This window comes from Bombina bombina, chromosome 6, assembly GCF_027579735.1.
Source record: "Bombina bombina isolate aBomBom1 chromosome 6, aBomBom1.pri, whole genome shotgun sequence".
Taxonomy (NCBI): Eukaryota; Metazoa; Chordata; class Amphibia; order Anura; family Bombinatoridae; genus Bombina; species Bombina bombina.
Window position 1 is genome coordinate 689,758,427 of NC_069504.1, and position 271,682 is coordinate 690,030,108.

A 271,682-nucleotide genomic window follows, 5' to 3' on the forward strand; every position below is an offset into this window, starting at 1 on the left:
TGGAGCGCTCTGCCCTTTACAAATCCAGCCACGGGCCCATCCATCTGGCCCATCAAGACTCACTCTCATTTCATCAGTCCATAAAACCTTAGAAAAATCAGTCTTGAGATATTTCTTGGCCCAGTCTTGACGTTTCAGCTTGTGTGTCTTGTTCAGTGGTGGTCGTCTTTCAGCCTTTCTTACCTTGGCCATGTCTCTGAGTATTGCACACCTTGTGCTTTTGGGCACTCCAGTGATGTTGCAGCTCTGAAATATGGCCAAACTGGGTGCAAGTGGCATCTTGGCAGCTGCACGCTTGACTTTTCTCAGTTCATGGGCAGTTATTTTGTGCCTTGGTTTTTCCACACACTTCTTGCGACCCTGTTGACTATTTTGAATGAAACGCTTGATTGTTCGATGATCACGCTTCAGAAGCTTTGCAATTTTAAGAGTGCTGCATCCCTCTGCAAGATATCTCACTATTTTTTACTTTTCTGAGCCTGTCAAGTCCTTCTTTTGACCCATTTTGCCAAAGGAAAGGAAGTTGCCTAATAATTATGCACACCTGATATAGGGTGTTGATGTCATTTGACCACACCCCTTCTCATTACAGAGATGCACATCACCTAATATGCTTAATTGGTAGTAGGCTTTCGAGCCTATACAGCTTGGAGTAAGACAACATGCATAAAGAGGATGATGTGGTCAAAATACTCATTTGCCTAATAATTCTGCACTCCCTGTAGAATATTAAAAGCAACAGAGTGGTACAGTCACCACTTCAGATATTGTTCTTCTATATCAAATGTTGCTCCAATGTATCCAGTAATAATGTTACGAAATCCAGACAGTTAAAGGACCATTCAGTGAATTGCATAATTAATTGTATTTAGTTTTTTGTTTTTACATGCATTTAACATCTATTCTGAATTTCAAATAAGCAGTAGATTTTTTTTCTGACAAATTTATTTTTTGGCCCCACATGTATCATGTGACAGACATCAGCCAATCACAGACTAATATACGTATACCCTGTTAGCTTATGCACATGCTTAGTAGACTCTTGTTCCCCAGAAAGTGTGTATATCAAAAGACAGTGCAAAATTTGATAATAGAAGTAAATTGGAAAGTGTCTTAAAACTGCTGCACTTTCTGAATTATAAAAGTTTATTTTGATTTGAGTGTCCCTTTAAGGATCTTTATGGAGAGCTGCAGTTAGTGGGTTTCCTTTCCACATGCAAACAGAGCAGTCTATATGAAACAGAAGAATACAGAGCATATCTGATGTAAAGTAGTTTAATAAAAATAAAAAATGTGCATAAGATACTGCACTTACTAAATGATAATGTGCATAAATAAATGTGCAGGAGTGAGTCTCGCCTGCATACGCTGTACACTTCAGGCACCGTGAGCCATGATCTACAACACTGTTGTCAATCAGATGACATCACAGCACCAGGACCTCACTACGGATACCAGGAATGAAGGCAATAGCTACTTTATTTGTAATCTGTATTTAGCAGTTTAATATAAGTGACCTCATAGTGAAGCTGAATTATTATTATTTTTTTCTCTGTTTAGGGAGTTTCAGTATTTTCATAAACCAGGCAAATGTAGGTCGGGCATTGGTACTTTATAACACATAACAGGTTGTTTTTTAACCCTTGATGGTTCACACAGAGCATGTGATTTTTAAACAACTTTACAATTGACTTCTATTATCAAAATGACTTTGTTCTCTTGGTATCATTTCTTGAAAAGCATACCTAGATAGGCTCAGGAGCTGTAGAAATTTAATTTTGACTTTACAGTCCTTTTTAATAGAATGTTCAATGTTTAATTAGCTTTGCTCGTTCCATTAAAAAATGTAAATATACAATAATGAATTGTAACAATTTATTTAAAATTCTATCTATCTATCTATCTATCTATCTATCTATCTATCTATCTATCTATCTATCAGAGATATAGCTAGATATATAGTTGGATAGATGGAGTTTTTACATGGGATCTTGGAGAATCTGTGGAGATAATATTCTAATAAATGTCATTATTATACAGAGAAACATTTTGGCAAAAATACATAAGATTTGTAAAGATAGAGGGGTTGTGCTGATTTTTATTCTCTCAATCCCCTTTGACCAGCTGTTCACTTAATGTGTTTGTCCTACTCATAATGCTTTAAGTATCAGCCATTGGGATTTACAATCCACAGCTCCTCTATTAACTCCTTCAATCCTAATTTTGCTTAACATCAATGATAAAGTGTATCATCATTTCATAAACTAATTTTAGTGCAATTTCTAATTATTTTAGGGTTGTGCATAATAATTGCACTGGTTAGAAACATTGCCTACTCCTAACAAATCTGGTAATAATATGATATCTAACATTCAAAAACTACATAAAAAAAGAAAATAATTAAAATGATAACTGATAAATAGATTCTTCCAAAATATAGAAATGTGTAACCATGGCATGAGATTAAATTAATTGAATTATGTGACTATATAACATCTCCTAATGGATTTCACCACATCCCTGAAAGAAAAAAAGGTTTTATAACCTTATCTTACTAATATATTTAGCAAACTTTTTAAAGGGATGTTAAAGAGAACTAAAGCAATTATTAATTATGCTTAATTTTTAAATGTTCTTAGCCTCAGTTGTAAGTCTTAGCATTTGGCTGTATTATTTTCTTGTTGTAAAGCATATCAAAGCTTTTTTTTCTACAATATTAAAGTAAATGCTATTTTTTTTATAGTAATATATATATAGTAATATATTACATTTTATTAACCTCTTTGTAAAGAGTAACCAAGCAAGATACATTATTATTATTTAGCCAATACCTTATAACAGTAGTACGTGTGGTTCCTCAGTGGTAGAGACACAGAAACGCCCACTAAGCTTTTAGAAAATAAGCCTCTATAACATTCGTTTAACAAAAATGCATGTAAATGTTTAATATTTAATGTAACGAATGTTTAATGTTTAATGAATATTCAGTATTAGTTTAGTTTAAAACTAAACAAATACCAAATTGTGCAGCCAACAAATTTTCGGGGGAAATTAGTTTCCCTAAATATTTGTTACAAATATTAGTTTGAACCAAATTTTTCTGGGTTGCACAAGTCTAATAAATAATGAAAGGAGCTAGATCTGGGACATGTCCTGAACAAGGATTTTCTAGCTGTAAGGAAAACAGAAGGGTTAACAAATGATAAGGGAGCCTATCCAGTCATGTGAGAAGGAGAGCCCTCTCTTAAATTTGATAGAAATCATATAGTCAATATAGCAAATTAAATAATCACCCAATCAATGAGAATATATATATATATATATATATATATATATATATATATATATATATATATATATATATATATATATATATATATATATGAGAGACAGGGCCCCTCATTTGAAAAATTAAATTACTCTGTTTCAAGAGTGTATCCCTCCAACTGGTAGGTGATTAACATACCAATGACTGAAATCTCTCAGTATTTGTAAAAAAAAAATCAGAATTTTCTCTTTTTGTATTGGAAAGTAAAGATTAGTAACTACCACAAGATTCAATCTCCATTTTCCAACACGGCATCTGGAATGAGCAATAATGGCTGTCGATCACAGAAAACTGAAATAGGTTAATGTGGTTAATAGAGTCTCTGGGGCATATTTATCAATGTGCAAGCGGACATGATACGAAGTAGCGTATCAGGTCCGCCGCACATCGATAAATGCTGACAGCATACGCTGTCGGCATTTGTCATTGCACCAGCAGTTCTTGTGAAATGCTGGTGCAATGCCGCCTCCTGCAGATTTACGGCCAATCGGCCGCTAGCAGGGGGTGTCAATTAACCCAATCTTATTCGATCAGGTTGATTTCTATCCACCGCCTCAGAGCAGAGCAAGCCTGAATGCTCGCCAGAAACAAGGGGCATCAAGCTCCATTCGGAGCTTGATAAATATGCCCCTCTGTGTGTGTTTTCCAATAAGTGTTAAACAATCTGAATGCCATTTGTATATGGGCATGATGGGTATACTGGGCATTCTTACACAATTGTGTTTTTAAACTTTAATATATATATATATATATATACATTTTTTTCATTAATTAATGGAGAAAACCTAAGTGCCCAATGTGTTGAGATTTTCCTCTAAGAAACAAGAAGAACACTGTGGGAAATTATTTTCCATTTAAAGAAAGTAGTAGCAACTTATTTCATATTCTAAAAGAGGATTGCAACAACTCTCAAACTTTAAATCGTGAAACTGTTAAGTGATGAGGTTTAAATTATTACCAAAAGTTCAAACCTCACTGTACAGAACATGGTTTTCCTCTGCCATGTTTCTGTTAATGTAAGAAGGTACTAGTAGCTTCACAATATTCTACTTACTGTAAATCACAATTTTTAAAAATATGATTTTTTTTGGAGTTCTGTTTTCTGTAAAAACTTTTTTCAAGAATCTTAGTTGCTAATAGAGATGTGCAAATTTAACAAAATTAATTTCCGAATGAATGCTCTAAAAATATTGAAAGAAAATGAAAAAATATTGATGAAATTTGTCCGTATTCATTTGTTTTCCTTAAATGACATTGAAGAAATTAAATACCTGAATCTAAAGCACTGGAAAGCCGCGCTAAACCCGATCCTTCTTTTCAGCTCCCTGGGCCGTGCTAATTGAAGGCTTTGCGACAACATATCCCAGAGCCTGCGTTTAAGGGGAAGTTCCTTTAATTAAGGCCCTGGGATCTGCAGCAATAGGTCTCCTATTTGCATGACCCGCTTCAAACCTTACCGCAATCTCAGAGCTGTGGTTAACTGTTTTCTGAAGCTAAAAAGTTTCACAAAACACATCAAAATTATATTACCGACTACACTTACACTCATAATAACACCATCTAATAAAAATTATTTTTAAAAAAACTGCACGAAAAAGTTACAACGGCTCAAAGATATGAGATCTCGGGTGTAACAAAAAAAAAATCTGCCAAAGTACTTTAACATAGAGATACATACAGATACATGGCTAAATATGCATTTGTATGTATAAAGATATGTTTAAATATGTATTAACTGCAAATATTTCACATTCCAATGTTCTGCACATAGCAGAATATGTTCTATGTATTTTTAAATATACTCCTATATATATATATCTATACCTATATATAATTTTTATATATATATATATATATATATATATATATATTTGTTTAAAAAAAACACCAGATATATGTAGAAATATGAATAAATAGAACATATTCTGTTACGTTAAGTACATTGGAATATGAAATATTCATATTTTCATGTCGGGTTAGCGTAATTGCGAAAATGCTATAGTGTTTGCGTGAGAGAATGGGTGTTTTTTCCCACTTTTTATTCTCCATTGACTTCTATGGGGGAATGCGAAAATGCGATTGTAATTTTCAAATTTCGAATTTAGGCGTGATTTGGAGAAAAACCTGTTTTCTTTTAACTTGTAATACCACTGCAATCCACCTTGCACAAAAATGAAAATCCTAGTGGAGTTTTCGCTAAAGCGAAAATGCAAAATACCGCTCCACTTGTAATGTAGCCCAAAATGTGTTGGATATTTTAATGTTGGGTTATATTCTTCATACACTACAAGATAGTGAGAAAGTTTATAGAAAAAATAAAGCTTATCTTTTCATTTTTAATTGACCATTTTTACTCGAAAAAAGTGCTACATTGTGAAAATCTGAGATGTGTGAAATGGAATCTAACATCCATAAAAGAATGCTTAAATCCTGACTTGATAATAAAGTGCAGTCACACCCTTGAATAATGTTATTAAGCTTCAGGAACATTTTAACTAAAAAAATATCATGCATATGGAACAGTATCAATTAAATATGTTACAGTACTGATTGCATGAATATGATTAATGGGAGAATAAAGATGTTGTTTTTCTATATGCAGCAGAAATTAATCCTTATACTGAAAAGAAATTGTTATTTGAAATAAATGGTTTTAAAGCATTTAATGCAGTTGTCACCCCCTTTGAAAAGCATCTTGAGTGTTGTTTGTATTATCTCCTTTGATGTAGCCAAACAAGTATAAATGGGCTCCTGCACATTTCAAGCAATCACTTTGCAGCATGTAGGAAGATCTGGCTTTTGGAATGAAATGCACTCCAGCCTCTCTGGGGTAGTGGGAAAAAATACAACTTTTAGATTAAAGGGACATGAATCCCAACATTTTTCTTTCATGATTCAGATAGAGTATATAATTTTAAACAACTTTCCAATGAACTTAATTCTCTTCATAGTCTTTGTTGAAGGAGCAACAGTGCACTACTGTGAGCTAGATGAACACATCAGATGAGCCAGTGATAAGAGGCATGTATGTGCTGTCAACAATCAGTAAAGGGGGCATCCTATAATAATGCCAAGTATAAAGTCACTTAGCTCTTCAGTATGATTCATTGTACTGCCAGTGTTGTGGAGATTTCATGGCTATGTATAAGATTTTAAGCACCTGTTAGCAAAGGGTCTGGCTGAAACACAATAGGTCAATAAATAACAGAGGTGTCCACATACTTTTAGCAATACAATGTATATCTTAGGCCAACAAATAATAGTAATATGCAGTATATGTATGGAGCTTACAACTATATTGTTAAACCACTTATCTGTGTGAACAGTTTATATATATATATATATATATATATATATATATACATATATATATATATATATATATATATATATATTTATATATATATATATACATATATATATATATATATATATATATATATATATATATATATATATATATATATATATATATATATATATATATATATATATATAGTATATACTTTATGTATCTATCTATCTATCCACACATATTTCACAATAACTGCACATATTTTTAAAGTGACCTCAACAGTGCTGGGTGTTTGTTTCTTGTATAAAATATCCCTTCCAAATGTGTCTAATGTTTCGGACTTTCCACTTTTAGATTTCAGTAGAAATGGATGTGGTCAGTAAGCCAGATCTCACTGCTGCTCTGAAGGAGATCCGCATGCAGTATGAAGTGCTTTCCAGCAGAAACCAACAGTCGGCAGAGGAGTGGTACCAGACCAAGGTTGCCAATGTTTCCCAAGAGGTGGCCAGGAACAACGACAATATGCGCCAGGCTAAGGAGGAGATGACAGAGTATCGAAGGCAGCTCCAGGCACGTACCCTGGAGGTTGATGCCCTGCGAAGTGCTAATGAGTCTCTGGAAAGACAACTACAGGAGACTGAAGATAGGAACAACGAAGAGATATCTCAGTTGCAGGTAATCCACCTTTCATGATCTTATCAATGTACAATTTGTCTACTGTACATAAAGCTTTTTCTATTGTTGATTTCTATTACTTTCTACATTCAGATTTGGGAGAATGTTTAAACAGTACAGTTATTTTGCTTATAATAATAAGCTTAAACCTGTAAATCTTATTATTATTCCAAAACTGAAAACACCTATTTCAAATAGATCTTGGAAAACACAGACTCTGTTCAGTGACATTAAACCTCAATATTGACTCATAGGGGTAAATTTATCAAATGGTGGGTGAACATGATTCGCTATAGCAAATCATGTCCGCCTGACATCGCTAAATGCTGACAGCATACGCTGTTGGTATTTATCATTGCACAAGCATTTCTTGTGAAATGCCTGTGCAATGCTGCCCCCTGCACATTCGTGGCCAATCGGCCACTAGCAGGGGGTGTCAATCATCCTGATTGTATCGGATCGGGATGATTGCAGTCAGCCACCTAAAAGATGGCGGACAAGTTAAGGAACAGCTGTCTTACGATTGCTGCTTTTTAAAGGGACACTGAACCCAAAAAATTTATTTCGTGATTCAGATAGAGCATGTAATTTTAAGCAACTTTCTAATTTACTCCTATTATCAATTTTCTTCGTTCTCTTGCTATCTTTATATGAAAAAGAAGGCATCTAAGCTTTTTTCTTGGTTCAGACTCTGGACAGCAGTTTTTGATTGGTGGATGAATTTATCCACCAATCAGCTAGGACAACCTAGGTTGTTCACCAAAAATGGGCCGGCATCTAAACTTACATTCTTGCATTTTAAATAAAGATACCAAGAGAATAAAGAACATTTGATAATAGGAGTAAATTAGAAAGTTGCTTAAAATTTCATGCTCTATCTGAATCACGAAAGCAAAAATTTGGGTTCAGTGTCCCTTTAACTTAGTATTGGGGCAAATTGCAAACAATATCTTTAAGGAATTATATAAATGGTCTGGTGTAGCGTGTTAGCCAGTCCTTATTCTCAGTTTGTCACATTCTACCTGTGCTCAGAGATTAAAAGTAGGTTTTCACTCTCCTTTGGCAGGGTGCCTAATTACCTTGCATTGCTTTTCTTTGTGCAGAAAACAGAACCCACAGTTGATGCTTGTTACGGTACCAACAGTGTACCAAGGGTTAGTACCAGGGAACAATGTCCTGCATAGGGAATCAGCAATTCACAACCCAGCCAGTTTCAGGTTTAAAACAGAATGTCATTTATTAAAGGCTAGATGCCTAGTATTTATACAGGTTTTACCCCAGATGGGGGGGTTGAAAGACTCTTGTACATTTAGATAAAAAGGGGAAGACGCCCTTTTATGAAACAGTAGAATTACATTACTTAAATACTTTACTTAGGCAGATAACAACTTAAACACATTTGGCTTGTCTTATCACCTAGCGTCTGCTCTCTGAGGGTGATTAAACAATGGCCTGTTTATTACTTAAATGTAATTATAGCACACAATAGCTGAGGCCAGAAAACCTGTCTTTAGAAATTAGATTCTTAGCTAAACACAATTAACTCCTTCAGTCCTGACAGAAGGGTCTGTCACATATCTCCCCCCTTGTGGAACACTCCGGCAGACCCGGCTTGACCCTTTGGCGGGTCAACCTGGGGATGACCGGACTAGGAGGTAGTAGGCATGTCAGTTTGCCAGGACAATCCATCTGTATTCCCGTTATGAGAGAGAATTCCTGTCCATACAAAGAAGGGTTCAACTTCCTCAGTGCCCAGACTAGGGCTAAACAGTCCTTCAAAATCCCATCAGCTTCTTTACGAGTTTTCTGTACCTGCTCTTTATAGGTATCCACAATCCCTTCATACTGACATAGGGTGCCCTTGAGTTGCTGCACCTCACTATGAGCCAGCGTCAGCTTCTCCTCAAGTGTCGCTAAGTTTGTCTTTAATGTTTCATGTCCCACTCTCAAGCTGGTGTTTTCTGCAGTCTGTCGGTGCAGCTTGTCTAGCAGAGATTCACGTTCTAAACGTGCTTTTTCCTCTGCGCTTCTCTTCTCCTTCATCAGCGCATTGTAACGGGACTTCCACGTATCAATAGCGGATAGAGATTTACTGAGCTCAGCGTCCTGGGGCTTAGCAGCAGGGGGGTCAGTCTCTGCTGCACGGATCTGAGCACGGGTAGTCACAGGGTTAACATCAGCGGGACCCATGGGAGCATAGGCAGAAACAAGGGGAGCCAAGTCATTTCCAAGAAGAACATCAGCAGGTAAGTCCTTCTTGACCCCCACATTCACAGGTCTAGCGCCCACTCCCCAATCCAAATGTACCCTGGCAACAGGTAGGCTGAACACATCGCCCCCTGCTACCCTCACAGCCACAGTGTCTCCAGTGTACTGTTTCTCAGACACCAAGTTCTTTTGAAGCAAGGTCATGGTAGCACCAGTATCCCGTAGACCACTGACCTTCTTCCCATTCACTTTAACCAGTTGCCGGTTATTCCGGTGGGCAGCTTGCACAAGGTCTGCCTCATGTAGGATGCTCCAGCATTCTTGCGCCTCTACGTAGCGGGCCGCAGGCTGAGAGTTACGTGGGATTCCGCCGGCGGGTCTTCTCCAGGACTGTGCTTGGTTCGCTGCATTTAGGGGACACTCTGGTCTTTTGTGCCCTAGTTGCTTACATCCAAAGCACCAAATAGGCTGTGAGTAGCCCCGTGAATTGAACCGGGCTCTCTGAGGGTAGTTCGTGGCCGGAGGCCGTGTGGTATAGCGGTGCGCCGGGGGTTGGTAACTGGCAGCTGCTGGGGTGACTGGGGGTCTGTACTCCACTCTAGCAGGGGGCTTAGTGGTAGCAGTGTCCAGTTTGCGGGCATCCATATACTCATCTGCCAGGCGAGCAGCTTCATGCAGGGTGGAGGGTTTACGGTCCCGAACCCACTCTCTAACTCCTGCTGATAACTTGTCAAAGCAATGTTCCAACAGGAATAGCTGCAGCACCTCTTCCCCAGATACGGCTTGGCACCCCGCTATCCAGTGAGTTGCTGTGCGGTGCACCTTACATGCCCACTCAACGTAGGAATCACCAGCTAATTTAACAGTGTCTCTGAACCGCCTCCGGTATGCCTCCGGTGTAACCGCATACCTGGAGAGCAGAGCCTCTTTCACAGTATTATAATCCCCAACCTCCTCATCTGGAATGGCCCGAAAAGCCTCACTGGCCCGGCCGGATAATTTTCCGGATAATATCGTGACCCAGTCCTCTGCGGGTACCTTGTGTAGTGCACATTGCCTCTCAAAATCCGCAAGGAACCCATCAATCTCTCCTTATGTTTCCAGGAAGTTTTTAAAAGCTGCAAAATTTACTTTTCTCTTTTCCACTGGGTTTGCTGCAGCGCCGCTTTGGCGAAGTAGGTTGGCCTCCACAGCTGCTATGACCCGGTCGATAATTTCCGCAGATGGGTTGGGGCCATAATGTGCCAGTCTTATTTTAACCGCCCGATCAAAGCTTGCTTCTGCGGGGGTTCTGTCTGCTATGCTGGGCCCATTGGTTCCTTCTGTTCCTGGTACTCTTTCCATCTTAGTCAGTATTGTAATAATCCCCCTCTTCCTGAGGTTACTGGCTTGTGTAGTTGCTCTTCTGGGCGATAAGGTTCATTCCGTCGCTTGCCACCAATGTTACGGTACCAACAGTGTACCAAGGGTTAGTACCAGGGAACAATGTCCTGCATAGGGAATCAGCAATTCACAACCCAGCCAGTTTCAGGTTTAAAACAGAATGTCATTTATTAAAGGCTAGATGCCTAGTATTTATACAGGTTTTACCCCAGATGGGGGGGTTGAAAGACTCTTGTACATTTAGATAAAAAGGGGAAGACGCCCTTTTATGAAACAGTAGAATTACATTACTTAAATACTTTACTTAGGCAGATAACAACTTAAACACATTTGGCTTGTCTTATCACCTAGCGTCTGCTCTCTGAGGGTGATTAAACAATGGCCTGTTTATTACTTAAATGTAATTATAGCACACAATAGCTGAGGCCAGAAAACCTGTCTTTAGAAATTAGATTCTTAGCTAAACACAATTAACTCCTTCAGTCCTGACAGAAGGGTCTGTCACAATGCTGTTTGTTAATAAGTGGGATTCTGATACTTCAACCAGATTTGCATACTCTTATTAACTTGTGCAGCTGTTTTTTCTTTTTTGTTCACTTTACTTGTTTCTAAATTTGCCATTTACCAATTTGTGCAGAAAATCACAAACAGACTGTGCTGTATCTCTCACATTGGTGACATGTAAACATCATAGCTAGTTGACTGCTGTGTAAAAACCTTGTAAAAGGAAAACAAATCAAGGAAAGTTAGGGTGATATGTTTATTCATAATAATCTGATCAAAAAATAGTTCCGTTTTTAAAAAAAAGCTTTCCTATGCCAGAGCCCTAGGGGGCTGGACCTACATAAATTCTTGTGCACAGGAAGCACTTTTCAATGGGTCATGTAATCAGCATAATATTGCTACAGTTTACAAGTAAAACTTATCAAACTAAAGTTGTTCCCATGTTCAATACACAATCTCTCCAGTCCCCAGAATACAGGTAGCCCTTTTCAGTCGACTTTCCAATATATATTAATGTTTCCTGTACAGAGAAAAACACTAAATATACAGCATGTATTACAAAATTAAGTTTGTGCACACATTCCAAATATTTACATTTCCAACATTGTATATTGGATATTTAAGATTAAGGCAATGAAACTATAGGCTCTTGGTTGCTTCATACATGTTTTCTTTGTTTAAAGGAAACAATCAACCAGCTTGATAATGCATTGAAGACCACAAAGGGTGAGATGGCTCGTCATCTGAGAGAGTACCAGGATCTGCTTAATGTCAAAATGGCTTTGGATATTGAAATTGCAGCATACAGGTAAATGAGTGTCTGCGTAAATTAGAGTGAAACAAGTAAACAATACAACTTTCTGCTGTAATTACACAGTGCTATAGAATAAAGCATATACATATGTAGAACATAGAATACTAGGTTTGGAAGCAATCAATAAGTTCTCAGAATCATAGAACCTGAACGACAGAGGGAAATTATCTGGGGCCATAATTACTGTTGTATCTGAATTGCAGATACAAAGTGCACCTTCCATTTAGCTTGAGGTGTTCTTTACAGTTAGTTTAGTTAACAGACCTTACATCAGGGTAAGGGAAAGAAGAGGGTTCCAAGAAAGAATAACCAAAGACAATCTTTTTTTTTCTTCTTCAAACAATTAGGAGGGATTATTGTTACTAGTGTAATCTCTTTGTTCTCACATTTCTTTTGTAGGAAACTCTTGGAAGGAGAGGAGACACGTCTGACTAGTGTGGGGGGAAGCAACATGTTTAACATTGGTTACCCATACTCCTCTGGCTCTTATTCCGGGGGTAGAAGTTTTACCTCAGGCTCCATCACCACTAGGAAGGAGGAAAAAAGAGAAGTGTCAGATGGTGGAAAAGGTGGTGGTTCTGACCAGCCCAAAGCATCAAAATCAGGGGAATCCCAGCCAGAAAAAACACCCACAAAAAATTAAACACATAGAACATCATTCCTTCCTTTAGTACAGTGTTTCTCAACTCCAATCCTCAGGAACCGTAACAGGCAGAATATTAATTATATCTTAACTAGAGCTCAGGTGAAATAATCAGCTGATTAGTAACCATGGTTACCAACCTGCTCTTACCCATCAGATGATTATTTCACCTGTGCTCTAGTTAAATTATAATGAACATGTGGCCTAAGTAAGGGTCCTGAGGACTGGGGTTGAGAAACACTACTTTAGTAGATATCTAAGATTAAAACATTTTTTGTCATCTCCTTTTCTACTTTAGTGAGCCATAATGTGAGGAGGTTTTAAGTCAGAAGACAAGCTTCCATTTCTGCAATTAATATGAAGTATCCCTATTCCTAATAAAACACCTATAGATTAAATTCATTTAATCATCACAAAAATATGATCATCTTGTCACTTTATTATTTCTCTTCTCAACCTGAAGTATTAACAACCAAATAAATGCTCGACCAGATGAATGCTTTGTGGGGCATTTCTTTGATAAGGTTACCATGGCTGAAAAGGAGCACATACTAGTTAGAAAGTTCACTTCACTTCAAGAACAACAACCAAATGTCAGTATTGTGGCAATATTGAAGTTTCAATGTAGGAGTAGTCAGAATGTAGTTGCAGCAATATAATTTGTGCGTGAATGTTGTAGGGGACATTTGTGCTGCTACAAACTCTTGTTAAACCCTTGGGGAAGCAACAGAGAGATGCAATTAATTTAATTTCTGTTATCCAAGGAATTGATAATGGTCCCAAAACGTTAGTCCCTAACCTTAGCCCTAATCCCCATGGTTTATCCTAGCCCTGACACCAAACCTTAATCCTAAATCCTATCACTATCCTCTAACACTATTCCAGCTCTAACCCTATTCCCTAGCACTAGTCCTAAATCCAGTCCTTAAACCTAGCAATAACCCCAATCCCTAGAATAACTCCAGTGTCTAATTCCAATCCCTAACCTTAACCTAATAATATGTTTGTTGGCCACACCATTCTTGCACCAGGGTGTCACAGTCAGTAAGTCCTCAGCGTACAGAAGATCTGCAGCCATGAGATATTGTGGCTAAATAAAAATAAAAAAATCAGTTCCAAAGCAGCCCTGCAATATGCATTTTACATAACTATCTTAATAATGGGTAGCTATGTCAACCTTTTTATTATAACATCCATTCAGAAGCTGAATTTTAACCACCTTATTCAATTTAAGGAAATTAAAATATAATTTGATACATCACAGAGATTTATATATTTTTTTTACATCTTTTATAAAACATTCATGTCTCATACACAATTATTGATGATGATGATGATAATGTACTCAAATGATGGAAAAATAATGAATTTAAGTTAACACCAGACAAAAATGTCTGCATCTTGACTATTATAATCAATTTTACAAGAAAGGAGTTTAATGTGTCCAGTGCCAGATTTTTACAAAGATTTATATGGAAGCTATAAAATTAAAATGATTGTTTTTTTCCTACAACATCATTGAATAAAGAAAATGTTTACTAGATATCTTGTAACAAAGGTCTTAGTTGTGAGGGATACCTGTATTATCATATGTCAGTGATGGCCAGCTTCCTTATACATGGGGGCTACAGGATCTTAGGAACCTTTTGGGCTGGATACAAATTAATGGATATTAAAAATAAAAATAATAATAAATTTACTAACAATGACCACATTTTTAGTTCTGCTTTTTACTAGAGTCACAAAAACTAGGGGGTCTGGGGACTGCTAGTTGGCCCTTCCTGATATATGTAATGGTTATTGGTTTGCAGGAAGAAGGGAGGATTACAGTGTTATGGTTGTGGAATGGCTGGGTGCACAGGAAAACCCAATAAAAAGAAACTATTGGCAACTACATCCTGTGAATTTATTATTTCTTACAATATAACACAATATAATGTATCTCTCTAACATATTTTTTTAAATTGTTGTAATTATTGATGTATTCATTTTTTTTTCCAACCTGTTTAGATCGTAGATGATCCAAGCATCATATAGTGCCTTAGGGAGCTGTTTGACAAATTTTAATTCCAGTGATTGAAACACACAGACATTTGCAGATGTACACACACAGAACTAGTGTGTGACAATTTGTCTAGGAAATGGTAAACTATGTGTTTCTTTATTTCTAAAGGAGAATGTAAATACCAATTTTCACATCTGTAACATCTTCGGTTTTTGAGATATAGGTATCCTCATAAATCACTCCCTGAAGTGGATTTTCGGAAAATGGCAAAACGTGTTTGTTTATTCTTAAAGGAGAATCTAAATACTCATTTTCACATCTTTAACATCATCAGTCTTTGAGATCTAGGTATCCTCATAAAAAAAAATTCACCCCCCCTTTTTTCACCCCCTTAGGGACGTAATTTCCAAAAAACTTAGTGGGTGCCTACATCATAAAAACATTGTACCTTCCAAATTTAACGTTCCTAGGTTAAACAGTTTGGCATTGGGCATTGATGAGTCAGTCAGGACTTCTTTTATATATATAGATGATCAAATTTGCTACATTCCCATGGTATTCTTTATTAAAACAATACCTAGGTAGATGTCTGGAGAACTAAATGGCAGGAAATAGTGCTACATCTTGTGCTCTTGCAAATGGATAACATTTTTGTTGTCATATAGTGCTCCAGACACATGCACACTTCTGAGCTTACCTCCCTACTTTTCAACAAAAGATACCAAGAGAATGAATAAACTTTAATAAAAGAAGTAAATTAGAAAGTGGTTTAAATTGTGTGCAATGTCTCAATCATGAAATACATTGTTTGGGGTTCATGTCCCTTTAATGTGTATATGATTTATTTTAGTAATATTAATTGGTAATATACCTATTATACGTTAATAATCTTTAATTTAAAAACATGCCTCATATATCTCTCCCTGAAAAAAAATTATCTCCTCTCAACTTTGGGCATAAACTGCCTTTATGATATCAGTGGGTTTTTTTTAATGCCACTCCTCGGGGCCCCCTAACAGATTTTCAGGATAACTGACCTAGAGTACAGGTCAAATAATCAGATAATAGTAATTATGGTTATCAACCTGCTCTCAACCAAGGTAATCCTGAAAATCTGCCTTGCTAAGGATCCTTGTGGACTGGGATTGAAACAGCCCTGTGTTAGATGTATGCCTACATCAGATGCCAGACTAGATATATGCATAGACAAACTTAATGTCAGCTACAGTATATGCTCAAACATCAGATCAAGCGCACATTCCAGCAGTTTATTTTGCCAGTAGCATCCACATATAGATCAGATCATATACATTGATGCCCAAAATGTCCTCAGATAAGACCTCAGATAAAATGCATGTACACAGCATTGTTATGTAAGCTGTGCTCAAACATAAGACCACATGCATGTCTCCTGCAACCTCTTTACTCCAACTGCATGCCTAGTCCAAAAAAATCAGATGCCTATTACAAGCTCAAATGGAGACAGATCAGATAAATAGCAACAGAATTGTCTTTATGTTCAAAGAGACCTCAGATCACGAGAATTCCCCAGCAACCCATTTATAGCATTTATATGACTACTGAAGACAAGAAGGAGGCTGCTGCTGTGGACTTGCCTGTCTAAAGACTCTGAAAGAGCAACTGTGCTGGTATTTATTTTTGTTATTTCTATTGAAATACATTTCTATTAAATATTTTAAATAAAATACAACAGGGCAACCATAAGCAACAAATAAGTATCTGGACTGTCAGAGCATAGCAGTTATTAAAAAATGTCTATGGCTTGGTCATAGGCCTAAAATGTGTTTTTATGAGTCTTTGACACATGGTCACCTTTAAAAACCCATATAAACAGATAAAAGAGTCTTGAGGCAGAACATAAGATGTAGATCTCAACAAGCAGTGATGAAAAAACCTTATACATCTATGGCAAGAAGAAGAAATCAGTCTGAGGGAGAAAAGTATATCACGCAAGGTCCTCATCTGGCACTCAGCATTCCCCTCCATATGTAAAAGGATGCAAGCCAGGGTAGAGAGTTACCTACATGGCTAGCAAAACATAAACGCAATACAATCTTGGATCAATGGGATTTAAATAAAGGCCGATAGAAGAGGACCATCCTAGGTGACAGAAAGACAATGCTTGATTCTGCCAAGACCTTCACCTTGTCACTGGATGGGGCTTTGCAAAGGCTAAAATCTAGTCATGAGCAGGATTCTTGACAATGGGCCAAAAGGTTGAAGAAGCTTAATTTAAAATCAATTTAAAAACATACAGCTATGAGGGGTGCGGTACTAACTTGCACGTTATTGTCACCGCTCGCTTACCTACAGCGCTGGTATTACAGGTTTTTACAAACCCGGCGTTAAAAGGCAAGAAGTGAGCGTAGAGCAAAATTGTGCCCCAGACCGCACTCCAATACCAGCGCTGCTTAAGTCAGCAGTGAGGTGGTTGTACGTGCTCGTACATGATTTCCCCATAGACATCAATGGGGAGAATTGGCTGAAAATAAGTCTAACACCTGCAAAAAAGCAGCATAAAGCTCAGTAACGCAGCCCCATTGATTCCTATGGGGAAACAAAAGTTATGTTTAAACCTAACACCCTAACATGAACCCTGAGTCTAAACACCCCTAATCCTACACTTATTAACCCCTAATCTGCTGCCCCTAACATCGCCACCACCTACCTACATTTATTAACCCTTAATCTGCCGCCCCCAACGTCGCCGCCACTATACTAAATTTATTAACCCCTAAACCTAAGTCTAACACCCCCTAACTTAAATATAATTAAAATAAATCTAAATAAAACCTACTATTAATAACTAAATAATTCCTATTTAAAACTAAATACTTACCTATAAAATAAACCCTAAGCTAGCTACAATATAACTAATAGTTACATTATAGCTAGTTTAGGATTTATTTTTATTTTACAGGCAAGTTTGTATTTTTTTTAACTAGGTAGAATAGTTACTAAATAACTATTTACTAACTACCTAGCTAAAATAAATAAAAATTTACCTGTAAAATAAAACCTAACCTAAGTTACAATAACACCTAACACTACACTACAATTAAATAAATTACCTAAATTAAATACAATTAAATAAATTAAATACAATTACCTAAATTACAAAAAAACCCCACTAAATTACACAAAATAAAAAACAAATTACAAGATATTTAAACTAATTACACCTAATCTAATAGCCCTATCGAAATAAAAAAGCCCCCCCAAAATAAAAAAAAAAACCCTAGCCTAAACTAAACTACTAATAGCCCTTAAAAGAGCCTTTTGGTGGGGTATTGCCTCAAAGAAATCAGCTTTTTTTACCACCACCCACACAACCAACCCCCCAAATAAAACCCTAACTAAAAAAACCTAAGCTCCCCATTGCCCTGAAAAGGGCATTTAGCTCTATTGCGGCCCAAAGCCCTAACCTAAAAATAAAACCCACCCAATAAACCCTTAAAAAAACCTAACACTAACCCCTGAAGATCCACTTACAGTTTTGAAGATCCGACATCCATCCTCAACGAAGCCGGGAAAAGTCCTCATCGAAGCGGCAAGAAGTCCTCATCCAAGCCGGGAGAAGTGGTCCTCCAGACAGGCAGAAGTCTTCATCCAGACGGCATCTTCTATCTTCATCCATCCGGCGTGGAGAGGCTCCATCTTCAAGACATCTGGCGCGGAGCATCCTCTTCCAACGAAGTCTTCTTCCAGAATGAATATCTCTTTAAATGACGTCATCCAAGATGGCATCCCTTAGATTCCGATTGGCTGATAGAATTCTATCAGCCAATCAGAATTAAGGTTGAAAAAATCCTATTGGCTGATGCAATCAGCCAATAGGATTGAACTTCAATCCTATTGGCTGATCCAATCAGCCAATAGGATTGAGCTCACATTCTATTGGCTGTTCCAACTACTATTTGTAGTTTAGTTTAGGCTAGGGTATTTTTTTTTATTTTGGGGGGCTTTTTTATTTTGATAGGGATATTAGATTAGGTGTAATTAGTTTAAATATCTTGTAATTTGTTTTTTATTTTGTGTAATTTAGTGGGTTTTTTTTTAAATTTAGGTAATTGTATTTAATGTATTTAACTGTATTTAATTTAGGTAATTTATTTAATTGTAGTGTAGTGTTAGGTGTTATTGTAACTTAGGTTAGGTTTTATTTTACAGGTAAATTTGTATTTATTTTAGTTAGGCAGTTAGTAAATAGTTAATAACTAAACTAAAATAAATACAAACTTGCCTGTAAAATAAAAATAAACCCTAAGCTAGCTATAATGTAACTATTAGTTATATTGTAGCTATCTTAGGGTTTATTTTATAGGTAAGTATTTAGTTTTAAATAGGAATTATTTAGTTATTAATAGTAGGTTTTATTTAGATTTATTTTAATTATATTTAAGTTAGGGGGTGTTAGAGTTAGGGTTAGACTTAGGTTTAGGGGTTAATAAATTTAGCATAGTGGCGGCGACGTTGGGGGCGGCAGATTAGGGGTTAATAAATGTAGATAGGTGGCGGCGATGTTAGGGACAGCAGATTAGGGGTTAATAATATTTAACTAATGTTTGCAAGGCGGGAGTGCGACGGTTTAGGGGTTAATATGTTTATTATAGTGGCGGCGATGTCGGGAGCGGCAGATTAGGGGTAAATAATTTTTTTTATAGTGTTTGCGATGCGGGAGGGCCTCGGTTTAAGGGTTAATAGGTACTTTATGGGTGTTAGTGTACTTTTTAGCACTTTAGTTATGAGTTTTATGCTACAGCGTTGTAGTGTAAAACTTATAACTACTGACTTTAGAATGCGTTACAAATCTTGACGGGATAGGCTGTACTGCTCACTTTTTGGCCTCCCAGGACAAGTTAGTAATACCGGCGCTATGAAAGTCCCATAGAAGACTATACGCAATTTACGTAAGTTGACTTGCGGTAAGGCCAAAAAAGTTTGCGGTGCCCCTAAATCTGCCAGACTCGTAATACCAGTGGTAGTAAAAAAGCAGCGTAATGAGGGTTAACGCTGCTTTTTTACTCATAACGCAAGACTCGTAATCTAGCCGAATACTTGTAAACATTATTTTAAAATATACTTGTCAAAGTTGAAAAGTGACCATAAGTGATAAAAAACCCAGTAAAGTCTGCCCATCCTGACAACCTAAAAGATGCATTCATATTCAAGCAATCTCCTTTAAAAACCCAATTTAAAAGATGACAGTAGTGTTAGTTACAATCACCACAGTTGGAAGTTTGACTTTCAATTAAATATTAAAAATTAAATATAAAAACAAATCATATGTAGATGTTGGTGTCCTGAAGTGACTTCTCCTACAGATCCCTGTAGCTGTTCAGGATATAACATAGTCAACACATATACATGCAGATGTAAATCTGTTCCCTGCTCCCCTTATACAGCCAATAGGAATGCATGGAATGTTAATGACCAGGTATGTTAATAAACCTCTAGAATGTCTCCAGTGGCCATTTCAGAGTGAGTTGAACATGAGCAAGATAATAGACTGATTGCAAATAGTTGTGAAATAGTTGTAATTATACTGTAGGTGGCAAGATTGTTACGTATGGGATATACATTTCTACCAGGAGGAGGCAAAGTTTCCCAAACCTCAAAAGATTATATAAAAAACTTACCTCACACATACCTCAGTTTTAAACTTTGGGGCCTATTTATCAAGCCGTCAACCGCAAATACGCCAGGATTCCGCAGCGTAATTGTGGAGAGGCTGATTCGCCTTATTTATCAAAGCCTACAGACCGGCAAAAGTGGAATTTTGTGACGTAACATACGATCCGCCGGTCTCAGTCCGACACAGATCGATGCTTACGTCACTACAGATGTTCTGAATGCAAATTCGGCACTATCTGACTACTTTTGCTAGTTAACAAATATCTACCAGGTACGCTCACCACTATTCCGGCCCAGCGTACTTGCTTTTCAAGCCCTGGAGGCGGCGGATGCCATAGGAATCAATGGGAGTCTGAAAGCAGCGAGAGCTATGTTCGCTGCTGCCTGATATCCCATTGATTCCTATGGGAGATTATACATAATGTTTACACCTAACACCCTAACATGTACCCCGAGTCTAAACACCCCAAATCTGCCCACCCCCTACACCGCCGCCACCTACATAAAGTTATTAACCCCTATCCCGCCGCTCCCGGAGCCCACCGCAACTAAATAAAGTTATTAACCCCTAAACCGCCAGCCCCCCACATCGCCATAAACTAAATTAACCTATTAACCCCTAAACCTAACAACCCACTAACTTTACATTAAAATTACCTCATCCCTATCTTATTATAAATTTAAACTTACCTTTAAAATTAAACTATTTTAAACTAATAATTAACCTACCCTAACTTTTATAATAAAAATACATTAAACTACAAATTAAAATAACTATATTCTATTTAAACACCTAACCCTATTTAAATAATTTAAATCTACACTAAAAAATTACTAAGTTACAAAAAACTTTCAACTAAGTTACCAAAAATTACAAACACTAAGTTACACAAAAAATAAACACTAAGTTACAAAAAATAAAAAAGACATTATCAAAGATTTAAACTAATTACACCTAATCTAAGGGCCCTATGAAAATAAAAAAGCCCCCCAAAATAAAAAATCCCCTAACCTACAATAAACTACAAATAGCCCTTAAAAGGGCCTTTTGCGGGGCATTGCCCTAAAGAAATCAGCTCTTTTACCTGTAAAAAAAAATACAAATACCCCCTGAACAGTAAAACACACCAGCCCCACAACCAACCTCCCAAATAAAAAGCTAACTAAAAAAACCTAAGCTCCCCATTGCCCTGAAAAAGGCATTTGGACGGGCATTGCCCTTAAAAGGGCATTTAGCTCTTTTGCAGTCCAAAACCCTAATCTAAACATAAAACCCACCCAATAAACCCTTAAAAAATCCTAACACTAACCCCTGAAGATCGACTTACAGTTTTGAAGATCCGACATCCATCCTCCAAGAAGCCGGGAGAAGTCTTCATCCAAGCGGCAAGAAGTCCTCCAAGAAGCTGGCTGAAGTCTTCATCCAAGCCTGCAGAAGTCTTCACCCAGACGACATCTTCTATGTTCATCCATCCGGCACGGAGCGGGTCCATCTTCAAGACATCCGACACGGAGCATCTTCTTCTTCTGAAGGACTAACGACGAATGAAGGTTCCTTTAAATGACGTCATCCAAGATGGCATCCCTTAGATTCCGATTGGCTGATAGAATTCTATCAGCAAATCGGCATTAAGGTAGAAAAAATCCTATTGGCTGTTGCAATCAGCCAATAGGATTGAACTTCAATCCTATTGGCTGATCCAATCAGCCAATAGGATTGAGCTTGCATTCTATTGGCTATTCCAATCAGGGATAGTTAGGTTTAGGGGTTAATAGTTTAATTTAGTGTGTTGCGATGTGGGGGGTTTACGGTTTAGGGGTTAATTGTTTTATTATAGTAGTAGCGATGTGGGGGGCCTGCAGTTTAGGGGTTAATAGTTTTATTATAGTAGTAGCGATGTGGGGGCTAGCGGTTTAGGGAATAATAGTTTTATTATAGTAGTAGTTATGTGGGGGCTGGCGGTTTAGGGGTTAATAGTTTTATTATAGTAGTAGCAATGTGGGGGGCCGGCGGTTTAAGGATTAATAGGTTTTTTAGGTGTTAGCGATGCAGGGGGGGGCGGTTTAGGGTTTAATAGATTTATTTAGGTGTTAGCAATGCGGGGCGGCAGTTTAGGGGTTAATAACTTTATTTAGTGTTGGCGATGTCGGGGCGGCGGATTAGGGGTATTTAGACTAGGGGTTTATGTAAGGGTTTTTACATAACTTTCTTTTCCCCATAGACATCAATGGGATTGTGTTACGTTGCTCACCATTCCGCGATCACAGGTGTAAGTTTGTTTCTAACACTTTCTCTCCATTGATATCTATGGGGGGAAATGTGCACAAGCACGTCAAGTCAGGCCTTGGCTTTTGTGTGGTATGGAGCTTATCGCACCATATAGCACAACAATAGAAGGTTTTTCAGTAACTTGTAATGGCAGCGCTATGGAAAGTGCAATATCGCAAATTTTTTTGTAATCTTCGTGTATATCCTTTACCTACTGCTAACTTAGAGTTATGGGAAACAGTTCCAAAAGTTGATGGGGCCATTCCACTCTGGTTAAGTGCACTACTATTCCTTTAAAAGATAGTATTTCTTTTAAAGACCCTTTAGATAGAAAACTTAAATCTTATCTAAGAAGGGCATATTTACATACTGGCTATATTCTTAAACCAGCTATATCTATTGCTGATGTAGCTGCAATTTCTACTTTCTGGTTATCCAGTCTAGTTCAGCAGTTGTCTTCTGACCCTAAATGTTCTAATCTCTTAAATTTACTTCAATAGGCAAATAATTTTATTTGCAATGCAGTTTTGATATCATGAAAATTAACGTAAAAAATGTCAGTATATGGCCGGGTTATAATACAATATATTTAATAATTATTCTTTAAAATAAAACCCCAATAAATATGCATATACTAAACAATAAAATTAATGTAAATTCCTAAATTCTTTATATTAGTTAAAATTTATATATTTGTAAAACCCCAGATCTGAATCAAACTATACACGTTTAAACTGTTATAATATGCTATGCAAAGATCGCAAAAGTTACCTTATTTATTAACCTTATTTGCAGTTGAATTTCATTAAAATACCACAATGAGATACCAAGATATGAGCCACTAACTTTAAGAGTGCTTAGTTAAACAATAGAACAATACGTTTTACCAGTCAATTTCTATTCTAAGTTATCTGAGATTAAATAAATTCTTTAGCAGCAATAAAGTAAATTCTAAAATATAAATATATATTTGCAAAGATAAATTACTTAGCATACAAAAGACAAGCTTAACACTATATAGGACTAGTGATGTCGCGAACAGTTCGCCGGAGAACAGTTCCTGGTGAACATAGCTTGTTTGCATTCGCCGCGGTGGGCGAACATATGCGATGTTCGATCCGCCCCCTATTCGTCATCATTGAGTTAACTTTGACCCTGTATCTCACAGTCTGCAGACACATTTCAGCAGCAGACACTCCCTCCCAGACCCTCCCAGCTCCTGGGCAGCAGCCATTTTAGATTCATTCTGATCCTGCATTCTTAGTGAGAGGAGGGATAGTGCTGCTGCTGCTGATTTTATAGGGAAATTGATAGCTAGGCTAGTGTATTCAGTGTCCACTACAGTCCTGAAGGACTCATCTGATCTCCGCTGTAAGGACAGCACCCCAAAAAGCCCTTTTTAGGGCTAGAACATCAGTCGTGTTTTGTTTTTTTTGTAATCTAATTGCATTTGCCTGCCTGTCAGCGTGTGTCAGGCTCACAGCATATACTGTGCCTAATTGCTCAGTGCCACCACTCATATCTGGTGTAACATTAGTGTAAATTTAAAAAAAAAAACTTTTACATCAGTCTGCTAGTGTAATCTAATTTCAGTTGCCAGGCCAGCCTGCCACTGCCAGCCTGTGTGTCAGGCTCACAGCATATACTGTGCCTATTTGCTCAGTGCCTCCACCAGTCATATCTGGTGTAACAGTAGTGTAAATTTAAAAAAAAAAACTTTTACATCAGTCTGCTAGTGTAATCTAATAGCAGTTGCCTGCCTGCCTGCCACTGCCAGCCTGTGTGTCAGGCTCACAGCATATACTGTGCCTACTCGCTCAGTGCCACCACTCATATCTGGTGTAACATTAGTGTAAATTTTAAAAAAAAACTTTTACATCAGTCTGCTAGTGTAATCTAATTTCAGTTGCCAGCAGGCCAGCCTGCCACTGCCAGCCTGTGTGTTAGGCTCACAGCATATACTGTGCTTACTTGCTCAGTGCCACCACCAGTCATATCTGGTGTAACAGTAGTGTAAATTTAAAAAAAAAAAAAACTTTTACATCAGTCTGCTAGTGTAATCTAGTATAGAAAAGTAACTAGCGCCTAGGACCAATATCTGCTCATTATAAGGAAGACCCCCTAATAGGTCTAAAGACAGAACACAGATAATAGGATATATAGGAGTGCCACTGGCTTAGATATACCACAGGAATGGGACAGATCTATAACTAATGCCCTTAGAATTGGTATAATCCTAAGTATTATCTGGAAAATCAAGATTAATGATTCACCAAAATTCCATACAAATATATTTAATTAAGCTCATACATAAAAACCACAGTTTAAAATTAATACTTAGATGTAAAACAAATCAATGCTAACCTTAACAATGAAAGAATAAAAATAAAAATAAAAAATGAAAAATGAATATGGGATCTTGTAAGATAGAATATGGTCCAGTTATTTCAACCAGATTGATGGATTTCTTGAGATACAATAATCTTGGGTTATTAACCCTCTTGTGTACAAGTGTGTAAATCCTTGACCAAAAATTCGATACAATGTTCTACTAGATTTGGGTTTATCTAGAATTAATACAAATCCTAGTGGTGTCTGTAAGACGATGTTATCTCATACAATGTGAACAATGTGTGAAAAAAACAAACTCTAAATAATGGTGCATGACCTGTACGATAGGTCTACATGTGTTTGCATTCAAACAACAAAAAGCAAAAATAAAGAACAATTTTGTGATAAATTCCGTGAGTAAAGTGCAATCAAAACAATCAAAAACAATAATAACAATAAGTTGTCCCACTTGTGAAAACCTAAAGTAAACTGGTACCAGCCAATAATGATGTTATAAACCTATTCCAAATCTGTATTGTGGAATTTGTATAATTGTGGACTCTAGTATGTATGAAGAGAGTGGTGTGTACTCAACGGACACACCACGCCCTTAGGGGGCGCTTCCTCAATTTCAGATGAATATGTGAAATAATAAAAAAAATGGAAAAAAAATTAATTTATTACCCATTCCCCAGTTTTGCAAAACCAACACTGTTATATTAATACACTTTTTACTTCTGTGACTAACTTGTATCTAAGCATCTTCTGACCGCCCCTAATCACATGAATTTTAGTTATTATCTATTGACTTGCATTTTAGCCAATTAGTGAAGTGTCTGCCACTAGCCACGGGTGTGATCACAATGCTATCTATATGGCCTACATGAGCTTGCTCTCCCCTGCTGTGAAAAGTAAATAAAATAGAGGCAGTCTTCAAGGGCTTAGAAATTATCATATGCACCTTCCTAGGTTTGCTTTCAACTAGAATACCAAGAGAACAAAGCAAAATTGTTGATAAAAGTAAATTAGAAAAGTTGTTTAAAATTACATGCCCTATTTGAAAAATTAAAGTTTTTTTTGGACTTGACTGTCCCTTTAAGGGTGATGTCACAGCACAACGGGAATCTAACAGGGGAAGAGGTGAAAGTAATACTCCTCCCACAACCATGCCGGCAAGGACAGGACGCTTTCCAGACATGTTGTTGATGGAGGACATGAAGACCTTTTTAACTCCTATGCATCGCCACAGCCCTTCGGGATCCAGCCTCAGAGAACGACTGCACCGACAGGTAGCAGACTACCTAGCCTTAACTGCAGATCTCGACACTCTGAGGAGCGATGAACCCCTTGACTACTGGGTGTGCAGGCTTGACCTGTGGCCTGAGCTATCCCAATTTGCAATCAAACTTCTGGCCTGCCCCGCTTCAAGTGTCCTGTCAGAAAGGACCTTCCTTGCAGCAGGAGGTATTGTCACTGAGAAGAGAAGTCGCCTAGGTAAAAAAAGTCTTGATTACCTCACCTTTATTAAAATGAATGAGGGATGGATCCCGAAGGGACTGACATTGGGCGATACATTTGAGTAAAAAAGGCCTGATGAGATGAGCTGCCTTGGGCTAAAAATGGTCCACACGCTGCTGTATTTTATCTTCGAATGCCGGATGACTTGCTTGACTTATCCGCCAACAACTAGGGTTCAAGCCGCAATGTTTTAGGGCACTTTCTAACTGTCAAACAAACATCAATTTTTCTGGATGCTGCTACAGCAGTGCCTGCAAAAATACCTAATTTTTCAGGCATGTGTACATGCCTAATCTTTTTGGCCTCTGGTGCTGCACTGTGGCTTCAAAACCCAAACCAAAAAAAAAGGCACATAACAGGGATTAAACTGCTAAGAATAGTACTACTTAACACACCACTCATATCTGGTGGCACAGTAGATTGCACGCGCAGTGCCCCAAATTTGAAGTAGGAGGACCGACCAAGCATCTTTTTCCATCTCCCGGTTCCTAAAATCATCTCCGGGTTCCTAACATCGATGCCATACCTGTACTCGATTGTGCAAAAGGAAGTCATGGCATATGGAGTCTTTCATGCTGTCGTGCCTGTTGAGGGTTGGGGACCCTCGTATAAAAAGGCTGAAGGAGAACGACCTGTACTGGGTGTCCAAGCATATTTTTCCATCTCCCGGTTCCTAAAAATTATCTCCGGGTTCCTAAAATCGATGCCATACCTGTACTCGATTGTGCAAAAGGAAGTCATGGCATATGGGGTCTTTCATGCTGTCGTGCCTGTTGAGGGTCGGGGACCCTCGTATAAAAAGGCTGAAGGAGAACGACCTGTACTGGGTGTCCAAGCATCTTTTTCCATCTCCCGGTTCCTAAAAATTATCTCCGGGTTCCTAAAATCTATGCCATACCTGTACTCGATTGTGCAAAAGGAAGTCATGGCATATGGGGTCTTTCATGCTGTCGTGCCTGTTGAGGGTCGGGGACCCTCGTATAAAAAGGCTGAATGAGAACGACCTGTACTGGGTGTCCAAGCATCTTTTTCCATCTCCCGGTTCCTAAAAATTATCTCCGGGTTCCTAAAATCGATGCCATACCTGTACTCGATTGTGCAAAAGGAAGTCATGGCATATGGGGTCTTTCATGCTGTCGTGCCTGTTGAGGGTCGGGGACCCTCGTATAAAAAGGCTGAAGGAGAACGACCTGTACTGGGTGTCCAACCATCTTTTTCCATCTCCTGGTTCCTAAAATCCATGCCATATACACGTCCCCTGATAGGGGACACCGCAGTAGAAGGTACCCGGCCACAATTTCTTTGCACAAAAGGCACTTCCGGACCCCAACCTGTACTCGATTGTGCAAAAGGAAGTAATCTTACCATGGGTCCCAGACCGCACGTCTTGTAATTCTCTGTCTGGGAAATTATATATCTATAAAATCTATCTATTTATTGATCAAATCTATCTAACTATCAATCGTATCTATCAAATGTATATTGCATCTATTGATCTATGTAATTCGTATCTATCAAATGTATATTGCATCTATTGATCTATGTAATTCGTATCTATCAAATGTATATTGCATCTATTGATCTATGTAATTCGTATCTATCAAATGTATATTGCATCTATTGATCTATGTAATTCGTATCTATCAAATGCATATTGCATCTATTGATCTATGTAATTCGTATCTCTCAAATATATATTGCATCTATTGATCTATGTAATTGGTATCTATCAAATGTATATTGTGTCAGGATAGGTTAAGTCCAGAGTTAGACCCAAATGCTAGAATGAAGTTTGTAAACACCCTAGCACTGTGAGTATATACCAGGACCTGACCCTGCGACAGCTACAGTAATATACTCACTGAAATAAACTGGAAGTTGGCACAGCAGGGTCAGGAGAAGAAACTTTGTGTAGATAGGGTTAACCAAAAGAGTAATCAAGCATGCATTATCCAGCAACGTTTAATCAGGCAGGTAGGGGTTAACCAGTAGAGTAATCAAGCAAGCAATGTCCAGCAACGTGTAATCAGGCAGTTTGGGGTTAACCAGTAGAATTGTCAAACAAGCAATGTCCAGCAACGTGTAATCAGGCAGTTTGGGGTTAAACAGTAGAATAGTCTAGCAAGCAAAGTTCCAGCAACGTGTAATCAGGCAGATTGGGGTTAACCAGTAGAATTATCAAACAAGCAATGTCCAGCAATGTGTTATCAGGCAGTTTGGGGTTAAACAGTAGAATAGTCTAGCAAGCGAAGTTCCAGCAACGTGTAATCATGCAGTTTGGGGTTAACCAGTAGAATTATCAAACAAGCAATGTCCAGCAACGTGTTATCAGGCAGTTTGGGGTTAAACAGTAGAATAGTCTAGCAAGCAAAGTTCCAGCAACGTGTAATCAGGCAGTTTGGGGTTAACCAGTAGAATTGTCAAGCAAGCAATGTCCAGTTATCAGGAATCAGGCAGGTAGGTGTTTAGCAGGGTTGAAGTTAAACAAGCCAGCAATTCAAATAAGACAAGAGGTTCAAAAGGTATTCACAAGCCGGGTAATTACAACAAACAGGCACCAAGGAGAGGAGACGCCGGAATAAGACGACCTTCTGACGTCAGCAGAAGGGGCCGGTGCAAAACAGGGTTGCTAGGCAACCAAGGAAGCGCTACCACGCAGACACATGCAAGGAGGAGAAAGTGATCAGCAGCAGAGCGATTGCGACATATTGCATCTATTGATCTATGTAATTCGTATCTATCAAATGTATATTGCATCTATTGATCTATGTAATTCGTATCTATCAAATGTATATTGCATCTATTGATCTATGTAATTCGTATCTATCAAATGTATATTGCATCTATTGATCTATGTAATTCGTATCTATCAAATGTATATTGCATCTATTGATCTATGTAATTCGTATCTATCAAATGTATATTGCATCTATTGATCTATGTAATTTGTATCTACCAAATGTATATTGCATCTATTGATCTATGTAATCTATGTATCTATCTATCAAATCTATCTATCTTGTGGCCGGACTGTTTTGTGACAGCCACTTGTGTTTCGGACAAATTTGAAGTAGGAGGACCATCCAAGCATCTTTTTCCATCTCCCGGTTCCTAAAATCCATGCCATATACACCTCCCCCGATAGGGGGAGTAACAGGTATTAAACTGATCAGAATAGTACTACTTAACACACCACTCATATCTGGTGGCACAATAGATTGCACGTGCAGTGCCCCAAATTTGAAGCAGGAGGACCGACCAAGCATCTTTTTCCATCTCCCGGTTCTGAAAATCCATGCCATATACACGTCCCCTGGCGCCGCAACTGCCTCTGGGAACCTTACCATGGGTCTCAGACCGCACGTCTTGTAATTCTCTGTCTGGGAAATTATATATCTATCAAATCTATCTATTTATCTATCAAATCTAAATCAAATTAAAAATAAATCTGTCAAATATATATTGCATCTATTGATCTATGTAATTCGTATCTATCAAATGTATATTGCATCTATTGATCTATGTAATTTGTATCTATCAAATGTATATTGCATCTATTGATCTATGTAATTCGTATCTATCAAATGTATATTGCATCTATTGATCTATGTAATTCGTATCTATCAAATGTATATTGCATCTATTGATCTATGTAATTCCTATCTATCAAATGTATATTGAATCTATTGATCTATGTAATTTGTATCTATCAAATGTATATTGCATCTATTGATCTATGTAATCTATGTATCTATCTATCTATCAAATCTATCTATCTCGTGGCCGGACTGTTTTGTGACAGCCACTTGTGTTTCGGCCAAATTTGAAGTAGGAGGACAGACCAAGCATCTTTTTCCCTCTCCCAGTTCCTAAAATCCATGCCATATACACCTCCCCCGATAGGGGGAGTAACAGGTATTAAACTGTTCTGAATAGTACTACTTAACACACCACTCATATCTGGTGGCACAATAGATTGCACGCGCAGTGCCCCAAATTTGAAGCAGGAGGACCGACCAAGCATCTTTTTCCATCTCCCGGTTCCAAAAATCCATGCCATATACAAGTCCCCTGGCGACGCAACTGCCTCTGGGAACCTTACCATCGGTCACAGACCACACGGCTTGTAATTCTCTGTCTGGGAAATTATATATCTATCAAATCTATCTATTTATCTATCAAATCTATCTAACTATCAATCGTATCTATCAAATATATATTGCATCTATTAATCTATTGGATAAGTGGTAGTAAGCAGCACCGGAGACTTGGATGCACTTAAAAACTTCACTTTATTAAGGAAAATGGATCCTTTTACAAAGCGGTTGATGTGTGACAAACTGTGCCAAAAGAGTTGCACCCCATGAACCGTTGCTTACGCGTTTCAGCCCTTGTGGCCGTAATCATGACTTTTTATCTATTAATCTATGTAATTCGTATCTATCAAATGTATATTGCATCTATTGATCTATGTAATTCGTATCTATCAAATGTATATTGCATCTATTGATCTATGTAATTCGTATCTATCAAACGTATATTGCATCTATTGATCTATGTAATTCATATCTATCAAATGTATATTGCATCTATTGATCTATGTAATTCATATCTATCAAATGTATATTGCATCTATTGATCTATGTAATTTGTATCTATCAAATGTATATTGCATCTATTGATCTATGTAATCTATGTATCTATATATCAAATCTATCTATCTCGTGGTTGTGCAAATGGACTGTTTGCGGTGCGTTACATGGGGAGTTTGGTCTGTCACTGTGAAGCGGGCGTAACCCTACACTACCTGATCGATACAACATCATACCTGATGTTTTCAAGCACGTTATTCCAAACAATTTAGGAATGTTAGGTGATTTATGCCCTTTATGGCTTAAAACCAGACTCTGCATCAACTATGTAATTTTCCTTGGGAGTTTAGCCATGGATCCCCCTCCGGCATGCCACAGTCCAGGTGTTAGTCCCCTTGAAACAACTTTTCCATCACTATTGTGGACAGAAAGAGTCCCTGTTGGTTTTAAAGTTTACCTGCCTATTGAAGTCAAATTTTTAGGTTCGCGACATCACTATACAGGACTATGAAACACAAGTTTAAAATACAATTTATCCTTTTAAAATTACTTAACTGCAATTTGACTATGGTCTTACCAACTACCTTTGTCTAAAATATTAAAGATAAACGGTCATACATTACCAAAATGAACCAATTAAATATTTTAACTTCCAGAGTTTCTCCAATCAATCCAATTTCGCCTCATAAATTGAAAGAGGTAATTTTTGCAAGATGGATAAAAAGATATGCCCAGATTGCTTTATAATAGACTGGATCGCAGCAGTTTTAGTCAGTCCAAAATTCAGCACACAGTGTTTTTTCTCTCTCTCTTGCTTGGGACTATATTTTGCAATATATTCCCACCCCTTTTTATTTTAATCATCATGAAATTGGAAATGCACAACGGAAGCTTAGTATGGATTGGCCCATCGAGTCCAAACATTTGATTGGCTACTGGGGTTTGCATATGTTCTAATAGATAATTCATTTGGCTGTCATACCATTTTAATCCCCTAGAGGGCAGCAAACAACAGTAAATGCAGTCTTATCATCCATTTTTGCTATAATTTAATACATACTTATAAAGTGATTATTTAACTACTTTACTTCCTTGTATTAATCATTTACAATTTTAATTATAGATGGGATGATATACTGTCAGTTTTCTGATTACTCCAATATCTCAGCAATGCCTCCAAATAATATGTCAGTATATGGCTGGGTTATAATACAATATATTTAATAATTATTCTTTAAAATAAACCCCCAATAAATATGCATATACCAAACAATAAAATTAATGTAAATTCCTAAATTCTTTATATTAGTTAAAATTTATAGACACATTGAAATATATTTGTAAAAACCCAGATCTGAATTAAACTATACACGTTTAAACTGTTATAATATGCTATGCAAAGATCACAAAATTTACCTTATTTATTAACCTTATTCACAGTTGAATTTCATTAAAATACCACAATGAGATACCAAGATATGAGCCACTAACTTTAACAGTGCTTAGTTAAACAATAGAACAATACGCTTTACCAGTCAATTTCTATGCTAAGTTATCTGAGATGAAATAAATTATTTAGCAGCAATAAAGTAAATTCTAAAATATAGACATATATTTGCAAAGATAAATTACTTGGCATACAAAAGACAAGCTTAACACTATACAGGACTATGAAACACAAGATGTCGCGAACAGTTGCAGAAGTTTGAGTCCGCCATTCGCGAACCAAAATTTTTAGGTTCGCGACATCCCTATACAGGACTATGAAACACAAGTTTAAAATACAATTTGTCCTTTTAAAATTACTTAACTGCAATTTGACTATGGTCTTACCAACTACCTTAGTCTAAATTAAAGATAAACAGTCATACATTACCAACATAAACCAATTAAATATTTTAACTTCCAGAGTTTCTCCAATCAATCCAATTTCGCCTCATAAATTGAAAGAGGTAATTTTTGCAAGATGGATAAAAAGATATGCCCAGGTTGCTTTATAATAGAATGGATCACAGCAGTTTTAGTCAGTCCAAAATTCAGCACAGAGTGTTTTTTTTCTCTCTCTTGCTTGGGACTATATTTTGCAATATAGTCCCACCCCCTTTTATTTTAATCATCGTGAAATTGGAAACGCACAACGGAAGCTTAGCATGGATTGGCCCTTTGAGTCGAAACATTTGTTTGGCTAAAGGGTTTGCATATGTTCTAATAGATAATTCATTTGGCTGTCATACCATTTTAATCCCCTAGGGGGCATCAAACAACGGTAAATGCAGTCTTATCATCCATTTTTGCTATAATTTAATACATCATTATAAAGTGATTATTTAACTACTTTACTTCCTTGTATTAATCATTTACAATTTTAATTATAGATGGGATGAAATACTGTCATTTTTCTGATTACTCCAATATCAAATATAAGCATGTTTCTAGCGACCACACCAATAATACATACCTTGAGATCAGCAAACATTTGCTGTTTTCATATAATTACATGTACATTGGATTACTATCCCATACAGATTAATATTTCATGAATGTATATCTCTCTTTGAGAGTACAAAATACACTGGATATTATTTAAAATACCAATTATATATGTACTTCTTAGATGCCTGAAAGATGTAAAGAAATAGGTTATTAAAATTGGACATTTTAAAATTGACTGTATTGCCATTTTTTTAATTCCAGCATACACTTATCTAATATGTTACTGTTATACAAATAGACAATCTGAATTGCATTTCCCCAGATCCATATATAGACATTTAATACAGTCTAAGGCATATATGTAATGTTTGAGATTTAAACCCAAGTTGTGATTCAAAATGAATTCACAAGTTATAATGCAAAACATGTGTCTCTGATAGCCAGTACAAATGTTGATTCAATACAACAGGGACAATTTAACACATAGGCGACATTTTAGTCATTTCTTCAGCTAAAAATTTGCCCTATGAATTTCATTAGGCTTCAAATGAAATCCCAGACACCCCGCCTCTGTCACTCCAGGGATTCCTGTAATCTAGGAAATGAGATAGATGCTCCCTCTTTGAAATAACTTAAATGTTATCTTAATCAGGATAAGCATATCTTATGTCTGATCTAAGATCTGGAATACGCAGAATATAGATGACCATTTTTTTAAAGTAATTTGCCTTTCTTAATGACCAAATGTTTCAGAGTAGAAACAGGGATCAGTGACAATCTGATAGGGATTTTAGCTTCACACCTCAGCAGGAAATCTTTGGAAGCAATCCTTTGTTCTCCGATGTGGAATACATAGAGTGTACCCAGTGATAACATGAGCATGCTTTTTGAGAGATTTCATATTTATTTTATCATATATATATACAGTATATACATGTATATATATATATATATATATATATATATATATATATATATATATATATATATATATATACACATATATATATATATATATATATATATATATATATATATATATATATATATATATATATATATATATACATATGTATGAGCCACTGACATTTACAGATACATTGACAAAAATATGTCTTTAGCTGTTCTTACCAGAAGAGCTTTATGGCTTAAATTATGGAATATGGTATCTAAAACAAGGATAGAAATTATTTCTGTCTCAACTGGTTTCTATTATTTCTACTATTACTGGAGGTAAGGGAGTTTTTCTTCCCCAGGACGAAAAGTCTAAAGCAAAATTTAAGGCTCCCAATCACTTTTGTTCCCTTCGTCAGAACAGAGAACAGAAAACTGACTCCTCCCTTAAACCCCCTGACTCAGTCTGGAAACCATCTTCAAATTTGAAAAAATCCAAGCAGAATAAGAAACCTAATCAAGCCTCTAAGACCTTATAAAGGCACGACCCCCCCCCCCTTACCCAGTACTCTAGGTAAGGGTCAGATTAAAAAAAATAAAAAATCTTGGTTAGAATCTGTCCAAAATCCCTGGATTATTTCTCATGGATATCGAATTGGATTCAGAATATGATCTTCTATGGGGAGTTTTTTTCTCATCCATATTCCAAAACATCCCATGAAAGCTCAGGCTTTTCTAAAAATATGGGAGTAATTGTTCCAGTTCCTTTACAGGAACAAGGGATGGGATTTGATTCAAATCTCTTCATTGTACCAAAGAAGACCAATTCTGGATCTGAAAACTCTAAACAAATTTTTAAGAATACCAGCTTTCAGAATGGAAACTGTAAGGACTATTCTGCCTTTTGTTTAACAAGGTCACATTATGTCCACAATAGATTTACAGGATGCTTACCTTCACATCCCAATACACCCAGAACATTACCAGTTCCTGAGATTCTCCTTTCTGGAAAAGCATTATAAGTTTGTTGCTCATCCGTTTGGCCTAGCTACAGCTCCAAGAATATTTACCAAGGTTCTCAGTACCCTTTTTATCTGTAATCAGAGTGCATATTATTGCGGTATTTCCTTACATGGACAATATCTTGGTGCTAGCTCAATCTTTTAATTTAGCAGAATCTCCCACAAAACAAATCTTGTTGTTTCTACAAAGAGATGGTAAGAGGATCAATTTACCAAAGAGTTCCTTGATTAGGTTTCCAAATAGATTCGGTGTCCATGACTCTTTCCCTAACAGAAAAAATATAAATAAAATTGATTTCAGCGTGTCTGAACCTACAGTCTCTCTCATTCCCATCAGTCTCTCTCATTCCCTTCAGTATCTCTGTGTATGGAAGTACAAGGCCTCATGATTGCAACATCGGACTCAATTCCATTTGCTTGATTTCATATTAGACCTCTTCAGCTTTTTATGCTGTGCCAGTGGTGCAAGGATTATACTCAGATATCTCAAAATATATTCTTAGATCCCAACACGCACCTATCTCTGACTTGGTTGCTGAATCACCAATCTATTATTAAGGGGGCTTTCTTTGCTTGTCCTACCACAGATGCAAGGTTGCAGAGCTGTCGGGGGGTCTCTGACAGCACAAGGGGTTTGGAATCCTCGGGAGGAAGGTTACCAATCACTATTTTGGAACTCCGTTCTCTCTCCAGGGCTCTTCTGGCTTGGCCTCTATTGAAGAGGGAGCCTTATCTCCTTTAATCAGACAGACAAAATTACAATAGTAGCTTATGTCAATCATCAAGGGGTAACTCAAAGTTCCCTAGCCATGATAGAGGTATCTCAAATACTTTCTTGGGCAGAAACCAATTCCTGCCTCATCTCTGTGATTCACATCCCAGGTGTAGACAATTGCGAGGCAGATTACCTCAGTTGTCAGTCCCTACATCCAGGAGAGTGGTGTCTCTCCGCCAAGATGTTTTCTATCTGGTTGTACAACTATGGGGCCTACCAGAAATAAAGGAGACTCTAGCAGTTCCCTGGTCTTTACAGCCTGCTTACATTGTACCCTCTCTCGTCCTGCTTCCCAGAGTGATTTCAAAAATCAAAATGGAACAGTGGTTTGTAATCCTGGTAGCCCCTGCGTGGCTTCACAGCATTTGGTATGCGGACCTGGTACAAATGTTGCCCGCTGTGGCCTCTTCCTCTAACCCCAGACCTTCTGTCTCAAGGTCCCTTTTTCTATCCAGATCTAAAGTCTCTGAACTGAATGGTATGGAAATTGAATTCTTAGTTCTCAATCATAGAGGATTCTCTGACTGTGCTATTAACACTATAATTCAGGCCCTCAAGCCTACTTCTAGAAAGATCTATCACAAAGTTTGGAAAACTTACGTTTCATGTTGTACTTCCCATGATTATTCCTGGCATTCTTTTAGAATTCCTAGGATTTTTCAATTCTACTGAATGGTTTAGATAAAGTTTTATCTGCCAGTTCTTTGAAAGGCCAAATCTCTGCCATTTCTGTATTGTTTCATAGGAAAATTGCTAATCTTCCTGATGTTCATTGTTTTGGTCAGGATTTAATCTGGATTTGACCTGTTATTAGGCCTATTTCTCATCCTTGTGGTCTTAACCTAGTATTAAAAGTTTTACAGGCTCCTCCTTTTGAGCCTATGCATAAATTGGACTTTAAAGTGATAGTAAATCCTAGCATTTTTTAAACACTAGGATTTACCAGTGGAACAAATAAAGGGAATTTTCAGTCATGAAGTATAAAATACTTCATGCTGAAAGTTCCTTTATTTGTCTTCAATGTACGTTGCGCAGTCGACATTAGAACGCAATTTTATCACTGAGATGATTTTAGTCAATAGCGTGCTAGCTATCCGGCATAATGCCAGCTGGCCGGCACAGCTCTTATCCAAGAGGTGGAAACGTCACCTCACTGAAAAATAGCATTCTGTTGTGGACTGCCTGAGAAGCTCAGCACGGCGAACACTATTTTTTAGTAAGGTGATGTTTCCACCTATTAGCCAATAGCCGAAGGGCCAGCTGGCACTTTGCCGGATAGCTAGCACACTATTGGCTAAAATCACCTCCGTTGCTCAGTGCAGTGCACACTGCAGACAAATAAAGGAACTTTCAGCATAAAGTATTTTATACTTCATGACTGAAAGTCCCCTTTATTTGTTGCACTGGTAAATCCTAGCGTTTCCAGAATGCTAGTATTTACTATCACTTTAAACTACTTTCTTGGAAAGTGCTGTTTCTTTTGGCTATTTCTTCTGCAAGAAGAGTTTCTGAATTGTCTGCTCTGTGAGTCCCCTTATATGATTGTTCATCAGGATAAAGCTGTTTTGCGGACTACTTTTCAATTTTTACCTAAAGTTGTTAACTCTCACAATATTAATAGGGAAATTATTGTTCCCTCCTTGTGTCATAATACAAAAAATACTACTGAAAAAGCTTTGCATTCTTTTGATATTTTTAGAGCATTAAAATATTATGTTGATGCTACTAAGGGTTTCAGACAGAAGGCCTCTGCTATTTCTTTAGTTTCTTGGTTGTAACTTTTGACTCACAAGGTTATTTGGAGGCATGTCAGCCACCGCCTCAGAGATTTACAGCTCATTCTACTAGATAGTTTGCCACATCTTTGGTCTTTTCTGCATACCTTTACAAAATTTTACCTTTTTGACGTTTTTGCCTCGTGAGAAGCAGCTTTTAGTAGAAAGGTCCTTCAGGCAGTTGTCTCAGTTTGATAATTGTGCCTATATTTTGAGTTTTGTCATAAAAGTCATTATTTTGGATTTAATTTCTCAGCGAAAAAAAGCTGTTTTTATTTTATCCCTCCCTTTCTTGTTACTCGTGGACTTCCACATTTTGGGTATTACATACCATAAGTAACAGCTCATTGACTCTTGCCACCTATATGAAAGAAAACATAATTCATGTAAACCTTACCTGATTAATTAATTTCTTTCATGATGGCGAGAGTCCACGAGACACCGCCCATTTGGGGTTATTTTTTGTTTAAAGCACATCTTTTTTCCTGTTCCTCATTATTGGCTTTTACTCTTTTTAACCCTTTAGTGACCAAACCATTTTTAAATTGTCTTACTGTTTGGGACCAGGGCTATTTTTACATTTCTGCTGTGTTTGTGTTTAGCTGTAATTTTTCTCTTACTTATTTACTGTACCCACACATATTATATACCATTTTTCTCGCCATTAAATGGACTTTCTAAAGATACCATTATTTTCATCATATATTATAATTTACTATAAAAATATATAAAATATGATGGAAAAATTGAAAAAAGCACACTTTTTCGAACTGATCCTGAAAATCTGTTACAAATCTACTACCACCAAAAAACACCCATGCTAAACAGTTTTTAAAGTTTGTCCTGAGTTTAGAAATACCCAATGTTTACATGTTCTTTGCTTTTTTTGCAAGTTATAGGGCAATAAGTACAAGTAGCACTTTGCTATTTCCAAACCATTTTTTTTTTCAAAATTAGCAACAGTTACATTTTAACACTGACATCTGTCAGGGATTCCTGAATATCCCTTCACATGTATATATTTTTTTTTAGAAGACAACCCAAAGTATTGATCTAGGCCCATTTTGGTATATTTCATGCCACCATTTTACCGCCAAATGCAATTAAATTAAAAAAATAGTTAACTTTTTCACAAACTTTAGATTTCTCACTGAAATTATTTACAAACAGCGTGTGCAATTATGGCACAAATGGTTGTAGATGCTTCTCTGGGATCCCCTTTGTTCAGAAAACATAAATTATGTTTACCTGATAATTTCATTTCCATTGAGGGGAGGAGAGTCCACGGCTTCATTCATTACTGTTGGGAATTAAGAACCTGGCCACCAGGAGGAGGCAAAGACCCAGCCAAAGGCTTAAATACCTCCCCCACTTCCCTGATCCCCCAGTCATTCTGCAGAAGGAACAAGGAACAGTAGGAGAAATATCAGGGTATAAATGATGCCAGAAGATGAATTACATTTAGGTCCGCCTATCGAAGATACGGGCTGGAGCCGTGGACTCTCCTCCCCTCAATGGAAATAGAAATTATTAGGTAAGCATAATGTATGTTTTCCATCTAAAGGGGAGGAGAGTCCACAGCTTCATTCATTACTGTTGGGAACATATACCCAAGCTCTAGACACTGAATGAAACTGGGAGGGTAAAAGGCGGACCCTAATCTGAGGGCAACACAGCCTGCAAAACCTTTCTCCCAAAAACAGCTTCCGCAGAAGCAAAAACTTCAAATTTGTAAAACTTTGTTAAAAGTGTGTAAGGAGGACCAGGTAGCCGCCTTAGAAATTTGCTCCATAGAGGCCTCATTCTTAAAGGCCCAAGACGAAGTCACAGCTCTAGTTGAATGAGCCGTGATCCTCTGAGGAGGCTTATGTCCTGCTGTCTCATAGGCCAAGCGAATCAAGCTCCTCAACCAAAAGGACAGAGAAGTAGAATAGGCTTTCTGCCCCTTGCGCTTCCCTGAATACACTACAAAAAGAGATGTAGACTGTCTGAAATCCTTTGTAGCCTGAAGATAGAACTTTAAGGCACGAACCACATACAGGTTATGAAATAACTTCTCCTTAGAAGAAGAAGGGTTAGGAAACAAAGAAGGAACAACTATTTCCTGATTGATGTTACGGTTAGACCCCACCTTGGGAAGAAACCCCAAACCAGTGCGAAGCACAGCCTTATCCACAGGAAAAACCAGATAAGGAGGCAGCCAGTTCAGATACTCTGCGTGCCGATGCAATGGCCAACAGGAAGAGAACCTTCAAGGACAGAATTTTAATGTCAACGGAATGCATAGGCTCAAACAGAACCTTCTGCAATACTCTAAGGATCAAGTTTAAGCTCCATGGAGGAGCAGACTGTCTAAAGACAGGCCTTATTCTAGACAGAGTCTGAATAAAAGATTGGATGTCAGGGAGCTCAGCGAGTCTCCTATGCAACAAGACTGATAATGCTGAAATCTGTCCCTTTATGGAACTGGCAGCAAGACCCTTCTCCAAACTGTATTTGAGTAAGGACAGAATCCTGGATACCTTCACCTTATGCCAAGGATATCCATGCTTCTCACACCAGGACAAGTAAGTTCTCCACACCTTATGGTAGATGTGATGAGTGACTGGCTTCCTTGCCTGAATTAGAGTATCAATCATACCTTCAGAAAAGCCTCTCTTGGCCAAGACTAGGCATTCAATCTCCACGCAGTCAGACTCTGGGAATCAAGATTTTGATGTTGAAAAGGGCCCTGTTCAAGCAGATCCTTGCGACAGGGTAACCGCCACGGTGGAGAGGATGACATCCCCACCAGACCTGCAAACCATGTCCTCCGCGGCCACGATGGAGCAATCAGAATGGCTGAAGCTCACTCCTGTTTGATACGTGCCACTACACGATGTAGAAGTGGTAACGGTGGAAAAATGTAAGCTAGGCTAAACCCCCAAGGCACCGCTAAGGCATCTATGAGCTCTGCTTGGGGATCCCTGGACCTCGACCCATATCTGGGTAGCTTGCAATTGAGTCTGGATGCCATGAGATCTGTCTCTGGTGTTCCCCACCTGAGACAGATCTCCACAAACACTTCGGGGTGAAGAGGTCATTCCCCGGATGGCAGGATTGCCTGCTGAGAAAGTCTGCATCCCAGTTCTCCACACCTGGAATGTGAATTGCTGAGAGCGAGCAGCTGTGGGACTCTGCCCACTCCAAGATTCGAGACACCTCCTTCATGGCTAGGGCGCTCCTCGTACCCCCCTGATGGTTGATGTAAGCCACAGAGGTAATGTTGTCGTCTGGAATCTGATGAAGCTGAGCGACCCCAGAGGAGGCCATGCCTTCAGAGCATTGTAAATTGCTCAGAGTTCCAGAATATTTATCGGAAGGAGAGACTCCTCCTGGGACCATTTTCCTTTTGCCAGCCTGGCACCCCAAACGGCTCCCCATCCTGCCAGACTCACGTCCATGGTCACAATCTCCCAGGATGGTCTCAAGAAGGAGGACAGTTGCACCAGATGGATCAACCAAGAGAGGGAGATCCAAGTCCAAGCATCCATGGATATCTGCTGTGATAGATCTGAATAATCGCCATTCCACTGTCTCAACATGCACAATTGAAGAGGTCTGAGATGGAACCTGGCGAATGGAATGATGTCTATGCTGGAAACCATGAGTCCGATCACCTCCATACACTGAGCCACTGAGGGGCTTGCGGAGGACTGTCGGGCAAGACAAGAGGACGCACCCTTCCTGTGTCGATGGTGATTGAGAAATATTTTTATGGACATAGAGTCTATTATAGTGCCCATGAACTCCACCCTGTTGCTGGGAACCAGGGAACTTTTTCCTGAGTTGATCTTTCAACCGTGAGATTGGAGCAAAAGAAGAAGAGCCCTCGAATGATCCTCGGCGCCTGGAATAGGATGTCGTCCAGATAGGGCGCCACAGCAATCAATGGCTCTGGCCACTGCAAGTAGCGCCCCCAGAAACTTTGTGAAGACTCTCTGGGCCGTTGCCAACCCAAAGGGAAGGGCCACAAACTGGAAGTGTTGATCCAGAAATGCAAATCTTAGGAACTTGAATTGGTCCCTGTGGATTGGCACATGAAGGTAAGCGTCCTTCAAATCTATAGTTGCCATGAACTGTCCCTCTTACACTAGGTGCAGAATAGATCTGATCATTTCCATTTTGAATGATGGAACACTTAGAAACTTGTTTAAACATTTGAGGTCCAGAATCGGGCGAAACGTGCCCTCCGTCTTTGAAACCACAAAAAGATTTGAATAGTACCCTCGACCCCTTTCTGCTAGGGGTACTGGTATGATAACACTGAGAGAGGAGAGATCCCTCACACACTCTAGAAAGGTCTCTCTCTCTTTTCTGGTCTTGAAGACAGGTTTGACAGGTGAAATCTGCCCCTAGGTGGATGGGATCTGAACCCTATCCTGTAACCCTGGGCTAAAACCTCCAGGACCCAAGGGTCCTGAACGTCCTGTAACCAGGCTTCTGAGAAGAGAGATAATCTGCCCCCTACTTGGTCTGGAGACCGGTCGGGGGCCGCCCCTTCATGACGATTTTGTCTCGGCGGGCTTCTTGCTCTGCTTAAACTTGTTTTTAGAATGAGCTGGCTTCCAAGTTCCCTTGGACTGGTCCGCTTTCGCAGCAGGCTGCTGGCGCTGGGCCTTGTCTGCATGAAAGGGACAAAAGGTAGATCCTTTAGGCTTAGCCTTCTTATCCTGTGGTAGGAAAGCTCCCTTGCCTCCCCCATAACCGTGGATATGATCGAATCCAATCCTGGACCAAACAGAATGTTTCCTTGAAAAGGCAGGGACAACAGCCTCAACTAAGAGGTCATGTCCACAGACTTTAGCCACAGAGCCCTGCGAGCTAAAATTGAAAAACCTGACACCTTAGCGCTTAGGCGAATAATTTGCATATTGGCATCACAGATGAAAGAATTGGTGACCTTCAGCGCCTTAATCTTCTCCTGTATCTCATTGATGGAAGTCTCCTTCTCGACCATTTCACACAGGGATTCACACCAATATGTCGCAGCTCCGGCAACCGAGGCTACGGCCGCTGCCGGCTGAAAAACAAACCATGTGTGTTGAAACATCTTCCTTAACAGGTTATCCAACTTTTTATCCATGGGCTCCTTAAATGACGAACTATCCTCGAGGGGAATAGTTGTCCACTTCGCGAGCATGGAGATAGCACCATCCACCTAAGGGACAGTACCCCACAGCTCCAGCTGAGAGTCCGGAATGGGGAACAGTTTCTTAAAGAAAGAAGAAGGGGAAAAGGAAGAACCTAATCGCTCCCATTCTTTCTTAATAATATTGGCCATCTTAACCGGAAACGGGAAGGCCTGAGGCACCACCTTGTCCTCATATACCTTATCAAGATTAGGAATCGCAGGTTCCTCCGGAAGCTTTGGTTCCAGAACCTCCAGAGTAGCAAGCACTTGCTTCAGCAAAAAGCACAAATTCTCTATCCTAAACCTAAAGTCAGGCTCCTCCAAAAGCCGGAGGTTTAGATGACACGGACTCCAACCCAGAAGGGGCCTCCTCCGAAGAGTTGGAGTGGGCCTAGTCATCGTAAAATGCCTATGATATTTCTATAGGCGTAGACAACCGCTGGGCTGGGCTGCCATGATACGCGCTACGCTTGTGCTTAGCAGAACGTGGTAAGACATGGATCACTTTCGATACCGCCATTTGCAGTTGATCCGCAAAATCTGATGGCCAACAAATCTCTCCCACAGGAGTAATGGTTGGACCCTGGGGTGCTGCATGTGCAATTGGAGATGAATGCAGGGAACACACCTCACGGGACGGGAAACCCTCAGAGGTGGACGGCTCAGTAGCACTAGACATCTGTTTACTTTTAGATGTCATAACTTTATTAAGGCATGTGGAACATAGTTGAGCAGGCTGTTCTACTAGAACCTCCTCACAATAAACACAGGAATGAGACCTTGTTAAAGAGGGAGAACCCTCTAACGCGTCAGAGTCCTCCATAGCTTGCGCTGCTATTACGGACTAGATTAACTTAATAATAGGCACCTTTATAACCTCCAATGGCTGGGGCACTCACCACCTCCTATGACCCGGAGTACAGAAACCGTATCATCACCTGTGCCGCTGAACAACAGAGGAAGAGAGATAGCCACACCCGGTCACATGGAATGCCTGGCAGGACCGCCCCTGCCTAAGGAGAAAAACATGCCAAAAAAGGGCTGCGCAATACTCCCGTAAGTCACCTGAAAGTTCCACACATTGTCAGAGCCTCATCTCGCACATAATGCAGCAATGACACAATAAACAATATCATGTATAAACCCCCCCTGTTCACTAATCCCCTGTCCAGGAATATTAACCCTTGATTCTTTAAAGATAAAATGCGTCACACTGTGACCCTGTCTTTCGTGTTATCATTATGTAATAAAAATTAAAAAATCTCACAGAATCTACGCCGTGGAACAGGAACATGGTCCTTCAAGTGTGACAGGTTAGTAGCCTCGCTCCTGACTTGGACTTGAGTGTAAAAAGCATGCAGCGAAACTCGTCAACGCTGATTGCTTGTGGAGCTATTAATATGAGTCGGGATGGTTTCGCAGAAAGACTCTCCCTGCATCTCAGGACTCACTGAGAGGCTGACAGGACTACTTAAAACTCCAGTCCCAAAGTGAAGAGTACTACCCTCCATAAGAGACTACTCCAATCTTAGGCACTTCTCTGCCATCCTCCTGTGACAAAAGGCAAAGAATGACTGGGGGATGAGGGAAGCGGGGGAGGTATTTAAGCATTTTGCTGGGGTGTCTTTGCCTCCTCCAGGTGGCCAGGTTCTTAATTCCCAACAGTAATGAATGAAGCCGTGGACTCTCCTCCCCTTTAGATGGAAATAGCAGACATATATGGCTTTGGCATTACTTTTCGGTAATTAGAAAGACGCTAAATGCAGCTGTGCACCACACTCGTATTATGCCCAACAGTGAAGGGGTTAATTAGGTAGCATGTAGGGAGCTTGTACAGTTAATTTTAGCTTTAGTGTCGTGTAGTAAACAAAGTATTGATCTAGGCCCATTTTGGTACATTTCATGCTACCATTTCACCGCTAAATGCAATCAAATAAAAAAAATTGTTAACTTTTTCACTAACTTTAGGTTTCTCATTGAAATTATTTACAAACAGCTTGTGCAATTATGGCACACATGGTTGTAAATGCTTCTCTGGGGTCCCCTTTGTTCAGAAATAGCAGACATATATGGCTTTGGTATTGCTTTTTGGTAATTAGAAGGCTGCTAAATGCTGCTTGTATTATGCCCAGCAGTTAAGGGGTTAATTAGGGAGCTTGTACGGAGGGTTTTAGTGTAAATATCTCCCTCCCATCTGACATATCCCACCCAGATCCCTCCTTGATCCCCCTCAAACAGCTCTCTTCCCTCCCGCACCTCACAATCGTCACCGCCATCTTAAGTACTGGCAGAAATCCTGCCAGTACTAAAATAAAAAGCAATTTTTTTTAATAAATATATATATATATATATATATATATATATATATATATATATATATATATATATATTTATTTATTTATTCTGCAGTGTTGGATCCCACCTTAGCCCCCAACCTCCCTGATCCCCTCCTAACAGCTATCCAACCCTCTCCCCTCTACCTATTTGCTGCCATCTTGGGTACTGGCAGCTGTCTGCCAGTACCCAGTTTGCTACAAAAAAAGTATTTTTTTTTGTTTTAGTCAAAAAAGCACATTTTCTGTAGGGTAGCTGCCCACCCTCAATAGTCTACCCCCTCCCAGATCTCTTTCTTAATATTTATTAACCCCTCCTTTCCCTCTCCCTCCATCCCATCATCTTCAATGCATTTGTTAATGTACTAGCGCGCTCGCTCCAGCCTGACCACCCCCCCCCACGGGCTCCCAACCACTTGCGTACACCAGATATAGAGGACCAGGAAGTGATCCAGCGATGGGCCGCCCACCCGTCACCCTGCTATGGCTCCCATTCACCAAGGATTGGCACCATCGCTGGCCGATGCAGAGAGGGCCACAGAGTGGCTCTCTCTGCATTGGTGGGCAATAAAAGGTATTGCAGTGATGCCTTAATATCGAGTCATCACTACAATACCTTGAAAGCAGCTGGAAGCGATCACGATTGCTTCCACCTCTTGAAACCCCTGAGGAGGTACAGGGTACATCCTTGGTCATTAAGTGACAGTTTTTGTAGGACGTACCCTGTACGTCCTTGGTCGTTAAGGGGTTAAACACCTCACCACTTGGCTATTTGTAAAACTGAGGAATGTGTGAGGTGTTTTTTTTTTTTTAAACGCTTTTGCGGTTTGGGAAACTTTGCCTCCTCCTGGTAGGAATGTATATCCCATACGTAACAGCTTGTGGGCTCTCGCCACCATGAAATAAATTAATTTATCAGGTAAGTTCTTAGATAAATTATGTTTTTGAGAAGTTGTTAAGTGCTTAGAAGTGTCGAATTTGAAAAGCCAAAAATTAATTATGATTGTCAAGATCTTTTCGGCCCCATAGTAAAAATAGGGCTTTTATTGAGGATCCAAAATGTGGTCCCCTCTTGTTACCTAATAAAACATTCCTATTACTTTGGCTTTTATTATTTTACAGCTAGTTTACGCTAAGATCAGCTTTTCTCATCAGCTCTCTATATTTTCCATCCAGCCTTTGATGCATTTTCCATTGACTCTCCTCTGTTAGTGTACTCCATTCTGCTGCAAAAAAAATCTTTCCTGCAGCTCTGTATCTACCCCTCCAAATCTCTTTAATTATCCTGTTCTTCACTCTTCATCTGACAGCTTTTTGTCTAAACTGTCTCTCTAAAAAGCACATGAAACGCTTTGGAATTGTAATATGCTTAATTATGGATAGTAGAAAAACATTGGAATATATGAATTATTTGTTTGGTTTGCGTTACCAGTAAAATACATTTCTTTTATGAAAATAAAATGTGCTTTACTCACTCTACCTAGAGAGACAAAAAAAAACCACAAAAACAAATTCCATAATGTAGGTTTCCTTCATAAGGCTGCAAATTGCATAAATCAGCTACATGATAGACAGTGATTGATTAGAGCGGTGGAATATGATTTACATCTACACCTAATAAGCCTCACGGGAGATAAGAAAAGCCCACTCACTACAGCTTTCAAGTGAATAAAGTATCAATTTTAAATGCTTTTAAAGCATTTATTCTGTATGAAAAATATCAAGTGTATATATATATATAGTACAGTGAGGCCCCGGTTTACGCACGACTCGGTATACGAAATTTCGGTTTACGAAATCGAAATTTGAAGAAAATTTGACTCGGTTTAAGAATTTTTTTCGCAATACGAAACAAAATGCCGGTTTGCCCCCTCGGTTTACGAATATTTTTCGCAATACGAAACCAGTGGCCCCTGTGCCCCCTGCATACTCAAGTATGATTGAATTAATATTGAATTAATGAAGTTTGGGTACCAGTGTGGAGGTGTTGGAGAGGTTTTGGAGCCATTTTGCAGCAAGTTGTTGAGCCTTTTGGAGCCATTTGCAGCAAGTTGTTAAGCCTTTTGGAGCCATTTGCAGCAAGTTGTGGAGCCTTTTGGAGACATTGGAGCCATTTGCAGCAAGTTGTTAAGCCTTTTGGAGCCTTTTGGAGCATTTTTTGGACACTTTATTTGAATTTTTTCGGACCTCCGGAACGCATTAATTGATTTTCAATGCATTCCTATGGGAAACCGTGTTTCGGTTTACGAATTTTTCGCAATACGAAACGACCCGGAGAACGAATTAAATTCGTAAACCGAGGCCTCACTGTATATATATATATATATAGTATATATATATATATATATATATATATATATACAGTATATATATATATATATATATATATATACAGTATATATATATATATATATATATATATATATATATATATATATATATATATATATATATTAGAGCTGCGCATCTTCACCTGTCTCACGATTCGATTCGATTACGATTATCATCGTAACGATTCGATACGATTCGATTCTACGATGCATCGCGATGCATCACGATTACTGCACTATTTCTGCCCAATTTTTAAATTTTTCAGAAAAAAAAATTCAAGAAGTCAAAGTATTGAAATAAACTCTTTTTTTATTTTATTAGCTCAAAAAAGGACACTCTTCCTGTGGCAAAGTCTGAACACAGCAGACAACAACAGTTTATAGAACAGTAAATACTAAATGGCAATTGTATTGGTTTGGAAACAATATTATGGCATCAAACTGTAGTTACAGAGTACGTAGTGTAAAAAGTGCAGTGCTCACAGTGTACTTCTTCAGTAAAAGAAAATATTTAAATGTATATATTATATATAGTAAGTAGTACACTATACACTTGTAAAGAAACATGAACAACAAATAAATGTCTAACCTATCTATGTTGGTTTTAATTTAATTTCTTTACTTACTTAGTAATAATAATATAATAATAGACATTAAATTAAAACCAAAATAGATAGGTTAAGCTTAAGTTACCACCATAATACCTTATTTGTGTGAAAATTGTCCTCAGAAAACAAAACATAAATCCCTTATAGGTACAAAATTACAGGTGCAGTCCACTGTGCCTTCATGACTGTCAATTTGTGGCAAACAAACATCACGTGAAGAATCTGGAACACAACACACAGCACAGAGTGTGCACACAACACACATGTGATTGTGACATATACAATTAGTTTACACACAGTTACAGACTTACAATAGTACTAGAGAGAGAGACATTTAAAACAAGTAGCATTGAACTGAACTACTATAACTACAGTTTCTTCTTGATGATTATATTATCTTTATGGGATCACAAATATAATTAGTTAGTTATTAGTTACTGTTAAAGCAGTACTACACACAACTGAACAGTGACTGAGTCTGTCACTGAACAGTACACAGCAGTCACACACAAACAAACAATACATAAAAAAGGACACAGACATCAAGGAGTAAATCATGGTGAAGAAAGGGTGGCACGCCACTCACCTGAGGTGTGTGTGCTTTATTTTTGTATTGTGCTGTTGTGTGTGGCACTGTGTGCTGTGTGTGCTGTACTGTCTGTAGTGTACATTATATTTGTGATCCAATAAAGATTTACTCAAGGTTTACTCAAGGCTTTTCCTTCCCCTATAGTGGTTTGGCTTCAGTCTCACTCTCTGCATAGTGCACTCATAGACAGTTAGACAGTCACACTCACTAGACACTCAGACACTAGAGAGACAGTGGGACACACACACAAACAAAAACATTCAAAGGCACCACAGCCACCCAGTCAGCCACAGTCACACTCACACTCATAGACACTTAGACACTGGGACAGACACACAATCACATACAAACAAAAACATTCAAAGGCAGTTAATACACTCATCTCACACACACTCATAGAGAATGAGATACATACAAACTTTTCAAACTGGCACTCACTCACTCACAGACACACTCACACACTCATAAAGAGACAGTTAGACACTGCAGTACACACATTGTTATTGTTAACTGGTTGGTTATATTCGGTTAACCCCTACAGATCTGCCTGAGAGTGGGTGGGATGGCATTTGGGATTGGGATCATAAACAAAAACATATGATATCTTTCTTAAAGGGTCTATTTAAAATAGACAATTTTTAGTGTGAATGAATAATATTAATAATCCCTTATGCAGTGTGCACTATGCACTCACTGCATTGCAAACAATACAGGGGTGTGCTGTAAACAATAGCACAACATCTACAAAACAGAGCACTTCCTGATTGGCAAACATCACAGTAACACTAGAAGTAGTAATAGACATTATACAACAAGTAGCATTGAACTACTAGATTTACTAACTTTGATTATCTTTATGGGATCACAAATATATTGTTACACAACACACACACAGTCACAGTCGCACACAGTCAAACAATACCAAAAAAAACACACATCATAAAAAGAGTGAATCATGGTGAAGGGTGACACTGACTGACACGCACACATGAGGTGTGTGCAGTTGTGTGTTGTTTCTTTTGTATTGTTTGTGTGTGTGTGACTGTGACAGAGTGACGTGGTCGGTCGTGTCGTGTAGTGTACTAGTATATTTTGTGATCCAACAAAGATTTACTCAAGGTTTTAAGCTTCATTTTTCAAAAAGCTATAAGCTAGCTATATAACAGTAACAAATATAAAATAACTTAACAGTAGTCTGCACTGGGCAGTGGGGCACACAGCACTTTCTTCTGGATGTGCCAAAAAACATTAAATATTAATATTATAAACCTGAATCACTACTCAGAATTATGGAATATGTAGGTTTTTCTGTAAAAACACTAGTTGATCCACATGCTCTGGTTTGAGGGTGCTTCTTTTTGCCGTTACCACATCTCCTGCAGTGGAGAAAACACGCTCTGCAGACACGCTTGTACCTGGGATACACAAGTATCGCTTTGACAAATGAGAGAGGAGGGGAAATATGACCTCATGTACATGCCACCATTTCAAAGGGTCTTCAGTGAGAGGCAGAGATGGGGCTTTACAATATTTCTCTATTTCCTCTTCAGCCTTGGCATAGGGGGTCTTGGGTTCTATTGTACCTTCAGTGTCAGTGAAAGACTGTCCCAGCAAAGTCATGAGAAGCGATGTGGACTTTCTTTTGGGAGGAGAAGGGTTATCCTCCTCGATGGCTGATTCTTCTTCCAGAGTTTCTTTTCCCTCAGGCAGTGGCACTTCATCCACGTTTGTCCTCCTAGATGTAACTGTACTAGTACACTCAATCTGTGTTTGAACAAAAGAATAGAAAAAATAGCATTCATTATTACCTCGAGCAGCCAGCCAGGTAATGCTATGTGTGTGCTCAGAGAGACAGTAGTGCATAAATAAATGCATGCAACAGCTCACATCTATTAGGAAGGACTCGGGAGTGGACGGAGGAGGAGGAAAGTTGACTGACTGTGGCGTTTTCAAACTGACTTATATAATAAACCTTGTACTCATTAAACTAGCTACTAATCAAGCTACTGCAGTGATAGCTAAGCCTATTTTGTATGGATGATGGTATGTTTTATGTTTGTTTTCAATTTATAAATTTTTCAAGAAACATGATGCAATTAAAATTACCTCCAAGGATGCAGCCTCCTCAGTCACTCCTCTGTATATCTCCAATCTCTCCTCCTCTGTGAGAATAAAAGGCAGTCCCTTAAAACGAGGATCCAGGGCAGAGGCTGTATAAAGTATCTTCTTCTCTGCCTCACTGCTGTACCTCTTCAGGAGATCTGTTTTGATGGCATTCTTGATCTCATGGATCATGGGTGTGTCTCCCATGGTGTCTGTCATGTTCTGGAGCAGTTGTGCATTTAGAGGGGCAATGAGAGAAACAGTTGGATTGCGCTCTTCTGACATCAGTGTGGTTGCATCTTTCATTGGCTTTAATGCACTCACAGCATCCTCTGCATTTGACACATCTGTTTCGTTGAGAGTGCAGAGATCTGACTCACTTTTTCTGACTTCTGGAGACAACAATGTGGCACAGATTGCAGGTTGCTGTTCTAGGAACCTCTCGACCATGTCATATGAGCTGTTCCACCTTGTTGTCACATCAGTTATCAGCTTATGATTCTTCAGGCCAAGACATTTCTGTTTTTCTTTCAGACAGTGGTTTGCTGTAGTGCTGCGGTGAAAAAATGTTGATATTCGTCGCACTCTGCCTAAAAGCCTGGAGAGCGTGGCCACTTTCAGCGCCCGCTGGGATGCGAGATTCAGTGTATGGGCGAAGCATTTTACATGAGGGAATTTTCCAACTTGAGCAGCAACAATCATATTCGAAGCATTGTCGGTCACAAGCACTACAGATTTATCGGACAGCTGCCATTCTTCCACGACACGAGACAGTAGCTCCGCCAGATGAGAACCCGTGTGAGACTCATAAACTGCTCTCGTTTGCAGCACATGCGACAAGATCTTCCAGTCCTTGCTAATGTAATGTGCAGTTACTGTTACATAAGACTCCGTCGTGACTGAAGTCCATGAATCACACGTTAGTGCGACTCGACTGGCTTGGCTCATTGATGCAATTATCTGAGCTTTTGTTTCTTGGTAGAGTGCAGGTATAACGTTTTCTGTTAAGTGATTGCGTGACGGGATCTTATAACGTGGCTCTAGTGTCTTCAACAGGTTGCGAAACCCAAGGTTTTCCACAACAGAGTAAGGCCGTAGGTCCTTCGCTATGAAAGTTGCCACAGCTTTGGTTATTCTCTTCCCTTTTTCAGAGTTGGGTGGCAAAGTTGACAGCATTGCATCAATTCTTGGCTGATGAGCTTCAGCTAGTCTTGTTATTTCCTTGGCAGTGGCACTGGCGGCAGCGGCAGGTGTTAGCATCTCAGAGTGAAAACGTCTAACGTGATTTCTCAAGTTAGTAGTATTCCCTAGGTATTTAATTTTTGTGTGACAGGCTTTACAAACCGCGTGTGTCTTGTCCAATTTGTGCTTTCCAGTATGTTCATAAAATCCAAAATGTGCCCAGATGCTTGCTTTTAAAATGCTAGGTGCATTTTTTATCTCTCTATCTTTTTTGTCTCCCTCTGTCATTTTAGCATAACATATGTGACGGATGATGTTGTTGTCAACGTCAAACTCTGTCAGTGTTAAAAAAAAAGAAAATACACTAAGTTCCAGTTGTCAAAATGTCAAGCCGCAAATGTAAAATCAAAAAGTACTAGTAACTTCAACTACTTTGCCAATGCCATACATTTTGCGAACATAAATTTTAAAACAAATTGCATTGTGATAATTGCAGGGGACATCACTCACTCACTGACACTGTAAGTTACTGTAATATATTACACACTTAAAGGTGCAAAAACCCAAACATTTACTTTCATGATTCAGATAGAGAATACAATTTTAAATAAACATCATAACTAACTTCTATTATTTAATTTGCTTCATACTTCTCAGATATCGTTTGTTGATGACATATTAGCAATGCATTGCACTTGCACAGCACACACATTACTTACTAAGTATATAATACTTTGTGCACAAGGAGGAGGCTATGCATTTCAACAAAGGATAAGCAAATTATATAATAGGGAAAGTTGTTTAAAATTGCATGCACTTTCTTGAATTAATATATTATTAAAATATTAGAACTTCAGACCAGGCCATCCATCCATGTGAAAAACATGTAGATAATAGATACAGATTAGACTAATAGAGACATTATTAGACAATTATAGTATACTATATTTATTTATAATACATTTTTTATATATGCAAATTATGCAATATTATTCAATAATGCAGCAATTAATTATGCAGCAGCCTGAGCCTCAGTCAGCTCAGCATACTACGTTAAGTAAATAAGGCAAGTATTTAATTGTTACCCCTTATTGTGTAATAAATGTGATTGTGTACCCCTTATTGATTTGCTCTTTAAGTAAGTTAATAATTAGTTTACCTATGGCAAGTAGTAGGCAGTTGAGGCAATAGGCAGGCATGGCAATGGCAATTATGGCATGGCATTGGCAAAATGTACAACGTTTTGGTAACTATTAACTAAACAAACAGTTAGTTAGTCTAATTCTCACCATAGGTCTCCTCCTCTGTCTCCCACAAAATAAAAATGAGCCCGCCGTGTAGCTGTAGTATACTGCCGTGTACCATCATCAATCTCAGGCAACACACTCCTGCTTTGCTGCTTTGCTCCTACTGCGTAACTTCGGCACTTCAAGAGACCGCCCATGGAGCGCCCATGTTGCTTTATTGGGTGACGTGACGTCAGTGACGTCAAAACGATGTACCGCGCACTTTCGCGCACTTTCTTTTACTTTTCCTGGAGACTGGTCACGTGGGTAACGTTAATCGATTATCGCGTCTCAGCGCATCGATGCAGAATCGTTTCATGCCGCATCGCGATGCATCGTCAAAACGATTATTTTTGACAGGCCTAATATATATACTGTAATATTACATTTATATCCCTTTAATTGTTCCCTTTTATGATTGTCTGCTTCTCCCCAGATATAATTTGCCACTCATCCTTCAACAGTCTCTGTATTTCTCAGCTAGATCCCTTTTCTCTTTAGATGTGTCTAATCCTCCTCCAGCTATAACTAACCACTGCTACAATCATTTTATTCCTCTCTAATCTTAGATGCATATCTTTGCAGATTTTTTTCTTTACATTAACCACTTAACGACAGTGACACAGATGCTTAAAGGGACAGTCCACTCCAGAATTTTTATTGTTTAAAATATGGATAATCCCTTTATTACCCATTCCCCAGTTTTGCATAACCAACAGTTATATGAATACACACATTACCTCTGTGATTACCTTGTATATACTGTAAGCCTCTGCAGACTGCCCCCTTATCTCAGTGCTTTTGACAGACATGCAGTTTAGCCAATCAGTGCAGACTCTTAAATAACTTCATGGGAGTGAGCACAATGTTATCTATATGGCACACATGAACTAGTACTGTCTAACTGTGAAAAAACTTTCAAAATGTTCTGAGCTAAGAGGTGGTTTTTAATGGTTTTAGAAATCAGTTTGAGTCTAGCTAGGTTTAGCTTTTTAAAAATACCACCAAGGGAACAAAGCAAATTTAATGATAAAAGTAAATTGGAAAGTTGTTTAAAATTTCATGCCCTATCTGAATCATGAAAGTTTAATTTTGACTAGACTGTCCCTTTAAGGGATTTTAGCCCTGTAATAGAGCTGGTCTCATAGAAAGCTGTCAGACTCACTATTACAATAGGGGTACACACAAAAGTAGCGACTCAAGGTTCCAGTTGAAAAATTAAAACTTAAAGCTTTATTTTACATATTAAAAATGATTGATATAGGAACAGTACCGATCAGGGGAGGTAATAGGGATAACTCATTGGAGGAAAAGAAATTATACTGGATCCTAAAATTAGACACCAGAACCCCTAATGGAATACATAGGGAGTGGGATATCAGCTATCTGTGTCTGTAATTAGACTTTTCCTTGTTAATCTCCTTCCCAAAAATAGCATCATTGGTTAAATCGAATTAAGTAATAGTATAAGTAAATGTTGTGTTGGTGGGGAGCTCACTACTTAACAAATAATGAATGTGTGTGCTTTTCACCCTTACCTGTATAATGTGCCGTTGATACTATATTGCAAAGATTTATGAAATTGATTTTATCATTAGTTTTAACATGTGAAGGGTTAAATCCTTTGGTATAACTAAGAGCATACTCCTTAGGGAGACATGTCTATGATTAAGCACCTGTAGGGGGCACGAAACGTGTCAGCCACAAACCTTGTTTGCTTTCCTCCATGTCTGCCTGGCATCATGTATCCACTTTTTTAATATGTGAAATAAAGCTTTAAGTTGTAATTTTTCAACTGGAACCTTGAGTCGCTACTTTTGTGTGTACCCTTGACTATTGGCAAGCTTGTTCCCTTGCCCTGTAGCGACTCCTTATCTGGTTCAGAACACGGGATGTACGTATACTCAGCAAATCAGCGTGTGAAGTCCTAGAGCCACAGTCAGTAATACGCCACTATTACAACACACTGAAGGCATTGGGCTACTGGTAGCGAGAGCTGTACTATTTAACCTCTTCAAAGAAAAATGACAGTCAATGTACAGGGTAATTTGGCTGTCATTAAGGGATTAAAGGGACATTTTACTATAATTTTTCTCTGTCCTTTAATGTGTTCCCAATGATCTATTTTATCTGTTAGAATTAATTAAAGCGTCAACCAACAGCTTATTTACCTTTATTTTGTCATTTGAAATAGCTGATTTTGCTGTTTGTATCCCCACCTATACTGAAGATTTCAGTAACTTAGAAACCGGTTATAGAAAAACTACAAGGTATAGATGCAATCATTCTCCCAGTGGGGGTTGTGACAGAGAGATACTAAATGTTAATTTTTCATTATTCTCTCTATGTATTGCTATTTGAGTAAACAAGCTCAGACCAGTTCATTGGGTTGTGGCTTTATTTAGCAGAAACAGCAATTTCATATACAACAATACACTTTAAGGGACAATTTCCCTTACATTGTAAACTCTATTGCTGTTATAATAAGTCACTGGAAACACATTAAAGGGACACTGAACCCAAATTTTTTCTTTTGTAATTCAGAAAGAGCATGCAATTTTAAGCAACTTTCTAATTTGCTCCTATTATCAATTTTTCTTCATTCTCTTGCTATCTTTATTTGAAAAAGAAGGCATCTAAGCTTTTTTTGGTTTCAGTACTCTGGACAGCACTTTTTTATTGGTGGATAAATTTATCCACCAATCAGCAAGGACAACCCAGGTTGTTCACCAAAAATGGGCCGGCATCTAAACTTACATTCGTGCATTTCAAATAAAGATACCAAGAGAATGAAGAAAATTTGATAATAGGAGTAAATTAGAAAGTTGCTTAAAATTTCATGCTCAATCTGAATCACGAAAGAAAAAAATTGGGTACAGTGTCCCTTTAAGGTGAAATGATTGTATGGTATACTTTCCCTTTAAATCTATTTCATCTTTTTTCTTCATCATTCTTCATTATCAGCTTTTTTTCCTCTTCAGTCTTCAATTCCTTCTCCAATACTGTGCTATTCCCCTTTCCTAGCCTTCCCTTAACTCGTGTTAATTATTTTCTTCTGTCCTGTGCACAATAGCCTCTTGGATTTTATTACTGTACAGCCCAGGAAACAAATACAATCTATAATCAGATTTCCCTTTCGGAAAAATCAAATGCAGATCTTCTTTGTTCATTAAGATTAGACATCTGTAACATGAAGCATCAGACAGAATGTCATAACCAGAGCCAAATGAAGCTGTGAATATTTGCATCGTTCTCCTCCTCATCAGCCAAAATTCAGTAGTTCTATCCAGAGGCCTAGACAAATAGGATGCATATATTAACCGTTTCATTGTTTTGAGGCAATATGTGACATTAATATTAAAGCAAAATAAACAAAATCACTGCATCATTACAGACAGACTGACATTCTAAAGCTTGGTCTCCATCTTATAAGAGATGAGAAAGCTAAGCACTTTATTTGATTTGATGGCAGTACCAGTATGAAATAATCCACAAATCCAACATAATTAATAGATTAAAACGTATAACATAGAAGTTATTGAAGAACAATTTTTAGATGAAAGATAAAACAAGGGACAACAAACATTGAAGAAAAGAGAACAGGATAAAAATGTTAAAAGCCAGGCAGAGGGTATCAAGAGAGGCAGAAAGCAATGAGTTATCAGAGTGGTGCAGTATTTTATACACACACAAATATATATTCAATGGCAAAAAATCTATAGTTACAGTTCCTAATCAAAGCATTGAAAATCCAAAATTAAACACACATGTTTTTTATCTGCAGATGAACATCTGATATCCAAAAAACTGTAATAGATATTAAATACCCTCTTTTAAACACAACAAAGACAAAAATACTTTTGCAATGCTCTAAGTTGATATTGTACCACAAAATGTTTAATTATATGCGGTAAGAAAATGTTATCATTTACTTTTATTATTGTTATCCCCGTGAGGTCTATTCATTAAGAAGAGAATGGCAGAGGAATTGAAACATTTCAATTTCCGCCATTAAAGGGATATAAAACCCAATTTTTTTTCTTTCATGATTCAGATAGAGCAGCCAATTTTAAGAAAATTTCTAATTTACTCTTATTATCAATCTTCATTCTATTGGTATCTTTATTTGAAAAAGCAGGAATGTAAGCTTTGGAGACAGCCCATTTGTGGTTCAGTACCTGGGTAGCACTTGCTGATTGGTGGCTACATTTCCCCTAAATTAATCTCTTTCTGAATAGAGTCCCTTGTGTTAAAAGTGCATTAAAGTCAAAATTAAACTTTTATGATTCAGATTCATACAGTTTTGTTCTTTTTCTTAGCTCTTTGGCTACAATAGGCTCCATTTATTAATCGTCGGGCCTACCAGACATCGCTGTGAGTGGACAGCATACGCTTTCCACATTTAACATTGCACAAGCATTGCACCAGCAATGCTTGTGGAAAGCCGCCCCCTGCTCGTGGGCGGCCAATTGGCTGCTAGCAGAGGCTGTCAATAATCCCAATTGGATCAGGATAATTTCAATCCGCCACCTTTTAGGTGCGGGACAGATTAAGGAGCAGCAGCATCTGAAGCAGCAATCGCTGCTTGGTAACTGGAGCCCAATGAATTCTTATCAGCTACTTGCCTGTGTACCTTTAATGTTTTCCCAATGACTTGTTATACCCAGCTGCACAGCATTAAATGTATTGCACCTTTAGGTTTATTCTAGCAATTGAAAATAAAAAAATTCAGTATCTAAATATTGGTCTTTGTGTATAGAGAGATATAAGATAAGGAGATCTGAGATTCTTGCAGACTCAGCCCAATTAAATGGCATGGTCTTGAGTACAATGGGTTGAGGTTTCAAAAACAAAATTAGTTTTATCAAGTATAAAAATAAATCTTAAGGAGCTGCCTTGTTTCTTTTTTTTTTCAAAGAGACTCTTAAAGGGACAGTCAACCATAGAATTGTTATTGTTTTAAAAGATAGATAATCCCTTTATTACTCATTCCCCAGTTTTGCATAACCAACACAGTTATATTAATATACTTTTTACCTCTGTGATTACCTTGTATCTAGGAACCTTCTTCCAGCCCCCTGATCACATGACTGTGACTGTTTATTATCTATTGTTTTAAATTTAGCATTGTTTTTTGCTAGATCTTAAATAACTTTCTGTGCCTGAACACAGTGTTATCTATATAGCCCACGTGTACTTTCTATCTCTTTGTGTTGAAAAGAGATTTACAAAGCATGTGATAAGAGGCAGCCCTCAAAGGCTTAGAAATTAGCATATGAGCCTAGCTATGTTTAGTTTAAACTAAGAATACCAAGAGAAAAAAGCAAATTTGATGATAAAAGTAAATTGGAAAGTCAATTAAAATTAAAAGTCCTATCTGAATAATGAAAGTTTAATTTATACTTGACTGTCCCTTTAAATGAGATTGTACAATCATGAACGGCTTTTTATAAGGGACAATCATCAATGCAGGCATAAGTCGAAACTCATCTGGAACAAGCATTTGTGATTGTGAGTTCAATAAATTACAGTATGCACTCTCATGAATGAGTTTGGATTTAAAATGCAAGGGAGGCTTGTCCCCTAAAAAAACAGATCTCATTTAAAGGTCTCTTAGAAAGATACAAAGATACAAAGCAGCAAGGAAGCAGGTAATGATTTACAGTTTTAAAGAAGTGAAAATCCTGTAAATAAAAAAAAGTTATTAAAAGTAATTTGCACAGAAACTCATATCCGCCATCTTGTTTAAAGTTCACATCAAAATGGAACTGGGCCCTAAACAAATGAGAGAAATAATTAAAGTTTAAAAGAATGCTTGTGACAGTTGCCAAATGCCCATACATATATAGAAAAACATTCCTGTAGTATGTCAGTCTGATCCTGGCTAAACAGTGCAGTCCAGTCTTGAAATACCAGGCAATCCCTCTCTAAACGAGAGAAACAGCAAAACCCCAGATGTACATTTCGGCCTATTGTGGGCCTTGTCAGGGAGGTGCAGCCATATCCCTCTAGGCACACTGAGCAACGGGTTTACGTCTGGCTTCCCGCATCACCCTTAGAGAGACTTCCCTCACGTCATAATTTGCATAAATAAAAAGAGAGAAGCGCTCGACATGGAAACGAACATTAGCAAAATAGCTTGTTCTATGGCTAGTTACCAACCTAAGGAGCAGCCTTTGTTTGCTCAACATGTGCCTTTTGCAGAGAAGAACTTTTCTGAAGCATATCAGTCTGATCCTGACTTAACAGTACAGTCCAGCCCTGAAATACCAGGCAATCCCTCTCTAAACGAGAGAAACAGCAAAACCCCAGACGTACGTTTCTGCCTATTGTGGGCCTCGTCAGTGAGGTGCAGCCATATCCCTCTAGGCACACTGAGCAATGGGTCCACGTCTGGATTCCCGCATCACACTTAGAGAGACTTCCCTCACGGTCATAATTTGCATAAATAAAAAGAGAGAAGCGCTCAACATGGAAACGAACATTAGCATAATAGATTGTTCTTTGGCTAGTTAACAACCTAAGGAGCGGCCTTTTTTTGCTCAACATGTGCCTTTTGCAGAGAAGAACTTTTCTGAAGCATATCAGTCTGATCCTGACTTAACAGTACAGTCCTGCCCTGAAATACCAGGCAATCCCTCTCTGAACGAGAGAAACAGCAAAACCCCAGATGTACATTTCGGCCTATTGTGGGCCTTGTCAGGGAGGTGCAGCCATATCCCTCTAGGCACACTGAGCAACGGGTTTACGTCTGGCTTCCCGCATCACCCTTAGAGAAACTTCCCTCACGTTCATAATTTGCATAAATAAAAAGAGAGAAGCGCTCGACATGGAAACGAACATTAGCATAATAGCTTGTTCTTTGGCTAGTTACCAACCTAAGGAGCAGCCTTTTTTTGCTCAACATGTGCCTTTTGCAGAGAACTTTCCTGAAGCATATCAGTCTGATCCTGACTTAACAGTACAGTCCAGCCCTGAAATACCAGGCAATCCCTCTCTGAACGAGAGAAAGGGCAAAACCAAAGATGTACTTTTCAGCCTAATGTGGGCCTCGTCAGTGAGGCGCAGCCATATCCCTCTAGGCACACTGAGCAACGGGTTCATGTCTGGCTTGCCGCATCACCTTTTGGGAGACTTTTCTCAGGGTCATAATTTGCATAAATAAAAAGAAGAGGCCCACACTAGGCCGAAATGTACGTCTGGGGTCTTGCCGTTTCACTAGTTCAGCTTTGTTTTGTTTTTTAAATTGTCACCCAAGGTGTTGATCTATGCCCATTTTGGTATATTTGATTCCACTTTTTGGCCGCCAAATACAATCATACAAAAAAATTGTTAACTTTCTTGCAAACTTTGGGTTTCTCACTGAAATTATTTACACTCAACTATTGCAGTCATAAGACAAATTGTTATAAAAGCTTCTTTGGGATCCCCTTTGTTCAGAAATAGCAGACATGCATGGCTTTGCCATTGCTTCTTGGCAATTAGAAGGTTTTAAATTGCAGGTGGGCAACACACTTCTGAAGGTCTCGGCAGTGAAGGGGTTAATCAGTTATCTTGTAAAGTTAATATTTGCTATAGTGTAGGAATTACCCTCCCACCCCCTGTTCCTACTGAATCTTTCCCAAATACCACTCTTTTCCTCCTCCCCCACTGGTCACCACCATCTTAGACCACTATCATAGGTACAGGCAGGTAGTCTGCTAGTATGCAGTTTGGGGCTTTTATTATTTTTATTTTTTTTCTGTAGTGTAGATCCCTCTTCAGCCTCCTACCTCCCCCCAAACAACTCTCTAACCCTTCCGCCTCCCATACCTCTTCACCATATTTGTTTCTGGCAGCCAGATTTTTTTCTGTAATGATCAGAGCTCCATTACCATATGAAGGCAGATGCCTTCTGCCACCAGCTGCAGTCTCCACTGTCCATGCTGAGAGCGGGGACCACAACATACACCACAGTGTTGAACATAGGTACTACATCCACACAGTACACTGGGCAAAGTACTGTGTGACGTAGTACCTACATCAAATTGACGCAATGGGGCTACTAAGGTATATTATGGTGACTAAATTGAACTTTTTGGAGGAGTTGAGAAACCTACTTAATGAATACCAAGTGGGTTTTGCAGAAGATCTATGAGTTGGGTTTAACCCTCTTGCTACTTATGTCTCAGCTAATGTTCCCCCGCAAGAGTCCTATTTTTGTTTGCTATGGAGGTGACAGCAATCTGGGGCCCCAGAAGCTGTTACCCACTCAAGATGGCGATACACATGACTTGGGGACAAAGGGGTTAACATTTATGGAACAGCTCTAAAATTATGAGACCCTTCACAGTAGAACAGCTAAAACTGACAATGCGTATCACAAAAGGTAACAGGGACAGTAAAGTCAAAATTAAACTCTCATGATTCCAATAGGGCATGCAATTTTAAACATTTTTACAATTTACTTTAATAATCAAATTTGCTTTGTTCTCTTGGTATTCTTTGTTGACAACTAACCCTAGGTAGGCTCATAGGCTGATTTCTAAGCCCTTGAAGGCTATCTTATCATTTTACAGTTTTTCACAGTTATGCAGTGCTAGTTAATTTCTGCCATATAGATAACATTGCGCTCACTCCCGTGGAGTTATGCAGGAGTAAGCACTGATCGGCTAAAATGCAAGCTTGTAAATAGCACTGAGATAATGGGGCAGTCTGGAGAGGCTTAGATACAAGGTAATCACAGAGAGAAAAAGTATATTAATATAACAGTGTTGGTTATGTACTACTGGGGAATGGGTAATAAAGGGTTTATTTATCTTTTTAAACAATACAAAAATTCAAGTAGACTGTCCTTTTAAAGACAGAGTTGTAACCTTATGTATACCTACAAAAGCAATCTTCCCAATTTCAGTGGCATGAAGGAATGTAGCAGTTTCATGTATCTGGGGTATCTGTTGCAACCAGTTCATCTGAGCGGTACTTCTCTATTTCACCTTTTTTTAACGTGGAGACACTTTGGGGCTTGCAATCGGCAAGACATATTTTGCAGGAAAATACTCTCCCTGAACTGCCTGAGACTCCTTAGGTGAGTGATTACCATTACCCATGAGAAGAATTTTGGACCTGTACTCCCCTCTTGTCTTATTAGAGCTGGAATAGGTTGGCTCCTCCACATTATCAAAGGCTGTTTACTGAATTAGCTGTCAAGCCACATATTGTGCTGCAACTCAGATTGTGCACTGTTTTACCATTACACTCACAAATTATGATGACTTTTTTGCCTGAGACTCAGGGACCTTTGTAACCTAGCTATTATAGAGCTGCTGGAATATCATGTTAATGACAAGTTTATGTTCTTATGTGTAAATTCTGTCTCTTTGCAGTTGAATGCCTGTTGTAGAGTTATAGTTCATCACAGTACATGTAACCTTCCTGACAATTGTATGGCCTAGATTTGGAGTTTGGCGGTAGAAGGGCTGTTAACGCTCCGCGGGTTTTTTTCTGGCCGCACCATAAATTTAACTCTGGTATCGAGAGTTCAAACAAATGCTGCGTTAGGCTCCAAAAAAGGAGCGTAGAGCATTTTTACCGCAAATGCAACTCTCGATACCAGAGTTGCTTACGGACGCGGCCGGCCTCAAAAACGTGCTCGTGCACGATATCCCCATAGGAAACAATGGGGCTGTTTGAGCTGAAAAAAAACCTAACACCTGCAAAAAAGCAGCGTTCAGCTCCTAACGCAGCCCCATTGTTTCCTATGGGGAAACACTTCCTACGTCTGCACCTAACACTCTAACATGTACCCCGAGTCTAAACACCCCTAACCTTACACTTATTAACCCCTAATCTGCCGCCCCCGCTATCGCTGACCCCTGCATATTTTTTTTAACCCCTAATCTGCCGCTCCGTAAACCGCCGCAACCTACGTTATCCCTATGTACCCCTAATCTGCTGCCCCTAACACCGCCGACCCCTATATTATATTTATTAACCCCTAATCTGCCCCCCTCAACGTCGCCGACACCTGCCTACACTTATTAACCCCTAATCTGCCAAGCGGACCTGAGCGCTACTATAATAAAGTTATTAACCCCTAATCCGCCTCACTAACCCTATCATAAATAGTATTAACCCCTAATCTGTCCTCCCTAACATCGCCGACACCTAACTTCAATTATTAACCCCTAATCTGACGACCGGACCTCACCGCTATTCTAATAAATGTATTAACCCCTAAAGCTAAGTCTAACCCTAACACTAACACCCCCCTAACTTAAATATAATTTACATCTAACGAAATAAATTAACTCTTATTAAATAACTTATTCCTATTTAAAGCTAAATACTTACCTGTAAAATAAACCCTAATATAGCTACAATATAAATTATAATTATATTATAGCTATTTTAGGATTAATATTTATTTTATAGGTAACTTTGTATTTATTTTAACCAGGTACAATAGCTATTAAATAGTTAAGAACTATTTAATAGTTACCTAGTTAAAATAATAACAAATTTATCTGTAAAATAAATCCTAACCTAAGATATAATTAAACATAACACTACCCTATCAATAAATTAATTAAATAAACTACCTACAATTACCTACAATTAACCTAACACTACACTATCAATAAATTAATTAAACACAATTCCTACAAATAAATACAATTAAATAAACTAGCTAAAGTACAAAAAATAAAAAAGAACTAAGTTACAAAAAATAAAAAAATATTTACAAACATAAGAAAAATATTACAACAATTTTAAACTAATTACACCTACTCTAAGCCCCCTAATAAAATAACAAAGCCCCCCAAAATAAAACATTCCCTACCCTATTCTAAATTAAAAAAGTTACAAGCTCTTTTACCTTACCAGCCCTGAACAGGGCCCTTTGCGGGGCATGCCCCAAGAATTTCAGCTCTTTTGCCTGTAAAAGAATAAATACAATACCCCCCCCCCCCCCAACATTACAACCCACCACCCACATACCCCTAATCTAACCCAAACCCCCCTTAAATAAACCTAACACTAAGCCCCTGAAGATCTTCCTACCTTATCTTCACCATACCAGGTTCACCGATCCGTCCTGAAGAGCTCCTCCGATGTCCTGATCCAAGCCCAAGCGGGGGGCTGAAGAGGTCCATGATCCGGTCAAAGTCTTCATCCAAGCGGGGCAGAAGAGGATCTTCCATCCGATTGAAGTCATCATCCAGGCGGCATCTTCTATGGTCTTCCATCCGGAGCGAAGCGGCAGGATCCTGAAGACCTCCAGCGCGGAACATCCATCCGGCCCGACGACTGAACGACGAATGACTGTTCCTTTAAGGGACGTCATCCAAGATGGCGTCCCTCGAATTCCGATTGGCTGATAGGATTCTATCAGCCAATCGGAATTAAGGTAGGAATTTTCTGATTGGCTGATGGAATCAGCCAATCAGAATCAAGTTCAATCCGATTGGCTGATCCAATCAGCCAATCAGATTGAGCTCGCATTCTATTGGCTGTTCCGATCAGCCAATAGAATGCGAGCTCAATCTGATTGGCTGATTGGATCAGCCAATCGGATTGAACTTGATTCTGATTGGCTGATTCCATCAGCCAATCAGAAAATTCCTACCTTAATTCCGATTGGCTGATAGAATCCTATCAGCCAATCGGAATTCGAGGGACGCCATCTTGGATGACGTCCCTTAAAGGAACCGTCATTAGTCGGGAGACAACGGAAGAAGAGGATGGATCCGCGTCGCCTGCTTCAAGATGGACCCGCTCCGCACCGGATGGAAGAAGATCGAAGATGCCGCTTGGAGAAGATGTTTGCCGGTCCGGATGTCCTCTTCTTGCCGGATAGGAGGAAGACTTTGGAGCCTCTTCTGGACCTCTTCAGCCACCGGATGATGGATCGCCAACCCCCGCTTGGGTTGGATGAAGATGTTGGAGCCAGGACGGATCGGTGATACCTGGATGGTGAAGACAAGGTAGGAAGATCTTCAGGGGCTTAGTGTTAGGTTTCTTTAAGGGGGGTTTGGGTTAGATTAGGGGTATGTGGGTGGTGGGTTGTAATGTTGGGGGGGGTATTGTATGTTTTTTTTTACAGGCAAAAGAGCTGAAATTCTTGGGGCATGCCCCGCAAAGGGCCCTGTTCAGGGCTGGTAAGGTAAAAGAGCTTGTAACTTTTTTAATTTAGAATAGGGTAGGGAATTTTTTATTTTGGGGGGCTTTGTTATTTTATTAGGGGGCTTAGAGTAGGTGTAATTAGTTTAAAATTGTTGTAATATTTTTCTTATGTTTGTAAATATTTTTTTATTTTTTGTAACTTAGTTCTTTTTTATTTTTTGTACTTTAGCTAGTTTATTTAATTGTATTTATTTGTAGGAATTGTGTTTAATTAATTTATTGATAGTGTAGTGTTAGGTTAATTGTAGGTAATTGTAGGTAGTTTATTTAATTAATTTATTGATAGGGTAGTGTTAGGTTTAATTATATCTTAGGTTAGGATTTATTTTACAGGTAAATTTGTTAATATTTTAACTAGGTAACTATTAAATAGTTCTTAACTATTTAATAGCTATTGTACCTGGTTAAAATAATTACAAAGTTGCCTGTAAAATAAATATTAATCCTAAAATAGCTATAATATAATTATAATTTATATTGTAGCTATATTAGGATTTATTTTACAGGTAAGTATTTAGCTTTAAATAGGAATCATTTATTTAATAAGAGTTAATTTATTTCGTTAGATGTAGATTATATTTAAGTTAGGGGGGTGTTAGTGTTAGGGTTAGACTTAGCTTTAGGGGTTAATCCATTTATTATAGTAGCGATGAGCTCCGGTCATCAGATTAGGGGTTAATAATTGAAGGTAGGTGTCGGCGATGTTAGGGAGGGCAGATTAGGGGTTAATACTATTTATTATAGGGTTAGTGAGGCGGGTTAGGGGTTAATAACTTTATTATAGTAGCGGTGCGGTCCGCTCGGCAGATTAGGGGTTAATAAGTGTAGGCAGGTGGAGGCGACGTTGAGGGGGGCAGATTAGGGGTTAATAAATATAATATAGGGGTCGGCGGTGTTAGGGGCAGCAGATTAGGGGTACATAAGGATAACGTAGGTGGCGGCGCTTTGCGGTCGGCAGATTAGGGGTTAATTATTTTAAGTAGCTGGCGGCGACGTTGTGGGGGGCAGGTTAGGGGTTAATAAATGTAATACAGGGGTCGGCGGGGTTAGGGGCAGCAGATTAGGGGTACATAAGTATAACGTAGGTGGCGGTCGGCAGATTAGGGGTTAAAATATTTTAATCGAGTGGCGGCGATGTGGGGGGAGCTCGGTTTAGGGGTACATAGGTAGTTTATGGGTGTTAGTGTACTTTAGGGTACAGTAGTTAAGAGCTTTATGAACCGGCGTTAGCCAGAAAGCTCTTAACTCCTGCTATTTTCAGGCGGCTGGAGTTTTGTCGTTAGAGCTCTAACGCTCACTTCAGAAACGACTCTAAATACCGGCGTTAGGAAGATCCCATTGAAAAGATAGGATACGCAAATGGCGTAGGGGGATCTGCGGTATGGAAAAGTCGCGGCTGAAAAGTGAGCGTTAGACCCTTTAATCACTGACTCCAAATACCAGCAGGCGGCCAAAACCAGCGTTAGGAGCCTCTAACGCTGGTTTTCACGGCTACCGCCGAACTCCAAATCTAGGCCTAAGTGTTAAAATGTGTGTGGTATTCTCCATTTGTATTGTGGTATGTGTCACCTTGAAGCAGACTGACTTACCTTTGATTAAAGGGGCACCACAAGTCAAATCTAATTGGAGTTATTAACATCCTAACTATATGTACAGGAGCAGACTACAGACAAAGGAGTTAATTGGATTATACATTTTCATACCACCTGAGCTAGTTAGAGATATACTTGTCTCTATGTAAAATCATTCTCCTCCCTTATTTCCCAGCAATTGGTGTGCTACATGTATATCCCAACTTCTGTCAGCCCAGCTGTGCTATCTTGTTTGTTATTATTGTGTTTGGGACTATTGAAATTGAATCCCGCTCCATGTCTAAAATGCATCTATAAGCCCTACCGTTATGTCGATATCGGTAAATTACGTGCTGCTTAATAATTTCCTGTCTAGAAGTAGAGTGCTATTTATACTCCTCATATACTTCTAAGTCAAGTCCCTGTTTGAGTTTGTGGACAACTGTCCCCTATTACTGCTAATATAACTAATGTTCAGTTCTACTATGTGCTAGAGCAGCAGAACCTCATTTGCTATTGGTTATGCTGAGCAGTGTGCTTTTGATCTTTTGTTTGATAACTGCAGGCTTCAACTATAATCTTTTACACTTTATGCCTTTAGGTTTAGTTTGTAGTCGCTGCTATTCAGCTACCAAGTATGATTGTCCGTCCAGTGTTGGAGTTAAACATATATATTCTACTAATAGTTTTTTTTCTATTTATTTTAGGAGGGTCCATTAGTGGCCCTTCTTTTATTATCACTCTCCTATCACTTTGAAGAATAAAGGTGTCAGAGGTCCAAGAGTGGCCTCATATTGTCAAAGAAGGCTAACCTGATAAATTTCTTTCTTTCCAGGCATGGAGAGTCTACAATTTAATTTCAATTACTAGGGGGAATTTAACTCCTGGCCAGCAGGAGGCAAAGAGCACCCCAGCAGAGCTGTTAAGTGTCACTTCCCTTACCCATAATCCCCAGTAATTCGGCAGAAGAAACATGGAAAAAGAAGATAACACAAAGGTATAGAGGTGCCTGAGGTTTGTACCAAAAATGTGCCATCTTAAATGTAAATAAGGGTGGGTCGTGGACATTCCATGCCTGGAAAGAAAGAAATGTATCCAGTAAGCATACATTTTGTTTTCTTTCCTATGGCATGGAGAGTCCACAAATTCATTCCAATTATTAGTGGGAGCCAATACCCAAGCTAGAGGACACAGAATGAAAGGGAGGGAGAACAAGACAGGGGGGCCTAAACAGAAGGCATCACCACTTGAAGAACTTTTCTCCCAAAGGAAGCCTCAGCAGAGGCAAAAGTATCAAGTTTGTAGAGTTTGGAAAAAGAATGCAATGAGGACCAATTGTTCGCCTTGCAGACCTGCTCCATGGAGACAGCCCTAGAGAAAAGAGCTGAAATTTTCTCAAGAGGCTGTTCTCCAGCTGTCTCATAAAATAATCGGATAAAACTCTCAACCAGATAGAAAGAGCAGTAGATAACATTTTAGAGCACATACAACATCCAGGTTGTGTAACGGACGTTCCTTCTGAGAAGGAGGATTAAGATCAAAAGAAGGCACAACAAATTATCGATTGATGTTGAGATCCGATACCACATTAGGAAGAAAACCCAAATTAGTATGAAGAACCGCCTTATCCACATGAAAAATAAGATTAGGGGAATCACAATGCACCAATACAGATATGTATACCATACCTTATGGTAAATCTTAAGAGAAACCGTCATACATGCCTTAAGCACAGAATCAATTACCTTTTTAGAAAAACCTGGCCTAGCCAAAACTAGGCGTTGAATCTTCAAGCAGTCAGCTTCAGAGAATCTAGATTTAAGAGTAGGAAGGGACCCTGAAGTAGAAGGACCTTCCTCAGACGCAACCTCCAAGGGGAAAGAAATTACATCTCCACCCGATCCAAGAACCAGATCCTGCGAAGCTAGGCAGAAGCTATTAGAATCACAAACTCCCTCACCTGCTTGACACAAGCAATGACTCGAGGAAGGAGAGCAAACAAGGAAAAAAGGAACACCAGACTGCAGTTCCAATGCACTGCAAGAGCATCTATCAGAGCGGCCTGAGGATCTCTTGAATTCGAACCGTACTTTGGAAGTTTGGTGTATAGACGTGATGCCATCAGATCCAACTCTGGAACCCCCCACCTAATCTGAGAGACCTCCTTCATGTAAGCTACCAAAAAGATATTGTCAGATAGAAATCTGATAAACTAGACTCAGGCAAGTTGATGTCAGGCTGTCAAGGCATTGTAAATTGCTCTCAACTCCAAGACGTTTATGGGAAGAAAAAAAAAACTCCTCTTGAGTCCAAAGACCCTGAGCCTATAAAGAACCCCAAATTGCTCCCCAGCCGGAAAGGCTGGCATCTGTGGTCACAATCACCCAAGATGGTCTTAGGAATCATGAACCCTGAGACAGAGAGTATCTGTTAGGGGATCCAGAACTATTCTCTGCGAAAGATCAGAGAGGACTGCTTTCCTTTGTCTAAACATACATAACTGAAGGGGTCTCAGATGGCACCGAACAAACTGAAAGATGTCCATGAAAGCAACCATCAGACCAAATACTTCCATCACTGAGTCACAGATGGACTAAAGTGACAGGCAGGAAGTTAGAAGTCTGGATTTTCTGGCCTCCGACAGAAAAACCTACATAGACAGAGATCTATAATCGATCCTAAGAAACACACCCTGGTGTCTGGCACCAGGGAACTCTTCTCCAGATTCACCTTCCACCTGTGGGAACAAAGAATAGACAACATCTCTGTATGATATTTGCCAACTGAAAATATGGCACTGGACAAAGATGTCATTTAGATAAGGCGCCACCGCTATTCCCTAAGATCTGACCACCACCAACAGGGCCCCAAGGATCTTTGTAAAGATTTGGGAAGAGCAACAAACTGGAATGTTTGTCCAGAAAAGTAAAACGTAGGAATTGGTGATAGTCCCTCTGAATGGGAACATGAAAATATGCATCCTTCAGATCCATGGTAATTAGGAACTGACCCTCCTGAATAAAGGGTGAAATGGAAAGAATAGTTTCCAACCACAAAGGACGGAACCTTGAGGAATATGTTGAGGCACCTGAGGTCCAGAATGGGTCGGAAAGTTCCCTCTTTCTTGGGAACCACTTAACCCTGTTCCTCTACGGGAACTGGAACAATCACTCACAGGGAAGAAAGGTACATTATGCATTGTAAGAAGGACTCTCTTTTTCCCTTGCAGCAGATAACCCTGACAGGACAAATCTGTCCCTGAGGAGACAAGACCTGAATCTTATTCGGTATCCCTGAGATACTACCTCCACAGTCCAAGAATCTAAGACATTGTGAAAAAAAAGACTGACGAAAAAGGAATCCAAGACTATCCAAGACTGACAAAAAAGGAAAAACCTGCCCCCCCACTTGATCCAAGACCGGATCAGGGACGGCCTCTTCATGCCGATTTAGAATCAGTGGAAGACTTCCAAGACGACTAGATCTCCAAGAGAACTTAAATTGCTCTAGCTTGGAAGAAGAATTTTGTCCTTTGTAGTTATGAAAGGAACAAAAATTAGAAATTTGGCAACCCTTAGGTATATAGTCACATCTGTGAACCAAGATATTAACCACAGAGCTCTTTGAGCTAGAACTGCAGGGCTAGAAAACTCGGCTCCAAGTCTAACCCCCTGCATGCTAGCATCACAGATAAAAGCTTTAGCCAGCTTTATAGCCTTGATCCTATATTGGACCTCCACTATAGAAATCTCCTCTGAATTTAGGTCAGACAAGGCATCACACCAGTAAGATGCTGCGCCCGCAACCGTAGTAATACATGTAACTGGTTTCCCTGATGTACATCCTTCTTAAGCAAGCCAGTAGCTTTATATCCAAGGCATATTTTAAAGATCTATCTTCAATAGAGATAGTAGTACTCTAGGCTAAAGTAGAGATAGCTCCCTCTTCCTTGGGTACAGAAAACCCATGCCTCCATTCAGATACCAGACTACCCAATTGTAGGGGAAGGCCCTTTTTTTTTTTTTTTTTTTTAGCTATATCTATCCTTAAATAAACAGGCCCTTAAACAAATTCCTAGAAGACATACATCAGTATTATATAATATATATACTAGGACCATAATATATAAGTCCTGGAAAGATCTCCCTTCTGACATAGGATATCGTCATCCCAATAAAAGGTCTAAAACTCCAGTAACCCAAGTAAAACGGAAAACCTTAAATTAGGCTGATAGAAATGAACACATGAACTCCTCCAAAGGTAGAATGGGGTTGCAACTTATACTTAATAAAATTGACGCATTTACAGTGAACTGCCACCAGATGGCAACAAAATATTAAATAAAAACCCTCTCAAAAAACAAACGTTCGGAAGGAAAGTGCCAATTCATAATAGAGTATTGTAAACATTATTACAACTTCCATGCACTAAATAAAAAGTATTTGCAGAGATAACAGATCTTGTGCCCTTAAGTATAGTTAAAAACATCTGATGAACCCCTTTATAGGTAAAGCAAGATAGATGCATCTACAACCTGCGGTGTAGATAACATTTCTTACAAAAAAGCATAACGGTGCTATAAAAACCGCCCACAATGGCAAATCAGAAAAACACCCCAGTAAAAATAACAGAGCTTGGGGATAAACAGAAGAATGAATAAACAGACAGGTACATCTGCGAAGCGGTAGTCACTACCATGAGCAAACAACAGAGGGATGAACACTAATATTCTGAGACACTATTCAGGATATAATGGCCATATAGCGGAATATAGTAGGGAAGAGGGTTTGTACACTCACAGATATGTGTCTATGCTGTATAGATTGTAGTTCGCATGAGGAGTAAGCATATATCAAAAAAATGCAAATCAATATGCAGATAAATATGCAGATTAAGGTTGGTCCCGGGACTTGAGTCCAACTGCCCCCCACTCACCGGTCAGCTGATAGACTGGTTCTCTTCACCCACCCGGGGGTGAGCCGTCCGTGAATAAAGGAAACTTCAAAGGCCACCTGGGGAACTCCAAAAAATGCGTGTTAGCCGGAACCTATCTTCGGCATATACAAACGCATCCGCATCTGCGCTGGTGTCCCTGTAGAATGGCAGAGTAAGAAGACAGACGGCAATCCGTGCAAATTGGCGACAATCCAAACTGCTCTCCTCGGCATTCAGCGTGTACGTGCGTGAGTATCGGGGGGCGTGGTGCGGTAGTCTTCACCCGGGATGACAACGTAAGCAGGGCTGTAGTAATGGGTATCCTAGTCTGGTGTAAAGTCGTAGTGTAAGCAAGGAGGAGCGGATGCCCATGTAGTAAGATAAAAAGTTCTTTATTTCAAAAAATAATTAAAAATTGCAAATGGGGCAACAGACAAGGAAAACAGGTGCAAAACAGGCGTGACACCTATGGGCTTACATGTTTCGGCGCTTAGCCGTAATCATAGCCTCAGGTGTAACAATTTGCAGTGAGATTAAGAGAAGTACAAAGAATACTGATTGGTTAAAAAATATACAAACAACACGCCTATTTACACAACAGTAAAAAGATTGGAGATTAACCCTAAATGCCGTGTAAGCTCGCAAGCATCACCAAATCTAAAGATTGATAGAAGGAAGTGGGAAAAGGAAGGGGAAAATAGAGAAGAGAATGAAGAGGGAAATACAAAAGGAAAATAGAAAGAAAAAAAGAAAGAGAAAATAAATAAAAAGAAATTAGAAAAAGAGAAAGTAAAATAATTTATATATATACCTTAGTGTAATTAAATAAAATAAAATAATATAAAAGGCTGCAATAAGGACATAGTATAATGAAAGCCAAAAGCAAAAAACATATAATGGAAATAAGAGAAACAAAGACAAAAAAACATAAAACAAGAAATGTATACATATATATATATCTAACCCTGACATTTTGCTCAAGCATGAGATATAAATTTGGATAATACCATGATTATGTAATAATAGTAATAATACATTCCCTTTCTTATTAATATAGTGAAATAAGTATTGCTCTCAGTTTAGAAAATATATGTATATGGTAGCATGTAAGTGGTGATGAGTTGTGAAGGACTCATTAGATTATTCCCAGAAGTTAATTAGATCGTATTTTGAATTTAAACCCAAAGGGAGTCTGGTTTTTAAGGTAAAAATCCAGAACACCTCTCTTTTGGCCAGCGTCTCATCTAAGTTACCTCCTCTATTAGGGATTTTAGCTTTTTCTATAGCTGCCCATCTGAAAGTATCTAAACTACTTTTATGTTTGGTGACAAAATGTTGGACCAATGGGGTAGACGATTTACCTTTGGATATGGTGGAAAAATGTTCCCTAATTCTAGAGTTGACATCCCTAGAGGTCAACCCTATGTATTGCACCTTGCACGCTGTACACAAAATTAGGTACACCACATAGGTACTTTGACAATTTAGACATGTCTTAATGGGGTAAGTCTGACCAGTGACTGTGGAGGAAAATGTGGGTGTAGTAAGGACATAGTCACAGGGCTTACATTTACGGTGGCCACATTTATACATCCCCACATGTTGTAGCCATGAGCTGGTGGAATTTTGTTTTTGTTTGAGTTGTGTGGGGGCCAGGATAGATGCAAGCGTAGGACACTTTTTATAAGAACATCTGAACCCATTTTTGACCGTCTCCTGTAGTTTATCATCGGCAGCAAGTAAGGGGAAATGTTTCCTGATAATGGTACATATCTGTGAATATTGTTCGCTGAAGGTCGTCACAAAGTGGACTTTATTGTGAGTCTCAGAACTCTTTTTTGATTTGTCACATAGCAAGGTTGTTCTGTCCATTTTGTCTACTTGTTGTCTGGCTGTTTTTATATGTGTGCGAGTGTACTTTCTTTCCTTAAGCCTCTTTTCCAGACTGTTGGCCTCCTGCATGTAATCCGATGTCAAACTACAATTCCGTTTTAGGCGGACAAATTGTCCCTTAGCTACTGCAGAAGCAGTATTAGACGGATGACAACTGGACGCATGCAGGAGGGTATTGCCCGTGATAGGCTTACGGTAGACTGTAGTGTGTATATATCCCCTGGCATCTCCAGTGAGAGTCAAGTCTAGGTAGTTGATGGACCTAGAGTCTGAGACAAAGGTAAAGCTGAGACTAAGGTCATTAGTGTTGAGGTATTCTACAAAAGAAGGGATTTGTGTTTTCGGTCCAGACCATATCAATAATAGGTCGTCTATATATCTCTGGTAAAAACAGATGGATGATTTGAAAGGGTTGTCATCTCCAAAAATGTGGTATTGTTCCCATTTCCCAAGGTATAAGTTGGCATACGAGGGGGCATATTTGGCCCCCATCGCCGTACCACACTTTTGGAGAAAGTATTTTCCTTCAAATGCGAAAAAATTGTGTGTCAAAAGAAAAGTTAGAACCCGCACAATATATGCCTGAAAGTCTTGTGTATAGTCAGTAGCAGTGGCAAGAAAATACTCAACCGCCTCAATGCCCTTTATATGGGGAATAGTGGAATAAAGGGAGACCACATCAACAGAGATCCAAGTGTAATTTTGTTCCCATTTGAGGTCAGTGAGGAGGTTGAGTATGTGTTTGGAGTCACGGGTGTAAGATGGTAATGCTAGTACCAAAGGCTGGAGAATAGCATCCAGCCATTGGGATAGGCGCTCCAGTAGTGAGTCAACTCCACTCACTATTGGACGACCCCTTACTTCTTCCAAGGATTTGTGAACTTTTGGAAACAGATGGAATAGTGGCATTTTGGGATTTGATACAGAGAGATAAGAAGCTGTATTAGCATCAATGTAGCCATATTCTACACCGTCATCCAAAATATCAGTAAGAATAGTTCTGTATTCGTTGGTAGGATTGTGTAATAAAGTGACATAATCATGTGAGTTACTTAATTGTCGGTTAGCCTCTGCTAGGTAGTCAGTTTTGTCCATAACAACTATGGTGCCGCCTTTATCGGCAGGGCGTACCACCAATTGGTCATTGTGTTGAAGCATGTTAAGTGCTTGTCTGAGTCTGTAGGGAAGATTAGGGGGTGACCTATCACAGCTTGACTTTAGTCTCAATAAATCAGCCTCGACACGAGAGTAAAAAGTCTCGATAACTGTACCCCTGCTTTGAATAGGATAAAATGAAGATTTATCCTTAAAAGAAGTGCCACTGTTAACAGCTCCTAAGGTGCTGTCTGTTTCCAAAGCTAAATTTTGTAGTGAGATTACATCACATGTTTCCAAAAAGGTCAGATTATGCGAAGCTTGTATAGTGTTAGTGCGTACTGGTAGGATGGGTTCAGGTTGGGTGGCAGGAGTGTCACAAAAATGTTTTTTTAGGGTGATATTTCGAATGAATTTGTTAAAATCTATCATCGTCTGAAACAGGTCAAATTGGTAGGTGGGAGCAAAACCCAAACCTAAGCTTAGCAGCTCGACTTGATCATTTGTTAGTTGAATTGATGATAGGTTTATAACATTATTCATTTGTATTTTGTCTGACTGCGATTTGTCCTCACTGGATATCTCTCCTGATTGTGTGTGGCTCGTGCAGATGAACCCCCCACCCCCTGAGGCGGCTGGCCCATGGGAAAAACCTGATCAAGCAAAGACTGTTCTTGTATTGCTGAATTACCACCATGTTGTGCTTTAGTGGCCATTGTGCTCTGAGTAGGTGTATATTTAGAAACTGTGAGCTGCGAATTGTGCATATCTCTATCTTTGGAGTTAGTAGATAATTGTATTAAAGTGTTAGTTCCGGGTACTGAAGTATTTTTCAGAATACCCGATTGTGAATTGGATGCGGTATTCATTAGAGTGTTAGTATCAGTCATTTCCTCTGTACCTGACGTGTATTCATCTGATGACCTATCAGTGTCACTGTCAGAGAAGGTTACTTGTTTCGATTGTTTGTGTCTGTTTCTATGTCTACGTTGTCCTCTATGGTTATTGGATCGTGGCAAACTGCGTCTATAATCAGACCGCTGCTTCCTATTCCAGATATAGACAGAGTTTTTAAGGTAATCTGTCTTATCTCTAAGGAATTTCGTATGTTTATTCTCCATGATAATTTGTTTGCCACGAACCAATGATTGTTGTAAGATGTTATCAAATTTTGGAAAATCTGGATCAATGCTGCGTGTGTTAAGTTCGATTTGTAAACTATCAATTTCAGCTTTAATAATATTTAGTTGGTATGTTCTATAACGTATTAGTAAAGACATTAATTGAAAAGAGCATTCAGTGAGAACATTGTTCCAATCATTCACAAAATCCTGGTCAGAGGTGTCAACCTCAAATGTAGGAAATTTAAGTAATCTAAGGCCTCTGGGAATCATCTTGGCCTTAATATAGGACTGGAAGGTCCAGATGTCCCACTGAGCTTTTGTCTCCTTAAATAATAAAGTCTCCATAGTATCGAAGAGGGAGCTCAGTGAGAGACTTGATTTATCATCTGAAAAGATTTTATCACAGTCCAAGGATGGATTAGTGCGAGCTGTTGCAGGCATAAGGGAGAAAAACTGTTGTACTGTTGCTGTGCCCTCCATTGTGAGTAAGAAATATATATAAATAGATGTATTAATGTCCATATATTATGAAACAGTCTTTATATAGATAGAAAGCCCTCTATAGACAACAGATCTGAGTGTACCGGGTATCACCAGTAATACCCTAAATGAAAATAGTAGGGAAGAGGGTTTGTACACTCACAGATATGTGTCTATGCTGTATAGATTGTAGTTCGCATGAGGAGTAAGCATATATCAAAAAAATGCAAATCAATATGCAGATAAATATGCAGATTAAGGTTGGTCCCGGGACTTGAGTCCAACTGCCCCCCACTCACCGGTCAGCTGATAGACTGGTTCTCTTCACCCACCCGGGGGTGAGCCGTCCGTGAATAAAGGAAACTTCAAAGGCCACCTGGGGAACTCCAAAAAATGCGTGTTAGCCGGAACCTATCTTCGGCATATACAAACGCATCCGCATCTGCGCTGGTGTCCCTGTAGAATGGCAGAGTAAGAAGACAGACGGCAATCCGTGCAAATTGGCGACAATCCAAACTGCTCTCCTCGGCATTCAGCGTGTACGTGCGTGAGTATCGGGGGGCGTGGTGCGGTAGTCTTCACCCGGGATGACAACGTAAGCAGGGCTGTAGTAATGGGTATCCTAGTCTGGTGTAAAGTCGTAGTGTAAGCAAGGAGGAGCGGATGCCCATGTAGTAAGATAAAAAGTTCTTTATTTCAAAAAATAATTAAAAATTGCAAATGGGGCAACAGACAAGGAAAACAGGTGCAAAACAGGCGTGAAACCTATGGGCTTACATGTTTCGGCGCTTAGCCGTAATCATAGCCTCAGGTGTAACAATTTGCAGTGAGATTAAGAGAAGTACAAATATATATATATAGCGGAATATACATAAGAACCCGAAAATACAGCCCAATAATCAGTCCGAACCCTCATGGGTAGACTAACTAGTAAAAATAATATGAGACTATTATCGCCATCCCGGATCGAAGGCTTGGCTACTTCCTGCTCTCCTCTAAGAGCAGATTCGTAACTTCATGAGCTAATTCTGGCTTAAAATGGTGCCGGCTCTTTAAGTGCGCATATCAAAATATATCTTACACTAAAAAGCAAGCGGTATAAAAGATCTAATGTCATAAATGGATCCTAAAATAGTCCCCAGAACAGCGTACTAAGACCTACTCTATAAATAGGTGCTGCCGCATCATAAAAACTGTGCCCCAACTATGACAGGCACTTAAACAATCCATAAAAATGGATTTTACAGGGATACAAAATGGGAAGTTAAAATCAACCTGTCTTAGATTCCCCCACATCATAAAGCCGACTATCTGTAGAAAAGTCAGCAGTTGGAAGCGGCAAATCCCTGTCCCTGGCAATTAGCCAGACTTCTGCTCAGCCGCAAATATATCCTATCAATGGATACATATTAAAATACAAACCCCTTCTAAAGGATACTCTTCCATAATATTGTGGACTGAGAAATATAAATAAAAGGACTTACCCTCCAGGGTCTTCTGCTGTGGAGCAGACAAAGCAGCTGCAGGTCTGATAGCCTCATACGTAGGGTTGCCACCCGCTCCGGTATGGCCGGGAAAGCCCCGGAATCAGGACGTATGTCCCGTGTCCCTGGTCATGCTGGTCTATTATAGAACCTCAGAGAATCTAGATTTTGATGATGAAAAGGACCCTGTAAAAGGCAGATCCCTGCGACAGGGTAACCTCCATGGAGGAGATGATGACATCCCCACCTGATCCGCAAATCATGTCTCCGCGGCCACGACAGAGCAATCAGAATAGCCGAAGCTTGCTCCTGCTTGATGCGGGCCACTACACAAGGTAGAAGTGGCAATGGTGGAAAAATGTAAACTAGGTTTAACCACCAAGGTACTGCCAAGGCATCTATCAGCTCTGCCTGGGGATCCCTAGACCACAACCCATATCTGGGTAGCTTGCAATTGAGTCTGGACGCCATGAGATCTATCTCTGGAGTCCCCCATTCATGAAAAATCTCCGCAAACACCTCGGGTGGAGAGACCATTCCCCTGGATGGAATGATTGCCTGCTGAGAAAATCTGTTTCCCAGTTGTGCACACCCGGAATGTGGATTGCTGAGAGCGAGCAGTTGTGGAACCATTCCAATATCCAAGAAACCTCCCTCATCGTTAGGGAGCTTCTCGTCCCCCCTGATGGTTGATATAAGCCACTGAGGTAATGTTGTTTGTCTGGAATCTGATGAAGCTGAATGACCCCAGAAGAGGCCACGCCTTCAGAGCATTGTAGATCACTCAAAGTTCCAGAATATTGATTGGGAGGAGAGACTCTTCTCGAGACCATCTTCCCTGTGCCATCCTGGCACCCCAAACAGCTCCTGATCCTGCCAGACTCGGGTCCGTGGTCACAATCTCTCAGGACGGTCTCAGGAAGAGACAGTTGTTCCGGACGGATCCACCAAGAGAGGGATTCCCTTGTTTGATCGTCCAGAGAAATCTGTTGGGATAGATCTGTATGATCGCTGTTCCACTGTCTCAACATGCACAACTGAAGAGGTCTGAGATGGAACCTGGCGAATGGAATGACATCGATGATGGATACCATGAGCCCGATCACCTCCATACTCTGAGCCACAGAGGGACTGGAGTAGGACTGAAGGGCAAGACAGGTGGATGCAATCCTCCTGCGTTGCTGATCTGTGAGAAATACTCTCATGGATACAGAATCTATTATCGTTCCCAGGAACTCCACCCTGTTGCTGGGAATCAGGGAGCTCTTTCCTGAGTTTATCTTCCAACCGTGAGATTGGAGCAAAAGCAGGACTCTCGAGTGTACCTCTGCGAAACTAAATGATGGCGCCTGGACTAGGATATCATCCAGATAGGGCGCCACCGCAATGCCTCTGGACCTGGCTACTGCAAGCAGTGCTCCCAGAACCTTCATGAAGACTCTCTGAGCCATCCCCAGACCAAAAGGAAGGGACATAAATTGGAAATGTTGGTCCAGAAATGCAAAATTCAGGAACCTGAAGTGATCCCTGTGGATTGGCACATGAAGGTAGGCATCCTTCAAGTCTATTGTCATCATGAACTGACCCTCTTGAACTAGGGGCAGAACAGATCTGATTGTTTCCATTTTGAACGATGAAACAAACAGAAACTTATTTAAACATTTTAGGTCCAGAATCGGGCGGAACTAGACCCCTTTCTGCTGGGGGTACTGGTACAATAACTCAGAGAGAAGAGAGATCACTCACACAGACTAGAAAGGCTTCTCTCTTTTCTGGAAGACAGATTTGACAGGAGGAATCTGCCCCTGGGCAGATGAGTTCTGAACCCTATCCTGTATCCTTAGGCGACAACCCAAGTGTCCTGAATGTCCAGTAACCAGGCCTCTGAAAAGATAGATAATCTGCCCCCTACTTGGTCCAGAGACCAGTCGTGGGCCGCCCCTTCAAGCTGACTTTGTTTCGGCGGGCTTCTTGTTCTGCTTGGACTTGTTCCAAGACTGAGCTGGCTTCCAAGCACCCTCGGGCTGATCCGCTTTTGCGGTGGGCTGCTGGCGTTGGGCCTTGTCCACACGAAAGAGACAAAAAGTAGATCCCTTAGGTTTAACCTTCTTATCCTGCGGTAGGAAAGCACACTTGCCTCCCGTCACCATGGATATGATCGAGTCCAATCCTGGATCTTTCCCTGAAAGGGAAGGGATAACAGCCAGGACTTAGAGGTCATGTCCGCAGACCACGACTTTAGCCACAGAGCCCTGTGGGCTAGTACAGAAAACCCTGATACCTTAGAATTCAGGTGAATAATTTGCTTATTGGCATCACAAATAAAAGAATTAGCTACCCTCAAGGCCTTAATTCTCTCCAGTATTTTGTTGAGGGGAGTCTCCCTCTCGACCATATCAGACAGAGAGCTCTTTGAACGACGAACTATCCACAAGAGGAATCATTGTTCGCTTAGTGTGTGTAAAGATAGCACCATCCACCTTAGGGACGGTCCCCCACAGCTCGAGCTGAGAGTCCGGGACGGGGAATAGTTTCTTAAAGGAAGAAGGGGAAAAGGAAGAACCTAATCTCTCCTATTCATTCTTATTAATATTACCCATCTTAACAGGAACTGGGAAGATCTGAGGTACCACCCTGTCCTCATACACTTTATCAAGCTTAGGAATCGAAGGTTCCTCCGGTAGTTTCGGTTCTGGAACCTCGAGAGTAGCAAGCACTTGCTTCAGCAGAAAGCACAAATTTTCCATCCTAAACCTAAATTCAGGCTCCTCTGCAGACGGAGCTTTAGATAACATGGATTCCGACCCTGAAGGAACGTCCTCCGAAGAGTAGGAGTCGCCCTCGTCAGCGGATAACCTTTCTGAGATATCCATAGGAGTATATGATTTCTGGGCCGGATCGCCATATTTTACACTACGCTGGCGCTTAGCAGAACGTGGTAGGGCACTAATCACCTTCGAGACCGCCGTTTGCAGTTGATCCACAAAGTCTGACGGCCAACTGATTTCCCCCAAAGGAGAGATAGACATGCCCTGGGATGCTGCATGTGTACTCGGAGATGAATGTAGGGGACGCACCTCATGGGACAGGGAGCCCTCAGAGGTGGACGGCTCAGTAGAACTAGACATTCTCTTCTTTCGAGAAGCCGAGACCTTATCAAGGCAAGGGGAACATAGTTGAGCAGGAGGATCTACCGGAACCTCCTCACAAAAAACACAGGTACTAGACTTAGTTAAAGAGGGAGTACCCTCTAACGCGTCAGAGTCCTCCATAGCTTACGGCTTTTGATACGGACTAATATAATATATAAACAATGGCACCTTCATAACCTCCAATGGCCGGGCACTCACCACCTCCTAGGACCCGGACCACAGAAAGTGTTACATCTCCTGCACCATCAGTCCAGCAGGAAGTAGATTAGGCCACACCCGGTCAGCAGGAATGCCTCACAGGACCACCCCTGCACTAGGGAGAAAACGTGCCAAAAACAGCCGCGCAAATACTCCCGGAAGGAAACTAAAGTTCACCCATTGCCAGAGCCCCATCTCACACATATCGCAGCAATGATACAATAAACAATATTATGTTTAAACCCCCCTGTTCAATAATCTCCTTACTAGGGATGTTAACCCTTGATTCTATAAAGATAAAAGGCATCACACTGTGACCCTGTCTTCTGCGTTGTCATTATGTGTATAAAAATGAAACAATCTTACCAGAATCTACGCCGTGGAACAGGAACATGGCCTCTCAAGTGTGACAGTGTAGTAGCATCGCTCCTGACATGGACTTGAGTGTAGGAAGCAGCCAGCGAAACTCGTCAATGCTGATTGCTGTTAATATGAGTCGGGATGGTTTCACAGACTCTCCCTGCATCTCCAGACTCTAATTTTCACCCAAGCTCTCACTGAGAGGCTGACAGGACTACTTAAAACTCCAGTCCAATTTCAAAGAGAGAGTACTACCTTCCGACACTTCTCTGCCAACCTCCTGTGACGAAAGGCAAAAAATTACTGGGGGATGAAGGAAGTGGTGGAGGTATTTAAGTATTTGGCTGGGGTGTCTTTGTCTCCTCCTGGTAACATATAAGGTAATACAATGTTAATTTTCCATTGTTCTCTCCAAGTATTGGTGATTGGTTTATGGACAGATATAAGATAAAGAAGCAGGTATATTTACACAATGTGATAAAGTAATGAGATCTGATTATACCTACAAGCTCAACCCATTTTATTAGGCTGTGGCTTCAAAACACAAAATAAATGAATTCATATACACAAATAACCCTTAAAAAGCAAATCTCATACATGTTATACTCTGCAGCTGGTAAAAAAAAAATTGGAAACACATTAAGGGAAAAATAATTTTATAGTATTCTGTCCCTTTAAAACAAAACAACACTGGAGTAATCTTCTTCATGTTTGTCTATCATTCTGACAGCACATATGGGGGTCGATCCGATATAAATCGTCGCCCGCAAAAGCCGGCGACGCCAATATTTGCGCGGATTTGGTATCACATATACGGCGTAACCTAGAAGTTACGCGCGTATATTTCTGCCGTCAGCCAATCAGATTGAGCTCGCATTCTATTGGCTGTTCCGATCAGCCAATAGAATGCGAGCTCAATCTGATTGGCTGATTGGATCAGCCAATCGGATTGAACTTGAATCTGATTGGCTGATTCAATCAGCCAATCAGATTTTTTTAACTTAATTCCGATTGGCTGATAGAATCCTATCAGCCAATCGGAATTCGGCGGACGCCATCTTGGATGACGTCATTTAAAGGTACCTCATTCCAAGTTCAGCAGTCGGCCGGGATGGATGCTCCGCGGCGGCGGAGCGAAGAAAGAAGATTGAAGATGCCGCCGGAAGAATGAAGACTTTGCTGCCGCTTGGAGGAAGACGTCGCCGGAGGAAGAATTCTTCTTTGCCGCTTGGAGGATGACATCGCCGGAGGAAGAATTCTTCTTTGCCGCTTGGAGGAAGACATCGCCCGGATCGGATCAGGAGTTCGGCCCAGTGTGGTGAAGACAAGGTAGGGAGATCTTCAGGGGGGTAGTGTTAGGCTTTTTTAAGGGGGGTTTGGGTGGGTTTAGAATAGGGGTATGTGGGTGGTGGGTTGTAATGGGGGGGGGTATTGTATTTGTTGTATGCAAAAGAGCTGAATTCTTTGGGGCATGCCCCACAAAAGGCCCTTTTAAGGGCTGGTAAGGTAAAGAGCTTTGAAATTTGTTGAATTTAGAATAGGGCAGGGAATTTTTTTTATTTTGGGGGTTTATTATTTTATTAGGGGGCTTAGAATAGGTGTAATTAGCTTAAATATCTTGTAATCTTTTTTTTATTTTTTGTAATTTAGTGTTTGTTTCTTTTTGTAATTTAGTTTAGTTAATTTAATTGTATTTTTAGATAGATGTTTGTAGTTTATTAAATTTATTGATAGTGTAGGTATATTTGTAACTTAGGTTAGGATTTATTTTACAGGTAATTGGGTAATTATTTTAACTAGGTAGATATTAAATAGTTAATAACTATTTAATATCTATTATACCTAGTTAAAATAATTAACAATTTACCTGTAAAATAAATATTAACCCTAACATAGCTACAATGTAATTATTAATTATATTGTAGCTATCTTAGGGTTTATTTTATAGGTAAGTATTTAGATTTAAATAGGAATATTTTAGTTTATAAATGAATTAGATTAATTTAATATAAATTTAGTTAGGGTTAGATAGAGTTAATATAGTTAATATAAATACTATAGTAACTATATTAACTATATTAACCCTAATATAATTAGGGTTAATATAGTTAATATATATAATGTAATACCTATATTAACTATAATATACTTAGGGTTAATATAGATAATATAGCTGGCGGCGGGGTAGGTAGATTAAATTAGGGGTTAATCATTTTAATAGAGATGGCGGCGGTGTAAGGGGCTTACATTAGGGGTTAATAATTTTAATATAGATGGCGGCGGTGTTAGGGGCTCACTTTAGGGGGTTATAGATATAATATAGCTGGCGGCGGGGTACGGGAGCGGCGGTTTAGGGGTTAATAACTTTATTAGGTTGCGGCGGGGTAAAGGAGCGGCGGTTTAGGGGTTAATAGCTTTTTTATTGTTAGGCTAGTGAGGGGGGATAGCGGATAGAGGGTTAGACAGTGCGGGCTATGTTAGGGAGGCGTGTTAGACAGTGCGGGCTATGTTAGGGAGGCGTGTTAGACAGTGCGGGCTATGTTAGGGAGGCGTGTTAGACAGTGCGGGTGTTTTAAACTTTAGTCAGGTTTTATAGGCGCCGGCAGTTTCTAACGTGCCGCAAGTCACTGGCGACGCCAGAAATTTGTACTTACGCAGATTTCTGGACATCGCTGGTTTGTGAGACTTACGGCACGTTAGCATCTGACGGCGACCTATATGGGATGGCTCGAGTTGCGAGCTGAAACTGCGGGCGACGCCGGTTCCCTCGCTTGCGCCGCAAACTGCGATCGATATCGGATCGCGCCCATGATCTTCATGTTTTAAGGTTTTATATAAAAACTAGTCCTAAAGCCTGTGTACACCGGCCATTTTCTGCAGTGCAGCGGTCCCAACCGCCCACCCTCTCTGCTGTCTGATCCTTCGTTACGGCCAGGTATGTTTGTCCTCGCACAGTATCTACTATGTAAGACAGCTTCGGACAAACATACCAGGCCTTTCATTATATAGGATTTGTATTGCATTGCCTGTATATACTACTTATACCAAAGTGGGATCTTTGAGGTATCAGGTCTATTTGATGAATGATATAGGGGTGACCTCTGGAAATCTCTAAGTGAAAAAAAGAAAAAAAGAAAGAAAATGAACCACCATTTTAAGCAGCGTTATTTCACCTCCCTATAGCGCTGCTATTACAATTTTACAAAAAAGCAGGCTTGTGCGGGCGATATGGTGGCATTGAGCTCCATACCGCACCAAAATCAAGCGCTGCTTTGACGTGCTCGTGCACGATTTCCCCATAGACATCAATGGGCAGAGCCGGCAAAAAAAAGCCTAACACCTGCGATCGCGGAAAGAAAAGCTCTGTAACGCAGTCCCATTGATGTTTATGGGGAAAAGAAAAAGTTACGTTTAAACCTAACGCCCTAACATAAACCCTGAGTCTAAACACCCCTAATCTGCTGCCCCTAACATCGCAGCCACCTACATAAGTTATTAACCCCTAATCCGCCGCCCCCGACATCGCCGCCACCTACTTTATGTTATTAACCCTTAATCTGCCACTCCTGACATCGCTGCCACATACATTACAGTTATTAACCCCTAATCTGCCGCCACTAAACTAAAGTTAATAACCCTTAAACCTAACCCTAACGTAACCCTAAGCCTAAGTTTAACCCTAACACCCCCTAACTTAAGTATAATTAAAATAAAGCTAAATAAACCTTACAATTATTACCTAAACAATTCCTATTTAAAAATAAATACATACTTACCTGTAAAAAAAAAACTAAGCTCGCTACAAAATAACTAATAGTTATATTGTAGCTATCTTAGGTTTTATTTTTATTTCACAGCTAAGTTTGTATTTATTTTAACTAGGTAGACTAGTTAGTAAATAGTTATTAACTATTTACTAGCTACCTAGTTAAATAAATGCAAAGTTACCTGTAAAATAAAACCTAACCTGCCTTACACTAGAACCTAACATTACAATAAAATTAAATTAATAAAATAAAATTTTCTAAATTACAAAAAAAAATATTAGTTATATTGTAGCTAGCTTAGGTTTTATTTCACAGGTAAGTTTGTATTTAGTTTTAAATAGGTATTATTTAGTTAATAATTGCAAGGTTTATTTAGATTTATTTTAATTATATTTATGTTAGGGGGTGTTAGGCTAAGGGTTACGTTAGGGTTAGGATTAGGGGTAAATATATTTATGTAGAGTTAGTGATGTGGGAGGTCAGAGGTTTAAGGGTTAATAATTTATTTTAGTATATTTCGTTGTGGGGGGCTTGCGGTTTAGGGGTTAATAGGTTTATTAAAGGGACAGTCAACACCAGAATTGTTGTTGTTTTAAAAGATAGATAATCCCTTAATTACCAATTCCCCAGTTTTGCATAACCAACACAGTTATAATTATACACATTTTACCTCTGTAATTACCTTGTATCTAAGACTCAGCAGACTGCCCCCTTATTTAAGTTCTTTTAACAGACTTGCATTTTACCCAATCAGAGCTGTCTCCATGCTAAATTCATGTGCATGAGCTCAATGTTATCTATATGAAACACGTGAACTAATGCCCTCTAGTGGTGAAAAACTATCAAAATGCATTTAGATTAGAGGCGGCCTTCAATGTCTAAGAAATTAGTATATGAACCTCTTAGGTTTAGATTTCAACTAAGAATACCAAGAGAACAAAGCAAAATTGGTGATAAAAGTAAATTGGAAAGTTGTTTAAAATTACATGCCCTATTTGAAACATGAAAGTTTTTTTTGGACTTGACCTTTCCCATTAAAGCGGCGGTGTGGGTGGACGGCAGATTAGGGGTTAATAATATTTAAATAGTGTAAAGGACGGCAGTTTAGGGGTTAATAGGTTTATTATAGTGACGACGATGTCGGGGAGCGGCGGAATAGGGGTTAATACATTTTAATAGTGGCGGCAAAGTCGGGAGCAGCATATTAGGGGTTAATACATTTATTATAGTGTTTGTGATACGGGAGGGCCTCGGTTTAGGGGTTAATAGGTAGTTTATGGGTGTTAGTGTTCTTTTTAACACTTTAGTTATGAGTTTTATGCTACAGCTTTGTAAAGTAAAACTCATAACTACTGACTTTAGAATGCGGTACGGATCTTGTCACTATAGGGTGTACCGCTCACTTTTTGGCAGTGGTGTCCAATATCTAAGACTGCAACGATGCTAGGATTTACAGAGATTTCTAAAATTGATTGGATTTTTAAATCTTGTCATATTGGATCTGGCATGGGACAAAAATGAACACAACATTTAATACCAATGAACCATACTTGCACCCATCACCCTTTCACAAAATAATGTTTAATTCTCTATTTAAGGTACAAGAGACTAACACCAATTCCTTAGTGTGGCTGTGATAAACATTGATCCATGATGACAATTTTAGACATATTTATAATATAAATAAGAGTGCTCCTTGGCAAATTTTTAAAGAGAATTAAAGTAAATCTAACCAGTATCTCAGAAAAATTTCATACTCCTGGTCATATAATTGGTTAAACAAATGCAATGCTTCTTTTTTAAGATGTTTTATTTAGTGTAAGCTACCATTCAACTATCTGTGCATTGAAAGGTAATTTCACAATTCTCACAAGAATATCTTTATTCAGAGGTTTGACTTAAAGAGTTAAGGCCTGACTCACTTAAAGGGAAAGTCTACGCCAGAATTTTTATTGTTTAAAAAGATAGATAATCCCTTAATTACCCATTCCACAGTTTTGCATAACCAACACGGTTATCTTAATATACTTTCTCTTGTTAAGTGTATCCAGTCCACGGATCATCCATTACTTGTGGGATATTCTCCTTCCCAACAGGAAGTTGCATAAGGATCACCCACAGCAGAGCTGCTATATAGCTCCTCCCCTCACTGCCACATCCAGTCATTGTCTTGCAACTCTCAACTAAGATGGAGGTCGTAAGAGGACTGTGGTGTTTTATACTTAGTTTATTTCTTCAATCAAAAGTTTGTTATTTTTAAATGGTACCGGAGTGTACTGTTTATCTCAGGCAGTATTTAGAAGAAGAATCTGCCTGCGTTTTCTATGATCTTAGCAGAAGTAACTAAGATCCTTTGCTGTTCTCACATATTCTGAGGAGTGAGGTAACTTCAGAGGGGGAATAGCGTGCAGCTTTTCCTGCAATAAGGTATGTGCAGTTAAAATATTTTTCTAGGGATGGAATTTGCTAGAAATTGCTGCTGATACCGAAGTAATGTAAGTAAAGCCTTAAATGCAGTGATAGCGACTGGTATCAGGCTTATTAATAGAGATACATACTCTTATAAAAGTGTATTTTAAAACGTTTGCTGGCATGTTTAATCGTTTTTTACATATGTTTCTTGATAAAACTTATTGGGGCCTAGTTTTTTCCACATGGCTGGCGTGAATTTTGCCTAGAAACAGTTCCCTTAGGCTTCCCACTGTTGTAATATGAGTGGGAGGGGCCTAATTTAGTGTTTTTTTGCACAGAAAAAATTACAGACAGACATCCAGCTTCTTCCTGCATGATCCAGGACTTCTCTGAAGGGCTCAAAAGGCTTCAAAAGTCGTATTGAGGGAGGTAAAAAGCCACAGTAGAGCTGTGGCAGTTGTTGTGACTGTTTAAAAAACGTTTTTGTCATTTGTTATTCCGTTTTTGGTATTAAGGGGTTAATCATCCATTTGCAAGTGGGTGCAATGCTCTGCTAACTTGTTACATACACTGTAAAAATTTCGTTAGTGTAACTGCATTTTTTTACTGTTATTTCAAAATTTGGGAAAATTTGTGTTTCTTAAAGGCGCAGTAACATTTTTTATATTGCTTGTAAACTTGTTTTAAAGTGTTTTCCAAGCTTGCTAGTCTCATTGCTAGTCTGTTTAAACATGTCTGACACAGAGGAACCTACTTGTTCATTATGTTTGAAAGCCATGGTGGAGCCCCATAGGAGAATGTGTACTAAATGTATTGATTTCACCTTAAACAGTAAAGATCAGTCTTTATCTATAAAAGAATTATCACCAGAGGGTTCTGTCGAGGGGGAAGTTATGCCGACTAACTCTCCCCACGTGTCAGACCCTTCGCCTCCCGCTCAGGAGACGCACGCTAATATGGCGCCAATTACATCAGGGATGCCCATAGCGATTACCTTGCAGGACATGGCTGCAATCATGAATAATACTCTGTCAGAGGTATTATCTAGATTGCCTGAATTAAGAGGCAAGCGCGATAGCTCTGGGGTTAGGAGAGATACAGAGCGCGCAAATGCTGTTAGAGCCATGTCTGATACTGCGTCACAGTATGCAAAACATGAGGACGGAGAGCTTCAGTCTGTGGGAAACCTGATTCAGAGATTTCTCATTTTAAATTTAAGCTTGAGAACCTCCGTGTATTGCTTGGGGAGGTATTAGCTGCTCTGAATGACTGTAACACAGTTGCAATTCCAGAGAAATTGTGTAGGCTGGATAGATACTATGCGGTGCCGGTGTGTACTGACGTTTTTCCTATACCTAAAAGGCTTACAGAAATTATTAGCAAGGAGTGGGATAGACCCGGTGTTCCCTTTTCCCCACCTCCTATATTTAGAAAAATGTTTCCAATAGACGCCACTACACGGGACTTATGGCAGATGGTCCCTAAGGTGGAGGGAGCAGTTTCTACTTTAGCAAAGCGTACCACTATCCCGGTTGAGGACAGTTGTGCTTTTTCAGATCCAATGGATAAAAAATTGGAGGGTTACCTTAAGAAAATGTTTATTCAACAAGGTTTTATTTTACAGCCCCTTGCATGCATTGCGCCTGTCACTGCTGCGGCGGCATTCTGGTTTGAGGCCCTGGAAGAGGCCATCCAGACAGCTCCATTGAATGAAATTATTGACAAGCCTAGAACGCTTAGACTAGCTAACTCATTTGTTTCTGATGCCATTGTTCATTTGACTAAACTAACGGCTAAGAATTCCGGATTCGCCATCCAGGCGCGTAGGGCGCTATGGCTTTAATCCTGGTCAGTTGAAGTGACTTCAAAGTCTAAATTACTCAACATTCCTTTCAAGGGGCAGACCTTATTCGGGCCTGGCTTGAAGGAAATTATTGCTGACATTACTGGAGGCAAGGGTCATACCCTTCCTCAGGCCAGGGCCAAATCAAAGGCCAAACAGTCTAATTTTCGTGCCTTTCGAAATTTCAAGGCAGGAGCAGCATCAACTTCCTCCGCTTCAAAACAAGAGGGAACTGTTGCTCATTCCAGACAGGCCTGGAAAGCTAACCAGTCCTGGAACAAGGGCAAGCAGGCCAGGATGCCTGCTGCTGCCCCCAAGACAGCATGAAGGAACGGCCCCCTATCCGGAAACGGATCTTGTGGGGGGCAGACTTTCTCTCTTCGCCCAGGCGTGGGCAAGAGATGTCCAGGATCCCTGGGCGTTGGAGATCATATCTCAGGGATATCTTCTGGACTTCAAAGCTTCTCTTCCACAAGGGAGATTTCATCTTTCAAGGTTATCAGCAAACCAGATAAAAAAAGAGGCATTCCTAAGCTGTGTGCAAGACCTCCTAGTAATGGGAGTGATCCATCCAGTTCCATCATTCAAAATGGAAACTATTCGGACCATCCTACCCATGATCCAAGAGGGTCAGTACATGACCACAGTGGACTTAATGGATGCCTACCTTCACATACCGATTCACAAAGATCATCATCGGTTCCAAAGGTTTGCCTTTCTAGACAGGCATTACCAATTTGTAGCTCTTCCCTTCGGGTTGGCCACTGCCCCGAGAATTTTTACAAAGGTTCTGGGCTCACTTCTGGCGGTTCTAAGACCGTGAGGCATAGCGGTGGCTCCGTATCTAGATGACATCCTGATACAGGCGTCAAGCTTTCAAATTGCCAAGCCTCATACAGAGATAGTTCTGGCATTTCTGAGGTCGCATGGGTGGAAAGTGAATGTGGAAAAGAGTTCTCTATCACCACTCACAAGAGTCTCCTTCCTAGGGACTCTTATAGATTCCAGGTTATCAAAACTTCTAAATGCTTGCCGTGTCCTTCATTCCATTCCACGCCCGTCAGTGGCTCAGTGCATGGAAGTAATCAGCTTAATGGTAGCGGCAATGGAAATAGTGCCATTTGCGCGCCTGCATCTCAGACCGCTGCAATTATGCATGCTCAGTCAGTGGAACGGGGATTACTCAGATTTGTCCCCTCTACTAAATCTGGATCAAGAGACCAGAGATTCTCTTCTCTGGTGGCTTTCTCGGGTCCATCTGTCCAAGGGTATGACCTTTCGCAGGCCAGATTGGATGATTGTAACAACAGATGCCAGCCTTCTAGGTTGGGGCGCAGTCTGGAACTCCCTGAAGGCTCAGGGATCGTGGACTCAGGATTAGAAACTCCTCCCAATAAATATTCTGGAGTTAAGAGCAATATTCAATGCTCTTCTAGCTTGGCCTCAGTTAGCAACACTGAAGTTCATCAGATTTCAGTCGGACAACATCACGACTGTGGCTTACATCAACCATCAAGGGGGAACCAGGAGTTCCCTAGCGATGTTAGAAGTCTCAAAGATAATTCGCTGGGCAGAGTCTCACTCTTGCCACCTGTCAGCGATCCACATCCCAGGCGTAGAGAACTGGGAGGCGGATTTACTAAGTCGTCAGACTTTTCATCCGGGGGAGTGGGAACTCCATCCGGAGGTGTTTGCTCAACTGGTCCATCGTTGGGGCAAACCAGAACTGGATCTCATGGCGTCTCGCCAGATTGCCAAGCTTCCTTGTTACGGATCCAGGTCCAGGGACCCGGGAGCAATGCTGATAGATGCTCTAGCAGCTCCTTGATTCATCAACCTAGCCTATGTGTTTCCACCGTTTCCTCTGCTCCCTCGACTGATTGCCAAAATCAAACAGGAGAGAGCATCAGTGATTCTGATAGCGCCTGCGTGGCCACGCAGGACCTGGTATGCAGACCTAGTGGACATGTCATCTCTTCCACCATGGACTTTGCCTCTGAGGCAGGACCTTCTAATACAAGGTCCTTTCAATCATCCAAATCTAATTTCTCTGAGACTGACTGCATGGAGATTGAACGCTTGATTCTATCAAGGCATCGCTTCTCCGAGACAGTCATTGATACCTTAATACAGGCTCGGAAGCCTGTCACCAGGAAAATCTACCATAAGATATGGCGTAAATATCTTTATTGGTGTGAATCCAAGAGTTACTCATGGAGTAAGGTTAGGATTCCTAGGATATTGTCCTTTCTCCAAGAGGGTTTGGACAAAGGCTTATCAGCTAGTTCTCTAAAAGGACAGATCTCTGCTCTGTCTATTCTTTTGCACAAGCGTCTGGCAGAAGTTCCAGACATCCAGGCATTTTGTCAGGCTTTGGTTAGGATTAAGCCTGTGTTTAAAACTGTTGCTCCCCCGTGGAGCTTAAACTTGGTTCTTAAAGTTCTTCAGGGAGTTCCGTTTGAACCCCTTCATTCCATTGATATTAAACTTTTATCTTGGAAAGTTCTGTTTTTGATGGCTATTTCCTCGGCTCGAAGAGTCTCTGAGTTATCTGCCTTACATTGTGATTCTCCTTATCTGATTTTTCATTCAGACAAGGTAGTTCTGCGTACCAAACCTGGGTTTTTACCTAAGGTGGTTTCTAACAGGAATATCAATCAAGAGATTGTTGTTCCATCATTGTGTCCTAATCCTTCTTCAAAGAAGGAACGTCTTTTGCATAATCTGGACGTAGTCCGCGCCTTGAAGTTTTACTTACAGGCTACTAAAGATTTTCGTCAAACATCTGCCCTGTTTGTCGTTTACTCTGGACAGAGGAGAGGTCAAAAAGCTTCGGCAACCTCTCTCTCCTTTTGGCTTCGGAGCATAATACGCTTAGCCTATGAGACTGCTGGACAGCAGCCCCCTGAAAGGATTACAGCTCATTCTACTAGAGCTGTGGCTTCCACCTGGGCCTTTAAAAATGAGGCCTCTGTTGAACAGATTTGCAAGGCTGCGACTTGGTCTTCGCTTCACACCTTTTCAAAATTTTACAAATTTGACACTTTTGCTTCTTCGGAGGCTGTTTAAGTTCCTGCCTTGTCCCTCCCATCATCCGTGTACTTTAGCTTTGGTATTGGTATCCCACAAGTAATGGATGATCCGTGGACTGGATACACTTAACAAGAGAAAACATAATTTATGCTTACCTGATAAATTTATTTCTCTTGTAGTGTATCCAGTCCACGGCCCGCCCTGTCCTTTAAAGGCAGGTCTAAATTTTAATTAAACTACAGTCACCACTGCACCCTATGGTTTCTTCTTTCTCGTCTTGTTTCGGTCGAATGACTGGATATGGCAGTGAGGGGAGGAGCTATATAGCAGCTCTGCTGTGGGTGATCCTCTTGCAACTTCCTGTTGGGAAGGAGAATATCCCACAAGTAATGGATGATCCGTGGACTGGATACACTACAAGAGAAATAAATTTATCAGGTAAGCATAAATTATGTTTTTTCCCTCTGTGATAATCTTGTATCCAAGCCTCTGCAGACTGTCCCTTATTTAGTTCTTTTGACAGACTTGCATTTTAGCCAATCAGTACCCTCTCATAAGTAACTTCACGATTGTGAGCATAATGTTATCTATATGGCACACATGAACTAACGCCCTCTAGCTGTGATAAACCTGACAAATGCATCGAAATAAGAGGCGGCCCTCAAGGCCATAGAAATTAGCATATGAGCCTACCTAGGTTTAGCTTTCAACTAAGAATACCAAGGGAACAAAGCAAATTTGATAAAAGTGAATTGGAAAGTTGTTTAAACACATGAAAGAAAACATAATTTATGTAAGAACTTACCTGATAAATTCATTTCTTTCATATTGGCAGGAGTCCATGAGCTAGTGACGTATGGGATATACAATCCTACCAGGAGGGTCAAAGTTTCCCAAACCTCAAAATGCCTATAAATACACCCCTCACCAAACCCACAATTCAGTTTAATGAATAGCCAAGTAGTGGGGTGACAAAGAAAGGAGTAAAAAGCATCAACAAAGGAATTTGGAAATAATTGTGCTTTATACAAAAAATCATAACCACCATAAAAAGGGTGGGCCTCATGGACTCTTGCCAATATGAAAGAAATTAATTTATCAGGTAAGTTCTTACATAAATTATGTTTTCTTTCATGTAATTGTCAAGAGTCCATGAGTCCATGAGCTAGTGACGTATGGGATATCAATACCCAAGATGTGGAACTCCACGCAAGAGTCACTAGAGAGGGAGGGATAAAATAATAAACAGCCATTTTCCGCTGAAAAAATAATCCACAACCCAAATAATAAGTTTATTCTTTTGACGACAAGAAAAACTGAAAACATCAGCAGAAGAATCAAACTGAAACAGCTGCCCGAAGAAATTTTCTACCAAAAACTGCTTCTGAAGAAGCAAATACATCTAAACGGTAGAATTTAGTAAATGTATGCAAAGAAGACCAAGTTGCTGCTTTGCAAATCTGATCAACTGAAGCTTCATTCTTAAAAGCCCACGAAGTAGAGACTGATCTAGTAGAATGAGCTGTAATTCTCTGAGGCGGGGTCTTACCCGACTCCAAATAAGCTGAATGAATCAAAAGCTTTAACCAAGAAGCCAAGGAAATAGCAGAAGCCTTCTGACCTTTCCTAAAACCCGAAAATATAACAAATAGACTAGAAGTCTTCCTGAAATCTTTAGTAGCTTCAACATAATTTTCAAAGCTCTTGTAAATTTAGGTCTTCCAAACTCAATAATAAATCTTCCTAGAGACAGATTTACAAGCTTGTAACATAGTATTAATTACTGAGTCAGAGAAACCTCTAATACTTAGTACTAAGCGTTCAATTTCCATACCTTCAAATTTAATGATTTGAGATCCTGATGGAAAAACAGACCTTTAGACAGAAGGTCTGGCCTTAACGGAAGTGGCCAAGGTTGGCAACTGGAAATCCAAACAAGATCCGCATACCAAAATCTGTGTGGCCACCAGCAACACAAACAATTGTTCCATGATGATTTTGGATATCACTCTTAGAAGAAGAACAAGAGTTGGAAAAATGTAAGCAGGATGATAGCAAGGAAGCGTCAGCGCATCCACTGCGTCCGCCTGAACATCCCTGGACCTGGACAGGTATCTGGGAAGTTTCTTGTTTAGATGAGAGGCCATGAGATCTATCTCTGGAAGACCCCACATCTGAACAATCTGAGAAAACACATCTGGATGGAGAGACCACTCCCCTGGATGTAAAGTCTGAGATAATCCGCCTCCCAATTGTCTACACCTGGGATATGCACTGCAGAGATTAGACAGGAGCTGAATTCCGCCATAGCAAGTATCCGAGATACTTCTTTCATTGCTTGGGGACTGTGAGTCCCACCCTAATGATTGACATATGCCACAGTTGTGATATTGTCTGTCTGAAAGCAAATGAACGGTTCTCTCTTCAACAGAGGCCAAAACTGAAGAGCTCTGAGAATTGCACGGAATTCTAAAATATTGATTGGTAATCTCGCCTCTTGAGATTTCCAAACCCCTTGTGCTGTCAGAGATCCCCAAACAGCTCCCCAACCTGAAAGACTTGCGACTGTAGTGATTACAGTCCAGGTTGGCTGAACAAAGAAGGTCCCTTGAACTAAACGCTGGTGATTTAACCACCACATCAGAGAGTGTCGAATATTGGGATTTAAGGATATTAACTGTGATATCTTTGTATAATCCCTGCACCATTGATTCAACATGCAAAGCTGGAGAGGTCACATGTGAAAACGAGCAAAAGGAATTGCGTCTGATGCTGCAGTCATGAGGCCTAAAACTTCCATGCACATAGTCACTGAAGGGAATGACTGAGACTGAAGGTGCCGACAGGCTGCAACCAATTTCAAACGTCTCTTGTCTGTTAGAGACAGAGTCATGGACACTGAATCTACCTGGAAACTTAAAAAGGTGACCCTTGTCTGAGGAATCAAGAAACTTTTTGGTGAATTGATCCTCCAACCATGTCTTTGAAGAAACAACACAAGTTGATTTGTGTGAGATTCTGCAGAACATAAAGACTGAGCTAGTACCAAGATATCATCCAAATAAGGAAACACTGCAATACCTTGCTCTCTGATTACAGAGAGTAGGGCACCTTGAACCTTGGAAAAGATTCTTGGAGCTGTTGCTAGGCCAAATGGAAGAGCAACAAATTGGTAATGCTTGTCTAGAAAAGAGAATCTCAGGACTGATAATGTTCTGGATGAATCGGAATATGAAGATATGCATCCTGCAAGTCAAGTCTATTGTAGACATATAATGTCCTTGCTGAACAAAAGGCAGAATAGTCCTTATAGTCACCATCTTGAAAGTTGGTACTTATACATAGCGATTCAAAATTTTCAGATCCAGAACTGGTCTGAATGAATTTTCCTTCTTTGGGACAATGAATAGATTTGAATAAAACCCCAGACCCTGTTCCTGAAAAGGAACCGGCATGATTACCCCTGAAGATTCCAGGTCTGAAACACACTTCAGGAAAGCCTGAGCTTTCACTGGTTTTTCTGGGATACGTGAGAGAAAGAATCTTCTCACAGGATGTCTTACTCTGAATCCTATTCGATACCCTTGAGAGACAATGCTCTGAATCCATTAATTTTGGACAGAATTTATCCAAAAATCCTTGAAAAACCTTAATCTGCCCCCTACCAGCTGAGCAGGAATGAGGGTCGCACCTTCATGCGGACCTAGGGGCTGACTTTGGTTTCTTAAATGGCTTGGATTTATTCCAATTTGAGGAAGGCTTCCAACTGGAAGCAGATTCCTTGGGGGAAGGATTAGATTTTTGTTCCTCATTTTGACGAAAGGAACGAAAACGGTTAGAAGCCTTAGATTTACCCTTAGGTTTTTTTATCCTGAGGCAGAAAAACCCATTTTCCTCCAGTAACAGTTGAAATAATAGAATCCAACTGAGAACCAAATAAATTATTACCTTGGAAAGAAAGAGATAATAATCTAGATTTAGATGTCATATCAGCATTCCAAGATTTAAGCCACAAAGCTCCTCTAGCTAAAATAGCTAAAGACATGGATCTAACATCAATTTTGATAATATCAAAAAATGGCATCACAAATAAAATGATTAGCATGTTGCAGTAAACGAACAATGCTAGATATGTCAGAATCCAACTCTTGTTGCGCTAAATTCTCCAACCAAAAAGTTGATGCAGCCGCAACATCAGCCAAAGAAATTGCAGGCCTTAGAAGATGACCTTAATATAAATAGGCTTTCCTTAGATAGGACTCAAGTTTCCTATCTAAAGGATCTTAAAATGAAGTACTGTCTTCCATAGGAATAGTGGTACGTTTAGCAAGAGTAGAAATAGCCCATCAACTTTGGGGATCTTTTCCCAAAACTCTATAGAAATCGCTGGTAAAGGATAAAAAAATTTAAACCTTGAAGAAGGAATAAAAGGAGTACCTGGCTTATTCCATTCCTTAGAAATCATATCAGAAATAGCATCAGGAATAGGAAAAACCGCTGGAGTAACCACAGGAGGTTTAAAAACAGCATTTAAACCCTTATAAGTCTTAATGTCAAGAGGACTAGCTTCCTCAATATCCAAAGTAATTAACACTTCTTTTAACAAAGAACGAATATACTCTATTTTAAACAAATAAGTAGATTTGTCAGTGTCAATATCTGAGGAAAGATCTTCTGAATCAGATAGATCCTCATCAGAGGAGGATAAATCATTATGTTGCCGGTCATTTGAAATTTCTTCAACTTTATGAGAAGTTTTAAAAGACCTTTTACGTTTATTAGAAGGCAGAAATGCAGACAAAGCCTTCTGAATAGAATCAGTAACAAATTCTTTAAAATTCATAGGTATATCATGTACATTAGAAGTTGAAGGAACTGCAACTGGCAATGCACTATTACTGATGGATACATTCTCTGCGTGTAAAAGTTTATCATGACAACTATTACAAATGACATTCGGAGATATAATTTCCACAATCTTACAACAAATGCACTTAGCTTTGGTAGAACCGATGTCAGGCAGACACGTTCCAACAGATACTTCTGAGGCAGGATCAGATTGAGACATCTTGCAAAATGTAAAAGGAAAAACAACATATAAAGCAAAATTATCAATTTCCTTATATGACAGTTTCAGGAATGGGAAAAAAATGCAAACAGTATAGCCCTCTGACATAGAGAAAGGCAAGAGGCAAACAGCAATGGGGTATAAAACTACTGAAAAATTTGGCGCCAAGTATGACGCCCAAGGTAAGAGAAAAAATGTTGGCACCAACAACATCCGGAAATGACACACTTGCGTTACTAACGACACAACTATGTGTAAGACTCCCGCGTCAAATACGATGCTGGAAGTGACGAACTAGCGTCAGCGAACGTACTTTTCGTGCCAAAAAAACTCGCGCCAAGAATGACGCAATAAAGTCTAGCATTTGGCGCACCCGCAGGCCTAATGCTGCTGCCCGCAATTTGAAAGTAAAAAGTAGTCAATTTGAAAAAAGACCAAACCCCAGGTAAGAAAAATATATTTCTTAATATGTTAATTTCCCAAATATGAAACTGACAGTCTGCACAAGGAAATACATGAACCTGACTCATGGCAAATATAAGTACAATACATATATTTAGAACTTTATATAAATGCATAAAGTGCCAGACCATAGCTGGGGTGTCTTAAGTAATAAAAAACATACTTACCAAAAAGACACATATAGCAGATAGCCAGACCAGTACTGAAACAGTTATCAGTAGAGGTAATGGTATATGAGAGTACATAGTCGATCTGAAAAGGGAGGAAGGAGATGAATCTCTACGACCGATAACAGAGATCCTATGAAATACACCCCCGTTAGGGAAATCATTGCATTCAATAGGTGATACTCCCTTCACATCCCTCTGACATTCGCTGTACTCTGAGAGGAATCGGGCTTCAAAATGCTGAGAAGCGCATGTCAACGTCGAAATCTTAGCACAAACTTGCTTCACCACCTCCATAGGAGGCAAAGTTTGTAAAACTGAATTGTGGGTGTGGTGAGGGGTGTATTTATAGGCATTTTGAGGTTTGGGAAACTTTGCCCCTCCTGGTAGGATTGTATATCCCATACGTCACTAGCTCATGGACTCTTGCCAATTACATGAAAGAAATGACACGTCCTATCTGAAGCATCAAAGTTTAATTTTGACTAGACTGTCCCTTTAAGTAAATCTAAAAACTTAAAGAGCAAAGAAAAGCTTTGATTTCATGTCTGCATAGGAGAATCACAAAACCAGTTTGCTTTTGGGGCTTTTAACTTGCGTGAAGAAATTATATATCAATTATCCAAAAGTGACACAACTAGGTTGTAAATGAGATGTGTGAGCACATTATTTGCAAAGTAAACTCTTGTATTAAGTTTAGTGACAAATGCCACTTATGCAGACAGTATACAAATATTCTGCATAACAACTTATGACAGCAGATGTGAAGCAATATATTTTTATATAAGAAAACAAATACACAAAATAAATATATCCTTTAAAAACAGAAAGAGATTGAATAATAAGAAAGTGCTTTAGAAAGGGAGTGAGCAGTCATCAATGAAAAGGTTAGTAATTAAACAAATGGCTTTTTCACACAGGTAGGCCCTTCATTTCCACAGTGCCATTTTATTAATATTATCAAAGGGTTTTTAGTATATATAAAAAAAAAAACATCACCAAAATAAAGGTTTAATAGTTGTTTCTAAGAAACTTTTAAGAATATCCAGTTTTCATGGTGACTTTTTTCCATATTTAAATTACCTCAATACTAACACGGAAGTTTCTTTCTTTTGCTGAAAATGCATTTGAATAGCATCAGTTATACAATCTTCCTTTGGATTTGCTGTGGTCTAAATTCATGGCTGGGCAATTTCTACAGTTTTGGCACATTCATAGTTCTCAGGAGAATTCTAGCGCTACCAAACTTAGAGAGTTAATAGGTACATATAACATATCATACAAAAGCTCACCAGTTTGTGAATCTAGAAATTATGATTTAGTTGAGTGCAAGTTAGGGCAGCAACAAATAATAAATAGATTATTTTGAGCATATGACAAAGCTATTGTGTATAAAATATTGTAACTCATTTGTTGCTAGATTTACCTTTTAAGACTATAAAGGTTTAAAAAGTTAATTCACATTCACTGAAATACCAAAGTATGCTATAAATGTCCATTTCCTCATCCCTGTTGAAATTTAGATATGTCTGAAATAATATCAGCACCAACGTGTGCAGAAATAATTTATAACATCACTCATGCATCCAATCCATTTGCTAAGATAGAGCTTGCTTCTATGGGGAGATGAGTAATTTTTTAATACATATACTCAATATAAGAGGTATTTATAAATATAGGGGGTGCCGAATTATCAAGCTCCGAATGGAGCTTGATGCCCCTTGTTTCCGGCGAGCCTTCAGACCACTGCTCCATAACTTGTCCGCCTGCTCTGAGGCGGCGGACAAAAATCAACCCGATCGAATACGACCGGGTTGATTGACACCCCCTGCTAGCGGCCAATTGGCCGCGAATCTGCAGGGGGCGGTATTGCACAAGCAGTTCTGGTGAACTCCTTGTGCAATGATAAATGCCGACAGCGTATACATCGTATAATGTCCGCTCGCACTTTCATAAATATGCCCAATAGTATCAACAGATTGGAGTATACAATTAGCAACTGAAAAGACTATATGCCCTGGGTGTGGTTCCCTTTGTTATAAATACAGTTCCATTTGCCATTAAGAAGAACAGCATAGAAGCTCTAGGATACAGTCACATGATAACAATGTTGCCATTAAAGAAATGATGAAGCTAAACCTCATGTGCGGAAATCAGCTCTCTAAAATGTTCCCTATAGAATATGCATCAGAAGAGAAACAAATATCGGAAGAGCAAAAACAATTAAATAAACATATTTGCAATTGTTTTAGGTTGTTCAATGCAATTTAAATATTCTATCTTTTGATAATTGCAACTAACATGGCAAGTGAAAAACAATGTCCTTAAATAATAATAAAATTAAAAAAAATCTAGATCCTGCAGTGGTCAGTCTCTAGTTCCACAGTAATCCATAAATGAAAAAGTTTAGGGATCCATTATTAATCCTTACAGCACTGTTTATGCATAACAATGCAGAAGGTAGAGTCAGAGAGTAAGACAGCAGCATAATTAGAGACTGATTATGGATGAGGCAGTATTATTGTGCAGAGACAATTGTAATCCATTTACTAATAGATGCACCCTTCGAAAAGTTTGCATAAAATGTTCGGACCGTCCAACCCACATTCCGTTCACTACACGAGACTGTGTAAATAAATTAGTTCCTGTAAAGACTGCATGTACATGTAATCAGGATCAGTCAAACGTAATTGTGGTAAGCGGCGTGATTTCTAGAGTGTGCTCCAGATGGGGAGGAGGCTCCTGGAATTCAGCAGAAGGTCCAATCCGATGATGGCCATATTCAAATTTAATACGCAGCTCTCCAATTTTAGACAAAGGTAGAATGTCTGGAATCCACTCTATGGTGAATGGGGTGGGTTCCTTCTGGTCAGGTGAGGTATTACCTAAAGAATATCAGGAAGGGAATGCATGTTATCAGCACATATGATAAAATTAGATGGTAAAAATTATATATAACAGTCATAAATATTTTAAACGCCACAATATGTCATAATAACATAAATACAGTATATATATATATATATATATATATATATATATATATATATATATATATATATATATATATATATATCAGTACAAGTGTTTTTGCATAAAAGTTGTGTGTTATAAAATCTTAAACAAAATGTGCTTCTAGTAACAGAGTAAAGTTAAAGGGATATCCACATTGTTTTCTTTCATGATTTAAATAGAGCATGCAATTTAAAGCAGCTTTATAATTTACGCCTATTATCAATTTTTCTTCCTTCTCTTGGTATCTTTATTTGAAAAAGCAGGAATGTAAGCTTACAAACCGGCCCATCTTTGGTTCAGCACCTGGGTAGTGCTTGCAGATTGGTGGCTAAATGAAGCAACAAATCAGCAAGCGCTATCCAGCGTTCTTAACCAAAAATGGGCCGGTTCGTAAGCTTAATTTCCTGCTTTTTCAAATAAAGATAAATAGAGAAGGAAAAACATTGATAATAGTCGTAGATTAGAAAGTTGCTTAAAATTGCATGCTCTATCTGAATCATGAAAGAAAAAAAATTGGGTTCAGTACCCCTTTAAAGGGAAAGTCTACTCCATAATTTTTACCTGATAAATGTATTTCTTTCATGATCCTGTACTCTTGGGAAAACATAATTTATGCTTACCTGATAAATTTATTTCTCTTGTGGTGTATCCAGTCCACGGATCATCCATTACTTGTGGGATATTCTCCTTCCCAACAGGAAGTTGCAAGAGGATCACCCACAGCAGAGCTGCTATATAGCTCCTCCCCTAACTGCCATATCAAGTCATTCAACCAAAACTAGCCGAGAAAGGAGAAACCATAGGGTGCAGTGGTGACTGTAGTTTAAAATTTAGACCTGCCTTAAAAGGACAGGGCGGGCCGTGGACTGGAAACACCACAAGAGAAATAAATTTATCAGATAAGCATAAATTATGTTTTCTCTTGTTAGGTGTATCCAGTCCACGGATCATCCACGGATACCAATACCAAAGCTAAAGTAGATGAAGGGAGGGACAAGGCAGGTACTTAAACGGAAGGGACCACGGCCTGTAGAACCTTTCTCCCAAAAATAGCCTCCGAAGAAGCAAAAGTATCAAATTTGTAAAATTTGTAAAATTTTGAAAAGGTATGAAGCGAAGACCAAGTCGCCACTTTGCAAATCTGTTCAACAGAAGCCACATTTTTAAAGGCCCAGGTGGAAGCCACAGCTCTAGTAGAATGAGCTGTAATCCTTTCAGGGGGCTGCTGTCCAGCAGTCTCATAGGCTAAGCGTATTACGCTCTGAAGCCAAAAAGAAAGAGAGGTTGCCGAAGCCTTTTGACCTCTCCTCTGTCCAGAGTAAACAACAAACAGGGAAGATGTTTGACGAAAATCTTTAGTCGCTTGTAAGTAAAACTTTAAAGCACGGACTACGTCCAAATTATGTAAAAGACGTTCCTTCTTTGAAGAAGGATTAGGACACAATGATGGAACAATAATCTCTTGATTGATATTCTTGTTGGAGGTAAAAACCCAGGTTTTGTACGCAGAACTACTTTATCTGTATGGAAAATCAGATAAGGAGAATCACATTGTAAAGCTAATAACTCAGAGACTCTATGAGCCGAGGAAATAGCCATCAAAAACAGAACTTTCCAAGATAAAAGTTTGATATCAATGGAATGAAGGGGTTCAAACGGAACTCCTTGAAGAACCTTAAGAACCAAGTTTAAGCTCCATGGAGGAGCAACCGGTTTAAACACAGGCTTAATTCTAACCAAAGCCTGACAAAATGCCTGGACGTCTGGAACCTCTGCCAGACGCTTGTGCAAAAGGATAGACAGAGCAGAAATCTGTCCCTTTAAAGAACTAGCTGATAATCCTTTATCCAAACCCTCTTGGAGAAAGGACAATATCCTAGGAATCCTAACCTTTCTCCATGAGTAATTCTTGGATTCACACTAATGAAGATATTTGCGCCATATCTTATGGTACATTTTCCTGGTTACAGGCTTTCGTGCCTGTATTAAGGTATCAATGACTGACTCGGAGAAGCCACGCCTTGATAAAATCAAGCGTTCAATCTCCAGGCAGTCAGTCTCAGAGAAATTAGATTTGTATGATTGAAAGGACCTTGTAGTAGAAGGTCTTGTCTCAGAGGCAGAGGCCAAGGTGGAAAGGATGACATGTCCACCAGGTCTGCATACCAGGTCCTGCGTGGCCACGCAGGCACGATCAAGATCACCGATGCTCTCTCCTGTTTGATTTTGGCAATCAGTCGAGGGAGCAGAGGAAACGGTGGAAACACATAAGCCAGGTTGAAGAACCATGGTGCTGCTAGAGCATCTATCAGCGTCGCTTCTGGGTCCCTGGACCTGGATCCGTAACAAGGAAGCTTGGCGTTCTGGCGAGATGCCATGAGATCCAATTCTGGTGTGCCCCAACGATGAACCAATTGAGTAAACACCTCCGGATGGAGTTCCCACTCCCCCGGATGAAAAGTCTGACAACGTCGAAAATCCGCCTCCCAGTTCTCTACACCTGGGATATGGATCGCTGATAGATGGCAAGAGTGAGTCTCTGCCCAGCGAATTATCTTGGAGACTTCTAACATCGCTAGGGAGCTCCTGGTCCCCCCTTGGTGGTTGATGTAAGCCACAGTCGTGATGTTGTCCGACTGAAATCTGATGAACCTCAGGGTTGCTAACTGAGGCCAAGCTAGAAGAGCAATGAATATTGCTCTTAACTCCAGAATATTTATTGGGAGGAGTTTCTCCTCCTGAGTCCACGATCCCTGAGCCTTCAGGGAATTCCAGACTGCACCCCAACCTAGAAGGCTGGCATCTGTTGTTACAATTGTCCAATCTGGCCTGCGAAAGGTCATACCTTTGGACAGATGGACCCGAGATAGCCACCAGAGAAGAGAATCTCTGGTCTCTTTATCCAGATTTAGCAGAGGGGACAAATCTGTGTAATCCCCATTCCACTGACTGAGCATGCATAATTGCAGCGGTCTGAGATGTAGGTGCGCAAATGGCACTATGTCCATGCACTGAGCCACCGAAGGGCGCGGAATGTAGTGAAGAACACGGCAGGAATTTAGAAGCTTTGATAACCTGGACTCTGTCAGGTAAATTTTCATTTCTACAGAATCTATCAGAGTTCCTAGGAAGGAAACCCTTGTGAGGGGTGATAGAGAACTCTTTCCCTTGTTCACTTTCCACCCATGCGACCTCAGAAATGCCAACACTATGTCCGTATGAGATTTGGCAATTTGGAAGTTTGACGCCTGTATCAGGATGTCGTCTAAATAAGGGGCCACTGCTATGCCCCGTGGTCTTAGGACCGCCAGAAGAGACCCCAGAACCTTTGTAAAAATTCTTGGGGCTGTAGCTAACCAGAAGGGAAGAGCCACAAACTGGTAATGCCTGTCTAGAAAGGCAAACCTTAGGAACCGATGATGATCTTTGTGAATCGGTATGTGAAGGTAAGCATCCTTCAAATCCAATGTGGTCATGTACTGACCCTCCTGGATCATAGGTAGGATTGTCCGAATAGTTTCCATTTTGAACGATGGAACTCTGAGGAATTTGTTGAAGATCTTTAGATCAAAAATTGGTCTGAAGGTTCCCTCTTTTTTGGGAACCACAAACAGATTTGAATAAAATCCCTGTCCTTGTTACATCTGTGGAACTGGATGGATCACTCCCATTATTAGGAGGTCTTGCTCACAGCGTAAGAATGCCTCTTTCTTTATCTGGTTTACAGACAATCTCGAAAGGTGAAATCTCCCTTGTGGGGGGAAGCTTTGAAGTCCAGAAGATATCCCTGAGATATGATCTCCAACGCCCAGGGATCCTGAACATCTCTTGCCCACGCCTGGGCGAAGAGAGAAAGTCTGCCCCCTACTAGATCCGTTGCCGGATAGGGGGCCATTCCTTCATGCTGTCTTAGAGGCAGCAGCAGGCTTTCTGGCCTGCTTGCCTTTGCTCCAGGCCTGGTTAGATTTCCAGGCCGGCTTGGATTGCGCAAAAGTTCCCTCTTGTTTTGTAGCAGAGGAAGTTGATGCTGCACCAGCCTTGAAGTTTCGAAAGGCACGAAAATTAGACTGTTTGGCCCTTGATTTGGCCCTGTCCTGAGGAAGGGTATGACCCTTACCTCCAGTAATGTCAGCAATAATTTCCTTCAAACCAGGCCCGAATAGGGTCTGCCCCTTGAAGGGAATGTTAAGTAATTTAGACTTTGAAGTCACGTCAGCTGACCAAGATTTAAGCCATAGCGCCCTACGCGCCTGGATGGTGAATCCAGAATTCTTAGCCGTTAGTTTAGTCAAATGAACAATGGCATCAGAAACAAAAGAATTAGCTAGCTTAAGTGTTCTAAGCTTGTCAAGTATTTCAGTCAATTGAGTAGCTGTCTGAAAGGCCTCTTCCAGAGACTCAAACCAGACCGCAGCAGCAGCAGTGACAGGAGCAATGCATGCAAGGGGCTGCAGGATAAAACCTTGTTGAATAAACATTTTCTTAAGGTAACCTTCTAATTTTTTATCCATTGGATCTGAAAAAGCACAACTGTCCTCGACAGGGATAGTGGTACGCTTTGCTAAAGTAGAAACTGCTCCCTCCACCTTAGGGACCGTCTGCCATAAGTCCCGTGTGGTGGCGTCTATTGGAAACATTTTTCTAAAAATAGAAGGGGGGGAAAACAGCACACCGGGTCTGTCCCACTCCTTAGTAATAATTTCTGTAAACCTTTTAGGTATTGGAAAAACGTCAGTACACACCGGCACCGCATAGTATTTATCCAGTCTACACAATTTCTCTGGCACTGCAATTGTGTCACAGTCATTCAGAGCAGCTAAAACCTCTCCAAGCAACACCCGGAGGTTCTCAAGCTTAAATTTAAAAGTAGACATATCTGAATCAGGTTTCCCCTAGTCAGAGACGTCACCCACAGACTGAAGCTCTTCCTCAGCTTCTGCATATTGTTATGCAGTATCAGACATGGGCCTTAAAACATCTGCGCGCTCTGTATTACGTCTAACCCCAGAGCTATTGCGCTTTCCTCTGAATTCAGGCAGTCTGGCTAATACCGCTGACAGGGTATTATCCATGATTGCCGCCATGTCCTGCAAAGTAATCGCTATGGGCGTCTTTGATGTACTTGGCGCCATTTTAGCGTGAGTCCCTTGAGCGGGAGTTAAAGGGTCCGACACGTGGGGAGAGTTAGTCGGCATAACTTCCCCCTCGTCAGAATCCTCTGGTGATAATTCTTTTAAAGATAACAGCTGATCTTTATTGTTTAAAGTGAAATCAATACATTTAGTACACATTCACCTATGGGGTTCCACCATGGCTTTTAAACATAATGAACAAGGAGTTTCCTCTATGTCAGACATGTTTATACAGACTAGCAATGAGACTAGCAAGCTTGGAAAACACTTTAAATCAAGTTAACAAGCAATATAAAAAAACGTTACTGTGCCTTTAAGAGAAACAAATTTTGCCAAAATTTGAAATAACAGTGAAAAAAGGCAGTTAAACTAACAAAATTTAGTTAAACTAACACATCAATATATATGTATATAATCATATACATATATATTTACATTGCGGTCTATCGGAACACACAGTTCCCATAGATTTTTTCTAACAACCCCCCCAACTTAAAAGCCCCAAAACTGATAGCTTTTTAAATTAAAAACCACAATGCCCTCTATTTTGAGAGCATTTGGGGCACTTTTAGAGGTATCTGTACCAATAACCACTTACTTGCAATAATCAAGTGCTCCACTTGTAACCTAGCCCCAAGTGAGGTAAGAAAAAGAAATAAGAGCCAAAAAAAGAAGCAGGGAAAAAAGATGTGCTAAAGTATAAACTAACCCAGAAAAAAAAGGGGTGGGGTCTCGTGGACTCTCACCACAATTAAAGAAGTTAATTTATCAGGCAAGCATAAATTATGTTTTCTTTCATACAGGTGGTGAGAGTCCATGATCCTTTACTCTTGGGAGCTAATACCCAAGCTGTGGAGTCCTTGAGTAAAAACATAAAGGGAGGGATTTAAAAAAAAAAAAATTTCACTGAGAAAATAAATCCACAACCCCAACATATATATTTTAATGCACTTAAAATTAGCAAACGTGAAAAAATTAAACTGCCCGAAGAACTTTTCTACCAAAGGCTGCTTCAAAAGAAGCCAAAACATCAAAATGGTAGAATTTAGTAAAAGTATGCCAAGAAGACCAAGTAGCTGTCTTGCAAAATTGATCAACTGAAGCCTCATTCTTGAAACCCCAAGAAGTGCCAACTGACCTAGTAGAATGACCAGTAATCCACAGTGGTGGAGGCTGAGCTGCCTCCAAATAAGCTTTGTGAATCAAACTAAGCACACCAAAAAAGCTGATGCACACAAACAGTAGAGGATTAGTGAAAAGGAACAATCTCAGGGCTATATATATTAACAAATATATAAATATCTATAAAAATTGCCCAAAACATAGCTACATGAGTATCTAAATGTTAATAAAAAAATACTTACCAATAGACACTCGTCCACTTGCAATCAAGCAGAAGACAGCCAAACCAGTACATATCAGCAGAGGTTATGGAATAGGAGTATATTGTAGATCATAAAGGGAGGCAAAAGACAAATCCCTGTGACCAATTATAGAGGGTTTACGAAGAATTTCCCATGAAGTGAAAAAAGAATCATAAACCAGACCCCAAAATACATCCCTCTGACAAGCACTGTACTCTGAGGTGAAACCGGGCCCTATTCCAAAGAATAACAAAAATGCTTTTATTGACTAGCTTGATGTACTCAGACATCAGGTCTTACAGTAAGCTCTTGTAGTAACTTGTAGTAACTTTGCAGTAAGCTAATTTATCATCACTCTGAAGCTGAACACATTTATAAATTCTGTTTTCCAATTAGTCAATGACACAAATTACCAGTGTTCACCACAGTAAAATGTTATAGCTGAGTGCCATTAAAGGGACAGTCAAGTCAAAATTAAACTTTCATGATTCCGACAGGGCATAACATTTTAAACAACTTTCAAATTATTTTCTATTATCAAATTTGCTTTTTTCTCTTGGGATAAGGGGGCATTCTGCAGAGGCTTAGATACAAGGTAATCACAGAGGTAAAAAGTGTATTAATATAACAGTGTTGGTTATGCAAAACTGGAGAATGGGTAATAAAGGGATTATATATTTTTTTAAACAGTAGCACATTTCAAGTAGACTGATGCCTGATGTAACTACGCTGAGAAACGCGTTGTATATTATTTGGGGGCATATTTTACATATATGTACTCCTTTTTAGAACTGTAGTATTTCTGTTTAAATTTATTCTGTTTTTACGTAATAAACGTTTTTATTACTGTTTACTACTGGAGCGTCTTATTTGGGAAGATTGTTGCTGTTACTGGACGGTTGTAGTGTCTGGGAGCCAGCTAGCTGAAAGGCTGAGAGTTGTCAGTACGATTCTGCTAGCACAAGAGAGTGCTTTCCACAAATGTGAGTACTCTTGTTTTCAGTACCCTAACGTCACAGATTGTTGGAGATTGATACACACAAGGGCACCTCTTTGTTTCATTGTAGTGACTTTTATATGAAGTTTAAGAAGATGGCAGCCTGAAATTCTCCAAATGATTGGGAAATATCTACCCTCTTCCAGTTGGGATTGTGGTGTTTTTAACCTGGACTGTATGTTCTCTGAAACATTACCAATGTGCATCTTACATTAAGATTATAGTATTTTTGTATATATATGTTTTTATCATTTTGTGATTTGCACTAATCCTTTTTATTGTGATTATTCTACCATATCAAAGCGCCCCCTAATGTTTGGTGTTATTTTGCTTGTTCTTTTAAGAAGTAGTTGATGGGGGCAGATTGATACTTTGCAAAATTATAACATTTCTTTATTTAAAAATGCTACTGAAGCTATACAAATCACACTTTAATTGCATAATTAACCATTAAGGGCCAGATTGCAAGTTGTGCACTAACAGTTACGCACAAGCGAAAATGGGTTTATCGCGGGTCTTTGCGCGTGTTGGGTTTAGTGCTTGTATTACAAACTGAAAGTAATACGCCAGAATGATTACCAAGTGCATTGGAGCCCTTTGCAGTTAAGTAGATGAAAACATGTTAAAACAAAATTTATGCTTACCTGATGAATTTCTTTCTTTCCGGATATGAAGAGTCCACAACTTCATTCAATTACTAGTGGGAATATCACTCCTGGCCAGCAGGAGGAGGCAAAGAGCACCACAGCAAAAATGTTAAGTGTCACGGCCCTACCCATAATCTTCAGTCAATCTACCGAAGGGGAATGGAAAGAGAATAACACAAAGGTGTAGAGGTGCCTGAGGTTTAGTAAGAAATAACTGTCTTAATAAAGTATGCATTTGTGGACTCTCCATATCCGGAAAGAAAGAAATTTATAAGGTAAGCATACATTTTGTTTTCTTTCCTAAGATATGGAGAGTCCACAACGTCATTCAATTACAAGTGGGAACTAATACCTAAGCTAGAGGACACAGAATGAACAGGGAGGGAGAACAAGACAGGCAGACCTAAACAGAAGACACCACTGCTTGAAGATTTGGTAGGTTTAGACTGTCTAGCTGGTGGGGAATCTAGCACACCTGAAGTAAACTTTATCCCAAAGTTTAAAGAGTTATAGTTAGTTGTAGTAGGTGGCGCAAAACAAGTTGCTATTCCCAATGTGTCTTACTGTAAATATGTGTGATAATATGTGGGCTCAATATATGTTAATGTTTTGATGAGTCCTAATTTTATATTCTCTTTTGGAAAAAAATGGATGTCGAAACTATTTAAGAAATAAATATGATTCTTTATTTGATTATGGTAAATTTACCCAATAGTAGTGATGCTAAAAGTACAGTTAAAGAAAAATTATTACAATTCCTTCAAAGTTTAAAAAATGACACCGGTGTCTCTATGTATAAAAATGTACATAATATATAAAAAATAAATTAAATTAAAATAATAACATTGAAATCTTATAATTTATACAGTTTTGGGTTTATCACAAGTTGTAATTTCTAACAGAATGTTTGTAGATACAATTTTATAGTGGATAAAACAATAGTTGCTGTATAGTTCATATAGGATACTTTGTTTCAAGTTCAGCTATGCAATTGAGATCTTATCTTAGGCAACTATATATCAAATGTAGAGGTATGTTGGTGCGATTTTTATCACACTATAATATAAGTATACAAATTAGTACCTTGAAGTGTATCTGTTTGATATCACTTTTGTGAGATAATTGCGGTTAAATAAACGCCGCTATGCCAGTGTTTTGATTAAGTTTCAAGATCAAGCTGGTGGCAGTTCTAAGGTAACTGAGCGGCCACGACAACTACCCAAACACTTATATAAAAGTGAATTTTCTCGCAGCAAACAGATAAGCCCACCTAATAAGAGGAAACCAAAGCGGCATTTATTTAACCGCCAGCAGCTCATATAGAACTGCCACCAGCTTGATCTTGAAACTTAATCAAAACACTGGCATAGCGGCGTTTATTTAACCGCAATTATCTCACAAAAGTGATATCAAACAGATACACTTCAAGGTACTAATTTGTATACTTATATTATAGTGTGATAAAAATCGCACCAACATACCTCTACATTTGATATATAGTTGCCTAAGATAAGATCTCAATTGCATAGCTGAACTTGAAACAAAGTATCCTATATGAACTATACAGCAACTATTGTTTTATCCACTATAAAATTGTATCTACAAACATTCTGTTAGAAATTACAACTTGTGATAAACCCAAAACTGTATAAATTATAAGATTTCAACGTTATTATTTTAATTTAATTTATTTTTTATATATTATGTACATTTTTATACATAGAGACACCGGTGTCATTTTTTAAACTTTGAAGGAATTGTAATAATTTTTGTTTAACTGTACTTTTAGCATCACTACTATTGGGTAAATTTACCATAATCAAATAAAGGATCATATTTATTTCTTAAATAGTTTCGACATCCATTTTTTTCCAAAAGAGAATATAAAATTAGGACTCATCAAAACATTAACATATATTGAGCCCACATATTATCACACATATTTACAGTAAGACACATTGGGAATAGCAACTTGTTTTGCGCCACCTACTACAACTAACTATACCACTGCTTGAAGAACCTTTCTCCCAAAAGAGGCCTCAGTCGAGGTGAAAGTATCAAATTTGGAAAAAGTATGCAGAGAGGACCAAGCTGCAGCCTTGCAAAGCTGTTTCACAGAAGCTTCATTTTTGAAAGCCCAAGCAGAGGAGGCAGCCCTAGTGGAATGAGCTGTAATTCTCTCAGGAGGCTGCTGTTCAGCAGTCTCATAAGCAAAACAAATCATACTTCTCAACCAGAAGGAAAGAGAAGCAAAAGTAGCCTTCTATGAAGAAGGGGGGGAAGATAGAGTGGCGCACAGGGCTGAGTTCACATACAAAATAAAATAGAATAAATACCAATGGTCTTAGATGGGAGTAAATATATATAAAAAAGACACTAAAAACTATTAAACACTATAAAAAGGTCAAATGATTGAGGAGTTAATTTAATATATAGATCAAATAATACAGATCAAACAAATAAATTCATGCAATACATAAAATCCCTAAAACATATCTATATTTCTATATTAATAATTCCTATATGATGTGGCCACATCCAATATAAAATGCAGATATATATGATAAGTGAACTTAAAAGATGCTGAAACTTAAATATAAATACAAATAGGCTAGATGCATATAAAAATTGATATCCTCACTAATATCTAATACATGGAATAAAAAAGGTTGTAAAAAGTAGGAACCGTTACTAATATATGGGCATACACAATGGCAATCCACTATATTTAATATCCAACAAAGTTCACGTTTCCGTTTCTGTGCACAGGCATGAAAAAACAAATTGTTTGATGATTACAGCTAATAGCCCATTGTCTGTTATATATCAAAAATAAGAGTCACGCTTGGGAGTAAGGAGAAAGTTCAGCATGTAGTGCTCACAGCTGCTCACTCTGGTCGTGAGCGCGGATACAGCATCAGAGCCACTCTTAGCTTTAAAGCCTGTCAGGTACGTGGAGAACACTGCATACCACATTTGATTGTTTTGGAGACAGTTTGATCTGACCGGTCAGCAACTTGTGTTAAAACTCTTTATCAATATTTATACTGCTCAGAGAGACTCAACTCTTATTTTTGATATATAACAGTCAATGGGCTATTAGCTGTAATCATCAAACAATTTTTTTTTTCCTACCTGTGCACAGAAACGGAAACATGAACTTTGTTGGATATTAAATATAGTGGATTGCCATTGTGTATGCCCATATATTAGTAACGGTTCCTACTTTTTACAACCTTTTTTATTCCAGGTATTAGATATTAGTGAGGATATCAATTTTTATATGCATCTAGCCTATTTGTATTTATATTTAAGTTTCAGCATCTTTTAAGTTCACTTATCATATATATCTGCATTTTATATTGGATGTGGCCACATCATATAGGAATTATTAATATAGATATGTTTTAGGGATTTTATGTATTGCATGAATTTATTTGTTTGATCTGTATTATTTGATCTATATATTAAATTAACTCCTCAATCATTTGACTTTTTATAGTGTTTAATAGTTTTTAGTGTCTTTTTTATATATATTTATTCCCATCTAAGACCATTGGTATTTATTCTATTTTATTTTGTATGTGAACTCAGCCCTGTGCGCCACTCTATCTTCCCCCCCTTCTTCATATACTGCATATTGGACTGTGTTAGAGAGATCACGGTTCCCTTAGAGTTGGCTTGAGTTCTCTTGTAGTATCTGTCCAGACCTATCACGTTTTTATTGTACAAAAGTAGCCTTCTGACCGTTACACTTTCCTGAGAAACAAACAAACAGGGCAGAAGACTGGCGAAAATCCTTAGTCGCCTGTAGGTATAATTTTAGAGCATGCACAACATCCAAGTTGTGCAACAGACATTCTTCATGAGAAGAAGGATTGGGACAGAGAGAAGGAACAATAATTTCCTGATTAATAATTCTATCCGAAACCACTTTAGGAAGAAACCCCAATTTAGTACGAAGAAACGCCTTAACCGCATGAAAGATAAGGTCAGGCGAATCACACTGCAAAGCCGAGAGTTCCGAAACTCTCCGAGCAGAAGAGATAGCAATAAGAAACAAAACCTTCTAAGATAGCAACTTAATATCGATGGAATGCATTGGCTCAAACAAAGCCTGCTGCAAAACTTTAAGAACAAGATTAAGGCTCCATGGAGGAGTAACAGGTTTAAACACAGGCCTGATTCTGTCCAGGGCCTGAAAAATAGATTGAACATCTGGCACATCCGCCAGACACTTGTGTAACAAAATAGATAATACAGGGGGCGGAGCCGACCACTGAGGTCGATATACGTGCACTAAGGGAGCTCCTGGCTTTATCAAAGATTTTAGGGATATTTTCCTATAAAAATTATAATATAAATGACCTACGACTTAAATCCCTAGCTGCAGATCACCCTAATAAAGCTTGGGATGGCCCTAGAAAGACTCGTTCAGTCAGTCTTTTGAGCCCGGACACTGCAGATTTACCACAAGGCTAGCAAAGGAACGCATTTGCAGAAGAATTATAGCAACAGATTTGAGATGATTGGTAATATTTGAAAAATGGCTATAACACAGCTTCCTCTCCATCTCAAGGGCTAGTACGACACCAACAGACCAATTTTACTAAGCAACAAACAGGCTTTCCTCAGATCCAATATGGAGTTTACCACGCTGGTAACAGCCAAAATAGGCAACCTCTTAGATGCATATCAAGCCCCCATTACAGCGGCACTACAAGCTGCAGTTTCCACACCTGCAATCAACAGACACTGAAAGCCAGCAACCGCTACCTACTTACGATCGTGAGGAGGGCCGCAGCGATTTAACCTTCTCAGACGCAGCTACAGACGACATGGATTCATATCCGACGCAGAGAGCAGATATATACAGAGGCGCCATATACGCAAATAAGGATACAGTTTTGGAAGAAGCATTGAAACTGCTTACCCCAGGGGTCTCACCTATGAAAGAGGGCTTATCAAGTTCACTTACTAATTCCACACTCATCTTTACGCAACTCCAGCATGGCGACTTCCCATGCAAGAGCCCAGAGTGCCCTATAATCTTGCAGACTCTGGCTATACAGGGCGATATAGACAACAGATATGTGAGGCTTGAGAATATGGAGGAAAAAACTCTGTCCACAGTCCAAAGAATCGCAGCTCAGCGATCTGGTGTGGGGTGAGACATTTTTTGCTAGGATACCAATTAGCTAACATATGTTGTTTATTTGTTGAGTTAGATATGTATATCATAATATGGACTTCGTGTATACATATAGTACTGCTGATTGATTAGACTCTTACAGGGTTCAATTGGAATACATCTAAATAGCATGTTAGCTTCAAATGCTGCTTCTTTAATATGCTAAGATTGCGGAAATATACTCAGTCTCTTATTATGAAGGGTTACCTGTTGATGTGAGAGACACATAGGAACATCGCTCTCTATTCGCATGACACATAGTGTTTTCATAACAAGCAGGAATATATATTTTAATATCTATGCTTTTCCTGCTATCTGGATCCAGTTGTTGTAATCTAACTAATGTTCTCTTAGTGACTTATATGATATGGAATTTTTCAATGTACAAATATTTTAGTCATAGGATCTTCATGTCTCTTTGTGATAGCATATCTTGAGGTCTACAATTTACTATATGCTGTAAGTTTTACACATATCTATCTGACCACAGTTTTGCTAGTTGTTCTTTTTAGAGTGTGGGTTACTCATTTTGGTAGTTGGGCTTTAGGCAAATACAATATGGCTACATGTATGGTATTATAAGATAGGGGGAAGCTAAGTCTTAGATATAGTACTAAAACATGTCATACAACATGTCTACTTTTATTTAAGTCAGTGGCCACCACTGTTATGTTATCTCTCCATATGCTACAATTGAATAGTTCTTGAGTGCTGATCACATAATGTTATAAGATATTTTATGCTAGTGGAGTTTCATAGTTGAGGAGCAGCAACAGCATTTATTGATCCCTACACTGATAATAATGAAAAACGGAGAGTATTAATATTATAAGCTTTTGCTTGAAGACAGTTTGTTATATATATCCAGAGAATTCTGGTACAGAGTTTTTTAAGGAATATTTGAGCCTATCCCATTCACATACCTATATATCACCCTATATCATATATGTGTTCTCTAGATAAGACTTATATATACGTCTATAATGTTTCGGGCAGGACATGTATATATAGAAACAATTCCTGATAGTGATTGGAGTGTTGCTGGGCTGTCATCGGCCGAGACGGCGCAGCATATATTCTAAATCTAATTAAAGTATAGGAACCTTTATAATGTGGAAACTGAAACCGGCCCTAGACTTTATTTGTAAATCTGGACCTTTACTGTATGTTATTTTGCTCTGATCTTGGCTTGAATATGTTACCCATCTGTTTAGCTGCAGTACAGTGTTATAATTTAACTACTTAATTTATAATGTATCTCACTGTTCTTTGATATATTGACTTGTTTAGCTTTTAATACTTAGCAATGCCTCTAGTTTAACAAGTTTATTTAGGCATTAGTGGTCTCAGGTCTTTATTGTACCCTGAAACAAAAATTATCAATCCTAGGATTGATGGAAATGTACACTTGTGTAGCACTCTTTCCCTATTTGACAGTGGCAAAGATTGGACAAGATATACAAGTCTGAAGTGGGAGGAGTGCGTAGGGATGTATTAAAATATAACCTTTATTGGAAAATTTAAAAAGAACAACAACATACACAGTCTATATACATACTAATTAAAATTACAGGATTGGGCCTGATTACATTTTATCCGTTTTGCACAGAAAGTTGAAGTGGTTATGACATATATGTCTGTCTGAGCATGCATAATTGCAGAGCTCTCAAATGGAATCGGGCAAAGGAAATTATATCCATGGAAATGACCATCAGTTCAATTACCTCCATACATTGAGCCACTGATGGCCGAACAGTAGACTGGAGAGAGAGGCAAGAGGAGAGAATTTTGGATTTTCTAACCTCCTTCAGAAAAATGTTCATAGAATCTATTATGGTCCCTAAGAAAACAACCCTTGTAGCTGGAACAAGGGAACTCTTTTCCATATTCCCTTTCCAACTGTGGGAACGTAGAAAAGACAACAAGATCTCTGTATGAGAGTTTGCTTGTTGAAAAGATGGCGCCTGAACCAATATGTTGTTCATGTATGGCGCCACTGCAATTCACCAAGACCTGATTACTTCCAAGAGAGCCCCCAGAAACTTTGAGAAAATTCTGGGAGCTGTGGCAAGGCCAAACGAAAGAGCCACAAACTGAAAGCGTTTGTCTAGAAAGGCGAATCTCAGGAATTTGTGATTATCCCTTTGGATGGGAACATGAAGATACGCGTCCTTCAGGTCTATGGTCGTAATGAACTGACCCTCTTGGACCAAAGGAAGAATGGAACGACTGGATTCCATTTTGAAGGACAGTACCCTAAGAAACTTAGAGGCACTTTAGGTCTAAAATTGGTCGAAACTTTCCCTCTTTTTTAGGAACCACAAACAGATTTAAATAGAATCCTAGACCCTGTTCCCTTACTGGAACTGGAACAATCACTCCCAGGGAGGAAAGGTCCTGAACGCAGTTCAAGAATGCCTCTCTTTTAACTGGTCTGCAGATAATCTTGAGAGGTGGAATCTGCTCCTGGGAGGGAAAGTTTTGAATTCTATTTTGTAACCCTGAGATACTATGTCCACAGCCCAAGGATCTGGGACATCTCGTCTCCACACTTGAAAAAATAGGGAAAGTCTGCCCCCCACTTGATTCGAACCCGGACCGGGGGCTGACCCTTAATGCTGACTTAGACTTAGCTGAGGGTTTCTTTGATTGCTTCCCCCTTATTCCAAGACTGATTGGGCTTCCAAGAAGACTTGGACTGCTCCTGCTTGGAAGAGGGAGAGGAAGACTTTTGACCTTTGAAGCTACGAAAGGAACGAAAATTACTTCGTAATTTTTGAGTCTGTTCTTCTTGTCTTGCGGTAGAAAATACCTTTCTCCACCCGTAATATCAGAAATTATTTCTGCCAGACCAGTTCCAAACCAGGTCTTTCCCTTGTAAGGAAGCGCCAGAAGCTTGGACTTAGAGGTAACATCAGCTGACTAAGATTTTAGCCACAATGCCATGCGGACTAGGACAGTGAAGCCAGACATCTTGGCTCCCAGTCTAATAACTTGCATGTTAGCATCAGAAATAAAGTAATTGGCTAGTTTGAGAGCCTTAATCCTATCTTGTATCTCATCCAACGGAGTCTCTACTAAAATTGATTCAGACAAAGCATTGCACCAATAAAATGCTGCACTTGCTACTGTGGCAATACAAACGGTAGGTTGCCATTGAAGACCTTGATGAACATACATCTTCTTCAAATAAGCTTCCAGCTTTTTGTCAATGGGATCCTTAAAGGAACAGCTATCCTCTATAGGGATCGTAGTTTTCTTAGCCAGAGAAGAAATAGCCCCTTCTACTTTAGGCACCGTGCGCCAAGAATCTTTAATGGAGTCAGTAACAGGAAACATATTTTTAAATATGGGAGAAGGGGAGAAAGGAATCCCTTGCTTCTCCCATTCCTGTGAAATAATCTCCGTTACACAGTCTGGTACAGGAAAAACTTCCACAAAGGAAGGAACATCATAGTATTTATTAAGTTTACTAAACTTCTTAGGGTTGACAACGATAGACGTATCAAAGTTGTCCATAGTAGCCAGTAACTCCTTTAAAAGTACACAAAAGGTGTTCAAGCTTAAAACTGAAGTTTACTTTTTCAGTATCAGATGAAGGAATAAAACTGTCCGAATTTGAGATTTCACCCTAAGAGGCTACCGGCGCTTCTTCCTCATCAGACTTATGAGGGAGGGCAACCTGTGTAGCAGTAGGTGGAACAGAAACCTTACTATCTGAATGTCTAATTTTCCTCTTGCGTTTTTCCAGCATAGGAAAAGCAGATAATGCTGCAGATAATGCAGAAGATACCTGTGCAGCAAAATCTGCAGGCAAATAAACTCCTCCAGGAGGCTGAGAGGAACTGCAGGGCACTGTATGTGATGCCATAGAGGCTTGGAACGTATGAGGAGAAAGCTGTGGCATTGCCTGAACGGCATCATCCTGCAACAATTTATCTTTAAATTGAATAGTTCTATCTACGCCTGCAGCACTCAATTGCATAGGCAAAACAATTTGTGCCTCTAGACATAACAAGCATTTGTCAAAAAACACAGAGTCTTGGTCCATATCCATAATACTAAATAAAAAATTCCCCAAATTGTAGAATTTTTTTTAATACACTGTCACTTTAAGAATTTTTAATACCACAATTTGGCTGCCAGAAGTCTCTAAAACTAACACATAGCATATAGTTCGGCACTGAAGAGACTGAAATTCAATAACTCCGCTCCGTGAATATCCAACAGCAGAGAGAAGTCACATGACCAGCAGAGAGCGGAAACTATGTAGCAAGTAAAAGGTGCGCATTTCCCTCTGCCTACAACATAAGATGCAAGAAGCTGCAACTGGTTTCCAACTTAAGCAGTTTGTCAGTTAGCCTGTTCTAGCTAAGCAAGCAAAGAAAACCAACTGCCAAATGTTAAATGTATACATAAATCCCTGTATAAAACATAAGCCACACACATACTAATAAAGTATTTCAAAAAAATTAACCCACAAATATAATGTGCCTGCCCACTGCCAAAGAAAATCCTGTATAAAGGATTTTAAAAATGTCCCGTCTACTGCATATGACATATTCTTCTGAAGTACAAGTCTCCAAGACCTAGAAGACAAAAGCACTTACCCGCAGTCTAGCTGTCCGGCAGGAAGACAGCTCACAAAGCGTGAAAGGACACATACTCCTTACAGAGACCTGTAGAAAAAGAAAGAACAGAGTAACCAACTCTGGCTTTCTGTACCATGGGCAGCAATGTGTTAGGAAACAAAGCAAAGACTACCTCACAACTTCCTAACTGCTTAAAAGCCACCACTACTCTACTGAAGAGATTGATGTGGACTCAGCTAAACCCAAATCCTTGCCCGAAAAAAGGAATGCATTCCTCAGACACTAAACTTCACCTTCTCCATTGACAGAGGCAAAGAGAATGACTGGGGATTATGGGTAGGGGAGTGACACTTAACAGCTTTGCTGTGGTGCTCTTTGCCTCCTCCTGTGGACCAGGAGTGATATTCCCACTAGTAATTGAATGAATTTGTAGACTCTCCATATCTTAGGAAAGAAAAAATATTTATGCAAATTCATATTTAATAAAGGTTTTAACAATGTAAATACTGTAAATAACAAATTATGCTTACCTGATCATTTTATTTCCATCATGGGGAGGAAAGTCCACGGCTTCATTCATTACTTGTGGGAATTAAGAACCTGGCCACCAGGAGGAGGCAAAGACACCCAGCAAAAGGCTTAAATACCTCCCCCTCTTCCCTCATCCCCCAGTAGGAGAAATATCAGAGTATAAATGGTGCCAGAAGAAAATACTAAATTTAGGTCCGCCCACAATGGACTCTCCTCCCCACAATGGAAATATAATTTTCAGGTAAACATAATTTATGTTTCCATCTAAAGGGGAGGAGAATCCATAGCTTCATTCATTACTTGTGCGAACATATACCCAAGCTTTTAGAGGATACTGAATGAAACCAGGAGGGTAAAGGTGGACCCTTAATCTGAGGGCACCACAGCCTGTAGAACCTTTCTCCCAAAAACAGCTTCCGCAGAAGCAAAAACGTCAAATTTGTAAAACTTAGTGAAGGTATGCAAGGAGGACCAAGTAGCCGCCTTGCAAATCTGCTCCATAGAAGCCTCATTTTTGAAGGCCCAGGATGAAGCTACCGCTCTTGTGGAATGAGCCGTAATTCTCTGAAGAGGCTTATGTCCCGCTGTCTCATAGGCCAAGCGGATCAAGCTCCTCAGCCAAAAAGACAAAGAAGTAGCAGAAGCCCTCTGACCCCTGCGCTTCCCTGAATTTACAACAAAAAAAGATTTAGATTGTCTGAAATCCTTCGTGGCCTGAAGATAGAATTTCAAAGCACGAACCACATCCAGATTATGAAGTAACCTCTCCTTAGGAGAAGGGGGGTTGGGACATAAAGAAGGAACAACTATATTCTGATTGATGTTACAGTTAGACACCACCTTGGGGAGAAACCCCAAGCCTGTGTGAAGAACAGCCTTATCCTCATGAAACACCAGATAAGGGGGTTCATATTGCAAGGCCGCCAGCTCAGAGACTCTGCATGCCGATGCAATGGCCAAGACAAAAAGGATCTCTCTGGGAAGGTTCTCTATGTCAAGAGCATGCATAGGCTCAAACGGAACCCTCTGTAAGACCTTAAGCACCAAGTTTAAGCTCCAAAGTGGAGCAGCCTGCCTAAAAACAGGCCTGATTCCAGACAGAGCCTCAACAAAAGATTGGATGTCAGGGAAATCCATGAGTCTCCTATGCAACAGAACAGATAAAGCCGAAATTTGTCCCTTTAGGGAACTAGCGGCGAAACCCTTCTCCAAACCCTCTTGGAGAAAGAACAAAATCCTGGATATCCTCACCTTGTGCCAAGGGTAGCCATGACTCTCACACCAGGACAAAAAACTTTTTTGCCAAGACTAAGCGTTCAATCTCAACGCAGTCAGCCTCAGAGAATATAGATTTTGATGTTGAAAAGGACCCTGTTCCAGCAGATCCCTGTGACAGGGTAACCACCACAGCGGAGAAGATGACATCCCCACTAGATCCACAAACCACGTCCTCCTTAGCCATGAGGGAGCAATCAGAATGGAGAACACTCTCTTCTATTTCATACAAGCCACTAGACGAGGAAGAAGCGGTAACGGAGGAAATATGTATACTAGACCGAACCCCCAAGGCATTGCTAATGCGTCTATCAGCTCTGCCTGGGGTCCCTCGACCTTGATCTGTATCGGGGAAGCTTGCAATTCAACCTTGACGCCATGAGATCGATCTCCGGCGTCCCCAATCTGATCTATACCTATTAACAATCATCTAGATATATAGGTATAGATATATATTGTACCAAAACACCATCAGATATATGTAGAAATATGTATTAATGAATAAATAGAACATATTCTTCTATGTGAAGAACATTGGAATTTGAAATATTCATATTTTTATGTCGGCTTAGAGCACTTGAGAATATTGGGTTTACGTGCAATTTTTCTATGTTTTTTGCTACATTGACTTTTATAGGGGAATACGTTAACCATTGCAATATTCTAACTTCATATTTTTATTGGGTTAGCGAGTGAGTGAAAACATTTTACTTTCAACTTGTAATATGAGTGCTACCAGACGCACGCAAAAACCTTACTTTTAGCGGAGTTAGCGCTCAAGCTGGAGCATTAATCAGCACTCCACTTGCAATCTGGCTCTAAGTGATTTAAAATTAATCTGTTCAACAAACATTGAAAAAAATATTAGCCAATTACTTAAATTTTAACTGGGTGGTAAGTAAAATCAGCCAGGTGGTGTGCCTATTAAATAAGGGCCTGGGGAGAACACTGACTAACTACTATATGCAACTTTAATAAATTATCATTATTTTGAGAGAGCATAGCTTTATTATGAAACTTACCAACTTTCAAAAAAGTTTTAAGTTCAAGGGGCCGTATTGGTTGCTTTTCCATTCGTCCATACGTTTCAGCAATATTTTCCACTTCTACCTTGGGACATTTAAACAGCTCATATGTCCCATCTCTGTTTTGTACAAAACTTCTGGTAATTTCAAGGGGCATCTATTTGCAAAAAAGGGGGAAAAATAGAATATTAAATGGAAAAAAGTGTCAACTTGAATGACCCTAAAGAAACACTGAAGTCCACAGATTCTTTATTACATAAAATTATTATAGATTTGCCAAAAGTATATCAATAAAAACTCATCTTCTCAAATTTGCAACTATGTAGTAATAAAAACAACTAGATTGTGTTTTGTTTCTGCTGTTTGGAAGGAAAAATGCACAAATCTGTCATACCTTTTTATAACTCAGCTTTTATAAAGTGAGTACACTGAAGCATAGGTGAAACAAAATTTATATATGCTATTCAAATTGCATCAATATTTTTTTAACACAAATATACTCTGCTATCTAATAAACATATTATTGCATTAATGCTGGCATAAAACAATGGGTATGTGTTTAACAATGCAAGGGGGTTGTAAGTTATTAGATAAGGTGGTATCTTCTCCAAACCACCAGCAATGGCCGAAGCCTTAGAAGAACCCTTTAAAAAGGTCCTGAGAGAACACTGTATATATAAATATATATATATATATATATACACACACACACACATATATATATATATATATATATATATATATATATATATATATACACACACATACTGTATATATAAATACAGTCCCCGTGTGAATCCGCCCTCCTGAGGTCAACCCCCTGGTGAGTCTGTTAGCCAAATTTGTTGCAATTACAATTGATTAGGCATTCTCATGTTTATTTCTTTTGGTTGTATTGGTATGACCCAAAAAAGTGGAGAGAAAAAAAAAAGCCAAATCTGACACATTGAAAAAGCCAAATCTGACACACTGGCACGCAAAACTCCAAAAATCGACTGGACAAAATGATTGGCACCTTCTCAAAATTGTAAGAAATTATTGCATTTCAAGTTTGTGATGCTCTGGTAATTTGTAATTTAACTCACCTGTATCAATTAATAGGTGCTGGCAAAATAGAAATCACACAGGCAACCAGATAAAATGGTGAAAATGTACTCAACCTTTCTGTTGTGTGACTCTGTGTGCCACACTGAGCATGGAGAAGAGAAAGAGCAGCAAAGAATTGTCTGAGGATTTGAGAACAAAAATTGTGGAAAAGCATGGACAATCTCAAGGTTACAAGTCCATCTCCAGAGATCTTAACAGAGTTCCTGTGTCCACTGTGGGCAACATTGTCAAGAAGTTTACAGCCATGACACTGTAGCTAATCTCCCTGGACATGGAAGAAAGAGAAAAATTGATCAAAGATTGCAACGAAAGATTGTTTGAATGGTGGATAAAGAACCTCGATCAACTTCCAGACAAATTCAAGCTGACATTCAGGCACAGGATACAAATGTGTCAGCTTTCACTATACGTTGCTCTCTGAATGAAAAGGGATGCTATGGTAGGAGACCCAGGAGGACACCTCTGCTGACACAGAAACATAAAAAAAGCCAGATTGGAGTTTGCCAAAACTTACCTGAGGAAGCCAAAATCCTTTTGGGAGAATGTGCTGTTGACAGACAAAACAAAATTAGATCATTTTGGTAAAGCCCATCATTCTAGTGTTTTCAGAAAAAGAAATGAGGCTTTTAAAGAAAAGTATACAGTCCCTAAAGTCAAACATGGTGGAGGTTCACTGATGTTTTGGGGTTGCTTTGCTGCTTCAGGCACTGGATGTCTTGACTGTGTACATGGCATTATAAAATCTGAAGACTACCAAAGAATTCTGTGGTGCAATGTAGGGCCCAGTGTCAGAAAGTTGGGTCTCCGTCAGAGGTTATGGGTCTTACAGCAGGACAATAGCCCAAAGCACACATCAAAAAGCACCCAGAAATGGTTTAAGACAAAGTGTTGGAGAGTACTGAACTGGCCAGCAATGAGCCCAGATCTCAATCCGATAGAGCACCTGTGGAGAGATCTCAAAACAGTAGTTGGGAAAAGGAACCGTTCCAATCTGAGAGACCTGGAGCAGTTGGAGAAAGAAGATTGGTCCAAAATTCCAGTAGAAAACTCATTGATGGTTACAGGAAGCGATTGATTTCAGTTATTTTTTCCAAGGGGTGTGCTACCAACCATTAAATGGAGGGTGCCAATAATTTTGTCCAGTCCATTTTTGGAGTTTTGTGTGGAATGTGTCAGATTTGGCTTTTTTTTCTCCACTTTTTTGTGTCATACCAATACAAGCAAAAGAAATAAACATGATAATGCCTAAACATTTGTGATTGCAACAATTCTCTGGGCGAAAAACAGAATTTATGTTTACCTGATAAATTACTTTCTCCAACGGTGTGTCCGGTCCACGGCGTCATCCTTACTTGTGGGATATTCTCTTCCCCAACAGGAAATGGCAAAGAGCCCAGCAAAGCTGGTCACATGATCCCTCATAGGCTCCGCCTTCCCCAGTCATTCGACCGACGTAAAGGAGGAATATTTGCATAGGAGAAATCATATGATACCGTGGTGACTGTAGTTAGAGAAAATAAATCATCAGACCTGATTAAAAAACCAGGGCGGGCCGTGGACCGGACACACCGTTGGAGAAAGTAATTTATCAGGTAAACATAAATTCTGTTTTCTCCAACATAGGTGTGTCCGGTCCACGGCGTCATCCTTTCTTGTGGGAACCAATACCAAAGCTTTAGGACACGGATGATGGGAGGGAGCAAATCAGGTCACCTAGATGGAAGGCACCACGGCTTGCAAAACCTTTCTCCCAAAAATAGCCTCAGAAGAAGCAAAAGTATCAAATTTGTAAAATTTGGTAAAAGTGTGCAGTGAAAACCAAGTCGCTGCCTTACATATCTGATCAACAGAAGCCTCGTTCTTGAAGGCCCATGTGGAAGCCACAGCCCTAGTGGAATGAGCTGTGATTCTTTCAGGAGGCTGCCGTCCGGCAGTCTCATAAGCCAATCTGATGATGCTTTTAAGCCAAAAAGAGAGAGAGGTAGAAGTTGCTTTTTGACCTCTCCTTTTACCAGAATAAACAACAAACAAGGAAGATGTTTGTCTGAAATCCTTTGTAGCCTCTAAATAGAACTTTAGAGCACGAACTACATCCAAATTGTGCAACAAACGTTCCTTCTTTGAAACTGGATTCGGACACAAAGAAGGCACAACTATCTCCTGGTTAATATTTTTGTTAGAAACAACTTTCGGAAGAAAACCAGGTTTAGTACGCAAAACAACCTTATCTGCATGAAACACCAGATAAGGAGGAGAACACTGCAGAGCAGATAACTCTGAAACTCTTCTAGCAGAAGAAATTGCAACCAAAAACAAAACTTTCCAAGATAATAACTTAATATCTACGGAATGTAAGGGTTCAAACGGAACCCCTTGAAGAACTGAAAGAACTAAATTGAGACTCCAAGGAGGAGTCAAAGGTTTGTAGACAGGCTTGATTCTAACCAGAGCCTGAACAAAAGCCTGAACATCTGGCACAGCCGCCAGCTTCTTGTGAAGTAAAACAGATAAAGCAGAAATCTGTCCCTTCAAAGAACTTGCAGATAATCCTTTCTCCAAACCCTCTTGTAGAAAGGATAGAATCTTAGGAATTTTTACCCTGTTCCATGGGAATCCTTTTGATTCGCACCAACAGATATATTTTTTCCATACTTTATGGTAAATTTTTCTAGTTACAGGCTTTCTAGCTTTAATAAGAGTATCAATGACAGAATCTGAGAACCCACGCTTTGATAAAATCAAGCGTTCAATCTCCAAGCAGTCAGTTGGAGTGATGCCAGATTCGGATGTTCGAACGGACCTTGAACAAGAAGGTCCCGTCTCAACGGTAGCTTCCATGGTGGAGCCGATGACATATTCACCAGGTCTGCATACCAAGTTCTGCGTGGCCATGCAGGAGCTATCAAGATCACCGAAGCCCTCTCCTGATTGATCCTGGCTACCAGCCTGGGAATGAGAGGAAACGGTGGGAACACATAAGCTAGGTTGAAGGTCCAGGGCGCTACTAGTGCATCTACTAGAGTCGCCTTGGGATCCCTGGATCTGGACCCGTAGCAAGGAACCTTGAAGTTCTGACGAGACGCCATCAGATCCATGTCTGGAAAGCCCCATAATTGAGTTATTTGGGCAAAGATTTCCGGATGGAGTTCCCACTCCCCCGGATGAAATGTCTGACGACTCAGAAAATCCGCTTCCCAATTTTCCACTCCTGGGATGTGGATTGCAGACAAGTGGCAGGAGTGAAGCTCCGCCCATTGAATTACTTTGTTCACTTCTTCCATCGCCAGGGAACTCCTTGTTCCCCCCTGATGGTTGATATATGCAACAGTCGTCATGTTGTCTGATTGAAACCTTATGAATTTGGCCTTTGCTAGTTGAGGCCAAGCCTTGAGAGCATTGAATATCGCTCTCAGTTCCAGAATGTTTATCGGGAGAAGAGATTCTTCCCGAGACCATAGACCCTGAGCTTTCAGATGTTTCCAGACCGTGCCCCAGCCTACCAGGCTGGCGTCGGTCGTTACAATGACCCACTCTGGTCTTCTGAAGCTCATCCCTTGGGACAGGTTGTCCAGGGTCAGCCACCAACGGAGTGAATCTCTGGTCCTCTGATCTACTTGGATCGTCGGGGACAAATCTGTATAATCCCCATTCCACTGTCTGAGCATGCACAGTTGTAATGGTCTTAGATGAATTCGCGCAAAAGAAACTATGTCCATTGCCGCAACCATCAAACCTATTACTTCCATGCACTGCGCTATGGAAGGAAGAAGAACAGAATGAAGTACTTGACAAGAGCTTAGAAGTTTTGATTTTCTGGCTTCTGTCAGAAAAATCTTCATTTCCAAGGAGTCTATTATTGTTCCCAAGAAGGGAACTCTTGTTGACGGGAATAGAGAACTTTTTTCTACGTTCACTTTCCACCCGTGAGATCTGAGAAAGGCTAGGACAATGTCCGTATGAGCCTTTGCTTGAGGTAGAGACGACGCTTGAATCAGTATGTCGTCCAAGTAGGGTACTACTGCAATGCCCCCTTGGCCTTAGCACCGCTAGAAGGGACCCTAGTACCTTTGTGAAAATTCTTGGAGCAGTGGCTAGTCCGAATGGAAGTGCCACAAACTGGTAATGCTTGTCCAGAAAGGCGAATCTTAGGAACTGATGATGTTCCTTGTGGATAGGAATATGTAGATACGCATCCTTTAAATCCACCGTGGTCATGAATTGACCTTCCTGGATGGTAGGAAGAATTGTCCGAATGGTTTCCATCTTGAACGATGGGACCTTGAGAAATTTGTTTAGGATCTTGAGATCCAAAATTGGCCTGAATGTTCCCTCTTTTTTGGGAACTATGAACAGATTGGAGTAAAACCCCATCCCTTGTTCTCCTAATGGAACAGGATGAATCACTCCCATTTTTAACAGGTCTTCTACACAATGTAAGAATGCCTGTCTTTTTATTTGGTCTGAAGACAATTGAGACCTGTGGAACCTTCCCCTTGGGGGTAGTTCCTTGAATTCCAGGAGATAACCTTGAGAAACTATTTCTAGCGCCCAAGGATCCTGAACATCTCTTGCCCAAGCCTGAGCGAAGAGAGAGAGTCTGCCCCCCACCAGATCCGGTCCCGGATCGGGGGCCATCATCTCATGCTGTCTTGGTAGCGGTAGCGGGCTTCTTGGCCTGCTTACCTTTGTTCCAGCCTTGCATCGGTCTCCAGGCTGGCTTGGTTTGAGAAGAATTACCCTCTTGCTTAGAGGATGTAGAATTTGAGGCTGGTCCGTTTCTGCGAAAGGGACGAAAATTTGTTTTATTTTTAGCCTTAAAAGACCTATCCTGAGGAAGGGCATGGCCCTTTCCCCCAATGATGTCTGAAATAATCTCTTTCAAGTCAGGGCCAAACAGCGTTTTCCCCTTGAAAGGGATGTTAAGCAATCTGTTCTTGGAGGACACATCCGCTGACCAAGACTTCAGCCAAAGCGCTCTGCGCGCCACAATAGCAAAACCTGAATTTTTCGCCGCTAATCTAGCTAATTGCAAAGTGGCGTCTAAGGTAAAAGAGTTAGCCAACTTAAGTGCTTGAACTCTGTCCATAACCTCCTCATAAGAGGATGCTTGATTGAGCGAACCAGAAACACGCTGCTGTAGTGACAGGAACAATGCATGAAATTGGTTGTAGAAGGTAACCTTGCTGAACAAACATCTTTTTAAGCAAACCCTCTAATTTTTTATCCATAGGATCTTTAAAAGCACAACTATCTTCTATAGGGATAGTGGTGCGTTTGTTTAGAGTAGAAACCGCCCCCTCGACCTTGGGGACTGTCTGCCATAAGTCCTTCCTGGGGTCGACCATAGGAAATAATTTCTTAAATATAGGGGGAGGGACAAAAGGTATGCCGGGCCTTTCCCATTCTTTATTTACAATGTCCGCCACCCGCTTGGGTATAGGAAAAGCTTCGGGGGGCACCGGGACCTCTAGGAACCTGTCCATCTTACATAATTTCTCTGGAATGACCAAATTGTCACAATCATCCAGAGTAGATAACACCTCCTTAAGCAGAGCGCGGAGATGTTCCAATTTAAATTTAAATGTAATAACGTCAGGTTCAGCTTGATGAGAAATTTTTCCTGAATCTGAAATTTCTCCCTCAGACAAAACCTCCCTAGCCCCTTCAGACTGGTGTAAGGGCATGTCAGAACCATTATCATCAGCGTCCTCATGCTCTTCAGTATCTAAAACAGAGCAGTCGCGCTTTCGCTGATAAGTGGGCATTTTGGCTAAAATGTTTTTAATAGAATTATCCATTACAGCCGTTAATTGTTGCATAGTAAGGAGGATTGGCGCACTAGATGCACTAGGGGCCTCCTGAGTGGGCAAGACTGGTGTAGACATAGAAGGGGATGATGCAGTACCATGCTTACTCCCCTCACTTAAGGAATCATTTTGGGCAACATTATTATCAGTGGCATCATTGTCCCTACTTTGTTTGTCACATTCATCACATATATTTAAATGGATAGGAACCTTGGCTTCCGAACATACAGAACATCGTCTATCTGACAGTTCAGACATGTTAATAGGCATAAACTTGATAACAAAGCACAAAAAACGTTTTAAAATAAAACCGTTACTGTCTCTTTAAATTTTAAACTGAACACACTTTTTTACTGAATATACGCAAAAGTATGAAGGAAATGTTCAAAATTCACCAAAATTTCACCACAGTGTCATAAAGCCTTAAAAGTATTGCACACCAAATTTGAAAGCTTTAACTCTTAAAATAACGGAACCGGAGCCGTTTTTACATTTAACCCCTATACAGTCCCTGGTATCTGCTTTGCTGAGACCCAACCAAGCCCAGAGGGGAATACGATACCAAATGACGCCTTCAATAAGCTTTTTCAGTGGATCTGAGCTCCTCACACATGCATCTGCATGCCTTGCTTCTCAAAAACAACTGCGCATTAGTGGCGCGAAAATGAGGCTCTGCCTATGACTAGAAAAGGCCCCCAGTGAAGAAGGTGTCCAATACAGTGCCTGTCCGTTTTTTTAACAAAATTGCCAAGATTAAAATAACTCTCCAAAGATATAAATCATTAAATATGCTTATATAGTAATCGTTTTGGCCCAGAAAGATGTCTACCAGTCTTTAAAGCCCTTGTGAAGCCCTTTTATTCTTATATTGAAAATTAAGAAAATGGCTTACCGCATCCCATAGGGAAAATGACAGCTTCCAGCATTACCAAGTCTTGTTAGAAATGTGTCATACCTCAAGCAGCCAAAGTCTGCTCACTGTTTCCCCCAACTGAAGTTAATTCCTCTCAACAGTCCTGTGTGGAAACAGCCATCGATTTTAGTAACGGTTGCTAAAATCATTTTCCTCTTACAAACAGAAATCTTCATCTCTTTTCTGTTTCAGAGTAAATAGTACATACCAGCACTATTTTAAAATAACAAACTCTTGATTGAAGAATAAAAACTACATTTAAACACCAAAAAACTCTGAGCCATCTCCGTGGAGATGTTGCCTGTGCAACGGCAAAGAGAATGACTGGGGAAGGCGGAGCCTAGGAGGGATCATGTGACCAGCTTTGCTGGGCTCTTTGCCATTTCCTGTTGGGGAAGAGAATATCCCACAAGTAAGGATGACGCCGTGGACCGGACACACCTATGTTGGAGAAAGGTGCATTATCTGACAGAAATGCAGGGGTGCCAATAATTTTACTCATGACTATATATATATTTTTCCTTGTAAAAAGTATGATGCTAAGTCACAATAATATGCATTTAATGTTTTGACTGTCATGTCACATTTAAGGGTTAAATGACGATAAAAGTGTTTTTTATTTTTAACACAACATAAAATTAATTAATGAATTTCCTGTTTCAAAGTCATCTTTTCCTAGTTGTCAAAGGTACCACTGCCTCTGGTTCTTTCCACTACCTTCCAAATGCGCTCTCCCATGAATATTACCTATTTTGGTTCTGGCTTGGATACTGTCATTTATATTCTTTACAAAAAGAAAAAATAATGCTTTATACCTTCTTATAAAAAACAGAATTTATGTTTACCTGATAAATTACTTTCTCCAACGGTGTGTCCGGTCCACGGCGTCATCCTTACTTGTGGGATATTCTCTTCCCCAACAGGAAATGGCAAAGAGCCCAGCAAAGCTGGTCACATGATCCCTCCTAGGCTCCGCCTTCCCCAGTCATTCGACCGACGTAAAGGAGGAATATTTGCATAGGAGAAATCATATGATACCGTGGTGACTGTAGTTAGAGAAAATAAATCATCAGACCTGATTAAAAAACCAGGGCGGGCCGTGGACCGGACACACCGTTGGAGAAAGTAATTTATCAGGTAAACATAAATTCTGTTTTCTCCAACATAGGTGTGTCCGGTCCACGGCGTCATCCTTACTTGTGGGAACCAATACCAAAGCTTTAGGACACGGATGATGGGAGGGAGCAAATCAGGTCACCTAGATGGAAGGCACCACGGTTTGCAAAACCTTTCTCCCAAAAATAGCCTCAGAAGAAGCAAAAGTATCAAATTTGTAAAATTTGGTAAAAGTGTGCAGTGAAGACCAAGTCGCTGCCTTACATATCTGATCAACAGAAGCCTCGTTCTTGAAGGCCCATGTGGAAGCCACAGCCCTAGTGGAATGAGCTGTGATTCTTTCAGGAGGCTGCCGTCCGGCAGTCTCATAAGCCAATCTGATGATGCTTTTAAGCCAAAAAGAGAGAGAGGTAGAAGTTGCTTTTTGACCTCTCCTTTTACCAGAATAAACAACAAACAAGGAAGATGTTTGTCTGAAATCCTTTGTAGCCTCTAAATAGAATTTTAGAGCACGAACTACATCCAAATTGTGCAACAAACGTTCCTTCTTTGAAACTGGATTCGGACACAAAGAAGGCACAACTATCTCCTGGTTAATATTTTTGTTAGAAACAACTTTCGGAAGAAAACCAGGTTTAGTACGCAAAACCACCTTATCTGCATGGAACACCAGATAAGGAGGAGAACACCGCAGAGCAGATAACTCTGAAACTCTTCTAGCAGAAGAAATTGCAACCAAAAACAAAACTTTCCAAGATAATAACTTAATATCTACGGAATGTAAGGGTTCAAACGGAACCCCTTGAAGAACTGAAAGAACTAAATTGAGACTCCAAGGAGGAGTCAAAGGTTTGTAAACAGGCTTGATTCTAACCAGAGCCTGAACAAAAGCCTGAACATCTGGCACCGCCGCCAGCTTCTTGTGAAGTAAAACAGATAAAGCAGAAATCTGTCCCTTCAAAGAACTTGCAGATAATCCTTTCTCCAAACCCTCTTGTAGAAAGGACAGAATCTTAGGAATTTTTACCCTGTTCCATGGGAATCCTTTCGATTCGCACCAACAGATATAATTCTTCCATACTTTATGGTAAATTTTTCTAGTTACAGGCTTTCTAGCCTGAATAAGAGTATCAGTGACAGAATCTGAGAACCCACGCTTTGATAAAATCAAGCGTTCAATCTCCAAGCAGTCAGTTGGAGTGATGCCAGATTCGGATGTTCGAACGGACCTTGAACAAGAAGGTCCCGTCTCAAAGGTAGCTTCCATGGTGGAGCCGATGACATATTCACCAGGTCTGCATACCAAGTTCTGCGTGGCCACGCAGGAGCTATCAAGATCACCGAAGCCCTCTCCTGATTGATCCTGGCTACCAGCCTGGGAATGAGAGGAAACGGTGGGAACACATAAGCTAGGTTGAAGGTCCAGGGCGCTACTAGTGCATCTACTAGAGTCGCCTTGGGATCCCTGGATCTGGACCCGTAGCAAGGAACCTTGAAGTTCTGACGAGACGCCATCAGATCCATGTCTGGAATGCCCCATAATTGAGTTATTTGGGCAAAGATTTCCGGATGGAGTTCCCACTCCCCCGGATGAAAAGTCTGACGACTCAGAAAATCCGCTTCCCAATTTTCCACTCCTGGGATGTGGATAGCAGACAAGTGGCAGGAGTGAAGCTCCGCCCAGTGAATTACTTTGGTCACTTCTTCCATCGCCAGGGAACTCCTTGTTCCCCCCTGATGGTTGATATATGCAACAGTCGTCATGTTGTCTGATTGAAACCTTATGAATTTGGCCTTTGCTAGTTGAGGCCAAGCCTTGAGAGCATTGAAAATCGCTCTCAGTTCCAGAATGTTTATCGGGAGAAGAGATTCTTCCCGAGACCATAGACCCTGAGCCTTCAGGTGTTTCCAGACCGCGCCCCAGCCCACCAGGCTGGCGTCGGTCGTTACAATGACCCACTCTGGTCTTCTGAAGCTCATCCCTTGGGACAGGTTGTCCAGGGTCAGCCACCAACGGAGTGAATCTCTGGTCCTCTGATCTACTTGGATCGTCGGGGACAAATCTGTATAATCCCCATTCCACTGTCTGAGCATGCACAGTTGTAATGGTCTTAGATGAATTCGCGCAAAAGGAACTATGTCCATTGCCGCAACCATCAAACCTATTACTTCCATGCACTGCGCTATGGAAGGAAGAAGAACAGAATGAAGTACTTGACAAGAGCTTAGAAGTTTTGATTTTCTGGCTTCTGTCAGAAAAATCTTCATTTCCAAGGAGTCTATTATTGTTCCCAAGAAGGGAACTCTTGTTGACGGGAATAGAGAACTTTTTTCTACGTTCACTTTCCACCCGTGAGATCTGAGAAAGGCTAGGACAATGTCCGTATGAGCCTTTGCTTGTGGCAGAGACGACGCTTGAATCAGTATGTCGTCCAAGTAGGGTACTACTGCAATGCCCCTTGGCCTTAGCACCTCTAGAAGGGACCCTAGTACCTTTGTGAAAATTCTTGGAGCAGTGGCTAGTCCGAATGGAAGTGCCACAAACTGGTAATGCTTGTCCAGAAAGGCGAATCTTAGGAACCGATGATGTTCCTTGTGGATAGGAATATGTAGATACGCATCCTTTAAATCCACCGTGGTCATGAATTGACCTTCCTGGATGGTAGGAAGAATTGTCCAAATGGTTTCCATCTTGAACGATGGGACCTTGAGAAATTTGTTTAGGATCTTGAGATCCAAAATTGGCCTGAATGTTCCCTCTTTTTTGGGAACTATGAACAGATTGGAGTAAAACCCCATCCCTTGTTCTCTTAATGGAACAGGATGAATCACTCCCATTTTTAACAGGTCTTCTACACAATGTAAGAATGCCTGTCTTTTTATTTGGTCTGAAGACAATTGAGACCTGTGGAACCTTCCCCTTGGGGGTAGTTCCTTGAATTCCAGGAGATAACCTTGAGAAACTATTTCTAGCGCCCAAGGATCCTGAACATCTCTTGCCCAAGCCTGAGCGAAGAGAGAGAGTCTGCCCCCCACCAGATCCGGTCCCGGATCGGGGGCCAGCATCTCATGCTGTCTTGGTAGCGGTAGCGGGCTTCTTGGCCTGCTTACCTTTGTTCCAGCCTTGCATCGGTCTCCAGGCTGGCTTGGTTTGAGAAGAATTACCCTCTTGCTTAGAGGATGTAGAATTTGAGGCTGGTCCGTTTCTGCGAAAGGGACGAAAATTTGTTTTATTTTTAGCCTTAAAAGACCTATCCTGAGGAAGGGCGTGGCCCTTTCCCCCAGTGATGTCTGAAATAATCTCTTTCAAGTCAGGGCCAAACAGCGTTTTCCCCTTGAAAGGGATGTTAAGCAATCTGTTCTTGGAGGACACATCCGCTGACCAAGACTTCAGCCAAAGCGCTCTGCGCGCCACAATAGCAAAACCTGAATTTTTCGCCGCTAATCTAGCTAATTGCAAAGTGGCGTCTAAGGTATAAGAGTTAGCCAACTTAAGTGCTTGAACTCTGTCCATAACCTCCTCATAAGAGGATGCTTGATTGAGCGACTTTTCTAGTTCCTCGAACCAGAAACACGCTGCTGTAGTGACAGGAACAATGCATGAAATTGGTTGTAGAAGGTAACCTTGCTGAACAAACATCTTTTTAAGCAAACCCTCTAATTTTTTATCCATAGGATCTTTGAAAGCCCAACTATCTTCTATAGGGATAGTGGTGCGTTTGTTTAGAGTAGAAACCGCCCCCTCGACCTTGGGGACTGTCTGCCATAAGTCCTTCCTGGGGTCGACCATAGGAAATAATTTCTTAAATATAGGGGGAGGGACAAAAGGTATGCCGGGCCTTTCCCATTCTTTATTTACAATGTCCGCCACCCGCTTGGGTATAGGAAAAGCTTCGGGGGGCACCGGGACCTCTAGGAACCTGTCCATCTTACATAATTTCTCTGGAATGACCAAATTGTCACAATCATCCAGAGTAGATAACACCTCCTTAAGCAGAGCGCGGAGATGTTCCAATTTAAATTTAAATGTAATAACGTCAGGTTCAGCTTGTTGAGAAATTTTTCCTGAATCTGAAATTTCTCCCTCAGACAAAACCTCCCTAGCCCCTTCAGACTGGTGTAAGGGCATGACAGAACCATTATCATCAGCGTCCTCATGCTCTTCAGTATCTAAAACAGAGCAGTCGCGCTTTCGCTGATAAGTGGGCATTTTGGCTAAAATGTTTTTAATAGAATTATCCATTACAGCCGTTAATTGTTGCATAGTAAGGAGGATTGGCGCACTAGATGCACTAGGGACCTCCTGAGTGGGCAAGACTGGTGTAGACATAGAAGGAGATGATGCAGTACCATGCTTACTCCCCTCACTTAAGGAATCATTTTGGGCAACATTATTATCAGTGGCATCATTGTCCCTACTTTGTTTGTCACATTCATCACATATATTTAAATGGAGAGGAACCTTGGCTTCCGAACATACAGAACATCGTCTATCTGATAGTTCAGACATGTTAATAGGCATAAACTTGATAACAAAGCACAAAAAACGTTTTAAAATAAAACCGTTACTGTCTCTTTAAATTTTAAACTGAACACACTTTTTTACTGAATATACGCAAAAGTATGAAGGAAATGTTCAAAATTCACCAAAATTTCACCACAGTGTCATAAAGCCTTAAAAGTATTGCACACCAAATTTGAAAGCTTTAACTCTTAAAATAACGGAACCGGAGCCGTTTTTACATTTAACCCCTATACAGTCCCTGGTATCTGCTTTGCTGAGACCCAACCAAGCCCAGAGGGGAATACGATACCAAATGACGCCTTCAATAAGCTTTTTCAGTGGACCTGAGCTCCTCACACATGCATCTGCATGCCTTGCTTCTCAAAAACAACTGCGCATTAGTGGCGCGAAAATGAGGCTCTGCCTATGACTAGAAAAGGCCCCCAGTGAAAAAGGTGTCCAATACAGTGCCTGCCGTTTTTTTAACAAAATTCCCAAGATTAAAATAACTCTCCAAAGTTATAAACCATTAAATATGCTTATAAAGTAATCGTTTTGGCCCAGAAAAATGTCTACCAGTCTTTAAAGCCCTTGTGAAGCCCTTTTATTCTTATATTGAAAATTAAGAAAATGGCTTACCGGATCCCATAGGGAAAATGACAGCTTCCAGCATTACCAAGTCTTGTTAGAAATGTGTCATACCTCAAGCAGCCAAAGTCTGCTCACTGTTTCCCCCAACTGAAGTTAATTCCTCTCAACAGTCCTGTGTGGAAACAGCCATCGATTTTAGTAACGGTTGCTAAAATCATTTTCCTCTTACAAACAGAAATCTTCATCTCTTTTCTGTTTCAGAGTAAATAGTACATACCAGCACTATTTTAAAATAACAAACTCTTGATAGAAGAATAAAAACTACATTTAAACACCAAAAAACTCTGAGCCATCTCCGTGGAGATGTTGCCTGTGCAACGGCAAAGAGAATGACTGGGGAAGGCGGAGCCTAGGAGGGATCATGTGACCAGCTTTGCTGGGCTCTTTGCCATTTCCTGTTGGGGAAGAGAATATCCCACAAGTAAGGATGACGCCGTGGACCGGACACACCTATGTTGGAGAAATATTGTCTGTTTTCATGACCCTTGTCATCACCTTTAGAGCAAAGCTTGTCGGGGGTATGGATGAGTTTTTATCACCTGTACAAGTGTAATCAGATGATAATGTCAGTTACAAATCACTGACCATGTAGAAGGACCAAAAGTGTATTGCACTTTGTGTGGCAAACAGACAATATTTTTTATAAGGTTCAACAAAAAGAAATGAACTAACATTTTTGTAAAGAATATACATGGCAGTATTGTAGTATAAAGGCACATACAGTGCATCTATGAGTTAATTTGGCCTTGATTAATTAATTATGCTCTTTTGTATTGTTTACATTTAATTAAAAAACTGACAATGAAGAAAAGGGGATATCTTACCACTATAGAATCAAATATCTGTTTAACCTGCAAGATGTTGGTTATGTGCCATGTGTATTTGGAGAAGGTTCCCAGTGGAAGGGCGTCTTTTCGGACAAAAGCTGAAATACACAGAAATTGGTAGGATGTCCTATTATTATTAATTGTATGAGTCACTTACATGCCTCCTTCAAAAGTAAATGGAAACACACTGAGGGGCCGAATTATCAAGGGCTGAATGGTTCTGAATGCCCCTGTTTCCGCGCGAGCCTTCAGGCTCGCCGGAAACAGGAGTTAAGAAGCAGCGGTCTTAAGACTGCTGCTCCTTAACTCGTCTGCCACCCCTGAGGCTGCAGACATCAATCCGCCCGACTGCATACGATCGGGTTGATTGACACTGAGGCCGCAAATCTGGAGGGTGTGGCATTGCACAAGCAGTTCCCTAGAACTGCTTGTGCAATGTTAAATGCTGACAGCGTATGCTGTCGGAATTCAGCGATGTCTGGCGGACATAATACGATACAGCGTATCATGTCTGCTCGACAGTTAGTAAATCGGCCCCTGAGTATGTTTGTAAAGGGCTCCACTTTGTTCACATCTACATTATTTAATGAGCGCCTGTAAATACACATGTAAAAGTTAAAAAAAAAGTTCTCCTACACAAATAACTCTAATATATGTAATTACAGCAAATTCTTAGGAATAATATATTTCCTTTTAGTATACGAAAAAAATGGCACAAAGACGCATACATGACAATACAGATCTTTCTTGTGTGTGTGTGTGTGTGTGTATATATATATATATATATATATATATATATAGTGAAGATTGGATTAGCCGAGTTAGTCCAGTAGATAAGATGCTCAAATAACAAAGTATTGCAGTATGCAGTGATACCTTTTTTATTGGACTAACATAATATTTCAAAGACAAGCTTTCAAGAGTTTTCCTCCCTTCCTCAGGTCTGAAGCAATACTGATCAATCTGATAAAGAAACACATCACACACAACAAATGGAAGGGAGGGGGGTGAGAGGGGTGTCATACCAAGCAGAGGATTTGAAGGTCTGAAGGAGAAAATAGCTGAGAATAGCCAGAAAGAGTAAATAAACAGAGGAGAGTAAATAGGCAAGATGAGAGGAAAAACAAAAGGAAAAAGAAACAAATATAGGACAAAAGATGAGAGATTATAGAACGTTTTGGTAGTGTGTGAGAAAGCCAGAGTCTACATTAAGTCCTTCATTTCTGGTGTTGAAATGTGTGATAATTTTCATCTCAAAAGTCTTTCGTTCATGAGAGTCTTTGAAATTCCCTTTGAGAACTTTAATCCTGAAGTTTAGGATGGAGTGACCAGTCTGGGTGAAGTGATGACCAACAGGGGTACAACATTAATTTTCCTTGTGGTTTTTGATCGAGTGTCTGTGTAGATTTATTCTGAGATGCAGCTTTAGGCCAGTTTCTGCAATGTAGCAACCTCTGTCACACGCTGTACACTGTATCATGTACACCACATTAGCAGATGAGCACGAATAGGATCCTTTAATATTATATGACGCGTTGTTGTGTCTGGCTGTGTTGTTGTCACATATATGTTGACACAGTTTGCAGAGTGATTTGTTGCATCATGCAGTGCCATTCTGTGTAAGCTTCTGTTCTGTGGTTAATTTGCTGCAGACCAATCTCTGTCTCAGGTTAGGCGGTTGTTTGAATTCTAGTATGGGGGGTTCAGGAAATATTTTTTTGAGTGTGGGGTCCTCTGAAATTAGTGGTTGTAGCTCTCTAATAATTTTGCGTACTCCTTCCAGAGTAAGGTTGTAAGTGACTACTAGAGGGGTTCTTGTTTTGTTTTCCTTTTCTTTGTATTGCAGGAGCCTTTCCCGTGGTGTTTTTAGGGCAGATTTGATATTTTTAGATATTGTCCTTTCCTTGTAGCCCTTTTGCCTAAATGACTCTGACAGTGTACTCAGGTGCTGATCTCTGTCTTTTGTGTCAGAGCAAATGCTGTGATATCTGATAGCTTGGCTGTAGATGATACCTTGTTTGGTGTGATTGGGATGGAAGCTGGAATTGTGGAGGTAGCTGTACCTGTCTGTGGGTTTTCTGTATATAGATCAATGAAGGATGCCATTGGTGACAGTTATTGTGCAGTCCAAGAAGTTCAAACTATGATTTGAAAAGTCCATTTTAAGATTTATTGACGGGTGAAATGAATTAAATGATTTGTGGAAATCTAAAAGGCTTTCTTCTCCTTCTGTCCATATAATGAAAATATCATGTAACGATAATATGTATAAGGTTTGTGGGGCTGAGTACTTAAGAATCTGTATTCTAGGTCAGCCATGAAAAGATTAGCATATTGGGGTGACATTTTTGTGTCCATCACTGTCCCTGTCATTTGTAGGTAGTAATTGTTGTTAAAACTGAAATAGTTTTGTGTGAGTATGAATTTTATAAGCTAGGCAATAGTTGCACTATCATATTTGTGTGTTGGTTGGTGGGATGAGAGAAATTTACTGCAGGCCTCAATACCATCCTTATGTGGGATGTTGCTGTATAAGGATTCCACATCCATAGTAACTAGTATAGTGTTTCCAAGTAGTTCATTTATCTGGTTAAGTTTATTAAAGGGACACTTAACACCTGCCTGCTAAAATCCTTAATTCTTGCTCCTTCTAATCAATCAAAATCAAGTTAGCATGACTGTCTATGCCAACTTGTCATCTTACCCCAAATTGTTCAAAAAAAGTGTTTTCAATAACAATGGTTTACCTGTGCTCATTGTGTGTATGCATGCCGCCATATTGTGACGTGCGTTACACACAGGTACACCAGTCACATGACACGCACGCATATTGTTCTATTATGTATTTGCTGCAGTGCTTAGAGGAATCACATCTGCAGCACACACTCACTGTGATGCATTCAGCAGCAGCACATGTGATTCTTGCAGAGCGTGTGCTGCAGTGTTTGTAGAGATATTGTTTCAAATGTGACTAATAGTAATACGTATTTTCAACATAGTAATACATACGTTAGTAAATGCACGGCTTCAGGAACAAGAATTTAAAGTAGCAAGCTCTGGGGAGGAAGGGGGAGATCAGCCCGGAAATAAAGGATAAGCCTTGCATAAGAAAATACAAGCTCCGGTTATTTCAAATGGTTGCCAAGCACTCCTGACCCTGCAGTGCATAATACTGCACTGGGAGATCCTTACCCTTCCAGCCCGAAAGATTACTCCTTGGGCTCAAAGCGTGACTCCTACTGCTGGCTAAAGGATTGACATGAGTTTGAACATGCTCCCCAGTATGTAGAGTTTCCAGACACTGGTAACAGGCTGCAGTTGTGGAGTTTGCAAACGCTCCCTGGCAGTGACAGACTAGGTTGCCTTTTGTTAGCCAGCTACTTTAAATTCTTGTTCCTGAAGCCGTGCATTTACTAACGTATGTATTACTATGATGAAAATACGTATTACTATTAGTTACATTTGAAACAATATCTCTACAAACACTGCAGCACACGCTCTGCAAGAATCACATGTGCTGCTGCTGAATGCATCACAGTGAGTGTGTGCTGCAGATGTGATTCCTCTAAGCACTGCAGCAAATACATAATAGAACAATATGCGTGCGTGTCATGTGACTGGTGTACCTGTGTGTAACGCACGTCACAATATGGCGGCATGCATACACACAAAGAGCACAGGTAAACCATTGTTATTGAAAACACTTTTTTTGAACAATTTGGGGTAAGATGACAAGTTGGCACAGACATTCATGCTAACTTGATTTTGATTGATTAGAAGGAGCAAGATTTAAGGATTTTAAGCATGTGTTTAGTGTCCCTTTAAGGAAGTCTGTAGTGTCCTGTTATAAAGCTATCAGTCTTAATAACAAGAGGCTTAAGAATGTTTTCTATTAGGCCAGATATTTGTTCAGTGAGTGTTCCCATACCTGTTATAATGGGCTGTCCTGGGTTTCCTTTCTTGTGGATTTTGGGCAGCATGTAGAAGGTACCCATCTCCATCTGAGGATTGGAAGGTACCAGGTTTTCTAATTTGTGCTGTATGTGTTTAGGAAATGTTTTGATAAGTTTTGTGAGTTTAGCTGAATATTCCTTGGTGCGGTCCTTGTCCAGTTTTTTGTAGTAGTTTACATCAGACAACTGTCTGTAACCATCTGTAGTATAGTCCTGGGTGTTCATGATAACTACTGATCCACCCTTGTCCGCCGGCTTGATGATGATATTATTATTCATCAAGTTTTCCAAGGCATTTCTTTCCATATGTGAGAGGTTGTAAGCGATTTTTTTCTCTTGTGTGGTGACTAGGGATGCCACTCTCAGGCGAAAACTTTCAATGTAACAGTCCAATTTGATGTTACGTCCTGCTGTCGGTGTAAAAATCTTTGTTCTTTTTCCTACCATTATTGTCCTGGTTAAGAGTGGTGTTTTTTTTTGGCATAAAAGAATTCCTAGTCTGAATATAACTGGATGTGATCCAGATTTGTGATAGGACAGAATGTTAGCCCCTTGGATAAGACTGATTTTTAAGGAATTGAAAGGTGATGATTAGAGAGGTTTACAATCCCAGTATTGCCCATGAATTGTTCTTGGCAGTTAGCAGGCTCAGTTTGGTTTGGGTCATTGTTAGTTCTGGTTGGAGTAAGCTGGTTTTCAATGGAGCAATCAGTTGATCTTTCATTAGGGCTTTCTTTGTGATGTGTGGGGCCAGCCAGTTTCTTATTCTTTTTCCTGATGAGATTCTGTTGTTGTTTCCTGTAGAAGTAATCCATTTCTATTGCTTTGGTTTCAGATGTAACCTGTTGAAGATCTTGAAATAAATTACAGCTTATGACAGAGTCATTTTTGTTTTCTGTCATATAGTTGGTGAATTAGGTTGTTGCGTAGCTTCTCACTAGTCTGTTTGCAGAGATTCTCAGTTGTGGGTAGTAGAAAGTGGGTTCTTAATTCGAAGTCCATTAGGGATTAGATACATTTTCTTACAGCGTGTAAGAAAATATATGTCACACACACCTTTGAGCCCTCTGCTATATATATATATATATATATATATATATATATATATATATATATATACACACCTTTGAGCCCACTGCCTTGTCATAAACCATATCCCTTTAAATCAGTTAGAGCTCTTTTATTAATAAAATAGTCACACACACACACACACATCTGTCTATCCATTAAATTTAAAATATAGTTTAAGACTGTATGAAGAACACTATTGCTTCTTTTTTTATTTTATTTTTCAAATTGGTTTTATTAAGGTAGAAACCCCCCCCCCCTCAAAAAAAAACAAAAAACAAGAAGTTACAGGCAAGTTACAATATAAGAATTTCAAGTTACAAATGATATAACTGGGAATGTTGATGACTTACAATGCAGAGATGGTCATCTAAATTAAATCATACCCAAATGTAAATTTAAAATATAGTTTAAGACTGTATGAAGAACACTATTGCTTCTTTTTTTATTTTATTTTTCAAATTGGTTTTATTAAGGTAGAAACCCCCCCCCTCTCAAAAAAAAAAAAACAAGAAGTTACAGGCAAGTTACAATATAAGAATTTCAAGTTACAAATGATATAACTGGGAATGTTGATGACTTACAATGCAGAGATGGTCATCTAAATTAAATCATACCCAAATGTATATTTATATCTGGATCATAACAGGTGTTGCCTATTTTCTCAAAAAATAATAGAAACCTCAGTTTTTCTAATAAGATATAGGACTATACGGTAGATACCCCTTTAAACTGGAATATAGTGTACAATTATAGTGTCCCTTAATTTAATGAAAGGGCCACTCATGGACCCATGGTATATCCTAACTCTGAAAGGGGAATGTAGGAGTAGGAATCTAGTAGGGCCACTTTTGAAACCAGAGTGTGATTTATAGTTCGGAATCAACTGGATGGAGGAGGTATCTCACGCAACAGTGCCTACTCATAGATCTTAGTGGGTAATGGAGGTTCCTAAATAACTAATTTGTGTACTGTTCTTTTAAGCTGGCTGCTTGTAGGTTATTGAAGGTGTTGTTAGCTATATAACTACCAGGGAGCACATGGACCCTGTACCCTATGACAGAAAACACAAATATATAGAGAGGATAGATTAAGCAAATATCTTCCTACTCCTAGTGTTAGACTACAATATATATAGCCGTCATAAATTGGATAGTATTGACAGGTCTAGGTTACGTAACATGTCAAGACAAGTTATTATTCTTACTATACTGGATTAGTGCAAGACTGATAACTATGTACACTTGGATAATGGCTAAATACGTATAGAGCAACGTGATTGAGGCAGAAATAAGCTGTTTTAAAATGTAACCTTTATTAGGATAATTTAAAATAAATAAAAAAAAATACACACACACACCTTAAAATATAAATAATGGTAGGTGAACCCACATATATTGCAGGGATGGTACTTCAATACGTATAAGATACAGACCTAGGATGTAGGTATTAATCCATAGCCTGTACATACATATTATTAAATGCAGGTCAGGCAGAGTATACTTTAAAAAAAGATATGATAATAGCACTGTTTATACAAGGAGATAAACCTATACTCACTAAGCGGTTTGCAGCTCTAGTGTTTGAGTATGCTGTGGTCCCCTTAATTAGAGCTGTCAAAGTAACTATATATGAAAATATTCAGTGTAAATTTTACAGTTCTGGTGCTGTTATTTAGATAGTCTATTATAACAGGTGTTATCTCCTGAATAATTATGAATAGAGTGCTACTCAGACTAACTCATATAGTGATACTCACACGGCCTATGTGAAACTCCCTGGCTATATGATAATGCCCACGATAAATGTGTACAGGCTGAAAAAATAATAATTGTTATAGGTCAATGGACACGCACATACATTCGCAGTGTGTCCTTAGTAATTATATCTCTTTTTTTCTGGCTTGTATCAGCTAAATTACCAGCTTCTCCTTGCTAGTTAAAAGCTACTAAACTCCCCCCTGTCCCCTGATATGGTTTTGCCAATTCCTGGCTTTCTCAAAGGGTAAGGGCGCGGCACTTTGCATGGATCTTTATATGCGTGCTTACTCCGCCTCTAGTGACGTCATGACCAATCAGGTTGGATTTGGCTCTTGCCCACTCAGAATCCTGGTATCATTTTCCAATCTCACTACGCTGTTATTTATTGGTTATTCAAGGTTCTATGGTTACACTTGTCTTGTTATTTGTTATTTATTGACTTAAATAAAACACTGTATCCATTTTCTTACAGTGATCAATGTTATTGTTTATTAGTATGTCTAACTTATATGGTAAGGCCACTGAATAAAAAAAACATGCTATTACTTATAAATGTTGTATTATTTATGGATTATTGCATGACTACAGTGAATAAAATGATATGGAAGTGAATTGAATTAAATAAAAGCATTGTACGAATCCATGCTAGAGGTAATTATATTGGGCTCACTGGGTGAACTAAAAAATATAAATAATGCTTACCTGATAATTTCATTTCCAATGAGGGGAGAAGAGTCCACGGCTCCATTCATTACTGTTGGGAATTAAGAACCTGGCCACCAGTAGGAGGCAAAGACACCCCAGCCAAAAGCTTAAATACCTCCCTCACTTCCCTTATCCCCCAGTCATTCTGCCGAGGGAACAAGGAACAGTAGGAGAAATATCAGGGTATAAATGGTGCTAGAAGATGAATTAAATATTAGTTCTGCCCATCTGAGATACGGGTGGGAGCCGTGGACTCTCCTCCGCTCGATGGAAATGAAATTATCAGGTAAGCATAATTTATGTTTTCCATCTAAAGGGGAGGAGAGTCCACAGCTTCATTCATTACTGTTGGGAACATATACCCAAGCTCTAGAGGACACTAAATAAAACCGGGAGGGTAAAAGGGGGACCCTAATCTGAGGGCACCACAGCCTGCAAAACCTTTCTCCCAAAAACAGCTTCCACAGAAGCAAAAACGTCAAACTTGTAAAACTTTGTAAAAGTTTGTAAGGAGGACCAAGTAGCCGCCTTACAAATTTGCTCCATAGAGGCCTCATTCTTGAAGGCCCATGACGAAGCCACAGCTCTAGTTGAATTAGCCGTGATCCTCTGAGGAGGCTTATGTCCCTCTGTCTCATAGGCCAAGCGAATCAAGCTCCTAAAACAAAAGGACAAAGAAGCAGAAGAGGCCCTATGCACCTTGCGCTTCCCTGAATACACAACAAAAAGAGATGTAGACTGTCTGAAATCCCTTGTAGCCTGAAGATAGAACTTTAAGGCACAAACCACATCCAGGTTATGAAGTAACCTCTCCTTAGAAGAAGGGTTAGGATACAAAGAAGGAACAACTATTTCCTGATTGATGTTTCGGTTAGACACCACCTTGGGGAGAAACCCTAAACCAGTGCGAAAACCAGCCTTAGCCGCATGAAAAACCAGATAAGGAGGCTCACATTACAAGGTAGCCAGTTCAGATACTCTGCGTGCCGATGCAATAGCCAACAGGAAGAGAACCTTCCAGGACAGAATCTTAACGTCAACAGAATGCATAGGCTCAAACGGAACCTTCTGCAATACCCTAAGGATCAAGTTTAAGCTCCATGGAGGAGCAGACTGTCTAAAGACAGGCCTGATTCTAGACAAAGCCTGAACAAAAGATAGAATATCAGGGAGCTCAGCGAGTCTCCTATGCAACAAGACTGATAATGCCGAAATCTGTCCCTTTAAGGAACTGGCGGCAAGACCCTTCTCCAAACCGTCTTGGAGAAAGGACAGAATCCTGGATACCTTCACCTTATGCCAAGGATATCCATGTTTCTCACACCAGGACAAGTAAGTCCTACACACCTTATGGTAGATGCGACGAGTGACTGGCTTCCTTGCCTGAACTAGAGTATCAATCACGCTTTCCGAAAAGCCTCTCTTGGCCAAGACTAGGCGTTCAATCCCCATGCAGTCAGCCTCAGCGAATCTAGATTTCGATGTTGAAAAGAGCACTGTTCCAGCAGATCCCTGCGACAGGGTAACCTCCACGGTGGAGAGGATGACATCCCCACCAGATCCGCAAACCACGTCCTCCGCGGCCACAATGAAGCAATCAGAATGGCCGAAGCTCGCTCCTGTTTGATGCGTGCCACTACACGAGGTAGAAGTGGTAACGGTGGAAAAATGTAAGCTAGGCTGAACCCCCAAGGTGCCGGTAAGGAATCTATCAGCTCTGCCTGGGGATCCCTGGACCTCGACCCATATCAGGGTAGCTTGCAATTGAGTCTGGACGCCATGAGATCTATTTCTGGCGTTCCCCATCTGAGACAAATCTCTACAAACACCTCAGGGTGAAGAGACCATTCCCCCGGATGGAAGGATTGCCTGCTGAGAAAGTCCACCTCCTAGTTGTCCACACCTGGAATGTGAATCTCTGAGAGCGAGCAGCTGTGGGACTCCGGCCACTCCAAGATCCGAGACACCTCCCTCATTGCTAGGGAGCTCCTCGTACCCCCCCTGATGGTTGATGTAAGCCACCAAGGTAATGTTGTCGGTCTGGAATCTGATGAAGCTGAACGACCCCAGAGGAGGCCATGCCTTCAGAGCATTGAAGATTGCTCAGAGTTCCAAAATATTTATCGGAAGGAGAGACTTCTCCCGGGACCATTTTCCCTGTGCCATCCTGGCACCCCAAACAGCTCCCCATCCTGCCAGACTGGCGTCCGTGGTTACAATCTCCCAGGACAGTTTCAAAAAGGATGTCCCCATGGACAGTTGCTCCGGATGGATCCACTAAGAGAGGGAGTTCTGAGTTCGAGCATCCATGGATATCTGCTGTAATAGATCTGAATGATCACTGGTCCACTGTCTCAACATGCACAATTGAAGAAGTCTGAGATGGAACCTGGCGAATGGGATGATGTCTATGCTTGAAACCATGAGTCCGATCACCTCCATACACTGAGCCACCGAGGGGCTTCAGGAGGACTGAAGGGCAAGACAGGTGGACGCAATCTTCCTGTGTCGATGGTCTGTGAGAAATATTTTCATGGACAGAGTCTATTATCGTGCCCAGGAACGTCACCCTGTTGCTGGGAACCAGGGAACTCTTTCCTGAGTTGATCTTCCAACATTGAGATTGGAGCAGAAGAAGAAGAGCCCTCGAATGATCCTCTGCGAGACTGAGCGACGGCGCCTGGACTAGGATGTCATCCAGATAGATAAGGCGCCACAGCAATGCCTCTGGATCTGGCCACTGCAAGTAGCGCCCCCAAAACCTTTGTGAAGACTCTCGGTCGCCAGACCAAAAGGAAGGGCCACAAACTAGAAGTGTTGGTCCAGAAAAGCAAATCTTAGGAACTTGAAGTGGTTCCTGTGAATTGGCACATGAAGGTAAGCGTCCTTCAAGTCTATAGTCGTCATGAACTGTCCCTCTTCAACTAGGGGCAGGATAGATCTGATTGTTTCCATTTTGAACGATGGAACACTCAGAAATTTGTTCCAGAATTGGGAGGAACGTTCTTTGGAACCACAAAAAGGTTGGAATTGTACCCTAGACCCCATTCTGTTTGGGGTACTGGTACGATAACGCAGAGAGAGGCGAGATCTCTCACACACTCTAGAAAGGCCTCTCTCTTTTTTGGTCTTGAAGAAAGGTCTGTCAGGAAGAATCTGCCCTTGGGCGGATGGGAACTGAACCCTATCCTGTAACCCTGAGTGACCACTTCCCAAGGGTCCTGAACGTCCTGCAACCAGGCTTCTGAGAAGAGAGATAATCTGCCCCCTACTTGGTCCGGAGACCGGTCGGGGGCCGCCCCTTCATGCCAATTTTGTCTCGGCGGGCTTCTTGCTCTGCTTAGACTTGTTTCAAGATTGAGCCGGCTTCCAAGTTCCCTTGGACTGGTCTACTTTTGCGGCGGGCTGCTGGCGCTGGGCCTTGTCCGCACAAAAGGGATGAAAAGTAGATCCCTTAGGCTTAGCCTTCTTATCCTCCGGTAGGAAAGCTTCCTTGCCTCCCGTAACTATGGATATGATCAAATCCAATCCTGGACCGAACAGAATCTTTCCTTGAAAGGGCAGGGTCAACAGTTTCGACTTAGAGGTCATGTCCGCAGACCAAGACTTTAGCCACAGAGCCCTGCAAGCTAAAACTGAAAAACCTGACACCTTAGCGTTCAGGCGAATAATTTGCATATTGGCATCACAGATGAAAGAATTGGCAACTCTCCCTGCATCTCCGGACTCTAACTTAAGCCCAGGTTCTCACTGAGAGGCTGACAGGACTACTTAAAACTCCAGTCCCAATGCGAAGAGTACTACCCTCCATAAGAGACTACTCCGAATCTTCGGCACTTCTCTGCCATCCTCCTGTGACGAAAGGCAAAGAATGACTGGGGGATGAGGGAAGTGGGGGAGGTATTTAAGCCTTTAGCTGGGGTGTCTTTGCCTCCTCCTGGTGGCCAGGTTCTTAATTCCCAACAGTAATGAATGAAGCCGTGGACTCTCCTCCCCTTTAGAAGAAAACTAAAAAACTACAACTCGAACGTATTGTAGATTTATAAATGAAATGGTGATGAGATTGAATTTAGGATGTTTAAAATATTAACAATATTTAACAAATGTGCGTAAGTGGTTATTTAAACTTATTAATTTGCATTATTGGGTGTTAGATACCCAAATTATGGAATTAACCATCTGGGAAATTATTTGACATAAATATTAACGTGAAGTGCATAATTGCAATAACTCATAATTGTATATCTGGATTATTACTATACTATATATGATACTGTTATATGACAATCTAATATCGAATAGCTACATAAGAATAATTATGTGCTTCTCATAGTTTCGATATATTAGTATATTAATTCAATATATTTGGCTTATAGACTATATGGGTAATTTAACCTATTAATTATTTCTGTCTTATTATTAGTATTGTGTTATTTCAGAAAGATTCTAAATTAGACTCAAAACTTTAGGTAGAGAAAGATTTGTATGGTAGATTGATCTATTTTTAGCCTGTATACAGTGGATATAAAAAGTCTACACACCCCTGTTAAAATGTAAAGTTTCTGTGATGTAAAAAAAATGAGACAAAGATAAATCATTTCAGAACTTTTTCCACCTTTAATGTGACCTATAAACTGTACAACTCAATTGAAAAACAAACTGAAATATTTTAGGTGGAAGGAAAAATAAAAATAATACTTTGTTGAAGCACCTTTTGATTTTATTACAGCACTCAGTCTTTTTGGGTATGAGTCTATTAGCATGGCACATCTTGACTAGGCAAGATTTGCCCACTCTTCTCTGAAAAACACTCCAAATATGTCAGATTATGAGGGCATATCCTGTGCACAGCTCTCTTCAGATCACCTCACAGATTTTCGCTCAGAATTAAGTCTGTGCTCTGGCTGGGCCATTCCAAAATTTTAATAATCTTCTGGTGAAGCCATTCCTTTGTTGATTTGGATGTATGCTTTGGGTCGTTGTCATGCTGAAAGATGAAGTTCCTCTTCATGTTCAGCTTTCTAGCAGAAGCCTGAAGATTTTGTGCCAATATTGACTGGTATTTGGAAATGTTCATGATTCCCTCTACCTTGACTAAGGCCTAAGTTGCAGCTGAAGAAAAACAGCCCCAAAGCATGATGCTGCCACCATCATGCTTCACTGTGGGTATGGTGTTCTTTTAGTGATGTGCAGTGTTGTTTTTGCGCCAAACATATCTTTTGGAATTATGGCCAAAAAGTTCAACCTTGGTTTTATCAGACCACAACACCTTTTACCACATGCTTTCGGGAGACTTCAGATTAGTTTTTGCAAAATGTAGCCGGGCTTGGATGTTTTTCCTTATAAGAAAAGGCTTCTGTCTTGCCACTCTACCCCATAGCCCAGACATATGAAGAATACGGGAGATTGTTGTCACATGTACCACACAGCCAGTACTTGCCAGATATTCCTGCAGCTCCTTTAATGTTGCTGTAGGACTTTTGGCAGCCTCCCAGACCAGTTTTCTTCTCGTCTTTTCATCAATTGTCGAGGGACATCCAGTTATTGCTAATGTCACGGTTGCGCCATATTTTCTCCACTTGATGATGACGGTCTTCACTGTGTTCCATGCATTGTATATAAAATGCCTTGGAAATTCTTTTGTACCCTTCTCCTGACTGATACCTTTTAACAATGAGATCCCTCTGATGCTTTGGAAGCTCTCTGCGGACCATGGCTTTTGCTGTAGGATGCGACCAAGAAAATGTCAGGAAAGACCTACTAGAACAGCTGAACTTTATTTGTGGTTAATCAGAGGCACTTTAAATGATGGTAGGTGTGTACTGACTCCTATTTAACATGATTTTGAATGTGATTGCTTAATTCTGAACACGGCTACATCCCCAGTTATAAGAGGGTGTGCACACTTATGCAGCCACATTATTTTTGTTTTTTTTGTTTACTTACCTCCACCTAAAAGATTTCAGTTTGTTTTTCAATTAAGTTGTACAGTTTATAGGTCACATTAAAGGTGGAAAAAGTTCTGAAATTATTTATCTTTTACATCACAGAAACCTGACATGGGTGTGTAGACTTTTTATATCCACTGTATGTATCGTCCTTTTTTACCTCTATGCTATGATTTGTGTATACATATTTTAAATATATTCTCTTCGACATTTGTCTGCGATTATACCTATATTTTTTTGTTATACTATACAAATAGCAAATTTATTAGACAATTCCATTACTCATGTGTGATATGACTCAGGATTTCTCTGAGTGGATTGGTTACTATGAATTCTTAGAGATAATTATTATGCTCATTTAGTCCATGAAGTTGGACTGAATTTAGTAGATACAGTATATCCATCTACTTTCATTTTGTAATAATACTTTCTCCATATATCCTCCTCTTATTCCCAGACTTATTTTTTGCACTCCACAACATTGCAGACCATCTGTTTTTTCTTGATGGAATCTGTAAAAATGATACGCTACTGAAGTAAATGCTTTCTTTTTTTCTAGATCTTTGGCCACATTCTTTATATTACAAAGGTGTTCTTACAATCTTGTGCGTAATTCGTACTATGTTAAGGTACAATGCCTATAAAGAACACATCCAAGTTCTCTGAAGACTGATAAATATTAGTTACTACACCTTTGGCATCCAACTCATATGCCATCTTAGAAAATAAAACATGGTTAACAGGTATCCTAATATATAACTGAACTATACCTAAGGACACGCTATGATGGTTAATCAGCAAGCAGCGTTTGTGATGATGTTATGAAAGTTCATTAATGCAGTTCTTTAGTAAAGTGACTTGTGCACTCGCAATTAACAAGCAGGTATATAAAGCTTTTTCCTAATTGAACAACCCTGTGTGGGGTATCCACATGAGTAATCTTGTGTATTATCAAGGTAGATATTATACTTCCGTCCTTAGACAGGTAGTTGTTCTAAGACCCATATGAGTCCACCGTTACTTCTCCTTAACAGGCTGTTACCCTTTGAGAGATTCTTCCACTCACTACTCCTCCACACAGGGCGTCAAATGGTGTACCAGGCGGCTTTAGGTGGGGGAATCCCACGGATGTAGTGCTGCGCATCAATGGGGCTGCATTATAAAATTTTTGTTTCCGCGATCCAAGGTATGCAAGTATTGTCCCACACCTAGCTTTGGTACTGTTAATCTCTGCTGGAGCCAGGAACCACCTTCTGCTCTCAACCGCTGCATGGAGAGCAGAGGGGCTCCACTCACTTGTTTATACAGATCGATCTGAGTCAGTAGCAGTGTCCTTGCGTGCACTGGGGAGCTGGCCGCACTCCTCCGGTGAAAAACTGGATGTAAGTCATAGGGTTCCATAACAGCTTTAAGTCCTGATAGGATAGGGATCAGTCGGTCCAAGGTTGACGACTCAGGCATTGCAGACGCCCCTCTATCATCCTGTAGTGTCTCTGCCTCTAATGTCGGATTGTTCAGAGAGTGCTTAGGAGAGGACCGGACTATCCAAGGTGGTTCCAATATTGCTGCAGTGCTTCCTTATCCACAGATCTCTTCAGCCTGGAATAAATCTTGCGGGAGAGTCTGAGACTGCTCTGTACTTATCCAGACACATGCTGGTGTAGCAGAATTTAATCCCCTCCATTGTAGTCGCCGAGTATTACTTTGAGTGATGTTGTCTCCAGCAATATTTAGCAGTATTGAGGCTTGCATGAATCTTATGTTCAAAGTCCGCAAATATAGCAAGCAAAGACATATGTATCTCCTCCATATTGTCAAACCTTTCTATTTTTGAACATTTCTAGAGTTTAGATTTGCTTCTCCCATTAATATGGTGGGGGAAATGGCAGCCTAGGGTTCGGAGTTAGCTGAACAGTTTCAATAGGATTACTGTGACTTCAGCAGTGGCGTAGAATATTAGCCTCCTCGTGGCCGCACTAGAGCATAAGTCAGAAACGGAGGCCCATTTCATATGTAATATACACACACATATATATATATATATATAGATATATAGATAGATACACACACATACACACACACACACAGTATCTCACAAAAGTGAGTACACCCATCACATTTTTGTAAATATTTTATTATAACTTTTCATGTGAGAACACTGTGACAACACTGAAGAAATGACACTTTGCTACAATGTAAAGTAGTGAGTATACAGCCTGCAGCTCAGTTTCAAGGTCTTGGCAATCTACGTATAGCCTAGGCCATCTTTATGTAGAGCAACAATTCTTTTTTTCAGATCCTCAGAGCGTTCTTTGCCATGAGGTGCCATGTTGAACCTCCAGTGACCAGTATGAGAGAGTGTGAGAGTGATAACACCAGATTTAACACACCTGCTCCCCATTCACACCTGAGACCTTGTAACACTAACGAGTCACATGACACTGGGGAGGGAAATTGGCTAATTGGGCCCAATTTGGACATTTCCACTAAGGGGTGAACTCACTTTTGTTGCCAATGGTTTAGACATTAATGGCTGTGTGTTGAGTTATTTTGAGGGGACAGCAAATTTACACTGTTATACAGGATGCACACTACTTTATATTGTAGCAATGTGTCATTTCTTCAGTGTTGTCGCATAAAAAGATATAATAAAATATTTACAGAAATGTGAGAGGTGTACTCACTTGTGTGTGATACTGTATGTATATATATGTATGTATGTATGTATATATGTATATATATATATATATATATATATATATATATATATATATATATATATATATATATATATGTATGTATATATATATATGTATGTATGTATATATGTATATATATATATATATATATATATATATATATATATATATATATATATATATATATATATATATATATATATATATATATATATATAATCCACCAAAATAAGATGCACTCTCAGGTCTTTTTGTAAAGTGAAACAAAATCTTGTTTATTGATGAAACGTTTTCAGGGATATCTTCCCCTTCATCAGCATAGCATACAAGTGAACAATGTGACCATTATATACATGCACACAAATTCAGATAATTAGAACAACAAGCAATACCTGTGTAAACTTCAGTGAACAAAACTGCCACAGCATTATGCTGGAACGCAAGCCATGCGTTCCAGTTTGTGTGAAAACCGGAAGTGCTGCATAGTCTCGCACTTCCGGTATGTGAATGTCAAAAATATTAATTAAAATCAAAATAAGTGCAAAGTTATTTAGCAAATTGTAAATATATACAGTAGTTTTATATTAAGTGTACATCCATCCTAGGGACCCAAATCTTAATGTCCCCGGATGTTTCATTAAAGTTATGTGAGATTGTAGGCATTACCAATAACAACCTAGTGCCTAAAATAAACAAACATTCATGCGTGATTGCACATATTTACAAAACCCTTTATGTTATGAGGTTTTTACTTCCTTAGACACACTTACTCGCTGAAGGATGTATAAATAACCGGAGGTCATACCGGTTGTTATAGTAACCCATATAGACACATCTCTGTGTTTACTCCAGCTATGGTGTCTGTGCTGGATCAAAAAAGCTTAAACAATGTATCAGCCAGCACAGTATTAAAGAGATAAGTGGTCTACATAATTGGGTTACATATAATCAGTTAAAGAACTTTAAATTCTTGAGAACATCATTGAATTAATAAAACTAAATTGTGCTCAATACAGTAAAAAAGTTACTTGTATCAAATTGAGAGCTTTTCAGAAACATAAAAGAATGAACATTCACAAAACCATAGTATTGCCAATATTCGGCACACAAACTACAATAAGATAATTCAATCCCCCAGTGATGAGCCCTTGCTCTAATATATAGGGAAAGAAACAAGGCTATTAACCCTTTGGTAGCTAAATGATATCATATTATCCCGTCACAGACTTTCATTGCTGGCATATTGGCAATGCAATTTATAATCCTAAGGCATGTTATATGTCTCCAATGATTTAGAATAGCAGCAACCCCTAAGTGTACCATACCAATATTCATTATCTTCTAGTCCACTAGTTATAATGATATATTATCATTGCTACTACCATATAGTGTCCTTGAAGGAAATTGCTCACATTACACGTTTCCCATAGATCACCTATATGTATACATAGGAGAGCTTCCAGGTGATATAGATGTGTAAAACAGGATGGACCCTTTGTATTAGATCTAGGAGGAAAATAAATGGGTAACTTTATGAGATGGGTTGTCTTCACTTAACAGTGCAAAAGGAACACAGATGTGACCCAATTGGACCATAAATCCGGTGGAAGGCCAATAGGTCTATCCCCAATGGGGCCTGGCCCACAGCTCACCCCAGGACGAAGCCAACCCTCATTACCCATGAACCCCTGGTATGTATCTCCAATCTAAATAAGCATCCTAAAATCCGGTGGTGAGTTTAGGCCACCCGGCTGTACCGTGCCCAGGCGGTACATCCATTTGGCTTCCCGTCGAAGTAGGGCCTTATCCCGGTCACCACCCCTGTCCAGGCAGGGGATATGATCAATTAAGATATATCTAATAGAAGATACTTGGTGACCCATTTGTGCACAGTGCCTTGCCACTGGCTGTTCAGATTCCCCTGACGTAAGAGCCAATCGAATGGCCCGTCTGTGGTTGGCCATCATCTCCCGGAGTGTGCCAATAGTTTTGTATACATATAGGTGATCTATGGGAAACATGTGAACATATGAGAGAGTGTGAGAGTGATAACACCAGATTTAACACACCTGCTCCCCATTCACACCTGAGACCTTGTAACACTAACGAGTCACATGACATTGGGGAGGGAAAATGGCTAATTGGGCCCAATTTGGACATTTCCACTTAGGGGTGAACTCACTTTTGTTGCCAACGGTTTAGACATTAATGGCTGTGTGTTGAGTTATTTTGAGGGGACAGCAAATTTACAGTGTTATACAGGCTGCACACTACTTTATATTGTAGCAATGTGTCATTTCTTCAGTGTTGTCGCATAAAAAGATATAATAAAATATTTACAGAAATGTGTGGGGTGTACTCACTTGTGTGTGATACTGTATGTATGTATATATATATATATATATATATATATATATACACACATACTGTACATAGAGTGGATATAAAAAGTCTACACACCCCTGTTAAAATGTCAGGTTTCTGTGATGTAGAAAAATTAGACAAAGATAAATCATTTCAGAACTTTTTCACCTTTAATGTGACCTATAAACTGTACAACTCAATTGAAAAACAAACTGAAATCTTTTAGGTGGAGGGAAGAAAACAAAAAAAACTAAAATAATGTGGTTGCATAAGTGTGCACACCCTTATAACTGGGGATGTAGCTGTGTTCAGAATTAGGCAATCACATTCAAAATCGTGTTAAATAGGAGTCAGCATACACCTGCCATCATTTAAAGTGCCTCTGATTAACCCCAAATAAAGTTCAGCTGCTCTAGTTGGTCTTTCCTGAAATGTTCTTAGTCACATCCCACAGCAAAAGCCATGGTCCACAGAGAGCTTCCAAAGCATCAGAGGGATCTCATTATTAAAAGGTATCAGTCAGGAGAAGGGTACAAAAGAATTTCCAAGGCATTAGATATACCATGGAACACAGTGAAGACAGTCCTCATCAAGTGGAGAAAATATGGCACAACAGTAACATTACCAAGAACTGGACGTCCCTCCAAAATTGATGAAAAGACAAGATGAAAACTGGTCTGGGACGCTACCAAGAGGCCTACAGCAACATTAAAGGAGCTGCAGGAATATATGGCAAGTACTGGCTGTGTGGAACATGTGACAACAATCTCACATATTCTTCATATGTCTGGGCTATGAAGTAGTCTGGGGTAGAGTGGCAAGATGAAAGCTTTTTCTTACGAAGAAAAACATCCAAGCCAGGCTACATTTTGCAAAAACACATCTGAAGTCTCCCAAAAGCATGTGGGAAAAGGTGTTATGGTCTGATGAAACCAAGGTTGAACTTTTTGGCCATAATTCCAAAAGATATGTGTGGTGCAAAAACAACACTGCACATCACCAAAAGAACACCATTCCCACAGTGAAGCATGGTGGTGGCAGCATCATGCTTTGGGCTGTTTTTCTTCAGCTGGAACTGGGGCCTTAGTTAAGCTAGAGGGAATTATGAACAGTTCCAAATACCAGTCAATATTGGCACAAAACCTTCAGGCTTCTGCTAGAAAGCTGAACATAAAGAGGAACTTCATCTTTCAGCATGACAACAACCCAAAGCATACATCCAAATCAACAAAGGAATGGCTTCATAAGAAGATTATTAAAGTTTTGGAATGGCCCAGCCAGAGCCCAGACCTGAATCCGATTGAAAATCTGTGGGGTGATCTGAAAAAGAATAGATTTACAAGGCAAGCGTTAACACTCACATTTGCAAACCTCAATGATACGAGGTAACTAAACGCATAACATGCATCAGTGGATATACAGATGAATGTATCGATAAGGTGGTCTGCGGTGTGTCGGTCTCAAAATAATACTCTATCAAGCCTTACGCGTTTCGAAGGTGAATTATAGAACATTCGTTCTCCCTTCCTCCTGAGAGGCTAGAATATGATAATGATTATAATAAACTGGTGTTAGACAATATTGCACTAGTTTTTGCATTACTTTTGTCTTTTATATACCAACTGAGCTGTACGAGCCTTCCAGGACATCTCTATGTGAGACAAGTTACACTGTCTGAATACGGGCAAAGAGCTGTATAGAGGACTAACACCTGTATCTTACCTCATAGTGATTGAGGGCAGTTCCTGTGAGTATATACCCTAAGGAGATCGTCTGGAGTAAATGATCACCATTAGAAGGGTGTTTGAAGTTATTAAGAAAAGAACACAAACTATATCTTATTCCATAACCTTTTCACACGAATTGGGATCTCTTCATATATTGGGACTTTCTCTTTCCTCTTTGCATTCAAAGTGTGTTTTTATTTAAAGTGTGTTTTTATGTGTATACACTTAATTGGTTTTATACAGATCTAACGCATGTTTTATCCAGATTGTTATTTGTTATTTGCTGTATTTCTGTCTTTATGAGGATTTGTGCATATAAGTCAGCTTTCCATATATTCAATGTGCCATTTTTAAATTACCATTTTTTTTTTAATTATTAATCATATTCACTTTCATTTTTTTAAGTTTTTTAAGTGTTTTAATCACTTTGTATAGTTATAATACTATTATTAATTATTGGACATTACGGTATTTATTTATTTATACTAGGACTGGACCTCTATATATTAGCGCTTCTTACATATCTCCCATATCCCTTCAATAATTTATTTTTATTTTAGAAATATTAGGAAAAGATATTTCGCCTATTTGGGGGACTTTGTATCCAGCAGCTTTTATTGGGGTGTCCATATCCTTATACTTAATTTTATTTTATTTTCTTATTTTATTGTTCTTATATTGTAACTTATTGCATGTTTGGTTGACCTTTTCACAGTGCGCTTCATTAGATCCAGAGCTTATACCTCTACTGGTTAGTGGTATATTCTATCCTTCGCTAGTAATACATATATATATATATATATATATATATATATATATATATATATATATATATATATATATATATATATATATATATATATATATATATATATATACATACATACATACATACATACACATATATATACATACATACACACATACACACACACAGTTGTGCTCGAAAGTTTGCATACCCTTTCATACTGCAAAACAACTGTCTTTTATTTTAGGATAGTGATCATATGAAACCATTTATTAACACATAGTTGTTTAACCCCTTAGTGACCAGACCACTTTTCAATTTGTTGACCATCTGGGACCAAGGCTATTTTTGCATTTCTGCGATGTTTGTGTTTAACTGTAATTTTCCTCTTACTCATTTACTGTACCCACACATATTATATACTGTTTTTCTCGCCATTAAATGGACTTTCTAAAGATATGATTATTTTCATCATATCTTATAATTTACTATAAAAAAATATATAAAATATGAGGAAAAAATGAAAAAAAAATGCACTTTTTCTAACTTTGAGCCCCAAAATTTCTTACACATCTACAACCACCATAAAATACCAATGCTAAACAGTTTCTAAATTTTGTCCTGAGTTTATAAATACCCAATGTTTACATGTTCTTTGCTTTTTTTGCAAGTTATAGGGCAATAAGTACAAGTAGCACTTTGCTATTTCAAAACCATGTTTTTTCAAAATTGGCGATAGTTACATTGTAACACCAATATCTGTCATGAATCCCTGAATAACCCTTCAAATGTATATATTTTTTAAAAGAAGACAACCTAAGGTATTAAACTTGGGGTATTTTGACTTTTTTCATGCAACCATTTTACCACCAATCTATGCCAAAGTTTGGGGGGGAAAAAAAATAATTTGATTTTTTGACAAAATAGCAATTTAAGAATACATTTACTGATAATATTAAGGGTTACTGCCAAATAACAGCCTCATATGTCTTCAGCAGCATCTCCTGGGTACAGTGATACCACCCATGTATAGGTGTGTCGGGTTCTCTGGGGGCTAAAAGCTCTTATTTTTAGGGAGCGCATTCCAGTTTTTCAACTTGGAATTTTCACATTGGTCATCATGCACCCATGTCCTTTTTGGGACATTTCTGAAGCTGGTCAATGGAATTTACCCCCATCAAACCATATATTTTTGAAAAGTAGACACCCTAGGGTATTTCAAATGCTTGTATTTTAACACTTTCCATGCACTAATTCAACCACCAGTCTTTGTCAAACTTTTGGGTAGTCATTATTTTGTGTTATTTTTCAAACACATTGTACTTTAGGCATGGATTCTCAGTTCCTGTTATGTGTTACTACCAAAAAAACCCTCAATATGTGTTCAACAACATCTCCTGAGTACAGTGATACCACCCATGTATAGGTGTGTCGGGTTCTCTGGGGGCTAAAAGGCCTTAATTTTAGGAAGCGCATTCCAGTTTTTCAACTTGGAATTTTCACATCGGTCATCATGCACCCATGTCCTATTTGGGACATTTCTGAAGCTGGTCAATGGAATTTACCCCCATCAAACCATATATTTTTGAAAAGTAGACACCCTAGGGTATTTCAAATGCTTGTATTTTAACACTTTCCATGCACTAATTCAACCACCAGTCTTTGTCAAACTTTTGGGTAGTCATTATTTTGTGTTATTTTTCACGCACATTGTACTTTAGGCATGGATTCTCAGTTCCTGTTATGTGTTACTACCAAAAAAACCCTCAATATGTGTTCAACAACATCTCCTGAGTACAGTGATACCACCCATGTATAGGTGTGTCGGGTTCTCTGGGGGCTAAAAGGCCTTAATTTTAGGAAGCGCATTCCAGTTTTTCAACTTGGAATTTTCACATCGGTCATCATGCACCCATGTCCTATTTGGGACATTTCTGAAGCTGGTCAATGGAATTTACCCCCATCAAACCATATATTTTTGAAAAGTAGACACCCTAGGGTATTTCAAATGCTTGTATTTTAACACTTTCCATGCACTAATTCAACCACCAGTCTTTGTCAAACTTTTGGGTAGTCATTATTTTGTGTTATTTTTCACACACATTGTACTTTAGGCATGGATTCTCAGTTCCTGTTATGTGTTACTACCAAAAAAACCCTCAATATGTGTTCAACAACATCTCCTGAGTACAGTGATACCACCCATGTATAGGTGTGTCGGGTTCTCTGGGGGCTAAAAGGCCTTAATTTTAGGAAGCGCATTCCAGTTTTTCAACTTGGAATTTTCACATCGGTCATCATGCACCCATGTCCTATTTGGGACATTTCTGAAGCTGGTCAATGGAATTTACCCCCATCAAACCATATATTTTTGAAAAGTAGACACCCTAGGGTATTTCAAATGCTTGTATTTTAACACTTTCCATGCACTAATTCAACCACCAGTCTTTGTCAAACTTTTGGGTAGTCATTATTTTGTGTTATTTTTCACACACATTGTACTTTAGGCATGGATTCTCAGTTCCTGTTATGTGTTACTACCAAAAAAACCCTCAATATGTGTTCAACAACATCTCCTGAGTACAGTGATACCACCCATGTATAGGTGTGTCGGGTTCTCTGGGGGCTAAAAGGCCTTAATTTTAGGAAGCGCATTCCAGTTTTTCAACTTGGAATTTTCACATCGGTCATCATGCACCCATGTCCTATTTGGGACATTTCTGAAGCTGGTCAATGGAATTTACCCCCATCAAACCATATATTTTTGAAAAGTAGACACCCTAGGGTATTTCAAATGCTTGTATTTTAACACTTTCCATGCACTAATTCAACCACCAGTCTTTGTCAAACGTTTGGGTAGTCATTATTTTGTGTTATTTTTCACACACATTGTACTTTAGGCATAGATTCTCAGTTCCTGTTATGTGTTACTACCAAAAAAACCCTCAATATGTGTTCAACAACATCTCCTGAGTACAGTGATACCACCCATGTATAGGTGTGTCGGGTTCTCTGGGGGCTAAAAGGCCTTAATTTTAGGAAGCGCATTCCAGTTTTTCAACTTGGAATTTTCACATCGGTCATCATGCACCCATGTCCTATTTGGGACATTTCTGAAGCTGGTCAATGCAATTTACCCCCATCAAACCATATATTTTTGAAAAGTAGACACCCTAGGGTATTTCAAATGCTTGTATTTTAACACTTTCCATGCACTAATTCAACCACCAGTCTTTGTCAAACTTTTGGGTAGTCATTATTTTGTGTTAATTTTCACACACATTGTACTTTAGGCATGGATTCTCAGTTCCTGTTATGTGTTACTGCCAAAAAACACCTCAATATGTGTTCAACAACATCTCCTGAGTACAGTGATACCACCCATGTATAGGTGTGTCGGGTTCTCTGGGGGCTAAAAGGCCTTAATTTTAGGAAGCGCATTCCAGTTTTTCAACTTGGAATTTTCACATCGGTCATCATGCACCCATGTCCTATTAGGGACATTTCTGAAGCTGGCCAATGGAATTTACCCCCATCAAACCATATATTTTTGAGAAGTAGACCCCCTAGGGTATTTGAAATGCTGGTATTTTCACACTTTCCATGAACTTATTTAACCACCAGTCTTTGTCAAACTTTTGGGTAGTCATTTTTTTGTGTTATTTTTCACACACATTGTACTTTAGGCATGGATTCCCAGTTCCTGTTATGTGTTACTGCCAAAAAACACCTCAATATGTGTTCAACAACATCTCCTGAGTACAGTGATACCACCCATGTATAGGTGTGTTGGGTTCTCTGGGGGCTAGAAGGCCTTATTTTTAGGAAGCGCATTCCATTTTTTACACTTCCCCTTTTCACATCCCATGCACTATTTAAGACATTTCTGAAGCCGGCCAATGTAATTTACCCCCATAAAACCATATATTTTTGAAAAGTAGACATCCTAGGGTATTTCAAATGCAGGTGTTTTAACACTTTCCATACACTAATTCAACCACTAGTCTTTGTCAAACTATTGGGCATTCATTTCTTTGTGTTATTTTTCACATACATTGTACTTTAGACATGGATTCACAGCTCCTGTTATGTGTTACTACCAAAGAAGACACCAATATGTGGTCACCAACATCTCCTGAGTTCAGTGATACCACCTATGCATAGGTTTGGTGGCTTGTTTGGGCGGTGCAATGCCAAATGTCTGACATGTGTTTGTGATTTTTTTTCACATTTAACATATTTTCTTTGCCTATTGTCTTTTTTGGGGGTCTTTTAACATACCCCAATTTATTTGTTTTCCATAAATGTGATTATATTTAAAAAGTTGACCCCCCAAGGTATTATACATGGAGTGGTTTGATGACTTTGATGCAACCGTTTTAGCCCAAAAAATTGGAGAAAGTATATGGTGGTAATTTTTCAATTTTCATTGTTACAGACACATTGCTTTTTTACTATGATTTAGGAGAGACTGTTGTAAGTTATTGCAAAAGAATACTTCAGGTTGTTTTCTGCAAGGCACCCTGAGTACACCTATGCCCCCCATGCATAGGTTTGCCAGGATTTTGGGAAGGTTATGTTACATGATTTTAGTTATTAAAAATGAGAGTATTTCTTCTGATAGGCCTATCTTTAGTTTGGGGCCTATCGCATACCCCACTTTTATTTATTGCATTCAAAGTGTATATTTTTTAAATGTTGACACCCCAAGGTATTGTATATGGTGTGCTTTGATGCCTTTGAAGCAACCGTTTTAGCCCAAAAAATTGGAGAAAGTGTATGGTGGTAATTTTTCAATTTTCATTTTTACAGACACATTGCTTTTTGACTATAATTTAGGAGAGACTGTTGTAAGTTATTACAAAAACATACTTCAGGTTGTTTTCTGCAAGGCACCCTGAGAACACCTATGTCCCCCATGCATAGGTTTGACAGGGGTTTTGGTTAAAAAAAAACAGGCCCAATTTTAGAAAAAAATAGAGTAGTGAAATGTAAAAATCTGGCACAGTAAAAGTAAAAAAAACAAAAAAACATCTAACTGTAAACATAACCAAAAATATATATATATATATATATGTAACAGCAAATGTATTTATTTTTTTAAAAATTGACCATTGTATGGTACCGCTTGAAGCAGTCCCCAATGCAGAGTGCAGGCTGTCCAGGGCAATCAGGACAGTAATATATGGTGTCCCTTCTCTTCCCCCTCTTGGTACAGACTCTGCATTTTTTTTGTGGTTTCTGCTTTGTGGCAGTAGGGGGGATTTTAAAAATAAAATGGGTAGCCCCAACTCTGCTCTCTCCCATCACCGCCCGGGGAGCAGGTGCATCATGGTACAAAATCCCCGTAATAATCTGGAGCTGAAACTGTAAAAAAGTCTTTTTAAAGGGACAGTCAACACTTACTTTAACATGTTTTTATATTGAAAATAACAAAACGGAGGTCCGCCTACACTATACCCCTCCTGCCTTGCCGCCTTGCTTCTGTCCTAATCAGCGGCGCTAACTACTCTAATACCCGGTAAATATGGATGCCGGACTCCCCCCACCATTACGTAGCTGCCTTCTTCTTCAACTGATAAGCAAATCAGAATCCAGTCCTCGGACTGAAATTGCACGCGCTTGCAATTTCTGTCCGATGCCTGGATTCTGATTTGCTTATCAGTTGAAGAAGAAGGCAGCTACGTAATGGTGGGGGGAGTCCGGCATCCATATTTACTGGGTATTAGAGTAGTTAGCGCCACTGATTAGGACAGAAGCAAGGCGGCAAGGCAGGAGGGGTATAGTGTAGGCGGACCTCCGTTTTGTTATTTTCAATATAAAAACATGTTAAAGTAAGTGTTGACTGTCCCTTTAACTCTGGGGTTTGCTTTTTTGAACAACAAAAAAGCGTTGTGGGTTGCAATCTGCATTAGGTAAATTGCAACCTTTTTGTACCAGGCCCTTGTCTTCCGCATAATTAGGTAGGGCTGCAGCAGCTGATCAGCCAGATCAACCCCACCCATATGCCGGTTATAAGACTTGATGCACACTGGCTTCCTTATGATCTCAGCTCTGCCACGTACAGAAACCGCCACCGTCCTCTCTGTATGGATGGTGGTAAGAAGGTATACATCCTTCTTGTCTCTGTACTTCAGTGCCAACAGCTCCTCTTGGCGCAGAGCTGAGGTCTCCCCCCTTCGTAGCCGGGTGCGTACAAGCTGTCCTGGGAAACCTGCGCGGTTCTTTTTAATTGTACCGCAAGCTACTGTATCAAAGCAATACAGTAGCTTGAACAAAAGGACACTTGTATAAAAATTGTCTAAGTACAAGTGATACCCTTTGTTCATTAGGGGTAATATCAGGTCCCAGACAATCTTGCCAGTGGTTCCCATATGTTCTGGGCAACCTGGAGGGTCAAGGTGGCTATCCTTTCCCTCATACACCCGGAAGGCCTGAGTATACCCAGTCTCGCTGTCACAGAGCTTATACACCTTTACCCCATATCTGGAGCGTTTGGAAGGAATATACTGCTTGAATCCCAGCCTTCCCTTATACTTCATTAGGGATTCATCAACGCATATATTCCTTCCAGGTGTATAAGCCTCTGCAAACCTGGCAGAAAAGTGGGTTATCAGGGGGCGGATTTTATACAGCCTGTCAAATTGGGGATGCTCCCTAGGGGGGCACAGGCTGTTGTCGCTGAAGTGCATGAAATGCAGAATCATTTCATACCTCTTCCTCGACATAGTCTGGGAGAAAATGGGGGTAGAGCAGATGGGGCTAGTACTCCAGTAGGAGCGAATGGAGGGTTTCTTTATGATGCCCATCAGCATAGTCAATGCCCAGAATTTTTTGAATTCTGGCACATTGATGGGGGCCCATTGCTGCTTTGCCAAATATGTTCCAGGCTTTGCAGCACGGAACTGATGGGCATATAAATTAGTTTGGGCGACAATGTTCCCCAATATATCATCGCCCAGAAACACTTCCAGAAACTGCTGGGGGCTAAAACCTGCCACATCTATATTTATGCCAGCATTTGCTGTGAAGGGTGGGATATCTGGCCTCTGGAGATGAGGCGTTACCCACTCTTCAGCAGCAATGGCAGCAACACGCCTCCTTCTGGCAGGGGGGCTAGCAGGGGGGCTGGCAGGGGGGCTGGCAGGGGGGCTAGCAGCCACAGATACATCACTATCAGTTGAGACTGCATCTAGTGATGTATCTGAGCACATGGCAGGGTCAAAATTGGGGTCTGAGTCAGAAATAGAGGCATCTGACTCTGACGCAAGGATGGCATACGCCTCCTCAGCACTATATCTTTTCTGTGACATTTTTGTATCTGTCACAGAAAACAATTACTAAAAAAAATTAAATTAACTAAATTAATTAACTAAATTAACTAGCAAAAATGTACAGCTATGCTACTGCCAGTGATTTATAGCGATCACTGGCAAGCTAGAGGTTAATGGCTCTGAAAATTAAATTAAATTAACTAAATGTTTCTGAAAAGAGCCTTTGGGTTTTTAAAAAATTACAACAACAAAATTAACCCCTAAAAAAATGCACAGACAGCAAAAAAGTACAGCTATGCAACTGCCAGTGATTTATAGCGATCACTGGCAAGCTAGGGGTTAATGGCTCTGAAAATTAAATTAAATTAACTAAATTAATTAACTAAATTAACTAGCAAAAAAGTACAGCTATGCTACTGCCAGTGATTTATAGCGATCACTGGCAAGCTAGGGGTTAATGGCTCTGAAAATTAAATTAAATTAACTAAATGTTTCTGAAAAGAGCCTTTGGGTTTTTAAAAAATTACAACAAAATTAACCCCTAAAAAAATGCACAGACAGCAAAAAAAGTACAGCTATGCAACTGCCAGTGATTTATAGCGATCACTGGCAAGCTAGGGGTTAATGGCTCTGAAAATTAAATTAAATTAACTAAATGTTTCTGAAAAGAGCCTTTGGGTTTTTAAAAAATTACAACAACAAAATTAACCCCTAAAAAAATGCACAGACAGCAAAAAAGTACAGCTATGCAACTGCCAGTGATTTATAGCGATCACTGGCAAGCTAGGGGTTAATGGCTCTGAAAATTAAATTAAATTAACTAAATGTTTCTGAAAAGAGCCTTTGGGTTTTTAAAAAATTACAACAACAAAATTAACCCCTAAAAAAATGCACAGACAGCAAAATGCAGCAAAAAAAAAGTGCACCTATGCTACTGCCAGTGATATATAGTGATCACTGGCAAGCTAGGGGTTAATGGCTCTGAAAATTAAATTAAATTAACTAAATGTTTCTGAAAAGAGCCTTTGGGTTTTTAAAAAATTATAACAACAAAATTAACCCCTAAAAAAATGCACAGACAGCAAAATGCAGCAAAAAAAAGTGCACCTATGTTACTGCCAGTGATATATAGTGATCACTGGCAAGCTAGGGGTTAATGGCTCTGAAAAGAGCCTTTGGTTCTATATTTTTTAACAAATAAAAGAAATAAATCTCTCTCTCTGCTAAATACAGGTCTCTCTCTCTCTCCAACAAAATGGCAAGTGAGGAGAGGGAGGGAGATCCACACTGATCATAGTCAATATTTACAAATATTGACATGATCAGACAAATGGGGTATTTTATTATTATTTTTTTTTTTAGGGTGGGAGGCTCAGATTGGGTGACCCTAGCTTGCCCCTATGATGAGGCAGGCTAAGGACACCCCCAGAGGCCCCATGATGCACTGGGCATCGCCATCTTGGATGCCTAGTGAAGGGGGAGGGGGGGGGGCTATTTAGGGCTTTTTTTTTAATATACGTTTTTTTTTTTTTAAATTATTACTTTTATTTTATAACTAACTAAGTGCCTCGACCCACCGAGGCACTTAGCACACAATCAGAGCATCGGAAGCGTGTCCGATCGCTTCCGATGCTCTGAAACACTGCCAGGCTCCACGTGGAGCGAAACCGGAAGTGATCACTCGTGGGGGAGTGATCAATCCGGTCCCGGCACTCGGGAACAGTATTGCAGGATGCCTAGACCTCAAGGCAAGCCTGCAATACTGTTAGAGCAGCTGGAAGCGATTCCGATCGCTTCCAGTGCTCTGTTAAACCGACGACGTATGCCATACGTCCTCGGTCGTTAAGTGCTTTTTTTTTGAGGACGTATGGCATACGTCGTCGGTCGTTAAGGGGTTAACTCCTTTTTAAATCAAAATAACAGAAATCACCCTGATCAAACGTTTACATACCCTTAAATGTTTGGCTTTGTTACAGACACACAAGGTGACACACACAGGTTAAATAGCAATTAAAGGTTAATTTCTCACATCTGTTGCTTTTTAAATTGCAATTAGTTTGTAAGCTCTCACGTAGATGCACTGAGCAGGCTAGGTACTGAGCCATGGGGAGTAGAATAGAAATGTCAAAAGACATGCGTAACAAGGTAATGGAACTTTATAAAGATGGAAAATTATATAAAAAAATATCCAAAGCCGTGAAATGCCAGTCAGTACGGTTAAATCACTTATTAAAAAGTGGAAAATTTGTGGATCTCTTGATACCAAGCCAATTGTCAGGTAGACCAAGAAAGATATCAGCCACAATTGCCATAAGAATTGTTCGGCATACAAAGAAAAACCGATAGGTAACCTCTGAAAAAAGACGTGTGGTTGTTTCAAGGAGCACAATACGACGATACTTGAACAAAAATGAGCTGCATGGTCGAGTTGCCAGAAAGAATGCTTGATGTCTTGGGGGTGTGTGAGCTCTAAAGATACAGGGAATCTTGTGAAAATTGATGGCAAGATGAGTGCAGCATGTTATCAGAAAATACTGGAGACAATTTGAATTCTTCTGCACAAAAGCTGCGCATGGGACGCTTTAGGACTTTCCAGCATGAGAAACGTGGGATTCATGTAAGAAGACCAAAGACTTTGGATGACCTGGAGGCATTTTGCCAAGACGAATGGGCAGCTATACCACCTGCAAGAATTCAGGGCCTCATCATAGACAACTATTACAAAAGACTGCACAAAGTCATTGATGCTAAAGAGGGTAATATACAGTATTAAGAACTAAGGGTATACAGACTTTTGAACAAGGGTCATTTAAATTTTGTATTTGTTGACATGTTTTGTTTTATGACTGTGCCATTCTGTTATGATCTACAGTTGAATATGAATCCCATAATAAATACAAAAACATTTTTTTTGCATGCTCACTAATGTTTTCTTATGACTAAGGGAATTTGGCCTATGTGTTCACCCATATTTATACCCCTGTAAAACAGGAAGTTATGGTTGAACAATTTCTTGTTCCTATTCACCAAGATTTTTTTGGGATAAACCTGTGTGTTTGCAGTTGTTTGATATCCATGAGAGCAGAGTATTCTTTTTTGTATTTTTTTGAACAAAAGATCAAAAGGTTAAATAATAAAGACAATTTTTCACAGCCTTCTTTGCTAATATTTACCAAGGGTGCCAATAATAGTATAGGGCAATGTATATAGAAATATGTATTTATGAATAAATAGAACATATTCTGCTATGTGAAGAACATTGGAACGTGAAAAATTAATATTTTCATGTCGGGTTAGCACACTATCGGGTGATCGGGTTTACGCGTGAGTATGTTTTTTTTTCCACTTTCTATATTGAAGTCAATAGGGAAATACTTTAACGAGAATGGAATATTCAAGTTTTGGCTTCTTTTTATGATAGATAAGATAAACAACATTCAAAAATCTTTTCAAAAAGTACTGCAAAAAAACACAAATTGAGCTAACAAAATGATAGTTTAAATGCTTTTAAACCATTTATTTTGAATTGAGATTTTTTGCAATGCAGATGGATGCATATATTAAAAACAAACAATGTAATGTTGCTTTAAATACTTAGTAAAATAGTTACTAAGAATCCATACCTGTGGTACAGTTCGGAAGCCTCTTTCTTGTGTTCCCTAAAGAAATCCTCTGCTGAAGAGCATCAAAAAAGGACTGGGGTATATGGAATACCAACGGTTCTGGCTTCCCTGCAAACAGATATAAAAACAAACATGTATGCTTCCCTGAAAAATTCATTTATTTCATGGTGGTGAGAGTCAACAAGTCATTACTCCTGGAGTCTATACCTAAGCAGTAAAATCCATGAGATTACCATGAAATATGTAGGACAGCCAGTGAAGGCAGGTCCATTACTGATCAGGCACTACAGACAACAGAATTTTTCTGAGAAAAGCAGCCACAGAAGAAGCATATAGATCAAAATGATAAATTTCGAAAAAGTGGGCAAAGAAGACCAAGTAGCTACCTTGCAAATCTAATGGAAAGGAGTTGTTTGTTGAACCCCCACCACAGAGTAAGGTTCTAAAGAAGAGAAACTGTACAAATAACTGGTTTAATTCTGATCAGAGCCTGAAAAACAAAATTTATGCTTACCTTTTAAATTTCTTTCTTTCTTGACACGATGAGTCCACGGATCATCATTAATTACTGTTGGGAATATCACTCCTGCCCAGCAGGAGGCGGCAAAGAGCACCACAGCAGAGCTGTTAAATATCTCCTCCCTTCCCTCCCACCCCAGTCATTCGACTGAAGTAAAGGAGAGAAAGGAAGAGACAAAGGTGCAGAGGTGTCTGAAGTTTATAACATACTAACAACCTGTCTAAATAACAGGGCGGGTCGTGGACTCATCATGTCAAGAAAGAAAGATATTTATCAGGTAAGCATAAATATTGTTTTCTTTCTTATGACACAATGAGTCCACGGATCATCATTAATTACTGTTGGGAATCAATACCCAAGCTAGAGTACACAGATGATAAGGGAGGGCCAAGACAGGAAACCTAAACGGAAGGCACCACTGCTTGAAAAAAACCTTTCTCCCAAAAAAAGACCTCAGCCGAGGCAAAAGAGTCACATTTTTAGAAGTTTGAAAAAGAGAGAAGAGAGGACCAGGTTGCAGACTTGCAAATCTGTTCCATAAAAGGCTTCATTGTGAATGTAAAGAAGTAGCTGTAGCCTTCTGTCCTTAACGTTAAACAGAAGACTGCCGAAAAGCCTTAGTCGTCTGTACAAAGAATCATAATGCACGTACCACGTCCTGCAAAGAAGGATTAGGACACAAGGAAAGAACAATCTCTTAATTAATGTTCCGTTCCGAAACTACTTTAGGTATAAACCCTAATTTAGTATGTAAAAACCCACCTTATCCGGTGAAATAACAGAATTTATGTTTACCTGATAAATTTCTTTCTCCTATGGTGTATCCGGTCCACGGCTTCATCCTTACTTGTGGGATATTCTCAATCCCTACAGGAAGTGGAAAAGAGAGCACACAGCAGAGCTGTCCATATAGCTCCCCTCAGGCTCTGCCTCCCCAGTCATTCGAACGACGGTTAGGAGAAAAAGGAGAACCATAGGGTGCAGTGGTGACTGTAGTTTACAAAAAATAAATTTAAACCTGACCAAAATGCCAGGGCGGGCCGTGGACCGGATACACCGTAGGAGAAAGAAATTTATCAGGTAAACATAAATTCTGTTTTCTCCTACATTGGTGTATCCGGTCCATGGCTTCATCCTTACTTGTGGGAACCAATACCAAAGCTTTAGGACACGGATGAAGGGAGGGAACAAGTCAGGTAACCTAAACGGAAGGCACCACTGCTTGCAAAACCTTTCTCCCAAAAATAGCCTCCGAAGAAGCAAAAGTATCAAATTTGTAAAATTTGGCAAACGTATGCAGTGAAGACCAAGTCGCTGCCTTACAAATCTGTTCAACAGAAGCCTCATTCTTGAAAGCCCATGTGGAAGCCACAGCTCTAGTAGAGTGAGCTGTAATTCGTTCAGGAGGCTGCCTTCCAGCAGTCTCATAAGCCAACCGGATGATGCTTTTCAGCCACATCAAGATTGTGTAACAGACGTTCCTTGTTAGAAACTGGATTAGGACACAGAGAAGGAACAACTATTTCCTGGTTGATATTCTTATTGGAAACCACTTTTGGAAGAAAACCAGGTTTGGTAAGTAAAACGACCTTATCTGTATGAAACACCAGATAGGGTTAATTACGCTGCAAAGCAGACAATTCAGAAACTCTTCTAGCAGAAGAAATAGCTACTAAAAACAAAACTTTCCAAGATAGTAACTTAATATCTATGAAATGTAGAGGTTCAAACGGAACCCCTTGAAGAACTGAAATAACTAAATTTAGACTCCATGAAGGAGCCACAGGTCTGTAGACAGGCTTGATTCTGACTAAAGCCTGTACAAACGCCTGAATATCTGGTATGGCTGCCAGAAGCTTGTGTAACAAAACAGACAGAGCAGATATCTGTCCCTTTAAAGAACTATCTGACAGACCTTTCTCCAATCCTTCTTGGAGAAAAGATAGTATCTTTGGAATCCTAATCTTACTCCATGAGTAACCCTTGGATTCGCACTAGCAAAGATATTTCCGCCATATCTTATGGTAAATTTTCCTGGTGACAGGCTTTCTAGCCTGGATCAGAGTATCTATAACTGATTCCGAATACCCACGCTTAGCTAGAATCAAGCGTTCAATCTCCAAGCAGTCAGTTGCAGAGAAACTAGGTTTGGATGTTCGAATGGACCTTGAATTAGAAGGTCCTGCCTCAAAGGCAGCTTCCATGGTGGAACCAATGACATATTCACCAGGTCTGCATACCAAGTCCTGCGTGGCCACGCAGGAGCTATCAGAATTACCGAAGCCTTCTAATGTTTGATCCTGGCTACTAGCCGGGGGAGAAGGGGAAACGGTGGAAAGACATAAGCTAGATTGACCAAGGCGCTACTAAGGCATCTACCAATATCGCCTTGGGATCCCTGGACCTGGACCCGTAACGTGTAACTTTGGAGTTCTGACGTGACGCCATCAGATCCAGATCTGGAATGCCCCATAGCTGGGTCAGCTGAGCAAAAACCTCCGGGTGGAGTTCCCACTCCCCCGGATGGAAAGTCTGACGACTCAGATAATCCGCTTCCCAGTTGTCCACTCCTGGGATGTGAATTGCTGATAGATGGCAGGAGTGATCCTCTGCCCATTTGATGATCTTGGATACCTCCCTCATCGCCAGGGAACTCTTTGTTCCCCCCTGATGATTGATGTATGCTACAGTCGTCATGTTGTCCGACTGAAATCTGATGAATTTGGCCTCCGCTAGTTGAGGCCATGCCTGGAGCGCATTGAATATCGCTCTCAATTCCAAAATGTTTATCAGGAGAAGAGATTCTTCCCGAGACCATAGACCCTGAGCCTTCAGGGACTTCCAGACCGCGCCCCAGCCTAAGAGGCTGGCGTCGGTCGTGACAATGATCCACTCCGGTCTTCGGAAACTTATTCCCTGAGACAGGTGATCCTGAGACAACCACCAGAGGAGTGAGTCTCTGGTTTGCTGGTCCATCTGAATCTGGGGAGACAAATCTGCATAATCCCCATTCCATTGTTTGAGCATGCACAGTGTCATGAGGGCTTCCGTTCATCGCCGTGTCGCCGCGGCTCCCGGAACTCCTCTGTGTCTCTGACGTCATGTTGCTTAGCAACATGACGCTTTCTCTCACACCCCTCTGATGACGGTTACGCTCTGCCCTTTAAATCTCGGCGGGAGATCTGAATCTGGGCCCGTTTGTTGTTTCCCTGGATTGTGAGTACCTTATCAGTTTTGTTCTTCTGTGTGCCGACTTCTGCCTGCCTGACCAAGCCTCTTGCCTAATCCCTACTTGCTGATATTTGGACATTGACTTCTGCCTGCCTGACCTTGCCTGTAGCTATTACCCTTTTGCTGATACTTTGATGCCGACTTCTGCTTGCCTGACCCTGTCTTTTGCCAATACCTTTTGCTGATATTTGGATGCCGACTTCTGCCTGCCTGACCTTGCTTTGGCCTTTACCTTTAAACCTATTCTTTGTTATACACCTGCTTAAAAGGGACATTTACTTTTACAAGCTGCAAAAGAGAACTTTGCCTTTCTGTTTGTTATACACCTGCTTAAAAGGGACATTTACTTTTACAAGCTGCAAAAGAGAATTTTGCCTTTCTGTTTGTTATACACCTGCTTAAAAGGGACATTTACTTTTACAAGCTGCAAAAGAGAACTTTGCCTTTCTGTTTGTTATAAACCTGCTTAAAGGGACATTATTCTTTTACAAGCTGCAAAAGAGAACTTTTCCTTTGTTTTACAAGCCTGCTAAAGAGGACCTTTTTCAGAAGCTTCAAGTAAGAGCATTTCCTTTTTGTTCTTTGAACTATTTAAAGGGACGTTTTATCCTTTGTGGCTTTCCTGCATTCTGGAACAATATTCATTTTTGTTATCTTCTAATCTGCTTCCTGAGTGGGTCACGTCCTGGATATTTCTCAGTGTGCTAGCGTGTGCTTTCAATTCACGCTAGCAGTTGGGTTACATCCCGGATTGATTCCTGAGCGGCTGACATTACAAACGGGCCATAAATATGGACCCCACTGAATTATCTATGGCCGTGGCTCACCAGGGACAGCTCTTGGGTTCTCATGCCACTCACTTGCAGTCTCTGGACACTAAACTTGATCAAATTACTGCTCTATTACAAAATTTGGTTGCTACCGCACCTCCCAATCCTAATCCCAATCCAAATCCGATTGAGGCATTACCTCCTCCGATTCCTAACAATCAGTCTCAGGTACAACTAAGTCCCAGGATTCCTCTTCCGGATAAATATGATGGGAATCCTGAAGAATGTAGAGGCTTTTTGAATCAATGCCGTCTTCATTTCCGAAATAGCCCTACTCTCTTTGCTACTGCCTCTTCTAGAATCACGTTTCTTATTTCCTTAATGAAAGGAAAAGCCTTGGCTTGGGTGTCACCTTTGCTAGAAAAGAATGATCCTATACTGTTGGATGTTGATACATTTCTATCTACATTCTCAAACGTATTCGATAAACCTGGAAGGTCATCCGCTGCTGAAGCAACTCTCCTGGATTTACGTCAAGGAAATCAACCAGTCTCTCAATATGCAATTGAGTTCCGCACCCTTGCTTCTGAAACCACTTGGAATCAGGGAGCACTCAGAGCCGCTTTCCGTAAAGGACTTTCTGAGCGTCTCAAGGATGAATTGGTATATCGTGAACTTCCAGAGTCCTTAGAAGCCTTAATAAATCTCTGTATCAGTCTCGACGCCAGGTTTCGTGAACGCCAACAAGAAAAGGATAGAACACAGAGGACTTCCACTCGAACTCCTTTTCGTTTAGCTCCTCGTTTTTCTAATCCAGTCACTCCAGCCTCTCCTACTACTGATCAGGCTGAACCCATGGAAGTAGGAAGTATAAAATTAACTGAGACTGAACGCTTAAGAAGACGGACTCTTGGCTTATGTCTGTACTGTGGCCTTAAAGGACATTTATTAAGGGATTGTCCTACTAGGCCAGTAAAAGCCAGGGCTTAACTCTAGTCCAGGGAACTGAGTTAAGCCAAAATAGTGGTCATTCCCTATACAAGAAACTCTTTGTTCCAGTAACTCTTCTAATTGGACATAAGAAGATCTATACCCAAGCTCTAATTGATTCTGGTGCTGGAGGTGTGTTCATTGACTCTACATTTGTTTCTACTCATTCTATACCCTTACTAAAGAAGGAGTATTCCATTTCAGTCTCTACGGTCAGTGGAGATCCTTTGGGTTCTGGATACATTCAGTTTTCTACTCAACCCTTAATCCTCACCGTAGGAATACTTCATTCTGAGACAATTTGTTTCTATGTCATTCCCACTCCGCAATTTCCCATTATCTTGGGATTACCCTGGCTCCAGATTCACAATCCCATTTTTTCTTGGACTTTCGGTGAACTCACTTCCTGGGGATCTACCTGCCAGACTAAATGTCTTCAAAAGATTACTAAGTTACCACTCACTATTGCTCTCACAGTTGAAACTCCGGAATCCTTACCTATGCATTACCATGACTTTGTGGATGTCTTCTCCAAAAAAGAAGCGGAACGTCTTCCTCCTCATCGCCCTTTTGATTGTCCCATTGACCTCCTTCCTGGGGCTGCCTATCCTCGAGGCAAGACATATCCACTTTCTAAACCAGAAAACATGGCTCTGGAAGAATATATAAAAGACAATCTGGCTAGAGGATTTATTCGACCCTCCTCTTCCCCTGTAGGGGCTGGTTTCTTTTTTGTGGGAAAAAAGGATGGCGGATTAAGACCCTGTATTGATTATCGTGGATTGAATCAGATTACCATCAAGAACAGTTATCCTCTGCCCCTTATTCCTGAACTTTTTACTTATCTTCAGGGAGCCACCATTTTCACCAAACTCGACCTACGTGGTGCATACAACTTGATCCGTATACGCAAAGGAGATGAGTGGAAGACTGCCTTTAACACTCGATTTGGGCATTATGAATATTTGGTCATGCCCTTCGGGCTATGCAATGCTCCGGCGGTTTTCCAGCATTTTGTAAATGAGATCTTTCGTGATTTTTTGAATATTTTTGTTATCATATATCTGGACGACATCTTAATTTTTTCTCAGAACCACCAAGATCATGTGCACCACGTCAAGAAAGTACTTCAACGTCTAAGAGAATTCCATCTGTTTGCTAAACTGGAGAAATGTTCTTTCCATCAAAAATCCATACCCTTTCTGGGTTATGTAATATCGGCATCTGGATTCGAAATGGACCCTACTAAACTTTCTGCCATTTTGGATTGGCCTAGACCTGATTCTTTGAAGGCTTTACAACGTTTCCTAGGCTTCGCCAATTATTACAGAAAGTTCATCAAGAATTTTGCTACTATTACTTCTCCTCTTACTTCTCTCACAAGAAAAGGACAAAACTGTAAAGTATGGCCGTCTGAGGCTATAGAAGCTTTTGAATCTCTCAAAGAAGCTTTTTCCTCAGCTCCTATCCTTCGTCATCCAAATCCTGAGTTTCAATTTATTCTGGAGGTGGATGCTTCCTCTGTTGCTGCTGGAGCGGTTCTGTCTCAACGAATACCAGAGACTGGAAGGATTCATCCTGTTGCTTTTTTCTCTAAAAAATTCACTCCTTCCGAATTTAACTATGACGTAGGGAATAAAGAGTTGCTTGCCATCAAGATGGCATTGGATGAATGGAGACATTGGCTGGAAGGTACTTCTTTGCCATTTACTATACTTACTGATCATAAGAACCTTCTGTATCTCCAAACAGCCAAACGACTAAATTCCAGGCAAGCACGCTGGTCCTTATTCTTCTCTCGGTTTCATTATAATTTGTCTTACATACCTGGATCAAAAAATATTAAAGCAGACGCACTTTCCAGACAATTTCAAGATACCCCAGTTCCTGAGTCTGGTACCATTCTCCAACCTCATGAAGTCATTGCCCAGTTAACAACTGCTTGGTTACAAGAATTACAGTCCGCTCAAGAGCATCTTCCTTTGTCCTGTAAACCTCCCAATGGTTTACTCTTTGTTCCTGAACGCCTTCGTTCCAAGATTTTATTTTGGGCTCATGATAGTCCCCTTTCTGGACATCCTGGCATCAGTATTACCACTCGAAACCTCAAACAACATGTCTGGTGGCCTACACTCTCTCAAGATGTGAAGGATTACGTCTCAGTATGCACACAATGTGCCATGAACAAAACTCCACGCCAACTTCCTTCAGGATTACTCCAACCATTGCCTATACCTCACCAGCCTTGGACTCACGTATCCATGGACTTTATTACCGATCTTCCCTTGTCCACTGGGAACAATACTATCTGGGTGGTGGTCGACAGGTTCACTAAGACGGCTCATTTTGTACCCTTGCCAGGATTACCATCTGCCAAAAGACTCTCTGAACTTTTTATTCTACATATTGTAAGAATCCATGGATTTCCTCTAGATATTGTTTCAGATAGAGGGGTACAATTCGTTTCTCGATTTTGGAGGTCACTTTGTAAACATTTTGGTACTACTATATCTCTCTCTACTTCTCACCACCCACAATCGAATGGTCAGACTGAAAGAGTAAACCAGTGTCTTGAAACATATCTTAGACATTATGTGGATCATTATCATTCAAACTGGACTTCTTACCTTCCTTTGGCTGAATTGGCCCATAATGCCCGGTACAATTCCTCCCTTCAGACTTCTCCTTTTCATGCAGCTTACGGATATCAGCCTAGGACATTCCCTTTGCATACTTCCTCCACAGTGAATCCTGCTTCTGATCTTACAGCCCGAAGATTAACTCGACATTGGCAGAAGATACATCGTATTCTTTCTGTAACTTCTAGACGTTACAAGTTCTTTTCGGATCTTCGACGGAAAAAGGCTCCCAAATATCGCCCTGGTGATAAAGTTTGGATTTCCTCTCGATTTCTTCGCCTGAAACAACCTTCTAACAAATTGGGACCACGATATGTGGGTCCTTTCCGAATACTGGGTCAGGTATGTTCCACTGCTTATCGGGTAGCTTTACCCAAGTCTCTCAAAGTCCATCCGGTATTTCATGTTTCTCTTTTAAAACCTGTGATGTTTAACAGGTATTCTAAGCCTTTTTCTAAACCTCCACCGTTATTGGTGCATGGACATCCTGAGTTTGAGATCAGCCATATTCTAGATTCCAAATTGCGGGGCAAGAAATTGTATTATCTCATTCATTGGAAGGGTTATCCAGTCACGGAACGTTCTTGGGAACCTGCTCATCAAGTAAATGCTCCTATATTGGTCAAGTCCTTCCACAAGACTCATCCTGATAGACCTGGTCCTGTCCCCCGGAGGGGTCCTTGAGGAGGGGGTGCTGTCATGAGCGCTTCCGTTCATCGCCGTGTCGCCGCGGCTCCCGGAACTCCTCTGTGTCTCTGACGTCATGTTGCTTAGCAACATGACGCTTTCTCTCACACCCCTCTGATGACGGTTACGCTCTGCCCTTTAAATCTCGGCGGGAGATCTGAATCTGGGCCCGTTTGTTGTTTCCCTGGATTGTGAGTACCTTATCAGTTTTGTTCTTCTGTGTGCCGACTTCTGCCTGCCTGACCAAGCCTCTTGCCTAATCCCTACTTGCTGATATTTGGACATTGACTTCTGCCTGCCTGACCTTGCCTGTAGCTATTACCCTTTTGCTGATACTTTGATGCCGACTTCTGCTTGCCTGACCCTGTCTTTTGCCAATACCTTTTGCTGATATTTGGATGCCGACTTCTGCCTGCCTGACCTTGCTTTGGCCTTTACCTTTAAACCTATTCTTTGTTATACACCTGCTTAAAAGGGACATTTACTTTTACAAGCTGCAAAAGAGAACTTTGCCTTTCTGTTTGTTATACACCTGCTTAAAAGGGACATTTACTTTTACAAGCTGCAAAAGAGAATTTTGCCTTTCTGTTTGTTATACACCTGCTTAAAAGGGACATTTACTTTTACAAGCTGCAAAAGAGAACTTTGCCTTTCTGTTTGTTATAAACCTGCTTAAAGGGACATTATTCTTTTACAAGCTGCAAAAGAGAACTTTTCCTTTGTTTTACAAGCCTGCTAAAGAGGACCTTTTTCAGAAGCTTCAAGTAAGAGCATTTCCTTTTTGTTCTTTGAACTATTTAAAGGGACGTTTTATCCTTTGTGGCTTTCCTGCATTCTGGAACAATATTCATTTTTGTTATCTTCTAATCTGCTTCCTGAGTGGGTCACGTCCTGGATATTTCTCAGTGTGCTAGCGTGTGCTTTCAATTCACGCTAGCAGTTGGGTTACATCCCGGATTGATTCCTGAGCGGCTGACACACAGTTGCAATGGTCTTAAATGAATTCGAGCAAAAGGAACCACGTCCATTGCCGCAACCATTAGTCCTATTACCTCCATGCACTGAGCTATGGAGGGTTGAGGAATGGATTGAAGAACTCGACAAGTGTTCAAAAGTTTTAATTTCCTGACCTCTGTCAGAAAGATTTTCATTTCTACTGAGTCTATTATTGTTCCCAGGAAGGGAACCCTTGTGAACGGGGACAGAGAACTTTTTTCTATATTCACCTTCCACCCGTGAGACCGTAGAAAGGCTAGAACAATGTCCGTATGAGCCCTTGCTTTGTGAAAGGACGACGCCTGTATTAAAATGTCGTCTAGGTAAGGTGCTACTGCAATGCCCCTTGGCCTTAGCACCGCTAGAAGGGACCCTAGCACCTTTGTGAAAATTCTGGGAGCAGTGGCCAATCCGAAGGGAAGAGCCACGAACTGGTAATGCTTGTCCAGAAAGGCGAACCTCAGAAACTGATGGTGATCTTTGTAGATAGGAATATGCAGGTACGCATCCTTTAAGTCCACGGTAGTCATATATTGACCCTCCTGGATCATTGGTAAAATTGTCCGAATGGTTTCCATTTTGAATGATGGAACTCTGAGGAATTTGTTTAGGATCTTTATTTTTTATTTTTAATCATTTTTTATTGAGGAATCATAATATAAATTAATACAAATAATTCTGTGTAGGCTACACCTGCAAGTGTTACATTTTCAGATTTTCCAAGTCAAGAGATGGATAAACTCACAGGCACATGAAACTAAGAACAAAGATAAAACCTACACAGTAACATAACTTAGATACATTCAAATAGATTTTCCTTTTAGTTTAAAACATATGATAAATATCCTCATTTCTGCCCCTTCAACAAATAGACCTCTCTTGGGTCCTTGGATTATGTGAGAAACGATATAGGGGTTATATAATCATGGAGAAACAAACAAAAAAACAAACTACTATACAATCCAAATGCTATAATACAGGTATGTTAAAAACCAAAACAGGATCAGATGGCAGTGTTCTGAGATGTGCTAATAAATAAAAAGATTACCTGCAGTGTAAAGTAAGTTGTGATGCAGTAGGTATAGAGGTGATAATGTGAGTATGAGGATGGAAGGAGGCTAGTCTTGTCGCTCTGATTGCATTGTTGTATGACCAAATTAATCTGATATGAATATGCTGCCATCTAGTGGTCTGAGGATAAAATATATTTCACATTGAAAGCAAGCAATTTCTGTTATGTTACGATGTGCACTGGCTCTGTCTGCTCAGGGTATGTTAAAAACAAGTTAATGTACCAAGCTGATCAGGATCTCAAGCTAATATTGCTATACATCAAATAAAGCTTACAAACTCGATGTTCATAACACAACAGATAAACAAGGTTAAACTAGGAACAGTGTGGAACTATTAAAGCTTCTCGTAATTTAACATAAACATCCCAAACCTAACAACATATTTTGAATACTTTGCCACAAAATCATTCTGACAGGCAGCTGCCATAAGCAGCAACTGTGCTGGATGATGGGAGCACTTTACCTCCAGTTAACCCCCTGTGTCCAGCTGGCCATAGTAGGCGATAGAGGTATGAGTTTTTATGCAGTGACTACCAAGCCAGTTCAACTTGATCAGAGAGATAAAGTTCCCAATAGTGTTTCGTGTGGCTATTAGAGCTAAAGGACCTGTTAAACTGGACAATGTCTCTGGTGCTCTAAGCCTGCTACCGAGTATCTTAGAAGAGTGAGCCCACATGTAGCCGTGATCTTTTAAGGTTGGTGCTGTGTCTCTTACTTTGTGATGAGTTCCATATAATGGTCCAGTCTTGGGTGCTATCTCTGAAATCCCCACTTTAGTGAAACCTGACCCGGTATCTACTTTATGCTGAGACCACGCTGCTGTGCCCTTCTCTGCTGCTATTTGTGCTGCGACACTAGTGATCTGGCTTTGAGGTTCCTGGGGATCTGTAATCATCAGGGGTAGTTCCACTTGACAAAACTCCTCTTTGTGCTGCTCTTTATAATTCTTGCTTGGTGTGTAGGTCTGCTGGTGTGTGAGCTGTGTTTTACCCCTATGTGCTGCGAGAAGTGTGTCTGCCTTCTGTGCTTGTACCGCTCCGTACAGCTCCTGTGTAGTAGGAGAGGGGTCAGTTATAATTGAGCCTGTCTGGATTTGTCCCGGTAAATGAACAGTAGTGGGTATCTTACTCTCCTGCTCTACCTCCAAGCGCTGCATTAAATATTCATATGGAGCTCCATCTATCAGCTTTAACATGCGTGCAGTTAATCTTGCCATAAGTTCCTCGTGGTTTAGCTGGCTGTGTTCCTCCGCCATGCTGGACATCCTCTGCTTGTTGCAAATATTTTATAAACAAGTTTTAACTTTTTCCCCGCTGTTAATCAGGTTCAGCCCTCTGATCCGTTAGAGCTGTTTGATGATGATGGGTCGTAGAGACTCAGTAAGTCAGGTTACTCTGACAGCACTGATCACCCGGCTCTACCCGGGGGGGAGGTGATTGCCTAGGAAAAGTAGGCCGCCGCCATAGGCCCTTGAACTCCGATCTGGACCTCCAGTGTCATGAAAACAGCTAAAAATAGGAAAGTATAGTGCCACAATAGCCAGTACTGTGGGGTGTTTAGATGATATGTTCTATTCTTGCTGTTTAAAGATAATAACCGGCGGATTATTAAAGATTCCTCTGGAGCCCACAGAAAATGTGTCCTATCCAGAACACAGCTCGGACACGCCCCCCCTTGTTTAGGATCTTTAAATCCAGAATTGGCCTGAAAGTTCCTTCCTTTTTGGGAACTACAAACAGGTTTGAGTAAAATCCCAGTCCTTGTTCTGCTGTTGGAACTGTGTTTATCACTCCCATTTTTAAAAGGTCTTCTACGCAATGTAAGAATGCCTGTCTCTTTATCTGGTCTAAAGATAAGCAAGACATGTGGAACCTTCCCCTTGGAGGAAGGTCCTTGAATTCTAGAAGATACCCCTGAGAGACAATTTCTAGTGCCCAGGGGTCCGGAACATCTCTTGCCCAGGCCTGAGCAAAGAGAGAAAGTCTGCCCCCTACTAGATCCGGTCCCAGATCGGGGGCTACCCCTTCATGCTGTCTTGGTAGCAGCAGCAGGCTTTTTGGCCTGTTTACCCTTGTTCCAGCCTTGCAATGGTTTCCATGCTGGTTTGGGCTGGGGTGCGTTACCCTCTTGCCTAGTGGCTGTAGAGGTAGAAGCCGGTCCGTTCCTGAAATTGCGAAAGGAACGAAAATTAGACTTATTTTTAGCTTTGAAAGGTCTATCCTGTGGAAGGGCATGGCCCTTTCCCCCAGTGATATCTGAAATAATTTCTTTCAACTCTGGTCCGAATAAGGTCTTACCCTTGAAAGGAATATTAAGCAATTTTGTTTTGGACGACACATCCGCCGACCACGATTTTAGCCAAAGCGCCCTACGCGCCACTATTGCAAAACCAAAATTTTTTTGCCGCTAATTTAGCTAACTGAAAAGCGGCATCTGTAATGAAAGAATTAGCCAACTTCAGGGCGTGAATTCTATCCATGACTTCATCATAAGAAGTCTCCTTCTGGAGCGAGTTTTCTAATTCCTCAAACCAAAAAGCAGCTGCAGTGGTTACAGGAATAATGCAAGAAATTGGTTGAAGAAGAAAACCTTGTTGAACAAAAATTTTCTTAAGTAAACCTAATTTTTTATCCATAGGATCTTTGAAAGCGCAACTGTCTTCTATTGGTATAGTTGTGCGCTTAGCTAGCGTTGAAACTGCCCCCTCTACCTTAGGGACCGTCTGCCACGCGTCCCTTCTGGGGTCAACAATGGGGAACATTTTCTTAAATATAGGAGGGGGAATAAAAGGTACACCTGGCTTCTCCCACTCCTTATTCACTATATCCGCCACCCTCTTAGGTATCGGAAACGCATCAGTGTGTACTGGGACCTCTAAGAATTTATCCATTTTACACAATTTTTCTGGGACCACCAAAGGGTCACAATCATCAAGAGTAGCTAGGACCTCCTTAAGTAGAGCGCGGAGGTGTTCAAGCTTAAATTTAAATGCTATGGTATCAGGCTCTGCCTGCTGAGAAACTTTTCCTGTGTCAGAAATTTCTCCCTCAGACAGGCCCTCCCTCACCGCCAAGTCAGATTGATGTGAGGGCACTACAGATAAATTATCCTCTGCGTCTGCTTGCTCATTTTCTGTATTTAAAACTGAGCAATCACGCTTCCTAGGAAAAGCTGGCAGTTTGGATAAAAATGCTGCGAGAGAATTATCCATTACTGCTGCTAACTGTTGCATAGTAACAGCAATTGGCGCGCTAGATGTACTGGGCATCGCTTGCGCGGGCATAGCTGGTGTTGACACAGAAGGAGAGGATAGTGAGCTATCCTCACTACCTTCAGCTAAAGAATCATCTTGGGCTATATCTTTAAGCGTGATTGTACGGTCCTTAAGCTGTTTGGACGCTATGGCACACTTCACACATAAATTTAATGGGGGAACTACCTTGGCCTTTGAACATACAGAACATAGGTTATCTGAAGGGTCAGACATGTTCGACAGACTTAAACAGATCTTCAATGCAATAAAAATTATTTTTGACAAAAACGTTACTGTGTCTTTAAATAATAAGTGCACACTTCAAATAAACAAACGATTTTAATGAAATTTTCACCACAGTGTCTTAATGCTTTTAAATGATTGCACACAAATGTTCAGACCAATTAACCCCTTAATGCCCAAACCGGAGCTAATAACAGCAATTAACCTGTTAAAAACACTACAGTACTATGCCACAGCTTCCACTGTGAAGAAAAATGGCTTACCTATCCCAGAGGGGATTGCTGACAGTCTTCTAGCATTACTAGGTCTTGTTAGAAAAATGACTGATCATACCTGAAGCAGTTAAGCCTGCAAACTGTTCCCCCCAACTGAAGTTCTCTGGTTTCAACAGTCCTGCGTGGGAACAGCAATGGATTTTAGTTACTGGTGCTAAAATCATATTCCTCTCGGCAGAAATCTTCATCACTTTCTGCTGCAGAGTAAATAGTACAAGCCGGCACTATTTTAAAATAACTAACTCTTGATAGAAGAATAAAAAACTACAACTAAACACCACATACTCTTTACCACCACCATGGCCTGACCAAACGATTGTACGTCTGGGAAATCCACCAGATGTTTATGTAACACAATAGACAAGGCAGCTATTTGACTCTTTAGGGCAGGGGTGTCCAAACTTTGCTCTCCAGAGGTTTTGGAACTACATTTCCCATGATGCTCAGCTAGATAAAATGCTGGCTGAGCATCATCGGAAATGTAGTTCCAAAACCTCTGGAGAGCAAAGTTTGGACACCCCTGCTTTAGGGTAACTTGATGATAATCCCTTCTCCAAACCTTCTTGGAGAAAGGACATAAGTCTAGGAATCCGAACTCTACTCGAAGAATAGCCTTTGGATTCACACCAGTATAAATATTTACGCCATATCTTATGGTAAATTTTCCTAGTCACAGGATTACAAGCCTGAATCATGGTCTCAATGACGAATTCCAAAAATTCACACTTGGATAAAATAAAGCGTTCATCTTCAAGTAGTCAGCTTCAAAGAAACTAGACTTGGATGAAAGAAGGGTCCTTGAAATAGAACGGAAGTCTCCAAGGTGGAAGAGGTGACATGTCAACCCGGACTGTATACTAAATCCTGTGAAGCCACCCCGGTGTAAAGAGGACCACCGACGCCCTCTCCTGCTTAATTCGAGCCATAACTCGAGGAAGAGAAGCAAACGGAGGAAATAGGTATGCGAGACTGAAATTCCAAGGTACCACCAGAGCATCTATCAGTACAGCCTGAGGGTTCCTTGACCTCGACACGTACCTCGGAAGCTTGGCATTCTGTTGAGAAGCCATGAGATCCAATTCCAACTGACCCCATTTGAGAATCAGGCTGGAAAAACACTTCGGGATGGAGTTCCCACTCCCCCGGGTGAAAGAAGTCCACCTCCCAGATGTTTACTTCTGGAATGTGGATCGCTGACAGACAGCAATTGTGGTTCTCAGCCCCTTGAATGATCTTGGCTACCTCTGTCATGGCTGTCTATCTCTGTCGTTGATGTAAGCCATTGAGTTTATATTGCCCAACTGGAATCTGATAAACCAGGTCGAAGCTAACTGAGGCCAGGCCAGAAGGGGATTGAAGATTGCTCTCAATTCCAGATTGTTTATGGGTAGAACAGACTCCAACCGAGTCCATTGCTCCCCAGCCTAAAAGGCTGGCATCTGTTGTCACAATCACCCAGGAAGAACTGCGAAAGCAGGTGCCTGGGAGAGAAGATCCTGAGACAACCCCAAAGTAGAAAATCCCTTGTCTCCTGCTCCAGCTGTAACCGCAGAGACAAATCCGCATACTCTCCGTTCCACTACCTGAGTATGCTTTAACTGCCGAGGTCTGAGGTGGAAACGGGCGAACGGGGTGATGTCCAATGCCGCTACCATCAGCCCAATTACCTCCATGCACAGGGCCACGGATGGCCGAAGAGAGGACTGAAGTGCTAGGCAAGAATAGAAAATCTTTGATTTCCTTACTACTGTCAGACTTCATTGATGAGGAAACTAATATAGTTCTCCAAGAAAACTATTCCAAATATTCCTTCCATCCGTGAGACCACAGGAAAGATAACCACATTTCCGTGAGTGATCTTGCTTATTGAAAGGAAGACGCCTGAACCAGAAATTCGTCCAGATAAAGTGCCACTGCAATGCCCCGCAATCGGAGCACCACCAGCAGGGATCCTAGAACCCTTGAGAAAATTCTGGGAGCTGTGGTAAGGCCGAATGGAAGAACCAAACTGGAAGTGTTTGTCTAGAAAAGCAAACCTTAGAACTTGAGATGGTCCTTGTGGATGGGAACATGCAAGTAAGCGTCCTTTAAATCCACCGTGGTCATAAACTGACCCTCTTGGACCAAAGGAAGAATGGAACAAATAGATTCCATCTTGAAGGACGGCACTCTGAGAAACTTGTTTAGACTCTTGAGATCTAAAATTGGTCTGAAGGTTCCCTCCTTCTTGGGAACCACAAACAGATTGGAATAGAATCCCAGACTTTGTTCCTGCATTGGAACAGGTACTATCACTCCCAGGTCGGAGAGTCACAGTGTAAGAACGCCTCTCTTTTTCTGCAGATAATCTTGAAAGCAGAAAACTGCCCCTGGGAGAAAAAGTCTTGAACTCTAGTTTGTATCCCTGGGACACACTGTCCTCCCGGATCGGGGGCAGGCCCTTCATGCTGTCTTTGATTCAACAGCAGGCTTCTTGGATTGCTTTCCCCTATTCCAAGACTGACTGGGTCTCCAGGAAGGCTTAGACTGCTCCTGCTTGGAAGAAGGAATGAAAGGATTTCCCTTGAAATTTCTAAAGGAAAGAAAATACTCTGACATCCTTTTTGTTTATTTCTCTTATGCTGAGGGAGGGAATGTCCCTTACCTCCCGTAATAACAGAAAGTATCTCCGTCAAACCAGGTCCAAACAAGGTCTTCCCCTTGTAAGGAATCGCCAAAAGTTAAGACTTAGATGAGGCATCCGCAGACCAATATTTTAACCATAACGCTCTGCGGGCCAATATGGCTAAGCTTGAAATCTTAGCTCCCAGCTTAATAACCTGTAGGGAAGCATCTGTAATAAAGGGGTTGGCTAACTTAAGGGCCTTTATCCTATCCTGGTGTCTGTCCGAATAGAATCAGACAACGCATCAAACCAGTATGCCGCCGCACTGGAGACAGTAGCAATACAAAACCGCAGGCTGCCATTGTAAACCCTGAAGTACATACATTCCCTGGGTACCATTGCCAAGACTCCTTGATAGAGTCTGCTATAGGAAACATTTTTTTTTATTTAAAAATAGGAGATGGAGAAAAGGAGATACCCAGTTTCTCCCATTCCTTCGCAATCATATCTGTAGCCCTATCTGGTACAGGAAATACTTCTACCATGGAGGGCACGTAAAAATCTTTGTATAGTTTACTGGACTTATTAGGATTGACTACGCCGGTAATGTCAGAGTCGTCCAGGGTAGCTAAAACCTCCTTAAGTAACAAACGGAGGTGTTCAAGCTTAAACCTGAAAGAAACAACTTCAGTATCAGAAAAAGGTATTACACAGACTTAGTCTGAGATTTCCCCCTTATATACTACCGAAGTATCTTTCTCTTCAGGTTTCAGTGAAGAAACATTCGGAATAGCTACTACTGTATCAGCAACGTTATTCACTGATTAAATACATTTCCTCAAGTGCTTTCCCTGCAGCATGGTAAAAGCAGACAATGCATCAGATACAGCCGATGACATTAGAGAAGCTATGTCTTGCAAAGTAACTCCAGGTGGAGTTTGAAAGGAAGCGCAGGGCACTGCATGTGTGGGCTATACAATTTTTGGATACTTGAGGAGAAATTTATGGCATATATTGAGCATTGTTACTAGACTCCTGAACAGCATGCACCTTAGCAGGAGTTGGCTCAGAATTTATTTTTTCCCCCTATAATTAAAGTTCTGTCACAACATAAGGAACAGAAAAAGGGATTGGTGGTTCCACATTTGTATCAAAAACATAAGGTGACACTTAGCAGGGCCTCTTGGTCCATTCTGACTCACATATGGATGATCAAATAAAAGTCTTACATTTTTTAATAAAAATGAATACAGAAAAAACGTCACTGTCTCTTTAAATTTTAAAACGTAACTTTTTTTATTTATGTGTGCAGAAATGGCTAAATAGGTACACAAATACTGCAGAACCCCTCTACACCTCAGCTTAACTTTGCTCAGGTGCCTGGCAGCCCTTCTGACACCGGTTAAAATCTCAGTAAAAAATCCGGACTCAGCTGTCTAGTTCTATGTGCAAACACTCTGAATGAAAACCCTCCGTTCCTTTCCGATAATCGGAAGTGCTAGGAAAGTGATGCGCAACCCAAATTGGCGCCACACATAGCTCCGCCCATGGTGGGCATTTCAATAGCAATCTCCTGGTCACCATTTTATTGAAGTTAACCACCGGGGAGAATAATTAACAGACTGACTAGCTTCAGCATTCTAGGCAGCTGCTTAGCCCGTGTGCTATAAGTTATCAGTGAAACCACCTCACACTGAGCACCACCGTGAAGTGAATAGAAAAAGTATGCGCAATCAAATGTCGCTTCCTGAAGTACCGCCCATCGTGGGCGTGCCAATAAGTAATCTCCCGGTCGGCTATTATTAGTTATGAAAGATGTGACTCACACATATAATATTCAGCCCCAGTGTCTGCGACCAAGCTGCCCAAAGTGTCCCCTAAGTCTCTAGGAGAATCTATACCTCTTTTATAAAGAGCCGCCTAATTTCAATAAGGTCTGTCCCATATAAAAAATAAAGTGCCCAACCTTTTTCTGAGTTTTCTTTCTACCCCCAGAAATAAAGCCAGCACTTACCTCATCTTCTGCCTGACAGCAAGGCAGTTTCCAGGTTTGAGAGGTCCTCTCCCTCACATGGAACTGTGAAAATAAATGAAAGTCCTGAGTAATATCCCTCAGGTTTTCAGGGTAAGGGCAGCATTAGTATATGGGAGGCGCAGTGAGAATTATGTCCCACAAGTTCCCATTGCTCTATAGCAACCACTGCTCTACTGAAGAGACTGATATGGACTACGGCTACACCCTAGAAAAAAGCAGCACAATCTTGGACTACTTTTAAAAATAATAAACTCTTGATTGAAGAATCTTTCTAACACCTAATTTACCACCACCTTGCTCTTAACGTAGGCAAAGAGAATGACTGGGGAGGGAGAAGATATTTAACAGCTCTGCTGTGGTGCTCTTTGCCGCCTCCTGCTGGGCAGGAGTGATATTCCCAACAGTAATTTATGATGATCCGTGGACTCATCGTGTCATAAGAAAGAAAAAGCTCTGACAATCTGTAATTTTAACGATTGTCTTATGAAACAAAAAAAAAAACATAAATTATGCTTACCTGATAATTTCATTTCCATCTGTGGGAGTAGAGTCTACTGCTTCATTCATTACTTGTGGAAATAAAACCTGGCCACCAGGAGGAGGCAAAGACACCCCAGCCAAAGGCTTAAATACCTCCCCCACTCCCCTCATCCCCCAGTCATTCTACCAAGGGAACAAGGAACAGTAAAAGAAATATCAGGATTTAAATGGTGCCAGAAGAATAATATTAAAATTTAGGTCTGCCCACCAGAGCAAACTGGCGGGAGCAGTGGACTCTCCTCCCACAGATGGGAATGAAATGATCAGGTAAGAATAATTTGTGTTTTCCATCTTAATGGGAGGAGAGTCCACTGCTTCATTCATTACTTGTGGGAACAAATACCCAAGCTCTAGAGGACACTGAATGAACAAAAACGGGAGGGTAAAAGGAGACGGACCCTATACTGAGGGCAGCACAGCCTGCAGAACCTTTCTCCCAAAAGCAGCTTCTGCCGAAGCAAAAACATCAAATTTGGAAAACTTTGTAAAAGTACGTAAGGTAGACCAAGTAGCCACCTTACAAATATGCTCCACATAGGCCTCATTCTTAAAGGCCCAAGAAGAGGCCACAGCTCTAGTTGAATGATCCGTAATCCTCTGAGGAGGCTTATGTCCCGCTGTCTCATAGGCCAAACGGATAATGCTCCTCAATCAAAAAGACAGGGAGGTGGAAGAGGCCCTTTGCCCCCTACGCTTCCCTGAATACACCACAAATAAGGACAAAGTCTGTCTGAAATCTTTCGTGGCCTGAAGATAAAACTTCAGGGCTCGAACCACATCCAAGATATGCAGCAACCTTTCCTTAGACGAAGAAGGGTTAGGACACAAGGAAGGAACTACTATCTCCTGATTGATGTTACAATCTGACACCACCTTGGGAAGAAATCTCAACCCAGTGCGAAGCACAGCCTTATAAGCGTGAAAAACCAAGTAATAGCCAAAGCAATAGCCAAAAGAAAGAGAACCTTCCAGGAAAGAATCTTAATGTCAAGCACATGCATAGGCTCAAACTGAGCCTTCTGCAAAACCTTAAGAACCAAGTTCAAGCTCAAAGGGGGAGTAGAAAGTCTAAATACCGGTCTGATTCTGGACAGAGCCTGAACAAAGGACTGAGTATCAGGAAGCTCTGCTAGCTTCTGGTGTAACAGAACCGATAAGGCCGAAATCTGTCCCTTTAAGGAACTGGCGGCAAGGCCCTTATCCAGACTATCTTGAAGAAAAGCCAGAATCCTGGATACCCTAATCTTGTGCAAGGGATATCCAGGTTCCTCACACCAGGATAAATAAGTCCTCCACACCTTATGATAGATGCGACGAGTGACCGGTTTCCTGGCCTGAATGATAGTATCAATCACTCTCTCCAAGAAGCCTCTCTTGGCAAAGACTAGGCATTCAATCTCCACGCAGTCAGCCTCAGAGAATCAAGATTTTCGTGGCGAAAAGGACCCTGAACCAGCAGATCTCTGCCACAGGGTAACCTCCATGGAGGAGACAATGACATCCCCACGTCCTCCGCGGCCACAACGGAGCAATCAGAATGGTTGAAGTTTGCTCCGGTTTGATGCGGGCCACCATTCGAGGAAGGAGTGGCAACGACAGAAAAATGTAAATTAGGTTGCACTCCCAAGGCACCGCTAAGGCATCTATCAGCTCTGCCTGTGGGTCCCTGGACCGCGACCCGTATCTAAGCAGCTTAAAGTTGAGTCTGGACGCCATGAGGTTTATCTCCGGCGTCACCCATCTGTTGCAGATCTCCGCAAACACCTCAGGATGGAGAGACTATTCACCCAGATGAAACCATTGTCTGCTAAGAAAGTCCGCTTCCCAGTTGTCAACACCCGGAGTGTGGATCGCTGAGAGCGAACAATTGTGAGTCTCTGCCTATTCCAGAATACAAGATACTTCTCTCATGGCTAGGGAGCTTCTTGTTCCCCCCTAATGGTTTATGTAAGCCACTGAGGTAATGTTGTCCGACTGGAATCTGAGGAATCGGAATGACCCCATTGCTTGGAGTTCCAGAATATTTATTGGTAGAGTCGACTTCTCTCGAGTCCACCTGCCTTGTGCCCTCCTGGCACCCCAAACAGCTCCACATCCAGATAGACTTGCATCTGCGGTCACAATCCCCCAGGATGGCCTCAAGAAGGATGTTCCCTGGGTCAGCTGTCCCGGATGGATCCACTAAGAGAGGGATTCACTCATTAGGTTGTCAAGAGAGATCAGTTGCGATAGATCTAAGTGATCGCCGTTTCATTGTATCAACATGCATAACTGGAGAAGTCTGACATGGAACCTGGAGAAAGGAATGACATCTATGCTGGAAACCATGAGCCCTATCACCTCCATACACCTGGCCACAGATGGCCTTGAGGAGGTCTGAAGGGCAAGACAGCTGGACGCAATCTTAGAACATCTCTGATCTGTCTAGAATATCTTCATAGATATGGAATCTATTATCGTACCTAGGAACTCCACCCTGTTGCTGGGAACCAGAGAACTCTTCCCTTTGTTTATCTTCCATCCATTAGAGCGAAGGAGAAGAGCCCTTGAGTGGTCTTCCACGACAATGCATGACGGAGCCTGTACCAGAATATCATCCAGTTAAAGAGCCACCGCAATACCTCTGGCTCTCGCTACCGCGAGCAGCGCCCCCAGAATCTTTGTAAAGACTTTTGGGGCAGTCGTCAGACCAAACGGTAGGGCCACAAACTGGAACTGTTGGTCCAGAAATGCGAATCTTAGGAACCTGACGTGGTCCTTGTAGATTGGCAAGTGAAGGTAGGCATCCTTCAAGTCTATTGTCGTCATAAATTGCCCCTCTTAAACTAGAGGCAGGATCAATCTGATCATCTCCATTTTGAACGATGGGACTGACAGAAACTTGTTTAGGCACTTTAGGTCCAGAATTGGGTGGAACGTGCCCTCCTTCTTTGGGACCACAAAATGGTTTGAAAAGTACCCTAGACCCCTTTCTGCTAGAGGTACTGGAATGATTACTCCGAGAGATGAGAGATCCCTCACGCACTCTAGAAAGGCGCCTCTCTTCTCTGATCTTGAGGATAGGTTTGACAGGAGGAATCTGCCCCTGGGCGGATGAGTCTTGAACCCTATCCTGTAACCCTGGGTGATAACCTCCAGAACCCAAGGATCCTGTACGTCTCTCATCCAAGCCTCTGTGAACAGAGATAGTCTGCTCCCTACGTGATCCAGCGACAGATCGGGGGCTGCCCCTTCATGCCGACTTTGTCTTGGCGGGGTTTTTGCTCTGCTTGGACTTGTTCCAAGATTGAGTTGGCTTCTAAGATCCCTTGGACTGCTCGGTCTTCGCAGACCATGACTTTAACCATAGAGCCCTGCGGGCTAGAACAAAGAAGCCTGATGTCTTGGCATTCAGACGAATAACCTGCATATTTGCATCACAGATTGAGCTGGCTTCTAAGATCCCTTGGACTGCTCGGTCTTCGCAGCAGGCTGCTGGCGTTGAGACTTGTCCGAACGAAAGGGGCAAAAGTCGAGGCCTGGACCAAAAAGAACTTTACCCTGAAACGGAAGGGATAGTAATCTAGACATGGAAGTCATGTCAGCAGACCATGACTTTAACCATAGAGCCCTGCGGGCTAGAACAAAGAAGCCTGATGTCTTGGCATTAAGACGAATAACCTGCATATTTGCATCACAGATAAAAGAATTAGCTACCCTTAAGGACTTAATCTTTTCCTGTATCTCATCAAGGGGAGTCTCCACCTCGACCATAGCTGACAGTGCGTCACACCAATAGGTAGCCGCTCCAGCCACCGCAGCAATCGCCGCTGCCGGTTGGAAATCAAACTCTGTAAGTTGGAACATCTTTCTCAACATGGATTCTAACTTCTTATCCATAGGCTCTTTGAACAACGAACTATCCTCGAGGGGAATAGTCGTACGCTTAGCGAGCGTGGAGATAGCTCCATCCACTTTAGGAATGCCCCCCCCCCCAATAGTTCAAGCTGAGAGTCCGGAACAGGGAACAGCTTTTTAAAAGAGGTAGAGCGAGAAAAAGACAAGCCCAGTTTCTCCCACTCATTCTTAATAATTGTAACCATCTTTACAGGAAATGGGAAGGTCTGAGGCACCACCCTGTCCTCGTAAACTCTATCTAGCTTAGGGATGGAAGGTTCTTCTGGAAGTTTAGGTTCCGGAACCTCCTTCGTTTGCGCTTTGCAAGGCGTGGTAGGGCATGGAAGGCTGCGGAAACCGCCTCTTGCAATTGGGCAACGAAATCTGGCAGCCAGGAGGCCCCTCCCGCGGGAGCATTAGTAGGGCCTTTGGGAGCTACATGTGTAATCGGAGATGCATGTTGGGAACGCACCTCGCGGGACAAAGAACCCTCAGAGGTTGACGGCTCAGCAGTACTAAATATCTTATTCATTTTAGATATTGCAATCTTATCAAAGCATGTGGAACACAGTTGAGCAGGCGGATCAACCTGAACCTCCTCACAATAAACACAGGTATTAGATTTAATTAAAGAGGGAGTATCATCTAACATATCAGAGTCCTTTAATACGGACTGAGATAGATTAAATGGCACCTTTATACACTGATGGCCTGGGCACTCACCACCTCCAAAGACCAGGACCACAGAGAGACCGTTACGTCTCCCGCAAATGCTGATCAAAAAAGAGGAAGTTGAAGAGGCCACACCCGGTCACATGGAGTGCCATGCAGGACCGCCCCTGCACTATAGAGAAAAAACACGCCAAAAGAAAGGCCACACCGATTCTCACCTGACTGTTCACACATTGCTAGAACCTCATCTCACACATGACGTAGCATTAACACAATAAAGATATTATGCATGAATACCCCCTGTTCAATAATCCCCTTACCAGGGATATTAACCCTTGATTCAATACAGATAAAAGGAGACACACTGTGACCCTGTCTTCTTGCGTTATCATATGTGTATAAATGAAACGATCTTACCAGAATCTATGCCGTGGAACAGGAACACAGCCCTTCAAGTGTGATAGGTTAGTAGCATCGCTTCTGACATGGACTTGAGTGAATAAAGGCAGGCAGCGAAACTCTTCAACGCGGATTGCCAAGGAGCTGTTAACATGAGTCGTGATGGTTTTGCAGAGACGACACTCCCTGCATCTCCACACTCTAACTTTCATCCACGCTCTCACTGCGGGGCTGATAGGATTAATTAAAACTCCAGTCCCATTTTGAAGAGTACTACCCTCCATAACATACTACTCTGAATCTTCCGACACTTCTCTGCCAACCTCCTGTGACGAAAGACAAAGAATGACTAGGGGATGAGGGGAGTGGGGGAGGTATTTAAGCCTTTGGCTGAGGTGTCTTTGCCTTTTGCATATCTTATGATTTTTAACAGAACATCACTATTTACATTTATGGGGATGTTTGCAGACACACTCGTAATTTTCGTACAACTACAGAGCCACTATTATTTACTCCATAAGCCTGGCTTATAACAGTGTAGGCAATCACTGCGTGATAATGATACCAGTAGACTAACATTTAGAACTATTAGGGTGTCTGTATCAAGACTATACTGGCTCTCATACACTTACGATACACCAGCATCAGACTTGAGCTAGTGGAACTTCTAGATAGAAGTTGTCAATCTTTACAGAGTCCACTTAGCAATTACTTTACTTTTTGCCGTTATGGCATGATGTAATTTAGTATTGCACCTAATTATGACATTATACCTGGTGCTGAACTTATGGTTTGTGCATGCTTGTAGTCTATCTTAACTTAATTGATCACCCTCATTTCATTAGGCTTACCATTTATATCAGTTAACCGGACAACCACTCTCCCAGAGGTTCAATGATATTAATATTACCAATACAAATACACTAGCAAGCTAGTTTTATACCATACACCAATACTCTAGTACAGTGATATTCTTCTACTTACTGGTAAATATACTACTAAAGTGCCTAAGTGTGGTTTTAAGTTTATTTCTCCTATTTTTACTAACCCCAATAAAAGTTATATTTTAATTGTGTTTGTGCTGTTTCCCCATTAGTTACACATTAGTTGTTATGCAAGTTGTACCCCAATCAGCTATATAGCTTAAGCATTGTTCTATGCCCCTTGTGAGCTATATGTGTATTCTTTCTAAGAGTTGGTCCTATCACCTCTCTTTATACCTGTACACAAATAATTTGATGTGTTTCTACAGATTTGTGACTGACCCCTGAGTGTGAAAATGGAGTAAGGTAAAATGAGTGGAAAAAAAACAAGAAAAATAAAGAGATATAAGACGATGTAAGGAATAGAGAGATAATAAGAAATAAACAAGGATGGAAGGTAGAAAAAGCCAAAATAAGAAAGGTACACACAAAATGCAGAAAATGTAACAGATCAAAGGAGGAATATCTTCAGTATTAGCTATCTTTATTAGTACGCAAGTACAGGAACTGTTGTGTGTGAATTTCAAGCTTAAAGGGATATTAAACAGCGCTCCTTTAGTAAAAAGAAATATGTTAAATTGAAGTAAACCTAAACAGATTGTGGTTAAAAAAACAAAAACAAACTGCAAACAACTTATTGCTTTCATGCTAAATGAGTACTTCAAAATGCTCTGTCTAGCCCTGCCCCAGTGTGATAAGAGAGTTACCATTACAAAACTTAAGTTTCATAGTGAAAGTTCCTATATGGAACATGGACAATAAACTGATAGCAGCTAGGAGATAGGTGTCACCTAGTAACACTTCAAAGGAATCCCTCCTACTTGTAGGGCTGTGATAGGAAGTAAGGAACCCTGCACAAATGAAGTTAAAAAAAAGTAATAAAAAAGTTCAAATCCTTTTAAAATGTTGAATTATACATATTTCAATGATTTCTATTACGTATAACTCACTGCTTAGTGCTTTTTGTATTACAACAATGAAACAGACTGTTTAATATCCTCACCATCAAACTGGTAGTGCATTGTCTGGTGGATTCTCTCTGTTACGCTTGCCAGCCATTCCTGGAAGGACAGTGACACCTGGGATTCATCCAACAGCTGATTACAACCTGCGGTGGAGAGAAATTAAGAAGAAAAAAAAAGAGTTAACAGGATGACTCAGATTTGACCATTGTTGCAATGTCCCAATAATATGATAGTCAGGAAAGCAAGCCCACTAAAAGTCTGCGGTGTGGTACACGCATGCACTGTTATAAGATTCATACCTTGTCTCTTCACAGTAGGGTTAATTGCTGGCTTTTTTGGTACATTTTTTCTCACACTGTTGACTACTGTGTCCTGAACATTTGAATTAGTACCTTAAATAAGTGGAAATAAAACGTGAAATTCAGCTCATTTTATTTCTAATAAAAAATAAGTAACAATTTAGCTTGACCTTACAAACCATTTCACAGATAACTGTTACCATTAAAGGGACATGAAACCCAAAATTTATCTTTTATGATTCCGATCGAGAATACTATTTTAAAAAAAAGTTTCCAATTTACTTCTAATATCAAATTAGCTTAATTCTCGTTATTCTTTGTGGAAGAGATACCAAGGTAGGTAGCGTGCACATGCCTGAAGCACTACATGACCGGAAATAGTGCTGCCATCTAGTGCTCTTGCTAATGTATAACATTGTTGCAAAATTGCTGCCATATAGTACTGCAGACATGTGCACAGTGCTGAGTTTAAATCTCTGTTTTTCAACAAAGGATAACAAGAAAACTAAGAAAATGTGAAAAAAAAATAAGTAAATTGGAAATTTGTTTAAAATTGTATGCACTACCTGAATCATGAACGTAAAAATGTTGGTTTTATGTCTCTTTAAAGGGACATTAAACCCAAAATGTTCTTTCATGATTCAGATAGAGAATACAATTTTTAAAAAGTTTAGTTTGTGCGGTTGCTTTTACTTTGAACTTACTACTTGTAACCAAGATCTATGAGTGTAAATGATTTGATAATGAGGAACTTACCAACACCCTCATCCTTTTTTCGTTTCTTTGGTTTGAACTCTGCAGATGCTTGTACTTGCTCTGAAGTTTCCATTTTGCATTCTGATGCAGCAACAGTGACTTCCTTTAGACCTAAACAAGCAATGATTGTATGTGGAATTGAAATGCAGAGAAACACAACTTGTACAGGCAAATTACTCCATTTCATTTTCTCTGTCATGTATATTAAAATTCAGCAGATAAAGGGACAGTCTACTCCAGAATTGTTATTGTTTTAAAAGATAGATAATCCCTTTATAACCCATTCCCCAGTTTTGCTTAACCAACACGGTTATATTAAAATATTTTTTACCTCTGTGATTATCTTGTATCTAAGCCTCTGCAGACTGCCCCCTTATTTTAGTTCTTTTGAAAGACTTGCATTTTAGCTAATCAGTGCTGACTCCTAGGTAACTCCACGGGCATGATCACGTTATCTATATGGCACACACGAATTAACGCCATCTAGCGTTGAGAAACTGTCAAATTCATTCAGATAAGAGGTGGCCTTCAAGGGCTTAGAATTAGCATATGAGCCTACCAGTACCTAGGTTTAGATTTCAACTAAGAATACCAAGAACACAAAGCAAATTTGATGATAAAAGTAAATTGAAAAGTTGTTTAAAATTGCATGTCGTATATAGGAATCATGAAAGGGACTAGACTGTCTCTTTAAACATAATGTTTTTGCAAAAAGGATTAAGCAACACCAGTTTAAATTTAGGGTGAAACTAACAAGAAGTCCATGATTATGTACAACGGAGTTCTGTGACTCACTGGCGGACAAGGACAATTCCCACAAAAAACAGTTGGTTTATTCTCTTATACACAGAACAGAAAATGTTTTCTCTGTATCATGTGCCTTTAATAATACATCAAAGTGATAAATTGCATCTAGATGAAATACAAATGTACACTAGAGTGATGTAATGAATCAAAAATCTATTTGAATCTAACAAATTTATTCTAGAAGCATTTTTAGGGTTGCCCTGGCCTGATCATGAGAACAATAGAGATACTTGAAAAAAATTCCCATTCAAAATACTGTGATTCTGCCTCAAGTATTTACCCTCCCTGGGCACTTATTATCCCGTAAGTGGAATAATTAATATGCGCTATTGGAAATGATACCAAACACTATTCTAAAGATACAATCCCTGTAATGAATCAGATACAAAAAACAGAATTTATGTTTACCTGATAAATTACTTTCTCCAACGGTGTGTCCGGTCCACGGCGTCATCCTTACTTGTGGGATATTCTCTTCCCCAACAGGAAATGGCAAAGAGCCCAGCAAAGCTGGTCACATGATCCCTCCTAGGCTCCGCCTACCCCAGTCATTCGACCGACGTTAAGGAGGAATATTTGCATAGGAGAAACCATATGATACCGTGGTGACTGTAGTTAAAGAAAATAAATTATCAGACCTGATTAAAAAACCAGGGCGGGCCGTGGACCGGACACACCGTTGGAGAGAGTAATTTATCAGGTAAACATAAATTCTGTTTTCTCCAACATAGGTGTGTCCGGTCCACGGCGTCATCCTTACTTGTGGGAACCAATACCAAAGCTTTAGGACACGGATGAAGGGAGGGAGCAAATCAGGTCACCTAAATGGAAGGCACCACGGCTTGCAAAACCTTTCTCCCAAAAATAGCCTCAGAAGAAGCAAAAGTATCAAACTTGTAAAATTTGGTAAAAGTGTGCAGTGAAGACCAAGTCGCTGCCCTACATATCTGATCAACAGAAGCCTCGTTCTTGAAGGCCCATGTGGAAGCCACAGCCCTAGTGGAATGAGCTGTGATTCTTTCAGGAGGCTGCCGTCCGGCAGTCTCGTAAGCCAATCTGATGATGCTTTTAATCCAAAAAGAGAGAGAGGTAGAAGTTGCTTTTTGACCTCTCCTTTTACCAGAATAAACAACAAACAAGGAAGATGTTTGTCTAAAATCCTTTGTAGCATCTAAATAGAATTTTAGAGCGCGAACAACATCCAAATTGTGCAACAAACGTTCCTTCTTCGAAACTGGTTTCGGACACAGAGAAGGCACGACTATCTCCTGGTTAATGTTTTTGTTAGAAACAACTTTTGGAAGAAAACCAGGTTTAGTACGTAAAACCACCTTATCTGCATGGAACACCAGATAAGGAGGAGAACACTGCAGAGCAGATAATTCTGAAACTCTTCTAGCAGAAGAAATTGCAACCAAAAACAAAACTTTCCAAGATAATAACTTAATATCAACGGAATGTAAGGGTTCAAACGGAACCCCCTGAAGAACTGAAAGAACTAAGTTGAGACTCCAAGGAGGAGTCAAAGGTTTGTAAACAGGCTTGATTCTAACCAGAGCCTGAACAAAGGCTTGAACATCTGGCACAGCTGCCAGCTTTTTGTGAAGTAACACAGACAAGGCAGAAATCTGTCCCTTCAAGGAACTTGCAGATAATCCTTTTTCCAATCCTTCTTGAAGGAAGGATAGAATCTTAGGAATCTTAACCTTGTCCCAAGGGAATCCTTTAGATTCACACCAACAGATATATTTTTTCCAAATTTTGTGGTAAATTTTTCTAGTTACAGGCTTTCTGGCCTGAACAAGAGTATCAATAACAGAATCTGAGAACCCTCGCTTTGATAAGATCAAGCGTTCAATCTCCAAGCAGTCAGCTGGAGTGAGACTAGATTCGGATGTTCGAACGGACCTTGAACAAGAAGGTCTCGTCTCAAAGGTAGCTTCCATGGTGGAGCCGATGACATATTCACCAGATCTGCATACCAAGTCCTGCGTGGCCACGCAGGAGCTATCAAGATCACCGACGCCCTCTCCTGATTGATCCTGGCTACCAGCCTGGGGATGAGAGGAAACGGCGGGAATACATAAGCTAGTTTGAAGGTCCAAGGTGCTACTAGTGCATCTACTAGAGTCGCCTTGGGATCCCTGGATCTGGACCCGTAGCAAGGAACCTTGAAGTTCTGACGAGAGGCCATCAGATCCATGTCTGGAATGCCCCACAGTTGAGTGATTTGGGCAAAGATTTCCGGATGGAGTTCCCACTCCCCCGGATGCAATGTCTGACGACTCAGAAAATCCGCTTCCCAATTTTCCACTCCTGGGATGTGGATTGCAGACAGGTGGCAGGAGCGAGTCTCCGCCCATTGAATGATTTTGGTCATTTCTTCCATCGCCAGGGAACTCCTTGTTCCCCCCTGATGGTTGATGTACGCAACAGTCGTCATGTTGTCTGATTGAAACCGTATGAACTTGGCCCTCGCTAGCTGAGGCCAAGCCTTGAGAGCATTGAATATCGCTCTCAGTTCCAGAATATTTATCGGGAGAAGAGATTCTTCCCGAGACCAAAGACCCTGAGCTTTCAGGGATCCCCAGACCGCGCCCCAGCCCATCAGACTGGCGTCGGTCGTGACAATGACCCACTCTGGTCTGCGGAAGGTCATCCCTTGTGACAGGTTGTCCAGGGACAGCCACCAACGGAGTGAGTCTCTGGTCCTCTGATTTACTTGTATCTTCGGAGACAAGTCTGTATAGTCCCCATTCCACTGACTGAGCATACACAGTTGTAATGGTCTTAGATGAATGCGCGCAAAAGGAACTATGTCCATTGCCGCTACCATCAAACCTATCACTTCCATGCACTGCGCTATGGAAGGAAGAGGAACGGAATGAAGTATCCGACAAGAGTTTAGAAGTTTTGTTTTTCTGGCCTCTGTCAGAAAAATCCTCATTTCTAAGGAGTCTATTATTGTTCCCAAGAAGGGAACTCTTGTCGACGGAGATAGAGAACTCTTTTCCACGTTCACTTTCCATCCGTGAGATCTGAGAAAGGCCAGGACTATGTCCGTGTGAGCCTTTGCTTGAGGAAGGGACGACGCTTGAATCAGAATGTCGTCCAAGTAAGGTACTACTGCAATGCCCCTTGGTCTTAGCACCGCTAGAAGGGACCCTAGTACCTTTGTGAAAATCCTTGGAGCAGTGGCTAATCCGAAAGGAAGCGCCACGAACTGGTAATGCTTGTCCAGGAATGCGAACCTTAGGAACCGATGATGTTCCTTGTGGATAGGAATATGTAGATACGCATCCTTTAAATCCACCGTGGTCATGAATTGACCTTCCTGGATGGAAGGAAGAATTGTTCGAATGGTTTCCATTTTGAACGATGGAACCTTGAGAAACTTGTTTAAGATCTTGAGATCTAAGATTGGTCTGAACGTTCCTTCTTTTTTGGGAACTATGAACAGATTGGAGTAGAACCCCATCCCTTGTTCTCCTAATGGAACAGGATGAATCACTCCCATTTTTAACAGGTCTTCTACACAATGTAAGAATGCCTGTCTTTTTATGTGGTCTGAAGACAACTGAGACCTGTGGAACCTCCCCCTTGGGGGAAGCCCCTTGAATTCCAGAAGATAACCTTGGGAGACTATTTCTAGTGCCCAAGGATCCAGAACATCTCTTGCCCAAGCCTGAGCGAAGAGAGAGAGTCTGCCCCCCACCAGATCCGGTCCCGGATCGGGGGCCAACATTTCATGCTGTCTTGGTAGCAGTGGCAGGTTTCTTGGCCTGCTTTCCCTTGTTCCAGCCTTGCATTGGTCTCCAAGCTGGCTTGGCTTGAGAAGTATTACCCTCTTGCTTAGAGGACGTAGCACTTTGGGCTGGTCCGTTTCTACGAAAGGGACGAAAATTAGGTTTATTTTTGGCCTTGAAAGACCGATCCTGAGGAAGGGCGTGGCCCTTACCCCCAGTGATATCAGAGATAATCTCTTTCAAGTCAGGGCCAAACAGCGTTTTCCCCTTGAAAGGAATGTTAAGTAGTTTGTTCTTGGAAGACGCATCAGCTGACCAAGATTTCAACCAAAGCGCTCTGCGCGCCACAATAGCAAACCCAGAATTCTTAGCCGCTAACCTAGCCAATTGCAAAGTGGCGTCTAGGGTGAAAGAATTAGCCAATTTGAGAGCACGGATTCTGTCCATAATCTCCTCATAAGGAGGAGAATCACTATCGACCGCCTTTACTAGCTCATCGAACCAGAAACACGCGGCTGTAGTGACAGGGACAATGCATGAAATTGGTTGTAGAAGGTAACCCTGCTGAACAAACATCTTTTTAAGTAAACCTTCTAATTTTTTATCCATAGGATCTTTGAAAGCACAACTATATTCTATGGGTATAGTGGTGCGTTTGTTTAAAGTAGAAACCGCTCCCTCGACCTTGGGGACTGTCTGCCATAAGTCCTTTCTGGGGTCGACCATAGGAAACAATTTTTTAAATATGGGGGGAGGGACGAAAGGAATACCGGGCCTTTCCCATTCTTTATTTACAATGTCCGCCACCCGCTTGGGTATAGGAAAAGCTTCTGGGAGCCCCGGGACCTCTAGGAACTTGTCCATTTTACATAGTTTCTCTGGGATGATCAAATTCTCACAATCATCCAGAGTGGATAATACCTCCTTAAGCAGAGCGCAGAGATGTTCCAACTTAAATTTAAATGTAATCACATCGGGTTCAGCTTGTTGAGAAATTTTCCCTGAATCTGAAATTTCTCCCTCAGACAAAACCTCCCTGGCCCCATCAGACTGGTGTAGGGGCATTTCAGAACCATTATCATCAGCGTCATCATGCTCTTCAGTATCTAAAACAGAGCAGTCGCGCTTACGCTGATAAGTGGGCATTTTGGCTAAAATGTTTTTGATAGAATTATCCATTACAGCCGTTAATTGTTGCATAGTAAGGAGTATTGGCGCGCTAGATGTACTAGGGGCCTCCTGAGTGGGCAAGACTCGTGTAGACGAAGGAGGGAATGATGCAGTACCATGCTTACTCCCCTCACTTGAGGAATCATCTTGGGCATCATTTTCATTGTCACATAAATCACATTTATTTAAATGAGAAGGAACCCTGGCTTCCCCACATTCAGAACACAGTCTATCTGGTAGTTCAGACATGTTAAACAGGCATAAACTTGATAACAAAGTACAAAAAACGTTTTAAAATAAAACCGTTACTGTCACTTTAAATTTTAAACTGAACACACTTTATTACTGCAATTGCGAAAAAGTATGAAGGAATTGTTCAAAATTCACCAAAATTTCACCACAGTGTCTTAAAGCCTTAAAAGTATTGCACCCCAAATTTGGAAGCTTTAACCCCTAAAATAACGGAACCGGAGCCGTTTTTAACTTTAACCCCTTTACAGTCCCTGGTATCTGCTTTGCTGAGACCCAACCAAGCCCAAAGGGGAATACGATACCAAATGACGCCTTCAGAAAGTCTTTTCTATGTATCAGAGCTCCTCACACATGCGACTGCATGTCATGCCTCTCAAAAACAAGTGCGCAATACCGGCGCGAAAATGAGGCTCTGCCTATGATTAGGGAAAGCCCCTAAAGAATAAGGTGTCTAAAACAGTGCCTGCCGATATAATTTTACCAAAATACCCAGATTAAATGATTCCTCAAGGCTAAATATGTGTAATATATGAATCGATTTAGCCCAGAAAAAGTCTACAGTCTTAATAAGCCCTTGTGAAGCCCTTATTTACTATCTTAATAAACATGGCTTACCGGATCCCATAGGGAAAATGACAGCTTCCAGCATTACATCGTCTTGTTAGAATGTGTCATACCTCAAGCAGCAAAAGACTGCTCACTGTTCCCCCAACTGAAGTTAATTCCTCTCAACAGTCCTGTGTGGAACAGCCATGGATTTTAGTAACGGTTGCTAAAATCATTTTCCTCATACAAACAGAAATCTTCATCTCTTTTCTGTTTCAGAGTAAATAGTACATACCAGCACTATTTTAAAATAACAAACTCTTGATTGAATAATAAAAACTACAGTTAAACACTAAAAAACTCTAAGCCATCTCCGTGGAGATGTTGCCTGTACAACGGCAAAGAGAATGACTGGGGTAGGCGGAGCCTAGGAGGGATCATGTGACCAGCTTTGCTGGGCTCTTTGCCATTTCCTGTTGGGGAAGAGAATATCCCACAAGTAAGGATGACGCCGTGGACCGGACACACCTATGTTGGAGAAAAGAACATAGGTAAAGCTCTAGGCTTTAGGATAGAAAGTGCGCCGTTAGGCTAAAAGTATCAAACCACCTTTTAAGAAATATAAATGAATTTTAATATGATGCAATGTTAATACAATCTAAAAAAGGGACGTCTCCCTATGATCTTCAAATAAAAATGATAAAATAAGAATAAGCTAAGACAAATATCCAGTTGCTTGTACCAAAAAATAACAGACTCTATATATTATATAAAAACAGGTATCACACAATATAAATCAAATTTAGCATAACCGTATGTGGCAAAGGAAATATAAGGCAGTTCATAAACTTGTAGTTTAGAGGAGATAGCACAGAGCACAGCAGTCTGAAATTGTATCAACCGTGTGAGTATAAACAGTTAGACAGGATGACATTTTTTTCTTGTTCACTTATTGGAAAAATTTCCGTATCATAATAGATATGCTGTACTTTACCGTGGATCCAAAGGATGTTTCTCGGTCAAGTCTTGGGCCGTAAATGCGACCGCAGCCGCTCTTAGAGGATACGCTTCACAAGCCTTCACACGTGTAGGTCGGCATCTGACGTCACGCCTCCTCCGTGGTTTCCCAAAACAGATGCTGTGACAGCGTGAGGGTAAACAGCTGTCTGTAGGTTTCGGGTTGGTAACTTCGTTACTAAATGAGTTGTGTTCCGTACCCCTGAGTGTATGAGTTGGGTTCCAGTATGAAGTGGGGTATACAAATTCCTCCTCACTCCCAATGTGGCATGTTGAAAATTAACCCGGGTTAAAAAGTTAGATTTAACTGGATAAAAGTTGTTCGTGGTTGAAGGTTACAATGTCACATAAACAAGCAACGTGTTTCGCCCTCCCTTGGGCTTTATCAAGGCTTGTGAAGCGTATCCTCTAAGAGCGGCTGCGGTCGCATTTACGGCCCAAGACTTGACCGAGAAACATCCTTTGGATCCATGGTAAAGTACAGCACATGTATTATGATACGGAAATTTTTCCAATAAGTGAACAAGAAAAAAATGGCATCCTGTCTAACTGTTTATACTCACACGGTTGATACAATTTCAGACTGCTGTGCTCTGTGCTATCTCCTCTAAACTACAAGTTTATGAACTGCCTTATATTTCCTTTGCCACATACGGTTATGCTAAATTTGATTTATATTGTGTGATACCTGTTTTTATATAATATATAGAGTCTGTTATTTTTCGGTACAAGCAACTAGATATTTGTCTTAGCTTATTCTTATTATATCATTTTTATTTGAAGATCATAGGGAGACGTCCCTTTTTTAGATTGTATTAACATTGTATCATATTAAAATTCATTTAAATTTCTTAAAAGGTGGTTTGATACTTTTAGCCTAACGGCGCACTTTCTATCCTAAAGCCTAGAGCTTTACCTATGTTCTCACTTATTATCCCAGTTTAGCATGTATCTCCTATTAAACGCCTTCAATTCAAAGCCTCCCCAGCTATGTTACTCATAACTGGCAAAGACAGATAAACCAGTTACATTGTTAGATTCTTAGATCCACAACAACTCATTAACCATTTAAATCTGGTTAATTATTGTTACTGAATGCTATAACCAGGATACACGTTATTGAATGCAGTCTTATACAGTACTATACGGATACAGATGACCTGAGCTTTATAACAGTACTATGTGATATTTTAGCTACTTCAATATAGATAACGGCAAGTAGATAAATACTATTACTTTTATTAATGACCTGGTTACACATAATCCCCTCTCTTGTTTGCTGCTTACTAGAATTACTACTATAATAGGAAAATATGTATAAAGTAATCAATTTGGCAGTTAATGACAAAAAGGAAATAATGTTCTAAGGTACATGCACACCTCTCTAAAGTCTCTACATAAACTTCGCTTAGGACTAGGAGTCATAAATAGTTTGGAGAATTAAAAAAAACATAAAAAAGGTATAAAAGATGTGGGTACATAACTGCAGATTCTGCGTGGCTCACTGGATGTGTCCTACAGCTCTGTAGATTGTAAATTCTTTGGCGCAGCCCCATTCTCCTATTTTTTGTTTGTTTAGCCTGTTTTTTGTATTTCTATTTTTTTTACCATAAATGTGTCATAATGTACACCTATTCATATAAACAGCACTACTGAATTTAGCGCATGTGCATAACTAAAGGGTGTTAAACTGATATTTGTGTGCAATAATACAATACTTAAAAAAATTATACTAATTTATTGTTGCATTAGCATGTCCCTTTAAAGGGACATTAAACCCAAAATATTTATTTCATTATTCAGATAGAGAATATAATTTAAAAAAAAAAAAATCCAATTTACTTCTATTATCAAATTTGCTTTCTTCTCATGATATTCTTTGTTGAACAGATACCTAGGTAGGTAGCGTGCACTGGCCTGCAGCACTATATAACAGGAAATTGTGCTGCCATCTAGTGCTCTTGCTAATGTATAACATTGTTGCAAAACTGCTGCCATATAGTGCTGCAGACACCTGCACGCTCCTGACTTACCTTAATGCTTTTCAACAAAGGATAACAAAAAACTAAGAAAATTTGATAACAGAAGTAAATTGGAAAGTTGTTTACAATAGTGTGCTCTATGTGAATCATGAACAAAAAAAATGGGTTTTATATCCCTGTAAGGTCACTAAGGGCTAGATTACAAGTGCAGCACAAATTTAACGTGCACCAGTAAACTAGCAAATTCACCCGTTTACAGGCGTACGTTAAACAACCAGCCATTCCAAGTGGCTGGTTAATGCTACCGTGAGCTCATGGTAGCAATTAGCGCTCCGACAATTAATCAGCGTTCAGACCTCTGGTTAAAGGGAAACAAAAACAGAATTTATGCTTACCTGATAAATTACTTTCTCCAACGGTGTGTCCGGTCCACGGCGTCATTCTTACTTGTGGGATATTCTCTTCCCCAACAGGAAATGGCAAAGAGCCCAGCAAAGCTGGTCACATGATCCCCCCTAGGCTCCGCCTTCCCCAGTCATTCGACCGACGTAAAGGAGGAATATGCATAGGAGAAATCATATGATACCGTGGTGACTGTAGTTAGAGAAAATAATTCAACAGACCTGATCAAAAACCAGGGCGGGCCGTGGACCGGACACACCGTTGGAGAAAGTAATTTATCAGGTAAGCATAAATTCTGTTTTCTCCAACATAGGTGTGTCCGGTCCACGGCGTCATCCTTACTTGTGGGAACCAATACCAAAGCTTTAGGACACGGATGATGGGAGGGAACAAATCAGGTCGCCTAGATGGAAGGCACCACGGCTTGCAAAACCTTTCTCCCAAAAATAGCCTCAGAAGAAGCAAAAGTATCAAATTTGTAGAATTTGGTAAAAGTGTGCAGTGAAGACCAAGTCGCTGCCTTACATATCTGATCAACAGAAGCCTCGTTCTTGAAGGCCCAAGTGGAAGCCACAGCCCTAGTGGAGTGAGCTGTGATTCTTTCAGGAGGCTGCCGTCCGGCAGTCTCATAAGCCAATCGGATAATGCTTTTAAGCCAGAAAGAGAGAGAGGTAGAAGTTGCTTTTTGACCTCTCCTTTTACCAGAATAAACAACAAACAAAGAAGATGTTTGTCTGAAATCCTTAGTAGCTGCTAAGTAAAATTTGAGAGCACGAACTACATCCAAGTTGTGCAACAAACATTCCTTCTTTGAAACTGGATTAGGACACAAAGAAGGCACGACTATCTCCTGGTTAATATTTTTATTAGAAACAACTTTCGGAAGAAAACCAGGTTTAGTACGCAAAACCACCTTATCTGCATGGAACACCAGATATGGAGGAGAACACTGCAGAGCAGATAACTCTGAAACTCTTCTAGCAGAAGAGATTGCAACCAAAAACAAAACTTTCCAAGATAATAACTCTATATCAACGGAATGTAGGGGTTCAAACGGAATCCCCTGAAGAACTGAAAGAACTAGATTGAGACTCCAGGGAGGAGTCAAAGGTTTGTAAACAGGCTTGATTCTAACCAGAGCCTGAACAAAAACCTGAACGTCTGGTACAGCCGCCAGCTTTTTGTGAAGTAAAACAGATAAAGCAGAAATCTGTCCCTTCAAAGAACTTGCAGATAAACCTTTCTCCAAACCCTCTTGAAGAAAGGATAGAATCCTAGGAATTTTTATCTTGTTCCATGGGAATCCTTTAGATTCACACCAACAGATATATTTTTTCCATATTTTATGGTAGATTTTTCTAGTTACAGGCTTTCTAGCCTGAACAAGAGTATCAATGACAGAATCTGAGAACCCACGCTTTGATAAAATCAAGCGTTCAATCTCCAAGCAGTCAGTTGGAGTGAGGCCAGATTTGGATGTTCGAACGGACCTTGAACAAGAAGGTCCTGTCTCAGAGGTAGCTTCCATGGTGGAGCTGATGACATATTCACCAGGTCTGCATACCAAGTCCTGCGTGGCCACGCAGGAGCTATCAAGATCACCGATACCCTCTCCTGTTTGATCCTGGCTACCAGCCTGGGAATGAGAGGAAACGGTGGGAACACATAAGCTAGGTTGAAGGTCCAAGGTGCTACTAGTGCATCCACTAGAGCCGCCTTGGGATCCCTGGATCTGGACCCGTAGCAAAGAACCTTGAAGTTCTGGCGAGACGCCATCAGATCCACGTCTGGGATGCCCCATAATTGAGTTATTTGGGCAAAGATTTCTGGATGGAGTTCCCACTCCCCCGGATGAAATTTCTGACGACTCAGAAAATCTGCTTCCCAATTTTCCACTCCTGGGATGTGGATTGCAGACAAGTGGCAGGAGTGATTCTCCGCCCATTGAATTATTTTGGTCACTTCTTCCATCGCCAGGGAACTCCTTGTTCCCCCCTGATGGTTGATATACGCGACAGTCGTCATGTTGTCTGATTGAAACCTTATGAAGTTGGCCTTTGCAAGCTGAGGCCAAGCTCTGAGAGCATTGAATATCGCTCTCAGTTCCAGAATGTTTATCGGTAGAAGAGATTCTTCCCGAGACCAAAGCCCCTGAGCTTTCAGGGGTTCCCAGACCGCGCCCCAGCCCACCAGACTGGCGTCGGTCGTGACAATGACCCACTCTGGTCTGCGGAAGCTCATCCCTTGTGACAAGTTGTCCAGGGTCAGCCACCAACGGAGTGAATCTCTGGTCCTCTGATCTACTTGTATCGTTGGAGACAAGTCTGTATAATCCCCATTCCACTGTCTGAGCATGCACAGTTGTAATGGTCTTAGATGAATTCGCGCAAAAGGAACTATGTCCATTGCCGCAACCATCAAACCTATTACTTCCATGCACTGCGCTATGGAAGGAAGAAGAACAGAATGAAGTACTTGACAAGAGTTTAGAAGTTTTGATTTTCTGGCTTCTGTCAGAAAAATCTTCATTTCTAAGGAGTCTATTATTGTTCCCAAGAAGGGGACTCTTGTTGACGGAGATAGAGAACTTTTCTCTACGTTCACTTTCCACCCGTGAGATCTGAGAAAGGCTAGGACAATGTCCGTATGAGCCTTTGCTTGTGGCAGAGACGACGCTTGAATTAGAATGTCGTCCAAGTAAGGTACTACTGCAATGCCCCTCGGTCTTAGCACCGCTAGAAGGGACCCTAGTACCTTTGTGAAAATTCTCGGGGCAGTGGCTAATCCGAATGGAAGTGCCACGAACTGGTAATGTTTGTCCAGAAACGCGAACCTTAGGAACTGATGATGTTCCTTGTGGATAGGAATATGTAGATACGCATCCTTTAAATCCACCGTGGTCATGAATTGACCTTCCTGGATGGTAGGAAGAATTGTTCGAATGGTTTCCATCTTGAACGATGGAACCCTGAGAAATTTGTTTAAGATCTTGAGATCCAAGATTGGTCTGAATGTTCCCTCTTTTTTGGGAACTATGAACAGATTTGAGTAGAATCCCATCCCTCGTTCCTTCAATGGAACAGGATGAATCACTCCCATTTTTAACAGGTCTTCTACACAATGTAAGAATGCCTGTTTTTTTATGTGGTCTGAAGACAATTGAGACCTGTGGAATCTTCCCCTTGGGGGTAGTTCCTTGAATTCCAGAAGATAACCTTGGGAGACTATTTCTAGAGCCCAAGGATCCAGAACATCTCTTGCCCATGCCTGAGCGAAGAGAGAAAGTCTGCCCCCCACCAGATCCGGTCCCGGATCGGGGGCCAACATCTCATGCTGTCTTGGTAGCAGTGGCAGGTTTCTTGGCCTGCTTACCTTTGTTCCAGCCTTGCATGGGCCTCCAGGCTGGCTTGGCTTGAGACGTATTACCCTCTTGCTTAGAGGGTGTAGAGCTTGAGGCTGGTCCGTTTCTACGAAAGGGACGAAAATTAGGCTTATTTTTAGCCTTGAAAGACCTATCCTGAGGAAGGGCATGGCCCTTTCCCCCAGTGATATCTGAAATAATCTCTTTCAAGTCAGGGCCAAACAGCGTTTTCCCCTTGAAAGGAATATTAAGCAATTTGTTCTTGGATGACGCATCCGCTGACCAAGACTTTAGCCATAGCGCTCTGCGCGCCACAATAGCAAACCCTGAATTTTTCGCCGCTAATCTAGCTAATTGCAGGGTAGCGTCTAGAGTAAAAGAATTAGCCAATTTAAGAGCACGAATTCTGTCCATAATCTCCTCATAAGGGGTAACTTTATCTAGCAACTTTTCTAGTTCATCAAACCAAAAAGACGCTGCTGTAGTAACAGGAACAATGCATGAAATTGGCTGTAGAAGGTAACCTTGCTGAACAAACATCTTTTTAAGCAAACCTTCTAACTTTTTATCCATAGGATCTTTGAAAGCACAACTATCTTCTATAGGGATAGTGGTGCGTTTGTTTAAGGTAGAGACCGCCCCCTCGACCTTAGGGACTGTCTGCCATAAGTCCTTTCTGGGGTCGACTATAGGAAACAATTTCTTAAATATAGGGGGAGGGACAAAAGGTATGCCGGGCCTTTCCCATTCTTTGTTTACAATATCCACCACCCGCTTGGGTATAGGAAAAGCTTCGGGGGGCACCGGGACCTCTAGAAACTTGTCCATCTTACATAATTTCTCTGGAACGACCAAATTGTCACAATCATCCAGAGTAGAAAGCACCTCCTTAAGCAGAGCGCGGAGATGTTCCAATTTAAATTTGAATGTAATAACATCAGGTTCAGCTTGTTGAGAAATTTTTCCTGAATCTGAAATTTCTCCCTCAGACAAAACCTCCCTAGCCCCTTCAGACTGGTGTAAGGGCATGTCAGAACCATTATCATCTGCGCCCTCATGCTCTACAGTATCTAAAACAGAGCAGTCGCGCTTTCGCTGATAAGTGGGCATTTTGGCTAAAATGTTTTTAATAGAATTATCCATTACAGCCGTTAATTGTTGCATAGTAAGAATAATAGGCGCACTAGATGTACTAGGGGCCTCTTGTGTGGGCAAGACTGGTGTAGACACATAAGGGGATGATGCAGTACCATGCTTACTCCCCTCACTAGAGGAATCATCTTGGGCATCATTTTCACTATCACATGCATCACATATATTTAAATGAGAAGGAACTTTGGCTTCCTGACATACAGAACATAGTCTATCTGAAGGTACAGACATGATAAACAGGCATAAACTTGATAACAAAGTACAAAAAACGTTTTAAAATAAAACCGTTACTGTCACTTTAAATTTTAAACTGAACACACTTTATTACTGAATATGCGAAAAAGTATGAAGGAATTGTCCAAAATTCACCAAAATTTCACCACAGTGTCATAAAGCCTTGAAAGTATTGCACACCAAATTTGAAAGATTTAACTCTAAAAATAACGGAACCGGAGCCGTTTTTTCATTTAACCCCTATACAGTCCCTGGTATCTGCTTTGCTGAGACCCAACCAAGCCCAGAGGGGAATACGATACCAAATGACGCCTTCAGCACGCTTTTTCAGTGTATCTGAGCTCCTCACACATGCATCTGCATGCTCTGACTCCCAAAAACAACTGCGCATTAGTGGCGCGAAACTGAGGCTCTGCCTAAGACTAGAGAAGGCCCCCAGTGAAAAAGGTGTCCAATACAGTGCCTGCCGTTTTTATTAACAAATTTCCCAGATAAAAACAACTCCTCAGAGTAACAAACCACTAAACAAGCTAATAAAACAAACGTTTTATCCCAGAAAAATGTCTACCAGTCTTTAAAGCCCTTGTGAAGCCCTTTATAAATTGTTATTAAAATGGCTTACCGGATCCCATAGGGAAAATGACAGCTTCCAGCATTACCAAGTCTTGTTAGAAATGTGTCATACTTCAAGCAGTGAAAGTCTGCACACTGTTCCCCCCAACTGAAGTTACTTCATCTCAACAGTCCTGTGTGGAAACAGCCATCGATTTTAGTAACGGTTGCTAAAATCATCTTCCTCTTACAAACAGAAATCTTCATCTCCTTTCTGTTTCAGAGTAAATAGTACATACCAGCACTATTTTAAAATAACAAACTCTTGATTGAAGCAATAAAACTACATTTAAACACCAAAAAACTCTAAGCCATCTCCGTGGAGATGTTGCCTGTACAACGGCAAAGAGAATGACTGGGGAAGGCGGAGCCTAGGGGGGATCATGTGACCAGCTTTGCTGGGCTCTTTGCCATTTCCTGTTGGGGAAGAGAATATCCCACAAGTAAGGATGACGCCGTGGACCGGACACACCTATGTTGGAGAAACACATTTTTTTTATTTTGTGATTTAGAAAGAGCATGCAATTTTAAATAACTTTCCAATTTACATCAATTATCTGATTTGCCTCAATCTCTTGATATCCTTTGTTGAAAAGCATATCTAAATAGGTTCAGTAGCTGCTGATTGGTGGCTGCACATAGATAGATGCCTTGTGTGATTGGTTCAGCCATGTGCATTACTATCCCTTTAAAAAAGAAAATCTAAATAATTAAGCAAATTAGATAATAGAAATATATTGTAATGTTGTTTAAAATTGTATTATCTATCTGAATCATGAAAGAAAAATGTTAGGTTTTAAGTCCCTTTAACTTAAAAAATGTCCCCCCAACTGCCCCCGAAATAAAGAGTAATGTTATTTTCTTCAAATAAAATATGGTAGCATTTTTTTAAATAGAACTGCACAAAGCAGTTTTAAGGGCTTAAAGTTTGCGGATGTGGGGTGTTAGAAAAAAAAAAAAAAAAGACAATGAAAAGTGCCTTTACATTGCAGTCTGTGGGGACTGTGTTAAAGGGACACTGAACCCAAATTTTTTCTTTCATGATTCAGATAGAGCATGAAATTTTAAGCAACTTTCTAATTTACTCCTGTTATCAATTTTTTTTCATTCTCTTGGTATCTTTATTTGAAATGCAAGAATGTAAGTTTAGATGCCGGCCCATTTTTGGTAAACAACCTGGGTTGTCCTTGCTGATTGGCAGATAAATTCATCTACCAATAAAAAAGTGCTGTCCAGAGTTCTGAAGCTTAGATGCCTTCTTTTTCAAATAAAGATAGCAAGAGAACGAAGAAAAATTAATAATAGGAGTAAATTAGAAAGTTGCTTAAAATTGTATGCTCTATCTGAATCATGAAAGAAAAAAATTGGGTTCAGTGTCCCTTTAATATTTAAAATATATATGTATATGCTTATATACATTTAGGTGTTAATACGTGTATATACACATTAACATATACATATATCTATTCATATACATATGTATTTTCATGTTGCTGCTCATTGCTGCACGATTACCCCCTATCGGCATGAGAACGAGGCTCCCATTGGAGCCTATGGAGGCGCACTCTCGTGAGCCCAAAGCTTTCATGCAATGCGAACGCGAGGTCGCGTACACATTGTATCTCACTTATAATAGCTGGTATTACCTGTGGAGCACAAATATCGCGCTTGCGAAAGCGCAATTTTGCAATGCACTCATAATCAAGGCATAAATAATTGTTTCTGATTTTAAAAGGACATAAATGTGCAAAAAAAGAAGATGCTGTAATATATATGCAAAACAACAATATTTTACATCACTATTTGTTTAAACCCTTTGAAACACATAATTAAAGTCAGCAATCTTCTACTGGGAGCTGGCTAGTTATTGGTGGCTACTCACATATGCCTTTTGTCATTGCCTCACCAGATGTGTTCAGAGGGACATGAAACCCAATTATTTTCTTTCCTGATTCAGATAAAGCATACAATTTTAAAACAACTTTACAAAGTAATTTGATTTGTTCTCTTGGTATCCTTTGCTGAAAAGCATACCTAGGTAGTTTCAGGAGCAGCAATGCATTAACTAGGTGTGCTTTTCATCAAAGGATACCAAGAGAACAAAGCAAAATTAAAAATAGAAATAAATTGGTTTGTTGTAAAAATGTCATTCTCTATCTGAATCATGAAAGTTTTATATTGATTTTACTGTCCCTTGATCTCTTTTTATGCAAATAAATATTTACATTACATTTAAATAGAACTATTTGAAACAAGTGGTTATAATATTTATTATTTGACCTGTGGTAAATACAGTATCTCTCACGTAAGGTAATATAAAAAAAACCCAGAAAATATCTAATTTTACTCATAATGTATAGTAAATATACTTTTTTTTACTAATATTTTGTTGTACTTATTTGAATCTGCTTTGCATTTGTTTCACAGCCCCTTACTATCCTATATATTTGACTGCTGACACTGCCCACCCCTGTTGTTTAATGCATGCTCACAGCTTTGGATTATTATGAATACTAACTGTGTGTGTTGTTATTCTGTGGAACTTCACGGTAAACATCTACGTTATTAAGATTCAGTATTCACTTGCGGCTAGATTTAGAGAGTTCTGCGGCCAAAGGGGTGCGTTAGCTACGCATGCTTTTTTTTCCCCCGCACCTTTTAAATACCGCTGGTATTTAGAGTTCACAGAATGGCTGCGTTAGGCTCCAAAAAAGGAGCGTAGAGCATATTTACTGCCACTGCAACTCTAAATACCGGCGTTAGAAAGATCCCATTAAAAAGATAGGATACGCAAATGGCGTAGGGGGATCTACGGTATGGAAAAGTCGCGGCTGGAAAGTGAGCGTTAGACCCTTTCCTGACTGACTCCAAATACCAGAGGACAGTAAAAACCAGCGTTAGGAGCCTCTAACGCTGGTTTTCACGGCTACTGCCCAACTCTAAATCTAGCCGTTGGAAAGTGGCCAGACTTGGAATCATATAGCCCTGTGGACTACAACAAGCATTATTTATTGATTATAAAGTAACATACACACACTAGCCATACAGACAAACTGCACATGCGCAGTTCCTCATCCCATTTTACAGAGATTTGTGAGCTTGCATCGATTATAGACTGGCCATACAGCTCAAAGGAAAAAAAAAAGACTTTTGGAGGGGGGCATGCGGAAGCTATATAAAAAATTACTAATTAAAATATATATATATATATATAAATATATATATATTATTTTTTTAAAGTTCTTAATTTAAAAAATACACTCTACATCACAAGACAATACACTAATTTGAACACATGCATTTGAAAGACTGGCTTAACTAACTCCCCCGTCCCCAAGCTTCTCTAACCTCTTAACTGCTGAGCCATTTCCACCACTGCGCTGAGCCGTTTTGGAGTTTTAGATGCTGCTGACATTTAGCCCCCACTATAAGTAATTTTTCAGTGAGAAACCCACACATGTGGGAATAGCAGATTTAAACTATACCATTATTTTACGTTACTACTCTACAACAACTGTGTGAAAAAAATTATATTTTTATTAAAATTTTAATAAAGTTGCAAGTAATAGTGTGTGTGTTTAACTCTATAGTCAAAAGAAAGAAGGGGTTATTTTTATTTAAATTATGGCCTTTGGGTATAGTAATAATAACTTTGATATGCACATAGGGGCTCCCATGAGCCTTTTCCCAAATAAATACACAATAGTGATCACTATTACCATATATTGCCATTATATAGAGGCTTTATTTTAAAAAAAGACGCTTCTGGGCTTTTAAACAAGGGGTCTAGGGGGTCTCAAGCATTTTGGTGGCCTGGTAATAATGTTATAATGTGCTTAAACATATGTATTTTAATTTTAAGTTTCTTTAAAAACTGTGCTTATACTTAATACCTTTCCAACGGTAGGTCTTGAGAGTTTCTAAGACTTAAAGGGATAGTCTACCATAGAATTGTTATTGTTTTAAAATATAGATAATCCCTTTATTACCCATTCCCCAGTTTTGCATAAACAACACAGTTATATTAATATACTTTTTACCTCTGTGATTACCTTGTATCTAGGAACATTCCTCCAGCCCCCTGATCACATGACTGTGACTGTTTATTATTATCTATTGTCTTAAATTTAGCATTGTTTTGTGCTAAATCTTAAATAACCCCCTGTGCCTGAACACAGTGTTATCTATATGGCCCACATGTCTCTTTGTGTTGAAAAGAGATTTAAAAAGCCTGTGATAAGAGGCAGCCCTCAAAGGCTTAGAAATTAGCATATGAGCCTACCTATGTTTAGTTTAAACTAAGAATACCAAGAGAAAAAAGCAAATTTAATGATAAAAGTAAATTGGAAAGTTGATTAAAATTAAAAGTCCTATCTGAATAATGAGTTTTTAATTTATACTAGACTGTCCCTTTAAGGAAGCTGAGATTAAGGGGTTAGCCCCCATCCAGTTCCCTTAAGTCCTGTGCAGCTGCTCTACACTTCCAATGTCATCACACCCATGCCCCGGGAAGCGTGGGGGGCATGGTTAGCTCTGAAAGCACAGTAAAAGGGTTAAATCTTGTAAGGGGCTCTTTGTTGGCCTATGCAACCAACCCCTTTAGCAACCCTTTTTTCAGTTTGCATTTTAGGCTGTATCCAGAGCAACAGATATGCACTATTTAGCCTATGGGATACGAAATTTGACTGGCTGAATCATCCATTGTTTAAAACATTTAAGAATTCAGTTAAGCCACAAAGTTCCATAAATACATAAATTAGTTTGAGACTGAACATTTAACATGTAAATTAAACTATTGGAGAAGACCTGGTTTATGGTTTGACTATACTTTAAGAACAATATAGAAAATAATGGATTGTGAGTGTTAAATTTAATGAAACAATCACATTTGACACCTATGGTTAGCTGGGTAAATGATATTTGGAGCTGTACAAGTTCTAATGTTTGGATGGGGAAAAAAAAAAGTTAATTCGGTTTATTGGGATAATTATGTCACAGAAGAATGACACCATGACTCCCTCCATTCTGTACCATATTCCTCCTCATACAAGAAAAATATATTTTTAAATATTTTGTTCTAACTATAATTCCTAGATTGACAAAACATCAGTTTTGCTTAAACCACTTTACATGCACTGGACAAGAGTTGAGTATGTTCAATCATCGAGGTTCTAAAACAGGCTCGATATTATCCATATCCCTTTCTGTGGAAGGAGCTAGACAAACGGGGTTTGCATATAAAGCCATATACAATAGATCAAAACGTTGAAGCCATACTTAACCTTTTAACGCCGTTATGCCGTTCTATTCCGTCATATTTACACTGGGCTTTAAAGCCGTTATGACGGAATAGAACGTCATATCAAACGGCTGTCCTGAAGCCTTCTGCGCTTCAAGGACTTGATCGCGGTCTGGAGGGCGTTCCTAGGGTTGTAGGGACGCCCCCCAGATGCGATCCAATAATTGAAATCTCGCGATCGTATGCACGATCGCGTAGTTTCAATTTGTCTACATCGGAACAGGTGTTCCGATGTAGACACTTTAACCCTGTCACGAAAGGGTTAAAATTCCAGAATCCATGGCTCCCCAAATTTGGGATTTGTAAAGAACTATCCAACTACAGGGATTTTGAAATTCTTGAAACCAGGAAGCCATAGCAACTAAAATGTGTAAATGACTTGACAATATTCTGGCCTCGACATTCATTTTATAAATAGAACTCCTGCTCCGTTGAGGAATGGCAGATATCAATAATATCTTACTACACACACACACACATATATATATATATATATATATATATATATATACATACACACACATATATATATATATATATATATATATACACACATATACATATATATATATATATATATATATATATATATATATATATATATATATATATATATATATATATATATATATATAAAAATATCCCACCTTTAAGACTAAGTGAACTTATAACTTTTAACCTGTGACAATGGTGATATTTTTCCATTCCTATATATATATATATATATTAAATACATTTAATTTTGCAAGGATATTTATGGCAGAAAAACAGAATGCTATAGTAAAACAGTTTCTACAACTTATTTTCATGTTGTTATCCTGCAATAACCCCTAAACCTACCAGAGGACAAAAAGCAGAAGAACTCGGTGAACTCTTCAGCCAAAGCTTCATCACTGGCAAAGGCTCCCAGGCAAGCATAGTAGTGGATACATTTCTCCTCCAGTTCAGGCTTTGTTGCTGCGGTTTTGCCTGTTTTTTGAGATTGGCATGAGCACTGGAAGACATGCCCTACCTCATTCTGTGGACCTATCTTCTGTGTGAAGGACACATGGAGGTATCCTAAGCTGTGCTGCGGACTTGTCTTACATCGAACCACAAGGATAGACTTAGTAATTCTCTGCACCAACGGCCCTGTTGATTCATTGGCAAGCTGCCATATGTTTTGCTTGGTCTCTGCTGGAATTTGCATCGCATTTAGCACTGCACTTTTCAGTGGCAGTGGCTGTGCATTATTCTGACAGTTCATAGCCAGTTTGATGTGCTGGCACTGGTTTTCCACCATGCCACGAGCCACAGCTTTGAGGCAGGATGGGGCAAAGCAACGGCCTGAGCTTATATGAGTAATCAAAGTGCCTTCTGTGGTCTGGATGGTTGTCTCTGACATACCCAACACAACCAAACATCTGTGATCATGCCCTCTATCCCTCTGCCGCACAGAGAATAATTGCATATCAGACCCTGTTATCAATTTCACTGCATCCTTGCTAACTTGTTTTCGGCTGCCATAACGGAATACTGTTCCACAGCTCTTATTCTTACAACTCAGGCCACGGGTCCCATTATAAGTACCACAGTGCGGGCATTTACGGATGCCTCGAAGGGTAGCTTTCCCAAGGTTGGAAAGGAAAGCTGGAACTTTTGGCTTTGCTGGGTTGAGTTCCATTCTTCTTTGCACACTGAAAAGGGAAAAAATGTAAAATCAAAAGAAGACAGGGTTTTGAATTTTGATAAATAATGTAAATAATGCAACAGCAATAATATAAAGTAAAATAGTGTGTTAAATCTACAAAATAATACAGAAATGTGATACAAAACAGAAACAACAAATACATTATGCACAAGCCAAGGATATGAAATTTCCCAGATTTAAATTTTCTTAATCACAAAGATGTTCTGATTTCCACAGGTCAGCACATACAAGAGAGAAATTTAAAGGGCCATGATATCCAAATGTTGAAACACTTGAAAGTGATGCAACATTTACTTTCAAAAGATAACTAGAAAATATCACCTGAACATCTCTATGTAAAAAAGAAAGATATTTTACCTCAAAAGTTCCTCAGTAGCCACATCCCATTGTAAAGGACTTCTAAGCAGCAAATCAGTATGTCTGTCCCGGAACAGCTAAGGGAGTGAGCTTTCGCGCACACTCATCGTATTTCCCTATTCAGTTTAAGGAAGTTTACTATGAAATCTCATGAGAGTTAAGTCAAATCTCATGAGATCACAGTAAAAGAGTTCATGACCTCAGCACTGTTGATGCCGATTGGTTGCTGTTCATTTCTTCTTTTTTTACCTGCAGCTGGGCAACAGCTGAAGTATAACTTTTTACACAGAACTTCCTCTGCTGAGCTGAGGAAGTTGTGAGGTAAAATATCTTCCTTTTTTACATAGAGATGCTCAGGCGATATTTTCCTGTCAGCTTTTACAGTTATACTGCATTAGTTTTGAGTGATTAAGCATATGAGTATTAAGTCACTTTAAACATAGTCTAATACTATCAACGTTCCACTTAATTCAAAATTACTAAATATAAATCACGTTCTTCTGAGCTGTGAACCAAGCTCTAAGGGCTCGATTTATCAATCATTTGGGGAATTCTCCTTTATATTCTCCTATCAGATCTCCGCAACTCGCCTTTGGAGAGGCGCACCTGTATTTATAAGTCGGGTAACAGTGTTACAATAGTAAAACTTCCAAGACCCCCAGTACACTCCTGCTATACAGCTATGAGTCCAATTTGGGGCTTGTGAAGTTCAAACACCTATATTAGCCCCGCCTCAATTTGTGACTTCACCACTCCTCTGACTTGTGTTTCACCAAACCCATTTGGCTTTTTCAAGGAGCACATTGAGAAAGGTCTGTGTATGGACTGAAACGTGCTTCTTTTATTTTGTTTACATTTTTTCTTTGTAGTCTAGCACTCCTACCCTCTGGCCTGAAGCTGAAGTTCCAGTTATCGGTCAGGAATAACTAGGGGGTGGGGTCCTTCTCCGGAAGCGAGAATTTTTTTTTTGGGCATAATATAGGCTTGTAGTTGCCTGCTGTGAAGTCAATACTTATAATACAAGTGACTGTTTTTTAATACTGTGGGTAGTCTCTAAATATAATACATTTCATAAGTTTTTTTTTTTTTTTTAATTTTTAAACAGATTTTATTGAGATTCAAATAGCATACAGTAATAAGATGTTACAGAAAAACCACAAAAACCTTAAAAGTGACTTACATTCCACATCAAAGCTTAGTACTTGCATAGGAAGGATTCAAATGTGTAGTAACCTCAAGACATACATGTATACTTCTGTTCATGATACCATATCTAGTTCAAAGGGAATCTCAAGTGGCAAAACAGATAAATGTAATATGTATCACTGTAAACCTGGGTTATCAATTATGAACCCTAAACTGTAACAGGTCAACCAGGTTGCCTCGACTGGTCATGTTTTATTTTAGTTTGTTTTTATCTTTTTCTTTCCCTTCCTTTAAGAATAAAGGTGGGAGTGGGGAAAGGGGAGAGGGATTCAGAGTGGGGGAGGGGGAGGGGAGAGAGAGAAGAAAAAAAAAAAAAAAAGGGGGGGGTGATTGTGTAAAACAGATTTTACTCTTGGGCAGTTTCCACCTAATCTACCTATCATTCGCATTTATATTGTTACATTTCATAATTGTTTTATTGTTTACTACTAAAGGATATATTATAAAATTATGTAGGATTAAAGGGACAGTTCACCCAAAAAATTTCTCCCCTTTAAATTGTTCCCAATAATTCATTTTACCTGCTGGAGTGTTTTAAATTGTTTACAAGTAGCTCCTTTACCTCTATTTTGGCATTTCAAATAGATGATTTAGCCTGTGGTATCCCAACCTATACTGAAAGTTTCTATACTGGAGTATATTCTATTGAATAGCCTAAGTAAAAACAGCCAGCAGAAGAGATTACACTCTCAGTGGGGACATGATAGTTAAGTAATAAAATGATAATTTTCCATTGTTCTCTTTAAGTATTGAGCTTTGGTTTTCTAGACAAATATAAGATGAGAAAGCAAGTCTGTGTACATAAAAGTGATATAATGAAATCTGATATTACCTGAAGCTCAAACCATTGTAATAGGTTGTGGTTTAAAAGTCCAAAACCAGCTACTTCATATACACAAATAAACCGAAAAAAGCAATTTCTCATAAATTTTATACTCTGCAGCTGGTATAACAAGTCATTGAAAATGAAAATTAAGTAAGTGCTATTGCATTGCCTTTTTATTATGCATTTGCCAGTCATTTAATTCTACTGTATTTGGTGGTCCTTTAAACTGCTCCTACTCCCTCCTTGGGAGCTTTGCATGATATCATCAATGATATCATTGATGACATCCCACATGACATTGAAGTTATATATATCCTATTATACAAAAGGCCAAGTGTGTTTGTCCGAAGCTGTCATGCACAGTAGAGACAGCATGAGGACAAACACACCTGGCCTTTGCGATCCCTACCTGATCTGCGGCAGTGGTGGGCGTGACTGGGCGTGATCTGGGCGTGGCTGGATGTGAAGGGCGTGGTCGGACTAAAGGGGGCATGGCCGGGCACGGTCGCTCGCAAAATGGGAGAGAGATAGAGAGGGGGGAGAGATAAAAAGAGAGGGGAGAGAGAGAAAGAGGGGGGGGGGGAGAGAGAGAGCAAAAGAGAGGGGGAGAGAGAGAGCGCAAAAGAGGGTGGGAGAGAGTGCAAAACAGAGGGGGGAGAGAGAGCGCAAAAAAGAGGGGAGAGAGAGCAAAAGAGAGGGGGGAGAGAGAGCGCAAAAGAGAGGGGGGAGAGAGAGCGCAAAAGAGAGGGGGAGAGAGAGCAGAAGAGGGGGGATAAAGAGAGGGAGAGAGTGCACAAAAGAGAGGGGGGAGAGTGCACAAAAGAGAGGGGGGAGAGCGCTAAAGAGAGTGTGGAGAGAGAGGGCAAAAGAGAGGGGGAGAGAGAGAGCGCAAAAGAGCTGGGGAGAGAAAAAGAGTGCAAAAGAGGGGGAGAGAGAGCGCAAAAGAGATGGGGGAGAGTGCAAGAGAGCACAAAAGAGAGGGGGAGAGAGAGAGCGCAAAAGAGGGGGAGAGAGAGCGCAAAAGAGATGGGGGAGAGTGCAAGAGAGCACAAAAGAGAGGGGGAGAGAGAGAGCGCAAAAGAGAGGGGAGAGAGAGAGGGGGAGAGAACGTAAAATAGAGAGGGGAGAGGGAGCGCAAAAGAAAGGGGGGAGAGAAAGCGCAAAAAGGGGGGAGAGAGAGAGCGCAAAAGAAAGGGGGGAGAGAGCGCAAAAGAGAGGGGCGCAAAAGAGAGGGGGAGAGAGAAAGCGCAAAAGAGAGGGGGGAGAGCGCAAAAGAGAGGGGGAGAGAGAGCTCAAAAGAGAGGGGGGGAGAGAGCAGAAGAGGGGGATAAAGAGAGGGAGAGAGGCAGCAAAAGAGAGGGGGGGAGAGTGCACAAAAGAGAGGGGGGAGAGCGCAAAAGAGAGGGGGGAGAGAGTGGGGAGAGAGAGCACAAAAGAGAGGGGGGAGAGAGCGCAAAAGAGGGGGGGAGAGAAAGAGAGCGAGAGCGCACAAGAGAGGGGGGAGAGCACAAAAGAGAGGGGGAGAGAGCGCAAAAGAGATGGGGGAGAGCGCAAAACAGAGGGGGGAGAGAGCGCAAAAGAGATGGGGGGAGAGCGCAAGAGAGCACAAAAGAGAGGGGGAGAGAGAGCGCAAAAGAGATGGGGAGAGAGAGTGCAAAAGAGAGGGGAGAGAGAGAGAGGGGGAGAGAGCCTAAAATAGAGGGGGAGAGAGAGAGAGTAAAAGAGAGGGGGGAGAGAGAGAGCGCAAAAGAGAGGGGGAGAGAGAGCTCAAAAGAGAGGGGGGAGAGAGAGAGTGCAAAAGAGAGGGGGAGAGAGCGCAAAAGAGAGGGGGGAGAGAGAGAGCGCAAAAGGGAGGGGGGAGAGAGAGAGCAAAAAAGAGGGGGGGGGGGAGAAAGAGAGCGCAAATCAGGGGAGAGAGAGCGCAAAACAGAGGGGGGGGGGAGCGCAAGAGAGCACAAAAGAGAAGGGAGAGAGCGCAAAAGAGAGGGGAGAGAGAGAGGGGGAGAGAGCGTAAAATAGAGAGGGGAGAGGGAGCACAAAAGAAAGGGGGAGAGAGAGCGCAAAAGAGAAGGGAGAGAGAGAGGGGGAGAGAGAGCCTAAAATAGAGGGGGAGAGAGCGTAAAAGAGAGGGGGAGAGAGAGAGCGCAAAAGAGAGGGGGGAGAGAGAGCGCAAAAGAGAGGGGGGAGAGAGAGCGCAAAAGAGAGGGGGAGAGAGAGCAAAAGAGAGGGTGGAGAGAGAGACGCAAAAGGGAGGGGGGAGAGAGAGAGCAAAAAAGAGGGGGGGAGAGAAAGAGAGCGCAAAACAGGGGGGAAAGAGAGCGCAAAACAGAGGGGGGAGAGAGCGCAAAAGAGATGGGGGGAGAGCGCAAAACAGAGGGGGGAGAGAGCGCAAAAGAGATGGGGGGAGAGCGCAAGAGAGGACAAAAGAGAGGGGGAGAGAGAGAGAGCGCAAAAGAGAGGGGGAGAGAGAGCGCAAAAGAGAGGGGGAGAGAGCCTAAAATAGAAGGGGAGAGAGAGAGCTTAAAAGAGAGGGGGGAGAGAGAGAGGGGTGCAAAAGAGAGGGGGGAGAGAGAGAGCGCAAAAGAGAAGGGGGAGAATGCAAAAGAGAGGGGGAGAGAGAAAGCTCAAAAGAGAGGGGGGAGAGAGCAGAAGAGGGGGGATAAAGAGAGGGAGAGACAGCAAAAGAGAGGGGGGAGAGTGCACAAAAGAGAGTGGGGAAAGCGCAAAAGAGAGTGGGGAGAGAGAGCACAAAAGAGAGGGGGGAGAGAGAGAGAGAGCGCAAAAGAGGGGGGAGAGAAAGAGCGCAAAAGAGAGGGGGGAGAGCGCAAAAGAGAGAGGGGGAGAGCGCAAAAGAGAGGGGGGAGAGAGCGCAAAACAGAGGGGGGAGAGAGCGCAAGAGAGCACAAAAGAGAGGGGGAGAGAGCGCAAAAGAGTGGGGAGAGAGAGAGGGGCGAGAGAGCCTAAAATAGAGGGGGAGAGAGAGAGCGCAAAAGAAAGGGGGGAGAGAGAGCGCAAAAGAGAGGGGGGAGAGAGCTCAAAAGAGAGGGGGGAGAGAGCTCAAAAGAGAGGGGGAGAGAGCGCAAAAGAGAGGGGGGAGAGAGCACAAAAGAGGGGGGGAGCGCAAAAGAGAGGTGGAGAGAGAGCAGAAGAGGGGTAATAAAGAGAGGGAGAGAGAGAGCGCAAAAGAGAGGGGGAGAGAAAGAGCACAAAAGAGGGGGGAGAGAAAGAGAGCTCAAAAGAGAGGTGGGGAGAGCGCAAAAGAGAGGGGGGAGAGAGCGCACAAAAGAGAGGGGGGAGAGCGCACAAAAGAGAGGGGGAGAGAGCACAAAAGAGAGGGGGAGAGAGCACAAAAGAGAGGGGGAGAGAGAGAGAGAGCGCAAAAGAGAGGGGGGAGAGAGAGCGCAAAAGAGAGGGGAGAGGGGGGAGAGAGCGTAAAATAGAGGGGGAGAGAGAGAGCAAGAGAGGGGGAGAGAGCGCAAAAGAGAGGGGGGAGAGAGCGCAAAAGAGAGGGGGGAGAGAGCGCAAAAGAGAGGGAGGAGAGAGAGAGAGCTCAAAAGAGAGGGGGAGAGAGAGAGCAAAAGAGAGGGGGAGAGAGAGAGCGCAAGGGGTGGGACCGCTGTACTGCAAAAAGTGGCCCGTGTGAACGGGCTTTAGGACTAATATATATATATATATATATATATATATATATATATATATATATATATATATATATATATATATATATATATATATATATATATATATATATATATATATATATATATATATATTAGTAATCGTTGCTAAGTGTGTGCACTCTCACCATCATACCACAACTGCCAGGGTACTATGAAATGTATGTAAAAGTTCAGGTATTAAGCACTCACTGGTCTTCAGCCGTCTTGATGCAAAATAATTTATTAATGTGACGTTTCGGGACACAAAAAAAAAAGGAGGAAAAAAAGGACTAAGGGACTGTTTTTTTTGTGTCCTGAAACGTCACATTAATAAAATATTTTGCATCAAGACGGCTGAAGACCAGTGATATATATATATAAATGTACATACATACATACATATACACACACACACAACAAATAGAAAGTCTGGCACTCTCTTGCCAGCACACAGCTAGATAGCAAAATGGAAGAGTTAGTTACAGCATTTGGAAAAATGGTGATAGGCCCAGCACTATGTCATGGTCTCTTCTTTCCCGGGTCCCTAACCTACAGCCACACAATGCATGTTTTCAACCAAACACATTGAGATACAAACAAGAGTTACACAGGCACTTTGTAATTTCTCTAGACAAATATAAACACGGAAATGGTCTTCAATCTCAAACCGGAATGGGTACACATCCAATGACCCTGCAAAACTTATAGCCCTTGGTGCTCACTAGCACTCACAGACAGCTGCACAGCTTTAAGGGACACAGGCAATTAACCCCAGACAAGCCTGTGTGCAAAGCCCATAGGGAACGTTACAAAACAAAATTATTATCACAGCACATAGAACGTCTGACACTCTCTTGCAAGCACACAGCTAGATAAGGAGCAAAATGGAAGAGTTAGTTAATACATTTGGCCAAATGGTAATTGGCACAGCAACATGTGAAGGTCTATTTCTCCCTGGGTCACTAACCTACATATTCATATATGTGAGAGAGAGGTAATGAGAGAAGGCTGTGTGCAAGGGAGATGGGGGCTGAGAGGTTGAGCAAATGCTGGCATGTGAGGGAAAGTGAGATAAGAGGATAGGCAGGACTGTGTTTAAAGAAGGGGCAAGAGGTTAGGGAGGGGAGCAGACATTGAACAGACAGGGTGAAGAGGAGGCTGGCTGTAAGAGAGTGAGGAGGATAGTGGATATCAGGGAGATGGGAAGAGAGGTTGAGGAGGAAAAGATGAATAGAAGCTGGTGTGTGAGGATTAGTTGGATTCTGAGGATGAGCAGGGAAGGAAAGGTTGCGGAGATGAGTAAGAGGTAAATAAAGGTGTTGTGCATGGGGCAAATGAAGGTGAGATTGTGAGGTGGGTGATTGCATGTGAGGGAGAGAGGGAATGAAAAGATGACCAGGGCAGAGAGTGATCTTAGATGGAGCAGATTATATTATATATTGTTGATAATGTCATATGTGATGTCATCAGTTATGTTATTGATGTTATGAAAAGCTTCCCGGGGGGGGAGTGGGGTGCAATTTAAGTAAGGTAATTCCTTGCTTTTAAACTACCGACAGAAAACCTAAACTTGGGATAGTGTACACTAAATCTTTCTCCACTTTAATTTGTTCTTAATGATTCATTTTTACTGCTGGAGTGCATTAAATTGTTCACAAAAAGCTAATTTACTTTTATTTTCGGCATTTGAAATAGTTGATTGCCTGTGGTGTCCCTACCTATACTGAACATTTCTATACTTAAAGGGATACTAAACCCAATTTTTTTCTTTCATGGTTCAGATAGAGCATGCAATTTTAAGCAACTTTCTAATTTACTCCTATTATCAATTTTTCTTCCTTCTCTTGCTATCTTTATTTGAAAAAGAAGGCATCTAAGATAAGGATTCAGCCAATTTTTGGTTCAGACCCTGGACAGCATGTAGCCACCAATCAGCAAGCACAACCCAGATTGTGAACCAAAAATGGGCCGGCTTTTAAACTTACATTTTTGCTTTTCAAATAAAGATAGCAAGAGAATAAAGAAAAATTGATAATAGGAGTAAATTAGAAAGTTGTTTAAATTTCATGCTCTATCTGCAATATAGAGCTATGTAAATATAGCCAGCAGAAGAAATTACACTGGTAATAGATAAGTAATAAAATGTTAATTTTCAATTCTTCTCTCTAAGGGCCTGATATTCAAAACCTTGCCACTCAGGCTCAGGTGAGATATTCTAAAATGATCCTCCAGCACTGTGATCCCTAGTGAAATTTTCAAAAGGCAGATTTTGCTATACTTCTCCAAGGTGCATTCCCTGCATTTCTGTAAGCAAAAGAAGCAAGCCCAGTGCAATAAAGCTTTGCATGGCATCAGAGTTCTGCTGCATTTACACTTTGTGCTTTGTATTTTATATTTTATTTTGTATACAGCAGTGTATTTAGGGTTGTGATTTTAGTTTCTGTGTAACAATTTAGTCTCATACTTTATGTATATGTTTTACAAATTACATTGCACTTTGCATTTCTCCTATTTAAATTGAAACTGAAAAACTGCTAGCTTCCCATAGAGGTTCATTACTTTCTATGCGCCAGATAATCAAACATTCTCTAGTTTGGAGAGAGATTATAGAGCAGACTTCACAGGGGCTGAACTTACTGAATTTTCTAAGAAAAGGGAAGGAACCTGGAAGGTTCAGAGAGATGCCTTTTCTAGAAAGTAATGGAGCTCTCTGGTATACAAAATTTCCCATAGAAGAGAGGAGGTAACTGAAGAACACCTAGGGCTGGCATAAAAACTTAGCTTGCATGAATTATAAATTAAACTGAAATGTTTTAACTACAATTTAAATTTGCTTGTGTCTATATTTTAGTATATATCAATTTTCTGTTAGTTTAAATAAGTGTACTGTGATTTTTTAGCAAACATCACCTGCATACAGCTGGCGAGATAAATCGTTGAGACTAGCTTGTGAAAAAAAGCTTAAAACATTTAACCCCTTAGTGACCAGACCACTTTTCAATTTGTTGACCATCTGGGACCAAGGCTATTTTTGCATTTCTGCGATGTTTGTGTTTAACTGTAATTTTCCTCTTACTCATTTACTGTACCCACACATATTATATACTGTTTTTCTCGCCATTAAATGGACTTTCTAAAGATATGATTATTTTCATCATATCTTATAATTTACTATAAAAAAAAATATAAAATATGAGGAAAAAATGAAAAAAAATGCACTTTTTCTAACTTTGAGCCCCAAAATCTCTTACACATCTACAACCACCATAAAATACCAATGCTAAACAGTTTCTAAATTTTGTCCTGAGTTTATAAATACCCAATGTTTACATGTTCTTTGCTTTTTTTGCAAGTTATAGGGCAATAAGTACAAGTAGCACTTTGCTATTTCAAAACCATGTTTTTTCAAAATTGGCGATAGTTACATTGTAACAACAATATCTGTCATGAATCCCTGAATAACCCTTCAAATGTATATATTTTTTAAAAGAAGACAACCTAAGGTATTAAACTTGGGGTATTTTGACTTTTTTCATGCAACCATTTTACCACCAATCTATGCCAAAGTTTGGGGGGGGGGGGGAAAAATAATTTGATTTTTTGACAAAATAGCAATTTAAGAATACATTTACTGATAATATTAAGGGTTACTGCCAAATAACACCCTCATATGTCTTCAGCAGCATCTCCTGGGTACAGTGATACCACCCATGTATAGGTGTGTCGGGTTCTCGAGGGGCTAAAAGCTCTTATTTTTAGGGAGCGCATTCCAGTTTTTCAACTTGGAATTTTCACATCGGTCATCATGCACCCATGTCCTATTTGGGACATTTCTGAAGCTGGTCAATGGAATTTACCCCCATCAAACCATATATTTTTGAAAAGTAGACACCCTAGGGTATTTCAAATGCTTGTATTTTAACACTTTCCATGCACTAATTCAACCACCAGTCTTTGTCAAACTTTTGGGTAGTCATTTTTTTGTGTTATTTTTCACACACATTGTACTTTAGGCATGGATTCTCAGTTCCTGTTATGTGTTACTGCCAAAAAACACCTCAATATGTGTTCAACAACATCTCCTGAGTACAGTGATACCACCCATGTATAGGTGTGTCGGGTTCTCTGGGGGCTAAAAGGCCTTAATTTTAGGAAGCGCATTCCAGTTTTTCAACTTGGAATTTTCACATCGGTCATCATGCACCCATGTCCTATTTGGGACATTTCTGAAGCCGGTCAATGAAATTTACCCCCATAAAACCATATATTTTTGAGAAGTAGACCCCCTAGGGTATTTGAAATGCTGGTATTTTCACACTTTCCATGAACTTATTTAACCACCAGTCTTTGTCAAACTTTTGCGTAGTCATTTTTTTGTGTTATTTTTCACACACATTGTACTTTAGGCATGGATTCTCAGTTCCTGTTATGTGTTACTGCCAAAAAACACCTCAATATGTGTTCAACAACATCTCCTGAGTACAGTGATACCACCCATGTATAGGTGTGTTGGGTTCTCTGGGGGCTAGAAGGCCTTATTTTTAGGAAGCGCATTCCAGTTTTTCAACTTGGAATTTTCACATCGGTCATCATGCACCCATGTCCTATTTGGGACATTTCTGAAGCCGGTCAATGAAATTTACCCCCATAAAACCATATATTTTTGAGAAGTAGACCCCCTAGGGTATTTCAAATGCTGGTATTTTCACACTTTCCATGAACTTATTTAACCACCAGTCTTTGTCAAACTTTTGGGTAGTCATTTTTTTGTGTTATTTTTCACACACATTGTACTTTAGGCATGGATTCTCAGTTCCTGTTATGTGTTACTGCCAAAAAACACCTCAATATGTGTTCAACAACATCTCCTGAGTACAGTGATACCACCCATGTATAGGTGTGTCGGGTTCTCTGGGGGCTAAAAGGCCTTAATTTTAGGAAGCGCATTCCAGTTTTTCAACTTGGAATTTTCACATCGGTCATCATGCACCCATGTCCTATTTGGGACATTTCTGAAGCTGGCCAATGGAATTTACCCCCATAAAACAATATATTTTTGAGAAGTAGACCCCCTAGGGTATTTCAAATGCTGGTATTTTCACACTTTCCATGAACTTATTTAACCACCAGTCTTTGTCAAACTTTTGGGTAGTCATTTTTTTGTGTTATTTTTCACACACATTGTACTTTAGGCATGGATTCTCAGTTCCTGTTATGTGTTACTGCCAAAAAAACACCTCAATATGTGTTCAACAACATCTCCTGAGTACAGTGATACCACCCATGTATAGGTGTGTCGGGTTCTCTGGGGCCTAGAAGGCCTTATTTTTAGGAAGCGCATTCCAGTTTTTCAACTTGGAATTTTCACATCGGTCATCATGCACCCATGTCCTATTTGGGACATTTCTGAAGCCGGTCAATGAAATTTACCCCCATAAAACCATATATTTTTGAGAAGTAGACCCCCTAGGGTATTTGAAATGCTGGTATTTTCACACTTTCCATGAACTTATTTAACCACCAGTCTTTGTCAAACCTTTGCGTAGTCATTTTTTTGTGTTATTTTTCACACACATTGTATTTTAGGCATGGATTCTCAGTTCCTGTTATGTGTTACTGCCAAAAAACACCTCAATATGTGTTCAACAACATCTCCTGAGTACAGTGATACCACCCATGTATAGGTGTGTTGGGTTCTCTGGGGGCTAGAAGGCCTTATTTTTAGGAAGCGCATTCCAGTTTTTCAACTTGGAATTTTCACATCGGTCATCATGCACCCATGTCCTATTTGGGACATTTCTGAAGCCGGTCAATGAAATTTACCCCCATAAAACCATATATTTTTGAGAAGTAGACCCCCTAGGGTATTTGAAATGCTGGTATTTTCACACTTTCCATGAACTTATTTAACCACCAGTCTTTGTCAAACTTTTGGGTAGTCATTTTTTTGTGTTATTTTTCACACACATTGTACTTTAGGCATGGATTCTCAGTTCCTGTTATGTGTTACTGCCAAAAAACACCTCAATATGTGTTCAACAACATCTCCTGAGTACAGTGATACCACCCATGTATAGGTGTGTTGGGTTCTCTGGGGGCTAGAAGGCCTTATTTTTAGGAAGCGCATTCCATTTTTTACACTTCCCATTTTCACATCCCATGCACCCATGTTCTATTTAAGACATTTCTGAAGCCGGCCAATGTAATTTACCCCCATAAAACCATATATTTTTGAAAAGTAGACATCCTAGGGTATTTCAAATGCAGGTGTTTTAACACTTTCCATACACTAATTCAACCACTAGTCTTTGTCAAACTATTGGGCATTCATTTCTTTGTGTTATTTTTCACATACATTGTACTTTAGACATGGATTCACAGCTCCTGTTATGTGTTACGACCAAAGAAGACACCAATATGTGGTCACCAACATCTCTTGAGTTCAGTGATACCACCTATGCATAGGTTTGGTGGCTTGTTTGGGCGGTGCAATGCCAAATGTCTGACATGTGTTTGTGATTTTTTTTCACATTTAACATATTTTCTTTGCCTATCGTCTTTTTTGGGGGTCTTTTAACATACCCCAATTTATTTGTTTTCCATAAATGTGATTATATTTAAAAAGTTGACCCCCCAAGGTATTATACATGGAGTGGTTTGATGACTTTGATGCAACCGTTTTAGCCCAAAAAATTGGAGAAAGTATATGGTGGTAATTTTTCCATTTTCATTGTTACAGACACATTGCTTTTTTACTATGATTTAGGAGAGATTGTTGTAAGTTATTGCAAAAGAATACTTCAGGTTGTTTTCTGCAAGGCACCCTGAGTACACCTATGCCCCCCATGCATAGGTTTGCCAGGATTTTGGGAAGGTTATGTTACATGATTTTAGTTATTAAAAATGAGAGTATTTCTTCTGATAGGCCTATCTTTAGTTTGGGGCCTATCACATACCCCACTTTTATTTATTGCATTCAAAGTGTATATTTTTTAAATGTTGACACCCCAAGGTATTGTATATGGTGTGCTTTGATGCCTTTGAAGCAACCGTTTTAGCCCAAAAAATTGGAGAAAGTATATGGTGGTAATTTTTCAATTTTCATTTTTACAGACACATTGCTTTTTGACTATGATTTAGGAGAGATTGTTGTAAGTTATTGCAAAAGAATACTTCAGGTTGTTTTCTGCAAGGCACCCTGAGTACACCTATGCCCCCCATGCATAGGTTTGCCAGGATTTTGGGAAGGTTATGTTACAATTTTATGACTTGTGATTTTAGTTATTAAAAATGAGAGTATTTCTTCTGATAGGCCTATCTTTAGTTTGGGGCCTATCGCATACCCCACTTTTATTTATTGCATTCAAAGTGTATATTTTTTAAATGTTGACACCCCAAGGTATTGTATATGGTGTGCTTTGATGCCTTTGAAGCAACCGTTTTAGCCCAAAAAATTGGAGAAAGTGTATGGTGGTAATTTTTCAATTTTCATTTTTACAGACACATTGCTTTTTGACTATAATTTAGGAGAGACTGTTGTAAGTTATTACAAAAACATACTTCAGGTTGTTTTCTGCAAGGCACCCTGAGAACACCTATGTCCCCCATGCATAGGTTTGACAGGGGTTTTGGTTAAAAAAAAAACAGGCCCAATTTTAGAAAAAAATAGAGTAGTGAAATGTAAAAATCTGGCACAGTAAAAGTAAAAAAAACAAAAAAACATCTAACTGTAAACATAACCAAAAAAAAAATATATATATATATATATGTAACAGCAAATGTATTTATTTTTTTAAAAATTGACCATTGTATGGTACCGCTTGAAGCAGTCCCCAATGCAGAGTGCAGGCTGTCCAGGGCAATCAGGACAGTAATATATGGTGTCCCTTCTCTTCCCCCTCTTGGTACAGACTCTGCATTTTTTTTGTGGTTTCTGCTTTGTGGCAGTAGGGGGGATTTTAAAAATAAAATGGGTAGCCCCAACTCTGCTCTCTCCCATCACCGCCCGGGGAGCAGGTGCATCATGGTACAAAATCCCCGTAATAATCTGGAGCTGAAACTGTAAAAAAGTCTTTTTAACTCTGGGGTTTGCTTTTTTGAACAACAAAAAAGCGTTGTGGGTTGCAATCTGCATTAGGTAAATTGCAACCTTTTTGTACCAGGCCCTTGTCTTCCGCATAATTAGGTAGGGCTGCAGCAGCTGATCAGCCAGATCAACCCCACCCATATGCCGGTTATAAGACTTGATGCACACTGGCTTCCTTATGATCTCAGCTCTGCCACGTACAGAAACCGCCACCGTCCTCTCTGTGTGGATGGTGGTAAGAAGGTATAAATCCTTCTTGTCTCTGTACTTCAGTGCCAACAGCTCCTCTTGGCGCAGAGCAGAGGTCTCCCCCCGGCGCAGAGCAGAGGTCTCCCCCCTTCGTAGCCGGGTGCGTACAAGCTGTCCTGGGAAACCTGCGCGGTTCTTTTTAATTGTACCGCAAGCTACTGTATCAAAGCAATACAGTAGCTTGAACAAAAGGACACTTGTATAAAAATTGTCTAAGTACAAGTGATACCCTTTGTTCATTAGGGGTAATATCAGGTCCCAGACAATCTTGCCAGTGGTTCCCATATGTTCTGGGCAACCTGGAGGGTCAAGGTGGCTATCCTTTCCCTCATACACCCGGAAGGCCTGAGTATACCCAGTCTCGCTGTCACAGAGCTTATACACCTTTACCCCATATCTGGAGCGTTTGGAAGGAATATACTGCTTGAATCCCAGCCTTCCCTTATACTTCATTAGGGATTCATCAACGCATATATTCCTTCCAGGTGTATAAGCCTCTGCAAACCTGGCAGAAAAGTGGGTTATCAGGGGGCGGATTTTATACAGCCTGTCAAATTGGGGATGCTCCCTAGGGGGGCACAGGCTGTTGTCGCTGAAGTGCATGAAATGCAGAATCATTTCATACCTCTTCCTCGACATAGTCTGGGAGAAAATGGGGGTAGAGCAGATGGGGCTAGTACTCCAGTAGGAGCGAATGGAGGGTTTCTTTATGATGCCCATCAGCATAGTCAATGCCCAGAATTTTTTGAATTCTGGCACATTGATGGGGGCCCATTGTTGCTTTGCCAAATATGTTCCAGGCTTTGCAGCACAGAACTGATGGGCATATAAATTAGTTTGGGCGACAATGTTCCCCAATATATCATCGCCCAGAAACACTTCCAGAAACTGCTGGGGGCTAAAACCTGCCACATCTATATTTATGCCAGCATTTGCTGTGAAGGGTGGGATATCTGGCCTCTGCAGATGAGGCGTTACCCACTCTTCAGCAGCAATGGCAGCAACACGCCTCCTTCTGGCAGGGGGGCTAGCAGCCACAGATACATCACTATCAGTTGAGACTGTATCTAGTGATGTATCTGAGCACATGGCAGGGTCAAAATTGGGGTCTGAGTCAGAAATAGAGGCATCTGACTCTGACGCAAGGATGGCATACGCCTCCTCAGCACTATATCTTTTCTGTGACATTTTTGTATCACAGAAAACAATTACTAAAAAAAATTAAATTAACTAAATTAATTAACTAAATTAACTAGCAAAAAAGTACAGCTATGCTACTGCCAGTGATTTATAGCGATCACTGGCAAGCTAGGGGTTAATGGCTCTGAAAATTAAATTAAATTAACTAAATATTTCTGAAAAGAGCCTTTGGGTTTTTAAAAAATTACAACAACAAAATTAACCCCTAAAAAAAATGCACAGACAGCAAAAAAGTACAGCTATGCAACTGCCAGTGATTTATAGCGATCACTGGCAAGCTAGGGGTTAATGGCTCTGAAAATTAAATTAAATTAACTAAATTAACTAGCAAAAAAGTACAGCTATGCTACATAGCGATCACTGGCAAGCTAGGGGTTAATGGCTCTGAAAATTAAATTAACTAAATGTTTCTGAAAAGAGCCTTTGGGTTTTTAAAAAATTACAACAACAAAATTAACCCCTAAAAAAATGCACAGACAGCAAAAAAGTACAGCTATGCAACTGCCAGTGATTTATAGCGATCACTGGCAAGCTAGGGGTTAATGGCTCTGAAAATTAAATTAAATAAATGTTTCTGAAAAGAGCCTTTGGGTTTTTAAAAAATTACAACAAAATTAACCCCTAAAAAAATGCGCAGACAGCAAAAAAGTACAGCTATGCAACTGCCAGTGATTTATAGCGATCACTGGTAAGCTAGGGGTTAATGGCTCTGAAAATTAAATTAAATTAACTAAATGTTTCTGAAAAGAGCCTTTGGGTTTTTAAAAAATTACAACAACAAAATTAACCCCTAAAAAAATGCACTGACAGCAAAATGCAGCAAAAAAAAAGTGCACCTATGCTACTGCCAGTGATATATAGTGATCACTGGCAAGCTAGGGGTTAATGGCTCTGAAAATTAAATTAAATTAACTAAATGTTTCTGAAAAGAGCCTTTGGGTTTTTAAAAAATTACAACAACAAAATTAACCCCTAAAAAAATGCACAGACAGCAAAATGCAGCAAAAAAAAAAGTGCACCTATGTTACTGCCAGTGATATATAGTGATCACTGGCAAGCTAGGGGTTAATGGCTCTGAAAAGAGCCTTTGGTTCTATATTTTTTAACAAATAAAAGAAATAAATCTCTCTCTCTGCTAAATACAGGTCTCTCTCTCTCTCCAACAAAATGGCAAGTGAGGAGAGGGAGGGAGATCCACACTGATCATAGTCAATATTTACAAATATTGACATGATCAGACAAATGGGGTATTTTATTATTATTATTTTTTTTAGGGTGGGAGGCTCAGATTGGGTGACCCTAGCTTGCCCCTATGATGATGCAGGCTAGGGACACCCCCAGAGGCCCCATGATGCACTGGGCATCGCCATCTTGGATGCCTGGATGCCTAGTGAAGGGGGAGGGGGGGGGGGCTATTTAGGGCTTTTTTTTATTTTATTCGTTTTTTTTTTTTTTTTTTTTTTTACTTTTATTTTACAAATATCTAAGTGCCTCGACCCACCGAGGCACTTAGCACACAAGCAGAGCATCGGAAGCGTGTCCGATCGCTTCCGATGCTCTGAAACACTGCCGGGCTCCACGTGGAGCGAAACCGGAAGTGATCACTCGTGGGGGAGTGATCAATCCGGTCCCGGCACTCGGGAACAGTATTGCAGGATGCCTAGACCTCAAGGCAAGCCTGCAATACTGTTAGAGCAGCTGGAAGCGATTTCGATCGCTTCCAGTGCTCTGTTAAACCGACGACGTATGCCATACGTCCTCGTCGTTAAGTGCTTTTTTTTTGAGGACGTATGGCATACGTCGTCAGTCGTTAAGGGGTTAACAAGACTGGCGAGAGAGCATCAGACATAACCTGGGAACTCCCATGTTTAGCCCAGGAAACTGTCCTGTCCTTCCCACTTTCTGAATAATTCATAAGGGAAGACAGCACCTCTCTCCAAATTTTGGGGCACGGAAAAAGGATTAGCCTGATCCCAACATCACCGTCAAAATTCAAAAGATTTCCAGCCTCCAAATAGTATGTTAAAAAAACCTTTATTAACTTATACAGGGTCCATAATACAGCAACAATGTTTCAAACCAGCAATTGGGTCTTAGTCATGACTAAGAACCAATTACTGGTTTGAAACGTTGTTGCTGTATTATGGACCCTGCATAAGTGAATAAAGTTTTTTTTAACTATTTGGAGGCTGGAAATCTTTTGAACTTCCCACTTTCTGAAACAGTCAGTTTTTGATTGCAATGCAGCAAATATAAGGTGTAATATAATGTCATTTGTAAAAGCTATACAGAAATATACAAAGTATGATCCTAATTTGTAAAGTAACACAAACTTTCAAACTATAATCAGAATTTGTAAAATCACTGCTAGAGCTTAATGTAAATGTATTAAAATATAAATGAGAAAGAGCAAAGCTTAAATGCAAAAATACTGAAAGGACCCAATATGAAATGTAAAATTATATAAAATATTAAGCACAACGTGTAAGTGTAACAAAGCTCTCATATCATGCAGTGCTATATTGAACTGGGCTTGTCTTCCCTTCACATACATAAATGAGAGATATCTTGCGGTGCTGGAGAGTTCTGCCCTTTTTCTTTTGAATATTCAGTGAGCCCCTGTGAAGTCTGAACTGCAATTTCTCTCCAAGTTGGAGAATCGTTTGAATATCAGTGCCTAAGGGCCTGATGATGGAAAGCTTCCCACTCAAGTGAGCTTCTATAAAATGATCCTCCAGCACTGCTAGATCCCTAGTGAAATTCTTAAAAGGCAGATTTTGCTATACTTCTCTAAAGGGTGCTCCCTGCATTACTGAATGTGCAGGAGAGACAAACTCAGTGCAATATAGCACTGCATGACATGAGCGTTCTGCTACATTTACCCTTTACACTTCGGATTAAATTATATTACAATTAAACTTTGCACTTCCTATTTTGTATTTTATTTTGTATACAAGTGTATTTAGGATTGTAATTTTACAATGTGTTTATGTTATTATGCTTACACAATTTCAGTGTAACTAGCAAATTAGGACCATACTTTGTATATTTATGCGTACTTTTTACAAAATACATTGCACTTTGCATTTCTTCTACTTTAAATAAAACTGAAAAACTGTCACCTTCAATTTCCCAAAGAGCTCCATTACTTTATTTGACCAGATAATAAAACATTCTCTAGTTAGTAGAAAAATTATATTGCATACTTCACAGGGGCTGAATTTTCTAAGAAAATGGTGCAACATGGAAGTCCCAGAGAGATGCCTTCCATAGAAAGTAATGAAGCTATCTGGGATACAAAATTTCACATGAGAGAGAAGGTAACTGGAGAACACCCCTGGCTCAGTTTACATCAATTGCAAATTAAACAAATGTCACTACAATCTAACTTGATTTTGCCAATAAGTTTAGTATATATTACTTTTCTGTTAGTTAAAATAAGTGTATTGTAAATTATGAGCAAACTTTACATTCTCTTGAATACAGCTAGGGAGATAAATCAGCGAGACCAGCTTGTTTAAAATGTTTACATAATTTCACAAGACTGGATAGAGAGCTTCAGACATACCCTTAGAACACCCTTGTTCAGCCAAGGGAACTGCCCTGTCCCTCCCACGTTCTTAAACTGTCAGTTTTGATGGAGCAATATAAAGTGCAATGTCATTGGTAAACAATACACATAAATATACAAAGCATGATCCTAATTGGGTAAAGTAACACAGAAACGTTCAAAACAATAAGAATTTGTAAAACACTGTTGGATCTGAATCTAACAAAGTAAAAAGTGCAAAGCTTAAATATAATATAGAAAGGACCCTATCTGAAGTATAAAGTAATATAAAATACAATGCACAAAGTTTAAGTGTAACAAAACTCTCATATCAATGTAGTGCTATATTGCACTGGACTTGTGTCTTCTTCATATACAGAAATGAGAAATATTGCAGTGCTGGAAAGTTCCCCCTTTTTCTATTGAGCCTTCAGCATCACAATTTCACTCCAAGCTGGAGAATCCTTTGATCATCGGGCCCAATGTTTTGGGCTTTTGTTATAATATAAAGAAGCATGTGTATATAAAGTGATAAAATATGGAGATCTGATTTCTCTGCAAGCTTAACCTATATTAATGAATTGTGTATATACACACACACACACACATACATACACACATATATAGTAAACTGCCGCAACAATGTTTAGAAGTCTTTATTTGGAAGGTAAAATGTGCCGTTTGTTTTCTAGTTCCTAATACAGCAGTACTTAAGAATTTCTGAACGATGTGATAATTAGGCTTGTGCATGTTTCGCCATGAATTCATAACGAAAACAGATATTTGTTTCTTTTCACAAAACGAATATCCGAAAGAATGCACCAAATAATTTTAAAGAACATTAAAGAAGATCCTTTAGCGAAGGCCCTGGGATCTGCCGCACTAAGTCTCCTTTTAGCGCAGTCCGGGGCTCTGTGAAAAAGGCTTGGGGTTAGAGCCGTTCTCCAGCTCGCTAGAGGTAAATATAGCACTAGAAACATTTACATTTAACGAAAATGAATGTAAATTTTTCCTGAATATTCGGTATTTGTTTAGTTTAAAACAAAATTAATACCAAATAGTGCTGCAGAGGAATATTAAAAACTAATTTTTCAGAATGTTTGTTTCGAAAGATTACTTTCAAAAGGGACATTGTAAAATATTCTGTCCTTTAAAGTGAAGGTCCATTTTGATGAATTAGTGCCCAGTTTTTAATAAACCTATTAAAAACAAGGGCACTTTAACCCCTTAATGACAAGTGACGTACCAGGTACGTCCTGCAAAAACTTGCAGTTAGTGACAATGGACGTACCTGGTACGTCACTTGTCTAAGAGTGCTGGAAGCGATCGCAATCGCTTCCAGCAGCTCTCAGGGTATTGCAGTGATGCCTCGATATTGAGGCATCCTGCAATACCCTTTAGAAAGCATCCGATGCAGAGAGAGCCACTCTGTGGCCCTCTCTGCACCGGTAGCGATGCGGCCGGTTCGTTGGTGGGTGGGAGCGCAACAGGGAGGCGGGTGGGCGGCCCATCGCTACCCGGCATCCGGCTCCTGTTAGTGCAATGTGCACGCCGGGTGCCGGGAGCGTGCGGGGGCGCGCATGCGCGCGCGATTACCTACCCACACTGACACCAATGAGTGGGAAGAGGGGGGAAAAATTAAATATATATCGGATCTGGGAGGGGGTTGGGGTATTGTGGGGGGCTGCTACACTACAGAAAAAATTAAAATGGTATTAAAAGATAATAAAAAAAACACTTTTTTGGGGGGCAAATTGGGTACTGGCAGACAGCTGCCAGTACCCAAGATGGCGGCAATTAGGTAGGGGAGAGGGTTAGAGAGCTGGGGGGGGGATCATGGAGGTTGGGGCTAAGGCAGGAGTCCATCACAGCTAAAACATTTTTTTTTTTTTTATTAAAAAAAAGAAAAACTCCTTTTATTTAGTACTGGCAGACTTTCTGCCAGTACTTAAGATGGCGGGGACAATTGTGGGGTGGGGGAGGGAAGAGAACTGTTTGGGAGGGATCAGGGGGTGGGATGTGTCAGGTGGGAGGCTGATCTCTACCCTAAAGCTAAAATTAACCCTGCAAGCTCCCTACAAGCTACCTAATTTAACCCCTTAACTGCTGGGCATAATTTACGTGTGGTGCGCAGCAGCATTTAGCGGCCTTCTACTTACCAAAAAGCAACCCCAAAGCCATATAAGTCTGCTATTTCTGAACAAAGGGGATCCCAAAGAAGCATTTACAACCATTTGTGCCTTAATTGCAGAAGCTGTTTGTAAATAATTTCAGTGGGAAACCTAAAGTTTGTGACAAAATTTGTGAAAAAGTGAACTTTTTTTTTTTATTTGATGACATTTGGCGGTGAAATGGTGGCATGAAATATACCAAAATGGGCCTAGATCAATACTTTGGGTTGTCTTCTAAAAAAAAATATATACATGTCAAGGGATATTCAGGTATTCCTGACAGATATCAGGGTTCCAATGTAACTAGCGCTAATTTTGAAAAAAAGTTGTTTGGAAATAGCAAAGTGCTACTTGTATTTATGGCCCTATAACTTGCAAAAAAAGTAAAGAACATGTAAACATTGGGTATTTCTAAACTCAGGACAAAATTTAGAAACTATTTAGCATAGGTGTTTTTTGGTGATTGTAGATGTGTAACAGATTTTGGGGGTCAAAGTTAGAAAAAGTGTGTTTTTTTCAATTTTTTCCTCATATTTTATATTTTTTTTATAGGAAATTATAAGATATGATGAAAATAATGGTATCCTTAGAAAGTCCATTTAATGGCGAGAAAAAACGGTATATAATATGTGTGGGTACAGTAAATGAGTAAGAGGGAAATTACAGATAAACACAAACACTGCAGAAATGTAAAAATAGCCATTGTCATTAAGGGTAAGAAAATTGAAAAATGGTCCGGTCATTAAGGGGTTAATTCATCAAAATTGACAATTCACTGTTTACTATAAAAACTTACCTTTTAATCCTTGCAGCAGCTCCAGCGATTCCCCCGGCTGTCGTAAGCCTCTGCAGACGTCAGAAATGATGAATCAGGCTTCCTCCAATCACAGCTTCCCCCGGGGGAATCTTGGACTGATGCAACGCTGTGATTGGAGGAAGCCGGATTCGTCATTTTGGACCCGAGAAGACGGCTTGCGACGGGCGGAGGAAGTGCTGGAGCGGCTGCCAGGATTAAAAGGTAAGTTTTTGAAGAAAACATTGAAATGTCAATTTTGATGAATTAAAGTGCCCTTGTTTTTAATAGGTTTATTAAAAACCGGGCACTAATTCATCAAAATGGACCTTCACTTTAAGATATTCCCAATGTCACATTTTAAATGCTGGAGAGCATTCAAATGTATACACATATAGCAACTTTACCTTTCTAATTACAGTATCTGATTTGCCTTTTGAAACCAACACATATAATAAAAATGCAAATCCTGCTTAATTGGACATAGAAAAGATATGTAGAGAAGAGGGCGAGGCAGCAGCAGAATCACCATTCCAGAAAGGATGGGAAAGAGCCCTGACTATTTACTTGAGCATTGGCTACAATAAAAAACTTGTTAAATTTTATTGTCACCTTTAACCAGCGATTGTATGCTCAGTCTCTTCTACACAATGATCTCTACTATATCCCACTTCCTCTCTCATAAGAGTAGCACCTCATCTGCCACACATTCATTAATGTCCAGTGTTGTCTAAGATCAAATACCAACACACGTCAAGTGTTCACCAAAACTCTCTCAAACACTACTCTATTCTTCTCATTCACGTTACAGTTGCTACGTCTCAGTCCACAACCATAGGTCGTGTGACGTCATTTCCGGGCTGCCGGTAGCGATGTGGCGAATTCCCGTTATGAGTCAAAGAGAACCTCCCCTTCTCGCCCGACAATCAAAGACACCGTTTCGGGCTCCTCCCAGTCTACTTACCTGTGCCCGTATCTCCACCCAGGGCCCTATGAGCATTGAAGGCCCCCGCCTCACACCCTCAGCCGGAGCGCCTTACAAACCGATGAGAATCTGTAACGGAGAGAGGGATTGAGCAGTCGTGGTCACGTGTGTTATTACGTCCCTATAGAATGATGGGAATTGTAGTTTTAGGCCCACATTGTAAAAATATTCTTGGTGGTTACAGCTCTGCTTATAAGTGTTCTTTTGGGGTTTTTTTTACAATTTAGGATACATCCAATGGTTTCGTTTTTGTTTTTTTACAGCTCACTGACATTTTTTTGTCTTATTTTTAGGAAACATTTAGCTTTCTAAATTACTTTATTTTTAATCGATTTTCTAATTCAACTAAGATTGAATTGAAAAAATATTAAAATAACACAACATTATATATATATATATATATATATATATATATATATATATATATATATATATATATATATATATATATATATATTTATATATATATATTTAAATTTAAGTCCACGCAGGCACTTTTAATATAATCACACATTTATTATATTGTGATTATAATAAAATCCAGGGAGTGTCTACTTGTGGATATTTTTTGCAAGCACCCTGCTAATTAAAAATTTAAAGTGAGAGTGCCCTTCTGTGGAAATGTGTGTGTATATATATATATATAATATATATATCAATTTGATGTTGTTTATTGAAGAAATAAGGTTAAAGTTTTTTTTTATATTGCTCTAACAATTCTCGCAGGATTTGGAAAACCCACTATTGTAAGACTTAAAGGGACATTCTATATATGTATTAGCAAAAATGCTTCTAATAAAAGCTATAGCGGTTTCAAAAGAGTATTTTAAGTATGCACGTGCACCAGCATTTTAAACCCAGCACTTGCTCAGAGAGCCTAAAGTGCTTGTACCATCTGGTAATGACTCAATTTGTTAATTGCTGACATGATAGAAGCCCTACTGGCGCTCTGAGCAGCTGCAGTATTTAAAATGCTGGTGAACTGAGAATATCTAGCTATGCTTCACATGCACATGCAGAGAAAAATGTTAACACTAAAACAGCGATAACTTTTACTAGAAGCATTTTTGCCAATACATATATATTGCAATTATTTTTCTATTCAAATATGTTATTCATCTATGCATTTAAATTTTGACTGGAATGACCCTTTAAAGGAACATTGAGTTTGTAATTCCTCACATGGACAGTGAATCAACTTTGCAATGTGCTTTCATTATTTATTTTACATTCTTTACAAATGTATTATGTGTGCCACTTTGGGCACTTGTGGCATAGATTCTCCACTCCTACATTAAGGCATGCTGTTATTGTCTATACTACAAGTAGAGCACATAAATGCAAGCATGGAGAGCTTATACTGTTCACAAAAAATATATCCAGCTTTTATTTCGCTCAGATTGCAAGTCAATGGTTAATATAAATTATTTGAGAGTTAATGTAGTGCACACTACGCTATTCATATAAGATAGAGCAAGTGTAAAATTTAATTTGCAAATTTATTTGGAGGAGCCAATCTGGGCTTGAGTCTGCTGACAAAGGTTAGATACAGGATATAAGTGCGCAAAATTAATGCTAAAGTAAACAATTAGAAAAGGGGATTTTTTTTAAATAATTAAACTCAGAATACTGAACGTGTGCAAATTTTTTTTTTTTAAATCTGTATATATATTCTGATGCAGAGATATTTTGTAGGTCCTCACACCTAAGGGTTAAAATTGATTCCCATATAGTAAAAAACTCGATAAAATTAAATTGATGGTGAATACAAACATGAAACAAAACACATATGAATAAGATTTGAATACTGTATTTTATAATGCTTAAAAACACATGAAGTGAACAATTTAAAATTACTCTTTCTAAAAATATAACTATGATAAAAATCTAATATTTATTTAATACAATTGGTAGTGACCGGCCCTAACTCATACAACACAATCTAAATTATTAACAAATAAATAAATTGATAAAAAAATGACAAATAAAATCACAAAAATGAAATGTAAAGTTTTTAGGACTCAGATGGAAACTTTGTAATTGATCCCAGAAGGTAAGTCACAACCGATGTCCTTCCCAAGCTTTACACAGAAGCAAAATAAACGATAATAGACGAAAAAAGTCTTCTGATTCCTCCCTGCTTGTTCTGAACAGCGTCTAAGTGGGAGACAGAAGCGTCCGCTTGAAATTGGTGTATATAATTTAAACAACAAACAAATATCGGTACTTACACATTGGTACCGGAATATCAGCGCCGCGCCCGACTCTCATCAGACACAAATGTCCCGGTGTGTATAGGGTCCACACAAGCTATTCTCACAGCCTCAAATCCAGCCAACTACAGAGAGTAGCCCAGGGAGATGTTAGAATCAAGGCGCCAAACAGGATACACCTGTGATAGGTGGACACAAAACTGCAAGAAAGCTGCAAAAAAGTTTTTAAGTTTTTAAGTCACAAATTCAGATTCATAAAGTGACCAATGTCCAATATTGTAATAGTTCAACTGAGCAACACGTTTCAATTTATTTTTCAAGCTCAGTTTATGAGTCTCAGATGCCGGCTTTTTATACCCTCAGGAGGTTCTCAATTTCTTAAAGGCATAGCCGTTCCATTTTTTTATTCCATCTTAGAAATGCACAATTTCTTATTTCTGCATCTGCAATTTTCCTTAATATCTTTCTATAATTACTATCCTTATATATAAGCTTATATTCACAACTAAAAAACCCCCAAAGATGAAATTACAAAAAGGAGCACATTACAAGAAACCTTTAAAAATTCAAATAAATAAATAAATAAAAAAAATAAAAAAACATCTATATATCTTAAAAATACTAAGAATAAACAGTATCTAAAAATTGAATGATATCTAGAAAGTTATTCATTAATTCATAAAAAAACATTTCTGAAAATATTTATAATATCACATTTAAAATACAATCTACAAACAATTTATTTCATGCTCATATTCACCTTTCAAATCCATAAGAATGAATATAATATACCTCTCCAGAGTGTGAAAACACAAAATAACCCTTTTCTCAATTACTAAATATATTAAGACTAGAATAATAATAATTAATGCACATAAATAATCCATTCAAAAATCCAAATTTCAATAATAATATATTTAAAAGACAATAAAAGTACTACTATCTAAATTCCATTTCTTAAAAAGCTATAGAAATTCCTTAATATTATGTAAATTCATAATACTTGAAAAGTATAAAAAAGTATAAAAATTATTTCATAAAAACACCCAAATCGAAATCTAAGTTCAATCCATCTGGGTGTAAAGTTTTTAAGTCGAAAATCCATTTGGCCTCTAATTTTAAAAGCTCATCCCTCACATTACCCCCTCTCCAGTTTGGCCTTGCTTTGTCTATAATAGTATATTTAAAGTGACTTAGGTTTCCTCCTTTGCATGTTTTAAAATGTTTAGGAACTGGTAGATCCTGATTCCTTATATTATTCATATTTTCAATCGAATTTAAATGCTCTCTTATTCTGTCTTTTGCAGTCCTTTCGGACTCACCAATGTATTGGGCCCCACACGAACATTCTATCAGATAAATAATGTTGGTATCTGTGCATCTAAAAACCCCATTAATTTTATACTCTTTTTTTTGTTCTAGTGGAAATAAAACTTTTTCTTTTATTTGCATGTTGACAAGATTTACATTTTAAACACGGATAGAAACCATTGAGGCTATTCCCTCTTAGATCTAAATCTGTCTTTGAGGCAGTAGTTTTCTTCCTCTTCATATCTGTGGGGGCTAAGATATTTTTCAAATTTTTATTTTTCTTATATACAAATTGTGTTTTTTTTTGGTAAAACAGAACCTAGAACTTCATCTTCTAATAGGATCGGCCAGTGCCTATATAGGATTTTCTCAATATTATGAACTTCACTATTATATTTAGTGATAAATGGAATAAAAACACCCTTATTTTCTAAAATCATATCTCTCTTTTTGGGTTTCACAGTTAATAAATTATCTCTGCTTGTTTCTAGGGCCTCTTTCTTAGATTGATTAATGAGGTCGGTACTATATCCCCTTTCTAAAAATTTATTTTCCAAAATTTCTGACTGACAAAGGAAATCAACCTCTTCTTGACAATTTTTTCTTATTCTTTTAAATTGATTCCTTGGAATATTTGTTTTCCATGTATTATGATGGCAACTAGTGGCGTGGATGTAGCTGTTGGCATCCACTTCTTTAAAATTGGTTTTACTAGTAAAATTGCCATTTTATACCTTAATTTCCAAATCTAAGAATATAATCTTTTCTTTGCTTATTTCATAAGTAAACTTTAAGTTTTTCTCATTATTGTTCATCCTGGAGAAAAACCATTCTAAATCTTCAACTGACCCTCGCCAAACAATTATAATGTCATCTATATAACGTTTAAAGAGGACCAGATTTGCCCCCAGATCTGTAGAATCTAAAAAGATCCTTTCCCATAAACCCATAAATAGGTTTGCATAACTGGGGGCAAATCTGGTCCCCATTGCCGTTCCACATTTTTGCAAATAAAATTTGCTTTCATAGTAGAAATAATTATGATTAAGGATAAATTTTATCCCATCTAAAATAAACTGTTTCTGTACTGCTTCAAGTTTGGAATCTGAGTCTAAAAAGAACTTCACTGCCTCTAAACCGTCATCATGCCTAATGCTGGTGTATAGGGCAGAGACGTCACAGGTGGCTAAAAGCATATTATCCTCCCATGTCAGATCTTTAAAAAAAAAAAAAAATTTTTTTTGCACACGTTCAGTATTCTGAGTTTAATTATTTAAAAAAATCCCCTTTTCTAATTGTTTACTTTAGCATTAATTTTGCGCACTTATATCCTGTATCTAACCTTTGCTTTTGTATTTTTTTGAAGTGGTATTGGGAATCTTCCTCATATATAGGTGCTTGTATTCAGTTCATTTTGCACTGGTCTCTAATTGTTTTATTCTTTTCTTGAGTCTGCTGACAACAAAGCTAGCCACTTTTATAATGTTAGACTAAAATGCATTGTTTTGCAGTTGTTATCAGCTAAAGCCAGCTAGGGAAATATATGTAAAAAGAGAAAAACAGTTTCTGGTACCCCATGTGAAAAACATATTTAGATGGTAGAAAACATACAATGACCCAAAGAAGAGGTAATACTGAAGATAGATGGCTATCGTTTATAACTCAGTACTCCTCAGATTATACATCAGTATGTAACATTGTTAAAAAATATTTCCCTATTTTGCTTGGTGACATTCAGTTGTTCATGCCATCGCGTGATTTCAATAATGGGATTGTGTCTGAGGGCAGTGCCTATGACGCTAGGCACGCCCTCCAGCCCGTGATCCCATTCAGGGAGTGCCTTTGGCTTAAAGTGAAGGTAAACTTTGATGAATCAGTGCACTGTTTTTAAAAATACTATTAAAAACAGGGGCACTTTCATTCATCAAAGTTTACATTTCCCCGTTTTTGTACAAATACTTACCTTTTATTCTGGAAGCCGCTCCAGCGCTTCCCCCGCCTGTCGCAAGTCTCTTGATACTTCACCAATGACGAATCCGGCTTCCTCCAATCACGGCTTCCCCCCCAAAGCAAACATTTCCTGAGGGGAAGCCGGGATTGAAGGAAGCCGGATTCTTCATTGGTGACGTATGAAGAGGTTTGCGATGGGCAGGGGAAGCGCTTTCTGATAGAAGAATTAGAACGACAATACTGTCAGGGTATCTAAATGTTATTAAATAATATATATATATATATATATATATATATATATATATATATATATATATATATACATATATATAAATTATTTAATATATATGGATGTCTACACCAAATGATTCATTATTTGTAAGACATTAGATGCCTGGCTGACCACAATTCAATCCTCCCCCACACAATATGCAAAATTACAATGCATCCAGGTGAGAACATAGGGAAGACATTTGGTCTAGTTGATTCGGACAGTCATTTCAAAGAAAGGCAAATTACTTCAAAAAGATGGTCATCTATATGGTTGTGTACACCAAATAATTCATTTTATTTGCAAAACTCCAGATGTCACTGTTACAGCAGTTATATTTACTCTTCCAAATTATTCTTGGCTGTGTAAACCAGCCCCCCTCTCTCATTCATCAAAATAATTGTTGTTATAGTTATCTTAAGAAAGAACAAAAGGTTTAAAGCTTTGTATAAGATAAGACCAGTGAACCACTTCAAGGTAAATATTAGCATTTTGGAACCCTCAGATGTGCATGCCCAAGATGAGTAATAAACTTATCAGACCCCTGTAAATAAACAGACATGGCCTAAGTGTATGCAAGATGTTAAGTGCCCCCTGTTGTGTTAAATCCACAAATTCTAGACGATGAAAGTTTGGCCAGGCAGAGACACATGTGACATTACAGCCGTTAAATTCATTTTTAAACTACGGCCTGTATAATTTTAAATACTATATAAAATGTGTATTTGTGGACCTAAGAAGCAGTGACTAATAGTAACATATTAGATAAATATTTGCTAAGCTTGAATAATATCTGCATTAATAGATGTTTAAATTTCAGACCAACATCTGATGTTTCATGCATTCAAAAATTATTAGGAATGTGAAATATGCTGTGTTTGTATGAATATATGCCAGGATGTTAAATGCTATGATTCTGGGGGAGAGCAAATAATTGACAGTGTAATTAATTATTAATATGATCACTAGAAACATACTAATGTTTCATATTAAAATAACCAGGATGAATAGTATGACATGGTCCAATACACATGGAACATGTGACTTAATACTAGGAATTATAATATGTTGAATATAAACAATAAAAGGAGATATTAGGATTGTAGCAATAATTAATGGTGAGACTGTATTTGCGGATGTCTGCTGACCCCTAAGGGATTGAAACTGGTATGACAGCCAAATATATTAACTATTGGAGCACATACAGAGCCAGATAAGCCTGTCAAGGAGGCGTCTCCCAGGTGGCCAATGAGAGGGACAAGCTCCGCCAGAGCGAATCAGAGACAAGCTCCGTAAGGGCCTATCGAATTCAGATCACTGATGATTACAATAAGAAAAGGGGGAGGGATATCACATGATATAAACCTCTCGCAAGGAGAAAGAAGGGGTCTTTTATGTCTGCTGAAACTTGTGATTGAATAACTTGCTGCCATACTTGGGACTCAATCGCTTTAAGCAAAAATCTGAGACTAACTTCTTGATCTATGCAAATATCCTTTCTTCATATGAGGTGATCTGAATCTATAGAGCAAACATTGGAATACTAAATTGGCTCATGTTGGTAATGTATGAATTCTACAATTTGATATTTTAAAGTAAATACATTCATTATTGCTATAATCAAACTGCAGTTAATAGATTTAAAAGAGCATTTTGTATTTTAGCTTGCATTCATAGTCCTGTGTAGTCTTAACTAGTAAATCTTGTATGCTTAGTAATTAATTTATTTGCTAGATAAATATCCTTTGTGTTGCATATGTCTTAGTCAGGCCCATTATTGTAAGTAAATCTTTCTGGTGTGTAATTAATTAAGAATTTATTTCAGATTAGATAAATTGGCATATAAACTGACTGTTTACAGTAAGAATATATATAATGTCTGGTGTTTTAATTAGAGTTGTATAAAATCATTTGTGGGTTAAATAGCTTAGTTGTATTAGTCTGAATGTTAGTGGCTCATATCTTGGTATCTCATTGTGGTATTTTAATGAAATTCAATTGTGAATAAGGTTAATTCTAAAGTTACAATTTGGTTTGCTTTGTAAAGAATATTATAACAGCTTTAAACTTTTATAGTTTGATTCATATCTGGTTTTCTATAAATAAAGTTCAATGTGTCTATAAATTTTAACTAATATAAAGAATTTAGGAACTTACATTAATTTTATTGTTTTGTATATTCATATTATTGGGGGTTTATTTTATAGAATAATTATTAAATATATTGTATTATAACCCGGCCATATACTGACAATCCTTAAAGGGACATTGTACCATAACATTTTCTGGCTTTAAATTTGTTCCCAATTATGGGCTAGATTATGAGTGGAGTGATAAGGGGTTTATCGTGAGGGTTTGCACCCATTGTGCTAACTGCTCGTATTGTGAGTTGAAAGTAAACGCGATTGTATGTGCGCAATCGTGTTTTACGCTAGAATGATTACAGCGACTTCAGAGTTCTAGTTAACTGTTTTGCAAAACTAAAAAGTTGCACAAAACACAAAAAAACGCATTACAAAGTAAACTTACATTCATAATATCATTAAAATAAAATATTGCACACAAAAGTTTTAAAGGCTTTAAAGAAATGAGATCTCAGGTGTTAGGGAAAACAAAGGCAGACAAAGGGCTTTAACATTGAGATACATACATATATACACATGTGTGTGTTTATATATGTTTCAATATATGTATACCAGTGACGTGCAGTCATAGGAGGCTCACCTGTCCTATGTGTGTAATTACACTTTTTTTTTTAATAATTTTTAATTAAAAAAAATAAATTTTTAAGTTTTTAAATTTTTTGTTTTGTTTTCCCAACTGAATAGTCTACCCCTCCCCACCCCCCGCCGGCACCGCCGCCACCACCGCAAAGTTCACCAACATGGCTGAAGACCTAATCCAAATGCAAAGTGCAAACTGTATTACATTTTTCTTCTATTGCGCAATGAAGGAGAGTCTGTGAGCCGTTCAGCTGCCCTCTCTTTGCACAATATGGATGTCTTTGAGGATTTTTTTCATATGGGCCGCACAGAGACTGCCACCCAGTGGTTAAGTCTCTTAATTTGCGGCTCATATCGCTCCCAAGAGGCTGCTCTCTAAATAGCCTCGGGAGCCCAGCCAATCAGCGTTCGTGAGTGACGTGACTGATGCCATCGAGGTCTGGACGTCGGGCGGGAAGAGACTAGAGAGAGGCGCATAGTGAGTGATATGACTCACGTGTAATGTCATGTGGTGATCCGATAGTCTCTGTTTCTGGCAGCTGCTGCCCTTAGCCGCGTAACCCTTCTGTTGGACTACCGCCTTGGCTGTTGGCTTGGACTACTTACCAACTCGTTTGCCAACCGGATTACTGAATATACCGTAGTGCAGCAGCTGAGCTGAGCTTTTTGGTAAGGTAGGTTACGTACGGTTAGGGAGGGATAGGGTAGGTCAGCACCAGTCACACTCAGCACAGGTGGCGGACACTGGCGGTGCCGGGTTGGGTGGAATATGCAGACGGGGGACAAGCAAGTTTTAAGCAAAACAGAAGTGTCACTGTGACTGTTGCCTTTCTAAAAAAGTTTTTTTTCTGTTTTTTAAGGGTTTCTGGAACATTACACCCCCCCCCATATAAATTCAGCTCACTGATTAGACTTCTGTTCTATATATTTTTTTCAGTAGTAAGGGGCTGTACATATGTCTTTATGGCAACAATCTAAAGCACATCAGGGACAAGGCACTGGCAGATAGTGACCACTACTGTAACTGAAGCTTTTAATGTCTTCTAGGTATTGGGTACTGGACTGGCAGTCTTAAAACATGGGTTACAAAGTAAAAACTGAAATCTGATATTGGCTGCTCTGCTGCTGATTCTCCAAGAGCTCTTGATTAAACTTTGCAGACTATTAATCACAGAGAGTTATAATTGTTTGGAAATGCATGTCAGTTCTCTTCATTTATCTTAAATACAGATTTCACACGTTAGCCTTGTGATTTATGTCTGTGTGCTTTGAAGGGTATTTCTGCTAACTACTGTCAGAAGAGTCATTTTAACACTCTTATCACAAAAACAACAAGCATGGAAAGTGTTTAGGCTTTTTATTGAAGAATATATTAATGTTAATTTTCTACAGCTGGGATATATTCAGCAGATAATATGATTTTATACAAATTCTATTAGTCATTATTAAAAGTGGCCAAAAGTATACTTGTTTTGTATTTCTTTTTTCTCAAAGTCATATACTGTATTAAACATTGAAATTTTTTTAAGTGAGTTTAGGTAATGTAAGCCTAGACAAGTCCTACCTGTTTGTGTCGCCTTGTCTATGTGTTTGTCTCCCTACCACTATGTGTGTCACCCTGTCTCTGTGTGTGTGTGTGTCTTGCCTATGTGTTTGTCTCCCTACCACTGTGTGTGTTACCCTGCCTCTGTGTGTGTCTCACCCTGCCTATGTGTTTGTCTCCCTACCACTGTGTGTGTGTGTGTCCTGCCTATGTGTTTGTCTCCCTACCACTGTGTGTGTCACCCTGCCTCTGTGTGTGTCTTACCCTGCCTATGTGTTTGTCTCCCTGCCTGTGTGTGTGTATATATATATATATATATATATATATATATATATATATATATATATATATATATATATATATATATATAATCATTCTACAGACTTGACTGGATATGGGGCTGGTCTTTAAATGTATGCAGGGCTGCTTTTTATTTCCAGTCCTGCCCTGAAGGAAGACAATCAGTGGGGTGGGAAGAACTGGACAGGAAGACACACAACACTTGCTGCTGAGGGATCCAAAATTTTGAAGACACACAGGAAGGACCGAAGCCGCTCAGCTGGAGGACGGACTTCAGCTGGAGGACGGAATGAAGAAAATGAATAATAGCAGTAAATTGGACCTGCAACCTGCCAATTTAATCATAAATTTAAGCTGCCTCTGTTGGGTTTATATATTTGTTTCTCGGGCGTATCATAGACAGTTCCTCACCAGCCTCTGACCTCACTGCATGTCACTGATGTGTACATATGTATTTATGCATTTATATGTGTATATATGTATTTACAGACATATATACAGATATAAACACATAAATACATATTTACACATATATAGACATAGATATAAGTCCATTGGGGTCCTTTGCCATTAATTAGATGAAAATATGTAAAAACATATGCAGTATTCATATTTAATACAGCTTTTAACTATGTATTTACTGTAAATATTTCACATTTTAATGTTTTGCACATAGCAGAATATGTTCTAAGTATTAATAAATAGATACTCCTATATACATTTGTATATATCTGTATCTATATATATTCATCTTTATATATAGGCATAGATATATACTGTACGAAAAAAACATCAGCTAAATGTAGAAATATGTATTTATGAATAAATAGAACATATTCTGTTATGTGCAGACCATTGGAATGTGAAACATATATATTTTCATGTTGGGTTAGCGCAAATAAGAATATGAGATCAGGTTTGCGCGAGAGTGGGGCGTTAGTTTTTTATTCACTTTTTTTTTCTCCATTAACTTCTATGGGGGAATACCTGAATGCACATGCAATATTCTAAGTTTGGATTTTTGTGCTAGTCGGGTTACTGCAAGAGCAAAAACAGTTTACTTTAAACTCATAATATGAGCGCAACCAGAGAATTGCAAAAAATTACTTCTAGCACAATTATCGCTCAAGCGGGAGCGTTAATTTGCGCTCCACTCGTAATCTAGCACTATATATTTTACCTGCTGCAGTGTATGAAATTATTTACAAATAGTTAATTTTATTTTATTTGAAATACCTGATATTGCCTGTGTTTTCCCCACCTATAATGATAAAAGATAAATTGATCTAGTGCTCTGACAAGCTGAAAAACAAAAGAAAAGGGAACAGTAAATGTAAGAAGAAGACACCAGGAAATAAGAAAAGCAATATGGTCAGAAGGAGAAGGGAGAGGGATGTGCAAAATAACCCAAAAGAAAAAAAACATTTTAATACAAAATAGCTCTCAGAATAAAAGAAATGGCATTTATAATCTAAATAAAATACAATTATCCGAGGAACATAAAAATATTTTAGAAAAAGGTTTATCCCAAAATAAAGATTAAACTAACTCACTAACTCTAAAAAGTTTTTTTTTTTTTAATGAAAAATCCGGAGATTTATTCATTCAGGATTAAAACACGAGTCAAGCTTTAACCCCAAAAACTGATAAAAGATCTTGTGTGGAGACATTTGAAAAATTGATCCTGAATGATATATATAAAATATATAAAAGATTGTAAACAAAGTAGAGTCAAATTTAACTTAACAAGGAAAAAAGAGAGTTAATTAAGGAGTTAGAAGCGCATAGAAAAATTATCTTTAGATCAGCGGATAAAGGAGGAGGAATCGTGATATTAGAAAAGAAAAATATTTTAAATATGTGAAGATCTATCTAAAGGCAAAACCATATATAACGAATGTTAAAGTAATCCAACCAATTTTTACCAGTTGGAATTAAAACTACTTGTCAAAAAAGCAAAATATCTTAGAATCATTAACGAGAAAGAGTTTGAGTTACTGTTACCATAATATTCAAGAATCCCCCTTTTTTATATTTTGCCTAAGATACACAAATCGTGACTAACATCCCAGGTAGACCTATCGTGTCAGGGATTGGTTATTTAACAGCCAATCTCTCACAGTACATCGATGGTTACCTAAAAAAATATTTTTCCAATTCAGATTCATATCTAAAAGATTCTCAGGAAGTTCAACTTATAATCAAAAATTTAGAATGGGAAGAGGACATGCTTATGATATCATGTGACGTAACATTGTTGTACACATGTATCAAACATGTAGATGGGATTGAAGCCGTAGGACATTATCTTGAATTAGATCAAACTATGAAAAAAGAACAGTGCTCCTTTATGTTAGATGCAATATGTTTTATATTAACCCATAATTATTTCTCTTTCAAAAATAAATTTTATGATCAAGTTTGTGGGACTGCCATGTGGACCAAGTTTTCCCCCAGCAATGCCAACCTATTCATGGCTTTCTGTTAAACCATTTTTTATGTGGGGCTGGGTGGGGACGAACTTGGTCCTTTGTAAAAGATATATAGACGGTATCTTGATATTGTGAAAAGGTAACCAAGAATCTTTTGTAGATTTCTTTGATAAAATGAATACCAATGAAACTAATATTAAATTCACTTATGCATTGAGTAAGGAACAAATAATCTTTTTGGACTTAGAAATATTTGTGGAAAATGGGAATTTATATACGAAAACACATTTTATACCAGTTGAGGCTAACAATTTTATTGAAGCATCTAGTTGCTACATAAATAGATGTAAATAGAATATTCCAAAAAGTCAGAAAAAAGAAATTGTAGTAAACAGGAAGATTATTTTGATTAATCAAGTGTTCTAAAATACACATTTATTGAAAGAGGATATAGTGCAGATGTAATTGAGTCAGTTAGACAACAAATTCAAAATCAAGATAGGGAAAGTTTATTAAATAAAGGGAAAAAAAACAATCACTTTAAACTTGACCTTGAGAGTAATTTTTATATTGCTCATGTATTTAAATTGTAAGTCTTATTTGTATATTGTGAGTCTTATATTGCTATTGTCTATTTGTTAATTATTAAATTCTATATATACATAATATTTGTGTCAGGATTAACTTCACAACTATAGCTTTAACTTAGAGTGCACTAATAGCTTTACATTCTTTTTCCGTCTTGAGTGGTTAGGAGAACTCTATTTAAAAATGTCTCTTCTAAAAGAACAGCTATTTAGTTGCTATATAGTTGTTTGAGCGCCTATGGCGGGTGAACACATTTTTTGCACACACTGTGCATTATTTTATTTCCATATATATCTCAGTGCAGCTTAAACCATGGGAGAAACTAGTCTGTTTGATTACAGATCGAATATCTATGATGATATCCATAATCTGTTTGAAAAGAACAATCCTAGTGAATTGAATATTAATACAAATACCCTTTTAGAAATTTTAAAAGAATTTGAGAAAAAAAATAATTTTAGAAGTCAGGCATTAGACTAAATGTATATTTTTTTAAACAAATACATTGAAGAACAAAGTGTACCCAGAGGATTACGTATTAAAAAGGAATGCTCATTCAATTTAGAAAGTGAATAAAGACATTTTTTTTGAGAATAAAGAAAAACTGTACTGATACAGAAGATTTCATAAATCAAGCTGGAAAACTGAATGAAAAGTTTATAGAGCAGGGTTATGAAAAGGTGAAAATTGAGCATGCAAAACAATCAGTTATGAACTTAGAGGAATTATTCTAATGGACAATAAAAATAAGAAAAGAAACTTGAATACAGAGCATACCATATTCATACCATTTATTACCCAATATAGGGCTAAATTACAAGTGAAGTGCTAATTTATCGCAGGCCCATAAACTGGTAAATTTGCCCATTTACGGGCGCACAATAAAAATTACAAGTGGCTGGTTAATGCTACCGCAAACTTGCGGTAGCAATAAGCGATCCGAAAATAACCAGAAATTTAGATCTCTGGTTATATTTTAAACTGTCCCCCAATTGCCCCCAAAATTAAGTGCAGTGTTCATTAATAAAAAAAAACCAACCTATTAGCATCTGTATTTAATAAAAAAAAAAACTGCACAAAGCAGTTACAAGGGGTTAAAGTGAGCACTGAAAGTGTCTTTACTTTGCAGTCCATGGGGACTTTGTTAAAACTATTAATAATTGTATATGCTTATATACATATATATTTATGTGTTAATATATACACCTATAAACACATAAATACATGTAATTATTGATAGATATATATATAATATATATATATATATATATTTTATTTATTTATTTTGTTGCCCTTTGCTGCGTGACTTACCCCCTTCACTGCCCTAGGCTCTCTGCCATGTCTCATTGAATGAGAACTAGGCTCCCATTGGAGCCTATGGAAGTGCACTCTCATGAGCACAAAGCTTCCCTGCAATGCGAATGCGAGGTCATGTTGGCATTGCACTGAACTTGTAATACTATACCTGCACACATTTGTGCGCCGGTATTACTGAGTGGAGCGCAAATATCGCACTCACAAAGGCGCAATTTTGTGCTCCACTCGTAATCTGACTTATAATTGTTATAGGACAATAGAAAAAATTGTGAACAAGCATAAGGATATTGAAAAAATGATGATATATTAGGCCCCTTTCTTCCTCAAAAACCCAAAGTGATATATAAAAGAGCAAAAATTCTTAAGAGCATTTTATTACCCACAGAACATCTTAAACATTCTAAAAAAAGCACTATGAAAGATGTATTTGGTAATCCACTACAATGTTTTTTCCCTTGCAAACTATCACCTAGATTATGAGTTCTGTGCTAAACAGGGTGCGAAACGAATGTGTTAGGCTTCACTGCATTATATTTGGTTGATAAATAAATTTTGTTGCTGTAATAGATAATGCCAGATAAAATGGTAATACATCTGGATAATTATCTTTATACCAGATTTATAGTAGTAATTTGTAAATATGACCACAATGCTTTAACTATATTTTCCAATGTAAACTTATAGTAGTGAACATGGATATAGTTTAACATCAGATGGAAAATAATATACTTCAGTATAACTGATAGCATCTGCAAAGAAGATTAGCACTTTAAATTCAGATAGGCCAAGCTGTCGTTTTAAGAGAGTGGTAAGTAGGACTCAGCGTTAAAGTATCAGATTCACAGAGAAGGTAAGTGTTGTATACAGTCTGTGGAATATACAATAGAAACTTAGTAGCAGTATTGATGTTATAATAATTGCGGTTCAGAAGGCAGCGAAATGTTACAGGTAATACGATGATCAGTTCCAGATGAAAAGGTTTTGGTGAGCGTGGAGAGTCTGCAGCGTTGTACGTGGAGAAACACTTTGAAAGGTTGTAATCTTGCTGAGCAGTTCAGTGAACTGTGAGAGGTTCCGAAATGAGGTTAGGTTCCGTTAAAGGAAAAAGATTCAAACAGGTGGAAACTTGGAGATTGATTAAACAGGTAAATACAAGTTGCGGACAATGGCAATATTAAGGAATTGCGGTTATAACAAAAAATAAGATTAAATAGAGAATAGAACCCAAATTAGAGCACAAGTTCATAGGAGATTCTGGCAAACATGAGGCTTGAGGATAAGTTCAGAAATCCACAGTAGTGGCACAAACTTCAATAATCAGGCAATGATAGGTGTTAGGTGTTGCCTGAAATAGTGTTCTGATGTATGAAGGTGGGTCAAACTTAAAGGGATATCACAGAACGCGACAAAAGTTGCATTATTTCACCCCCATAGCGCTGCCATTACGAGTTACTGAAAAGCCTCCTTGTGCGTGCGATATGGTGGTATTAAGCTCCATACTACACAAAATCCAAGGGCTGCTTTGACGTGCTCGTCCACACTTTCCCCCATAGACATCAACAGGGAGAGAGTGTTAGAAAGAACCTAACACCTGAAGTGTGGAATGACGATCGCCGTAACGCAACCCCATTGATGTCTATGGGGAAAGAAAGTTGCATTTAAACCTAACACCCTAACATTATCCCCAAGTCTAAACACCCCTAATCTGCCGCCCCCCGACATCGCCACCACTAATAAAAGTTTTTAACCCCTATTCCTCTGCTCCCGGACATCGCCGACACTAATAAAAGTTATCAACCCCTATTCCGCCGCTTGCTGCCACTATAATAAATTTATTAACCCCTATTCCCCCGCACCCCGACATCGCCGTCACTATAATAAAGTTATTAACCCCTATTCCCATGCAACCCGACATCAACGCCACTAAATAAAGTTATTAACCCCTAAATCTCCAGCCTCCCACATCTCCCCACTAAATAAACCTATTAACCCCTAAACCTCTGGCCCCCCACATCGCAGAACACTAAATTAAACTATTTACCCCTAAACCTAAAACCCCCCTAACTTTAAATTAAAATTACAATATAACTTTATTTAAATAATTAAAAACTTACCTGTGACATAAAAATAAACCAAACATTAAACTATAAATTAACCTAACCTTACTATTCTAATAAAATAAAAAAAAACTACCTGTCACAAATACCTCATGATTTAGCTGCCAAGGGGTTAATTCTCTTTAGCCTGTGAGCTAAAAAAAATAATTGTTTTTTCAAAAGAACTGTGTCCTGTGTTTATGTTTGTTTCTTTGTGATAAAACCAGACCCCATTATAAATTGTTTCAGAGTTCCACTTGAATAAATGTTATCATATAGGCATTGGTGCATTAAGGCCGTAAAAGTGTCGGTTTTAGAGACAGAGAACAGTGCCTCTTCACATAAACTGATAAGGTCAATAAAGGGACATGGGTATAAGGTAGATATGTGTTTAAAACATGTTATGACATTAGATGAAGGTAAATATGACAACCATGTCATATTTGGTATCAAATTGATTATCACAATGTAAATAAGAGATTGCCTTTCTGTCTTTATGAAAATGGATATATCTAGCAGAAATTATGATGCGTTCTATAATTTCAGGCAAAGACTTAGAGTTTATTGACGGTCGTAAAAGATAAGGGGCTTCTCAGCCCCTGCAAAGAGGGTTGGGCAAGCAACCTGATCTCCTGAAAAAGGTATAAGGGTCATGTGTTTTAACACTGAAATTGTCATTCTTACAAGGGAAGTTGTTCTACAGAGTAAGGACCCATTGCTTCATGCCATCTCCCTGGCACACCAGTTTCCAAAGACTAGTACAGTATACGGTTTCTATTTTTCTTCTTTTTATTTTTAAAAAACTGTTTGCTTGTGTGTAATTTTACTTGTAACAACTTTTTTATTAATGATGCATTGTGCATAATAATTTTTGGCATAATAAATAATTCATTTATTAAGCTTTCGCCTTTGTCTAATATTTGAACCACGTTACTGAAAGAGACTGGAGTATTTGAAATGTATATTTTAGGTTATTTTCTGCTAAACTGTATTCTGAGAGTTAATGTGTAAATCTGGGGTTTCCTTAAGATTTCCCATATCATATAATCTTAAGTGGTGGCAGCTAGCTATTATCGTTAGTTTAGTGTGGGTGGCATTAAAGGGGAGTTTTGGGCATTTTTTTATGTCTAGTACAGACTAAAGAGTGTTGTTAACCCTTGCACCCACTGAACTAAATCACAAGCTTGCGTGGTGTGGCTAGATTGTGACAGTAGAAGGGGTCTGATAACCCTTTCTGTGCCAAACAAGTGACTGGTGCAGGATAACCCTGGTCGTCACACTACCAATTAAAATATCTAAATTACAAATTTTACTATCCAACACTACGAATTTTTTTAAAAAAAAATCATGAAAAATAAAAAAACACTAAGATTACAAAAAAATTAAACAAAATTATCAAAAATAAAAACAATTACACCTAATCTAATAGCCCTATAAAAATAAAAAACAAATACAAAATACAAACACCCCTAGTCTACAATAAACTACCAATAGCCCTTAAAAGGGCCTTTTGTAGGGCATTGCCCTAAAGAAATCAGCTCTTTTACCTGTAAAAATATACAAAATCACCAACAGTAAAACCTACCACCCAACCAACCCTCCAAAATAAAAAACCTAACTCTAAAAAAACCTAAGCTATCCATTGCCCCTAAAGGGGCATTTGTATGGGCATTGCCCTTAAAAGGGCATTAAGCTCTTTTGCATTGCTCTTAAAAGGGCATTTAGTTTTTTTTCAAGTGCCCATCCCTAATCTAAAAAAAACAAACCACCCAAAAATGTTAAAAAAAACTAACACTAACCCCAGAAGATCTACTCACGGTTTCTGAAGCTCTTTTGCATTGCTCTTAAAAGGGCATTTAGTTTTTTTTCAAGTGCCCATCCCTAATCTAAAAAAAACAAACCACCCAAAAATGTTAAAAAAAACTAACACTAACCCCAGAAGATCTACTCACGGTTTCTGAAGTCTGGAACATCCAGGCAGCGAGAAGTCTTCATCCAGGCGGCGAGGTCTTCATCCAGGCAGCAAGCTCTTCATCCATCCCTGTGGTGTCTTTTATCTTCATCCCGGCAGCGCGGATCAGAGCCATCCTGGAAGCTGATCCCATCCTGCGTGGAGCGTCCTCTTTATACGGTTGCCGCCGTAGACTGAAGTTGAATGCAAGGTAGCAGTTTCAATATGGTGTCCCTTGCATTCCTATTGGCTGATTCTATTCTTCAAATTCAGATCAGCCAATAGGATGAAAGCTACAGAAATCTTATTGGCTGTTCTAAACAGCCAATAGGATGAGAGCTACTGAAATCCTATTGGCTGATTTGAACAGACAATGTCATCATCACAAAGATCCTTAAGAAACATTGGCACCTTTTACAAACTGACCCAATAATAGGGGAACAAATATCAGAATACCCTAACATAATCTAAAAAAGCAAGAAATATAAAAAGTTTGCTAGCTCCCAGTGTAATGAAATCTTTAATGAAAACTTACACTGAAACTAATATAGAGGGTAATCCTCTTAAAGGATTTTATCCCTGTTTTGGGTGCAGATCGTGCAAACATAGTAATAAAATAAAAAGTATTGTGTCACCTATAAATCAATTCAAACTAAACATTAAAGACACCATAAGATGTAAGGATAAATATGTAATATACATAATTGAATGTTCTTGTAAACATTTTTACATAGGGGAGACCACCAGGACCCTGAGAGAAAGAATCAGGGAACATCTCTCATGCATAGATAGGAGTAATTTAGAAATCCATTTTTATACACATTTCAGAGAAATACATAATAAAGTTAAGGATTTAAAATTTTGGGGTGTCATGAAATTGGTACCAAACTGGAGAGGGGGTAACAGAGAATTGCAGCTACTGAAAATGGAAGCAAAACTCATATACCAAATGGATACTCTGTATCCTTCAGGATTAAATTCAGAGTTGGACATAGCACCTCTGTTGTAAATGTCTTTAAGGATAGCATCTCTTCTATAAGTGGCTATATAAATAAATTAAATTGTATAAATTAACATATATTATATGACAATTATATAATTTGTACAAATTCCAACATGTATATATGAAGGAGCCATATTTATTTTAGAAAAAGGTTAATTATTTTATTCCTTAAGTCATTTTAGTATAAAATGTGGAAACATAACTACATCTATTGAAAGTAATATACAATCTGAAGTCTGAATGAATATGAGATACAAAGAAGCCTAGTAAATTTCAATATAACAATATAGACTGTCATAAAAGGTAAAATATTATGTGTCCACCTTAACTGATCTGTCAAAAAATTGTCGACCTTTAATAGAGAAGCACACGCAGCAATTGGAGCAAAGGGAGGCCTTTTTAAATGGACTTTCTAAAACAGATTACCATCAGTCTTGATAAAGCCTAGTTTGGGGCGAAACGCGTAGACTTTTGACTTTCTACACCAACCAGAATCCACTTGTCACAGCATTATTTCACACAAAGACCTGCTGAAATATCTTGGTCAACACCTACTAAGAAAGAGGGAAGGCGGTTAAAAGTGCTTCAAGACGAGACACACTCGCTCCCTGAATACAAAGGTTACCCTGGGTTTCTTCTATCTGTAGAGCTACAGTTATCCAGTCTACAGTTTCTTGTAAACTTTAGAGCAATGAATCACAATATTGTGACATAATAAGAGCGCAGAGAGGAGTTACACTGCATAACCTGCATACACCCCTCTGTCTGGTGAAGGGTACATTATATCAGCGGTTATACAACCGTGAACTAACTGAGACGCATTGTCTTTGAATCCCTGCTCATTGGTGGTGTTTGTTGTTCAGTGGACATTTGCCTTTTTCGCCTAAAATGTTTGACTTATCAGATGGTTTACACATATTCATGTGATATCAATTGTTTTTAAACAAATTGTATATACAACGGTATTTTGCATAATTTTTTAATGTAATCAGTTGCACATTGAAGTATTGGTTTTTAAATAGATGCAGGAAGACGTCCCTTATTAATTAGCCTTTTCTTTTTTCCTTTTTGCTATCAATAAATACATTGTTATTATTATTAGTATTAGTCTATATATTGCTACTATTATAATATATAATCAGTCTGTGCTTTGAGCGCTACCTCTAGGCCGTAAATTGTATATATTGTTTTAATTGGAGGGTTTAAACTGAGGTTAGCAGGATTTGCTTTTTCCTGAGCGCTTTGTTTATTTTTATTTTTCACACTTTGAAATACACAAACTTACTAACTCTTGTGATGTTTTAACTAACATGCTCCTTAATATCTAAATGGCTCGATCATAATGGATAAAATTCAGTGTTGTGCTGCACAAGTCACTAATCTCCACATAGACTTTAAACTGAATCCATATTCGATGTAACTGTACTGGACAGCTTATATTGTCACTCTTTCCTTGTTTATTTGATATTGCTGTTCTTTTTAGTCAAGATTGGTACATTTTGATATTTAGACTACGTTAAGATTGTTTTTATACACACGCACAGCATTTTGTACTTAAACATGTATTTCCTAAGATTGTCTTTACCAATCATATTTTTGGAAACTATAATGTCATAGCAAATCTATTGTCTAATACAGCCTCACACACAGGATTCTGACTTAGGTTCACATTCATACCTATCTTGCTATCCTAAGTGACTTATATTTCATCCACATTCCTTTTTAGTGGACTGTTACGCAGATAAGTACTATGAGTTGACACAGCTTTAACTCTGCATAGCATAATACTTTATAAGGGGGGGGGGGGGGGGCGGAGCAAGCCTGGGAACTGAGCGGTTGTATGTCAGCATAGCTCCGGCTATATACTATTAATAATTATATACCTAACTGCTCAGCCCAGCTTTTTGTGCTACAATAAGGTGTCTGCAGGCTTGTGGAACGAAATCAAGAAGCCCAGGGACTTAAAATCTCCAGCAAGCCTAGAATTTAAGCATATTCTGTGACGATTACTACTGGGACTTCAGAGAAGTGGCCATTTTCCAGCTAACGGCAGGGGAACTACCAACCTCAAATAATTTCCCTATTTAAAGTGCCAGAGGATAGACAGCTCAGAGTATGGAGATGGCTGGTGCTTCTATTTACAGACTGATGTCAGACTTTGAGCGAAATATACTTGGGAGATTTGACAGCCTTGAAGTACAGCTACGCGGCATGCGTATGGGGTCGGCCATGTTTGACTCCTTGACTTGCACAGGGTCTAGCGGGCAGAGCAAAGGAGACCAAATGCACACGCAGCGTGAGCCTGTCTATTCACAGAGGAACAGATGTGAGGAGCCGGTACCTCTGACCCCTATCGCCTTTTCGGAAGATGCGGCTAGCATCCATCAGGCAGCTAGTGGATCAATCAAAAGGTCAGCCACGGACATAAAGTCCACTGAGGGTCTTGATATACGAATGACGCTCTCTCCAACTCAAATAGGGTACGTACAATATCTATGTAGTACCTGGGTCTCCTACAAGCATCCTGAAATCACTCCACCCCCAAGACTATATGCGGCCACTGTGAAATTAAGAGCTGATGGCCTAGAGGAAGAACACTTCTTTCACCTGCAGGTCAAGGAGTCTCACCTTGGATGTGTTAACTTTGCTTCCATGCAAACAGGATAGGCAGACTATACAACCTGAACTTTTTAACGCCTGACTCGTTCTACTGAGACGATTAGGAACTATATTGATATGCCTTTTTTCCCCCTCTTCTTTACTGTGGGTAAATATACCACCGTATGCATGAAGACCTGGTGTCTGATACCAAGTTGAGGACTAGCTACCTATCAGTGTATTCAACTGTTCTTTCTATAGTTTAAGCTCTTGTTGGCTGTTTATTAGGTGTTCAATGTTGAAAACTACCCATTATATACAAATTTCCCCAACATTTATATAGCCTGAATACTGCTTAGTAAGGCCCCACATATGAATGAATTTGTGAATTGTTTGTACTATAAGTTATACTGTTGGCTCCAGTAAGGGTGGTGATCCTGCATTCATGAAAATGCATGTTCTGAAACCATGCAGATCCCACACTTCTTATATTCCTATACAAGCTTTGCCATTTAGCTGAATATCTTAAACTATAAGCCTGTTAGAAATTTCTATGTACCAGTACCTGCATTTGTATTATCATTTTGGATTAATCTTTACCCACACTGCAGTGCCCTATTTCAAGTGATAAGATTGTATTGTCATTTAGTTTTTTTTTTTTTTTATGTAGAGTTGTGTTCAGGATATACACATTTCCATAGTTAACAATATGCAGCGCTTATATAATAACATTCATCTTGTGAGCCCTTGGGAAATGGATGTATATGGATTCTCCTCATTAATCTCTTACCATCCCTAGTATGGTTTCATTCTTAGGTTTTGTAAAGAAGCAATGAATGGGCACACTATCTTTGGCTTATCCTCCGCCTCCCACCACTCTTGTGCGGTAAGGGATGAATACCTTCTCCTCCGCATCTCTTTTTGGCAGAGTTAAGTAGTCTCTGCCTAGCCCGAAGAGCCATGACTAAGTGTTCTCCAGTATTTGTGTATAAAGACTCCCCGGGCTCTAATTCAGGAAATTTAGCTTAGTTTATGATTTCCTGGCTTCCTGAAGATTTTTTTTTAAATAATAGTTTACTACTGTTTATGTTTCTACAACTGTTCAGTGTTAATATCTACTTTCGCTTATGATTGCAACTGAGGACATCACTTTTATCAGCTGACTATGTCTGAATTCAATTGAAGTTGGTAGAGTAGCTTTGGTCTTCTCCTTGTACTTTTATATTAGGTCAATGAAGGTCTAATCCACAGTTTGTCTCTTTCTCATATACACTGAAATTATACTTTGTACTATTAACTCCATTAACATGTCCTCAATGGTTTTATACAGTTTCTGGTCCCATGATTGGACCTGTTTGTTTGGGGACGCTACGAATCTATGAAACAAAAAATGAGGTGCCTGGATTGACTTGTCATGTCACCCTGTTGTATGTTGTTAATTGTAACCTGGTTGATGAGACTATTTTGGATATGCTATTTTAACCTCAATAAAAAATTAAATTTAAAAAAATAAATAAATAAATAATACTTTATAAGTCCCGTTTGGTTACAGGAGTTGGATGAAGTATAATCCTGTCTATTATATCATGGGGGGGTACTTTCCATACTTTGCAAAATATTTTAACTATATTGATGCGTAACCCTGACAAAGTTTAATATCGCTAGTTAAAAATGTTAGTTATATAACCTTAGCTTACAGTATTGCTATGTCCGAGAGAGAAGGTCTAGATATATGTCGGATCTTACTGAGTGTTTGTAATGCTTGTTGTAGTTTATAGTCTGCAACACTTGTATTGGCAGTTAATTATAATATATTCACACCTAACTTATATATACCTCCATAAAAATCAGCACTCTGTCAAATATCCCAACTAGCACTCTCTGAATATTACATTTACTGCTTTTTCATCACACTCAATAATGGTCTATTTGGTTAGAGACCGGCTACTTTCTCTGTGATAGGTGTAAAATTCATCTCATTGTGGTATAGGGTGATATTGCTTTGTATTAAAATCTAATCTTGGCCCTGTTGGCGATTATTTTGTTTAATATTGTTTTCATCTTGTTATCATGGCTGTTCCAAAGGAATTCTCGGACATCTCCTGTAATAGTCTATGCCAGCCATTATATAGGCAATCGTAGGATTTCTGATTTACCTGTTTTTTCTGTGCCTATTCTTGCTATTGACAATATGCTTGTTTTGATTCACCACTGTAAAATTTGACTTTATATAATGACCCTGCATAGTGAATAGTCTCTGTATTCAAACCATGAACCACAAAACAATATAGAGCGCCTCTCACCCTTCTCTATGGATGAAAACAATAGAAAAGGGGGATTGGGGTAATTCACCTGCACCAGACATCAATTGAATAATGTGTTTCCTATATATCTATGTATAACTTTTCATAAATTCATATAATCAATGATTAGTAAATAAACATATAGTTAAAATGTCCACACATAAAAAATCTTATCTTAGGCTTTCATGCAAAGTCTTTTCTTTTTTCATATTACCACAGTCTTTTCCTCCTTCCAGTTATGTCTGCTGCTCCTTACAAGGCACTGGTGTAGTGCAGTCAAAATCACAGCTCCAAATCTAGACAGAACCTAGAGTGCAGAAAAAACACAATTCAAGTGTAGTATTTAAGTAAAAACATACTCCTTTATTAGATAACAAGATTGCACTCACAAACTCCAACCTCAAACATATGAGGTATGATGACAGCGGTAAAAGAGAGGGGGAGAGAGAGAGCACAAAAGAGAGGGGGAGAGAGAGCACGCAAAAGAAGGGGGAGAGAGAGCGTGCAAAAGATAGAGAGAACGCAAAAGAGAGGGGGTTGAGAGAGCATAAAAGAGAGGGGGAGAGAGAGCGCAAAAGAGAGGGGGGAGAGAGAGAGCAAAAGAGAGGGGGAGAGAGGGAGCAAAGAGAGGGGGGGGGGGAGAGAGCAAAAGAGAGGGGGAGAGAGAGCACAAAAGAGAGCAAGGGGTGGGACCTCTGTACTGCAAAAATGGCCATGTGAACGGGTTTTAGGACTAGTGTATATATATATATATATATATATATATATATAATCACAAGATGCTGAATAAAGCGCTCACCTGGGTAGATGCACAAACACTACGGAGAGTGGGTAGGGACGTATCCTCTTGTTAAAGTCCAATGATAAGGCTGCTACATCGGGCGGAACTGCCACACACATCCCAACCAGCATTCGGAGCAATATATAGTTCTCAAATTAGTAGCGCTCTGTATCCAGGACACATAAACACTTCCAAAGCATGTGTATATATAAAACATCCAATATTTATTCATAAGTTAAAATGTTCCAATGAAGAACGAATAATTTTCCAAGGAAAATATGAAAAAGCCAGCAAAGACTAATCCAACATGACACTGAACATGTCCTCATGCAGACGCGTTTCATGCACACTTGTTCACTGCTTACCTGGGATCTGTTCAGGCACTCTTTAAGGCTGTTCAATCAATTGCTTCCAAAACTACAAGACCTGATTGGTAGCCTTCACCTAACTATTCACACCTTAATCTTAGAGTAATAGTTCAAAATCTATAAACATTAAATGATCTTTGAATCACAAAAATTTGTAACAGCACTAATTATCAAAACGGTCATACAAAAGCCAGAACTTAAGACAATAATAATCAAATATAGCTTTTGAACATATTTATATAAATTGTAGAAAAGTGAGACCATTAATTATGTGCATGTTAAATAATAGCATATTGGCACATATCTAGATCATTTAATACGTTCGAATGGGGATGTTCAAACATATATGGAAAAGAAATCCAAGCCATGTATATATTCAAATGCCTGTTAGTAAATGTATTAACCATTATTATAAGGTGAATAATTATATACTCAAAAATATGTCTAAATATGCAATGTGCATATATTGTAAAAAGCTAATCTATAAGGAGTACATAGATTAATATGTGCACTAATGAAGTTAGAGATGATGAGACTGATTTAGATTATTATATCCGTCATCATTTAAAGGGACAAAGACTTAATATTAAACAAAGACATCTATGTACCTTCTCATATTTAGACCATCTGGATCACTAGTTTAGAGAGTAAACATCCAGAAGATCTCCCTCTTGTTTAGTAACATCTCTCTATTGACACCTATTTTCCACTTAGTTATGTGGTCAATCCCTTGAATCTTAAGGGACGAAACATCAGAGTTATGAACCCATTTAAAGTGCCTAGATACTGGAGTATCTGTCTGTATCGTCAATTGATCTAAGATGTTGAAGGAATCTGTCCTTAAGGGATCTTTTGTTTTTTCCTGTATATTGAATTTTACATTTTTCACAGGTGAGTAAATACACCACATGTGTGGTAGAGCAATTTATGAAAAAATTGATGTCATATTCCATTTTAGTGACTTTGGAAACAAATTTGTCTCCCTCGGTAACAAAGTTACAGGTTTTACAGATAGGACGTCTGCACCTGAAGAAAACCTTCTTCTTTGTAAGCCAACATGTTTTATTTAGAGGCCTTATGTCTGAGGGGGACAGATGGTTAGCCAAGGTTTTACCTCTTTTAGGAATAAAGAAACATCCTGCGTGAGGACCTATTCAGTGACCTGTTGGATTAGTCACTGCTGGCTTTTTCATATTTTCCTTGGAAAATTATTCGTTCTTCATTGGAACATTTTAACTTATGAATAAATATTGGATGTTTTATATATACACCTGCTTTGGAAGTGTTTATGTGTCCTGGATACAGAGCGCTACTACTTTGAGAAATATATATATATATATATATATATTCATAGGCTGGAATTGGTTTTCGTGCAGCTTATATATTTTTAATGGATTTTTTACATATTTTCTATATATTTTTATTGGGATTTTTAAACACTATTTTTAAATAGGTCTCATCCAATGAACCCCTAGATCATAAAGTGTATCTAAGTATGAATATGAATTTATTATATGTTTTTATAGCGTGAGGTTTTATTTTAAATCAGGTAGTAACTATAAATTATTTATTTATATATTGTGGTGCATTATAGGTAATTCTTTTTACTTTATTATGTATGTGATAGTTGTCATTTTTAGATAGGATGTAAGCAGACAAGCAGACTAAAAATGTATGTGAAATGGAGATACAAACGAAATGTACAGATAAGCTATGCTAATTAAACCCATATTTTAGTCACAGGAAGGAGGAGGAATAGAGCCATTCCTCACATACGGACAGTTGGTGGGCAGAGCCTCTGAGGAAGCAGGGAGGAGCCCTGCGAAATGCATCAGGCCATGCCCACATTTGTGACACTGTGTGTCCGCAACTATCGTGTCAGACTAGACGTGTCTGCTAGCCGACCTTTTGGCAGACACGATGAGCTGCGGTAGTAAGGGACGTTTGAGAAGACAAGGCTGGTATCCGGATTTGGCACTTTTCTAAGGTTGTGTATCCTCTTGAGAGGAAATAGAGGAAACAGCTGAGTAGCGGTACAGACCAGAGGGAAATACACTAACTGCCATGAGGGACTCCAGTATACCGCTGTCATCATACCTCATATGTTTGAGGTTGGAGTTTGTGAGTGCAATCTTGTTATCTAATGAAAGAATATGTTTTTACTTAAATACTAAACTTAGATTGTATTTTTTCTGCACTCTAGGTTCTGTCTAGATTTGGAGTTGTGTCTCTGCTTTCAAACTATGGCACTACTGGCTCAGTTAATGGGCCTAGAGTAGTTATAGACTACTCTAATGCAATTTCTAACCCTACTACAAAACATTTAGTTTAGCCCGACTGCTATTACCAAACATATTACCGAGGCTGATTAATTCTGTCAGAAAAGGGAAGGAGGGGAAGAAAAAAAAGGAAAGACTGCAGGACTGCTTGAGACAGCTATGAGGACAGTGATGCTTTATTTTATTCTTTTGTTATGTGTTGTGTTGTTTGTTATGTTTTGTGTTACTGTGTTAATATTAAAAAAAAAACCTAAGAAGCGCAGGTGCAATATGAGATGATATTCAACTAATTTTGCTAGATCCCTCAATATATGGATTATTCCTGTACTATGCTTTATGAAAAGAAGTTGCCGTTTCTCTTTGTATTTTATGATAGCAACTGTGCCACTACTGATATTGTATCAATATTCTCATTCCATAATATGAATTGTAATGTTGCTGTAACTCTACTTGTCAGTGTGTGTACTTAATTAATTGTACCTGTGTTCAATAAAAAGAATTTAAAAAATAAAATATGCTGACAAAAATGTAATCTATTTCATAGAATGCAAAAAAAATATTTTTTAATTTATAGGAGAAACCTAGAGAATGGTCATAAATAGAATAAGAGAACATATTATTTCTATTGTAGAGCCTAATGAAGAAAGACATAAGGATTTGCCAGTATCTAAATATTTACATATAAATAGTTACATATGCCTAAGGATTTCACAATGGAAGACCTATATTTAAATTTGCTCAATGGAAATTATAGGAATTTGAGATAAAGCCTTTTAAGTTCTCTGGAATAAAAGGTTTTTATAATTGTATATTTTTTATATATAGGATCAAACACAGAGAAGAATCCCATATTAATTGTTTTTCTATACTAAAAAATAAAATACAGGTATACCTCACTCATACAGCGGGTTAGGGACCGGAGCCCAGCTGTAAAGTGAAAACCGCCTTAAAGTGAAACAAGGAGGTTGTAGCTTTCTTTTCACTTACCGGTGTGTTTAAAA

General features: G+C 39.6%; 2 protein-coding genes across 2 annotated transcripts in view; one reads left to right on the forward strand and one right to left on the reverse strand.

Annotated features, from left to right (window-relative positions):
* The window catches only part of LOC128662203 (low molecular weight neuronal intermediate filament-like), a 21,720-nt gene extending 6,976 nt beyond the window's left edge, over nt 1-14,744 (forward strand). Inside the window, exons 2-4 of the mRNA XM_053716020.1 lie at nt 6,978-7,298; nt 12,077-12,201; nt 12,607-14,744. Coding sequence (XP_053571995.1) covers nt 6,978-7,298; nt 12,077-12,201; nt 12,607-12,850 — 690 coding nt within the window. The 3' untranslated portion in view covers nt 12,851-14,744. The remainder of the gene's footprint in view (nt 1-6,977; nt 7,299-12,076; nt 12,202-12,606) is intronic.
* An 84,952-nt stretch (nt 14,745-99,696) lies between these two features.
* Nucleotides 99,697-242,746, reverse strand: C6H2orf42 (chromosome 6 C2orf42 homolog). The gene is made up of 9 exons (XM_053717774.1): nt 242,634-242,746; nt 218,723-219,558; nt 197,303-197,413; nt 196,547-196,639; nt 196,286-196,390; nt 169,496-169,603; nt 137,624-137,724; nt 122,699-122,858; nt 99,697-101,817 (listed from the first exon to the last, which is right to left on the reverse strand). Exons 2-9 carry the CDS (start codon nt 219,543-219,545, stop codon nt 101,609-101,611), a joined length of 1,710 nt encoding a protein of 569 aa, XP_053573749.1. The 5' UTR covers nt 219,546-219,558; nt 242,634-242,746; the 3' UTR covers nt 99,697-101,608.
* Nucleotides 242,747-271,682: the final 28,936 nt, after the last annotated feature.

What these genes read in the sequence shown, in the direction of transcription:
- C6H2orf42 (XM_053717774.1), bottom strand. Translation starts at nt 219,545, where the DNA reads ATGGAACTCAACCCAGCAAAGCCAAAAGTTCCAGCTTTCCTTTCCAAC. An exon ending in AGATATTTGATTCTATAGTG is followed by an intron (nt 122,859 to 137,623) that starts GTAAGATATCCC and finishes TTTTGCAAATAG; the next exon opens with ATGCCCCTTGAAATTACCAG. An exon ending in TAAAACTTTTTTGAAAGTTG is followed by an intron (nt 101,818 to 122,698) that starts GTAAGTTTCATA and finishes GATATTCTTTAG; the next exon opens with GTAATACCTCACCTGACCAG.